At 44.1% G+C, this 288,358-nt stretch overlaps 1 protein-coding gene across 1 annotated transcript; it reads left to right on the plus strand.

Moving 5' to 3' along the window:
- The first annotated feature begins 52,820 nt into the window (after positions 1-52,820).
- LRFN1 (leucine rich repeat and fibronectin type III domain containing 1) lies at positions 52,821-229,265 on the plus strand. Its single transcript, XM_066581919.1, has 4 exons — positions 52,821-53,097; positions 180,798-180,886; positions 208,835-210,230; positions 227,362-229,265. The coding sequence occupies exons 3-4, from the start codon at positions 208,855-208,857 to the stop codon at positions 228,203-228,205; spliced, it is 2,220 nt and encodes a 739-aa protein (XP_066438016.1). The 5' UTR covers positions 52,821-53,097; positions 180,798-180,886; positions 208,835-208,854; the 3' UTR covers positions 228,206-229,265.
- Positions 229,266-288,358: the final 59,093 nt, after the last annotated feature.

Here is a 288,358-nt window from a genome sequence, read left to right on the forward strand (position 1 = left end):
TTGTCAGCAGCACATTATTGTCTAGACTGTCAGGATACACCACCGTGTTCATGGTTCTTGCCACTACAACCAACGGACAGAGACCATGCCAGGTAACACATCCCCAGACCATAACGGAACCTCCTCCATACTTACCTGTTGGGACAACACACTCAAGTGAAAGGTATTCCGCAGGCTCCTCCATACCCAGGTACATCCATCTGATTTGAAGATACAGGAGTGCAATTCATCACTCCATAAAGCATTCTTCCATTACTCAACTGTCCAAAGATGACACCCCTTGAACTACTGTAGATGGGCTGATGCATCTTATTTGAGAGAACTTGACAGAAGTTTGCAGGATGAATGGAGGGAAATACCAGCTGAAATGTAGCAGATGTTAGTAGAAAGTATACCACGGAGAGTATCTGATGTCATTAGAGCCAAAGGAGGTCACACAAAGTATTAATGTATGTAAAAATTACTGATTTCAACAGCTTATTGTAGTCAGTCACTTTTCATAATGGGCACAGGATTGTGATAAACACTGACCACAAGAAAGTGCTCTGAAACATCTCATCTGACAGTTGTCAGATGCAATTATTGGTGATACCAAACATGACCAGCCCTAGCTGTCCATGACTAATGCGGTCACATAGAGTCACCAGTTTGTAGGGGAGCCCCAGTTGGATGTAGGCTGGGGTGATCTTCCCCCTTTGGTCTGCCTGGTCAGGTGATCTTTTTTTCTCCGTGCAGCAACATCTTGTGGAGCTACATGAATCCTACTCCTCCTGGCTCTGTCTTCTTCCCTCTGATGTTTCAAGGTACCGCTGTGAGCTCATCAGCACCCCTGAAACACAGTTGCTTAGATTTGCTACAGTGCGTACTTATGTTATGAGCTTGGTTCTGGTGCTGTATTCTTGTTATGAGCTTGGTTTTGATATTATATCTATGCAACAAAGTTGGTTTGTGCTGTATGTATGTTATGAGTTGGTTCTAGTGCTGTATGTTAGAAGCTTGATTCTGGTACAGTATTTATACAGTATTTGAGCTGTTCTGGTGTGGGTATGCTGCTATTATGCGTCTTTCTGCACTGCCTATCAGTGGGATATTATTGTCTCTATTTCTTGCGATGGGAGGGGGTTGTGTGCAAAAGAAATTCCTTGCAGAGTGGCATCTAACCTAATGCCGGCACTGATACCAAATCGCAGATTTGTACCCTATCAATGGAAGCCCAGACCACAGATTAAGGTAGACATAAAGGTCATTTTAACTTATGACGCGATTGTCACAGGTAGGTGATGTCACAACGTAGTTTTAGGATACGATACGGACGAAGGAGTTACAAAGACACACAATGTTTTTTCAAGAACAAAAGAAAGTCAGAGGATAAATGTGTTAATGGCAAATAAACAGTTAAACAGTCACCTGTTGCTAGCTACCGCTAACTCCTAGGACTACTGTACCAACGCTTTGGATACAATATGAAATAATAGCAATAACCAAGAGAATTAGTAACGAAGATAAGTAAAATAACACACAGTCCCTTTGGACAAGTTTAGCATTCTATTGGTTTCAAAACACAATAACCGTATTACATAACAAGCGCTGTCAACAACTCTTGATACTTAATGTTGATGTTTAGATGAACTTTAGGTGATGGAAGGCAATTTATTGTGATCAATGTCCCAACTCAGTCCAAACTGCTTATGGAATGCCCAGATGAAACACCTGTATACAAGGTAGATTCTCAACTGGAGTTAAGAGCTTGTGACTTGTAGGTTCAGTGTCTGAGCTATCAGCACTATCTCCACTAGCAGGCCCACTACAATTGTCCTTTATCTGTGTGCACACGTGTCGGCTTTTACCGAGGCTGGCCTCACTTTTAACTTGATGACAAACTCCACAATTTCCTCTCAAGCCTTTCTCTTTTGTCGAGCAACCCCGCTCCATGCTCGGTCTGATATCCTCCCAACTGCTTTTCCTGAGTCTCAGTGGCCGTTAGCCCATGTATCCTCAACTCCTGGATCAGGCAACCATCCTCTTAGTCTGCCTCGAGCTAGTAAGCACCGCAGCCACCAGTTAAGTCTTTGATGCTCTTCTCCGGCTAGTGGTGCAGCAAAAAATTTCTTTTATAAGGCGACGTCATGACAAGAACATCGGTAGTCCTCAGGGAAGTGGGGCCACCCAATACTTACCATGCTGCTAAACACTGGCACTTCCATGTGTGTAGATTCACTGCCATGCACCAAGATCTTCTCTCCTCCACTTTTCCCTGTTGTGCATGACAGGGGTACAGAGTCCAGCACAGCACTCAGGGCTGCCTGCTAGAGCGGCCATAAGCCACCACGGTAAGAAAGGAGACCTGGACAGCCGCCCCCTCTTACACTATCATCCAGAACAACAATGTCTCAGACCAAACATGAAAGACAAGTCGTTCAGAGAACTGGAATCTCTAATGTATGGCCAGCTATAGGCATTGTGATCTAATGAAGACCTGTCAGAGATCTAGTATATACCAATCTACAGGTTTCCTTCCTAGACTATAGATGAACCGTAAACATAGGGCAACTCAAGACTGTGCAAAGAACTTAGTGATAGCACCTCATCCATCTTATTTGAGCAATTCAATAGCAGACACTCCCCACTGACTTCCAATTCCAACTGACTGAAGGCCCCCTCCAGGTGAGCCTCATAATATGGATGAACATTTCTTGACAGATTTGGAAATTATGCTTTTCTGATCATCTACATTACATGCCAGTAGGTCCAAAACTCTCATCAGCTGATTGAATTACACTAAATGTAATACTGTATAGCAGTCAAGGTGCTAAAAATCCCATGTCTATCTGCAAGGACTATCTGGAACTGGGTGATGGAGACCACCAGGCCAATCGACCTTTCCTCCTCGTACAATAATTTGGACCTGTAGACAGCAAACAATTTTGAAGCTTTCATGACTTATGGTCACTATGGGCAACACAACATCAAGTTGGATCGCAACAAAAATAGCAGGGTCCAAAGGGGACCAGTGGTGGAGAATCCATTGAAACCATCCTGCAGGGAAACGGGTGAGTCCCCAGAGTCCATTGAAGTCTGGATGGTCATCTTGCTGTTGATACTAAAGTGATATCTCCCTATCTCATGCAGCTCATTGCACATTCGACCACAGGTCATCAAGACCCTATTGACGCTCTTCCATATTCAGCCTCCAGTCATCATGCCCTTTAGCCCTTTCTTAGTTTACATTCAGCTCCCATTCATCAGACCCTTTTGGTGGCCTCTCTTCGGCCACTGGTCATCAGGCCTTTTTGTAGTCTGTCATTCTCCTGCGCTGCTCCCTAGCATGGGAACAACACTACTTAGACCACTCTCCACTATCAGCAGCTACCGGAACTTCAGCATGACTTTACTCTGGTGCTGCTGTCCACTGTTCTGGCTGCTGCTCACTCTTTTATAGCTGCGCCACCCACTAAGCTTGTTCTCTCCAGCCCTGTGACGCAGTTTACACTTATGTATCAGGCACCTCACCTGAGGTGTTCGGACCTTTCTGAAGCCTTTAGATTCCTTTCAGGGGTAGGGCTCACTTCTCACACACAGTCCCTACTCAAGGGGCTGTTCTTGGAGCAGTAAGCTGCTACTTATGTCACTGCTGATGTCACAGATGGGGGCACAGTTTTCTCCTCCTGGCAGCACTCTCCTTACATGGCGCTTCATTGCAGCTCTGCGTCCTCTCTCTCCTACCTAACCATAACATTAGCCATCAGAGGGAACTTTTCTTCTGTTACACTTCCAGCTCTTCCTGACTCTCCCCTGCACTATACCACTGTACTGGCATGGGAGTGGGTACTTGCACTAGCACCCCATAGCCATTTCAGCACTCCTCCTCCACCTGATTAAATTCTGGGAATAAGAGATGCCTTGCATAGCCATCGTCCGCCTGTCACAGTGGCTGTGAGCCGCTCACTGTAAGGAGGAAGCTGGCACCGCTCAACCCCGTTACACCTTCTTGATGATGCTGTGGGGGACCCCATTACCAATCATTCTTCAACTTCTTGCTACTGTCTGTGGCCTGGAACTCCATGAGCACAGATCCCCAGCTCACGGAGCTGAGAGGGCCACTAGCCCAAGGCAAAGCCAGGCAACAGACTGAGAGGGCCACTAATTCAAGTCAAGAGCCAGGCAGTAGACTGAGAGGGCCACTAGTCCAAGGCAAGAGCCAAGCAGCAGACTGAGAGTGCCACTAGTCCATGGCAAGAGCCAGGCAGCAGACTGAGAGGGCCACTAACTCAAGTCAAGAACCAGGCAGTAGACTGAGAGGGCCACTAGTCCAAGGCAAGAGCCAAGCAGCAGACTGAGAGGGCCACTAGTCCATGGCAAGAGCCAGGCAGCAGACTGAGAGGGCCACTAATTCAAGTCAAGAGCCAAGCAGCAGACTGAGAGGGCCACTAGTCCATGGCAAGAGCCAAGCAGCAGACTGAGAGGGCCACTAGTCCATGGCAAGAGCCAGGCAGTAGACTGAAAGGGCCACTAGTCCAAGGCAAGAGCCAAGCAGCAGACTGAGAGGGCCACTAGTCCATGGCAAGAGCCAGGCAGTAGACTGAAAGGGCCACTAGTCCAAGGCAAGAGCCAAGCAGCAGACTGAGAGGGCTACTAGTCCATGGCAAGAGCCAGGCAGCAGACTGAGAGGGCCACTAATTCAAGTCAAGAGCCAAGCAGCAGACTGAGAGGGCCACTAGTCCATGGCAAGAGCCAGGCAGCAGACTGAGAGGGCCACTAGTCCATGCAGTCCAAGAGCCAAGCAGCAGACTGAGAGGGCCACTAGTCCATGCAGTCCAAGAGCCAGGCAGCAGACTGAGAGGGCCACTAGTCCATGCAGTCCAAGAGCCAGGCAGCAGACTGAGAGGGCCCCCAGGACAGAAACAGCCCGAGGAAAAGGCCAGGCAGCAGGCTACTTTAACTTGCAGATTGCATTCCACCAGAAACCTGTTTTGCAGATGAGATCACGCTGACATTCTGTTCGGTTAGTAATTTTCAGACTGATTGTTAATGTCCACATGGTTTTAACGGTAAAACTGCTGTTCACTTACAAAACAGCACGGCCATTAAAAATCAATTTGAAAACTGTGTCGCTTTGCAATGTCACCACACTTTTTGGCCATAATGTGGTGTAATCTTACCCTTCACAGAATATACTATAAGAGATAACTTTGCAGTCCACACGTACTGGGTGCCTGGATTCACCAGCCCTGCCGACCGCATGTTCCCTAGTCTTCAGTGGAGGCAGCGCCGCACGCACATACAGCCACCTCTCTATTGAAGTCTATTAAATATGTACAGGTGGCTGTACAGTGGGCCCCCAAAATGAATTCTACTGGTGGGCCGTAGACATCCCAGTCCAAAATCGTTAATGCATGCTGAACACGAAGCTGTCTGGAACAACCTTGGAGCTTACTGGAAAATTTCTACCTTTTAAGAACTCGCAGCCTCTGAAATTGAGCATTAAATGTTAATTGGCCAAGTTACTGCAATATTTTTTCATTGCACAGATGTTTGCAAATAAATACACAGTAAAAATAAGGATAATACTTAAAATGTGGACCGAAGGTCACAAAACCAGTCGTATCATAAAAAACAGAACATTTCATGGAAATTGATTTTCAATAACACTATTTTCCGAGCTGAAACCCTTATTCTCAGTGCTTTTCTATAAGAAAACGGAAGAGGTGTAACTTTAAGGTCTTGGGCCCCTGTAATAGGCCACCCAACTACTGCATGCCACTTATGGTACTGATCCCCTACAGCGGAACCAAGGGACCTTTTAAAATCCCTCATGCCCCAGGGCTCCGAAGCAACCACATCTGCACCCCCTATAGTCATGACCCTGACAATGGCTGAAGATTTACCAACATACACAGAATGGTCACCTTATTAGAGACAACAGTTCTTTCATGATTGAAGCTTCCCTGTATGGAATTTAGACCCTTAATCCCAGAGTGCAGCATAAAAGCAAGTGATAAGTTTTCCTTATATTTGTCTCACTGTGAATCCACCTCACAATGGGAAAATCGAGCAATCTGAGCCATTTCCAATGAAGCCTGGTCATCACTACTAGACTAGCTGGGGCCAGGGTTTCATACACTGCCAATCTTGTGGAGAGCGTACAGAGAATGGTGTGATCCAGGAAATACATCCAGCAAAAGGGGATCCTGTGGGCAAAAATAACTTGCCAATGAAAGGGGTCACAGGAGGATGTCAATACTTTGTATTAAACACAGCTGAATACAACTCTGGTGCTCCAATTAATGTGTCCGAATGTACAGCTCATTGTTCCTTATTAGATGGCTGTCTAATAAAGTGGCTATTCAATGTATACCGGAAAAAACATGTGAAGAGGACCCTCTTTTCGTATCCGTTTGTCTAATGAGCACATTGATTGTATACGCTGTGAGAATTTCCCACCAAACATAGTGTCCAAATATGATGTGAACATAGCTAAAGTAAATGCTTCCTCTGCATGATGACGACACGGTCACTTATAAACCCTTAGAGCAGATATTCTTTCTGTAGACCTCTAGTTTTCGCAGAACCCCCATCCCCATTCATCTCTTCTCTCAACCACTCAACCGGGTGAATAAATCAACCTAATTGCACAATCACATCACTGTGTATTTAGCAGAAATAATCTGACAAAATGAAAATTTAATTAAACATAATTTAGACTGCAATCATCATTTTAATACATATCAGAGTTCATGTGCCCCCCCCCCCTCCCCCCTCCCCCGCCCCCCTCCTTAAAGGAAACTCATGGAGAATGGAAAGGTCCTCAGACCATGAAACTGTTTGAGAATATTTGAGATTCTCAAGAATGTGTGAAAATCTTGACAATGATGAATTATGTGTATCTACCTACAATTAATGTTAGTCTGGTGTCCGATGGATTACGTGGCTTTATGCATATAAGATACTGTAGACCAGTTGAGGCACTTTAGATGATCTCCTAGAATCTCCTGGAATGGGGGCAAAGGACAATAGAATGTAGACTGGTCAGTTGAGTTGCAAACCATTAAGAGTCACAACACACTAGGACACCAAAGCAGTATACTTGTGTGGCCACTAGAATGACTTATGGTTTAAGAGGTTCATGGCCACAGACACAAGAGCGAAATCCAAGACTTGACTGGACTGCCAACACAAACACATGAGGGCATATTTATTTAACACTGGCCTCTAATGCGTCAGTCTAAGGCTTCTTTCCCATGAGTGTATACCAGCCGGGCGTTTTCTCGGCCAGCCAATATATGCTATGTTGGGGGAGATAAAATTGGTGAAGGGCACACAAATCAAACGTTTGTGCGCCCGTTCAGACGGCATAGGTCCTGGTGCATATGCGCCGAGACTACCATGCTTTCACCCCTTTCCCCTCCCTCCCCATCGCAGGCTTACCTCTCTTGTCCTCCCCGCTCGTTCTTTGCAATGGCAGGGGGTGGGATGGGGTCGGGGTTAAGCGCTGGCCTGTCCAGCTTCCTCCCATTGATGGCTATAGACTAGGGGCGAGAAGAGGGCGGGAGCTAAGCTTGACCCACGCCCTGCTCCTTGTCCACAGCCAGCAATTGGAGGAGGAGGGATGGGCCAGCGCTTAGCTGCGCCCCTTTCCGCCCACTCCCTTTGCAGAGAGCCAGCGGGTAGGAGATGACAGGTGAGCCTACCCGAGGGGAGGAGAGCGGGGGGAGGAGAGCAGGGGGAGGGTGTTTAGCAGCCACACTGTTAAACTCCCTCCCACTTGCCTTCTCCGGATGCTATCATTGGCTCCCATAGGAGCTCATGCAATGGCCGACGTATTCTGGCCCAAAAGATAGTTCCAGGACTATCTTTTGGGTCCGACGTAAAAACGTCCATTGCTATATTGGCCGGGCGCTTTTACGTCTCAGGAATACAGCCATGTGATCTGATGCATTGGAATCCAACGCATCATATTACAGCGTATATCAGCCGGACGTGAAAACGGCCGGCTGGTATACGCTCATGGGAAAGAAGCCTTAGTTCAGTGCTGCTGGACCAGGATGTGATAGATTTATTAAAAGCTGATGGCCTCTTAATAAATCTGTAACTTCTCCGGCTGTCCCAGGTTCAATGAAAATGTGTAAAGACCTAAACCCCTCAGTGATCGGCTTATTTTGAGCAATAAGGGCCAAGTGATTTTCATATTCACATTGCAAGAGCCATAACGTGTTGACATAGCTGCACGAGGGCTTATTTTTGGCTGGACACGTTGTATTTTTTTAATGGCACCACTTTGGGGTCTGTATAATGTGTTGTATAACTTTTATTGCATTTTTTGAGGGGTGTTAGAGAAAACTCCAAGAAATCCTGCCATTGTTCTTAGGAGTTTTGTTTTTATGGCGTTCACCATTCGGTAAAAGTAACCTAATAATTTTCTTATCTGGATCAGCATGATTACGGCGATACCACGTTTATAAAGATCTTCTTATTTTTTACTGCTTTAGTACAAAAAATTACATTTTTAAGGAAAAACAATTGAATCTGCATTACCACATTCTAAGACCCAATGGGTCTTGCAGGATGAAATGAGGAAAATACCATCTGAAGTGTATCAGACATTAGTAGGAAGTATGTAATGGAGAGTATCCAATGTCATTAGGGCCAAAGGAGCCCCACTAAGTATTAACATATGGAAATATAATACTACTTTTGATTCTTGCTCAGGTGTCCAATAACTTTTAGCATGATAGTGTATATAGCAGAGGCAGAACATCCTAGAAATATATCCCTCAAATTAGTGCACCCTCAATGACATGACTTCATGGCCACATCATAATAGCAGGTAGACCTTCCTTAAAGGCACACCCGTTCAAAAAAGAAACCTGATCAGCTCAACTAGTAAGGAGGATGGCAGTCTAGATGGTGGTCTAATACAATTGGAGACTTGCAATGGACGGTTGCATCCCAGTTTGATGGTGGAAGACATTGTGCTCCTCAGATTTGACAAACATCTGAGCTAAACACTACAAACACAAGATGACCTGGGAATATATGACTCTCAGAATGATATTATCGATGTGAGAACACAGTGTAAGTTGAAAACACGAAGTCCTAAGATGAATGGTCTACACTTGTTGTTTACTAAGGATTGATGGATCTAAAGATGGCAACCTTAAAATTCCGGAAGCCATTGTCAAAGGCCAGGCGATGAAAAGGTCATTAGCCACAAGCCTGGAAAAGGGCAACATACATCACTCCCTATTAAACCCCTAGGCCCCACATTAGGTTGAAGAAAGGAACTGCAGAAATAATATATAAGTCAGACTCTTTCTAATTAAACCTCAGGATCGCAGCTTTGTTAATTTGTGCTAGATGGTTTCTACTGCCAATCATAGGCCCGGACTAATTAAATTTGATCATATTCCAAAGCTATGAGAGCGGGATAAATTTAATTAAAAGACAAGATATTGGATCTTCAATCTTCCATATTGAAACTATCACTGAGGGTTGGATAATGAAAAGCTGCCTGTAGTATTTGTATTAATAGGTATTGGTAATATGAAAAGGTGCGTTTGATCCCACCACCCTCAAAGGTCCCAGATTACAGGTTTTGTATTAAAATCTCAATATTCGGCACACTGTAAGGAACGAGAACATTGTGTGACTATTAATTTTCTTTTTCACATTTGGATTTCAAACAGATTTTCTCTTTACACAGAAACTTTCCAGGCCAATGGCGTTTCTTTTAGGCCTTCCAACAATAAAATTACACAGCACTCCCCACTTGTGGACCTTTTAGTCATCATAGTCCAGATGCCGTCTGCTTTTAAGCCACTAAGAGCCGTAAGCTCTAAATTGTCCCACAAATTCTGGAATCTTAGGGTAAGATGGCAGACCTCCATTGGTGAAGACCACTGTGCAAAACTAGTGGTCCGAGCTGTCACTGTGCATCAGACTTACAGCAGACTCGGTCTGGCAATATTTTTGAAGAAGATTTCCAAAAAATAGTATGATAACTAAGTTTAAACAGAGGAGTAAAATTCATTACTACAGCTAAGGCCCATTTCAGAAGACTTTAATATGGTGGCATATTTGGGTTCCTAGCGCAGTTGCAACATCTGAACCCCACACGGATTTGCTTCTAGGCATCCATGGTAATCTCATTTTGGTTCAATAGAACCATAGGGTTTTTGGTTGGGGTCCATATAACAGCCATCTGCTGCATGCTGTGTATATTCCTGCTCAGCCCTCTATACATCTCCTCCCACACATAAATGGTGGTCCCATTCTATTTATTAGTGAGGATCGGATAATTACCGATATAATGTCATCAGGGCCATTTACTGTTCCTCTGTAGAGACCCCCAATTAGGGACTGGTGATAAGCAATCTTTTCAAAAGTTTTTCTTTGGCAGTTTAACGAATTTGAGCAAAAAGTTTGGTTTGATCTGAATAAGTTCGACCCGACTCTGAACTTCACCAATACCCCTAAAACTGGTATGTAGCATTGAAGAAGAAGGAAGGATGTTCTTCTTTCTTTTTCTTTCTCTTCTTCTTCCTCTGCCTCCGTCTTCTTCCTCTTCATTCTTTGTCTTCCTATGCCTTCTTCCTCTTCCTCTGCCTTTTTCATCTTTCTTCTTCTACTAGTTCAAAGAAGGTTCAGCCAAGAGGAACCATCTGAGGTTCAGGTTAAGGCTAAACCAAACTTTTAGCAAAGTTCAACTGGAAACTGGTATGTAGCACTGAAGAAGAGGAGGAAGAATGCTCTTCTTTCTTCTTCTTTCTCTTCTTCTTCCTCTTCATTCTTTGTCTTCCTCTGCCTTCTTCCTCTTCCTCTGCCTTTTTCATCTTTCTTCTTCTAGTTCAAAGAAGGTTCAGCCAAGATGAACCATCTGAGGTTTGGGTTAAGGGTAAACCAAACTTTTAGCAAAGTTCAACTGGAAACATGGTTCAGTTGTTTCGGTTTGTTCAACTCTACTAGGGATTGTATCCTGTGTCTGCTTATGTAAAGTATATATATATATATATATATATCTCCTCATCTATTTGAACAGTTACTCAATATTGCTATAGAAATTTCAGCCCCCAAAAATTAACTTTTCAGCCTCATTTCCACCAGTATGTGAATAGGAATCTGCAATATGCTGCCTACTTTGGAACCAAGCACCGTGTGCAGGAAAACATCTGTTCAAAATATCAAAAGGGTGATCACCTCCATAGAGTAACAGCGGCTCCCAATTCTGTGCCTACTCCACACAGACACAATATGGAGATCACATACACAAGTGTGAATGAGGCTTAAATGTCTTTCCTTTAAGAATGGAAAATAATAGTAAAACCTTTACACACATTGGTTGACCACACACGGATCATGACTAATTGCCAGGTAGCACTTGGACTATGGTTTCAATCAGCAAGTCTACAGTATGTGCCGTACTGCACTCAGTGGTTTAAGGATGCAGTTTCGGCAGATCCATTGAAGCGTGTGCGGACACCGATGGCCATGTAGATCTGTGTCCACATTGTGTTTACTGCTTAACAAGGTTAATCTAATGACGAGAGCCCTTGTCCATATGCTGTATCAGCACATATGGAGATCACAACGGGGATTCTCAGCTGGATAGTGTCCATGTCTTGAACTACTACTATTTCTGGTTGGGTGTAGCTTCTCTTGGAAAAATCAGCCCCTGTAGCCACATTTTGGAAGCAGGAGTCCCTGAAGACACAACCCCTTTATCAGTAAGGGTGCGGGTAACAACAGGAATCCATTGCTGTCACTCAGTTACTAACAATAAAAGTAAAGGGGTTTTCTGGGCATTCTTGCCAACCCTTGAAGTATAGATGATCTATCACTCACTGCAGCAGGGTCAGACATCTGCATTGGGTCAGAGCCGAACGTATATTGCCAAGGCTTTGCTCCCATTGAAATCCTAAACAAGTCTATGGGACAGCGAACATAGGAAGCTGAAAAGGGTCAGATTTTCGTGCCATGTGCCATTTTCAGAGGGACACAGCTCTGGATTGAGCGGGTGAGTATAACAAATACATTCACCGGCTCCATGTCATGTCCCGTAACAGCAGCATAACTTAGTTAATAGTGCGATGGGGACATAACAAGTTCCTTTTAAAGGGGTATTAGCAAAACTGACTTTTATCACCTGTCCACAGGATAGTGATCGGTGAGGATCACACCACTGAAACCTCATTAATCCCAAGAATAGGTGTCCTGTGCTCCCTCTCCTCCCCACTGCAGGCTCACTGCACCCACTGAACTGAGGCGGAGATTAAATGGAGTGGCAGTCGAGCATGCGCAGAACACTTGCACTTGGATATTTCCATCAGCCCCCTCTTCTTTCAAACTCCTTACTGCTGGTGGGTATAGCAAGCCTGAAATGAGGAAGAGCGGAGGACATAGATCCCTTCTACTTGGAATCAGTGAGGGGTCTCAGTGGTGAGACTCCCTCCGATCAGACTTATCACCTATCCTGTGGCTAGGAGATAAAAGTTACTTTTGGTGCAATCCCTTTAAGACAAACGGAACATTCATTTTCCTTGGGATGATCGATTTCCCATTTTTGAAAAAGTAGTATGCAGTAGAGAAACAGGAGCTTGATCAAAGTGGTGGAACACAATAATCACGCAAAGCCAGACTTTTATAGGAGATGCACTGAAAGGGTCAGTGCTTGCAGTACAAGAGGTTCCTGGTTCAAGTCCTGACACTGTGTGTACAAGTGTAGCAAGCTGAAGTTGACAGAAGGGTGGCTTGAGCGGTTGTGCTAATTCTGCCTGTAATAGTGGCTTGTGCAGCAGGTGGAATTAATTTGTGGTGATAATGATTATCAGTTTGCGTACTGTCTGACGTGACGCCAGTGCCTTTGAGTTGAGCTAATGAAATAAAGAGACCAGTCTACATAGGTTACAGTAAAACTGAAGGCACACAGTTTACTGAATTCTTGCAGACTTGAAGCAATGTTCACACTTTCCTTGCAACATGCAATAACTTCAATAACAACTCAGTAGCCACAAAGAACAATAAAAAACGGAATCTCCTAATCCACTTTCTAATGTTAAAAACGCATCGTACGTTTGTGCCTTGTGATTTTTGTGCAATGCATTTTTAACATTAAAAAGTCCAATTGACATTTGCATAAAAACGCAGTGTTAAAGTAGCGTTAAAAAAACGCAATTGTGTGGAAGCCCTTAGTGACCCAAACAAGGCCAATACACATAACAAAACACTAATACACAGACACACACATATTCACACAGACACTCCATAAGAGGCAGCTAAAAAAGTGCTGTGGGCCCCCAACTCTGGGGTACTACACATGCACTCCCATAGAAATGAATGAGAATGCTTGTGCACAGTCTTCTGAAAGGAGTGAAGCTGGTGTGTGAACGCTGACCTCACCAAGAGATAACGCAACAGCGGGTCTGGGGGAGTATGAGAAGAGACTCGCTGCACTCCACATCACCTGAAATATAAGCACCATAACTTAGCTTCTGGTGCTTATGGTTGATGACAGGTTCCCTTTAAGTACCAGGGGGCTGCCTGTCTACTGCAGGTACCATCGGCAATTAACTGAAATCCATAGGCAGCTGTGGCAGAGCGCTAAAGTGTGTATGGGCACCCAAAGACTTTTAATTGCATGGCTCAAATGAACCCCTTCCCCTCCAAGGGACATAATTGCTTTTCCACTTCAAATGAAGCAATTAGAATAAACCCAGAGATCAATTAGCCCTAATATGCTGTAATTTGCCGAGATCATAATTATGAGAATGTGACATTATTTTACCCTTCGCGTTCTTCGATGCTCGCTTTTGCTTTCTTTAGTGAAATCGAATTTGTAAATAGTCTTTGTAAAATGTTTCGCCGGTACGACCGCCTACAGAAGAACGCAACCAGCTAACTGATTAACCCCGCCCGGCGACACCATAAACAGGTTGCACTATGCGCGGCATTTATTGGGTTTCAGGCGGAATTCTGCTCAATCTACAATCTGAAGTTTTCCCTTCTCCCAGCAGAGGAGAGCCTGATTTATTTAGATATCTTAAGGCTATTTTAGGCAAAGTGCGCATTCGGTATCAAAGCTTCGGAATGCTTTTTCTTGTACAAACACTTCTCTCTCTGGATTCCTCCATCTTCCTGGTAGCGATACTAGACATCTGGCCTGCGCTTTGCTCCTGTGCTTCCTATTTGGGCATAATGTCTCTGCACAATATGCCTAGCAGGCTGAATGAGGCTGAGGAAATACATTCTGGTTTCGCCTGTACAACGCTTTCATACAATCCCCCCCACCTTCCTCTTTGCTTTCTATTAGCTGCTGCAGAGATTCCGCTCCTGACGGTGGGACTTTGTTGTCCCAGCTTGGGTGAACATTTCTGGAAGATAAATGTTGACGTTGGGAAATGTCAGGATGATCAGATGATAGATGAAGCACACATCCAACAATGTATATTAGCTGCAAGTCGCTCGCGGAATGGGTGGTGGTAGTGTCGAGAAATCACATTGTATGTCCTTGTATCAAGGTTGCTGCCTTCCTATGCCTGTCATGTGGAATCACAGATATATGGCAGATAATGACACTGTGAAATCACTTTTATTGAGAAAGAGAATGAGATACAAATGGCTGAAAGGACGGCGGACAAAGCCAACATCGGTTAAAGGTTGTGAACCTATTCAGGTCAACGCGTAGACCAACCTTCGGAGGAGGAAGAGGTCATACAGAAGGCGGCCAATGCAGAAGAGTATTGATTTAATTGTATCTATTCAATGTGAATTTCAATACATTCTCAATTGTGTTACATCGAACCTCGTGTGCATGTGTTCTCATTACGGGAAAGAAGAAAGACGCTGCCAGACGCCTCTTGCGGCAGGTTGGGTTGAAATCCAACAACCCAATCCTTATCTCGCTTGACATCTGCCATCAGGGCACAGTTGTAAGGCACTCATACATATTAGACAGCAGACCAATCCCTCAGAAACTGTGGGATTGGTTCAAGTACATACAAACCTGTGGGGGAGTACGCCAATGGGTCTCTGAAAAGAGTCCGATTTTACGACGCTGAGCCATCTGCAGAGGGGGCGCCGCAGGAACCAGGGAGCAGGTGAGTATAAAAAAACACATTACTCACCTCCCAGCTGAAAAGTTTCCTGCACAGAACAGGAAGTTTCATATTATTACAAGGTTTATTGGTCAGTGTGAAAACTGCAGGATTTCAGGTTTTATAAAATATAGATCATGAGGGTGAAAAAAAATAGCAAAAATTCTTAAAAACTGTTATTGGCGATATTGTCTACTATTGGTCTCCTTTCACTTCCTATCATGTGTAGTATGAAATATTGCAGTGCCCATGTAGAGGAAGAGGTCAGCTCTTGCAGTGAGTAGGTCGGCGCAAATACGCAGGAAACCTGCAAATACATGGCATATTTGTGCACCACTTCAATAAGCCTGTCTGCATTCTTTTTTTTTTTTTGCATGCTCAGATATGCAGTGTATTTGGGCACAGAAAGACATGCCGGAGGGGCGGAAAAATACAGAAGTGGTTTTCAGTAGTACAAATTTGCAAGATGGAAATGCACTTATACCCATGTAAAGAGCCCTAGTAGTGACAACCATAAGTGGCTCCACTAGTAATAGTGACCCCCATAGTTGTGGCAGTAGTAACAGTGATCCCCTATATTGGCCCCAGTAGTAATAGTAACCCTCATAGTGGCCCCAGTAATAATAGTGTCCCTTGTATTGGCCCCAGTAGTAATAGTGTCCCCTGTATTGGCCCCAGTAGTAATAGCACCTCCCTATTGGCCTTTGGCCAGCCAGCATCCCTACAGGCATTCCACTCACCCAGCCTGCAGGTCCCGTCTGGCAGCAGTAGTGCAGTCTGTGACTGCTGACCTCTCCCCTCAGCGTCTGCACTGTTTACAGGACAGCACATGCGAAAATGGGGGTAGAGGTCAGCGGTCAGACTGCACTACTGCTGCTGGACCAGACTGGTAGGCTGGGTGAGAAGAATGCTGCCGGTGCCGCTGCTAAAATAAGGTGGCGGTCCAGATTCGTGCTGCGGACCTTGTGTTTGACATTTGTGCTCTTCAGAATGATGCAAGAACACCAAGAGGACCCCAATGCAGGGCAGCTTAACGCCAGCACCCAACAGTGGTATTGTGGCATATCAGCGCTAATCACGTTGACATTATGAATGTATCACTAAGTCTTTCTGGATTGAGTATAGCTTACACAAAAGATACAATGTAAGCCCGACATCCTCTCCTCCATATATAATACATAATGTTATGCAGCGGGTGCAGATGAGGTTATTGGGCTCAGGCTCCTTTAATGCTCCACAATGGGACCGGAATAATTGTGTCAGGTGTTTGATGTGTCCCTTACGCGCGTCTCAACAGCAAGTTTGCAGCGCGGCGCCGACTTGTTCATTGTAAGGTCATAATGAGCCTTGGGCCAATGACTGAATTATTGTGTTTATCACCAATGCCGTCATTGTAATTTCTCATGACTGCTTCAAACTTTGCCAGAAATATCTAGTAATATACAAGACGTTGTGTTTGGAGTCCCCTGTAGAAGGTCACAGCGCCCACCGCGAGATGAACCCGGATGCCATAAATCCTGCAGCGCTTTAGATATGGCGAAGTTTCAATTAACAAAGTGTTAAGAAAAAGATTTGCGCCACCATTTATTTGCATTTTCAATAGCTTTTCAATGTCAGTGAGCTGCAGATTGTGTTACGGATCTGCCACGGAGTTTAACCCTTGTATTTCAAGCATTGGATACGCAGCAAAAATCATATTTCACATACTGCAAACGCGGACGGTGCTATGTGCAGACACACGTGCAAATCAACCTTATCCACTGCGCAAATTAGGTAAGCGTATCTATGTATTTATGTATTTGCTCGTTTGAAGCTGCTTCTTCAGATGACCATATATGTAATTGAATGAGATTGATGAAGTATATTGGCTCATTTATTGGGCATAGTACGGTACGTTTTGCACACGCAGGGCCTGTTTACATGTGCGCCCAATATACCCCCACCCTGACTAAAGGCTATTTAGCCTAATGAGGTCCAGATGTGTTCAATCCTCCATGAAATTATGCGCTTTTGCGAGCGCATTGAGCGCATTGAGCGCGCATGTCTGCACCTCCAATAGACTACCGAGGGGACGGTTGTTGTGCAATTCGCAGAAAGATAGAGCAGGGCCTATTTTTTTTTACACGTGTACTAAATTCATGAGAATGAACTCATTAACATCAGCGGGCTCTATTCTCTGCGCATTGTGCGTACAAATACGGTCGTCTAAATAAGCCTTAGGGGGCCATCACACTGGCGAGAAAATCGTGCAAGATTTGTGCATTGTGAGGGCCCCTTTACACGAGGGTGTGTGTTTTGACGGTCGATTTCAGTTACGTATTTGTTATTTTTTTTCCGGCGCTACATTTTTACATGGCTTGAAATTGGTTATCTGAATGAATACATTGTAAGCCAATGAATGAATACATCTGAATGAATACATTGTAAGCCAATGAATGAATACATCTGAATGAATACATTGTAAGCCAATGAATGAATACATCTGAATGAATACATTGTAAGCCAATGAATGAATACATCTGAATGAATACATTGTAAGCCAATGAATGATTACATCTGAATGAATACATTGTAAGCCAATGAATGAATACATCTGAATGAATACATTGTAAACCAATGAATGATTACATCTGAATGAATACATTGTAAACCAATGAATGAATACATCTGAATGAATACATTGTAAGCCAATGAATGAATACATCTGAATGAATACATTGTAAGCCAATGAATGAATACATCTGAATGAATACATTGTAAGCCAATGAATGAATACATCTGAATGAATACATTGTAAGCCAATGAATGAATACATCTGAATGAATACATTGTAAGCCAATGAATGAATACATCTGAATGAATACATTGTAAGCCAATGAATGAATACATCTGAATGAATACATTGTAAGCCAATGAATGAATACATCTGAATGAATACATTGTAAGCCAATGAATGAATACATCTGAATGAATACATTGTAAGCCAATGAATGATTACATCTGAATGAATACATTGTAAGCCAATGAATGAATACATCTGAATGAATACATTGTAAACCAATGAATGATTACATCTGAATGAATACATTGTAAACCAATGAATGAATACATCTGAATGAATACATTGTAAGCCAATGAATGAATACATCTGAATGAATACATTGTAAGCCAATGAATGAATACATCTGAATGAATACATTGTAAGCCAATGAATGAATACATCTGAATGAATACATTGTAAGCCAATGAATGAATACATCTGAATGAATACATTGTAAGCCAATGAATGAATACATCTGAATGAATACATTGTAAGCCAATGAATGAATACATCTGAATGAATACATTGTAAGCCAATGAATGAATACATTGTAAGCCAGTGCTTTAGATGGTCGTGATTTGACCGACATAAAAACGCTCGTGTGAATAAAACCTGAGATGCACAAATCTCACACAAGCATGAAAGTCATTCTTTTGAATGGGTTCATTCACATTAGCTATGCTTTCCTGATATCGCCTTCGCATCCATGTGAATTCCCCGTGGATGTGAAGCATTTTCACATCACTGATGAAGGAATGCCCCGCCGCAGCGGTCACAGCCATGGCAGAGGATCGCAGAGTTCTCCCATTGGGCAGTAGGGGGGCCACCATCCCCATTGAAAACAATGGGCGATATCGCAGAGAGAGGACATGGCGCAGTTTTGTTCCTCCATAACATTGAACGCAGCGCCCTGCTGGAGAACATCACTAATGTGAATGAATCCATTCTTTCAAATGGGTTTCATATTTGTACAAGATTTGTGCGCCTCACAACAGACGAATCTCACGCAATTTTCTCGCTAGTGCAAAGGCGCCCTTATAGTTGCTCTTTGCGGCGCTCCAGCTAACAGATGGAATCTAGAACTAGAAATCCTCTTCTGGTGACAGGAAGGTGTTTAAAATTGGTTTTTCAATTTCATTCAAATTGGCGAGAAAATTGTGTGATTTTCCCACGATACAAGAATGTGTGAAAATTAGAGATGAGTGAGTAGTGCCTCAGCCGAGTATCTCCCCGCTCGTCTCTAAGGATTCGGGGGCCAGCGCGGGTGACAGGTGAGTTGTGGCGGGGAGCAGGGGGGAGAGGGAGGGAGACAGATCTCCCCTCCATTCCTCCCCGCCCCCGACGGCCCCGGAATCTTTAGAGACGAGCGGGGAGATACTCGGCCAAGGCACTACTCGCTCCAGTAATGTGCCTTAGCGAGTATACTCGCTCATCTCTAGTGAAAATGCATGATTATGAAACCAATGTTTTTCAATGATTTCATTCTCATTTGCGATGTTTTCACTCCTGCGCTGCTGCGTGAAAAAAATGCAGCATTTCCTTTCTTTTTGGAATATCGACCATTGTACCCAATGGGGCCGGCGGGAGCAGAGCTAGCCCCATTGAAAGCAATAGGAGAAGATTGCGATCCCCTGCTGCGGCTGTGACAGCTGCAGCAGGGGATTCCCCCCATCCCCACAGAGATGCGAGGCTGTCACATCCAGGGGTTTCCACATGCTTTCAATGGGGCCGGCGGCAGCAGGGCCAACTCCATTGAAAACAGTGGGAGAACATCACGATCTCCTGCCGTGGCTGTGACAGCCGGGGCGCGGATGAAGGCAACCTCCACAGTGATGAAAGGCTGTTCTCATGTGAAAACGCCTCGCATCCAGGGGTTTTCAGAAGGATTGCGAGGGCGATATCAGGCCATGAATCACAGCCCAATATCACCCTCGCCAATGTGCAGAAGCCCCAAGGCCCAATGTCCACGTGCAGATTTTATTTATTAAATACGCATGTGGCCCCCCCACGGGAGATCCGTGCGTCATGCTGCCCATAGGGAAGCATTAGCATCCGTAGGGCAACTAAAAGCATGCAGATGGGATTTCTTCCCGGCGTGCGGGTCGCAAGCGCTGGAAGAAATCGCAGCATGCTCCATTCTGCTGCTGGTCTCCTGTATGGATGGCTCCCACGGCTTCCATTGAAGCCTATGGAAGCCGTCCGCATCAGCGGCACAGCCACCGCTGTTTTTGCGCTGTGCCACGGATACGCAGGAGAGCAGGAGTTAAAAAAAGAAAAGACTGTGCACGGCGCATGCACGTGGCACACTGCCAACGTGCCGAGCACATCCACCGTCTGGCCTGCACTGAAGAGAGCCCCGAAGTGTCCAGAGAGATACGTATAATGTCTTTTCCCTCTCCATGGCCGCGGGCACGCATGGATTTCACTGTGGGATTCAGCACCGTGCGTGCAAGTGGACATGAGGCCTCAGAGCTAGAAATGAGTGAACATACTCGTTTCGAGTAATTACTCGATCGAGCACCGCGATTTTCGAGTACTTCTGTACTCGGGTGAAAAGATTCGGGGGGCGCCGGAGTGTGGGGGGAGGCGTGGCGGAGCGAGGGGTAGCAGCGGGGAACAGGGGGGAGCTCTCTCTCTCTCCCTCTCCCCCCCACTCCCCGCTGCAACCTCCCACTCACCCACGGCGCCCCCCAAATCTTTTCACCCGAGTACGGAAGTACTTGAAAATCGCGGCGCTCAGGCGAAAAAGGGGCGTGGCCGAGTAGGTTCGCTCATCTCTACTCAGAGCCTCAATGAGTCCCAGGTGAGTTCACATGTGGCTACTTTGTTGCAGAACTTTCTGTGACTGCTCCATTCATCTGAGTGCGTCCTGCAGAAATCCATGCATCTGCTGCACAAACAACCCCATTCTGATGTACGGCATGGATTTCCAGTTGCAAACATCTGCTACATGTGAATATACCCAAGGAAGTGTATAGCTACACGCCTGCATTGTTCTTCTGGTTTACGGGAAAAAAATGTATTTGTGTCAAAACAGATCATTGTTTTCGTAAAAAAGGTAGTGGAAACAAAGCTTGGCTTCTCAGTAGATGTAGTTACAATGGAGGGACAAGACACCTGGGAATCGCTGCCAAGTCTTGCATATATATCAAGGTCATCTCTGGATCATCATTCTTTTGCAAGAACATCTTCCTCCCTGACATTTCTGCCTGCCTTTAGTCTCAGAGCTGACACCTCTGTACCTCTAGGAGAGAACACACATAGAATATGGAGATTAGCGTGAAAACAGGAGCAGATGTTGCTCCCAGCCTGGTAACTACGGGGATGAGAGAGTCACATTAAGTCACGCTGATAGGAAATACAAAATCTGGAATTGCAGCTTCCACGAGTTCAGCTGGCAGCCAAGCTCCGGCTCAGCCAAGTCTGAATGCATCAATCCTGCTTCAGATCCCTGTCACTGAGCTGTGTACAAACCGCACCGTCGGGTCAGACCGCTCCTCATCCTGAAATAGCTCCCAATATTATCTGACACACAAAAAAGCAATTATGAGAAGTGCTTATTACCGATAGTGGACACAACATCGACTCAAGAACACATGGTCACTGCCATGAGCAAAGGGAGAGTTAACTCACACGAGCGGCTGACTTACGGCGCGTTCACATGATGGGACTAATGTGTGTGATCTGGTTTCCTGCCCATTCCACGGCTGTGTTTAAACTGCGTGTCAGATCTGTAGATTTTCGCCAAAAATTAGACCAGATTCCTTCAGCAGCGCCGGCTCCAGGCTTATGTGGGCCCTTGGGCGATAGTCTCAGTGGGCCTCTATGTCTATCTCTGCATAAGCCGTAATGGAAGGGCGCTGGCCTAGTTATTATAATGAGCCAGAAGCCAACACCTTAGTGATGATGTCCCCGACAACGCGGTCCCTCCTGCCCCCTGTTACATACAGAAGTCACCTCTTGCCCCCTTTAATACACTGTCCCCTTATAAATGTGTAATAGAATTACCAGGGCTTACTGCATCTACAGGGCTGCCCACAGTGCACAGGGGTCCGGGAGGGGAAGGGGACGGGCCGCTGGGTCAGCACAGCAGTTGCCCCTGATTAGAATTTTATTTAGGCTGATTAATAATAAATGATTTTATTTAGCCTGACTTCTAGGTTGTGTGACCATGTGGCACACATGTATGATTGCTGCAGACACTCCCCGGACTCAGCGATCATGTGACCAGCAAATCTTTCAGGTGCCGGGGCCCAAGATGCAGTGGGCCCTAGCACCTGCCAAGACATAGTGGGCCCCAGCACCTGCCAAGACATAGTGGGCCCCAACACCTGCCAAGACATAGTGAGCCCCAGCACCTGCCAAGACATAGTGAGCCCCAACACCTGCCAAGACATAGTGGGCCCCAACACCTGCCAAGACATAGTGAGCCCCAACACCTGCCAAGACATAGTGGGCCCCAACACCTGCCAAGACATAGTGGGCCCCAACACCTGCCAAGACATAGTGGGCCCTAGCACCTGCCAAGGCATAGTGGGCCCCAGCACCTGCCAAGACATAGTGGGCCCCAACACCTGCCAAGACATAGTGGGCCCCAACACCTGCCAAGACATAGTGGGCCCCAACACCTGCCAATACATAGTGGGCCCCAACACCTGCCAAGACATAGTGGGCCCCAGCACCTGCCAAGACATAGTGGGCCCCAACGCCTGCCAAGACATAGTGGGCCCCAACACCTGCCAAGACATAGTGGTCCCCAACACCTGCCAAGACATAGTGGGCCCCAACACCTGCCAAGACATAGTGGGCCCCAACACCTGCCAAGACATAGTGGGCCCCAACACCTGCCAAGACATAGTGGGCCCCAACACCTGCCAAGACATAGTGAGCCCCAGCACCTGCCAAGACATAGTGGGCCCCAGCACCTGCCAAGACATAGTGGGCCCCAGCACCTGCCAAGACATAGTGGGCCCCAACACCTGCCAAGACATAGTGGGCCCCAGCACCTGCCAAGACATAGTGGGCCCCAACACCTGCCAATACATAGTGGGCCCCAACACCTGCCAAGACATAGTGGGCCCCAACACCTGCCAAGACATAGTGGGCCCCAACACCTGCCAAGACATAGTGGGCCCCATCACCTGCCAAGACATAGTGGGCCCCAGCACCTGCCAAGGTTTGCCAAGATTTTCCAGTTTTATCTGAAGGAGGACCTTTACCCCTTCTGGTACTGATCACCTATCTTATAGGCCATCAATAGTTAATCAGCAGGAGTCTGCTGACCTCAGCCCCACACTCATTGCAACTGATTTGGATGTTGACAGCATTGCGCTAGGAACCAGAAGAGTAATAGAAGGCACATCTTCCACTGAAATCTAACAGAGCTAGGTTGCAATGAGTGAGGACACCCTTTCATCAGCTATTGAGAATACCCCTTTAATAAATAAGGGGTCCCAGAATACCCCTTTAATAAAGCCAAATCAACATCCAAATGAAAAGTCGTTAAACTTTCTATACAATTTCCCATCTCGTTAGACTACAGGAGGCTCTCCGGTTTAGACAATAAAATGTGGAAAAAAATATTTCACAGTAATTAAGATTTTCCTGACGGTCTCAGGAGGTGGGGGGGGGGGGGGCAGTACCAGTACCTTTGATGGTCTAGGGTACGGCCTCCTTTTTTGGTATTCTATAGTAAGTGAGGGGGTTAATAGTTAAAAGTCCACTCTTATTAAACTTAGCGACGCATGCGGACACCCCATTACATTGTGTACCGTGTCTACTTGTCTGCTTTATCCTTTTTGCTTTACTGTATGTGCTTTTTAATTATTTGCAAATGCATTTTCTGAGCTTTTTTTTTTTTAAATGGTGCTGGCCGTGCCCAAGACCGATAAAAACAGGCTATGTTCACCCATCCAGGGTCCCCGCAGCTCCAGTGTCACACTGACATTCACCCTTTGCATCTGTCAACCAGCTGTAGGGTCAGTCTGCGAATGGACCCTCACAGACTGCTGCAGCCAATCACAGGTGAACCACTGAGGTCTGTGATTGGCTACAACAACCTATACAGACCAGCGGGTGGACAAGAGATGTGGCACTGGAGTTGTGGGGACCAGGGAGGGGTTTAAAAAGAACAATTACTCAGGAAATCCTTCAGCGTATTTCCCCCCCTCTATGACATGCTACACACCCGGCACCACTATATACATAGCTCGGCTATACACACCACCCTACATACACAGCACAACAACACGCAGACGTACACAGCTCTGTTACTATCATAGGCCAGGCTGGTTGATGCTGCAGCGCTCCGTCAATCCTCTGTAACTAGCCACATCTGACACTTGCTGCACACTTTACTGCTAAGTATGTCATGACTCCCGGAGGCCCGCCGATCAGCCCCATATATAGTATCTGACCCTGCCATGAATAGAGCTCGTACACTAATTTTTTTTACAGCAACTGCACCCGTGATGAGAAAGCCGTGCGGCCAACTGCAACCAGACACAATTTAGCAGAGTCACCTGTTAAAAGGGCACAACACCTGCAAAAAAGTGTTCTAGCACCTAATGGCAAACAGTGCAGAACATAGCTCTGCATAAGCAGCCCCGTCCCAGTTAACCTTTGTAGACCACCACATGGTGATATGGCTCCGTTCAGAAATACACTGTACTTGGGGTGTAAGGTGTACTCTAAGGCGTTCCGAGTCAGAGTTGCCAGCAGTTCATCCCAACCACCTTCTTACACCTACATTACATGTTTTACCTTTCGCAAGTTTCAAGTATTTTTGGAAATTCCTTCAAAGCAAAGAAAACTCCCTTTACGAGCCTTTTATGCGATACCTGTAAAATCTATTATGACTGGGAATCTCACTTTTATTACATTCATTCTCTTTAACAATTAATGACTGGCTGTTAGGAAAACTGGTGTTATCAATGCTGCTTTGTATTAATGAGCGGAGAATTAGACAGCAGATAACTGCAGGTTATACATTTCCACTTCCATGTTCTCTTTCTCTCTACTGCAGCAGACAGGGGTGGACTGGTCATTGAATCCACCAGGGATTATTACTTATAGGAGGCATTGAGGGCATTATTAATGAGTGGTGGCATAAAAGCAGGCTCTATGACTGTATAGGGAGCAGAAAATGTGGCCCATACTATGTGGAGCTTACAAGGAGCCCCACATAGTAAGGAGGTACTGTTACAATGTGGCGCATGTAGCATTATTATAGTCTGGGGCACCATGGATGGGGACATTACATAGAAGTATGGAAAATGAGGCCAGTAACTGGAAATTGAGGAGGCAAAAATGCCTGTCCAATTCTGCAGAGACAATTGTGTCCAGGAGAAATCATGATGGTGGTCTGAGCTGGATGGAGAAGAAAGGGGAAAGTTAATAACACTAGTCAGAGAGGACATCACCAGTGATTACTGGAGGTAACTGTACTGTAATCACTTATACAATCTGCAGAGCTCCTGTGTACTGGTACTATAAACTGGGATCTACCGCTTTATGGTCACTGTATGGGGGTAACATTGGTCTTTGTATACTTTATTCCACAATATTGTGGTGATCTTGTGTGGTCAAAATCTGTAGGTATTATTTGTGCTATGTCTGTGCAGGCCGTGGGACATCGACCTACATGAACACAACCTAAATAGGAGCCGGAAAGTAGAAAAGTGAGTAGGGACGTGCATACACGCCGGAACCCAACAACGAACATAACGGAACGTGCATACACACAACCACCAAGGCAACAGATGCCAAAATACTTACCAGTAGTACTGAACTACCATATGGATGGAAATATCTATAAGTATGTATGAGGTATTGGTTTGTATTTTGGCCAGAATACATAAGCTCACAAGCCCACGCCAAGGGTTCTTGTTGCTTTGTGAGTCCCTACTCTAACAAGACAACCAAAACTACAAAAAAGGGAACCCTGCCTACAAGTGGGGCGATCGTCCAAATAGGGCTGGCCCCATGCTGGAACCAATGGGCCTGGCTCGCCCTAGATGGTAACAGGCAGGAACACCAGACAAGGGAAATGCAACATGATCTTTATCTTACTTAGGAGAATATAAGGGGTAATGATAATTATAAGTGACACCCCTGCAGGCAGAGATGGTACAGGTTCTATTTGGTCATGTGATACTATACTGATACATGATGGGATTGAACAAAGGAATAGAAAGCAGGGAGAAATCTAAACATCCAGATAGTGTTTGATAAGTATCATACAGGAGGCTGCACTGCACGGAAGTGACTGCAAAATATAAAGTGTTATAGACAATCAGAAGGGGGGTGCAGTGTTGCCGCTAGTGGAGAAAAATGTTTAGGAGAGAAACAGGAGGAAGGCCGTCTATATAGCAGATGAGGGGGTAGGGCCAGTTTGGAGGGCCAAGCATCATGAAAACATTCTGGCCACAAGAAGTGGATTTTTTTAATGTAAATGTTTTAGCATCGCAGTATACAGTATAGGTGATCCTTCCGGTTATGTAAATTGTATGATGGAGTGATATATTGATCATGTGACATTTACATCTACATGACTAGACTACATCTCTGTACAACCTCCGAGTTATACTGAGATGTAACAGCCCCATAAATCCATACTGAACCTACCCCATAGAGCCATACTGAACCTGCCCCATACAGCCCCATAGAGCCATACTGAACCTGCCCCATAGAGCCATACTGAACCTGCCCCATACAGCCCCATAGAGCCATACTGAACCTGCCCCATAGAGCCATACTGAACCTGCCCCATACAGCCCCATAGAGCCATACTGAACCTGCCCCATAGAGCCATACTGAACCTGCCCCATACAGCCTCATAGAGCCATACTGAACCTGCCCCATACAGCCCCATAGAGCCATATTGAACCTGCCCCATACAGCCATACTAAACCTGCCCCATAGAGCCCCATAGAGCCATACTGAACCTGCCCCATAGAGCCCCATAGAGCCATACTGAACCTGCCCCATAGAGCCATACTGAACCTGCCCCATACAGCCCCATAGAGCCATACTGAACCTGCCCCATAGAGCCATACTGAACCTGCCCCATACAGCCTCATAGAGCCATACTGAACCTGCCCCATAGAGCCATACTGAACCTGCCCCATACAGCCTCATAGAGCCATACTGAACCTGCCCCATACAGCCCCATAGAGCCATATTGAACCTGCCCCATACAGCCCCATAGAGCCATATTGAACCTGCCCCATACAGCCATACTGAACCTGCCCCATAGAGCCCCATAGAGCCATACTGAACCTGCCCCATAGAGCCACCTAGAGCCATACTGAACCTGCCCCATAGAGCCCCATAGAGCCATACTGAACCTGCCCCATAGAGCCCCATAGAGCCATATTGAACCTGCCCCATAGAGCCATACTGAACCTGCCCCATACAGCCCCATAGAGCCATACTGAACCTGCACCATAGAGCCATACTGAACCTGCCCCATAGAGCCATACTGAACCTGCCCCATAGAGCCATACTGAACCTGCCCCATACAGCCCCATAGAGCCATACTGAACCTGCCCCATACAGCCCCATAGAGCCATATTAAACCTGCCCCATACAGCCATACTGAACGTGCCCCATAGAGCCCCATAGAGCCATACTGAACCTGCCCCATACAGCCCCATAGAGCCATACTGAACCCGCTCCGTATCTATAGTGTAGTGATATTCAGAGTCTATATGGAACTGGAATTTAAAACAATTGTGTCATTCTCCATTAGATGCCGTATTACCGAGTGATTATCCCCTAGAAGGGCTTCTTTTATCTTTGTAGCATAGTGCAGTATGGAAGCACCATATGGCAGCACATGTAGTGCCTCCAGCTTGGATTCCTTGTTCCTCTAGGTAGGCTCTGTTGATACACTGTCCACCTGAGAATGGATTGCAGTGGCTTCATGATGGACGCTTGTGTGCAGCGGTAATAGCGCTCAGTTCCCGTAGTACGGTCCTGACAAGGACTTGGTTTCCACTTAGTTGCAGATTCTCACCGCGCTCCTGGATAGTGGAAGTGAGCTCTGAGAACAATCCCTCCCGGCGGTCAACTGTTTTGCACGAATATCGGCCCCTGTGGACAGGAAGCTTCTCGTAGTTGTGGCAAATTAGATGAAGGTGCTAACATGTTCTGAACAGCTGACAGGAAGGGTTCATCAATTCAGGCTGCTTGTTCCAAATTCTGACCTCCCATCAGTATGTTGCAGCAGAAATCTTGATTCATCTGATCAAACAAAGTTTTTCCACTGCTCAGTAATCCAAGTTTTGCTCTCTTTTGCCCATTGGAGTCTTGCCTTTTTGCTACTCTTAGACAGCAATGACAATGGAACTGGTCGCCTGCAGTTATAGCTCATCTGTGCCATCAAATGACAAGTTATCTGTTCAAAAACATTGGGTGGAGCACCAGTGTTGTATATAGCTACAATTTCCTTGACTGTACACTGCCTTCATCAGAATGATTCTTGACATCCTCCTCTGACCCCTTTCGTTGATGAGATATTTATGTTTACATGATCATCTTTTGCTGGATGTTTTTCCTTGATCACACCATTCCCCATATACTCTACACAAAGCTGCATTAGAAAACCCCACAAGATTAGCAGTAGTGTATATCCTGGCCTCGGCTAATTTAGCGCCAATGACCAGGCCTTATTGGAAGTCACTTAGTTTCCCCATCTTATGTGGATTCACATTGAAACTGATCCATGGAAAACTTGTCACGTGATTTTATTCTGCACTCCGGGGTCACGGGTCGAATTTCCATACAGGGAGGCTCCGATCATGAAAGGACTGGTGTCTCTAATAAAGTGGCAATACAGTGTATATCGGACTAGACCTTAGATTAGTCTAGACTCGCCCCCCAGGCCTCTCTGTTGCCCCCCATGCCCTCTGGCCCCTTTAAACCCCATACCTAGCCTTAAGAATAAATCCATAAGCGTACCACTGCTGCGGACTGGTAGCCATTTTCAGTCAGGGTGATTCACTAAAATATATTGGGAACTCCTGCAGTTTGTCGCAGAGCGTTGCAGTAACACTTTACTGTAACACATTTTACCTCCAAGGCTTAAATTATATGTGAAATTTGAATTTCAATGTTCCAGGTTCGGTACTTTAAGCATCGTGAAGCAGACAGGTTTGCTCTTGATGTGGTAGGCTTGTTTTGTCAGCAGCAGCAGCAGCTTCTGTTAGATCATTTCTTAATCCAACTCCCAAAAGGCAAAGAAAAGAATAATATTATCTGCATGTTAATATTTTGAAGTAATCTGACACAAATCAGTCTGCCACAAACACTGAAACTGCTGCTCAATCGCTTCCAACAAAAGAAAGTACTGCGCCACACCCGGACTGTGCATCATCCGGCAGACCTGGCTCCAAGGTGGCCAAGACCAAACCCATCTCATAGTACGAGGTTGACCCTGACCACTCAATTCTAAAAGATTATTAACGTGATGTTCCAGTTTTGGGACAAGATTCTGCCCCAGGACCGGAGAAGGGAGGAGAGGTATTACTTGCACTCCATCTTCTCCTCCATCATTCCGTTGTGCCAGTTCTGGTCCTATTTTCAGGCAACTAAGATGACCATTTGGACCTCTACCTATCTAAGAGGGGCTACAGCCAGAGGCGTGAAGCTCCTGGGCCCCAATGCAAAACTGTAACAGGGCCCTCAACTATAGTGCTTTATTCATAGTACTGGGCTTCCTGTATGGAGAAAAGAGGCCTTATGGGCCCGCTAAGGCTCCTGGGCCCGGGGGCCACCGCATCCCCTATAGTTATGCCGGTGGCTACAGCACTCTAGCACATGCCATGCTCATTTGAATCCCATTTGCCATTCTTAGATTCACTTAGAATATACAAGGTTAGTCAATAAACTAACTTAATGTCTTCCAAATAACGCAGAGAACAGAAGATAGAAGCAGAAGAGGCACCAGAGGTACTTAGAAGAGTACCGACCATCCCCACCCCCACCTCCTTTTTTTACAGAAACAGTGTGGGTTCTAATGATTTGACCCTCAGCAGTCAGATATTAATGGAGGAGCAGAGAAGAAGCATCAAAGATTAAAAGATGTATTTATATATGTTACATCCTTTAGCCACCATTACTTCTACAAGGGCATATTTCATCAGCTGCCTGATTTGGTACTGCAAGCACAGCTCCTATTGAATTCAATGGGAGCTGTGCTTACCATACCAAACTGGGCTGCTGCAATGTTGACATCACTATATACTTCCAGGACATTCCAGGACTGTCCACACTGACAGCAGGCCCAGCGATCGGTGAGGATCCCAAGTTGCTGATCCTCACTGATCAACTATTAATGACTTATCCTGAGGATAGGTCATCAATAGTAAAAGTCCCAGACAACCCTTGTAATGAATCTAGAAGCAAAAGACAATGCAGGGCATTTAGAAAACCACTTGCTCTTTGTCTATTGCTCTGCGGGCTGTAGTAAAGCTATACATTTCTGTCAACCAGTCAGCTTCTCCCTCTTCCCTATATAATCCAGCTCTTCCTAGCTGGGAGTTGTCGATGATTTTCAGTGTTCCCTGTGCAGTCCTCCTGCTCAGTGTTCCTGTTTGTCTGGCTCCTGTGTTCAGGTTTGTTCTCTGTTGTATCTGTTTGTCTGGTATTCTGTTGTTCTTGTCTTTCAGTTATTGTCAGTCTCTGTTTGCTCCTTGGTTCCACTCGGACCCTCGACCTGTCCTCGTGGACGATGTGGGGTCGTCCCTTTCGGGACAGGTGCTCCACTGGGAGGTGGGTTCAGTCAGAGGGGCTCAGAGTACCCCGCTCTGTTTATTCCCTCTCATTACTGTTTGTCCTGTGTTTAGCCACCAATATAGCAAGCTTGTCATCCATCCTGACTGCTCCAGTATCATGTGATCCCAGAGACCTGTTGGTAGTTTAGGACGAACATAACAAGCCCTTTTCCTGTAGGACAACCCCTTCTATTAAAGCATATGAATGTTATAAAAGGAGGTTACCTTCTTGGGACCTCCTTATAGAAATCAGAGAGATGCAGCAAAGAGTGGATCCTGCTTTGACAATGGGCTCCATACATTACATTTACCCTGAGGAAGCCATTGCATGCAAACTGAGTGGCTGAATAAAGTTTTCCCAGCCAATGACAACTCATGACTGGAAATACAGAAGCCAAACCTGTGGGGATCACTTGATTGTAGAGTAGCATAGTTCTAAAAATGTCCATACACTTTCAATATCTGTTGGCCGATTGTTTATTTGGTTGACACCTACACTACCGGTCAAAGGTTTTGGAAGACCTCCATTTTTTTAGTTTTTATTCATATTCACACAGTTTAATAACTCAAATGTACTACGTATGAATTGAAAGCACAGAACACAAACAAAATGAATAAAAATAATAGATTAATGGTTCACCAAACTAAATTTGACTCTTCGATGTAGCTCCATCTAGCTGATAGAACAGCTTTACACCATCGAGGCATTCTTTTCCCTACTGCATTCAGATAGTATTCAGAGATTTCTTCCCAACATCGTTGTAGAAGTTCCCACAAATGTGCTGCCCTTGTAGGTTGATTTGCTTTCACCCTTCTGTCCAGTTCATCCCAAACATGCTCAATGTCTGTAGACTGTGCAGGCCATTCCATTATTTGAAGCCTACTGACTTCTTGTCTTCTTAAATAGTTCTGACATAACCTAGAACAATGTTTTGGATTATTGTTTTGCTGTAACATGAACACCAGACCAACTAAACTCCATAGCTTCAAAAGTTTAATCCTTTTTATTATTAACCTCAAGCACTTAACAGGTTTTGAGGCCTGTCACCTCTTCTTCAGAGCCGTAGGTGAACACAGTGTCTCCTTGCAGAAGAACTCTGTGCCACCCCTAGAGGTAAAAAAAATCGATGTCAACAAGCTCTCCTGGCAGTAGCCACTCTGTTCACCCCCACTGTCTGAAGAAGAGGCAACAGACCTTGAAACATGTTAGCAGCTGGATAGTAAGAAGGACTAAACTTTTGAAGCTATGGAGTTTTGATCTGAGCCAATAAAGTCACGACAGATCTCATGTTTTTGCACTGCACACCTTCACATGATATACGAGGATCATTCGGTCTTGTTGGAATCATCAGGTTTGAACGGCTATAGTCTAAGAAGAGATAATAAGATGAGACAACTCCTTCAGGGTATGCTCACATGTATTGGAAATGCTGCGGATTGTCCACAGTGCAAAATTCTGCTGCCAAATCTGCAGCAGAACGGGGTGAAAATAGTGTCTCCTGCCGCAGCATTTCCATTACGTGAGAAAGTATCCTCAATTGTTTTAATACTTTAGCCAAGAACTAATTCTGTACTGAGAGTAAACAACTCCAAGTTTTGTGCTGCCGCACCCTCTCCTCATATTTCGCCTGTCCGTATGTGTTGTCGCTGGGGTTCTGCCTTCCAGATCACCTCTCTGGGTTCCTCGGTCTCCGGGCTGTGTGTGGCCAGTACTTGGCAGTACAACTGGAAACATATGCTCAGCACCTGGGAGGTAGCGGCGCAGCCAGTCACTGGAGATGGAGAGTGATACAGTCTATGCACACGGAGCATTACACCACTTAGAGATGGGCTAGAATAAACACATACCAATATGGATAAATCTTCCCACACTCGAACTGCAACATCCATTCATCACAGGGATGACAGATAATAAAGAATCCTAGTAAAAATTCTAAGTTTTACAAGTATTCAAACAACCATAAATTTCAAGATACTGTATACTTTGGGATACACGCTACATCTGTGAATGGGATCTGCTGGATCTGAAGCATTTGACTAATACTTGAAAAACAGGCACAATTAAAGGGGTTTTCCAGGCTGTGTCCACTGTCAGAGCCGGAATACATCGGGGTAGGGGCAAAAGTTGCTACTCCAACCAGTGTGCCGCCGGCAATTGCAACTACAACGCAACTCTCACTGAAATCAATAGGAGCTGTTCCTGCAATTCTAAGCACCGGCCACTACACGGGTCGGAGCAGCACTTTTGCTCCAACCTCCGCACATCACGGCACTGACAGTGGGGGCAGCCGGGAAAACCCCTTTAATTGTGCCTGTTTTTCAAGTATTAATCAAATGCTTCAGATCCAACGTGTGTTTAAAGGAACATGACACTTAATTACATATTGTTTAAAAATGATAGACTGAGCTGTCAAGATTGCCTTTGGTAACATTGACTGGTTTTAAATCAGGAAAGGCGCCCGACAAGGCTGCGTTCTATCCCCAGCCCTGTTCAACTTGCATGCCGAAATGATCATAAGGCGATGCCATCTGGGTGAATGCCCAATTGGAGTGAAAATTGGTGGAAGAAACATAAACAATCTTCCATATGCTGACAACACAACTACTTGCTGAAAATGACCTTGAATAACTAATTTGAAGAGTCAAAGAAGAAAGCGAACACAAGGGACCGAATCTAAATATTAAGAAAACATAACAATCAACAATGAAGAAATTGAATCAGTCCAAGATTTCACTTTCTTGGGATCCAAGATAGAGCACAGTGGCGAATCGGAACCTGAAATCAAATGAAGATTTAGTCTTGGCCATAGTGCAATGCAAGGAATGACCAAGATATGGAAGAGCAAAGACATCAGCATTAGAGATGAGCGAACGTGTCCGTTACGGACACATCCGCACCCGGACACCGGCTTTAGCGAACACTGCAGTGTTCGCGCGTAAGTGTCCGGGTGCCGCCGGGGGGCGGGGAGATGCGCGGCGGCGCGGGCGGCAGTAGCGGGGAACAGGGGGGAGCCCTCTCTCTCTCCCTCTCCCCCCCACTCCCCGCCGCACCCCCCCGCGCTGCCACGGCGGCCCCCGAACTTTTTCGCCCGAACACCGAGGTGTTCGCAAAGTTCGGTGTTCGGGCGAAAAAGGGGCGGGGCCGAACGTGTTCGCTCATCTCTAATCAGCATTACAACTAAGATCCATATAATCAATGCAATCATTTTCCCAATAACTACATATGCATGCGGGAGCTGGACACTCAAGAAAGTAGACAGAAGAAGGATGGAGGCCTCTGAGCTGTGGTGCCGGCGGCGTATGCTGTGTATATCATGGACAGAGATGGTCATGAGTAAGGCGATCCTAGACCGTGTCAGACCAAAAGTATCACTAGGAGCCAAAATCACCAAGCAACAGCAGTTCTCTGGAAACAGCATTAATGCTCGGCACAGTCAGTGGATCCAGAAGAAGAGGACGCCAAAGAACACACTGGCTGGACACAATCAAGGTTCACCTGAACATGGAAAATGTGAAGGAAGCCGCCAAAGACAGGGAAGCATGGTGTATGCTTATTCACAAGGCGACTGAACGGATAAATCATCATCATATATATAATGTGGATATTTCTGGAGGTTATAGGTAGAGTAATGAGGTGATTATGGGGGAAGAAGTGATCCACTGAAAAATAATACAGTCTGTCCAATCAATATGATAAAATGATAATAAATGGTGGATGCAATTAACACAAGACTAAAGATAAACTCAAAGAATTTTGCACCTCATTTATCAAACCCGTCTAAAAGTAAAACTGTCTGTGTTGCCCATAGCAGCCAATCACAGCACAGCTTTCATTTTACCTCAGCGGTATAAGAAAAGAGAAGTTGCACCGTGATTGGTTGCTATGGGCAATAATGACAGTTTTACTGATATAATGAGGCCTTTTCTCTCATACATTTTATCTCACTTTCTCGCTATCGACACAACAACCCGGTTGCACGAGGCAAAATGGCTTTTTCCGCATCAGCGTGCACAAATAGTAGTGCGGTATGCTGCAGCAAACTCAGTAATTTCAGTGCAAAGAAACTACTGACAAGTGCACGGAGCGCATGTGCCTGATGGAAAAACAATGAACCATAGTTCCAGAAGTTTCCCACGACTGTAAGTGCTCTAAACCAGTCTGGAGGAGCTCAAAGTGTTTCCAAAGAGAAAGTGGAAGAAATTTGAGCAGAGTTTAAGAGAAGTCTGGGGAAATTAACTCACCAGCATCAAAACAATTCAATGTACCATCAACTACAGTGCATCAAGTACTGCATAAGCGGCTTTGTAAGTATCGTTATGAAGGGCAGATTGTCCAACAGTTGAAACCAGACAACAAGCCATGTAGAAGGGAATTTGCTACCAAAGTGCTTCATCGTATCAACACCGACTGTCACCTTCTTGGAAACATCTTCTTTTCAGGTGAGGCCACTTGTCATCTGTCAGACTATGTTAGTAGGCATCATGTGCGGATATAAGGACTGGAAACTCTCCAAGTCTACTGGCCCCGTATACCTTGACATGTTAGAACAGTTCCTGTATCCCCGAGTAGCTGATCTGCGACCTAACAGCATCTTCAAGAAAGATGGGGCTCTCCCATATTTGAGTGTTGAAGTTCGAAGTTCCGTCAGTAACACCTTTCGAGATCGCTGGATTGGATGTGGCAGACCAATTTGCTAGCTGCCCCATTCACCAGATCTTACTCCATGGGATTTCTTCCTCTGAGGTTACATATCAAAGTATATGTCACAAACTACAGTGAATGATCTCCTAGATTTGCAAGCCCACATCCATGATACGATTACTTCCCTAACAGTGGACATGTTGGAGAGAACATGGCAAGAAATTGAGTACAGACTGGATGTTCTACGTGTTACCATATAGAGGGTTATTGGTGGGTGCCAAAAGTAAATTCTGAGTTGTTCTTACATTTCTTGTAGCTCCATTTCCCTACCATTCATACTTTCTGCTCTACAAACTGATAACATGTGGGAGTTTTGAATGGGACACCCAGTATAATCAGCGTCTTCCCAAGTCTGAACTAGTTGCACCCACAAATCAATACATTGCATTCAACTGCAGAGTATAAAGATTTGAGGGTATTCTGGGTTCATGATTCATAGCATAGGGCAGCTACAAAGAATGTCTCTCACTCTAGAGGAACCATCCCTTGGATTTGAAAGGCAAGGGTGAAATGCATCTTTTTTCCTGTGGGGGCACTGCAGGGAAAGTGAAGACCTTTCACTGAATACCCAAGAAGATTACAGCTGATTGCTGGGGGTCAGTGTGGCGGGATACTCTGTGATCATATTTTTATTAGAGGAGCCTTTTTAACAACATGTAATTGTCTATGGCCCCTTTCAAAAAGACCTAAATTCTAGACATTTACGCAGTCATGGCATCAATAGGCCATTATGCAATAGATGTTCTTACTGGGCCCTAACAGAGTTATTGCCACTATATGCAATGACTGTTTGCTTTGGCTAATTGGTATTCTATAATGCCCATACACCATAGAAGATGTGGACAGAGGTTGTCCTATCAGGGCAAGGAGAAGGAATGCCAAACGATGTTAAATCTACGATATGCTTGCCAATATGGTGCCAGAGTCTATGACTGGAGACGAAATTCCCATCCTAGGCTATAGAAGAATTTGGAATTGACCAACTAGCTAATTTCTATGCTTGCTGTAAAGATCCCACCAGGACTCAGTTCTTGGAAATGGATACCAGAATACAAATGTAGCAAACTTTAACTTTCTACGACAAGTTATTGTTATCTTAACACATCAAAACGCATTGAAAGTGATTGGAAGGGCAAATAAACTGGCAGAGAAAGTTATCAGAACACGATGAAAAGTCAAGTTAGATTTTGTTACATTGCGAACCCCTTAATGAAGCAACATTAGCAGTATCTGCAAACCAGTTATATCTAGTATATGGACTTCTGTGTAATACCGCCATACTGTATGCATTAATTCGTATTGTTACTTTTTCCCAGCTGACATATAGACGTAATCTACAATATACAGCAGATTGAATAACTGTGCATACATTGAATTATGTATCTTGTACTCACCCTGAGCTTAGTCTGTATCATTGCAGAGCTGCATTCATAATTGCCTAGGATTCAGAGCTGAAATCCTCTTGCCTTCCCAGTTGGCTCAGTGCCTGCACAGAGCTTGTTCTTGGAATTTGCATTAACCTTTACACAAGACACTGTACAGTAATCAGACGTGGGATGAACTAACAGATCTCCTGCATTATAGGATCTCCACTAATGTTACGATCTGCAGGAAGGCTCCCGCTGTTTTGTCATCTGCTCTCTATTAGTTTTGGAATTTCCCCACAACTGATGTATTAGAGGGGGTCAGCTGACCACACTGCTGCCGCTCAGGAGTTCTTGATTGGCTAGCCTCTCTTTATATATTCCTGGATTCTGGAATGGGTTGCTGGTCATAGCTTAAGCTATGTGTATTAATTACAGTTTTCCTTATATGCTTCTAGTACACTGTCCTACCAAAAGAAATTAGACACCAGAGCAAGAATCAAAAGTAGTATTTGTAGGGAAAGACATTTGCAGGATGAATGGAGGGAAATACCAGCTGAAGTGTATCAGACATTAGTAGAAAGTATGCAACGGAGTGTATTCAATGCCATTAAGGCCAAAGGAGCCCTGCTAAGTATTAATGTATATAAATAAATACTATTATTGATTCTTGCTTGTTGTGTAATTACATTTGGTAGGATAATCTATCTTGTTCCTAGTCTACTTTTGTTTCTTCTCATTGTAGCTTTTTCCTGTGGTTATTTCTAGTCCGTCCTCGCTTCTTAGCCTTGTAGCTTCTGTTAGCTTTCTGTGTCTAACTTTGTCTTGCTTCATAGCTCAGCTCTGCTCAGTTTGGCTCACTTGTCTCTGACCAGTGGTGACTGGTGTTAGGGTCAGCATCAGGGGTACATTAAAGAAAGACTTAGGGAAAGCTAAGGTTGAGGTCAGTTATTGTTATCTGTTCACTATAATCTGTCTGCTTCATTATCTTACTACTACCACCATCATCTATTTGTGTCGTTACTTGATTACTATCACTATTCTGTCCCTGTCATCTATTGGTGAGTTCCTATTCTTGCATCTTTGTTACCTCCAGGTATTTGCACTTGTAGACTTCATATTATTGTGCTGTCCTGTTGTGATACTATTCAGCCCTCCTGTAACTCCTGGGGACATCTGAGTACGGGGAGACATTCTTAGTACCTTGGAATGCTATAGGTGAAGTCCAGTTCTTTCACCTTGTGTCCAATCAGTGGCATTACAACTAAGCTGTTAGAAAGGTACCTGACCAAAAGCTTGGTGCTTCCAATAACAACTATAATGAACATTTAAGAAGGCTTTACGCCTGAAAACTGTTATGGAAATTTGACACAAGAGGCGTTTGCACAAAAAAATTGTGACTTTTCAGCCTTCTGTGCTGGCTTTGCCATTTTTGTGAAAAGTAGGTGTGGCTTGTTGTAAGGGGGTGCGATCGCTCCAGATCGACAGATTTTTGTATTATTTCCACCAGAATTTTGTGTCGCGTACAGGCGTACATTTCCATGAAGGTGCACAGAGCTGCTCTTAACTCATTAACAGACATGCGCCTCTTTATGTATTCACTGCACCGTGCGCTGGGCGAAATTATACTAATCCCGGCGTCGGAAATGCCGAGCCTAGTAAATTTCTCCCTATATGAATACAGTTCTGGAGTATAATATGGAGTATAATACAGGCTGTAACTCAGGATCAGTTCGAGGTAAGTAACGTAGTATATTTCAGGCTAATTCTTTATGCAGATCATGTCCAGCTATTTATAAAATGGCGATAAAAGTTGGACATTTCAAGCCCTAATTTATGATAAATAAAGCAGCGAGTATTCCGCCTCTGTTCTAATATACTGGAGAACTAGTATTCACGTGCTAATAGAGCAAGAGCCACAGTACAGTATTAATCTTCACTGTAGGAGTTGTGTGAAGACATGAAAATTGGCTTTTATGTGATTGTGTGACCAGAGCTGCGCTCCGCGGTTCAGCAGGATGGATGGAGCTGCGGGATCAGGCCCATAAATCCTATTTGATGATATTTGTTTCTATCTAATTAGATACTCTCAGTACTAGGACAGGGGCGAGAAACACGTCTCACCGTCACTCTCGCATCATCCTTCATATCATTTAACATGCAGCATTTTTTATGCTCTGGATTACTGCAAGATCCTACAGTAGGCTGGGAGTAACCATATGGCAGCATTCATAGTGCCTGCAGGTCGATCATACAGCCCCATGCACGCAGCTATACCCGGACCCTCCATATGGCAAGGTCCATAACATAGATTTGGGGAATTTGGTGAACTTCTGATAAATTTTAAGGTCATCGAACAGAATGTTTAAAAGGAAAATCCCAAATTTTAGGACTTAGGTGACCTTCGAAGACATAAGTACAACGCTTCCCATTTGAGGAGCTTGGCATTAGTTTGGGTTCAAGCAGAATTAGTGCTTTTTGAAAAGCTCTCTTTTTTAACATTGATGTAGGCCGGTTTCACATTATATATTTGCTGGCTCCATTCTGGGTTCCAAACTCCTTGCAGAAAATTGAATGGGGACTGAAACCAGGACAGAACCTGGATGGTACCATAGGGGACAACATGTGATGTTGGGACCTTTTTGGTCTTTGTCTTACATAGTTTATATCTGTGTCAGTCTTTTATATCAGACAGGAAGGTGCTGTGCTAAAGGCTTTTCTTTACAGCATAAAAGATTGACAAGGAACCACTGGCGTAACTATAGAGGGTGCAGGGGATGCGGCTGCGCCCGGGCCCAGGAGCCTCAGGGGGCCCATAAGGCCCCTCTTCCCCATATAGAGAGCCCAGTACTATGAATAAAGCATTATAGTTGGGGGCCCTGTTACAGGTTTTACATTGGGGTCCAGGAGCTTCAACTTACATCTCTGCATTAAGGGGTTAAGAGAAGTTAGTGGGCCCCAGGATAAACCTTTGCACCCAAGCCCATGAGCCATTAGTTACACCCCTGCAAGGAAGGAAACCATTTGAGATGGAGACTAAAGAGGTCTCACATCTCACATGTTCTTTCCTATGGTGCCAAGTTCTGTCTTGGTTTGTGTACCCATGTAGTTTTCTGCATGGAGGACAGGACCAGCACTAGTTTTACAAAATGTAGTGTGTAACCAGCCTTAGAGCCCATTCACATGGGTATACTTACTGTCCATGCCCTGTCCATATATTTCAGTGACCTAATATGGGCAGCACATGGGCCCGGTACAGTAAATTGGTTTATTCAGACCAATGTTGTGCTTAAAAAAAAAAAATCCCACCACGTCCTCTTTTCATCCGGCCAGCAGACAATGAGGACAAAAAAGGGACATCAGTTGGGTTGTCTTTAGAGATGAGCGAACGTACTCGGATAGGCACTACTCGTCCGAGTAATGTGCCTTATCCGAGTACCGCTATACTCGTGCAGAAAGATTCGGGACGCGCTGCGGAGCGGGGAGCTGCAGGGGAGAGCGGGGAGGAACGGAGGGGAGATCTTTCTCTCCTTCTCTCCCGCCCGCTCTGCCCCGCTCCCCGCTGCGACTCACCTGTCAGCAGCGGAGCGCCCCGAATCTTTCTGCACGAGTACAGCGGTACTCGGATAAGGCACATTACTCGGACGAGTAGTGCTTTACCGAGTACGTTCGCTCATCTCTAGTTGTCTTGCATTTTTTTATTTTTTTGTGCACGTGAAAATCAGATGACACATGGATGGCGCACAAACATAAAAAAGTATGTGCAACAAAACTGCTTGCAACACGCACATGGGAAGAAAAATGTCCCCAACACACAGCAGGACTATAAGATTCCCGGGACATTCACATGTTCTCATCCAATGTTGTGTATCTGATCCTATGCACTAAGTGTCTGTAAGGGGGGAACGTTCCCACGCTCCCCCTTACACAGCAGTTGGATGTTGAGCAGTAGTACAGCCGGATATGCTATGTGAGGCGCTATGTGCCAAGTGATGGCATGTATCTAAGTGATGTGTACTTATTGGACAAGGCACTTGGAGTAAGAGCGCTAGGCGCCAGAACCAGATGATGGGAGACATAAGTGACCTTAGATGTCTGCTTGCATCTATGCTGCGTTGAGTCCGCAGTGACGCGGGGCTTCTAATTCTATGATGTACTCTGGCACCTGCAGTACATGAGCCCCTGATGGTGACAGGCCACGGACCCATGAGATATAGAATGGAATACACGAATGTAACATGGAGTATGGGAATGGCGTACTGCGGGGATAGAGATTAACTGTGATGGGCAGCCGAAGGGCCTGGTGTCACCGCAGTGTCCCTTGTTATAAATGTGGAGTCCAGTTTCAGTGGCGTAATGTTCAAGTACGAGGGGGAAATAATATGAAACGTTCAAGTATGAAATACCTTCCTAAGGAGCGAAACCAGATTCTGACATTGCTGTTCAGTAAAAGTTATACTTTGTAAGCAGAAGTCCCGCTGCGCCATCCTGAAGCCGTGTCACCACCCCACAAAGAACGGAAGACTGCGGCACCGATGACTGATCACATTGGTAGCCGAGGACACAACATAGAACATATGAAGGTTATTATAGTAAAGGGCAACTTCCAATCTCAGGGTCACAGAAGAATTTGGGAGGACACATTTTTGGCCATCTTCGATATTCTCAGGACACTTCTGACTGATTCTCAGGGTTTTACGGCGCAACTTTTTCAGTTTTTTTTTTATTTTTTGCACGGCTAAAATTCCTTCATCTGAAAGTTTCCATAGGAAACCATTGGTTCTAGTAGGATCATGTTTTGGGCACATGCATGTTAGCTGCTCAAATTCCCCCGTGTGAGAGTCCTAAAACACGCATAGATGTGAGCAAAAATGCACCGTCCATCGGGCAAATGCTCAGCGCAAATGCTCACGTAAATACGCTTATGCCCTTGTGAAGCTGGCCTTAGGCTTAGTCTTTTGCCGAAATACGTAGGCTCCTGTTCGCACATGTGAGCGTTTTTACCTTTTTTTATGGATATATTCTAATAAGGCTTCATTCACACGAGCGCATATACGACCGATGTATGCGACCATCTGAGGCATTGGTTTCCAAAGCATCCATTGGCAAATATACGGTGCGTAAAAACGTTGCAGCATAAAAAATGGAACATACGCGACCAAAAGGGCTCCCATAGACTCTTATGGGAACTGAAAAAAAAGGGAGTGGGAGGCAGTGTAGCAGTGTCCAACCCAGGTAACAGCTTACAGGTGCCTCTATTTAGGCATTTGGAGGCATCCCGAGGATTTATGCCTAGCGAGGGCTTTCCGGGGTGCAACATATTTTTTCGCTAAAAAAGTCACTCGTAGTTGTGTGAATAGACGAGAAAACGCTAATTATCTCTGGCCCTGGTCACGGAAAATTGTCCATTCATGCTAATTTACGGCACAGATGAGAGAACATAAAAACGCATACGCTCGTGTGAAAGAGCCCTAAAGATGCATTTTTCCTTGAGGCGTGCTGCAGCCGTATACATCTGTACGGAGTTCTGCTGCCGGCTGAGATTATCCCTATAGTGATGCTCCATACCACAACTTTTTTTCCTAACTGAGAGGCCAAAACTCCACGATGACCTTGCGTTGCCCACAAATTAAGGTTAAATTGTGGAATTACCACAACCCAACCTAAATCTTCCCCTGTAGGATTAGGTTCGCTTTGTTGTGATGACTCCGGGGTGGCTTGCTTCTCCCCCCTATAGGGAAACACTGAAACGGTGTTACTGTCACAGCTCTGCCATGATTTTACTGTGAATCGCGGCTCCCTGCGGAGCCCGAGCCTTATGGTCAGGCTTTTCATTAGTAGCAGAACTGCCGTCGAAGTCTTCCAACGCCCGGATACATTACGCCGCTTCCACAGGTCTGCAGGTTGTCTATCTAGACGAGATGAAATAGACCAGCATCCCGTGAATCTGGCTGCTTGCTGCAGTCCTGCGGTGGCGGCTCATATCAATAAGAGATGATTAATGGACAATTAGTGACAGCTGCCTAGAATTCCCAGTTTGATAAAATGGTCAATGCAGAATTCTGCCGGCGTTGGACTCAGATACAGCAGGCAAGTTGTGATTTTCTGTAACTGAAATATTGTCAAATAGTTGTCCTGGTGCGGAGGAGCTGTCTGCGCCATCAAATGACTGAGCGAAGCCGTGAAAATGTATTTCGGAGCATTTCAATAAAATTCTGGGTTAGCAGTAGCAGCGGTAATGCTAGAAGTCGGGGCGGAAGTCTTAGCTGTCCATATTAAGGTCTTCTTCACATGACTGTATACACTTTTACGTTCGCCATATAATCGCATTAATGAAGATCTGCAGCGATCAAGTCCCGATCTCACTCACATGACCGTATATACGCCAATGTCTAGCTGCGTGAAAATCGCGTTGGGAAAAACAGCACATATGGAACCGTTTCCGGTCGTCCATTTTATACACAACCTCAATAGATGGGTCTTGCCCTATCTTTTGCCAAAATACGCAAGAAGCTTCCATAGACTTCAATGGAAGAGGAAAAATAAGGGAGGAGGAGGGAGTTATCCTGCGTCCAACGCCGGGCACAGAGGACAGCTGGCCCTATTTAAGCATTAGTAGTCATTCCGAGCCTTTTACAGCAATCAATGGTTTTCATCACTTTAGCATATTTTATCGCCCGTACGCAGCAGCCGCCCCGTGTGAATGGCATGAAGTACACTAATTAGGATCGGGACTGGATCGCTGCAAATATTTATTCATGCGATTGAACAGCGAGTACGAGCAAACGTAAAAACGCATATGGTCGTTTAAAGGAGGCCCAAGACCTATATCTTCAAGTGGCGTATAAAATCAGCGACGGAAAATGGTCGCTGATGCGCTAATTTTCCGGCACGATTTCTTTTTGCACCCAAACATTGCTCAGCTGAATGAATACATTGGAGTCCGATGGCTCGGATGGTCGCGATTTGGGGGATTTTTTTTTACATGGCTAAATACCGGCGTATACAATTGTGTGAATAAGGCCTAAGGGCAGATATAGGCGAACATATCTGCAGAGGCATATCTGCATGTGAAAATCTTGCATTTAGAATGCAGCAAAGCGATGCTTTCAATGTCAATAAATTCGTTCAGACAAACTTTTGTTTTTTGCAGGCAAAATCTTCGTCCGCGAAAAGACCGGTCCTGCTCTACCTTTGTCCGTATTACACAGAAAGCTGCCATAGACCGCAAGCTGACCCATTGGATTAAATTGGGGGATTCAGACGGGTGTTTTTACATGGACCAATATTGCACATAAAAAAAACCACAGCATGTCCTGTTTTGGTCCGTATTCACAAACCCGATTAACCCATTAAAGTCCATGGGTGCATTCAGAAAACACAGTGTAGACACATCAGCAGTCGCATTCACTGCTTTTTTTTGCACACCCCAGTTGAGTTGATTTTCAGGCAAAAATACCTCACATTGCGTCTTTGAAATTTTGATCCCCTCGCATGAGTTTCACGCGGATCGCAAGTGTTTCCCAGTGATTTCAATGGGAAACCTTGCGTCGCTCTGACATGCGCATCACAGGCCTGCAGAAGCCGTGTGATGTATTTAAGATCTCATTGAAATCAATGGGCGATGCATTCCGAGGAGCGCAGAAAAATAGACCCAGCCACGCTCATGTATATGATTCCATTCAGAAGCAGGGCGTTCAGCCGGGATCTGTGCAGCTCACAACACAGAAATCTAGTGTGAGTTTTGCGGCCGGTGAACGTGGCTGGTGATTGCGCCGGAACCCTTTCATCCATGGTGATTTTAGCCACAACAATGCAATTTTTTCATAGGGACGTGTTTTGGTTTGGGACACGGGGGTGGCGGGAGCGGGGGGAATATATGCTGGTTTCTTATTTTACTGCATGGAGAACAGGGTTTTAGTGAAAACCTACGACTCAGACAACCCTTAATGTGTTGTTATTCTTTTAATGTTCTGCCTATAGTGGCTTACACAGCAGTATAAAGTATCACTGGATATGGAGTTGTCATCTAAGATGTAGCAGTCTAATTCACATTTCAGTCCATTAGTCCTGCACATTTTAGAACTTGCTGCACAGACTCTGTCTCCTTCACTCAGGTCCTCATGTATCTATCCTCTGTGAATCTGTTCCTCCTTTGTGTTACCATATATGCTCTCTTATGTGCTGTGCTGTTTGCTGCAGGGCTTTGGCGTTGGTTAGTTCTCTGCATACTAAAAGGGCAAGCATCAAAAATTGCCTTTCCCATAGTAAACACATCACACTTTGCAACATCTGTGTACCAGGTCTATATTGTTCCCGCGGTATCCCAAGTACAGGGTGTCTATAAGTATATCCCGCTGTAAAGTCAGCCCCACTGTACAGCACCCTTCAGCCAAGTCATCTACCGCTAACACTGAATGTATCAAATGAAACCGGAATCTCCGCTGGTCTATATGGCAAGTGTTAGGTCTCTGTTGGCACAATACAGCACACATATTAACGGTGTTAAAGTGGGACTTACTATATAGACACCCTGTATTATTGATGTACACTCTTTGTCAAGCACCTAGAAGTTGTCATTTTGCTGTGAATCTTGGCATGCGGTTACATCTCAGGCTGAAATGCAAATGATGAGAGTTGGGGTGATTAGATGAACGATCTTGCCACCGGAGACCCTAAAAGTGGTTCCCCCCTAGGCCTATAAGAGTCTCTCGGAGGCTCCTTGTGTGTAGTGACCTCTTCTTCCACTCGTAGAGCTTGTTGGCCACTGGACGCCTCTACGAAGCAGAGAAGAGAGTTCACCCCGTTAGCAGTTTCAGAGGAGTTCTTTTGACAGACCACCAGTAGAGAGAATCATCTGATCATCCAACAAGTACGAGCAGCTCCAACTGTTTCATTGTGCGCTATCAAGAGACAGGTGGTGCGATCATTACAGGCCTCTATGTCTGTCGGAACCACTTCCAGGAGATTGGCTGAAAGTAATCTGGTCTCACGGCACCCATTACATGTACTGTCTTTGACACCCACTAGCGCCTCTGTTTGCAGTGGTGCTGTGAACAAAAAAAAACGGACTGCTACAGAGTGGAACCAGGTTGTCTTCAGCAATGAATCCAGGTTTAGTTTGGGCACTGCCGACAGCTGTGTTCATGTCTGCAGACCTTGGGGTGAGTGCTTCAATCCTGTTTTTTCTGTGGAGTGGCACACTGCCCCCTGCTGGTGTGAAGGATCTGGGGTCCATCGTATACGACAGCCGGTTTCCCCTAGTAGTGATACGAGGGACTTCTACTGTCAAGTATGTCAAAGTAATGCCTCCACAACATTGTCACACTTCTGTGGCTGCCCGGCCGCGAGATTCATCACCAATATGTGGTGGAAACCCCAATATATATATATATCTTTATGTATTGGGGTTGGTGGGCCTTGACACGGGGAACATTTGTCAATTAAAATGCTTGCATTCTGTTTTGATACAACTGTAGAAATGTACTTACAATTATGCAATACTTCCGCTTATATGAAAATATCTGTTTTTATAACTCTGCTGACAAAGATGGAATTTAACACGAAACCAAATATATATAAATATATTTGTTTGTCCAGCTGCATGTGTTTTTAGGAGAAGTAGAAATTAGACAATTAACCGCATCTGAGACAAGGTACCGCTTTTCGGTTACCGCAAAAATCCCCTAGCGATTTTACTGGAAACAGACGCGAATAACATGGGCGGTCTATGCTATTACTAACTCATGACGTCACAGCCAATCATTTCGGTGAAAATACACGTGGGATACGAAATAGTATCCGCCCTATCCAAGTACTACCACGTGACGGGCAATACCAGATGACCGGATGAAGGAAGACGCTTATCCAATAATCAAACAATACGTTGTGTCTATGTAACCTTTGCCTGCCCCAAAAGGGCTGTTATGTTATACCTTATAAAACAGGCCACGCGGCCATAATAAACAGGAAGTTACTTTTTTCTGAACTTGTGTCAGACTGAATAATTTCAGGATAGTGCGCACTGTCCAATACCTTTGATCAATCAATCTGGAAGGGTGTGATCATTCCTAGATACAAGTCTGTGAATAAAATCAATTCATTGACAAGTGGCACCCCAGGTGGGACCGTGATCGATAGGTTCCAAACATCTCGGACAGAAGACGCAGACCGGCAACCTTGGACTTAGCGGGCCCACCTCAGAACACGGTAAGATGAATTGATTATCTATACTTGTGTGGCTAAGTTCAGGCTTGCCTGTGCTGTGTCAAGGCCGGTCAGTTTGGAACCTCACGACGACAGGTACTTCTTTAAGTCTCGATCACGTGATAAGAACCTGTCATAAGAGATAAGAGGAATGATTACATGCCTGTTGTTTTGAGAGTACTGGTCGGTTGGCAAGGTCAGTGAATTGCTTTAAGGGGGAGGAAGACCCTGTACAGGGGCCCCTTGCTCGGGTCAGGTTTGGTGTCTAAAACCTTAGAGTAAGGGGACCTGTCGGGGTAGTTTGACTAGGTGTTCCTGCTCGGGTCAGGTTTGGTGTCTAAAACCTTAGAGAACATTGACAGCCTACAAGTTTGAACAATCTAGAGGCTTGAGCCTCTAAATTGTTTACAGCTACTATCCTGTTGGGTCACTTCCAAGCTAGAGGAGGCCCAACAGGGTTCTAAAGCCACCATGCCCACCTGTATCACATCTTGTATCCGACTTAGAGGTAGTACAACAGGGCACTGGAGCCTCCCTGCAAGTGTTGAATTTTCTGCAATATATTCTCCTTTTGCTTTGATATTGTAATCACTAAAGGTGCATTTACACGGAATGTGGATCGCTCAAAATTCACTCAAATGACACTGAGCAAATTAGCTACTTAAGAGTTATGCAGGTGGAGCGGAATGCCACCATGATAGCTCAGAGAACAATGTAGCAGTTTTGAATATGCAAACAGCTGCATTGTTCTCGGCATTTTCAGCTGGTATTCTGCCAGTAGGATGCCAGCTGAAAGAATGCTATCAGTACCACCCGCTGATATCTCAGTGGGTGGTGCTAATAAGGCTCATCCCTGATTTCTAGCTGGCTAGAAATGAGCGATGAATAGAGATGAGCAAGCGTACTCGCTAAGGCAAATTACTCGAGCAAGTATTGCCATTTTTGAGTACATGTCTGCTCATGCCAAAAGATTCGGGGCCGGCGGGGGTGAGCGGTGAGTTGCGGAAGTGAGCATGGGGGGCAGGGAGGGAGAGATCCTCCCCCCGTTCCTCCCTGCTCTCCCCCGCCGGCCCCCGAATCTTTTGGCACGAGCGGTCATGTACTTGAAAATGGCAATACTTGCTCGAGTAATTTGCCTTAGCGAGTACGCTTGCTTATCTCTAGCGATGAACAAACAGTGCACGATGGCAGTGTTTAGACACAAAGATTATCATTCAGAAGACAGCTTTTAAGCAAATTTTGAGTGATAATCGTTGTGTCTTTACTTATATCAACATTACAAACCCACACAGAGAACATTTCATGTGATTCCAACAACTACTTCAAGGTGCTTGAATTTTTTTCAATGAATGTATCGACTCTTGCTCCACAAACCGCCTATAATATCTTCTATTGGTTTCCCTCAGTGTGTTTATCCTATTATGTTTATACAAATATGTCCACATGCAGATGTAGCAAAATGTAACCAAAGCTGATAACGTGCTGCAACATGTTATCTTAACACAACTAAAGCCATTAAAAAGTTATTAAAAGGGCAAGAAAAAGTTCTGTGCTGCAGCTTATTTACCTCGTTAGGTTTGAAGATAAACTCTGCTACATGTCACTGTTTGTTAGAAGAAAGGAAAAGTAGAACTGCATAAGAGTAGAGGAACAGGTGTGAGTCTTAAATGCTCGCTGAGCTTTTGCAAACTTTACAAAATTGATAATACAGAAACTATTTCATGTCTTATTGGAGAATAATGCCTCTTTCTCCGCTCTCTGCGTGCTAAATTGTTCACACAGTCTGAAAAACTGATTTAAAGTATCTTGCTTTACAGTTCACTAACATATCAGACTACATGCTGCCCATTGAAATCTATGAAAAGGATGGGGGGGGGGGGGGGGGATAGCCAGGTGAGAGACAGACACACAGAGATGCTGCTGCAGATAATAGTGTTTTTCTGTCTTATAGTCACTCTTCTTTCTAAGCTGTGTTCTTTGGAATTGAAAGAGTTAAAAACTCCCCACATCCTACAGCAGGTAGAGGTGTTATTGGGTTCATTAATCCTCATTAGTATGCTGATTTAACTCTTTTCATTTTCTAGAGTGCACAGCTTAGAGGAAACACTGCTCACAGCTACTGGAATTACATGTACACTGCTCAGTACTGCTGTATAATGCTGCTTTTGTGAAAGACAGTGATAGGAGAGCAGAATCTTCTCTTCTCTGTGTGCAGTATATTGGATACATCCTAACAGCTAGTCTACACTGACCAGCTCAGGTAAAACTGACACGAGTATAGGCATTTTTACGTGCGTCCGCCAGCGCTGTAAAAATGCATGAACGGGCGCACAAATCTGCCGTTGTGCACCCTTTCAGACTACCTAGGTCTGGTGCATATACGCTAAGCCCGGATTACCGTTGGGCGGGGGAAGACAGGTTAGCTCTGCTAACCTGCCTTCTCCCTTTCCATTACCTCGCTGGCTCTCGGCAAGGGAAGGGGGGGGGGGTATGGGGCGGGAGCTAGTGTGCTAAACTTCTGCTCCCTCTCCGCTCCTTGTCAGCTGCCAGCAATGGGAAGGGGTGGGAGCTGAGCAACTAGCTCCTGCCTCCTCCCATTGCAAACAGCCTGCAAGGGGCGGAGAGAAGGAGGGAAGGGGATGGAAGTTTAGTAGACACGCTGTTAAACTCTCTCCCACCTCCCTTCTCCGGCAACTACCATTGGCTCCCATAGAAGTCTATAGCAGCGGCTGATGTATTCCAGCCAGGAAGATCGTTCCTGAACTATTTTTCCTGGCTGGCATAAAAGCCATGGTAATACGTCTATGTAAACTGATGCATTGTAAACCAATGCATCAGATGGGCAGCGTATATCAGCCGGGTGTGAAAACATGGCCGATATACGCTCGTGTGAATAAGCCCTTAGAGAGGAAATCTGCAGGGTTCATTTGTGTACACACATGATAGCTGAGGTTTTGCTTTATTAGGAACAGAGACACGGAATATCAGCTGGAGACGAATCCGTCACAAGGCAGAGACAAACGGCACCTGATGTCGGGCTCTGCTGTCGTGTCAACTGGCAATATACCAGACAAAATAGTGGGACAAACTTGCGCTACTTTGTCCGGGATTTCAAACTGGGTCTCCAAACGGAGCTTCTGACTGATGTGATTCTGAAAGGTCACCGACAATCTCAGATACACTTTAAATCACTGACCACGTGCCACAATAATAGGAAAAGAAAAAATGCCTTTTTAATATAGATGTTCCATACATCTTTACTACATTTTCTACGGTACCTGCATCTCTGAACGCTGCGCTGTTGGTGATACGGTCTCTGGCCCTGAATACTTTTCTGCCATCTCTATCTGTGTTGTTCAATATGCAAATGTCAATGCCGGCCTATTGTTCTTTAGCTTTCTCGTGGTTTTGTTCTGAATGTTTTATGTGTAGTGTTTATGTTGTATCTCAAGGTCTTTATGTTGCCATTACTATAATTGTTATTTCCTTATCATTATTCACATATGCCCCATGTTAACTGTTCTACCCATTGCAGAGATACATTTATAGTAGTGTTTACTTTGCATGTACAATGTTGTATCACATTGGTTTGGAGCACAACGTCTATTTCTATATAGCTTTCTGTGTATAGGGTCTATGTTTCATCTTGTGTTCCATTACTGTCTTTGTGTATTATCATTATTGTAGTAGTCCGCATTGGTTTTTATGAAGTGATGTAGTCTCTGTGTAGTGCTTTTATGTTTCTGTTATCATCCTCAACATCATTATGTACATATATGTGGGCTTAGTAATGTATGTGTGACCTGTGCTTTTACACAAGGCACCAGCTATAAGCTTGTAGGGAGCTACCTGGTAGACTGGGTCAATCATCCACCTTAGGTCCACGTGGACAGCATCTTCGGGAGCTTCATCCTTCTGATGTTCTGAGGTGCTACTGTCAGCTCATTGCTTCATTCTACTACTGTATTTGTGCTTTGAGCTTGGTTATGGTATTGTATCTATATACTGAGGTTGATTTCAGTGCTGTATTCATGTGCTGATGCTGTATTTATGTTTTGAGCTTGGGTCTCCTGTAGTATTTGTGTTATGAGTTTGATTCTAAGGGTGTATTTATGTTGTCAGCTTTGTTATGGGGTTGTATTTATGTACTGAGGTTGGTTCTGGTGCTGTGTTTATGATATGAGCTTGGTTCTGGTATTGTATCTATGGACTGAACTTGCTTCTGGCGGTGTATTTATGTTATGAGCAGTACGGAGCTCAGCTGTTAGGAGAAGACAGAAGCAGTTTAGAACCACTTCCGTCTTCTATTTTCTAACCTACATAGGGTTCAATAAGTTTGATGGCTCCACCCACTTGCGTTTTTTTTTTCACGCGATTGTCCATGGGACCTTCTAACGTTAAAACCGCATCGCCCAAAAATCACAAAGCACAAACTGCGATGCGTTTTTAACATTAGAAAGTCCCATTGACAAGCACGTTAAAGAACGCAGCAATATTGCAGCGTTAAGAAAACGCAAGTGGGTGGGAGCCCTTATGATGAGAATAAAAGGAGCTGCAGTGCCATTACCTCTACTGGACCTGGCGATGACGTGATCGTCAGTGACCCTTGGCATGGCAGAGCTACTGGGTCTTAACAGATTCAGATCAGCTCTGCCAGTGACTGCAATCACTACAAGGCGATGTTTTTCCATGCAACTGGGTCTCTTATGGATGCCGCAGCTACAGTGGAGAATTGCAAAATTTAAAAAAATGACAGTGTAAGTCTCCCCCAAAGGTGGACATATATATATATATATATATATATATACAAAAATAAGTAAAAAATGTATACAATAAAATAAAAAAATATATTAAAAATTGCTGTCCTTGCTGACCTACACCGACGCTATGGCGGCCCTTTAATCCAAGGCTATACAAATTATATATTAAAAGGTCAGAAAACAACTACGTACTTTATTTTAACATTAATATACTAATTGTAAAAAAAAAGAAGAAATATTTTTTAAAATCTTTTTTTTTTTACTTTTTCTACACATTACTCCTAATAAAACAAAAAAAAATGTGGGGAAAAAAAGGCTTTAATAAGCAGCCCTTTAAAAATGCAGCAAAAATAATTTTGGTAGATCTAGGAAAAAATCGGGCTATAAAATCACCACGTGTGTCAAATTGCTTTAGGACTGAAGCACTCTGGTCTTTAAGGGGTTAATGTTTCTTGTCCTATCACGTCTGCGGGAGTATTGCAGGTTTTTTTTAACTTCTTTTAAAACTTCTGACTTGGGATGAATGTAACAGACAGCGTCATCCAAGCTTTCTATAGACTGAGTGAGGAAGACTCAATGAACTCACAAATGACAGGCAACGTGCTGTCGCTGCAAAAGATCCCTGAGCTGTCGTCTGTCAGAAATCCCTCAGTGGGCTCTGAAGAGTATAACGTGCCCTTCTTCACAGCCCGGCTGCAGGACTTGGTAGCCATTGAATGTTTGCATTGAGCAATCCTAAAAAACCCTCCTAACTAATTGCCCTCTCTGCCACACTGCTGTGCGAGCAGCACATGTCGCCTTCCCAGCAGTGAAAGGGTTACAGCCTGCAACTTGCAGGAACCGCTGCCGACGAGAGCCGACTCCCATCGTTCACCAGCTGGCTTTGCAAAGGAGCGATCGCTACTCTAAGCAGGCATTGCACGTGTGTTTGTAAGGGTCAGTCGCCGGTGCCCGACCATCAGTATCCGTGCTGTGATGGTGCAGTGGTAGAGATTGGCACCGGGCTCCGCCTCTCCCCAGCACTTCCCTCCCAGCCTCCTCATCCTCCCTCCCTCCCCGTCACCTCCAGCCTCCCCCACCCCAAACACCCAGACTCACGGAGCTAGGGATTGGACAAGGTGGCTCCCGCACGGGTCCTCCCGGGGGTCGGATGTGCGCCCTTCCCCTGCCTCTTGGGGGGCTACCGAAGAGTGCGCAGCATTGGGGCGCAGCACGATGGCCTGGGATAATTAGCCGGGGATTGGAGCTATGGATGGAGCCGTTCGTGCCCTTTGAATGCCCCCTCCGTGCCAGCTGGTTTCTTGAGGTGGGGGCTGCTGCAGAAGGGGCGGCCAGTGCTGGCACCAGGTGGATGGCATGGCGCAGAGAGAGCCCAGCTGAAGGTAGGTGGCCACACACTGCAGTGCCAGCCTTCTCTCATTTTCTGCTACATCTTCAGCTTTCTCTGCTGGTGATGATGATGATAGCGCTACTACTTGTGTCTCCAGCTGTATTTGGTGGTGGTGGGTGTCTGTAGACTGTCGTCGATCGTCTCTTTCCTATGGTAATCCTGTCTCTATGCTGGGACTGTCTCAGGTTGTCTCTGTCTGTACTTGGCTCTCTCTGACATTCCCTGCAAGCAATGTCTTGCTGACTCCATGTTTGGCTGTTTCCGATGCCTCTGTCCATGGTGATGAGCAGTTCTTACCAATGGTCCTGATCCCACCCTGTCAACCTTGCAGAACTCATCTAGTTCCTATTACTGCACCTGCTCCTGTCCATGGTGCTGAGCCCCATCTAGTCCCTATTACTGGACTTTCTCTTGTCCATGGTGCTGAGCCCCATCTAGTCCCTATTACTGGACCTGCTCCTGTCTATGCTGCTGAGCCTCATCTAATCCCTATCTAGTCCCTATTACTGGACCTGTTCATGGTGCCAAACCTGCTGTAGTCTATATCACTGGACCTACCTTTGCCTATAGTGCTGAACCCCCTGTAGTCTATATTATTGGACCTGCCCATGGTGCTAAACCTACTGTAGTCCATATTGTTGGACCTGCCCCTCTCTTTAGTGCTGAACTTGCTCTGGTCCATATTATTAGACCCATCCCTGTCTATAGTGCTGAACCTGCCCTAGTCCATATTATTGGACCTACCCTTGTTTATGGTGCCCAACCTTCCCTAATCCATATTATTGGATCTACCCCTGTCTACGGCGTCGATCTAACCTGCTCTATTCAATATTATTGCACCTGCCCCTCTCTATGGTCCTGAACATGCTTTAGTCCATAATATTGGACCTGCCTCTGTTTATAGTGCTGGACCCACTCTAGACCATATTATTGGACCTACCACTGTCTATGGCGCCTGACCTGCTACAGTCCATATTATTGAACTATGTTCCTGTCCATGATGCTGAACATGCACTGGTTCATAGTATTGGACCTGCCCTTGTCTATGGTGCCTAACCTGCTCCAATCGATATTATTGGACTTGCCCTCTCTATAGTCCTGAACATGCTCTGGTCCATAGTATTGGACATACTCTTTTCCATGGTGCTGAACCTGCTCCGGTCCATATTATTGGACCTACCCTTGTATATGGTGCTGAACCTCATCTACTTATTAATACTGGACCTATCGCTGTCTATGGTTCTGCTCTAGTCCATATTATTGGACCTACCCCTATAGGTAGTGCTGAACTTGCTCTAGTCCATATTATTGGACCTACCCCTGCAGATGGTGCTGAACCTGCTCTAGTCTATATTATTGAACCTTTTCCTGTCCTTGGTCTGAAGCTCATGTACTTCATATTACCAGATCTGCCGCTGTCCATGATGCTGAATCTACTCTGTTATACATTATTGGGCCAGCCCCTGTCCATGGTACTGAACCTGCTTTAGTCCATATTGGAAAACCTGCCCCTGTCCATGGTGATGAACCTGCTTTTGTCCATTTTGCTAAATCTATCCTTGCTCCTAGTGCTGATCCCTCTTCAGATAGCTAAGCATGTCCTTATTCACGGTGCTTATCCCTGATCATATTGCTAGGCATACCCTTGTGTATGGTACTACTCCTCTGTCCGTAATGCTGAACACAGTGATGAAAATTCTTCTTTTCATGGTTATAAAAGTGCTCAAATCCATGTTACTGAACCTTATCAGTCATGCTAAACATGTCCCTATCCATGTTGCTGACTTGTGTGATCAGATTTTGGACACATTCTACAAACAAGAACACAGTATTTGTGTCACAGGATAGAAGTCAGTGTGTTTGTCACTTCATATGCAGGTCATTAACATACAATGTTGCAATGTTGCATCCATATCATATTCAGGTCATGAACATACAATGTTGCATCCACAATAACAGACATCCACCAGCCTACATGCTAACAACCTGGAACATGCAAGCAATACATAACACATAAACCGTGCGACATGTCAGGAACAACTAACACCTACTGAGACTTAATATTAATATGCACACAGCAGCTGAAGACTGAAGCCACTGATCAAACATTATGTTCATGCATGCAGCAGCCCTTAGCAGCAGCATTCACATATATGCTGCTCCCCTTGAGAAATGCCAGCAAAATGCATCCCACCATCTTATCACTAGTCAGCACTCTACATCAAACAGTCCAGGAATATGTTTTTTCCTACCCTGATACCAGCATAAACCTTGCAGCCTTGATACATATTAGCAGCATGTAGAAAGTACTGACTGAATACACAAACCAATATGATGCTGTATACCTAAGACAGAGAAAGGCATAGCTTGGTATGCATTAAATAAATACACTATAAAGTCCTTATATATCATGACACTCTAATGTTCTATAGAATAACATGCAAGATTGTGATACATCCACACAGATCCAATACCTTGTCTGCAGTGTATTAAGGTATGTGCTGATTACCAGAGAGCAAATAGGTGGGAAACTGACAGCAAATATGATTAATGCAAATGACATTGTCAGAAGTTAATAAACTGCATCTCATTTGTGTACACAGAAGAAGTCTATATATCTTTACTGTATATATATATGTACATGCGGCGTGATGCCATAGTCTGGTTTATATTGTTGGTGATGATCACACTATACCTGGGCTACTAACTGCAGAGTACAGGGCAATGTGTCTAGTGGACACCAAAGGTAATTGATAATAAAAATGTCCAAGAATAGTGATGATTAATGATTAGTCAGCTACTAGTTGATGAAAAACGTAACATTATTGCAATATCTTATTAGCTGATGCTAATGTGTCCTAATGGCCAACAGTAGAGCATACAGCCAATATTGTTTTTGGGAGGTGGCAACATTGGAAGCAATGGGTTTCTTCACAGCTGGCTGATATTTAGTGATTGAATGGTTTAAAAAACCCATTTTCAAATACTCTTAATGAGAATTATGAATATAATTATAAAAAACTGTTCCTCATTGGTAACTTCCATCTCCATAACCAGAGGAGAGAGCAACTACAACTTTGGAGGAATGGTGGTAGCGCAGGGAACAGTAGTCTTACTACAGGTACCCCACTGGAAGTCCCAGTAAAGGGACACTGTGTGATCAGCTTATCATCAAGGGTCCCTTCTAACTTGAAACCATCATCCAAAGTGAATTTCCCTTCTTAACGTATTAATGTTTCATTGTAGCAACAAAGGATATCATAAAATTAAGGTTACAACATCTTATCAATAGTAATTTCATTGCATCTAATGAGCTTTGAGCATTCACTGCTTTCCCTATACGTATATCCATTTTGTTCCACACTCCTCTTTCCACCCCCTCTCACTCCTGTCTCTCATTATAGATGTCATCTATTTACCATTCATGTACAAAATTAACTTAGTACAGCTGTCCTTCAAGTCAACTGGAGTGTAGAAAAAGGAAAACCGTAATTAAGATCACACGTTTTCCTCACTTATCATCAAATCTTGCAACTTTCTGGTTTGTTAATGTCATTAGTAATTTTATGTAACCCATATTGTATTTTAGATTTTGTGCAGATTTGCATAATGAGCTCTACAGTGAGATCCTGTTACAATTGTTAAAATCATATATTACTGAGGAGACTCTTCCTGAGATAATGACATAGACTTGATGATGATTGTTAGTGAGATGGGTTGTCTCCTCAATTCCTAGTTGGGTTACAGAGTATCAACATATGTTCTGTTGATGAATATAAGAAGACACAATGGGGAGATTAAAGGCACCCATACACAGTGGTGTTTAGTAGTCTGAACCTGCTGATAATGACAGGGTTGGGGAACTTTTTAAGGTGTATGGGGATCACTCAACTAAACCCTGATGTATGATGTCAGGGGGGGAAAAGGAATTAGGGGCGTTCAATTTCAACAACCATTCCATGTAAGATAAACTGCTACCAGAGCTGTCTGGCTATGGCTTACCTCCCTAAACCCATGAAAGCTCAGCCAAACTGGACATTCCTATGTATGGTGGAGCTAGTGAAACACCCAACCGATCAATCATCTGACAACTATTGAAGGTACATGGACCCCCATAGCAATACTTGTGCAATCTAAAAATGGAGAATCTATCTATAAAATCAATGATATTACACCACATAGTGTGCCACATCTAGATTACTGCCTTTGGAATGTATTGCTATTGTTGAGTTTTGACTCTGTTAATAGTTTCTGCTGCATTTTGACTATGTCTTCACGCTGGCTCCTCCTACGTTATTGAGAGAATCAACTATCAACCAACCATGCTTAAAGAGGTATTACAGTTGTAAGAACTTATCCTGTATCCACAGTATAGTGGATAACTAGTTGATCGTTGGAGGGTCTGTCTGCTGGGACCACCACTGATCCAAAGAACAGCGAATACAGTTGCTCCTCAAATGAATGAATGAGAGGTCATACAGGTGTGCTACCACTCCATTCACTTCAATTAGAGCACTGGAGATTGCCAAGCACTTGACTTCTGCTCCATTCATTACTGGACTGACTACACTCTGTTTTCAGGATCAGTGGGAGTTTCAGTGGTTGGACACCCAACAATCAGCTGGTTATCCCCTATCCTGTGTTTATAGGGACAACTTGTTACAACCAGAATACCCCTTTAAGTGCTGAGGTCAGCAGATTAAATAAACCATAAACAGAGTTGTGGAAAAAAGGGGTCCTGATCTCATAGATGTGCGCCCGATTTCTTCTTTTTGCAGGTACTTAACAGTTGGTCAGAGATTACTTTCCCATTACAGTGTATGTTCCAAGACTTAGGAGCAGTAGCTATAATAAATGGTTATTTGCATTTTGTTCTAGAGCTAAATCTACAACTAAATCTACAAATCCTTGTGACTTCTATTATTCAATCTCAATGTATAGATTTGTAGTAGCTTGCAATTATCGTATATTGTTAGTGCATTGCTACTCTACATACATCACTTATAGGGCCTTCACCATCTTAAAAATTAAGCTCTAAACATTGTATTACGTGTAATTTACCTGATGCTAAACCATAGATAATAGTGCTTTATCAGTAATGGAGCTGATCTGGGATCCTGACTTTATTAGACAGTAACATTGTGATAATGGTAAGTGCCAAGAAATGGATATCAGTGAGTCCACATTATGTACTGATCTCTGATATGAGTCAGCTAATGCTGCTTTATAGTCATCTGTGTAGTTGAAGAGATCTTCTAGTGCTTACTAGAGGGGTCTGTGTTTAGTGATCATACGGTAAAAGCCATTTTCTATTGTTGGATGATGATACTAGAGATATTCTTCATGCATCAGTGAGTTGCCACTGTGTAACTAAAGTGGTTATCTGGGACTTTGGGCATTTTTTTCTATTGATGACCTCTCCTCAGTGACCTATCTGAAGTGCGGTGGTCAGAGTTGGTATTGCAGGCACAACTCCTATCCAATTCAATAGAGTTGTGTCGGCAGTAGCAAAGCGGGCTACTGAAATATTATCAGTGCTATCTGCTTCCAGCACTGATCATGTTGGCAAGGGTCCAAAAGAAATGAAAAAGTAGCAGCAGTTGTGGATGCAAAAAACAAACCAAGTTTATTCCTCCATACAAAATAAGACCATTCGGGTCGAAACGTTTTTTCCTTAGTTTGAATGGAGGAATAAACTTTGTTTGTTTTTTACATTCACAACTGCTGCTACTTTTTCATTTCTTCTGAATTGCTGTGTTGAGGTTATGGTCCAAATCCTCTCTTGAGTGGCATGCAGACCAATTGGAATTGGAACTTCCTCACCCTGTTTGGCTTACTGCTGATTGTTGCTGCTGTCCAAACCAGGAAATACTACATGCTGGCAAGGGTGTCCGGAATCAGTTGATTGAAGATAATCCTTAGTAGTGGACCCCTGCCAGTTGTTTAATGATGACCTACCTTTAAAAAAAGGCTCAAAAACCTGGGCAACCCCTTTAATATTCCAGTAGCTGGATGTAAACTAGCATATAGCAGTAGAGTTCGCCAAGGTTAGGTTATAGTGACACTTTAGACATTTCAATAGTTAATTAATAATTCAATTAAAGATGGTTAATTTTAGGACAATAACTTTATGAAAACCTGGTGTTTTATTCCATAGACCTCAAAATAAGAAAAAAAGCTCATCCATAAAGCAGTTGGTAAGTACATATACACTAGATAGAGAACATCAGTCTAGTAAATTCCCAGCCAACAGATTCTCCATAGACTTTAATAGGAAGCTGGATACATTTGTGTGTTGTCTATCTGCACTAAAGTATCATATAAGAGAGTGCAGTGAGTGGGAATTACTGTATTGCCGTACACCTGGTAGTTGCAGGTTCAGTTTATGGCACATCCTGCTCACACGCAAATTGCCACAATGTGATCATAAACTGCATCGACTGCAGTTTTATTGCAAAACCAATTTAGTGCATCTAGTATAGGTAAAGGACAGTGCAGTGCATGTAGTATAGGTGGAGGATAGTACAGTACATGTAGTACAGGTAGAGGATAGTACAGTGCATGTAGTATAGGTGGAGGATAGTACAATATATGTAGTGCAGGTGGAGGATAGTACAGTATATGTAGTGCAGGTAGATGATAGTACAGTATATGTAGTACAGGTGAAGGATAGTACAGTGCATCTAGTACAGGTAGAGGATACTACAGTACATGTGGTACAGGTGGAGGATAGTGCAGTATATGTAGTACAGGTGGAGGATAGTACAGTATATGTAGTACAGGTGGAGGATAGTACAGTACAATATATGTAGTACAGGTAGAGGATAATACAGTACATGTGGTACAGGTAGAGGATAGTACAATAAATGTAGTACAGGTAGAGGATAGTACAGTATATGTAGTACAGGTAGAGGATAGCACAGTGCATGTAGGAGAGGTAGAGGATAGTACAATATATGTAGTGCAGGTAGAGGATAGTACAATATATGTAGTGCAGGTAGAGGATAGTACAGTATATGTAGTACAGGTAGAGGATAATACAGTACATGTAGGAGAGGTAGAGGATAGTACAATATATGTAGTGCAGGTAGAGGATAGTACAGTATATGTAGTACAGGTAGAGGATAGCACAGTGCATGTAGGAGAGGTAGAGGATAGTACAATATATGTAGTGCAGGTAGAGGATAGTACAGTATATGTAGTACAGGTGGAGGATAGTACAGTATATGTAGTACAGGTAGAGGATAGTACAGTGCATGTAGGACAGGTAGAGGATAGTACAGTATATGTAGTACAGGTGGAGGATAGTACAGTACATCTAGTACAGGTGGAGGATAGTACTGTACATGTAGTACAGGTGGAGGATAGTACAGTATATGTAGTACAGGTAGAGGATAGTACAGTATATGTAGTGCAGGTAGAGGATAGTACAGTATATGTAGTACAGGTGAAGGATAGTACAATATATGTAGTACAGGTGGAGGATAGTACAGTATATGTAGTAGAGGTGGAGGATAGTACAGTGCATGTAGTAGAGGTAGAGGATAGTACTGTACATCTTGTACAGGGAGAGGATAGTGCAGTGCATGTAGTACAGGTAGAGGAAAGTCAGTACATGTAGTACAGGTAGAGGATAGTACAATATATGTAGTACAGGTAGAGGATAGTACAGTATATGTAGGACAGGTAGAGGATAGTACAATATATGTAGTGCAGGTAGAGGATAGTACAGTGCATGTAGGACAGGTAGAGGATAGTACCATATATGTAGTACAGGTAGAGGATAGTACAGTACATCTAGTACAGGTGGAGGATAGTACAGTACATCTAGTACAGGTGGAGGACAGTACAGTACATCTAGTACAGGTGGGGGATAGTACAGTACATCTAGTACAGGTAGAGGATAGTACAATATATGTAGTACAGGTAGAGGATAGTACAGTACATCTAGTACAGGTGGAGGATAGTACAGTACATCTGGTACAGGTAGAGGATAGTACAGTACATCTAGTACAGGTAGAGGATAGTACAATATATGTAGTACAGGTGGAGGATAGTACTGTATATGAAATGCAGGTAGGAAATAGTACAATGTATGTAGTGCAGGTAGAGGATAGTACAATATATGTAGTACAGGTAGAGGATAGTACAGTACATCTAGTACAGGTGGGGGATAGTACAGTACATCTAGTACAGGTAGAGGATAGTACAATATATGTAGTACAGGTGGAGGATAGTACTGTATATGAAATGCAGGTAGGAAATAGTACAATGTATGTAGTGCAGGTAGAGGATAGTACAATATATGTAGTGCAGGTAGAGGATAGTACAGTATTTGTAGTGCAGGTAGAAGATAGTACAATATATGTAGTACAGGTAGAGGATAGTACAGTACATCTAGCACAGGTGGAGGATAGTACAGTGCATGTAGGACAGGTAGAGGATAGTACAATATATATATAGTACAGGTGGAGGATAGTACAGTACATCTAGTAAAGGTAGAGGATAGTACAGTACATCTAGTACAGCTGGAGGATAGTATAATATATGTAGTGCAGGTAGATGATAGTACAGTATATGTAGTAAAGGTAGAGGATAGTACAGTACATCTAGTACAGGTGGAGGATAGTACAATATATATAGTACAGGTAGAGGATAGTACAGTATATGTAGTACAGGTGGAGGATAGTACAGTGCATGTAGTACAGGTAGAGGATAATACAGTACATGTGGTACAGGTGGAGGATAGTATAATATATGTAGTGCAGGTAGAGGATAGTACAGTACATCTAGTAGAGGTAGAGGATAGTACAGTACATCTAGTACAGGTAGAGGATAGTACAGTATATGTAGTACAGGTGGAGGATAGTACAATATATGTAGTGCAGGTAGAGGATAGTACAGTGCATGTAGTACAGGTAGAGGATAATACAGTACATGTGGTACAGGTGGAGGATAGTACAGTACATCTACTACAGGTGAAGGATAGTACAATATATGTAATACAGGTAGAGGATAGTACAGTATATGTAGTACAGGTGAAGGATAGTACAGTGCATCTAGTACAGGTAGAGGATAATACAGTACATGTGGTACAGGTGGAGGATAGTACAGTACATCTAGTACAGGTGGAGGATAGTACAATATATGTAGTGCAGGTAGAGGGTAGTACAGTATATGTAGTACAGGTGGAGGATAGTACAGTGCATGTAGGACAGGTAGAGGATAGTACAATATATGTAGTGCAGGTAGAGGAAAGTACAGTGCATGTAGTGCAGGTGGAGGATAGTACAGTATATATAGTACAGGTAGAGGACAGTACAGTATATGTAGTACAGGTGGAGGATAGTACAGTATATGTAGTACATGTAGAGGATAGTACAGTACAATATATGTAGTACAGGTAGAGGATAATACAGTACATCTAGTACAGGTGAAGGATAGTACAATATATGTAATACAGGTAGAGGATAGTACAGTATATGTAGTACAGGTGGAGGATAGTACAGTGCATGTAGGACAGGTAGAGGATAGTACAATATATGTAGTGCAGGTAGAGGAAAGTACAGTGCATGTAGTGCAGGTGGAGGATAGTACAGTATATATAGTACAGGTAGAGGACAGTACAGTATATGTAGTACAGGTGGAGGATAGTACAGTATATGTAGTACATGTAGAGGATAGTACAGTACAATATATGTAGTACAGGTAGAGGATAATACAGTACATCTAGTACAGGTGAAGGATAGTACAATATATGTAATACAGGTAGAGGATAGTACAGTGCATCTAGTACAGGTAGAGGATAATACAGTACATGTGGTACAGGTGGAGGATAGCATAGTATTTGTAGTACAGGTGGAGTATAGTACAGTATATGTAGTACAGGTGGAGGATAGTACAATATATGTAGTGCAGGTAGAGGGTAGTACAATATATGTAGTGCAGGTACAGGAAAGTACAGTGCATGTAGTGCAGGTGGAGGATAGTACAGTATATGTAGTACAGGTGGAGGGTAGTACAATATATGTGGTAAGGGTAGAGGATAGTAGAGTACAAGTAGTCCAGGTGAAGGATAGTACAGTATATATAGTAAATGTAGAGGATAGTACAGTACAAGTAGTACATGTAGAGGATAGTACAGCACTTGTAATACAGGTAGAGGATAGTATAGTATATGTAGTACAGGTGGAGGATAGAACAGTACATCTAGTACAGGTAGAGGATAGTACAATATATATATAGTACAGGTAGATGATAGTACAGTATATGTAGTACAGGTGGAATATAGTACAGTACATCTAGTACAGGTAGAGGATAGTACAATATATGTACTGCAGGTAGAGGATAGTACAGTATATGTAGTACAGGTGGAGGATAGTACAATATATGTAGTACAGGTAGAGGGTAGTACAGTATATGTAGTACAGGTAGAGGATAGTACAGTGCATGTAGGGCAGGTAGAGGATAGTACAATATATGTAGTGCAGGTAGAGGGTAGTACAGTATATGTAGTACAGGTGGAGGATAGTACAATATATGTAGTACAGGTGGAGGATAGTACAGTATATGTAGTCCAGGTGGAGGATAGTACAGTACATGTAGTACAGGTAGAGGATAGTACAGTACATCTAGTACAGGTAGAGGATAATACAGTATATGTAGTACAGGTAGAGGATAGTACATTGCATCTAGCACAGGTAGAGGATAGTACAGTGCATGTAGTACAGGTGGAGGATAGTACAGTACATCTAGTAAAGGTAGAGGATAGTACAGTACATCTAGTACAGGTAGAGGATAGTACAGTACATCTAGTACAGGTAGAGGATAGTACAGTACATCTAGTAAAGGTAGAGGATAGTACAATAAATGTAGTGAAGGTAGAGGATAGTACAGTACATGTAGTACAGCTGGAGGATAGTACAATATATGTAGTGCAGGTAGAGGATAGTACTGTATATGTAGTACAGGTAGAGGATAGTACAGTACATCTAGTACAGGTGAAGGATAGTACAATATATGTAATACAGGTAGAGGATAGTACAGTATATGTAGTACAGGTGAAGGATAGTACAGTGCATCTAGTACAGGTAGAGGATAATACAGTACATGTGGTACAGGTGGAGGATAGTATAGTATATGTAGTACAGGTGGAGGATAGTACAATATATGTAGTGCAGGTAGAGGGTAGTACAGTATATGTAGTACAGGTGGAGGATAGTACAATATATGTAGTGCAGGTAGAGGAAAGTACAGTGCATGTAGTGCAGGTGGAGGATAGTACAGTATATGTAGTACAGGTGGAGGATAGTACAGTATATGTAGTACAGGTGGAGGATAGTACAGTACAATATATGTAGTACAGGTAGAGGATAATACAGTACATCTAGTACAGGTGAAGGATAGTACAATATATGTAATACAGGTAGAGGATAGTACAGTATATGTAGTACAGGTGAAGGATAGTACAGTGCATCTAGTACAGGGAGAGGATAATACAGTACATGTGGTACAGGTGGAGGATAGTACAGTATTTGTAGTACAGGTAGAGGATAGTACAGTATATGTAGTACAGTTGGAGGATAGTACAGTATATGTAGTACAGTTGGAGGATAGTACAGTGCATGTAGGACAGGTCGAGGATAGTACAATATATGTAGTGCAGGTAGAGGAAAGTACAGTATATGTAGTACAGGTGGAGGGTAGTACAATATATGTGGTAAGGGTAGAGGATAGTAGAGTACAAGTAGTACAGGTGAAGGATAGTACAGTACAAGTAGTGCAGGTAGAGGATAGTACAGTACATGTAGTACAGGTGGAGGATAGAACAGTACATCTAGTACAGGTAGAGGATAGTACAATATATATAGTACAGGTAGATGATAGTACAGTATATGTAGTACAGGTGGAATATAGTACAGTACATCTAGTACAGGTAGAGGATAGTACAATATATGTAGTGCAGGTAGAGGGTAGTACAGTATATGTAGTACAGGTAGAGGATAGTAAAGTATATGTAGTACAGGTGGAATATAGTACAGTACATCTAGTACAGGTAGAGGATAGTACAATATATATAGTACAGGTAGAGGATAGTACAGTATATGTAGTACAGGTGGAGGATAGTACAGCACATATAGTACAGGTAGAGGATAATACAGCATATGTAGTACAGGTAGAGATAGTACTGTATATGTAGTACAGGTAGAGGATAGTACAATATATGTAGTACAGGTAGAGGATAGTACTGTATATGTAGTCCAGGTGGAGGATAGTACAGTATATCTGGTACATATAGAGGATAGTACAGTGAATGTAGTACAGGTAGAGGATAGTACAATACATGTAATACCGGTAGAGGATAGTACTATATATGTAGTGCAGTTGTAGGATAGTACAGTTTATCTGGTACATATAGAGGATAGTACAGTACTAGTAGTACAGGTGGTGGATATTACAATATATGTAGTGCAGGTAGAGGATAGTAAAGTACATGTAGTACAGGTAGAGAATAGTACAGTAAACCTAGTACAGGTAGAGGATAGTACAGTGCATTTAGTGCAGGTAGAGAATAGTACAATATATGTAGTACAGGTAGAGGATAGTACATTGCATCTAGTACAGGTAGAGGATAGTACAGTACATCTAGTACAGGTAGAGGATAGTACAGTAAACCTAGTACAGGTAGAGGATAGTACATTGCATCTAGTACAGGTGGAGAATAGTACAATATATGTAGTGCAGGTATAGGATAGTGCAATATATGTATATATTATATGTGGAGGATAGTACAGTACAGATGAAGAACAGTAATACAGGTAAAGGGTAGTGTAGTACAGGTAGATAGGAGTACAGTACATCTAGTACAAGTGGAGGATATTGCAGTATAGCTAGTACAGGTAGAGGATAGTACAGTATATATAGTACAGGTGGAGGATATTACAGTATATAAAGTACAGGGGGAGAGCAGTACAGTAAATGTAGTACAGGTACATGATAGTACAATATATGTAGTGCAGGTAGAGGATAGTACAGTACATCTTGTACAGGTAGAGGATAGTACATTACTAGTAGTACAGGTAGAGAGCAGTACAGTACATGTAGTACAGGTGGAGGATAGTACAGTATATGTAGTGTAGGTAGAGGATAGTGCAGCACATCAAGTACAGGTAGTGTATAGTAGATGACATGTAGTACAGGTGGAGGATAGTACAGTACTAGTAGTACAGGTAGAGAGCAGTAGAGTACAAGAGGTACAGGTGGAGGACAGTACAGTACATGTAGTACAGGTGGAGGACAGTACAGTACATCTAGTACAGGTGGAGGACAGTACAGTACATGTAGTACAGGTAGAGGATAGTACAGTACAATATATGTAGTACAGGTAGAGAGCAGTATTATACATTTAGTACCGATAGAAAGCAGTGCCGTACATGTAGTATTGGTAATTGACTATTCAATACACTGCCAATTGGTTTTATATGCCTGCCATATGTGGGGCTACGAAAACCTTTATGCGCTGATGCGGGGAGAGATATTAGCGAACGCAAAATATGCCACTTACTTCAGGGGGGGGGGGGTGTTTCCTATTAAATTCTATGATAGAGAGTATAGCCCTCCACCCATAAATCTAGGGATGCTGTGGATAACCCATCAAATGCTTCCCCTGTTCACAATTATACAGTGAGTAGCACGTACAATCAGCAGAACAAGGTATAAAATGATTGCGACTAATGCACAGCACAGAATATCGCGGCTTGATAAAGGCCTAACTGTACGCCGAAACACGTTGCCATTACCCAGCGGTGTGTGCTGTGCATTTGTTGGGATGATTTTACCTGGCTGTGCCCCTTGTACCTGTTGTCTGTTGCCTATCCGGTTGTGCTTGCCTGTACCTGCTGCTTACCTGGCTCTGCTGATTGTACGCGCTACTCACTGTATATTTGTGAATAAAGAAGTATGGATTATCCACAGCATCCCTGGATTTATGGGAGGGGGCTATCCTCTCTGTCAGAGACTTTAAAACGACCCCCCCCCCCCTCCTTTCCCTCGAAGTTAGGGTGGACATCCACTGGCGTTATCTTCTACACTGCGCTGCTAGAGTAAAGTTAAAGTCTCGCAGTGCAGTGCGAGAAAAAAGCCAGCATGACGCCTGGATATCGGCATAACGCCAGCATATCGCCAGTCTTTTCAATGGGGCCAGCGGCAGCAGCGCTAGCCCCATTGTAAAGAGATGGAGAATGCCGGGGACTTCTGACACAGCTGTGACAGCTGTGGCAGGAGTTTCCTTCATCCCCATGAATGAATAACTAAGGGCTATGTGTGATTGGCAGAGCGCTCAGCTAATAGCTAAGCAGTAGCTGCTATTGGCTGAGCCTGCAGCCAATCTGCACAGCCCTTTCAGGAGGCGGGGATTTTTAAATCCCCGCCTGCTGAGAGAGCATAATAGCAGTGCAGGGGAGCCAGCAGGAGGACACGACTGAGCGCCGGAGAGGTGAGTAATATTTTTTTTATTTTTTTAAACACTTTTTGCTGATTATCGCGGAAGGGCTTATATTTCAAGCCCTTCCCCGATAATCATTCTGCGGGGCTTGACAAAGCAGTGCTTTCAATGGGATTGACAGATTGGCAGCAGTGCCGATCCCATTGAAAGCAATGGGATAGAATGCCGCGGACTTCTGCCACAGCTGTCACAGCTGTCACAGCTGTGGCAGAAGTCCCCGGCATTCTCCCTATGTTTTCAATGGGGCTAGCGCTGCTGTCGCTGGCCCCATTGAAACCACTAGCGATATGCCGGTTCTATACCGGCGTCTTTCTTGCGCTGCGAGGCGAGAGTTTTCCCGTGCTCTCGCAGCGCTAGAAAGAAAAAATCGCCAGTGAGCGTCCATCCTAAAGGGCATGTTTTGTGTTTGCTAATATCTCTCCCCGCACAAGCACATAAAGGTTTTCTAATCCATTGCTTTTATGTTTCCACCCCCTTCCTGCCCGTTGGGGTTATTGCTGCTCTCCTTCATGGATCCATTGCGTTGTAACAGCGATAAGAACCTGTGACTTTTCTTGGCAGAGACTCTCTAGAGATCATCTCTGGTCATCCACTAACATCCTTACCCAATCCTTCCTATGTGTGGGGCTACTTCTCTCTTCAGTCTGACCAATCACAGGTGTTTTACCCATGAAATGCCTCTGTGACTGTCTGGGGTGCGGTGGGGTCGGCAGAAGAATTTCAGTCTCCAAGTACATCAATGACCAGAATAATCAGTGAGTAATAGCCGTACACATCGCTCTCCTCATAAGCTAAATGGATCTTAAACTGAAATTAATATGTAGTGAAATAAATGCAGCCCAATTTTCCTTTCATTATAGGAGTAATAGGAAACCCAGCCTTGCTACTCTTGCAGACATGCTCCTTTGAGTTCTTCCTTTAAACCACAATTACCATGCATATGAGATTTGTGTATGGATAATGAGCTTGTTTAATGGGAGCAAGCACTTTTTATGAGAACATCCCCATAAAAGCAGTCACAAACAAACGCATACAAACATCGGATGAAGCTGCTTCCCTGCAAATGGCTGCCCTATTGTCTAGTTATCATCATGCAGATGAAATGTATCCATCTTGTTGTTTTCAAAGCAGGAGCCAAACATATTGTAACTGAGCGATAGTTAATGCTGTGCCCTGTGAGATACACTTTAGTAGAGCCCGTTGGATCTCTTTTGGTCTTCAGAACCACATCAATTCTTCATGCCAAAGATTCTACTAGGCGATGATATCATTCTGCAGGATATCGGCCCCTGCGGACAGGGAGCTTCTTGTAGTTGCTGCAAATTAGATGGAGTTGCTGACCTGTTCTGAAGAAGAGGTCATCGATTCATGCTGCTCGTGTCAAATTCTGACCTCCCATCAACATGGTGCAACAGAAATCGTGATACATCTGACCAAGTGATGTTCTGCACTGCTCAGCGATCCAATTGTTGTGCTCTTTTCCACTGGAGTCTTGACTTTCTGTTTCTCTTAGGCAGCAACTTTTGCTGGATCCAGGAGCCTGCTGTTATAGCCCACCCATACTAAAGAACGACGCGTCGTAAGTTTGGACACATTAGTTGGTCCTCCAGCCTTGTATTTGGCTGTAATTTGCGTGACTGTGCAGCACTTGTTTATCAGAAGTATTACTGACCTCCTTTGACTCCTTTCTTAAACGAGTTGTTTCCATCCACAGGATCCTCTTTTGCTTGATGTTTTTCCTCAAACAAACCATTTTCTGTATACTCTCCACACCGCTGTAAGAGAAAAGCACACAAGAATGGCAGGTTTCGAAAATTCTGGCCCCAGCTAGTCTTGCACCGATGACCAGGCGTCATTGTAGGTAAAATAATAAATAAATCTTGTTATTTGTATAGCGCCAACTTATTCTGCAGCGCTTTCAGGTAATTTATTTATTACCCCCACCAAGCTGGGGGCTTATTTTATTGACCTCTGAAGGATGGAAGGTGAGTCCACCTTGAGCTACCTGAACCAAGCAGGGATTGAACCCACAACCTTCAGGTCATGAGTGAGAGCTTAGGACTGTATTTTTGCTGTCTTAACACTCTGTGCCACACAAGGCTCTAAGTTGCTCAGATCACTTCATTTTCCCATCAAATGTGTATTCCCACTGAATGTGATCCACAGAAAACTTGCTTGATTTTACGCTGCATTCCAAGATCACTGGTCTAATTCAGGAACACTACAATCGTGAAAAGGGCTGGTGTCTCCAATGAAGTGGACATTCAATAAACTCCAAATACTTGAGACCATGTTAGTAGAGATGAGCGAGCACCAAAATGCTCGGGTGCTCGTTGCTCGAGTCGAACTTTTCGTAATGCTTCAGAGCTTGTTTCGAGTAACGAACCCTATTGAAGTCAATGGGCGACTCGAGCATTTTTGTATGGGACCGATGCTCCGCATAGCTGATGACTTATCTAACACCAAAAAACATCAGAATGTCATAAAAACACCACAGAAACGGATAGGGAAGGGCAGGGACAGCATGCATGGCTGCATCTGAGGCTCCCAGGTCCCACTATTAAGCCAAAAGTCTGGCGTCACCCCCTAACAATTTACTTCGGACAAACCCTAATTAGCAAGGCACATCTTAGCTAAGCACCACACTACCTGCAACCAAAGACAATCACTGCCTGCAGGTGACACCGCTGCCTCTTCTCCTGGGTTACATGCTGAAATTGCTGTCCAATCCCCCCGCACGACCCAGCATCCACCGCACACCTAAAATTTTCCATGGGCAGCTGGCCTCATGCCACACGCTCGCTTCATAGCCACCAGCCTCATATCTATTGTTAGGTGCATAATGGATGAGGAGGAACCAGAGGCACACACTGCAGAGGGTTGGCTGGGCCAGGCAGCGACCCTCTTTGAAAGTGTGGGAGATAGTCCACAATGCTGTTGAGAATTGATGATAAATTGACATATGATCATCATTCCAATCCCATGCCACCTCCATCACAAAATTGTCAGGAGCCGCAAACGTGGGCATAAAGGGGACTCAGGTGCCAGCACTTCTACACATTTTCACAATGCAGCAATACTCTGTGTGGGAAGCACGTGAGCGGCACGTGCCGCGAGTTACATAGCAATGGGAAATCCATGTGTGCCCACACAATTCATTCTGTGTAGGTGTTAGATAGCTCAACACCGCAATGGGAAGTCTTTGATTTCTTGGGCTCGCCTATGCTGTCGGTGCACAAAGATAGTATTACACAGGAAGAAATCAGAGTGCCCAAACGTGTCAGTTTCACCTCGCCAAGGACCTCGGCCCACATTTCTCCCCCAGTCAGTCAGTCTATTTGTGCCAGATAGGTAAAACACCACGATGGGCAGTCTTTGCGCACCCACAGCATAGGCAGACCCCTGTAACATTTCTATAGCAAGAGTATAGGCGGACCCCAGTAACATTTCTGTAGCAAAACTATAGGCGAACCCCTGTAACATTTCTGTAGCAAGAGTATAGGCGAACCCCTCTAACATTTCTGTAGCAAAAGTATAGGCAAACCCCTCAAACCATTCAGTAGAAAAGGTATAGGCGGACCCCAGTAACATTTCTGTAGCAAGAGTATAGGCGAACCCCTCAAACCATTCAGTAGAAAAGGTATAGACAGACCCTAGTAACATTTCTGTAGCCAAAGTATAGGCGGACCCCAGTAATATTTCTGTAGCAAGAGTATAGGTGAACCCCAATAACATTTCTGTAGCAAAAGTATAGGTAAACCCCTGTACCATTTCTGTAGCAATAGTATAGGCGAACCCCTGTAACATTGGTGTACCAGGAGTACAGGTGAACACCTGTAAAAATTGGTGTACCAAGAGTGCAAGTGTACCCCTGAAAAATTAATCAACCGCGAGGACAGGTGAAACCCACAAACATTTTTTGAAGATAATTGGTTAATTTGTAACAGAGCCTGGAGGCAGCTCTCTGCAAAAATTGTTTAACTTTTAAAACTTTAATAACCGATAAAACTTTTAAACAGAGCATTTTGGCCCGCATAGAAATTGGCAGTTCAGCGTGATGACATGCTGTTTTAGGAGGAGGAGGAAGAGTAATACTATACGAGAGGGATACACAAAGCTAATTCTCCCCTTTTTGGGGTGATAGAGGATGCATTTTTCTCCTGTTGCAGCAAAAAGATTCTTTAGGATGCGCTGCTTTCCACTGGTGGAGAAGAGAAGTCTGGGGAAATCCAGCCTTTGTTCAGCTTTATGAGGGTAGGCATGTCGGCGCTGTTAGTTGACAGGCCGGTACGCTTATCCCTGATGATTCTGCCAGCTGCACTAAACACCCTCTTTGACAAGATGCTAGCGGCAGGGCAGGCCAGCACCTCCAGGGCGTACAGCGCAAGTTCGTGCCACGTGTCTAGCTTTGACACCCAATAGTTGTATGGAGCAGAGGCATTACGTAGGACAGTGGTACGATCGGCTATGTACTCCCTAACCATCTTTTTACAGTGCTCCCTCTGACTCAGCCTTGACTGGAGAGTGGTGACGCAGCCTTGCTGGGGAGCCAGAAAGCTGGCAAAGGCCTTGGAGAGTGTTCCCCTGCCTGCGCTGGACATGCTGCCTGATCCCCCGCCTCCCCTGCTAGTTGGCCCTCTGAACTGCGTCTTTTGCCACTAGCGCTGTCAGATGGGAACTTTAGCATCCCTTTTTCCACCAGGGCCCTGTGGTATTGCATCACTCTCATACCCCTTTCCTCTTCGGGAATGAGAGTGGAAAGGTTCTCCTTAAACCGGGGGTCTAGAAGGGTGTACACCCAGTAATCCGTGTTGGCCAGAATGCATCTAACGCAAGGGTCACGAGAAAGGCAGCCTAACATGAAGTCAGCCATGTGTGCCAGGGTCCCAGTACGCAACATATTGCTGTCCTCACTAGGAAGATGACTTTCAGGATCCTCCTCCTCTTCAGCCCATACACGCTGAACAGATGAGAGGCAAGCAGCATGGGTACCCTCTGCAGTGTGGCCAGCTGTCTCTTCCTCCTGCTCCTCCTCCTCCCCCTCCTCCTCCAAAACGCACTGAGATATAGACATTATGTCATCCCCTACCGACTGCTGGCGACATGCTCACACTTCTTAATTGAGAGGTAGAGGTGGCAGAGGAGGAGGGGGGGGGGATTTGGAGGAGGTGGCATAAAACGCTGCAGATACCAGCACCGAGGTAGGACCCACTTTTCTGGGTGTGGGTAGGATGTGAGCGGTCCCAGGCTCAATCAAGTTCACCCAATGTGCCGCCAGAGAGATATAGTGGCTTTGCCCGCCAGTACTTGTCCACATGTCCATGGTTAAGTGAGCCTTCCCGCGTGTGTGAGGGCACAATTTATGTTGCCAGAGACGTGCTGGTGTAGGGTGGGGACGGCACACCGGGAAAAATAGTGGCGACTGGGGACCGAGTAGTGCGGGAGCGCCGCTGCCATCATGTTTTTGAAAGCCTCTGTTTCCACAAGCCTGTACGGCAGCATATCCAGGCTGATTAATTTGGCAATGTGCACGTTTAAAGCTTGTGCATGCGGGTGGGTGGCGGCCCTGTCCTCAGTAGGCTTAGCAAACCAGGTGGAGTCAGTCACCTCATCGTCCAGCTGCTCTTCCTCCGAATCCTCTGTGCACTGCTCCCTCGGACTTACTGCCCTTACTACTGCCTCACTGACAGACAACTGTGTTTCATCATCCTCATCCACAAAAAGCTCTTAAGACAGTTGCCGGAAGTCCCCACCCTTATCACCCGGACTCCGGGAACTTTCCAAAGGTTGGGCATCCGTCACAACAAACTCCTCAGGTGAGAGAGGAACCGTTTTTTCCCACTCATGGCAGGGACCCGAGAACAGTTTCTGGGAGTCTGCCTGCTCAGAATATGTCATTTTCATGGAGCGAGGAGGCTGGGAGGAAGGAGGAGCAGCCAGAGGATTCAGAGGTGCAGTCCCTTGGCCGGGAGTAGTGGACTGCGTAGAAAACTGGGTGGTTGATACATTGCTGGATGCATTTTCTGCCATCCACGACAGGACCTGCTCACACTGCTCTGTTTGTAATAAAGGTCTATCACGTGGACCCACAAATTGTGATATGAAGCTGGGGAGACCAGAAACTTGTCTATCTCCTAATCCCGCAGCAGCCGGCTGTGATTCACCATGCCCAGAAACTCGGCCTGTGCCCACACCCTCACTTGGACGCCCGCGTCCTCGCCCGCGTCCACGTCCTCGACCCTTACCCCTACTCCTCATCATGGCAGATTAAGAATAGAGCAGGGCCCAAATAAATTACCCCACTGTACAGCACTGACAACTGTGGCTTAATTCACCGCACACAGAGACTTGTAGATAGCGGAGGCTCTATGCTGTGACCGCTGTCTTGCGCTGATACCTAGGGGTAATTTACCGCTCGCAGAGACTTGTAGATAATAGAGGCTGTGTGGAGTGGGAGAAGACTCTAAAGCCAGTGGGTAGTGCTGGTAACTGCGGCTATCTCAACCCCACCAAGGAAAGGGTATTGTGAGACGCTCTGCACAGCGGCAGAGCTGAAATACTTTGCAGTGGCCCAGGAAATATTACAGTACTGTTTAGTGGTGAGACCTCTGTCTAATGCACTGCAGACACAGAACGATATAACTGAAGTAGTTTGCAGTAGGCTAGGAAATGTTAGAGAGCAGTTTCACGGTGAGAGCTGGTTGTACGGCACTGCAGGCTGAGAACGCTATTACTGACAGGCTGGGAACAGTCCTAGATGCGTAATACAAAATTGGTGCACTACTGCTCCCAGCCAGCCACAACTATAATGTACATGGTCAGATGTAGCCCTAAGAAGGAGTGTTGGGGTTCTTGCACGGAGGATCAGGACTGTATAACTTTCCCTATAGAAGCAACTCTGTCCCTAAACTCTGCATTATGCACTGCAGACTGAGAACGGTATACTTGAAATGGCCTGCACAGCCTGAGATGCTTAAAGAAAAAAATTGGTGCACTACTGCTCCCAGACAGCCACAACAGTAATGCACACTATGAAGAGTAGCCCTAAGAAGGACCGTTGGGGTTGTTGACGACAGGATCCTATTCTAACACTAAGCAGCAGCACTATCCCTAACCTCTGCCAGCATGCGTCTAAGGCGAGCCGCGGGCGGGACCGGTTTAGGTACTTGGCGGTCCCCTGATCTCGCCAGCCACTCACTACTGTGGGGGGGAGAGGGCTGGCACATCACAGCAGGAAGTGGTAATGCCTTCCCCGCATGTCCATTGGCTAGAAAATGGTGCTAAACATGCAGGGAAGGAAATGCAATTGACTCGAGTACCATGTGGTGTTCGTCTCGAGTAACGAGCATCTCGAGTACCCTAATACTCGAGGATCAAGCTCGGACCAGTGTGCTCGCTCATCTCTACATGTTAGTCAACTAGTGGCAGGAGGAGAGTTTTCTTCACCTTTTCAATGGAATCGGACTGATCGATTAGAGGAGCTGAGAACGTCTGTGCAGTCTCCTTTCCTCCTACAATCACAGTGTGACTTTCTTACCCAGGGCTTGTCTTGTAGGGTTAGATTTTTTCAGCACCTCCAAGCCCAATAGGCCCAGGAATCTGCTGAATGTTTGTCTGGCATTGATGCCAGCCCTGGCGACCGCTGTGGCTACTTATGGTGGAAACACATTCAGTAATACTCCCTTAAATTCCACTTGGCAGTAAGATTGAAATATCAATTATGTTGCAATACATGTATTAAATTAAACTCAAAGAATAACTTTGCAATTAGGACATAATTAAGAAGAACAACCCCCACCCTCATTATGATATTAGATCTTTATTAGTCAGTTCATGGCAGATATTGTAGTCTTGCATCAGCCGGAGAGCCGCTTAGTGGAGAACACTGCATTAGACCATGACACTCTTTTATCATGTTGTTCTACACAAGGTTTTTGAAGGCCTATCTCTGTACTACATTACTAAAGGACCGACACAATACAACCGTCTATGCAAGGGAACAATAGATCCAGGCAATTTCATCTAAATTGCATAATCTCCTGTCGCATACATCACACTGACCCAGTTGCCATCTCTTCTAATTATATTATTTTCCTCCTTTCTCTGGTTGACATTCTATGTAGAGACATAACAAAGAAGCCTTGCCTGTGCCAGGGGTTCTTGCCCAGCACCATGACTTTGGTACAATCGTCCTAGAGATCCGGGCTCTCATGACAGTAATCACAGTCTCCAATTTCTCCATCATATATGACAATACTACTGGGGATTAGAAGACCCTGAATTGCCCATTGTTGCCCTTAAATACTTTATTGATATATTTATTACATTAGTGTTCTTCACTGAAAGTAGATGTGGGCTTATAATGAGTTGTCATCCACCATGCCTGGTACTGCAGCTTAACTCCCTTCACTTGAATACAGCACTCTGCATGTACTGATGTGCCTGGACAAGTATTGAAGGGGTATCAATGCTCCAGAGAACATGGTTGCCCTTTTATTCTATTGATCATTGGAGGCCTTGGGGGTTGGACCTCCACTGATAACTTATTGATAGTCTATCCTATAGAACGACCCTTAAAAAAAGTTACCACCTAACATAAATGGTAATTATTTGATTGATGGGCGTATGAACATTGGGAAACTCACCAATTCTGAGAATGGAGGTCCCAAAAGTTCCCAAATGAATAGGCCGGTGGTCTGGCATGTATGCTGCTGCTCCATTTATGCAGCCACTCCATGGCTATCCCATTGAAATGACCGAAGGGGTGGTGCTCATGCTTAACAACTGCTCCATGCACTTGGGAGTACATAGGATCCCCCATTCATTCTAGGGATCGGTGGAGGTCCCAGAGTGCAGACCCCCATCAATCAGGTAGTTGTCCCTTATCCAGTTGATAGGGGTTAACTTCTTTTAGTAAGACAACTCTTAAGGATGTGTTTGCAGTAAGATCTATCAAGCCATACAGCTTATTTCGTCATCCCATTATATATTATCCTGCCAAAAGTAATTGGACACCTGAGAAAGAATCAAAAGTAGTATTTATCTCCATATGGCAAAACTTAGTGGGGCTCCTTTGGCTCTAATGACATTGGATACTCTCGGCGGTATATTTCTACTAACGTCTGATACACTTCAGTTGTTATTTCCCTCCATTCATCCTGTAAACACCTGACAAGTTCTCTCAAAGAAGATAGATACTGTTCATATTTCCTAAACCAGACGTTCTAGTTTGTCCCAAAGATGTTCAGTAGGTTGAGGTCAGTACTCTGTATAGCCAGTCCAATCTTGGAATATCCATATCCTCAAACCAACATACACCAGTGTTAGATCTGTAACAAGGCATGTTGTCTTGTTGGAAGTATTGCTGACCATTCCCAGAGTATTACCACATTATCAGCAGCACATTACTATGTAGGATGTCAAGGTCCACCTCCATGTTCATGGTTCTTGCCACTACAACCATTGCACATGGCCCAATGCATTGCGCCTCGTGATGGCTGGCTGGTGTGCAGCAGCATAACCCATATATCCAATAGCGTATAGTTCCCATCACAAACTATGTAGCATGGTTTAGATTGCGTGACCTGCTAATAAGACTCAATCCATTCTACTGATAGTGGTGCCTAAATACTTTTGGTAAGATAGTGGATTATCATAAACCACTGCCCGGTGTTTCTTATGGTGAAAGATACAAATCCAAGGCTTATTGTACAAAAGTTTATATTTTTCATGACGTCTCATCTAGTAATTTGCTGAATACAAATTTATGAGCAGCAAATAGCAATAAATCAGGAGATAATGAACATAGGAAGTGCTAATAAGCAATTAGAAACCGGAGCGACGCCCTCTGAGCAATAAAATAGATTTAATAATGTAAATCTATTGAATTTTTCCAAAATAGAGACATTTCTACAGCAACGACGAAAAGTGTGATCAAAAATAGGAATTATCCCTACAAAGGAGGAATCCTTGGATTTGCATGGTTTGTTGTTAGCGGTCATGTAAATGCTGAAAATGTAAGGCAGATGGGCCATAAAAGAAATATTGAGAAAGCCGATTCTGGTTTTTACTGCTAGAAACCTGCTGGAAGTAGGGCGCTATCGGAAGCTTAAAGGACATCGCGACGTCGGGATGTCCAGATGTCCCAGCGCATCGTTCCCAACAGGAGTCTAAAGTAAAGGGTTAGATTGGACTATTAAGGGGGACTCCTGGGGTACATGTAAGGCAAATACATAAGGGGGAACACAGTGACCTCCCATAAATGCCCCGACCGTAGATGTGTCACCATAAATATAGACATCTTTTAGATGGTGCTAAAACAGAGGGCACAGAACATTGACATACAGTATCTGCAAAGTGGGATTCTCCTCTACAGAGAAGGACAGCAAGAACATTGACACCACTAATTGAATGAGAGCAGTAAGTCAGTAAGGGATCTCTAGGGGCTTCAAGCACAGATTATAGGGAATGCAGAAACTCTAACCAGAACCTTCGAGCTGTATGTCCACTATCCTAGCTGCTTATCGGCGTCTATAAGATCCTGTAACACACTATTGGATGCGGCATTTACTGCCAACGGACAGCTATGGCTGCAACATACTGGCAGCCTATTATATGTTTGTCCCGCCATAGTTACTTGTTGCCATATATTTGTCCCACCAAAGTTTGTGTGATTCCAACAAGCCACTCTACCTAGTCAGGGTATTTAGATACAGGGCTAGGGCAGCAAACTGAATCTTTTTGCCGTGGGTAACAGTATATAGGCCAGAGAGCACTGCATGGCCTTTACAGGTCCCCTTTTACCAACTTGCCACTTGTCAAAGAGAAACTTTATACCGACAGACCCACATTGCAGGCCCCTCACCCAGCTTACCAGTACACGGCTCTGCACTGATGAAGGGAAGACAACACTAAACAGCCTGTCTGACGAAGGGTATCTGTTCCTTCTGAAGAAGACTCGGGTTTGGCTTACCTCCTTGGTCAAGGTGTCAATGTCTGTTGAGTGGTCAAACATTGACTTATAGGAAAGTCGCCTTCTAATAAGTAGGATTGTGGAGGTACTTTACCAACCTATATATGCATGTCCCGGGTTAAGGAAATCCTAGCTATGACTCTAGTTCTAGTATCTATCTCATAAAGAGCTATTCCCAAGCCATCCATTTATGGCTGAAATAGGAATATGCATCTGTATGCTGTAGCCACCTGGCTGGAATTACGGAAACAGCCAAGCTGGATGAGATACATTGTTTCCTTAAATCCCGTGAATGATAGTTATGGAAAGAGTGTAGCACACGCATCTCAGCTGTATTTGTAGTCCTAGCCACTACTACTGTAGCAGCGGTCATGGCACTAGAGTTGGGGTCTGCATCTGTCAGGACATGTGCACACAGTATTTTTGTGTGTCACAAAACTGCAACATGGGTTGGGAAAGCTATCATCTTTCCTTAAAGGGGTTGTCTCGTGAAAGCAAGTGGGGTTCAGCACTTCTGTATGGCCATATTAATGCACTTTGTAATGTACATCGTGCATTAAATATGAGCCATACAGAAGTTATTCACTTACCTGCTCCGTTGCTGGCGTCCCCGTTGCCATGGCTCCGTCTAACTTCGGTGTCTTCTTGCTTTTTTAGACGCGCTTGCGCAGATCTATCTTCTCCATTCGGCTCGGCTCGGCATCACCGGCATTTTGGCTCCGCCCCCTTGTACGCGTCATCGCGAAGCTCCGCCCTGTCACATGTGCCGATTCCAGCCAATCAGAGGCTAGAATCGGCACATGTGACGGGGTGGAGCTTCGCGATGACGCGCACAAGGGGGCGGAGCCAAAATGCCGGTGATGCCGAGCCGAGCCGAATGGAGAAGATAGATCTGCGCAAGCGCGTCTAAAAAAGCAAGAAGACACCGAAGTTAGACGGAGCCATGGCAACGGGGACGCTAGCAACGGAGCAGGTAAGTGAATAACTTCTGTATGGCTCATATTTAATGCACGATGTATATTACAAAGTGCATTAATATGGCCATACAGAAGTGCTGAACCCCACTTGCTTTCGCGAGACAACCCCTTTAAGGAGAGCACCCAGGAGGTGAGTGAGGAGACTTATAAGGCCATCTTTGCTCCTCTAGGAAATATGCAAATAAGGAGGATGGAACAATACCTCTGCAGCGCCACCTATTGGAAGGCAGCATTCCTGCAAATCAACGTCAGACCCTCTATACAGGTCTTTGTAACAATGATTGGGAATTGAAAACCAATATCCAGAAAACCATAAACATACCCCTCCTGACTCACGCCATAGGCCTCTCGAAAGCCAAGCCATAAACCTGCTGTAACACTGATGAGGGGCAAAAAAACCAAAACAGCTGTCTGTGTATGGATTCTGGCCTCTGGTTTTTAATTCCCAATCCTTGTTATAAAGACTTGTATAAAGAGTCTGACATTGAGTTGCAGGAATGCTGCCTTCCAGTAGGTGGCGCTGCAGAGGTATTGTTACATCTTCCATATTTGCAAAACTCCAACATGACTTCATAATCCGCCGCAAACAAATCTATGGCTGAGGGCTCCTCCACACGGGCGCATTTGTGTGCGTATTTGTGCATGCAACATTATGCATGTGCAATATGCAGAGAAGAGAACCCATTGATATCAGTAGATTTGTATATAGTTTCCGTTTTTGTGTGCGGAAGACATAAGTGCGCAAAAACGAAAAATATGTACAAACCCATTGGGTTATATTCTCTACATATTGTGCGTGCAAATTGCAGGATTTGCATTTACAGCTGCCTGGGATCCACACACGGAATAGTCATATTCAATGGGGCAAATCATCGTGTTTGTAACCTGGTGCGAATTCCATGCAGATTCTGCAACAAGAAGTGATCTGTTTATCTTCTAGTTTTTCCGTATTGTGCACGTGGAAAAATGTGTGTCATGGGGTGAATTTCCAATTAGATATATGGGATGTGGATTTGATGCAGAATCTATGCCAAAATCTATATGTTAAGAGGGGTGTCCCAAAAAGTGTGTGGAGACACCTAGGAGGTGAGTGGGTTGGGGGATGGCATCGTCTCTCACCAAAGAGAGCACCCAGAAGGGGTGTGAAAAGACACCTGAAAGGTGAGTGAGGAGACTTAAAAGGCCATGCACGCTCCTCTGGGTAATTTATGCAAATAAGGAAGATGGAACAATACCTCAGCAGCGCCACCTATTGGATGGCACCATTCCTTCAAATCAATGTTTTAATAAGTCTGTAAAACAAGGATTGGGAATTGGACACTTGTGTGGATATGCCATATATGTCTGAGATACCTCTATAATTTCAGACAATAAGAAAAGGACAAGCGGGACTATTTGTGGGTCTTCTTCCGGGGAGATGCAGCACAAGTTTGTACTGATCTTCTATTTTCCAACGTGGAAGTGTTGGGTTACGTTCATCATATCTTTCCATTTCCTTAAGACAAGTTAGGACGGGCCATCGTCTTAAGATCTCCATGTCTGGCTAGTGGTTTGGGTGTTCATTACTATGTTTGCAATTGTAGAAAATGCCACTTACTAGAAATATCAGTAAACACATTCTTATGTATATTGCCTGCTAGGTAAATAATATTCACATAAAGAAACAAGTCAAGACAGAATGGTTTTGTCTGTGCAAACAGCAGGAAGCGCTGCTGACGTGTGTTCAAGAGCGCAAGGAAAATGCAGATTACTGACATTTTGTGCTGGAATTGGCCATTTTATGAACCATTGTGAATTTGCAGTGACAAATGCAGGAACACTGGGGGATGCGCTCAGATGGGCTCTCAGCATATGTCCCATGATCATGGAGTTTGTATCATATCCATAGATTAAGTACCGCATGGATATCCCGAACACACAAAGCCATCTGCTGTATTGCTCTCGTCTATCAGCTCCCACAACATCTGTCCTCGCTTCATCCTACACTGCCTGCTCTTTTGCAAGATAAATTCTTTTGTTCCGAGGAAGGTGTCTGCGAACCTAAATGTATTTTGTATAATAGCTAATGCACGATGTAAATCCTCAGATCCTATACATGAGATGCAATGTGTGGTGTGACTGGATGAACCTGCTCAGAAGCAAAATGTCCCTAGAGCTTATACTAAAATAGTTGGAGTTACGGTACATTGAAGGATTACATTGCCCGAATGTCCTGGTCATGTCCTTATTCATAACATGATATTTCATTGTCTTCCCTACTGAGCGAGAACTGTCATTTCCAGTTTATCCCATTGAAACCGTGATGTCATCTTAACACTGACACTTGATGTGAGAAACTTGTACTAAATTGTTAAGTAGTGGAAGAACTAAACTTAGGAAGCAGCTACAGTATCCTGCACATTCATACTGAAGACTGGGAGAAGGAATCTTCTCTTTCCCTTGGGGTTCAGAGCCTTGACCTTTGTATAATTACTTACTGACACCCACAATAAGAAATACATGAGATCTCTTCAATCTGGACCACTTACAGTGAGAACTGGCAGAAGGAGCCTTGACATTTGTCTAGTTGTCTGATTTCGTGTTGACCTTGACAAGGAGAAATACACGAGGTTGCTTTACTTTGACCCCACATTCGAGAACTGGTAAAGACCTATGAAAGTTTAACTTGAACGTGACACTTTCTGGGATGAGTTTTCTTAACTTAAGTAATTGAAAAGCTATTGGTATCTTAACACAGCCATGGCCATTGAAAACCCATTAACATAGCAAATAAACTGTGGCACAGGACATGTTTTTAACACTTTAAATGTCAAGTTAAAATTAGCTAGATCTGTAAAAGAAACCTTTTGTCCTTTTGGGATCTAGAGTCTTGATTTTGGTATAATGTCTTACGAAGTTCTATAATGAGCAATACTTTAGATCTCGGCATTATAACCAGTCATATTGACGATTGTAGAAGAAAACCTCTGTCTTCTTAGTGCCTTGACTGTTATATCATTTCTTACTGACCTCCACAATGAGAAATACACCAAGTAGTTGGGCATGTTCACCTCAGCTGTGCTTCGACCTATTTAACTCCAGGCAAAACAGTAACAAAAAGAGATGACCCAGCACAATGTAATAAAACAATACAACCATCTTTTATTAAAAGCAGCATAAAAGCTTAATGGTATCAGTGTACATGCATACATGCATGAGGAAACCAGCAGAATGATGGAAATTTACTTGAATGTCCATCATTCTGCTGGTCTCCTCATGCATGGCTGTATGGATGCTGATATCATGATGCCATGACGTTTTTTGCTTCTTTCAATAAAGGATGGGCATTTTATCTCACATTGTGCTTGAACATCTCTCTTGGCTACAATGAAAAATACTTAGGTCTCTGAACCATGACCACTCATATTGAAGACTGGTAGATGGAACCTTCAGTCTCCCTTGAGGTTCAGAACCCTAATTCTTCTGTATTCCTATACTGATCTTCATAATGAAAAATGTATGAGGTCTCCTTGGCCACTCATGCTGAGATCTGTAAGAAGGAATCTTCTTTCTTCTAGGGGTTTAAATCTTTGACTTTTGTATAATTTGTTTTTTACTTCCACTATGAGAAATATGTGAGGTCTCTTCACCTTGATCATTTATAGTGAACCCTGGTACTGGGGCTCTTCCCTTTTCCTTAGGGTGACGTTTCTATAGTTTTATGTTGACCTCCACAGTGAAAAATATGTGCTGCATCTTCCCTTTGACCTACACTTCATGGCAAAGGACCCATCACATGCCCCCTTGAGGATTCTGCACCTTGATCACACCTATTGAGGGTTGGTAAAAGGAATCTTCTGTCTCTCTTGAGGTTCATAAACTTAATTCTTCTATATTTTCATAGTGACTTTCATGATGCAAAATATATGACATCTTTTCACCTTGACCATTAGACAGGCAGTTGGGTAGACCTTCTATTTCCTTATAATTTGAAAATCTGGACCATATTTCCATATCGTCCTCCACAAAGAGGGATTTCAATCATCTCTTTTCTTTGACTGTCCATATAGCAGACTAGTAGTGGGAACTTCTTTCTCTTGAGGTTTGGAATCTAGAATTTTCTATATCTTATTACTGATTTCCATATAGATAAGGGGCAGCATAGCAAAGATGGAGTGGGTTGCCTCGTTATGGTGCCCAGATTTTCCCACCACGCATAGAAAGACTTGATATTTGATCCCTTTCCATGCCCTTTCCAATGCCTTTGAGAGAACCTGCATATAACATGACCACAGTAGGGGTAAAGTACATGAGGACCTCCCATGTACATACTGTATGTCCATTCTGACCTTCACGATGAGAAATATGTGAAGCCTTTCACCTTGATCATTAATAATAAACACTAGTACTGGGACCCTTCTCTTTTTCCGTAAAGTTTATAATCTTGACTTTTCTATATTATTATGTTGACCTCCACAATGACAAATATGCTCTGCATCTTCCCCTTGACCTACAGTACATGGCAAGGAACCTGCCACCTGCTCTCACAATATCTACTATAATAAGGAACCTTGACTTTTCCATTAATTCTGAGCTTTCCCGAGAGGAACTTACACTGTACACATTCTCCATAGCCCACAAATTGGGAAACCGACATATCTATCTATTTTGATCTCTTCTTTGAGGAACCTATCCTGTCCATGTCTCCTAATCCTGTTGATTTATACTGTGGAATTGATGTACTCATTAAATCTATCTAGAAGCTCAATATAATGACCATGTTTCCTCATCTCCACTGTGATAAATCATTCTAACCATCTCTTCTATCCCTTACTGTCAGCTAAGAGAAGAGACGTCTTACTCCACATAAATCTGGTACAGTATGCTCATGGATGATCAATGCTCTAAGGAACCTCTTATAAGTTCCCACTTGGAGGAACCTGTAATATTCCTTCTCACGAGTGTGCAGAAGAATTTGTAATCCTGTTGCATCTACTCAAAAAGGCCCTTAAACCTGGTGAGATTTTCATATATTTGGATAACCTGTCATACAAGGCGGTGAGGAACCTGATTTGTCATTCATGCTATTCCGAGCAGTCAGGCTGTTATTGGGAACGGCTCATAAAGTTTCTCATCGCCTGGATAATACGATCCAGAATGTCGAATAGGCTTTGATTATTTGGTCATTATTTTTTCTGATTATTTATGCGATTTACAAATCCGTTGTACTGGAAAGCTCTGATCCTAGAGCGAGATATGGGCAAGCAGATGGACATCTAAATCGCTCCATATTGGGCAGACCCACTTACAAAGGGTTAAAAGTCGATGCTCCTCGTCTTCTGCTGTTCAACAGCAAATATTCTGATTTCTTAGGATGCTAGAATCATGTAAAGTAGTAAAGCGTCTCTGTGTTGTTGTTGGGATTTCCTCTAATCTCTTATGAGATGTATCCTCATGCTTGGTTCTCGGGAGTTGATGGCATGTGGTGAATTTGCGGTCGACGCTTTGATGGTGGATGTGTCTGATGATGAAAGGAAGATGCTTCAATAGAGTATTCACCGAGGGGATGGGGGTCACTTGAAAAGTTGAATTTAGAGGGTCCTTTGCCTTCATTTAACTTTTATAAGAGGAGAACTGGAAACTTTAACTCATCGATTACCAGTATGGATAGCGTGGTATATCATATTATTCACTGGCAGAGATTAGTTTCTTGACTTTGGTGAAAAACTTAAGCAGAACTGGATTTATCAATGCAACAGAACTCAGATTGTCACGGTACGAGACCACCATGTTATCTGAAGATTTACATGGAACTGCAATATTTTAATTCAGTGACTTACTTGGATGCAAAAATCAATCAACTAAAAGCTTATGGAAACCTTTGTGCATGAAAAATCAATGCACACATATCTTACTAAGTTCCTGCAGAAAAGAAATGATGCACTTAACTGTATTTTTGCATTGAGCTTTCCTTCTCATGCATTTTGAAAGCCTTGTATATCTTTTGCAGGATATCCATGCACGTTTCTTGCTCAGGTTTGCTCCCAGCGCTGATCAGCTGCTCTCTCTCATGAATGCACATCAGCTCAGTTTCCCCTTTCCTATCCTCTTTCAGAGGCTGTGTAGTATAGCCATGCCCACTCAATACTACACAGCTGTCTCTCCATCTATCTCATCCTCTCTCTGAATAGCTGTTGGTACTGTTCCACCTCACTGCTGATAAAAGCAGAGAATTCACCCAGAGTGAACTACAGCCCTCTTTAATAGTAGTTCTCTCTGCTCTCTGTCCTCTTGATCTCCTCCACCATCCCCCAATACTGTCATATAGCCCTCTGTAATAGCTCAGTAGAAAGGCAGTGAATGCATATTCACAGTAGGGCAGCAAGTTAGAGGAGGAGCAGTCAGCTTATTCTGACTGACAAAATTTGCTAAGATTTCAGTCCTCCAGTCTGCAGTGCCTTAAAAGACAATACAAGCTTAGAAATCAAACAAGCAGAAATTTTGAATGAAAACAAGTTACAAAAAGTCATTTATTAAAAGAGAAAAAATGAGTACAAAAGGTGTACATCGCCCTTTTCATTGTTGTCTTTTCCTCCCCACTTTCAATAGTTGTCTGAGAGCTGTATATACTGAGGAGAATCTACCTCACCTCTATGTGTATATACTGAGGAGAATCTACCTCACCTCTATGTGTATATACTGAGGAGAATCTACCTCACCTCTATGTGTATATACTGAGGAGAATCTACCTCCCCTCTATGTGTATATACTGAGGAGAATCTACCTCCCCTCTATGTGTGTATACTGAGGTGAATCTACCTCCCCTCTATGTGTATATACTGAGGAGAATCTACCTCACCTCTATGTGTATATACTGAGGAGAATGTACCTCACCTCTATGTGTATATACTGAGGAGAATCTACCTCACCTCTATGTGTATATACTGAGGAGAATCTACCCCACCTCTATATGTATATACTGAGGAGAATCTGCCTCACCTCTATGTGTATATACTGAGGAGGATCTACCTCACCTCTGTGTGTATATACTGAGGAGAATGTACCTCACCTCTGTGTATATATACTGAGGAGGATCTACCTCACCTCTATGTGTATATACTGAGGAGGATCTACCTCCCCTCTGTGTGTATATACTGAGGAGAATCTACCTCACCTCTATGTGTATATACTGAGGAGAATCTACCTCACCTCTATGTGTATATACTGAGGAGAATCTACCTCACCTCTATGTGTATATACTGAGGAGAATCTACCTCACCTCTATGTGTATATACTGAGGAGAATGTACCTCACCTCTATGTGTATATACTGAGGAGAATCTACCTCACCTCTCTGTGTATATACTGAGGAGACTCTACCTCACCTCTATGTGTATATACTGAGGAGAATCTACCTCACCTCTATGTGTATATACTGAGGAGAATCTACCTCACCTCTCTGTGTATATACAGAGGAGAATCTACCTCACCTCTATGTGTATATACTGAGGAGAATCTACCTCACCTCTATGTGTATATACTGAGGAGAATCTACCTCACCTCTCTGTGTATATACAGAGGAGAATCTACCTCCCCTCTATGTGTATATACTGAGGAGACTCTACCTCCCCTCTATGTGTATATACTGAGGAGAATCTACCTCACCTCTATGTGTATATACTAAGGAGAATCTACCTCACCTCTATGTGTATATACTGAGGAGAATCTACCTCACCTCTATGTGTATATACTGAGGAGAATCTACCTCACCTCTATGTGTATATACTGAGGGGAATCTACCTCACCTCTATGTGTATATACTGAGGAAAATCTACCTCACCTCTGTGTGTGTATATACTGAGGAGAATCTACCTCACCACTATGTGTATATACTGAGGGGAATCTACCTCACCTCTGTGTGTGTATATACTGAGGAGAATCTACCTCACCTCTATGTGTATATACTGAGGGGAATCTACCTCACCTCTATGTGTATATACTGAGGGGAATCCACCTCACCTCTATGTGTATATACTGAGGGGAATCTACCTCACCTCTATGTGTATATACTGAGGGGAATCCACCTCACCTCTATGTGTATATACTGAGGAGAATCTACCTCCCCTCTATGTGTATATACTGAGGAGAATCTACCTCACCTCTATGTGTATATACTGAGGAGAATCTACCTCCCCTCTGTGTGTATATACTGAGGAGAATCTACCTCCCCTCTATGTGTATATACTGTGGAGAATCTACCTCACCTCTGTGTATTTACTGAGGAGAATCTACCTCCGCTCTATGTGTATATACTGAGGAGAATCTACCTCACCTCTATGTGTATATACTGAGGAGAATCTACCTCACCTCTCTGTGTATATACTGAGGAGAATCTACCTCCCCTCTATGTGTATATACTGAGGAGAATCTACCTCACCTCTATGTGTATATACGGAGGAGAATCTACCTCACCTCTGTGTATATACTGAGGAGAATCTACCTCACCTCTATGTGTATATACTGAGGAGAATCTACCTCACCTCTATGTGTATATACTGAGGAGAATCTACCTCACCTCTATGTGTATATACTGAGGAGAATCTACCTCACCTCTATGTGTATATACTGAGGAGAATCAACCTCACCTCTGTGTGTATATACTAAGGAGAATCTACATCCCCTCTATGTATATACTGAGGAGAATCTACCTCACCTCTATGTGTATATACTGAGGAGAATCTACCTCACCTCTCTGTGTATATACTGATCCTCATCCTCTATGTGTATATACTGAGGAGAATCTACCTCCCCTCTGTGTGTATATACTGAGGAGAATCTACCTCACCTCTATGTGTATATACTGAGGAGAATCTACCTCCCCTCTCTGTGTATATACTGATCCTCATCCTCTATGTGTATATACTGATCCTCATCCTCTATGTGTATATACTGAGGAGGATCTACCTCCCCTCTATGTATATACTGATCCTTATCCTCTGTGTATATACTGATCCTCATCCTCTCTGTGTATATACTGATCCTCATCCTCTATGTGTATACATATTTTATTCCTTGGTTCCTCTGAAGTAACCACGACTTCATAAAATGTTTCATGCGAACAACAGGTAAACACGTGGACCAAATCAGCTCGGGCGAAGCCAGCGTTATCTGCTAGTAACATTATATAGGAAAGCTGCCGACAGACATATTGGGACAGATTAACTAATACTGTCTAACAATTAGTCAGCGCAAACCTAAACTACACAGTCTTAAAATGCGCCAGTTTATCCCCGTGACTCTGTTGGATGATGAATCTGTTGAGTCTTCAGACTGTCTGGTCTAACTTTATACCACCTATTATTGGCTTAAGCACACAATGTTGCATTTAGGCCAAGCCCCCTTTTCCCCAAAGGAAAACCCCTTTGTCAGAAGAGTCGTAAAAAGCATCTGAAAGTGTTTCAAAGACCTAGTAAATGTGATGCAAAGCATGAGCAAGTTTTATGGTGCAATTTGAGCCAGAAAATTGTTGAACTTCCAATAGTAAATACCCCCCCCCCCACACAATCTATGGCTCTGAACAAAGTGGGGCAGATTTACTAATACTGCTAAATAGGTAGAAAGTGGAAACGTAGACTAAGCAGTAGAGATGAGCGAGCGTACTCGCTAAGGCAAACTACTCGAGCGAGTAATGCCTTATGCAAGTACCTGCCCGCTCGTCTCTAAAGAATTGGGTGCCGGCGGGGGAGAGCGGTGAGTTGCGGGAGTGAGCAGGGAAGAGCGGGGCGGAGAGAGTGAGAGAGAGATCTCTCATAAGGCACTACTTGCTTGAGTAGTTTGCCTTAGCGAGTACGCTCGCTCATCTCTACTAGGCAATCTTTAAATCTGCCAGATTTATCACCGTGGCTCTGCTGCATGATAAAACTTCCACATTTTAAGACTGTCTATTCTAACATTATACCACCTAATGGGTGGCTTGGTTTACGCCCCAAATTGTGTCAAAATTTCTATTTTTGGTGGAATTTGACGCATATAGGCCAAGCCCCGTTTTCCGTGAAGTCACACTCCTTTGTTAAACATGTTGATAAAAGTGTCTGAAAGTCTCTAAATGCATCCCAGATGCAGTACAAAGTATGTTAGACAGTTTTTTGGTGCAACTTATGCCAGAACAGTGTTGAGTAAATCTGCCCTGATATACAGTATATACAGTATATACATAGGGGCCAATCTCTTTAAGTGATAATTTCAGTTCTGCTACATCTGCATTAGGTATTGGAATGGGACATCTTTAATGTAACACTAGTCTAGCTCAGTTGCTTTCTACCATCTGCCAGGCTTTGCTTTAGGTGCCAGAAAGGCACCTATTTAGGACTAAGTAATTAAGTTTGCCCAGGACTAGGCAAAAGCGTCTTCTTAATTGCCAGAAACAGCGCCGTCTGTGCCTATGGGTTGTGTCTAGTACTGCAGTTCAGCTCCATTCAGTTGAATAAGGATGAGATGCAATACCAGCCCATGGACAGATGTAGTAGTGTTTTTGGAAAAACAGCAAACCCATTTCTCTAGTCCTGGGCAAACCCCCTTTAACATACGCAGGCAAGATGTGACTGGTGTACTCCATGGAGACCCTCAGGATGTTCTGTCTTTTGAAAGAGTTAGTGAATTGTTCTGTGGATGCACTTTGAATGAGCCTGGTGGGGATGGTTTACGTCTGCACAACATTTTCCAGGACGTGTTCTATTTTACATGTAAGACAACAACTCTTGAGTCCCTACAGATAGACGATAACCTTGTCTTACTGTATTATCCGTCTTTGCAGTTTATATAATGTCATATAAGCAGGGTCAGGGAAAGAGAGAAACCTCCGATGGGCTCCGGCTCTGAAACTACAGGATGATTCAAGCATCAGGGCCACCCTGAAGATCTTCTGAAGAGATGCAAGTAGGAAACTTTGAAGAACACTTAGATGAGTCGAAGAAAACTATCTGGCACTATGATAGTGCCTTCAGACATTTTGGTGGTAGACATCTTGGATTAAGCCCAAGAAACTTTAATGGAAAGAGGGTCATGGGATAAACTGAGAACTGGTCATTTGTACGGGGCCACTTGTGTGTCTTGGGGATCCTTACAACAGTTAGTTGACTCGAACCATGCTCCAATGCTGGTCTCCTGGTGCTTTTCTGTGAAAAAGCTGTCAACACCTGGGACTTGGAAACACTGCTTGGATGAGTGATTCTCGGTTTGTCCTGGCCACTACCAGTTTCCATGCAGTTCTGAGTCTGTTTCCTGACAATTCGCGCTCTCATTGGCTGTCTTCCTGGGTGCTTTTGAGTGAAAGCCTCAACCAACTCATATGAACGTCTGTGACCGATTATCAGGATGGTCTCAGTTCTGTTCCGGATTATTAACAGCATCTTCTGCTATCTGAAAAGATGTGCGATTAGTGTTCTCAATACCACATAATTTAATATAATACCTTTATTAATACTAAACATGACATCATCTATAACTTGAAAATAGTTGCACGTATTGAAAAAATGACTTCAGCTATCAATTTCTGATGAAATTCTACCCTAAAATTATATAACCCATGACCACCTATTTATTGAAGTTTCTTGGGTTGAATCCAAGATGACTGCCACCAAGATGGCTGACAGGCACCACCATAGTGCCAAAGGATTTTCCCTCCACCCATCTAAATGTTCTACAAAGATTCCTACTTGTATCTCTCCTCAGTCAGAAGATATTCTGGGTGGTCTTAATTTAAATTACCCAGTATAATGTGTCCCAAACGTCCAGCAGAAGACAAACCCCTAGAATGATCTCTTTTGGGGGTCCATAGAGTTACAGTCTGGAATACATATGTCTTTAAGGGGGTATTCCGATATCAGTCAAACATGGTTGATATGGGAATACCAACCCCTCTGAGCTGGCCGGGATAATGGAAGCAGCCAAACTGTGCTATGTTGTTTCCGTACTCCCGACCACTACTTCATTCAGTAGTGAGCCCGGTCTGGGTCTTGGGACCCTGTTCAGGTGATAGGTGCAGGTCTCAGAGGTGGGATCTATGTCTATCAGGGAATTATGGCGTAACCTGTGTCATAAATGTCTGAGATGATAGCACTTCTTTAGTGTTCAGTGTCAATGTCATAGTATCATGCTGTTTGTGCTTTCTTATGGTGGTTTCAGTTTTGTTTTTTTGAGCCGCAGTTTTTTATGCAGTTTTTTTTTATTTTTACCAAAAGCCAGAAGTAGATCCAGCAGGAAGCAGAAGTAGAAGTCCATCCTTTATATGTACCGTATGTTACGTCCATGCAGGTCATAGGGAAAACGACCTACACGGACACAACCCAGATATGGCTGAGTAATTCTGTCACGTTTACCCTAAGTGCAAAACGCACCACGCCCAGGACGAATGTATGGTTGTGTTCACACGAGAAGAGAGAACGTGTATACACAACAACAAACGCCAGATAACAACATTCTGTAGTGAAATGCTACAACAGATATACCGGACATACGTGCAAACAACCAACAACAGACAAATGCCAAAACACTTACTAATAATACCAACACACATCAGCAGATGGAATAGCTAAACTACAAGGTATTAGTAATTTGGCCAAGATACTTAAGCTCACAAGCCCACAACAAGGGTCCCTGTTGTGTCGTAGGTCACTATTCTAACAAGATAGCTTAGACCCCAGGACTCCTGCCTACAAGCGGGGTGATCGTCCCAATAGGGACGACCCCACGCTGTAACCTAGGAGCCTGGCTCAACCTAGATGGAATACAACATATACGCTGAACAGGATACCATTCACATGCACAAACAGACAAGAGAACAACAACATACACACTGAACAGGACTGTTCACACCTCATGTCTGGTCACCTACACCAACAAACAGGGAATCCCACCCAGAACCTCATGCATCAAACCAAAGCAGACCATGCATGACACCAAGCACTAGGGCTCTGTGGAAAATAGCAAAATGGTATAAATGACCAGCACCCTTTAGTAATGAGGGCTGTAGTTATATGCAATAGACCGGTGGTGATTGGCTGACTGGAGCAAAACACACCCAGGCAGTTCAATCATCCCACACCAGAAGAAGTGGGCTCCTGGAAACCCACAGAACTACAGGAGCACAACCTGACACATATCCTTTGCATCCACTGGTTTGGCTACGATGACTGCATCCAAAGCTGGCACAAAAACAACTTGTTTGCAAAAAAAAAAAAAACCAACAACCTGTGAGTGAATCCACCCTTAGGGGATGCCCAAATGTTCCATGAATGCTGTGGATTTTCTGCAGCAGAAATGGCTGAGGAGAATTCAAGGCATTTTACAGTAACAGCAACGTGGATTAGATTACAAGAAATCTCATCAACACGCTGCGGAAAACATTTGCAGCATAAATCCATCAGTGGTGTTGCTTCTGGTTCCACCTGCGGGGTCAATATCCATCAGCAGTAGCCCTGGCTTCCAAGCCCAACGTCCTCCTTTCTCTGGTTGCCATACAACAGCCATAAATGGTGCACACATGGCAATTGATCATGAGATCGGGGCAGCAATCCGTGGAGCACATGTGCCGTTCCCGACGATGATGCCGTTTTGGGATGTGCATGAGTGTTTATGAAAACCTGGCTACATCTTCTGCACATCCGGTGACACAATGAACATTAGTAGCGTAGCGTACATTGCCCTCACCGGACGTACTAGGCCATATATGTATGCTACGTTGGTATAAGCAGTGAAAACGCCCTGGACGTGGTCATGTGACTGCATGTTGGATCTCCTTCATGGTGGATGATTGGGAAGTAAGATGCATTGGGAAATGGGTGCTGTAACAGTCCTGTACATTGCATATTTGTGTTTTAGAGTAGGGGAAAAACCTTTACTACACAGTTGAGCGTTTCACACAGCGCATATCTGCTGTGGGCTTTCTGCAACAAACAACTGATAAGCAAATACTCTTTTAGGCCTCTTTTACACAAGCGTCATTTTGACGTAGAGGAGGTACATCAAAAAATGTACCTATATGAATGAGTTTTTGACACACCAAAAAAATTGCGCATCAAAGGATTTTTTGGACGCCAAGATTTCTCTCTGTCAGAGGATAGGACAAGTCGTATCTTTGGACGGCACTACGCCAGTGGCTGTCATAGACTCCTATGGGAGGGGGAGCGGCATACTCCCATGCTCACGGCTGCTATTCGTTCATATGATTTTAGCGCTCTGACAGCCGCGCTAAACTATGCGGACTTAGACACGTTTTTAATTGCAGATCTGCTGCAGATTTTAACCTCAGTATTTCAAAGGCTGAAATCCACAACAAAAATAGATACATATAGATACGCCGCGGACTTAGAATCTGCAGCATTTTCATGAACGCTGCAGATACTTTGTGGATATTTTCCACCCCACGTGAAGGACATTTCTGAAATCTCCACATGGCCTGTACTGTAAATGCTGCAGAATGCCCGCTGCGATCCCGGCAACAGAACTTCCACTGCAAAGGCAGTTGCAGAAAATCAAACTCGGTTGCATTTGATTGCAGATCAGAGGTCACATGCAACTTTTTCACCAAAGACAGCAATGTAAGGCTGCTGTTACACAGCCGAGAAAATTGCGTAAGATTTGTGCGTTGCGAGGCGCACAAATATGAACCCCATTCTTTTCCCTCATCGCATTGCTGTGTAGCTCTAGCCATACCGACAGTGATACACTGTAGCAAACAAGGAGGTACTGCCAGATTAAACAAATATATTAAGGGCTAATGCCCACAGATGGATTATCACTGCGGAATTCACAGCCAAACGCCCGCCCCGAATTCTGCAGCAATGTCCATCCATAGACATGCTAGGTTAAAAGATTCTTTCCTGCCCATGAGCAGAAATCAACTGCACGCGGGGGAGAATCGCAACGTTCTATTCTGTGCGAAATATCACATGGGCGGCTTCCAGTCAATGGAAGCCGTCCGTCCCAAGACATTCCGTGCAGTGGGCACTGCGGAAGTACCGTGAGAATGCATGTCACAGCCCAGTGCTGGTGCGTCATGCCCTGCACTGCGCATGCGCCCCGGTGCACCGTCCGAACCGCTTGTGGCCGATTTGGAGAGGTGAGTATGGGGTCTCTGTGGGGCGCTGGATCTGATTCCACTACGAGATTTTGCCGTGGGCTGGGGGCCTAAGAGGCCTCTTTGTACGCTCGCCGTTCGCAGTCACGTTCCAGTGTTTCCATTCCCTGACGGCAAATAGATATCTTTGGAATGGCGATAATTGAAAATACAAAGTATATTAGAAGTTGCAGAACATTTCATCATTACGCGATGGTTACACTTTATTTATATGAAAAGCAGGAAAAATGTTTCAAAGACTTCAAAGGTAGGTAACAAATGTGAGGTTGGAGCGACGAGATGAGGAAGCCCATAGAATGTTCTATGCAGAAAGTAAGTAAATCATTTGTCTGGAGCAGCCGTGTCAAGTGCGCATCTTGGCAGCCAAGGCAAAGTGTCAATTTCCATCTCTCCACGTCCATTCATAAATATGAAGCAAGGCTGCAGCTCGTACGGCGCGTCCATGCCATCTGAGGGCCGTACGGGATTCATACAGATTGATATTGGTCAGATATGGATTTAGCACTGTAACACCATCCTCCTCCTAGACTTCTCCTTCTAACCTGCAGTGCAATAGCTTCTTCTTCTACATAATCTTAACCTGATCCTAGAAGGAAGACGTTGCATGACTTAAAGGAGATGTCCCGCGCCGAAACGGGTTTTTTTTTTTTTAAACCCCCCCCCCCGTTCGGCGCGAGACAACCCCGATGCAGGGGTTAAAAAAACCACCCGCACAGCGCTTACCTGAATCCCGGCGGTCCGGCGTCTTCATACTCACCTTCTGAAGATGGCCGCCGGGATCCTCTACCTTCGTGGACCGCAGCTCTTCTGTGCGGTCCACTGCCGATTCCAGCCTCCTGATTGGCTGGAATCGGCACGTGACGGGGCGGAGCTACACGGAGCCGCTCTCTGGCACGAGCGGCTCCATAGAAGACTGCTGAAGACCCGGACTGCGCAAGCGCGGCTAATTTGGCCATCGGAGGCCAAAAATTAGTCGGCTCCATGGGAACGAGGACGCTAGCAACGGAGCAGGTAAGTATAAAACTTTTTATAACTTCTGTATGGCTCATAATTAATGCACAATGTATATTACAAAGTGCATTATTATGGCCATACAGAAGTGTATAGACCCACTTGCTGCCTCGGGACATCTCCTTTAAGTAGTAGCATTATAGGGCCTAGAAGTAGGTAAATGTTGCTTCTTCTGTGAGCATCGGTAAACTGCCCCTTCTGGCAGGGGGGTCTGCAGGTTCTGAGATCTGGAGAGGTGAGACCCCATACTCACCTCTCCGGATCCGTTATGCGCGTCCGGCCTGCTGAGCCAGCGCATGCGCAGTGGAGTGCATTACGCTCCGGCAGTGTGGGATGACGCGGCCGGCGGTGGGCGGTGATGCATAATCACACAATACTTCCGCACATATAGCGTGACGGCCGGGTTCCATTGACTACAATAAAAGCTGGACGTGCATTTTTCGGCGGCAATTAGAGCATACAGCGGTTTCTTTTGCGCTATGAATTCCGCAGCGTGGACATTGAGCTATTAGATTCCATAGAATCTAATAGCTGCGGCATAGCGCCACGGATTTCTGCTGTATTTTCCTGTACTTTATGTTCATTTGCACGCAGCAAACAAACGCACTCATTGAAATGGTTAATTAGTTCCAGATGTCTTCTTCTTCCAGTGCAGTTACGCCGTGTTTCATACATCTCCTTGTGTGGTTGAAATTCGCACCTATTGAAAAGAATGGGTTATATTCACCGCGTATTGGACGCGCAAATACGTCTGTGTGAAGCTAACCCGAGGCCGCACTTTCTCTGGCAGCCCACGGGCCCCAGCTCCCTTCTGTCCTGCCGTCTTCAGACCTGCACAGACGTTGGGCAGAAGTTGACCTTAACTGTTTTGTACCCCTGAGGGGTCTGGAAAAGATAGCCTCATATAGTGCTTTGAATTGAGCCCCATGGCGATATCCGGCACAGGGGGGGCTGGTTTTATTACAAATGGCTGTTAAGGCAACAAGTGAAGCAACTTCCCATCTACTCGTCGTTTTTAGATAGTTTGCCCCATTATCACATAATACCACCATATAACGCAATAATTGTATGAAGCATCTAACTAATACTTCCTTAATACCGCAGATCACAAATAATACCGCCATATACCACTAAATAACACTGGGTGCTTTTAGTTTGCTGTAAAATGGACATCGTAGGCGTAGAGGCACGTTCCCCATAAGGGACTCCCCTCTATGAGCAAAAGTGGGGAGCTCTCTGTAACTGCGGCTCCTGTTCTGGCGGACTTGAGCCTTCCTTGTAATACAGTGAATGATCGTCATGTAATACTGCATAATCCCATCAGCGGCCAGGAGAAAAATCCGATCTGACAATGACTTTCTCTGGCAAAATCAGCTGTTTGTCAGAAGTCTGACTTGGGGTGATTAGATGATTACCCAGGGGTTACATTCTGCAAGAAGTTATCTCTGATGAGACAGTCTGTCAGGATCAGCGAGCGCGGATCCGCTGTGATGCACACTGGTTTAATTTTGGGCCAAATCCAGAGGCAACACCTGAGGAAGCCTGGTCATCACCATTGTAACCCCACCAATCGGGATGTGGGCTTTGCTGCAGACGTCACAGGTTGTTACACTGGAAGTAGTCCTAGTAGTGTAGAAGCTGATGCTGGACCAAGAGACCAAGGCGCAGTGCATGAGCGTGTGAACAGAGGCGTAGTCAGACAATCCGTGTTGGGGCAGGTAGCAGAACTTTAGAACAAGCTGGAGGTCAGGACACACAGAATATGTTCAGCGCAGTGCAGCAACAGACCAGGAGTCGGGGCAGGCAGCAGGAGAATGATTAATCCAGTGAGCCGAGGTTAGAAGTAGAGAATACAAAGAAATCAGGAATAGCCAGAAACCGGAGAATCGAAATACACAAGACACTGCAGCACCGTAAGCTCGGCCAAACGTGTCGAAACTTGGGGAACTTATGGGGTGGGTGTCTGATATAACCATGATAGGTAAGGGGAGATTCGCCATGGTGTGTGCTAACCCTTTCAGAGCTCGGGCATGTGCGTGCATGGTCCCTCCGGACTGCGGACACAGACAACCGCTGGAGCTAGGCATCTGCAGGAGCAAGGAGTAGGCTGTGCACCACGACCGCCAGGGGGTAAAGAGCTGAGCTGGCAGTTATGAACTATAACACAATCCCTTTAAGCTGGCAGTTATGAACTATAACACAATCCCTTTAAGCTGGCAGTTATGAACTATAACACAATCCCTTTAAGCTGGCAGTTATGAACTATAACACAATCCCTTTAAGCTGGCAGTTATGAACTATAACACAATCCCTTTAAGCTGGTCTTGTCCATAGGTGTAGATTCACTTGTACAGTCTGTCAATGATTTTAAAGAATATGGAGAGGGAATGAGATTCCAAAAAGCACCAGCCCCCCTAAATGTTAAATAGCCATTAGGGCCAAACTGCATACGACCACCTCCATCACCAGGTAGGTTTAGCATATAGCAGGGTTACAATCGTTGGTTGGCCCCTGCATGATGAGTGAACGTTAATTGTCCCAAATGCCAACTGGGTCTCAACTATGGCTTGCACAAAGACGGGCACATGGTACAGGGCTTGGCTTCAGTAATTCACTCCGACCAATGCTGGTCCCAGTAAGGCAGATGGTCTCTAACACCTCTGGTTAGCTTTCGGTAGACCGTGTCACTGCAACCTCACTCAACTGGACCTTCTTGACTTCAGCCAACTTCACACAAGCGCAATTATGTGCGCCTCAGCGCTGCATTTTATGGCGCTGAACGAGGCTTTTTTGTGCTCGTATTGCTGTATTTTCCTGTACTTTATGTTCATTTGCACGCAGCAAACAAACGCACTCATTGAAATGGTTAATTAGTTCCAGATGTCTTCTTCTTCTGCTGCAGTTACGCCGTGTTTCATACATCTCCTTCTGCATTAGGCACACAAGTTTGTGCGCCTCCAGTTGACTTCTATGGGGTTCTTCGGTGCACAAATATACAAGATAGATAACGCTGTGTCTTTTTTTTGCGTGGTTGAAATTCGCACCTATGGAAATGAATGGGTTATATTCACCGCGTATTGCACGTGCAAATATGTCTGTGTGAAGCTAACCCGAGGCCGCACTTTCTCTGGCAGCCCACGGGCCCCAGCTCCCTTCTGTCCTGCCATCTTCAGACCTGCGCAGACATTGAGCCCTTCCTCCTATAAGCTTGCTGAGCCTCTTGCTGATGGAGGTGGTCGGATGGAGTTTGGCCTCATGGCTATTTAACATTTAGGGGGGCTGGTGCTTTTTCAGCATATGACAGGGTTCCAATCATTTTAGTCTCCGCTCTTTCTTCCTCCTCTGTTTTTGCTCTGCATTAATTTTCCCCTCTCCCCACTAACATATCCTTACCTCTATACAAAAATGGCCCCTCTTGGTACCGTAGCTGGGCTCGCCACGGCTTCCATACCTGATACTCTGCTGGTAAAACAGAATAAGAAGGAATATGGCACATCTCGTTAATATAAGCATCTCCCAAATGCAATAATTAGTCTCTTCACTCCTCTGCATGTCCTTCCCATATCACGCAGTGCGCCGCATATGACTCCCTCCTTTACTCTGCATGATGCAGAAGCACCTGTGAAAATCCTCCTCGTCCTATATTGGGTCTCTGTGGATTTCTAAGCGCAGTGATACATCCTGACGTTGCTACAGTTATGATGTCGGATATGTGGGTGTTTGCCCAAGGGAATGGTTATTTAGTGTTATTGTGGGATGGCTTTGCTGGGTAAAAGCTCTTAGTAATGTATCATTCCTCACACTAATGCACAGTAACACAGACTGCTACCCGAAGACTGGCGGCGTGCGGATCCTTGTTTGCTGCTCCCCAAATGTTTCTTGTTTTGTTGTCTCTGCCTTTGAACAATGTGATCTTTCTGCAGAACTGATTTTTTATAAGAGATGTTCAATTGGAACGGAGTAACATTTGCGTTGTCAAGTTTCCTTTATCTCTCGCTGAAATGCAATGTTACAGCCCTTCCATACATTTGTTCTGCTCCAATAAGCACGGCCTAGTCATGCTAGGGGACATTTCACAATACAAAGATACGCACCTTGTACAAGGTTTGCAATGGGGTTTTTAATTCAACTACTTTCTTAAGGAACACTCCAAGAACTATACAGGACACATTGTGTGATACCGAAGAGAAGGCCTGAGGGTGCCACAAGGATTCTGAGGGTGTAAGGGGGTACGTTTATGGTTTTATATTGGCTTTGGTAGTACTGTTGCTATGAGTAGAGGTGGGAGCAGAGAAACGGGACTCCAAGCGGAGAGTGGCCAAAAGTGATGGTGTGTATAGCGCAACTACGCTGTGGACGGAGGTACGAAAGTGGAGTCCCTTCTGGATTCAGACTGCAGGCATTGTAATACTTGCCTACTGGGGAATGGAAGGACAGAGAAACTGGATAGAGGACTGAGTGTCAACGGTTCTGCTGCGCCCACCTTTTCGACAATGTAGACGTGTTTCCTTTGCAGTTTACACTGGTAACTGGATACTGACATTGTGTGATAATACTTATAATGCATAACTTTCAGGACAGTTTGAGTTCTTGAAATTTAGAGACTGAGTCTTCCCAGTGAACGGAACCCAGGATGAAAGACTTTGATATAGTTACTGCTGAAGATGGCAAATATGCCTCCTGAGTCCTATGTGAGTCACCCTCAAAGCTTCCAGGGAGTGATCTGCAACAGGGCCTAATTTAGGACGTAGCCCTCTCCCAAATTGGTATGGTCGGAACTGGGCCATTAATCCTTAGTGTGCCCTCTGCCCACACAGGAGGATAACGGGATTATGACTTCCCTCAGGGAAAGCCAACCCCAGAGCCAGACTTGGTTGTTACCCATCAGGTTGACTACCACTATGAGACCTGGGGGAAGCCCAGAGCTTGCCATCCTGCCCCTCTCACAAGGACACGCATCTTTTGTCACACCAGGCCTTGAACTAGGCATAATACAATATACAAGCCTTGCCTGGAGTGAGAGAGTATTCTTGCATCAACTAATAACACTCATCGAAAGTACAAAGCAGCTGAAAAGAGATCACTTTCTTGATGTGTGAACTGACATAATCATTTCAGTAGAGACATTAATATCATAGGAGTAATGGAAGCCCAGTATATAAGAGGAACACTATTCTCAGGATAGGTCATCCATATCTGATTGGTGGGGGTCCGCCGCTTGGGATCCCTGACAATCAGCTGATTGAAGGGGCTGGCCTCTTCAACCCTTTCCAATCCACTGTCGGACGTCTGAAGACATTATGATTTAAGGCTGTACAGCTCCAATGTTGGAAGATGTCCGTCTGGGTTCTCTTACTGTATATTGCCAGCCTCTCTGCTGCCGGAGCCTATCCGTGTCACATCATGCAGTACTGGCTTTAGCCAGCCGATAGCGCTGTTGTATAACGGCAGAAAAAGAGTAAGCCCCCTAGAAAAGCAGAAAACAAATTGGATTGGAAAGGGTTAATGTTTACATTTTAGGACAATTGTGGTCAAACTTTGAATTGAATGGGACAACAAGCCTATAATACTCAGAACAGCCACTATTGATAATATGGCATTGTGCAGTATAAGAATATCATGCTCGGATGTAAAGACTGAAGAAGCTGCGGCACTAGCTGCCTCAAATAGTTAATCGGCGGGGATCTCAAGCAACGGACGCCCACTGATCAGATATTGATGGTCTGATGATAGGCCATCAATTTTACAAGGTTGGATAACCCCTTAGATGCTTCGACCAATACTGACCGTGGGATCTAAGAAGTTTGACAGAGGGGAAGACTTTCTCTGTCAGCCCATCAGCCCACCAAAGCATTTCTTGGGGGTTAATACTTTGCTGTGGCAGCTGGGGGCCTAACATATACCCCCCCATGTTTGCCATAACCATTTATGTCTTAGACCATACCAGTAGTACGGGGTAATAGTTTGCCTGGCAGTGTAACACTGACAGGCAATAATCTTTTGAAATAGTATGCATTACTGATTGCTGACATAAAAAAGAAAACATTTTGTAATATTTTCTATTAAAAAAATCCCCTTCCCTAAATATATAAATAAACATTTTTCATTATTTTATTTTGTTAAAATAGTTCACCTTAAAAAATGCTAATTTGGTACTTAAATAATTGTGATAACTCATAAAGTACAAATTCACGTAGCAGTAAACAGCGAGGGGAAAAGAACACAAAAAAGAACGGCGGAAATGATGTTTGTTTTGGGTTTTTTTCTAACATTCCCTCCATAAAAGTTATAAAAATGACATCAACAACTTCTATTGTATATATGCTAAAACAGTAGCAATAAAAACTTCAACCCAACCCACAAAAGACAAGCCTTCACACAGCAACATATAAAAGGTTACAGCGTTCCCAATGTAGCAATATCTGATATAAAGAAGCCTACGGGCTTTGTCTGGCACCGCACTGACACCCCTTGTGTGACCTTTATTGGATGATGTTGGTGTCATTAGATTTGGTACATTGAGTGACCCGTCCGGCCAGGTCAGAGGTCCTATGTTTAGTCTAGTGGGGCTGTTGTGCTTCAGCCAAGCATCGCTCAGCGACGTTCATATCAAGTGCTTACCAGTTTGACTGCTGCCATGTCCCCAAAACATGGAGGATCGAGCCGTGAACGGCGAACAGCTCAGGCCCAATCCTCGGCTCCACAGTTCCTAAAACATTTACAACCCTTTTATGTTGGCACAGCGAACATCGCTCAGTCTAGCAATACAGAAATCACTTTATCCAAAAACATGTTTAAATTGTGTTAAAGTACTAAAGCATGAAAAGCCTTCCTTATGTGATATGAGCCCATTGTAGCAATCTGTAGGATCCAGCTAGCTTGTTACTTTTTACTTACGGTAACAGTGAACAATATAACAATAGTGAAGTTGCTGGGCTTCTTTGAATTTACCACATTCCCCCCTAGAAAAAATTGTAATAAAAGCTAATCAATAAATGATGTATACCCCAGAGGGGTACAACCGAAATAGGGTAGGTGATAAAAGGCTGATCCAGGGGGGGTCTCATTGCTGAGATCCCCACTAATCCCTATAATGGGATCGCACTTCCTCATCACTGCGGGTTTTCTGCACTCCCTGCAGTGAATAGTAGATTGGATGGCGTGGCGGTCGCACATGCGCAATGCCACTCCATTCATTTTCAGTGGGACTGCTGGAGATAGTCGAGTGTTTGTACTCATCTGTTTCCATCAGCCGAACTTAAAGGAATGGAGCAGCACTGCACATGTGTGATCACCACTCCATTCAATGTGACGCTACTGCAGGTGGGTGCAGGGAGTTCAAACTGATAAGAAGAGGGGAACACGAGACCCCCATTCCTGGCAGGGATCTCAGTGGTGAGACTCCCACTGATTAGACTTTTATAACCTGTCCTACAGATAGGTGATGAATGTCTATTGTGGTACAACCCTTTAAAGCCCTGGAAATGCAATAATGGAAAAAAAGGATATACATTGTTTGGTCCTTAAAGTCGAAAACACATGAGGTATTAAGGGGCTAAACTGCATGTAAGAAACCGAGTTAGTGAACCTTATAGCTCACAATGACTTAGACTTAGTGGGGTGCTCTGCAATGGACTATTGGAGGGCATAGCTCTATATATTTTTCTTGCACAGGGGCCCTCTGATATCGGCCTTCACTCCGTGTCTCAACCAGTTAGAAGCTCTGAAAAAGATCATGTGACAAACTCCCAACATCATATGAACCTTTTATGCCCACTCAATATTCTCATCTGTCGGCCAGAACAAAGAGCGACTACAATGAACATCTTCCTGCATGTCCTTGACTACCCATTGATTTCTGCAGTAATTGTAATTCTTCCTTTTACCTTCAGTGGCGCTGCAGGGAAACTGAATGCTTGTTGAGATGTAGCAAGACACCCTTGCATCAGCGCCTATCAACAAATCCATTGTCCAAAGTGGCCAACCCTTTAAAACACTTCTTTACATAAATTGCCATAATGTGTATGGGGAGCCTGTGACGAATCATTCCAAGCTTGTCTTTGGGTTTGACTTTTTTTTAAAAGGTCTTAAAACCATAATGTAGCATTTTAGGGTCTTTATAAACCAATGTTCATGGTATTTTGTCTGATTCGGACTTCTCTACTTGAAGCTTCCAATAGAACTGATTGCGTATTGCTTAGTAGACTGCTGGTATAGGTTTGATCAATCAGCTGTTCATCCTCATTGAAGGTATGGCTTGGTATTTTATGTTGGCAGGCTCTTGTTCTGTATAGCGGAAATGTAGCTTCTACTGGGCTCAAGCTTCCTCAGTCCAGCACTGTATATAGGGCATACTAATTCTTACTTCATATTGATGGATTCTAGTAACGGCAAACTCTACAAGGGCTCTGGAATTGATATAAGTAGACTCAACCCTCCCGCCAGACCAATTAATGACAGTTAGCCCCATTCTTTCCCCGGTCCCACAAGTCCGCTGCCTCAGGGTAACCTTTGATTCTGCCCTGTTCTTCAAACTGCACAAACAAGCACTCACTATGATTCAGGGTATATTCACATGACAGAATCCAACATGGCATTGTCCACGTGAATTCCACCTATAAAACAACAACAGAAACGTAACTTCTTAATGTAGATCTGCACAGAATCGTGCTGAAAATTCTGCATGCAACCTTTGCCCATTGACAGGGCTAAATCTGGATGTGGATTGGCAGCAAAATACGTGGCAAACATATGCGGCTTAGCCACTGATTTCTGCCCCAGTTTTGGAGGTAGAAAATTTTGTGTCAGTTACTGCCATGTTAACATACCTTAACTCAAAAATATCTCTCTTTCCAAAACCTCAATTCAACAAACATTCTAGAGCATGTCTCCACTATCCGCTCCCTAATGAATGCAAAATTCACTTCTATGGCCTCCCATCCATCACTTTTAGAACCATAGAATGGTAGAGTTCGAAGCGACCTCCAGGGTCATCGGGTCTGACCCCCTGCTCAATGCAGAATTCACTAAATCATCCCAGACAGATGTCTGTCCGGCCTCTGAACACTTCCATCAAAGGAGAACTCTCCACCTCCTGTGGCAACCTGTTCCACTCATTGATCCCCCTCACTGTCTGATATCTAATCCGTGTCTCCTCCCTTTCAGTTTCATCCCATTGCTTCTAGTCTTTCCTTGTACAGATGAGAATAGGGCTGATCCCTCTGCACTGTGACAGCCCTTCAGATATTTGTAGACAGCTATTAAGTCTCTTCTCAGCCTTCTCTTCTGCTAAACCTTCCCAGATCCTTTAACCATTCCTTACAGGACTTGGTTTGCAGACCGCTCACCATCTTGTGCCCCTCTAATCCATTCTGAACTCGGCTCGGCTAATCCACCCTCCATTATTTCTCTGCTTCTACCTTCCGGCAATGTTTTCACTGGGTATCCATTGTCCAGCAGCTATAGTTCAAAATATTAACAATGACATGTAAGGATGACCACAACCTGTCCTCTCCATATATCTCTGACCTAATATCCCAATAACCCCCACACATAATCTCCAGTTCGCATAAGACCTCTTTGCTCTCCTCTAGTGCGCTCCTCATATAATCGTCTCCAAGACTTCTCCTGTGCTTCCCCCATACTCTGGAGCTCACCGCCCCAAACTATCACTCTCTTTTACTTTCAAAACCTCCCAAGTAGCATTAAAAGAAAATGTTACAGATATCCTGCTTGCCACTATAGTAGCATACGAGCAGCTTCTACTCTCCCCTACTATCTCCTTCCTGTTCCCTTGAAGATTGCAGTCCTTTCTCCCGCTGCACCAGCCTGTCACTCATTTAGTTTATGATAATGGTACCTGCCTTAGGTAATCTACTTAATCCTCCTTTTTCATATATACAGAGCCTGGGAATTAATGGCAGTCCTGACTACACAGAGTCTGAAAAAGACATCATACCCAACCTCTTGATAATACTATGTCTTCCATAAGATTCAAGCCGGCAGCCTGTGGGTAAACCATGGCTGACTTTTGGAATGACTGATTATGTCATTTACTAGGTGGCTGCAGTGATGAATAATATGTTGGACTCTGTACACAAAAGTCGGGCAGCCGAGACAGGAAGTCGCTCTTGTGCTGCCAGTTCCATATTGGTTGATTCCAGGGCTGAGCTGCAGGTAACATTACCCAGAAATCAATAAAGCCGTGGGAGCAGCATTGAGGACTGTGAGGTCTTAGATCAACACAACAACCCTGCAGTGTGAAAAGCCATAACTGTCTCTGAACATGGGAGAGAGGGAGCAGCGGTAGGGGAGCGTTATATATATAGTGTCACATTTACCAAATGACTCTCAGGAGCTTGCTGCATTTACATTAAGTCATCATCCCACGAGCTCAGCACCATCCAGCCGGCTCGGGGCTTTATATAGCCAGAATGTATAAAGTACCAAAAGAAGGGTCTATAATAGGAGAAATGTAACTCACAGATTTCTATGTGCTTTAAGGAGGCCAAACACTGCATAGCTATAGATAGATAGATAGATGGATGGATGGATGGATGGATGGATGGATGGATGGATGGATAGATAGATAGGAGATAGATAGATAGAAAGGAGATAGATGGATGGATGGATAGATGGATGGATAGATAGGAGATAGATGGATGGATAGATAGGAGATAGATGGATGGATAGATAGGAGATGGATGGATAGATAGGAGATAGATAGATAGGAGATAGATAGATATGAGATAGATAGATAGATATGAGATAGATATGTAACAACACTAATACACATTTTTCACTCTACATGAAGCACAGAGAGCACCCATTCAATCTATACACTTTGATTAGTGAAAAAGAAAGAGAAGAAAGACCGAAAGAAAGAAAAAGCAAGAAAGGAGGAACAATGGAAAGAAAGAGAAAAAGAAAAAAGAGAGAAATAAGGAGGCAAGAACAGGAAAAAGAGAGAAAAAATAGAAGGACTAAAAAGAAAGATAGAAAGATGGAAGGAAAAGAAAGAAAGAGAAAGATGGAGGGAAGGAATGAATAAAAGAAGGAAAGAGACATTGAAAGAAAGAAAAATGATAGAATGAAAAAGCGTGGGTTTTTTTTTTCTTGAAACAAAACATGAAGAATGAATAGAGACTATTTATATAATGTATATAGATTTTGTTACTATTGATAGGAAGTATCATAATAGCTTGAATGCAGATTTAAAGATAATGGAAACTAGATCCCTCCTTCAACCTTTACTGGGACTGTGAACTGGGACCAGTCTTTTCCAGGTTGGGTGGTGGTAGGGAGAGGGTTAAAGATTCAGGATCAGATGTACATTGATTTCCCTACATATAGATGTCTGAGGTCTGTCTAGACGTAACACTATAGATCCAGCCATGTGATTACTGTTTGTCCTGCCATTATATAGTGTTTGCTGTATCTGTTGGCTGACCTATACGTCCTACCGGGCTCCACAGTATGCAGTGCGTGTTTATATACCGATACATCCTGATGCGGAGCGCTCAGGGCAGCTGAGATGAAGAGTTATAAAGTTCCCAGACTACTAGTGAGTTTTAATAATAATCCAGGTCATGACTTGTCCCTCTCAGGTCATTTGCAGTCCCTTCAAGGGTATTTTGAAGTCCTTTCTGTTGCTGACTCTGTACTTTCCGCTGCTGATCTTCTGCTTCTGGATTTTTATTGCACAGTATGGACCTCTGGAGATTATGCGTTAAAATTACATGTCAGAATCATTTACCAGCTAGCAAAACGGTGGAAATTCTGGACCATTAGGCTAGCGACTACTGTAGGTAACAGTTTTGTAGAATGGGTTAATTCCTGCATGCAATGTATATAAGACCCTCTCTCAACCCCATATGATGATCACTTATAGCAGCACCACTACTGTAGGTATCTCAAGATGTCTCTTTAATACAAGTAAGATGGAGTTCGCAATAGGTCACAAGACCCCACGTCGCACTACCGCGACCTCCTTATGTCACTACGCCACAAAGGGCTATCGTGACGCCACAAAGCGCTATGGTGAGCGCTAATTTTATTATTATTACTTGTGGCTGGCAATTAATTGTGATTTGTTTTGTTTGGACGCTGGTGCCCTTGGGCACAATTTGTAGTTGTGAGTGGTGAGGTGTGGAATAATACACAGAGACAGATATTTTGCTTAAATTATTGTAAGCACAATATTATTAAATAAGGCAGTGAGATGAGGGGGTTAACTGCATCACATTCAGTGCATAATAACTGATACACAAATTGCAACAATGTAGCCACCTGTGTCTAACTCATCCATATACTGGCAGCTTACTCTGGATTTCTTCTCTCTATCCTTCTTTATATTTATATCTCTTTATTTCTTTATCTCCGTCTCTTCATATTTACATCTCTTTTATTTTCCCTCTATTCACTGTCAAAGCTGACTCTCCTTCTCTCTTTCTCTCTGTGTCACGGCTGATCTCTGTCTCTTTTCACTTCTCTCTCCTGCCTGGCACTTTCTTTTCTCCTGTCAGACACTTCTTTTTTCTGGCGCTCCTCTGCCTGGCACCTCTCTTTTCTCATTACTTTTTACTCTTTTTGCTTATTGCTTAAACTTATTCTGCCTCTACTCTCTGGCACTTGCTTCGCCTGGTGCGTCTCATTTGCTCACTGGCTCCTGCGACTGTTGTCCGGCTATTTATCTGGTTGCTAGGCTACCTGCCTCACCTGAGTCTCTATGCATTTTTTCTATCTTGTGCAGCTGGATAAAAACGTCCTAACTGGTTGCTAGGTTACCTGCATCCCTTGTGTAAACTGACTCAGATTAAACCCCTAGGGCCACTTATTATATTACCGGTCCCCATAACTAAACAGTGCTTTGTAGTGCCTAAGTCCAGGCCGCTACATCTATCTAGTAGAAATCGATGAATCAATGTGGGTCACATTGCAAGTTCCAAGTCGTGACCACAACCCACAGATTGCAAATAATCCAGCAATCTGCAGGTCACCATCACAGCTATTTGCAAGTTACAACACAACCTGCATTAACGTCTATTAGATTAGGAGATCTCAGGGCTAGTTGTCCAAAACAACCAATCAGAACTTAGCTTTTATTTCTGAAACTACTCTGGAAAACTAAAATTTGCACCGAATTTCATCCTTGTGGAACTGAACATACTCTATTGGAACATGCTCCATGGAAACACTATATAAGGTGCATCACAGCCAGGGGAGCTAGCAAGGCCTGTATACCAGGCAGAGGTGTTGCTGGTGCTGAAGCAACAAAGTAAATCAATTTGCAGAGACTGTAATGGCTGCTGCAAAGAGAAGCTGCTACTGTGAAGACAGGAGTCAGCTTTAAACCAGGAGGTTGTGGAGCTAAGTTGGACTGCTGAATTTATCACTTAGGAGTTACCCCAGACAGTGAACTTCCAGAAGTACTTATAGAACACAAGACTGTACAGCACAGAAATTGGACCAGGACCAGGAGAGGACATCTAAGAGTACTTCCCCATTGGGTCATAAGTCAGGGTTACCTTAGAAAAGGTGAAGATGTGCACACTATTAGTGAATTATGAGTTAGCCAGCAGGCCCACTATGCAGTAGCACGTGTCTGAGCACTAGTTACACGAATGGACAGGAGCAGCAAATCGGTGCATAGAGAAACATCACATCCTCACATATCCACGGGTGTCTTTTTATTCTAAATCCAATTCCACATGACAATAATGACGTTTCGGCTGATCACTGAGCCTTCATCAAACTGAGTGATCAGCCAAAACGTCATTATTGTCATGTGGAATTGGATTTAGAATAAAAAGACATCCGTGGATATGTGAGGATGTGATGTTTCTCCATGCACCGATTGGCTGCTTCTGTCTATTCTTTTGAAGCTATCTTGATGTGGATCCGTGGTTGGGACCTGTTTGAGGAGCGTGCAATATATTCTGCTTCCCATTAAACATTGTGGTAGGAGTGTGTGCTGCTGTACATAAAGACTTTTTGTATTTGAGCACTAGTTACTAGAGATGAACGAACTTACTCGGTTCGGGTGTTTTTTCACTCGAGCACCGCTTTTTCCGAGAAACCGACTACTCGGGCGAAAAGATTCGGGGGGGGGGGGGTGAGCGGGGGCTTGCAGAGGGAAGTTGGGGGGGGGAGAGAGAGAGCTCCCCCCTGTTCCCCACTGCTACCCCCCGCTCCACCACGGCGCCCCCCGAATCTTTTCGTCCGAGTAGTCAGTTACTCGGAAAAAGCGGTGCTCGAGTGCAAAAATGCCCTAAACGAGTACGTTCGCTCATCTCTACTAGTTACATGTACAGTAGGGATTCACTCAGGGCTCGACTGGCTAGGAGTGAACCATTATCGGGACTTTGACAAGGTTGAGCCTGGACACCTCTATACAAGTACAACTTTGGTAACCTTTTCCCAGATAACACTAGGTGCGGTGGGGTATTCCCTTACTAATGGACTGTGTGAAGCAATCTGCAGTTTGCTGTTTCACTACACTGTGCACTAATTTGAGTTGTTTTATTAATACCAGGTGTTGCCAACATTGTGATTATTCTAAACAAAGTGTGAAGCCGTATTGTTTTATATTGTGCCTATAGTAATAGTTCTTAGCCTTAGCTAGTCATAGTTAGGACTGAGTATTGGCACTGTAATAATATCTTTGTACTATTCTTCATTTACAGTTATTTGTTCCTAAACTAAAAGTTGACTATTTTTGTAACTTTGTCTACCACCTCTTATCCTGATACCTGCGCCGTGCACCATCATCCACAACTATGTTGCACATAGTTCTATCATGTTTGTGAACTCATCCTTACTACTAATGTGATTATGCCTAGATCTTGTTGTAAAATGCATCCACATTTGCCACATTTCTGGCACATAATCTCACATCAAATTTTTATGAAATACATGAAGCAAATGTAACAAAAGGAATAATCCACCGCCCCTTGCTCAACCGAAGGGAATGGTTTAATGGAAAGAGCGTGGCTTATATAGAAGAACATGTGCTAAACTTTAGGTGCAAAATATGACAACCATAAGGTGGTATTAAGTCAATTCTGTAGAGATGTGCCAACTTTATCCTTCATCTTTAGCCACTGTGAAAATGTGGGGCATCTTTAAACTATAACTATTAACTGACTATTGGACAGGATTAGTAAATCTGTCCCACATAGTTTAAAGGGAGTGTGTCAGCTCCAACATTTTGTCCAAACTGCAGGCATGATGTTACAGAGCAGAATAATATATAGTTTTATGGGGAACGATTCAGTAAAACTTGTGTTATATTCATGTATTTCTCTGCACATTCTGAGCTGAACAGTCCAATGGGCGGAGCTAGCAGTGACTGACAGCCTATCCCTTCATGTACAATCATACACAGATAGCTACCAATCACTGATAGCTCCGCCCACTGGACTGTTCAGCTCAGAATGTGCAGAGGTGTAAATGAATAATACACAAGTTTTACTGAATCTTCCCCCATAAAACTATATAACAATCTGCTCAGCTCCTCCGGCTTTATAACATGATGCCTGCAGTTTGGACAGCTTGTTCCAGCTGACAGATCCCCTTTAAATTCACTATTTACCTCATCCGGATGCACTTAATAACTTACTTAACATTGTAGTTCTATAATGATACTACGGATGATATCTCTCTATCCAGCCCAGATTAAATGGGATTTTTTAAAATATTTTCCATGTTTATGAAGCTCTCAGCGCCATTAGTCATGTTTGCCAGCTTCCATGCCTGCTGGTTTAGTTATTAATGGCATAAAGGAACTGCGGCATGTGATATAATAGATCATTTTTGTCGTATTGTGTATAACACCATTAGTGACCTCGTTAAGCATATTATTTGTCATGTGATTATTTTTAATTACTGTGTTAATCATAAAATCCTTTGGGTTATGATTTGTTAGCTTGTAACATTTTGTGCTGTTTGTTCATTTGGATTAGCATTTTAAAGAATAAATAAAATATATAGCGCCCCCTACTGCAGGTTATAAGGCTATTAGAAGTCACCTAGTAGTTCTGTTAGCATATACAAGTATGAGGTTGCTTTCTGCATACATTTAGATTAGTCAGGAACTCAGGAGTGACCGCTAATATTATTAGAATGTATCATAAGGGGTGTTATTCCTCACTAGCAGAATTACCGGCTTCGCACGGGTCGGCTTCATGGAACTGTTTGCTGTGTGTTTGGGGTAAAAACTTTGTTTACTATTAATATGAAGCTAATAAATAAACATAGTAAAGTACAGTTTGTTCACAGCAAATAAAGAATATGGCTGGCTTGTAGTTGCGCAGAAACCTTTAATTTTAGATTTTAATTAAATGAGTTGTCCGGTTACTGCACAACCCCCCCTCAATAATAAAGTGAACTATACTTACCTCCCCGCAGACACCGGGATCCAGCACTGCAGCCCCGCTGTGCTCCCAGTGATTGTTATTAGAGATAATGTCACAGGAAATCAGGGGACCACAGTAGCCAATGAGAAACTATAGTGAGAGCTCTCGTTCTCCTATCATTAGCATTCACATCCTGAGCTCCATTATGCCAGGAGTTCAGGAAAGTGACGCTGCAGCCTCTCATTGGCTGCAGCGGTCCCCTACATGGCAAATGCTTGGCTGTGCATAAAAAACAGACAACAGAAATGTGTGTGTGTGTGTGTGTGTGTATATATAAATGTCAGCTGCTGCAGAACCTCTTATTTGAAGATTAAGGGGAGCTTTTAGCCCAACATTGATTTATATGAACGGCCTGTAGCAGTTGGGTTGTAGTTCTGCATAATACATACTACAGCTGGTAAAGAACCTAATTTTTAAAAGGAGAGAGCATTATGTGTTAATCAAATAGTGGTTGGCAGAGGTGAAGGAACTCCCTGCCACAGACTGCTTCTGCAGAAAAAGATAAGCAGCATCTCTGTGGCACCGCTGATTCCTGTACAATCGCCTAAATGGGACATTTATGCAAATATTAACTACAGACATTTAGATTGGGACACTTGATCTCTTCATCCTTGAGACAATGTTGCATTGTTACAAATGTCATGAAATATGGAGTTAGGGTTCTTTTAGACGAGCCAATTATTGTTTGACAGAGTGATGTCACCGTTAGCGCATTAACTTGTGCAGTCTGTTTAGACAGGCAGATACATTGTTGGCTTATTCAAATGAGAATAGTTGAGAATCATTCAGTCCCTCACATTCGCTGTATGAGTGACTGAGAAGGACTGAATGAGCGCTGGGTAAACTGAATGATTAGTGAATGAGCCAACGATGGGTTTTATATCTGCAGAAAATGAATGATGAACAAAAAGCCATCTTTTGAGCGATAATCGTTGTGTGTAACTGATCTGACATCGCACAGTTTTCGTTAAGCCGTTGCTCATTGTTGTCTTTCTGTTTCGTATAACAGCCGGGTGCTCCGAGCGGGGAACAGCTGGATGCAGAAGACAAACAGCCCCGCTTGTCTTCTGCATCCCCCGCTCGGAGTGCAAGGTGATCGCTCAACGATTACCTTGCGCTGTAAAAAAGAACACATTGCTTATTGCTCACATGATTTTTTGAGCAATAATCGCTGTGTCTAAACCGGCTTTAGACTGAACGATTATTGATCACTTTTGCTTGTTTGAACTTATTTTTGAATGATAATCGTTCCCTCTAAAAGCACCTTTCGAATAGATTGCTGTCATTATAATCATGACAATGTTCTCAACAGCAGGCATGGATCTTGTGGAAGGCAATGACCTTTCCTTTAAGGGCTCCTTCACACAGGCGATGTGATTCTCGGCTACACGTGACGCGACCGCATCATGGCCGAAAATTGCAGCTGCATCTCTCATTTTGTCACCCATTCACATGGTTAGGGGTAGGGCGCATGTATGCGGCTGTCCGGAATGCTAAACTCCCTCCACCCTCTGCCCCTTGCTGGCTGCTGGCAAAGGGAGGAGCAGGGCAGGGGTGGTGCTAGCATGTTAAACTCCCCCCATCCTTTCTGCCCCTTGCTACCTGCTAGCAATGGGAGGAAGCAGGGTGAGAGCTAGTGAGCTAATCTCCTGCCCCATCCTCGCCCCTCCCTTTGCCAGCAGCCAGCAAGAGGCAGAGAGGGGGAGGAAGTTTAGCAGAGGTGCTGCTGACCTCCCTCCCACCTCCCTTCTCTGGCAGCTCCCATAGGCTGTATGTGACCCGCTGCCATATTCCGGCCAAAGATAGCTCCATACCTATCTTTTCTGGTCAGCCTTAAAGCAGACAGCCGGTATACGCACTGTACGTGCTACTTTTTTCCGGCCTGCAAATTTTACGCCCCCAAAAATCGCCCATCTGAACAAATGCATTAGAATCCAATTCTTCACATGGTTGCGATTTTCGGCCAGGGTTTTCTGGGCGTTATCCTCAATTTCTATTGAGTTCAGTGGGAGCTGCGCTTGCACTGCCGGCCCAGTACGGATGGCATGATCTGCTTCCTACGCTGTCCATACTGACAGCAGTGCCAGGAATCAGCTGATCAGCAGGGATCCCGAGAGGTGGGTATCCTGAAGATAAAAACTGTGTTAAGTGAATAAAAAAAGTAAAACCCTGATTTGGGTTGAACTTTGCTAAAAATTTGGTTCAGCGAAGACTAGAGATGAGCGAACACCAAAATGTTCGGGTGTTCGTTATTCGGAACGAACTTCCCGGGATGCTCGAGGGTTCGTTTCGAACAACGAACCCCATTGAAGTCAATGGGCGACCAGAACATTTTTGTATTTCGCCGATGCTCGCTAAGGTTTTCATGTGTGAAAATCTGGGCAATTCAAGAAAGTGATGGGAATGACACAGAAACGGATAGGGCAGGCGAGGGGCTACATGTTGGGCTGCATCTCAAGTTCACAGGTCCCACTATTAAGCCACAATACCGGCAAGAGTGGGCCCCCCCCCCTCCCAACAACTTTTACTTCTGAAAAGCCCTCATTAGCATGGCATACCTTTGCTAAGCACCACACTACCTCCAACAAAGCACAATCACTGCCTGCATGACACTCCACTGACACTTCTCCTGGGTTACATGCTGACCAACCGCCCCCCCTCCCCCCCACAGCGCACACCAAAGTGTCCCTGGGCAGCCTTCAGCTGCCCTCATGCCACAACACGCTCATGTCTATTTAGAATTGCGTCTGCCATGACGAGGGACCGCAGGCACACACTGCAGAGGTTGGCACGGCTAGGCAGCGACCCTCTTTAAAAGTGGCGGAGCGATAGCCCACAATGCTGTACAGAAGCAATGAGAAGTAGAATCCTGTGCCACCGCCATCAGGAGCTGCACACGTGGGCATAGCAATGGGGAACCTATGTGCCACACACTATTCATTCTGTCAAGGTGTCTGCATGCCCCAGTCAGACCGGGCTTTTTAATTCATAGACACAGGCAGGTACAACTCCCTATTGTGAAGTCCCTGTCGACCCACAGCATGGGTGGCTCCCTGGAACCCACCGGCGGTACACAGAAATATCCCATTGCATTGCCCAACACAGCTGAGGTAGTAATGTCGTGCTTAATGCAGGTGGGCTTCGGCCCACACTGCATGCCCCAGTCTGACTGGGGTTCTTTATAAGTGTACAGATGTAGTAAAAACTCCGTGTGCACCTACAGCATGGGTGGGTGCCAGGAAGCCACCGGCGGTACATAGAAATATCCCATTGCATTGCCCAACACAGCTGAGGTAGTAATGTTGTGCTTAACCCTTTCCAATCCAATTTGTATATGGTTTTCCTAGGGGGCTTACTCTTTTTCTGCCGTTATACAACGGCGCTATATGCTGGCTAAAGCCAGTACTGCATGAGCTGACACGTAGGATAGGCTCCGACAGCAGAGAGGCTGGCAATATACAGTAAGAGAACCCCGACGGACGTCTACCAACAACGGAGCTGTACAGCCTTAAACCCTAATGTCTTCACAGGTCACACAGTGGACTGGAAAGGGTTAATGCAGGTGGGTTTCGGCCCACACTGCATGCCCCAGTCAGACTGGGTTTCTTTATAAGTGGAAACAGATGCATTTATAATTCCCTGTGGACCCACTGCCTGGGTGGGTGCCAGGAAGCCACCGGCGGTACATAGAAATATCCCATTGCATTGCCCAACACAGCTGAGGTAGTAATGTTGTGCGTAATACAGGTGGGCTTCGGCCCACACTGCATGCCCCAGTCAGACTGGGGTTCTTTAGAAGTGTACAGATGTATTAAAAACTCCGTGTGCACCTACAGCATGGGTGGGTGCCAGGAACCCACCGGCGGTACACAGAAATATCCCATTGCATTGCCCAACACAGCTGAGGTAGTAATGTCGTGCTTAATGCAGGTGGGCTTCGGCCCACACTGCATGCCCCAGTCAGACTGGGGTTCTTTACAAGTGGACACATGTAGGTTAAACTCCCTGTGGACCCACTGCCTGGGTGGGTGCCAGGAAGCCACCGGCGGTACATAGAAATATCCCATTGCATTGCCCAACACAGCTGAGGTAGTAATGTTGTGCGTAATACAGGTGGGCTTCGGCCCACACTGCATGCCCCAGTCTGACTGGGGTTCTTTAGAAGTGTACAGATGTATTAAAAACTCCGTGTGCACCTACAGCATGGGTGGCTCCCTGGAACCCACCGGCGGTACATAAAAATATCCCATTGCATTGCCCAACACAGCTGAGGTTACGTCAGCTGTAATGCAGGTGGGCTAAAAATTATTTTGATTACACTGTAGGCGAGGGCCCACAAAAATTGCTGTATCAACAGTACTAATGTACATCAGAAAAATTGGCCATGGCCAGCCAAGAGGGCAGGTGAAACCCATTAATCGCTTTGGTTAATGTGGCTTAAGTGGTAACTAGGCCTGGAGGCAGCCCAGTGTAACGAAAAATTGGTTCAAGTTAAAGTTCCAATGCTTTTAAGCGCATTGAAACTTTTAAAAATTGTTCTGAAAAATTATATGAGTGAGCCTTGTGGCCCTAAGAAAAATTGCCCGTTCAGCGTGATTACGTGAGGTTTCAGGAGGAGGAGCAGGAGGAGGAGGAATATTAGACACAGATTGATGAAGCAGAAATGTCCCCGTTTTGGATGGTGAGAGAGAACGTAGCTTCCATCCGCGGGTGCAGCCTACGTATTGTTTAGGTATCGCTGCTGTCCGCTGGTGGAGAACAGAAGTCTGGGGAAATCCAGCCTTTGTTCATCTTGATGAGTGTTAGCCTGTCGGCACTGTCGGTTGACAAGCGGCTACGCTTATCTGTGATGATTCCCCCAGCCGCACTAAACACCCTTTCCGACAAGACGCTAGCCGCAGGACAAGCAAGCACCTCCAGGGCATACAGCGCGAGTTCAGGCCACGTGTCCAGCTTCGACACCCAGTAGTTGTAGGGGGCAGAGGCGTCACCAAGGATGGTCATGCGATCCGCTACGTACTCCCTCACCATCCTTTTACAGTGCTCCCGCCGACTCAGCCGTGACTGGGGAGCGGTGACATAGTCTTGGTGGGGAGCCATAAAGCTGGCCAGGCCCTTAAAGACTGTTGCACTGCCTGGGATGTACATGCTGCTCGATCTCCGCACCTCCCCTGCTACCTTGCCCTCGGTACTGCGCCTTCTGCCACTAGCGCTGTCGGCTGGGAATTTTACCATCAGCTTGTCCGCAAGGGTCCTGTGGTATAGCAACACTCTCGAACCCCTTTCCTCTTCGGGAATCAGAGTGGGCAGGTTCTCCTTATACCGTGGATCGAGCAGTGTGTACACCCAGTAATCCGTCGTGGCCAGAATGCGTGCAACGCGAGGGTCACGAGAAAGGCATCCTAACATGAAGTCAGCCATGTGTGCCAGGGTACCAGTACGCAACACATGGCTGTCTTCACTAGGAAGATCACTTTCAGGATCCTCCTCCTCCTCAGGCCATACACGCTGAAAGGATGACAGGCAATCAGCCGGTGTACCGTCAGCAGCGGGCCAAGCTGTCTCTTCCCCCTCCTCCTCATCCTCCTCATGCTCCTCCTCCTCCTCCTGTACGCGCTGAGAAATAGACAGGAGGGTGCCCTGACTATCCAGCGACATACTGTCTTCCCCCGCCCCCGTTTCCGAGTGCAAAGCAGCTGCCTTTATGGTTTGCAGGGAATTTCTCAAGATGCATAGCAGAAGAATGGTGACGCTAATGATTGTAGCATCGCCGCTCACCACCTGGGTAGACTCCTCAAAATTACCAAGGACATGGCAGATGTCTGCCAACCAGGCCCACTCTTCTGAAAGGAATTGAGGAGGCTGACTCCCACTGCGCCGCCCATGTTGGAGTTGGTATTCGACTATAGCTCTCCGTTGTTCATAGAGCCTGGCCAACATGTGGAGCGTAGAGTTCCACCGTGTGGGCACGTCGCACAGCAGTCGGTGCACTGGCAGCTTAAAGTGATGTTGCAGGGTGCGCAGGGTGGCAGCGTCCGTGTGGGACTTGCGGAAATGTGCGCAGAGCCGGCGCGCCTTTACGAGCAGGTCTGACAAGCGTGGGTAGCTTTTCAGAAAGCGCTGAACCACCAAATTAAAGACGTGGGCCAGGCATGGCACGTGCGTGAGGCTGCCGAGCTGCAGAGCCGCCACCAGGTTACGGCCGTTGTCACACACGACCATGCCCGGTTGGAGGCTCAGCGGCGCAAGCCAGCGGTCGGTCTGCTGTGTCAGACCCTGCAGCAGTTCGTGGGCCGTGTGCCTCTTATCGCCTAAGCTGAGTAGTTTCAGCACGGCCTGCTGACGCTTGCCCACCGCTGTGCTGCCACACCGCGCGACACCGACTGCTGGCGACATGCTGCTGCTAACACATCTTGATTGCGAGACAGAGGAGGAGGAGGAGGAGGAGGAGGGTGCTTTAGTGGAGGAAGCATACACCTCCGCAGATACCAGCACCGAGCTGGGGCCCGCAATTCTGGGGGTGGGTAGGACGTGAGCGGTCCCAGGCTCTGACTCTGTCCCAGCCTCCACTAAATTCACCCAATGTGCCGTCAGGGAGATGTAGTGGCCCTGCCCGCCTGTGCTTGTCCACGTGTCCGTAGTTAAGTGGACCGTGGCAGTAACCGCGTTGGTGAGGGCGCGTACAATGTTGCGGGAGACGTGGTCGTGCAGGGCTGGGACGGCACATCGGGAAAAGTAGTGGCGACTGGGAACTGAGTAGCGCGGGGCCGCCGCCTCCATCATACTTTTGAAGGACTCCGTTTCCACAACCCTATACGGCAGCATCTCAAGGCTGATGAATTTTGCGATGCGGACGGTTAACGTTTGAGCGTGCGGGTGCGTGGCGGCGTACTTGCGCTTGCGCTCGAACACTTGCGCAAGCGACGGCTGGACGGTGCGCTGAACTACACTGCTGGATGGGGCCGAGGACAGCGGAGATGAGGGTGTGGGTGCAGGCCATGAGGCGGTAGTGCCTGTGTCCTGAGAGGGGGGTTGCATCTCAGTGGCAGGTTGGGGCACAGGGGGAGAGGCAGGGGTGCAAACCGGAGGCGCTGAACGGCCTTCGTCCCACCTTGTGGGGTGCTTGGCCATCATATGTCTGCGCATGGTGGTGGTGGTGAGGCTGTTGGTGTTGGCTCCCCGGCTGAGCTTTGCGCAACAAAGGTTGCACACCACTGTTCGTCGGTCGTCAGGCGTCTCTGTGAAAAACTGCCAGACCTTAGAGCACCTCGGCCTCTGCAGGGTGGCATGGCGCGAGGGGGCGCTTTGGGAAACACTTGGTGGATTATTCTGTCTGGCCCTGCCTCTACCCCTGGCCCTGGCCACCGCACTGCCTCTTGCAACCTGCCCTGCTGATGCCCTTGACTCCCCCTCTGAAGACCTGTCCTCCTGAGTAAGCGTTGCACACCAGGTGGGGTCAGTCACCTCATCGTCCTGCTGCTCTTCCTCCGAATCCTCTGTGCGCTGCTCCCTCGGACTTACTGCCCTTACTACTACCTCACTGCAAGACAACTGTGTATGATCGTCATCGTCCTCCTCACCCACAGAAAGTTGTTGAGACAGTTGGCGGAAGTCCCCAGCCTCATCCCCCGGACCCCGGGAACTTTCGAATGGTTGGGCATCAGTGACTATAAACTCCTCTGGTGGGAGAGGAACCGCTGCTGCCCAATCTGAGCAGGGGCCCGAGAACAGTTCCTGGGAGTGTTCCCGCTCCTGAGCAGGTGTCATTGTAGTGGAGTGAGGAGGCTGGGAGGAAGGAGGAGCAGCAGACAGAGGATTCGGATTTGCAGCAGTGGACGGCGCAGAACTGCGTGTTGACGATAGGTTGCTCGAAGCACTTTCTGCCATCCAGGACAGGACCTGCTCACACTGCTCATTTTCTAATAACCGTCTCCCGCGTGGACCCATTAATTGGGCGATGAATGTGGGGACGCCAGAAACGTGCCTCTCTCCTAATCGCGCAGCAGTCGGCTGCGACACACCGGGATCAGGAGCTCGGCCTGTGCCCACACCCTGACTTGGCCCTCCGCGTCCTCGGCCGCGTCCACGTCCTCTAGGCCTACCCCTACCCCTCAGCATGCTGTATTACCAGTGATTTGATTTCACAGGCAGGAAATAAATTGGCGGAAGACTGCAGGCCAAATATAATTTTTGCCCTTTTTGGAAAACGAAAGGCCCCACTGCCTCTAGTGAATGAATAATCTAAGTTTAATAACTGTGCTGTGTCCCTGCTTATGTGTCACAGAACGTGAGGGTAGCAGAGTTATTATAACTCTGGCAGAGCAGGAATTTTTTTTCCCAATTAAGGAAAGCAAATGGCGAAGCCAGCAGTAAAGCGTAGCTGGGTGCGTATGATTTAGCACTGTTCTTCACGCAGCTCACACGTCTCCACAGGCGTAAGGACGGACACAGGCTGGACAAATAGATTTGTTTTCAGTTTTTTCCCACCAAAAGGCAGCACTGCGTATATTCTATGAATAATAACTGTGTTGTGGCCCTGCCTATACAATTCTTTCCCTGCAGTATCAATGGAGGGTGGAATGCTCTGCAGAGGCGATTTTGAGAAGCCCAAAAAAAATGCAGCACAGCTAACAGCAGCCTGAACAGTACTGCACACGGATAAATATGGCCCTAGAAAGGACCGTTGAGGTTCTTGAAGGCTACACTCACTCCTAACACTCTCCCTGCCTATGCAGCACTTCTGTCCCTAATGCCAGGTGCAACGCTCTGCAGAGCCGATTTTGAGAAAAAAAAAATGCCACTGCTAACAGCAGCCAACACACAGCTATCAGTGGCCCTAATAAGGACCTTTGGGGGGTCTTGAAGCCTACACTAACTACCAATTCTTTCCCTACAGCAGCTCCGGTATAAACAGCACTGTCCCTCATCTAACTCACACCGCATCTGAGGCGAGCCGCGGGAGGGGCCGACTTTTATATTAGGCGAACACCTGATCTCGCCAGCCACTCACAGCAGGGGGGTGGTATAGGGCTTAAACGTTGCAGGGGGAAGTTGTAATGCCTTCCCTGTCTTTCAATTGGCCAGAAAAGCGCGCTAACGTCTCAGGGAAGGAAGTGAAAGTAACCAGAACACCGCATGGTGTTCGTTACGAATAACGAACATCCCGAACACCCTAATATTCGCACGAATATCAAGCTCGGACGAACGCGTTCGCTCATCTCTAGCGAAGACCTGAATGGCTTCTTCTTCTTCCTCTTCCTGTTCCTTTTTCCTTCTTCCTATTCCTTTTTACTATTTATCTTTCTTTTTCTCTTCCTTTTCTTTTTCTTCTTCCTCCTCCTCCCTTTTCTTCCTCCCTCTTCTTACTGCTTTACCTTTTTCTTCCTTCTCTTTTTCCTCTTCTTCCTTGTTCCTTCCTTTTCCTCAAAAGTACTTAGATACATTCCTGGGTGACCTATGAATGTTATACAAGGCTTTTATGGCTCTTAAACAGTGTTATACACCAGTTTTAGAGGTACCGGTGAAGTTCTTGTTTGGACCGAACGGAACTATTTTCCGAAATGTGGTCTACCAACCAAACCGAACTTTTGAAAAGCTTTCCCATCACTAATCATTAATGGAAGAAATGCCCAAAGTTCCAAATAACCCCTTTAATTCTACTAGGGAGAGGATTGTATGTGATGGGACAGTGTTCTGAACAGGAGGAAGAGAGAACACTTGATAGATAAGCAGATGTTAGCAGTGGAGGATGAGTGTGGTGATATTGTAGGAGGCAATGCCCTATCCACTAATGTGATTGTTAGGGAGCACAAGAGGAAGGCAGCAGCATGCAGAAGAAGAACTAGAATCCACTGCAGCTAATTAGATAGTAGAAGTGATTAAAGCAGAAGAAGCAGATTGTGCCGATTTTGCATGAGGCAGTGACTTGTCCACTCATGTAATTGTTGAGAAGCACAAGGGTGTATGTGACAATGTCACCGAGTTTGGACCTAGATATACGGTACTGTAGATCATTCTGCTTGTCAGGATTAAGGACAGAGCTGCGTGTGAGAGGGTCAGCATCATGGAACAAACACAATATATAATACTCTAGAGCAGGGGCGTAACTAAAGGCTCAGGGGCCCTGATGCAAAAGGTGAGCTGCCCCCCCCCCCTCTATCTGTATCTGTACCCGTACCCATATCTAAACCATGCTGCACAGAGGCATAACTTGAAGCTTCTGGGCCCCAATGCAAAACCTGTAACAGGGCCCCCAACGATAATGCTTTATTCATAGTACTGGACTCCCTATATGGAGAAGAGAGGCCTTATGGGCCCACTAAGGCCTCATGTCCACGGGGAAAATCAGGCCCGCTACAGATTCTCCACGGAGAATCCGCAGCGGGTCCCTGCTGCCCCGCGGACATGAGCGCTGAAAAGAAGAATTAACTCACCTCTTGCACGCTCCGGATCTTCCCTTCGTCGAGGCTTCATCTTCTCTCCGTCGCGGCCGAATCTTCTTTCTTCTGCCCGGCGGATGTGCACGGCACGTCGGTTGCATGCCACGCGCATGCGCCGGCCCGAAGAAAAAAGATCTGGCTGCGACGGAGAGAAGATGAAGCCGCGAAGAAGGGAAGATCCGGAGCAGGTGAGTATATTCTGATTTTGGTCTCCCGCGGATCCGGACAGCTTCCATAGGCTTCAATAGAAGCCCACGGGAGACGTCCGCGTGGGAGACCCGCACGAAAATGGAGCATAGTCCATTTTTTTTCATGCTCCATTTTTTTTTAAATCACTTTTATTGACCATCCACGGGTATTTATCTACCTGCGGGTGGTCAATGCATCCCTATGGGATGCGGATCCGCGTGCGGGTGATCCGCTACGGATCCTAAATCATATTTTGCCTGTGGACATGAGGCCTAAGGCTCCTGGGCCCGGGTGCAACCGCATCCCCTGCACCCTCTATAGTTACGCCCCTGGGGCTGGGGTATCATCCCCTGCACCCTCTATAGTTACGCCCCTGCTCTAGAGCCAATGATATATAAATAATGACAGCAGAGCAGATGAGTGTGCTGATCTTGTGGGAGGCAGTGACCTACCCAGCCATGACCCTAGAACTGCATGGAAATGGAATAACCTATTGCCAAGTGGGTTCTATAAAGGATTACAGCAGACGGAGCAGCGTGTGCTGATGCAGGAGGCAGCCCCTGATATGAGGATATTGGTACATGACTACGTATGACAAGGGCAGCGGCATGATGTCAGGAACATTAGCATTTGTAGCTTTTTTTCCGATTGCTGTGCACCTGATATAAACTGATAGGACAACTGATGCAGAAAATCTTAGGCTTTCTTTATATTCTTGTCGGGTTCTGTTTTCATGACCCAAATATGTAGAAGCCGAGTTGTTTGGATTTTGTAAAAATTACTTTCTGACTGAATGTGCTTTTATATCACTTTGCATTTCATAAAAATTAATGGGATCAGTCAAAGGCAAATAAACAACCTTGAACGCTGTTGACCAATTTGCCAGAGAGCGGAAAAAAAGCCTTTCTGACCCCCTACTGGCATTTGGACAAATCTATGCATCAACATTCTGCACTGGTAATAGCAGGCAGCCTATGTATTGGTATTCAGGGGAAGTATTAGGGTTTCAGCAAAGCTCATTCACTTTATGATGAAAATGTATTCAATTTTCCAATATACTTTCTGTATAATTTCTTCAAGCTCTCTGCTTGCTGTCATTGAATGGAAACCTTCATCGTTTACTGTATTTTATTTTGCGTTTAAACCGGTTTTCTGATTTTGGGAAGTAAAGCTAATTCACAATATAATGAAATGTTCAACAATTTTTTTAAATATACTTTGCATGTCAACTCTTTAAATGTTTTCAAGATTTCTGCTTGCTGTCATTGAATGGGATCTTTCACTTGGTTGAAAATCTGTCCTACCCATGCAGCATCAACGCAGGAGCAGGTTTATTATATTACAGGTATCATAGCTGTGTGATTATCCAATGACCAGGGCTAACCTTTGTCCTCCGGGAGTAAATAATGAAGGTCCTCATTCAATGACCTCAAGCAGACATCTTCCAAAGTGTTAACCCCTTGGCAATATCCAGCATGTATGTATATGGCAGCTGTGCACAGGGTGTGTATAAAGCATGCTCTACAATTGAGCCTGCTCCATACAGAATGTCTGTTGACTGTCTTTGACAGCTAGCACCCTGCAGGAAGAGTCACATTTGGAGACAACTCCATTTGTGGATGTTAACCATTTAAATGTCACATTCAATTTTGACAGACGAATTTAAATGTCTCGATGATCATTTAAATGTCCTGAATGGCCCCCGCGTGATGAGATTGGGGGGTGTTGTTTCGGTGGCATGGCAGCCCAGGGCCTTCTGCATGCCTCCAGGGCTGTCATGTATTACTCTCTATTAAGACGTGTCTTTGGCACGTCTTAATACAATGCATGCAGAAAAACTGTATAGTGCAGTATTGACTTATTGTAGTATATTGCCTTATAGTTTTCACCCCTTTGGTGTTTTTTCTGTTTTGTTGCATTACAACTTGGAATACATAAATGTTTACACAACGTTTATACCGCTGTGAAGGTGCAACTTTACAGTGAATAAGTATTCACCCCCAAATAGTCACTACTTGTGGAACCATCTTTTTGCTGCTACGCTCTTGGGATATGTCCCAGCTTAGCACATCTACGGATGTAACATCACTAACCCAAACGATGGTTGCGCCATGAACATTTGGCATGACGAACACTTGTATCCAGTTTGCATAGTTGCTGCTGCCATTCAGCTTGAATAGCCGGCTTTGCTCGGCTTTCTCCGTAGCATACTAACAAGAGATGCATTAGTGCTGCTATATCTGTAGGCGCTGGGATGTTTGTGTGTTCTTCCAAGCAAAAGTGCTCCAACTCCTTCAAGTCAGATGGCTTGCATTGGTGTACAGCAGTCTTCATTCAAGTCATGCCACAGATACTTCTTTGGATTGGGGTCTTGTTTTAGATTAGACTATTCCAAGACATTTCCATGTTTCCTCTTAGACCTCTTTCGTGTAGCTTTAGCAGTATGTCTGGGATCATCGTCCTGCTGGAAGGGAAGCCTCCATCCCAGGCTCATATCTCTGACAGACAAACAGGTTTTCCTCAAGGATTTCCCCGTATTTACTTCCGTCCATCCGTCCTTCATTCCTGACCTGTTTTGGACAGATATTACAGTCTGGAGCTCCTTCATGGGAGTATAGCACATACATCACCCTTTCTAATTAATCACCTGAATAATTAAATAAATGGACACAACACTGGAGTGGGGTAAATACTGGGTCATGGCCTTTCTTTATTATAGCTGAATATAAATAAATGTTCAACTAATTAAGCCATAACTATGAGAATTTAGCCAAAGACTTCAGACTCCACAACTGCATTAGAAAGAGCCGTCCATTCAAAATACTGAGTGACTTTACCCCAAGTTCTCAATAAGAAAACACTGGGACCAACAATAAAGGCCCATAAAATATTGGGCCAATCACAGAAAACGGCCGGATACGTACTGAGTGACTAAGGAATGCATATAGATGGTCTGCTACCTGCATGCTGAGAGGATGCATCTATCTATATGCATTCCTTAGTCAGTAAGTATATGGCCGTTTTCTGTGATTGTTTTTATGCTTATATATTTCCCCTTCTGTGATGCATAAAATATTGGGGGTGGGGCTTTAAAACTTTCTGCAATGGGTAAGCCAACAAACACCCAGGCTGCGCCTCATCTTTTATGCCCTTGCCCTGTCACATGGGTTCAAACTTGAACACAATGACCCACTGCTACTAAGGGGCCACAAAACTTGCCCCCCAGCAACAAGCTATAGGACCAAACCTGGTCCATCTTCAGGCAGTAAAATCTGCCTGGAGATGCGCCACACATGGCAGGAAAAAACTCCCACTGAAATCCCTGACAGGATCCACAAAGGATATGAATATTCCCATGTGGATTTCTCCATAATGTCCAAGAGTTATTGTTGGTGTCTTTGTTGAGTCTCCGATTAATGCTTTCCTTGTCCGGTCTGTGAGTTCCGGTAGGCAGCCTTCTCTTGTCCCCTCCAAGTAGAGGCTCCACCACTATGATGTCCACGTACCCTCGTAGAGTTGTTTTAGTGATACAACTCCCATCATTTAGCTGCCTTTCTTTGGACTTTGGTATCGGCATATCTTTGATAGTAATACACTGAATGGAGAAAATGTATTTGTGTTATCTGTAAGTATCGCAACGTGTTACAAGTTTCTTGAAGTACAGAAATATCTTTATTTCACCATACGGGATTTAATCCATAGTGAGCCGATCTCTCTAATTATCTAGGTTTATCCAACAGATAGAATATCTTTCCTCTGATGTGTCCATACGGTTTCCCCTCATGAGATTATATCTCTGGCTTCAGCCGCTCTCTCTGTAGTAGTTATCATTTGTACGAATAGTTCATTCGCATATTATGTCTCTTTGAGAATACAACATCTTTCAATTAGCGAGCCGAAGGTCATTGCTCTGTGTGAGCGGAGACTCATTGACTGTTAGCTGCAAAACTCGACATCTTGCAGGTCTACACACAGATCGTCTGCATGTCATAACTAGTCTTGTTTGTTCTCCAAGATGGCAGCAGTTTTCGAGTTGGAAGCTCACAATTAGTGTTGAGTAAATTAGAAGCAGTCGAACCCTATTTCGGGGGAAACTTTGCTAAACGTTTGGTGTGAAGCTTGGGTGGTTCATTTCGCCAAACCACTGTTAGCTCTGTTGCCTTTCAGCTCTGGGGTCCTAGAATTCTAATCTGAAGAAGGACAACATCTGCATGGATGATTATGCTAGTTTCTACAAACATTAATACAAACTCCATACAGATGTTGTCTTTGGTGAGAATTGAACCTAGGACCCCAGAACTGAAAGGAAACCCTATGAACCATTCAGCCACCATGTTTCTTTTTCCTTCTTCCTCCAGAGGAGGAGGAGAAGAAGAATCTTCCTCTCCTTCTCCTCCAGTGGAAGAAGAAAAAGGATGGTAGCTCAGTGCTCAGTACTATTGCCTTACAGTGCTGGGTCATAGGTTCAAATCTGACCAATGACCACATCTGCATGCACCTTATTAATCTAAGTCTTCCTTGGATTGTGACTTCTCAGCAATGTTGTATACTTTTAACTGTTGGAAGTTCAAAGACAAGTATGCTCATTAGGAGTGACAGACAGTAGACTCTTTTTTTTCTGTAGGGTATGGATGAGAGTTTGAAAATCTCATCCATATTGCTGCTACTATAAAGATTTTCTGTGCGGAGAGTCCAGATAGAAGATTTGTGGCAAATCCATCCCATGTGAACATAGCCTAACAGGCAGTCCTTGATCTCCACCACTCGACCTGATTGTGGCATACAGTAGCAAAGACAAGGGGTTACATCACAGAGAATCCTTGTGACACAATCAGAGGCCATATTATATGTGAGCTGATAGCCCAGGGTCATTTAAGGACTTCAAGGCTGTCTGCTTCTATTGTCACAGGACATTCTTATTAAAGTAGGTAGTAAATCATAGGGAAACTATAACAATAGCATCATTTATGATCATTGGTTTACAGTGTAGAAAAGTAAAATAATAAAAACTGTAGTGGAACCCAAAATAAAAATTAACTAAAATTAATTACTTAAGTATAAGTAGGTAAATAGGTAGGTAGATAGTTTAATAGGTGAAAAGGCACTTAAAAAAAGGTACAACTTGTTCATGGCCTCCTACAACTAAGTAAGTATATAAATAAAATATACGACCAAATGAAAGCAAACAAAGAAGAATTCCAAAATTGACCTGCTCCTTGAGGGGCTAAAGGGGTATTCAGATGAGATTAAGTTATCCCCTAGCCACAATATTCAGTGGGAGACCACCTATTGGCACCCCTACTAATTACCAGAAAGGAGTCCCAGATTTCCCTTAGAGGTTGGCAAAATTAATGGAGTGACATGTGTAGCCAGTGAAACTCTGCGGGGCGGGGTGAAGCTCTGCCATGTTTGGGCACACTCATTTCTTCATGTTTAATACAGTCCTTGGGTTTCATGGGCTTCCCTATGCTGTGAGTGCACAAAGGTTTCCCATAGCGGTGTCCAGCTATCTGGCACAAATACACTGAATGACTTGGGTAGGGTGCAGAAGGCTTTCCCATAGCAGTGTTCAGCTGTCTAACACCTACACAGAATGAAGTGTGTGGGGACACATGGGTTTCCCATTGCTATGTAACTCACGGCACATTGGGTCACACAAGGTGGAGGCTGGGACCGAGTCTGTCCTTGGCCCGCTCACATACTTCCCACACAGAGTATTGCGGGTCCTACCTTGGTCATGGTTTCTCGGGCTTATTATGCCACCTCCCCCTCCTGCTTGGGGTCAGGGGATCAGCGCTAGTCAACATGTATTTGCTCTCGTGTTACCACAGTTATATGAGACACTGGTTTGGACCAATCCAAAGAAGCGTAACTGAATTAATGAGATATTCACAGCAGTACTAGCATCCGAGTCCGCTTTATGCCCATGATTGCTGAGGGTGTGGGCAGAGGCCAAGGTCCTGGGGGGTTGGGGGGTGCAACTGCGTCAGGTTTGTCCTGTGGAATTTCTTCGTGGTTCATCCAGTCTTTGGAGCGATGAAAGGAACCATAACTGATGGCACATTGGGTCATAGAAGGTGGAGGCTGGGACCGAGCCTGACCCTGGGCCCGCTCACATGCATCCTACAGAGAAGATTGCGGGTCCTACCTCGGTAACGGTTTCTTGGGCTTATTATGCCACCTCCTCCTCCTTGGGGTCTGGGGATCAGTGCTGGTCGACATGTATTTGCTCTCGTGTTACCACAGTTTTCTAAAACACTGGTTTGGACCAATCAAAAGAAGCGTAACTGAATTAATGAGACATTCACAGCAGTACTAGCATCTGAGTCCGCTTTATGCCCACACTTGTTGTGCCTAGTAGTGCGCACTAGACTTTCGCAAGCATCCCGGCTGTATAACAGGTCAACTCATTGCACACTGCCTGTTTTTGGGTGTCTGCTAATGTATAATGCCCTGAGTGGTAAACAGCCGGATTGGTTTAGGTGTGATAAACGCACCCGTCCCTGGGGGTCAGCACTGGTCGGCATGTATTATCTCTCGTGTTACAACTTACCACAGTTATCCGAGATACTGAACTGGAGCGTTCACAGAAAGCGTAACTGATTTCATGAGACTTTCACAGGGTCACTGTATACCTGTGGTGGCTACTTTTGCGACACCTCCTGCTTCAAACCAATCTTTGGTGTTAGTATGCGCTGCTGCATTGTGGAGATGTGTAGAAGTACTGGCATCTAAGTCCCCTTTATGCCCACATTTGTGGCTCCTGACAGTTATGTGACGTAGGTGGCACAGGATTGGAATTATGTTCGTACGTTAATTTATCAGCAATTTTCATCAGCTATCCCCCACACTTTCAAAGAGGGTCGCTGCCTGGCCCTGCCAACCCTCTGCAGTTTGTGTCTCTGGTTTCTCCTCATCCAGTACGCACTTATAAATAGACATGAGGGTGGTGTGGCTATGAAGCGAGCGTGTGGCGTGAGGGCAGCTGAACGCTGCACAGGGAAAATTTTGGGTGCGCTGTGAACGCAGGGTCATGCGGTGGGGGGGAAGGGGGGTGTTGGACAGCATGTAACCCAGGAGAAGAGGCAGCGGTGTCACCGGCATGCACTGATTGTCCTTTGTTGCACCTAGTGTGGTGCTTAGCTAAGATGTGCCAGCGTGTGTGCCTTGCTGATTATGGTCTGGCCCAAGTAAATTGTTAGGGGGGTGACCGCCAGGTGCCCCCAATTTGGCTTCATAGTGCGACCTGGGAGCCTCAGATGCACCCATGAATGCTGCACCCGCTGTTCTCTATCCATTTTTTGTGGTGTTTTCATCACTTTCTGATGTTTTCAGGTAATCCACACAACCTCCCCTATGCGGAGCATGGGTCACCTTGAAAAATGCTCAAGTCTCCCATTGACTTCAAAGGGGTTCGTTATTCGAAACAAGCTCTCAAGCATTACGAAAAGTTCGACTTGAGTAACGAGCACCCGAGCATTTTGGTATTCGCTCATCTCTAGTAGCCACCAATTCATTTATTTCAATTGGAGTGCCAAAAATAATCGAGCAATCTCCGGTGCTCCTATTCATTTTGCCAGTCTCTCAGGGGGATATGGCAACCTCGTTCTGGAAATCAGTAGAAGTCCCAGGTGTCGGACCCCCACTGATCACCTAGTTATCCTATGGATAGGGAAAAACTTAATCTTACTGGAATACCCCTTTAAAGAATAACTTCATAAAAAAGTTGCTAAGCTTCTACAAGGGTTGTATGAAAGCAGAAGAACATGGCTGCTTTCTCAAAAAAACAACGTCGCACTTACTGTTGGGCTGTACGGAGTATTACAGCTCAATCATTTACTGGAGAAACAAACTCTATGTGCCAGAGTAAGGAGCTCCTAGAACCCCATGGGCACTATATCATAGATCAACACAGGCTCATAAAACAGCCATGTACATGAAGCCTAAATTCTAACTCCTTTTCACCAAAAAGCTTAAAGGTCTTGTCTGGTTACTTGTTGTCTGGTTACTTTTTGAAAATGTAATGACAGATGCAGAAGATGTGTGAAAATAACAAATACCGCAATACTTACCCGTCTTCAGCCCTGGCAATCCAGCATTGCAACTGTAGTTCTCACAGTCTCTGCTGACAGTGGAAGTCAGGTGATCGCTGCCTGTCAATCAGAGGCCGCAGCGTCATTGCCCGTTCTCCTGGCATCACCGCCCGTTTTCCTGGATGCCAGGAGTTCATAACAGTTACTTTCAGCCTCTGATTTACAGGCAGTGGTCACCCAACATCTGCTGTCAGCAGACACCCGGACAACCGCAGGGCTGCAACATTGTATCGGCTGGGCCAATGACGGGTACATACTGCAGTATTTGTTATTTTCACTCACCAGCCATTATATTTTCAAACAGTAACCGGACAACCCCTTTACCTTTTCCAGTAGACCAACCCTCCTCCGCGGCTGATAACTGGGAGCTGAATGCCCTTATCTGGCGATTATAAGATGTGGATGTCCTTTGCCTCAACAATAGATAGTCTTATCATAGTAAGGTGGTCTCATCCTTCTATACACAACAGTCTCTCGTATCAATGTAAGTCATCGTCCGTCAGCTAAACATTTCTCATAGATATCTTGGGATGTTCTTCCTTCCATCTCCGGTGATTTTTTAATCCCTTGAAGTAACCTTTATCTCCTAAATGTTGCGTTGCATCCTCTGTGTAACCCTGAGATTCATCAAACCTTCTTACTAAACTACATTCTAGATTGGTTCTCTCAGTTCGCGAGGATCCGACGCAGGTCCTGACCCTTCTGCGCCTTTGTAGTTCAGCACTGTAATCTCCTGCTGCTAAGCTAAACGTTCGCTCCATGACATAGTACCATTAATATCCACAATATGCTTCATATCAGCACGAATCCCTCCCAACTTATCGGCACACAAAACCCACATGTTCTGCTTCTCGGAAAGGGTTACAAAAACAGGACTGCTTTCTTCCAGTAACTGCACCAGTCTTCTCCATGAGCTATGCCTGGTGTCGCAGCGAAGCCCCATTTACATTGGATCTGGAAAAAAGTAACTATGTGTTTTCATTTCCATACAGCTTCTTTAACCCCTTAGGGAACAAGCACAGTAAATATACGGCGCTTGGTCCCAGGCTTTAATCTTTGCCGAACATAAAAATGCGGGGCAGGTTGAAGGTTCCCGCTCTTGCAATGTAGCAAGAGCAGGTTGGGTCCTTGGCCCTTAGGCCTCATGTCCACTAGAAAATTTGGGCCCACGCGGATTCTCCATGCAGAATCCTGCAGTGGGTCCCTCCTTTCCCGCAAACATGAGGCCTATAAATTGATAATACTCACCTGTCCGGACGCTGCGCGTTACCGTCCATCGCGGCCGGATCTTCTTTCCTTCTGCCCGGCGGATGTGCTCGGCACGCCGGTAATGTGACGTGCACATGTGCCGTGCACTCTTTTTTTTTTTTTTGAATCTCTGCTTTCCCACGGCCCCGTGGCAGAGCAGAAATTCAGCTGCGGGTGTGCCGCGGATATGGACGGCTTCCATTAGCTTTAATGCAAGCCTGCAGGAGCCGTCCGTGCGGGAAGCCCGCAGAAAATGGAGCATGCTGCAGGTGATTTTCCACACATCCACGCGGCAGGGAAAAAGGACATCTGCAGGTATTTACTTACCTGTAAATGTCCAATGCATCCCAATGGGCACGGATCACGCGTGCGTGACACCCGCGCGGATTTGCTAAATCAATTTTCCTAGTGGACATGAGGCCTTAGTCACAGCCAAAGACCTTGAGAAAAGTTTAGAACCACTTCTGTCATCTCCTTTACAGGGTACACGGTGTTCAATAAGTGCTATGTAGTGCAAAGGGAAAGCGGAAGTGTCACTTCCACTATTCAACCCGGCGATGATGTGACTGCTGGGTGCCCCCTGCCACAGCAAAGCTGCAGGGTCTTAGCAGGCTATTGTCACTACAGGGGATGTTTTCGCTAATTGGGGCTCCTATGGATGCCCCAGATACAATGGAAAAGTGTGCAATTAAAAAAAAAAGACAATATGAATGACCCCCAGAGGTCTTATATGACGTCATGGGGGAGATAGATGTTAAAAAAATCATTACAAAAATAAGTTTAAAAAATTAAAGAAAAAAATTAAACTATATACAAACAAAAGAAAATAATCCACCGCTGAGGCCAACCAAAGCCCGCACTCTACGCACTCTGTAATCCGAGACTATACACATTATATATCAAAATATTCCAAACAGAATGAGGACCCTCTTTCCATACTTCATCTTAGAGTAAATGTACTAATTTTTAAAATAAACAACAAAAAAATGTATCAAAACTAAAAATTGGAAAACAAAGTTGATGAAAAATGATATTTAACAAATCGCCCCAAATGTGTCCCGGGAAAAATGCAGCAAAAATAATGTTGGTAGCTGAAGAAAAAAAATAGGGTAGTAAAACCACCACATGGGTAAAATCCCTCCACAGCGCCCGGTCCTTTAGGTTCGAAATACTCCGGTCCTTAAGAGTTGGAGGTTTTCCAGTCCAAAACAATTGTGAACATGCAGCCTTGGCCGGCGCTCATCTGCAGCGTCACATGTATGTTGTCAGTGACATCATCGCTGCTACAGCAGGATGTGAAGCACAGCAGAGTGGGGGGGGGGGGGGTCAGGAGAGGTTTGGGGTCGGGTGAGGATTTAACCCCTTTATTTCAAGGGTTAAATCTGCAGAATAAATAGACATGCTGCGGATTATTTAGAATCCCCTCCGCATGGCTCGTACTGTAAATATCTGCAGCGATTCTGCCAGTGACATTCAACAGCTTTTCTGCCACGTGCAAAGGCGGACGTACTTTATACCACCTATTAGTTTTCTGCCAGATTTTGCGTGAAAATCTTAGTGCATTTTAGCCGTAAAAGTTGCATTTAGCCTATGTTATATCACGCCCTCTAAAACACATCATAAATTTGGTAAAAAGCAGGTAAGACAGTTTTCTGGCGCCATTTGCACTAGAAAACTAGCAGATTTTCAATAGTAAATCTGACCCATAAAGTCAGTTTTACTTTTCCTGAAAGAGTCCCAAATCGCCTGCACAGCATTGAGTTATGTGATAACATTCTGGACAGGGGTCTTTGTATATACTGTACTCACTATGTGTCCTATTATTGGGGCAGCTATTGGGGTACAATGGATAAAGTTCTGGACTTGACGTTTAAGAGAGTGTAAAGGACGCCAGGACTTTAAACGGCCCCCATACAGTAGGGTTTATTATAATGTAGTAGTGCTACTGCAGATAGGGGTCTTACCCATTAGTGAACACATCTGGGATATTGATAGTCCAGATACCTGTAATCTATGTGGAGCACCTAACCATTCCCTGCAGGTTCGTTAGGGTGAGATCACCAATTTAAAGGTTGTAGTTTTGGCTAAACCCACTCGGGGCAGTATTTGGCTAGGCAAGTTGTGTAATAGGGCGGTGTTTGGGATCCTGAGATTGAGTACGCGGCATCCAAATGGCCCCAACTATAAGACCGATACATTTACTAGAGTATAGCTGTTGACTGCTGTACTTATAGCGATACTGACTGTGATACTTTATTTATGTTCCATCTGAATAATGGACATCCCTGGTAAGTCACTAACATCCACCTATCAGGAAGGGGTGGGATGTGGATGCCATGGTATAGGCTCTGCAACTCTGCTGCCATCCATTCATGGTATAAATAAGAACCATTTTGTGCTGGAAACGCGCGAGCCTGTGGTGATTTCCTTATTTTATGCAGTTCTTGTTTAAGCACTGGAGAATAAAGCTGCTATTTTTTATATTCATTGGAACGAGTCCTAGACGTTTCTTTACATCTGTAAGCCTTTTAGAAGTTTCACTATGCACAACAATTACTGTATGTCAAATAGACAGAAGGATGGATGCAAGCAGAAAGGCTTAGAACGGCACATCATTCTGCAGAAATCAGAAATGAAGTCCAAGGAGGTCAAACAGGATTGTTCTTTATTAATATCCCAGCATATAGCGCGTTTCGAGGCTCCAAATGCCTCTTCTTCAGATAACTAGCGCCCATACCATTATCACATAATGGTCTAAATGCTAAAACTGGTACCAAAACCAGCTGATGTGAAGGGGATGGGGATGGGGGGGGGGGGGGATAAAGATATATAGGTACATGTTACTATTTAGAATATGCAGAATAACCTGAGAGATAATAAAAATAATCACCTTTTTTATTTAGTGCATCATTTTATATCACTTCGTATGGAGTTCTGTCCCCATTGGGGTTCACAATCTGTATGTTTTTGGAGTGTGGTAGGAAGCTGGAGTACCTGGAAAAACCCACGAAAACACAGGGAGAACATACAGATGCCATGTAGATGTCCTTGGTGGAATTTGATCTCTGGACTACAGCGCTGCAAGGTCACAGTGTGAGGCTATTTCATATAATCCCTCCACACATTTCCATTCCCAAAAATGTAATCTGAACCTCCAGTTTGGACACCATTTTTACCATATTTTTAACCACTAAGTTTGAACTGTACAGATCCCAGTTATCTGAAGAAGAGGCGCTCTGGGCCTCGAAACATACTGCATGCTGGGTAACATACATGACTACAAGTCGTGTCTTTATGCAAGTACTGAAGATTAGCACAATTATATCTGTAGTTTAAATTAATATATGATGAGTCAACATACAAGGGCCGCTCTGCTCTTGTTTTATACAGTGTGATAGATAGGAGATAGATCGATAGATAGATAGGAGATAGATAGATAGATAGATAGATAGATAGGAGATAGATAGATAGGAGATAGATAGGATAGGAGATAGATAGATAGATAGATAGATAGATAGATAGATAGGAGATAGATAGATAGATAGATAAATAGATAGATAGGAGATAGATAGATAGATAGATAGATAGATAGATAGGAGATAGATAGATGGGAGATAGATAGATAGATAGATAGGAGATAGATAAATAGATAGATAGATAGGAGATAGATAGATAGGAGATAGATAGATAGATAGATAGATAGATAGATAGATAGGAGATAGATAGATAGATAGATAGATAAATAGATAGATAGATAGATAGGAGATAGATAGATAGATAGATAGATAGATAGATACGAGATAGATAGATAGATAGGAGATAGATAAATAGATAGATAGGAGATAGATAGATAGATAGATAGATAGATAGATAGATAGATAGGAGATAGATAGATAGATAGATAGATAGATAGGAGATAGATAGATAGGAGAGAGATAGATAGGAGAGAGATAGGAGATAGATAGATAGATAGATAGGAGATAGATAGATAGATAGATAGATAGATAGATAGATAGATAGGAGATAGATAGATAGGAGATAGATAGATAGATAGGAGATAGATAGATAGGAGATAGATAGATAGATAGGAGATAGATAGATATGAAATAGATAGATATGAGATAGATAGATAGATAGGAGATAGATAGGAGATGGATGGATGGATAGATAGATAGGAGATAGATATGAGATAGAGAGATAGATAGATAGATAGGAGATAGATAGATAGATAGATAGATAGATAGATAGATATGAGATAGATAGATATGAGATAGATAGATATGAGATAGATAGATAGATAGATAGATAGATAGGAGATAGATAGGAGATAGATAGATAGGAGATAGATAGATAGATAGATAGATAGATAGGAGATAGATAGATGATAGATCGATAGATAGATAGATAGATAGATAGATAGATAGATAGATAGATAGATAGATAGATAGATAGGAGATAGATAGATAGATGATAGATCGATAGATAGATAGATAGATAGATAGGAGATAGATAGGAGATAGATAGATAGATAGATAGGAGATAGATAGGAGATAGATAGATAGATAGATAGATAGATAGATAGATAGAGAGATAGATAGGAGATAGATAGGAGATAGATAGGAGATAGATAGGAGATAGATAGATATGGGATAGATAGGAGATAGATAGGAGATAGATAGATAGGAGATAGAGAGTTAGATAGATAGATAGATAGATAGGAGATAGATAGATAGATAGATAGATAGATAGATAGGAGATAGATAGATAGATAGATAGATAGGAGATAGATAGATAGGAGATAGATAGATAGATAGATAGATAGATAGATAGGAGATAGAGAGTTAGATAGATAGATAGATGATAGATAGATGATAGAGTAAATTCTGAGATGATCGGTATCTCTGATTCCAACCACACAGGATTGTCTATTTCAGATGATATAGCCTTGAATTCCACATTTTGCACACACTGAGTTTATTGCTCTCAAGGTGACTTTGAGCCTCCTGACGTCTCACGTGTATTGATTTTGTGCCTTCTGTTTTATTCTGCATTTGTATATTCAGTATGAAAATGGCTCATAATAAGACCTTGTATTCTATGGTTTTTGGTATAAAATCAGACCTGTTATCTTACTGTCTTCCATTTCTATCACTTTGGAATCATTTACTACCTTCTATATTGCCTTGCTAATGCTAGATTCCCATTCCGCCTCATTATACAGTTTGCATATAGATTATAACGATGCCAGCTGGACAGTAAACGGTAGAAGTTCAACTTTAGCAATTGTTTTTCCTGGGTGCTAGCCATATCTCCCTCGACTTAGATACCCCAGGACAGTAGAGCCAAACTGTGTAACAACAAGACCATTGCAAGAATATGAGCATGTACTAATACAATAGAAAACACAAATACAAAACTAGGGACTCACCATTTGATGACAGGGGCAGAGGGTGATAGTAACTGGATAATAGGGATGATGATGAAACTAATAATTTAGGTTGGTGCAGATGGTATGGAACAGAAATAACGATAACTCCTATCCCTAGCACTACCCCCATATTCCTAACTTCTTCCTGACACTGACCCTAACACCAGACACCATTGTCCCTAAGTAGCCCTCAAATCTCTACTGGCAACCCTGTCCCTGAGAACAAGAGAGCACTAGGACTCAGACTAGAAGTCACACTGCATAAAAACCAAGTTGAATAATAAACCGAGGCTATTAGACAACGGTGCAATAAAGATATATAGGTACATGTTACTATTTAAAGTGGCTGAACGCAAATAACAAACATATACATGGTATACAGTGGTGTGGCACCAATGTAGGTAGCCCACGTGACTACTATATGGCCCGTGAGACAAAGGGGGTCCAGGACCGAATGGCCACGCCACCTGTCCCACTGCTTATTCGTCTCCCCCTAGCCATCAGCAGTAGCACACATATCTCAATTGCTTACAAAATGGGATTGTTCTCAGCAAGAGAAACCACATATTCTTGTATATGATACCTTTTATTGACTAACAAAAAGACCAATGTTATAGCGAGCTTTCCAACCTTCTCAGGGTTCTTCATCAGGCTTGTGGTGTAGATCTGAAGAAACATGCATTTATACATACATATGAACAGGCACAGATCTGGTGTGATTAATTTTCACTTAAATCAATGCCATAATGGGATGTATGTATAAATGCATGTCTCTTCAGATCTACTCCATAAGCTTGAGGAAGAACCCTGAGTAGGTTTGAAAGCTCGCTGTAACATCATGTATTTTTGTTTGCCATTAAAAGGCATCATGTCTACAAGATTACTTGGTTTCTCTTGCTGAGAACAATCACATTTTGCTTTACTGGCGACACCGGACCAAACTTTTTTCGTTCAATAACCTACAGTGCAGTTGTGGGATGCTTCTACTGTCTCAGTGCCGGCTGTCGCCTCTCTTGACAGTACTATACTGAGAGCAGGAAGAAGAAGGAGAAGGAGCAGCCAGCACTGAAGGAGCAGAAGCTTCCTGCAACTGCAATGCAAGTTACTGAGACCTAGGGGAGACACATAGAGGGGATACCTGCACTATGGGGGGCCACAAGGAGGACGTCTGCACTATGGGGGGCCACAAGGAGGACGTCTGCACTATGACGGGGCCACAAGGAGGACGCCTGCACTATGACGGGGCCACAAGGAAGACTCCTGCATTATAGAGGGGTAGTGAGAGGTTCATTGGGGGAGCAGCAGGATAGGAACAGAGAGTGAAAAATGCTTCATAATAGTCTGGACCCAGATAAAGGACAAAAGTGAAAACAGACCTCATCAGATGTCACTTTTGATCACTGCGCTGTAATCAGTATTACTGTGTGGAGCTGGTATCTGACTATTGTATGAGCAACACACTATGTAGTTATTCTAGATCCGAGCCACTGTATGCAAGAACGCAATGTTACAGATATGCTGCCTCTAACATCATTTATTTTTTCGGTGGTAGAGGGGGTGCTTGCCCAATTCTAGGTTTTGCTATGGGACCCCATGAGTTCTGAGTACCCCCCTGATAGTATAACAGCACACTTAAAGTGCTGGAGAATATGCCAACATCGAATATATGCATTTAAACTGCAATATTGCTAAACATACTATGTAAATAATTGACATTTTTAGCACACATTTTGATCAAATTGTGAGACTACACTTAGCAATATTGCAATTCAAATTCATGTATTCAGTGTCAGCATATTTTATGGCGCTTTTAGTGTGCTGGTACAATATGCATATGTTTGCTAAACAAGGAACGAGCAAACAAAACTAGAGGCTAAAAACACGACTGGACTAGACAAACATAGGAACAGGAGAACACTGGCAATAACAAACTAAAGTATAGTACTAGAACGTAAACAAGGACAACTGCTTGTAATTGCACATCATTACTGTTCTCACCAGCAACCACACTGCAGAAGCCAGGGATACTTAAAGAAAGAGTAGCTAATGAGGAAATCCACCTTAGACGAGGTTGGCTGAACAGCAAGGGCTGCTAATTCACTCCAATGGATCAGCTGTGGGAACAGATATTAGTGATTGTCCTAACAACAGGTTAGAAAGCAGGAAGTAATGATACAGCAAGAGAATTCTTGCTGGTCGTAATGTAGATGAAATCTCTGCAACAAATCGGGATTTATTTATCTTGCATTGGGAATTAAATATTAGTATTTGTAAGTGACTCGATGTGTAAGTTAAGTCAATGACCACCTTTGATCACCCCTTTTTTATATCCAAAGTTCTTTCCTTCTTAATTTCATAATGTATATCTGAAGCCAGTTTTTGATACCCACTGTAGCTAAAGGGGTTCCTTGATGTATGGCTGAGCACTGCCTGTGATTGGCTGAGTGCTGTGACCAATCACAGGCAGCGCTAAGCTGTCATTCAATGGCCGATCGATGCCTGTGACTGGCTGTGCGCTCAGGCAATGACACCAGCTTTCTGGTGGTGGGGATTTTTCCATCCCTGGCCTCCAGAACACAGAAGAAGACTGCCATTCTGGACAGAAGGGCCGGACGGCTCTTCTAGGTGAGTATTTTTTTTTAACTTTCTTTTACAGCTAGGGCTGGTTTTCAGGGAAAGGCTTATATTTCAAGCGCTTTCCTGATAATCATCGCTGCCAGGGTTGCCTGCAAGCCACTGCTTTCAATGGGGCCGCAGCAGCGCCGACCTCATTGAAAGCAATGGGATAGCATCACAGACTTCATCTGCAAGGATGAAGGAATCCTCTGCCATAGCTATCACTGCTGTCACAGCTGTGGCAGAAGTCTGCGATGTACTCCCTATGCTTTCAATGGGGCCGACGCTGCTGCAGCTGGACCCATTGAAGACACTGAGCAATATTGCAGATTTTTTTTCTCTGCGCTGCGAGACTTAAGAAAAAAAATCTCAAAAGAGTATGAAATCATTGAAAATCATTGGTGTCATAATCATTGCTCTCGCATCGCAAATAAAAATATCGCTAGTGGGTAGGCACCCTTAAAGGGATTATGCCAAAAGCACAACCCCTGCTCATATGCCCTATTAGAGCATTTCAACTGGCTGTACTGTTCGGCAGCACCTTCTAAGACGCCCTTTCTATGTCCCATTCCACCTGAACGTATGTCATCCTTATATTACAAGGCAGTCAATCATGTAAATGAACATCTTGTAATACTACATTTCTCCTGCAGCAAATTGCCTGCTTGGCTGAGGCTTTCTCTGGTAAAATAAGCTTCTCTTGTGGTCCACTGGGAGCAGGACTCAGGCTATCAGCTATCCACTCTAAGGCCTCAGTCACACGGGCGCGTCGGCACCCGTACACCGGCGCCGATGCGCCGGTGTGACTGACACCAGCAGATGGACGTACCTGCAGACGGCCGTCTCTCTGCAGCGCTGGAGGAAAGAACATGTGACCGGCTTCATTGCCGGTCATGTGTTCTTTCCTCCGGGGCTGCAGAGAGATGGCCGTCTGCAGGTACGTCCGTCTCCTTCCTGCAGTCACACGGGCGCATCGGCGCCGATGTACGGGTGCCGATGCGCCCGTGTGACTGAGGCCTAAGACCCACATTCTCAAAGGGGTTGTGTACTGCATGTTGACGCAGTCCCTTTAACTATTCACTTTGAACTTAAAAGGATTGTCCAACTTTTAGCTGTTTTGCTGCAGGAAACAGATAGTTCCATGCATTGCGCAGTGGCCAGGTTTGGTACTGCAGACTTAGTCCTACTGAAGTGAGCAGGACTCAGTCTGCAGTACCAACATGGGCCACCGTGCAATGTACAGAGCTGCCTGCTTCCTGCAGCAAAACAGCCAGAAGTAAGACAACCACTTTAAGGTCTATCTCCCTGTACTGGTGACTTTGTGCAGTTAGACAGTAATGGATTGGAAGCTCTGTAACAGAAAAACTGAGCTTCCAATCCATTAAATAGTATTATCAAAATAATCAGCACAGAATTTTGAATTTATTTGGATAAAATTATTAGTGATCAGAGACGAACGATCACTTTAAGATATTATTGACTCCTCAGTTATGTGGCATCATTTATATGGACAAGGAATGACAATGTATTATGGGAAAGTTTATAGCAGCATTGAGTATTAAGTTTTCTGGAAAGTTTTATCTGCTGGGTGTCGTGTTGTGAGGAGGGAAGTGAAGAATGCAAAGAGCGTTGATTGACTGTCAGGCAGGGAGATCTCGCTGTCAGGAAAGGATATGCATTCGATACAAAGTTGCAAGTTCAAACACATCCTGCCTTTGTTATGAAGTAGCGGGAATGTATGCTGACATTTTACAGATGCACACATCATTATCACCATGGCTGGAAATATACAGATCCCTATAGGCACAATGAGAACATATATATAAGGGACCATCACCCATCTGAATGAGGTCATCTCCTTGTGGTCAGAGGGCACACTTGATTACTAATATATTATTATATAAGGCACAATTATAAACAAACACAATGTAACTAATAGTATACAAACAGTTGTACCGTTCATGTATTTTATTGAGCACATTGATTAAACACCCAGAGTGTTGAGGGGAAAAGTAAGTGAACCTCTGTTAATGACTCTTCATAGGTCTAAATGGTGAAATATATTTTAATTAAAGAAATTAGATGAGAACTGTGAGTTTTACAGGTGCTTTGCCCATTAATTAAAGGCAGACAAAGACTGGTTACTAACAAATCTGTTCTTCTCAAGAAAGATTGGTTAGTGTGAACCATGCTTCGACACAAATAACTTTCAGAAGACCTCAGAAGATGTGTTATAGAGATGCAGGGAGCTGGAAAAGGCTGCAACATCATTGCTAAAGTCCTGGGTGTACATCAATCCAAGGTAAGACAAAGTATTTACACCTAGACAAAATTCAGGACTGTGGCTATTCTCCCTAGGAGTTGGAGTCCTGTTAAGATCACTCCAAGATCACAACGGCCAATCCTTATAGAGGCGAGAAAGAACCAAGGATTGCAGCAAAAGATCTACAGAAGACTCCACCAATTGCAAAATTAGATCTCTGATCATGTGCCCAGTATTAGAAAGACAGTGAACAAGAATGATGATCATGGAAGGACAAGATGAAGGAAGCTGCTGCTGTCCCAAATGAGCACTACAAGTCATGTCAAGTCTGTCCGAGATCACCTGGATGTACAACAATGCTTCTGGAAAAAGGATCTATTGGCAGATGAAACAAAAGTGGAACCTTTTAGCACAAATGCACACTGTTTGCAGGGAAAAGAACGTTGCACACCAGCATTTACATTTTACAGGAGAATGAAAGGGCAGCCGTCCGTGACCTCAAGGTGAAGAGACATTGAGTGATGTAACAAGACAGCGACCCAAAGCACACAAGTAAATCAACTAAAGAATGGATGAAAAAGAAGATTTGTATTTTGGAATGGCCAAGTCAGACCCCTGACCTCAACCTTATTGAAATGCTGTGCCTTGTCCTGACGAGGGCTGTGTATGCAGGGCATCCCAGAAATACTAATGAGCTTAAATACATTTGAAGGAAGGAATGCTTCAAAATTCATGTTGATGTTGAGCAAATCTTACTGTAGCTACAGTAAACACTTGGTGAAGGTCATTTCTGCTAAAGGCTTTTTTCACACAAGCGTTTTTACACGGCTATTTAGCCGCGTTTTTACATCAGCTGAAAATCACGACCGTCTAAAGCGTTGGCTTCCAATGTATTCATTCAGATGAGCGATTTTAAGCCATGTAAAAATGTTGCGCTGGAAAAAGTAACAACTGAAATCGGCAACTGAAATTATACGCTGCCGGATAAGATAGGTCTTGTTCTATCTTTCGACCGATATACACTGCTGCCTCCCATAGACTCCTATGAGAGATGGAAAAAAGGAGGGAGTTTAGCAGCATCCAATGCAGGGAAATGCTTGCAGCTGAATCTATTTAGGCATTAGAAGTCATTCCGAGGATTTATGCCGACCGAGGGAATCCCGGGCTGCAGCGTATTTTTTCGCTAATACAGCGCACCCGATCTTGTGAATGAATGAGAAAATGCTAATTAAGCTCAGGACTTGATTGCATCTTTTCTTCACACAATGATTGTCCAGCCCACTGTCAGTGCAGACAGCGCTAGAAGCAGATAGCACTGTCCATATTGCAAGAGTCCGGGTTGCCTACGGTACCAATCTGGGCTGCTGCAGTGCAGACAATGCTATCTGCTTCCAGTGCTCTCTGCACTGACAGCAGCCCAGCAATCAGCTGATTGGTGGGGATCCTGAGTGGCGGACCCCCGCGACTCAACTACTAATGACCTACCTGAGGACAAGTCATCGATAGTAATAGATCTGGACAACCCTCCAATTTTTAAACACTATGTATCAGTTATCATACTGTAGGACTAACTTGAATAACATTGAACCATTGAGCCCCGCCCCAAGTATCATGTTTAATGAATAGTACTGGCGTCCTAATGCCCAGGTGAAACTGGAAGTTGTACACCCTTGTCAATCAGTGGTTGGCAGAGGAGAAGTAACTTTCTGCAATAGCAATCAGTGACAGACCGCTTTTACAGGTAGAGATAAGCAGTGCCTACGTAGCGCCGCTGATTTATGGATGTTTGACAGGTTCTGACAACGGAATACGATGTTTATATGAATCTTATTTGCAGACGGGTCCATTGACGTATATTGTTTATATATATATATATATATATACCTGATTTATGGCAGGGATAAAGTGTACTGAGGCTACACAGATATTGCATAAGCTGAGCTATGCGCTATTGTGTAAACCATCCACCTCCAGAAAGTAAGAGCTTATCTTCCAGAAATTGCATACCCAGATGTACAGCACAGTCAAAGGCTTCTTTATGCAGCAGTATATAACAGTACCCGGGTATGGCACGGTATCATGCGCACACATAAAGCACGACTGCAGACGAGACATATGACATTGCACACATGGAAGCACAATCTAGTAATTACACAGCTCCTAATCCATCATGCACGCACATTAATAATAGTATGCACGGTGAGCACTCTGCCACCGCTTTCCACTGTTCATTATCAGCTGCAGATCTAACGCCTTCCCCCGGGAGCTTACAAACGTTTGATACAGACATCAGGCTTAATCCTCAATATAAAACTGATCCAAAAATCACTAGTATAGGAGAAAGGAAATGGCGAAAACGGCCAACAATCAAACCTTAGTTGGAAAATTACTAAAACATGTACTGTACGTTCATAAGAGTAAATTGCAGCCTGCAGCCACCACTAGGTGGAGCTTAGGAGTTTACTGCATAGGACTCCTATTGGAGTCAATAGTTCTGTATGTGGTGTGCTCCCCCTAGTGGTGACTGCAGGTAGAGAAAATATTGTAATTTAGTAATCTGGGAGATTTGAAGCTCTGTAATAGAAACTCCAATTAATTTTAATATATTTTAGAAATTAAAGGGGTTGTCTGCTTACAGGACAACATACCCCTTATAGCCCCAATGGTGCTAAAATAACAAAAGCAGCTGTACTTACCTGTCCCCTGACGTGGCGATCCAGCCCTGCAGTCCAGCCATCCTCCTGGTGTTTGATGTGGAAGATTATGTCACTGGATATCGCCTGACTGCTGCAGCCAATCAGAGGCATCAAAATTCCAAACTCCTAGCATCATGGCACCCAGGGCGTGAGCATTGATTGGCTGCAGCAGTCATCTGATATTCGGTGACATCATCTTCCACAGCAAACAATGGGAGGACAATAGTGCTGCAGCGTTGGATTTCCATGGCAGAGGATGGGTAAGTACAGCTGTTTATGTCATTTTAGCAGAGTTAGAGCTATATAGCGGTATGTTGTCATGTAACCGGACAACCCCTTTTATCGGCACAAAGTTTGGATGCTTAAAGCAGAACGATGATTAGAAGTGGAGATTTACTTTGAGGTAGGACTTTAAAGCACACTTGAAGTTGATTTTTTCTATTTTTCTGCTGCCCCGCTTTTTGCAACCCACTTACAGATGGGGGGAGGGGGTTCTAAGTCAACCATTCTGCCAGTACTGTACTGGCCGAGACTTCCTCTCCATCACTTCCCATGCTGTCTTGCACAGTTCTACTCCAATCAGCTGCAAAACAGCATCTTAATGCTCCCGTCTGCTGTAGCTAGCATTGTCCTCATGCCCCTGTTATTACAGAAGCCAAATACCTAATGACAGGCAGTGGATTGTAAAGGTGCTGTAAGTGAGACCCCTAGTGGGAGGCGCTTTACACTTGCCTTTCAGTGGTAAAACTAAAACTTTTTTAAAGTCAGAGCATTACAAGATTGATGATAAATACATAGGCTGACCTTAAGTTGTGTGAAAAGTTAGTGTCCATTTAAGGTAGGACGATGATTGCAAAGGTGGACTTACCCTTCAACTATTAATGTGCCTACTATACAGTGAATCATTCCCCAGTTTGATTTCCCTGCAGAGCCGGATGGTGGAGGAGCCTACGGTTGCCATTGATTTGTCACAGAGCGCAGAAGAATGACATCACACTGTGTTATTTGTTCTCTGGCGGAATGTGATATTTATCTCACCTGATCTTGTCCCTCTTGTCCTCGGAGTCCTCTCTGGGTAATATTTATGTGATTACAGCAGCGGGGAGCCGAGCGCTCATCCTGAGCCTGACAGACCGGTGACGCATCAATTTCCGAAATTTTCCCATATAAATAATATTAACTGGTTAAAGGGGGATTAGATCTGTGCAGATCCTTCGAGGGAGCCACACCGTATCCAGACTAGTTCTGAGCACAGCCGGGGTCATGCCTGATGAGTGTTAAAGAGGGGTTACAGGATTTTAAAGTAGAGTTAAGGAGCGCTTCTGACTTTTGCGTTCTCTATAAAATAACACTTCTAGATTAGATCAGATCTGGGTTTCCTCTGCTGTTTCTCCTGGTAATATTTGAATAAACTGAGTATTAATATTAGCTCAGTCAGTGGGAAGATACGATCAGACGATGTAGGGAAGCACAGATCTATTGTTAAGAGGAATGGTCAGGACAGGATTAACTATGGTGTAAATGGAGTACCGGCTCCAGGCCCCGCGTTCCTCCATATTCAAGGGTCTCGGGCTGTCTGCTCTCCTGCGGGCTGTGGGGGTCTCGAATACTGATTCTGATTGGTTCAGCAAATCCAATGAGAAGCAGTGAGGCCCAATTTTGTATTTTTTTAAAAAAAACCAAACCAGCGGTGTACTCGCCTTGCACAGCGCTCCCCCATGCAGCTCCAAACGGCTCTTCATTCTCTTCCTTTCTTCCAGAGTCAGTGTGGTCATGTGATATGTGCATGGCACATTACTGGCGCTGGCCTGGGTACGTGTCAGAGCATGTATCACGTGACTGCGCTGACCCCAGGAGGGGAATGAAGAGCCATCCAGAGCTGCATGGGGGAGCGCTCTGCAAGGCAAGTACACCGCTGGGATTGTAACTAGCAAAGCAGGCGGCAATATAACAAAGGGGTAAAAAATGTAGCATTATAATAATGGCAACATTATTACCTATGGGGGCAGAAAAGAAGCATTAATATTAAGAGGGGGCAGAAAAGCTGCATTATTACCTACAGGGGCATTTTATTTGCAGGGGCAGAAAAGGTGGCATTTTGAGTTATGGGAACAGAACTGATGGAATTATCTATTGTGGGTTCAGAAAGAATGGCATTATTTATTATTGGCACAGAAGCGGGGCATTAATTATGGTGGCAGCAAGGGGGGCATTATTAATTATATGGGGCAGAAAGTGGGCATTATTACTTATGGGGACAGAAGAGGCAGCATTATTACTGATGGGAGCAGAAAGAGGGGCACTTTTACTGTGTGGAGGGCACTAAAAGCTGCATTTACTGTGTAGGGCGTAATTACTACCTGGGGCACTATAGATTGTGTAGAGGTGTGGAAACATTTGGGAGGGTGATGGAATTGGTGCAGATTCTGCATCTTATTCCAGGGCAAAAGTGCGCAATGTTCACATACCCCAAATGTATATATGTCGCTCATTTATTTTTTCAGCTCACAGAGAGGGGTCTGGGTCCACTCTATGGGTTCTACAGTTTATGCCCCAATAGGGTGGAGTTACACTTTAAATTCTGTTTAGGACCCTGAGACCATATCTTAATCTTTATCTGACTAATACATTTGTTGTTGCTCCATGTACAGAATAATATTTGTAAGACATCCATGGAGCCTTGCATGGACTCTGCATAGAAGAATGAACTTCCTTGATTTCCCTGAAAGCCGCTCTTAAAGACCAAAGTGATTGTGAAGATACAATAAAGCTACATATTACTGTCCATATACGATATGGAAAGGCTGCTGATAAAGCAATTATTCTTCACAATGAAGTACGGCCAGGAACTTTGATGCAATTATGAATTTATGAAGAGCTCTGTGCTTGAAGCCTGTAGGTTCCCTTTTACAAAGCCATACTTAGTCCGTGAATTGCTGTATATCGTAATGTCTTCTAGAACAAGGATTCTAGTGGACAATGCCTTCATGGAAATGTACTGCAAAATGCTCCCTCATCATGGTGCCAGGTTTTGCTTACCAGAACAGAAGAACTTGGTGGGTCCCCCCCCCCCCCCCCACACACACACACACACTGTGTTTATGACTCTTTGGCCAGTTCCTCTGGGGAGGGGCTTCCTGCGTAGGATCTAGCCATGCAATAGCAAAGGATATGGGATCAAATAGGGCTTTCTTATCCAAGGGGGCTTCCTCTACGTCTAAAGAAGGTTTCTTCACCGACATAGAAGGGGTTCTTTACTGTAGGAGCAGTGAGACTATTGAACTCTCTGCCTGAGGATGTGGTATTGGAAATTAGACAAAAGCGTTTAAGAGGGGCCTGGACATCTTTCTGGAGTGATACAATACTACATGTTATAATCATTATTAACTTCAGAAGGGTTGTTGATCCAGGGATTATTGTGATTGCCAGACTGGAGTCAGGAATTAATTTATTTCCTTAAATGGGGAAAATTGGCTACTACCTCATTGGGCTTTCGTCTTCCTCTAGATCAACACTGGGGGGTAATAGACTGAACTGGATGTCTTTTTTCGGCCTTACATACTATGTTGTGCTACTATGCAGATGGTGCGATGGTAGTGTGACACAGTAAAACACCAGAGGGTAAGTTAGTGCCAGAGCCATCATCGGGCATACACCCTTGCTATGAGCACCTTCCCTTGGATGAGTGTTGGAGCAGATTGATAGCTGGATAGAAGACTGTGACTGGCAGTGTGCTTGTAATGGTTGAGAGGCCAAAGTTATTGGGATTGTTATAGGAGCTGCAAGCAACGTGTACAAACAAAGGCCACCGACCTAGCACCAAGTAACTGGGTGGAGCAGAAGAGGGAAGCCTGTGCCGAACGGTCAGCCTGCAGACTATTGCTCTGTACTGTTGGCCTCCTGCTGAAATAAAACTTGGTCCACTTGCTGTCTGTGCCGTATTACAAACAGGAAGAATATGGATATGTATCACAGCAGGGAGAATGAGCCCCAAACTATAGAGTTTGCTCCGCAGCTACCTTTATGCACCAGCAAATATAGAAGTAACTCAAATGTGTCGAATACATCATCTATATAATCTATATATAATATCTACATCTATATATAACTGAAGCAGAAATCAAGGAGAGAACGGAGGATGGAAAGCAAGCAGGAGCGGAGCGGATTTCCAGGAATGATTCACACATTCCGGTATATGTCACAGGTTATTGAGTAAATGCTGATACACAGTTAGAGATAATATCGCACATCTGCTATATATCTAATAGAGATCTAGAATACGCTTAAAGGGGTTTTCCGAGATTAAAGAAAAAAAATGCAGAGTGGATAACAGTATAAAATGAAGAAAAAATATATAACTCCTGCATGGCCTGCGGTGGTGACACGCTGTGCATGAAGGGCAGTGATTGGCTGAAGTGGTCCTGTGAGCAATGAACATGTGACTGCTGCAGGGGATTTTAGTTCCAGAACAGCAGGGACTGAATCATCGGTGCAGGACCAGAGGGGCATTTAAAATTTGGGTACAGTTTTTTTTTATTTACTGTATATCCACAGTGACAAATTAAGTGGACCATAATTCCTGAACTCTTCACGCAACTTATGGTACTCCTGATGTGGCCCCTTAGTGATAGTACTCTTGATGTGGCCCCTTAGTGATAGTACTCCTGATGTGGCCCCTTAGTGATAGTACTCTTGATGTGGCCCCTTAGTGATAGTACTCCTGATGTGGCCCCTTAGTGATAGTACTCTTGATGTGGCCCCTTAGTGATAGTACTCCTGATGTGGCCCCTTAGTGATAGTACTCCTGATGTGGCCCCTTAGTGATAGTACTCCTGATGTGGCCCCTTAGTGATAGTACTCCTGATGTGGCCCTTTTGTAATAGTGTCCTAATGTGACCCCACAGTAATAGTGCCCCCAAATGTGACCACTTACAATACCACGGTAGTGACTCTAGCCAGTTCTGTTCTATTTCAAACTTCTTGTCACACCCCAGCATTGCTCAATCACCCGGTAGCCTCACAGCTTGACTCCTCCCCTGTGTCTTGTGTTCTGAATAGCAGTGATGAAAACAAAGGGGAGGAGCCGGGCTCTGATGATGTAATGAGCGGCACTGCCATGTGACAAGCGGGTGATGTGAAAGAACCGCTGGGTGGCCAGGGTTTATGGGTAGATGATGAGGCCTGGGATGGAGCCGATAGAGCGGATTATAATCAGGGCTGGAGTAGCCATCCCAAACCCCATATTATAATCTGCCATTGATTATATCTGCACTCTGGCAATTTTTTTTTAATGACACCGATACATCTTCGGCAAAGACAATCTTAGTAATCTGCACTTTTTCGGTCTCTTAAAGGTCTTTTATATCAATCAATGAATTTCCTATTCACAATGTAAAAAGAGGTTTTGCAGCAGCTGAGGTCCGTATTATAAGCAATAATGCCCCTTCCCCTGTTTCCATAATAAGGGTTTAGCTCCGTGATCGGTGTGAATGGACTCAGTACTCCTCAGCAGCGTGTCATACTCCTCTAGTTGACAGTAGGGGGCAGGATGCCATATGTAAAGGTTTACAACCCTTGTCATGTATCCTACTGGGACGGAATATATCATTTAGCTGGAGTCTTAGTACAGGTGCATTACCCAGATTAATACAATATACGGTTTCACCATTTTGATGTGCTAAGCCCAAAGCTCAAGCACTCGTTTTATAATTGGATTTATAGGAACGGTATTAATAGAGCATTAAATTACTTTTCATTCATTTCCTATAATTGTTTATTTGAAATGCAAATAGAAAAGCATTTACATAGAAGAGCAGGCGATCCCCATAGGAGAGCATTGTATGCGGATGTGCGTGTCCTGGCGTAGTACAGTAGGTACAGTATGCTGTGTGCATAGACCAATGATTCTTTCACTTCTCGTACCTCGTTCGCTTTATCTACGCACAAACACCCAACCGTAAGCGACCCGTGCAAACAGGTAGTTTATCTATGAGCCGCTGTCTGTTCTTAACCCCTTCAGTGGCAGGTTTATTATTACCATTGATGCCTCACAGGGCAGGTTTTTTAAATGAGTCAACAATGCAATTAAAATGGAAGCTTTCAGATGACAGCTCAGTGCTCTGCACATTTCAGCACTAGAGCTGTCCACAGAAATCTTTCAGGGTTTGACTGCATGGTCAGTGCAGCAAGCCCTGGAGATTTTCTGGGCGTGCCACTATAGGGCCTAATGGAGGCAGGAGGCCAGAAGAGATCTCTAGCGCACTCCATCTCAATTCACGTCTAAATAAGGGAGGAGCTATGTTGTATAAATTAAAAGGCTGCCACTTTGAGTACACAACCACTATGCAAATGCATGTGTTTTTCATGGTTAACCCCTTCCCTCCACATGACGTAAGGTTACATCATGGCAGCGGGGTACTTCCCGCAACTGGACGTACCCTTACGTCATGTGGATAGAGCGAGATCATAAGAGATCTATCCGGCACTGGGAGCCGGCTGTTGCTGATAGCCGATCTCCCACTGCAACAGCAGGGGTGCATCAGAGATGTGATCCCCCGCTGTTAACCCCTTCCCTGCTGCAATCTATTTAGATCACAGCATGGAAAGGGTTCACAGAGGGACTGCGCTCCCTCTGTGACGTCATCAGGCTCTCGCGATGTAATTGCAGAAAGCCCGGCTGGTTGCCATGATACCAGGATGCCACGTACAGGCATCCTGTATTACCATTGCCTATGATCGCTGTAATAAGCGATAAGGCATTGCAGGAGAGAAGTCCTGCTATGTCCTTTTTTTGTGCTTTTTCTCATTAGCATAAAAAATTAAAAATAAATAAATCCCACATATTTGGTATCGTCGTGTCCATAACGACGTGTACAATAAGTTGAACATGCTTTATATCCTGCACAGCGAAAAGCATTAAAAAAACGCTAAAAAACTAAGGCAATATGCTAATTTTTAGCATTTAGCCTCCCAAAAAACACAATAAAAGTGATCAAAAAAAGCCGCATGTACCCAAAATGGTACCAATAAAAGGTACAGCTCATCTCGCAAAAAATAAGCCCTCACAGAACTCCGTGCATGGAAAAAAAGTTACAGGACTTTGAATGCAGTGATTTAGAAGAAAAAAAAAAGATTTCAGAAAAAAGGGTTTTTATTGCAGAAAAGTGAAAAAAACCTAAAAAAAATATAAGATTTTTGGTATCGTTGTAACCGTACCGACCCGCAGAAACAATGTATTGTGTCATGTATGCTGCATAATTAACACTTTAAAAAAAAGAAAAAAAATCTATGGCAGAATTGATGCGTTTTCTCTCCCTGCGATCATAAAAAAAATAATTAAAGTTTTACAATATAGTCTATGTACCCAAAAATGACAACGATAGAAACTACAGTTCGCCACGCAAAAAACAAGCCCTTATACGTCCGTGTCAACGAAAAAATAAAAAAGTTATGGCTTTTGATAAATGGAGATTAAAATCCTTCAATCTTTGCGTCCTTAAGGGGTTAATGAATGTTAAAAAAAAAATGAAAAGCGGGAGCAGGTGAAAGGGAGTTTCACATAAGAGTAGCTTCAGACGACCGTATTTGCACACATTTGCGCTAAATTTGTGTGCCTGTTGTGAAGAGAAAAGAACCCATTGTTTACAATAGGTTAATCCACTCGCACATTTGCGCACACGTGTGAAAAAGAAAGCGCAGCATGCTCTATTTTTGTGAATCTTTCCGCACCCAGGGCACCATAGGGAACCCGATGTCCGCAAGATTGTGCAACGAACTTAGCTATTCCGCTAACACCAGAGACTAATAAGGCTGCACAGGGGGTGTGTCCCGCACCAATGTGAACGGTCCCCGGCAGCGCAGAAAGTATAGTAAAACCCGCAAGCGTCATCTAAAGCCGCCCTAAATGCAAGTCCGTAATGCAGAGGGCTTGTTGGTCGCTGCAGCAGCCGTAGATATAATATACAACCGCCGTTTATTTTACTAAGATTATTTATAAACTTGCTTCATTAAGATTTTCTTGTTGCTAACGAACGCCCAGGAGTGATACAACGTTACGCATAATAAGTAACGATGATACAAAATAATCACAACACCCGCAGAACAGTCTCAGTAATGCTTTAACCAGATGAGCCCTGCTAATCAAAGTTATAAAGTACATAATATAATATACAGTTCGTCTATTAAGGATCAGCAGCTCACTTCCCACAATATAACGAATCTGTAGCATAATTTAGGTGGAACTACAGAATCAGTGTTGCTGGGCCTTCGGGCTCAGTTCTTATTAGCACAGCTATCTCAGTCCATACCCGAGTACTCGTGCCCAGAATTTATCACAGATGTTTGAACAGCTGCTAGTATCTTTGTCCCTAATAGCAGCTGGCCTGCTGACTATGTTTTGGATTTCCCCTGGTGTGCGCACTTTGTGCAGCTTTTACTGAGGCCAGCCTCACTTACAGCTCATTGCCGACGAACTCCTCAATGTAATCTTTAGTCTTGATTTGTGGCTCTACACAGTCCCTCTCCCTGGATCCCAGCATTCATGTAACCAGTACAGCAGCGGCTCCTTGGACAGTCTCTCTCACAACCCTGCTGCTCCCTGCAGAATCTGGTACTCTGGATCTGCAGCAATGCTCTCAGCTCTTGCTGCTCTGCCCTCTTTATGGTCCTTTCTGCATTTCTTCTGGCAGAACACCCCAACAGCACCTCAGCTTTCTCCACAGTCCCAGCACTTCTCCTTTTTAGGACCTTCAAACACATGAGCTCCCGATTGTCAATCAAAGCACAGCACATAGGAGGCAATATCTGGGTGCAGTTTTTCAAACTGGCCACTAGAGGTGACTACAACCACAGTTTTTCCGTCTCCATATCACTTAACCCTTTAGAGCAGCCCCTTACAAGCACTTACCCAAACAATTTATGACCTATCCACAGAATATGTGAGAAGTGTCTGATTGGTGGTGGTCCAAACTCTGGGACTCCCACTGATCAAGAGAATTGGGATTCCAAGTAAGTTTGACTATCTCTGGCAGTCCCACCGAGGTGACTGGAGTGGCAGTGCACAATGCACATGCATGACCGCTGCTCCATTCATACAGGAAGATTCAGGACTCCCATTCTCATGATTGAGAATTGCAAACGCAGCCCTTATTTGCTGCAGGACCTGAGGCTGATGTCTGATGATGTGCAGTGTGGTGTGATGCACATCTGCACGAGGCTGAGCTCCATTCAATGATGCTAATCTGCGTTTAGCTGACATTTCTGTGCAGAATCCACAGGCACCTCCAAGTAGCAGGTGAGAAATGTGTCCAACCTTAACTTCCCAGGTATTTAGTTTTAGACGAATCTTAAAGTTGACTTTTATCAGTTCTCTATAGCATAGGTGATAAAAGTCTAATCCATGAGGGTCTCACCTTTGAGACCCCCACTGATCCCGAGAATGGAGATCCCATGTCCCCCTCTCCTCCTCACTGTGGGCTCACTGTACCCCTGCAGTGAGTAGGAGAATGAATGCAGTGGTGGTTCAGCATGCGCGATGCTGCTCCATTCGTCTTTAATGGGACTGCTGGAGATAACCGAGCAAAATCAATAGATTACGGTGACCTGATAGCAGAACTCTTGACGGCATCCAATCTACATCAGGATCACTGGGTGGCCACACAAAAAGGATCACAAAATCATGTCTTTGCTTTTTTATCTATTTTTTTTAAGTTGAACATCTCATGCCATACAGTTCAGGATATGTTGAGGCAATAAGAAAGGTGAGGAAGGACACAATCTGTACTTTTTTGTATGCAAGGAAATGTAGTGTCTAAACCAGGTGCGGAAACTGTATCCACATCTGCAGGATTTGAATGAAATTAAAATTAATTTTGCAATGGAATCCGCCATGAAATCTGCAAACGATCATGTACAGGGGGTGGACAAAAATATGGAAACACCGTATGAAACACGTGCCTTAAAATCGGTCCCTACATGTCTAATTGAAATATGTTTTATAATCCCATGTAACTTAAGGGGAGGTAATATGACACAGATGCTGCCGGGCAGAAGTGAATATCTGCCAAAGCAACAAGGTTCCATTGGTCAGGGGTTTGAACCACTCAGCTGCTGTTACCATCTGGCTCGCCAAACCACCCAGAGCAGGGCAAGAGGTGAAGTAAAACACAAATTTGGCTGGAAAGCAATCAGCCAAGCAGGGGTCAAATGGGCGGCTCAGTGCTACTGATTAAAATCCCATTAATTTTGTACAATATTTCCATATTTTTGTCCACCGCCTGTACATGTGAAGGAACACTTAGGTCAGGGAAGCAAAGACATGTTAGGGCCTTCAAAGAGGGAGATACTCTCTGCTCTTGCTAATTTATGGAAGCTATAAATGAAGGAACCCTTTTATATCCTAATAGAGTGTTTGAAAATGAGTTTCCTAAACCAGACAAGCTCTTTTATGATTCATTGAAGGCTCAAGTGACTATTGTTTCCTTAGAACAATGCTAAAAGTTTAATTAACCTAAGGAGGCAGCTAAAAAGGAAAGCAGGCGAGACATGAAATGCCGTCTGATGATGTTATGGCACACATGCCGCCATCTCTGCCCGCTCTAGTGCAGATTGTTAAGCAAAGCAACTTCATGGACGCATATCAAGCAGCGGAGGGGGTACACCTGTTCATGTGCCTGGGGGATTATTAGTCATTCTTATGCATAAATATGTGCTGAGCCTTGGCATTTCTTTACGGAATGTGAATGACCGAGATGAAAGTAAATGTCTGACTGGTTGATGTAGGTTACTGCTTATTTGCGCTTCACTAGGGAATAAGCTCAAGTGACATTATCCATGCCTAAATAATATAGAATAGGATCAATGACTGAGCCTAAAGAATACAACGGGCACAGCTGACAGATGTTTGATGAGCCTAATCCAATTTCACATGGCTAGTTCCACTCGGGACTCGTCTATCTATGAGGTATGTGAATGTTATAGATGTAAGCACACTCAAAATTTCTCAAGGAGACTTGGGAGACACCGGCTAGAAGCAGGACCGCTTTAACACTTCGGTGGGCTCAGCGCAAAAATCCCCCCTCCCTGCCCTCCCAATGTCAGACCCCCTTACCAGTCGAAAAGTAATATTCTCAAAATTGAACAGGTGAACAATCGCTCTTTGTAAAAGTAGAAAAGTATTTCAAGCGACCATTCAGATGATAGTTGCCCATGTAAAGCCACAAAAGTCGTAATTTGAGCGATAATCGTTGCGTATAAACGAGCGGCCATCGTGCACTGTTCGTTCATCACTCATTTCTAGCTAGCTAGAAATTAGCAATGAGCCTCATCATCGCCGCACTCTGATATCTCAGCTGGTGGTGCTGATAGCTTTCTTTCAGCTGGTAACCCACTGGCGCTAGGGGCCCAATGCAGGTACATAGTTTGCACGATGGTGAAAGCGGTCCTAGTAGACAGTGGGGTCCTAGCAGATAGTTGGGTCCTAGTAGACAGTGGGCTCCTAGTAGACAGTGGGCTCCTACTAGACAGTGGGCTCCTAGCAGACAGTTTGGTCCTAGCAGACAGTTGGGTCCTAGTTGATAGTGGGTTCCTAGTAGACAGTGGGCTCCTAGTAGAAAGTGGGCTCCTAGTAGACTGTGGGGTCCTAGACAGTGGGGTCCTAGTAGACAGTGGGGTCCTAGTAGACAGTTGGGTACTAGTAGACATTGGGCTCCTAGTAGATAGTGGGCTCCTAGTAGATAGTGGGCTCCGAGTAGATAGTGGGCTCCTAGTAGACAGTAGGGTCCTAGTAGACAGTTGGGTACTAGTAGACATTGGGCTCCAAGTAGATAGTGTGCTCCGAGTAGATAGAGGGCTCCTAGTACACAGTGGGGTCCTAGTAGACAGTGGGTCCTAGTTGACAGTAGGCTCCTAGTGGAAAGTGGGCTCCTAGTAGACAGTGGGGTCCTAGTAGACAGTGAGGTTCTAGACACTGGAATCCTAGTAGACAGTGGGATCCTAGTAGACAGTGGGGTCCTAGTAGACAGTGGGGTCCTAGTAGACAGTTGGGGACTAGTAGACATTGAGCTCCGAGTAGATAGTGGGCTCCTAGTAGACAGTAGGGTCCTAGTAGAAAGTGGGGTCCTAGACAGTGGGATCCTAGTAGACAGTGGGGTCCTAGTAGACAGTGGGGTCCTAGTAGACAGTTGGGTACTAGTAGACATTGGGCTCCGAGTAGATAGTGGGCTCCTAGTAGACAGTGGGGTCCTAGTAAACAGTTGGGTACTAGTAGACATTGGGCTCCAAGTAGATAGTGGGCTCCGAGTAGATAGAGGGCTCCTAGTACACAGTGGGGTCCTAGTAGACAGTGGGCTCCTAATAGACACTGGGGTCATGACTTCTCAGTGTTGCTTGATACACCTTCAGTCTCACCACTGCTGACAAAAGTGAAATGCATTTCCATTAAATCTTGGAAGAACAGATTTATTTCCTCGTTTTCGCACATGGCTCGGTAACGCGAAACTTTAGAAAAGAAATAAATCTAATTAGAGAACAGCTTTTCTGTCACTGAGAATATAACATATCCCGGTGCAGACTTGTAAATAGTGGTTGTTAGTTTGTTATTTTCTTATAATTGATGGCCTGAGGCTGACCTCGGTGACGAACCGTCCTGATCTCTTCCACCGTACTGTACGGCCAGTATGATACATAGCTCTCCGATCATGGAAACAACAATGGCTGACGCAGGTACGGAGGATAGAGAAGGAAGAACTGTGGCTTGGAATCGCTCCAAGGGAGCTTCAGGAATGTTTGTATCGCAGTAATGTCATTCCCGCTAATTCTGCTTGGAGTCATTTCTTTATTTTTGTTCTAATCTGTAACATTTGTTTGTGAATTGAATTAATTAAGAGTCTTGGGTTTTCTGTACAGGTGTAAAAGTACATGCCAGCAGCGAGTCTAGCTGTATCCACCCACATCTGACAACCATTATTGGTAGGGGGGGACACGTTAATGGGGCATAGTCAGGCTTAACAATATTTCATATCGCCATCCTTTTTGTCCCCTACGTCTTACTAACCTACTAAAGATAAATAGGTGACTGATGGCATCGAGCATGACTGCAAATCAGACTACATGTTTGTTTGTAGTCTGTAACCATGGAAACACAGAGGTCTGCATAAAGGCTGGAGATACAAAATTATATTGATCAAAGACTGTTTGAATAGTTGTTTCATTTTACATTTTAGATGGACTGGAACAATGAGAAGGTTTTTAAGGTGGACCTTCCCTTTGAAGAAATCATTGTCCACTTTCTACTTGGCTTTTTCTCCCACAATCACTTGAATGATAATTCAGAGCCCACCCCCTCTCCACAAGCATTTGGATGGAATGGTGGTCACTTACACACCTTACTGCTCCATTTAAAGAGGTTATCCCATCCAAATCATTTATTACTTTTCTACATAATAGATGATAAATTATTGATTGATGGTCCAACCACCAGGACCCCCAGGGATCCCAAGAACTGAACATGCAGTGTCCTCTGGGTGAATGGAGAAGTGCACATACTGTCCTTCCCCAAAAATAAGACAGTGTCTTATATTAATTTTTGTTCAAAAAGGTTTTTACGTTTTTACATGTATAGCTGCCTGGACACTATTTGAATTGACTTTTTAAATTAACTGTTAGCAGGGCTTAATTTTGGAGTAGGGCTTATATTTCAAGCATGCTCAAAAAGCCTGAAAAATCATTTTGCATCCTTAAAAATTCTGGAAAATCATGCTATGTCTTATCTTTAGGGTATGTCTTATTTTTAGGGAAACAGGGTATGTGGAGTGAATGGACTGGTGGTCATGTATGTGCACCACTGCTCCCTTCACCGGTCAGGGTGTGGGATCCCTGGACACCCAGCAGTCGGACCGTCAGTGATCAATCATTTATCAACTATCCTGCGAATACATGAAAATAACTTTGGTGGGCTAACCCCTTTAAATATAGCCATGGAGTGCATGCATAATCAGTGTTAAATTCAAATACCCCTGAAAAAGGGGAAAGAGGCTCCGAATCCTCATTCTAGTGATCATGGGGTGCCAATAGTTGGACCAAACACCCATCATACATTTACCACCTATCCTGCAGATATGTGATACTTTTTTGTTGTAAGATAACATCTCCAATACCCTGTGAAGATGGATTACAGATTAGGGGACGTCTGCTTATCGGCGTGGGTTCCCACTTTCCTGATGTACAGTTCATCCTTGTTGATCCGCCATTCATTTGACCTGCACAGCAGTGTTTTATCACTGATACCATCGGTTCACATATATTAGAGCGCCACATATCTTATAACATATCAACCAAATTCATCTTGCAGGATGTCTTTAAAGCAGACAGAACCGTTTTCCTCGCTAAAATGGCAGAGTTTGTGCTTTTTCGTGAGTAGATTTCATTATTATATAAAAGCCCAATGCTCGGTACACAAAAGAAAAGCCTATTTAGATGTCTGTGTCATTAAATGGGAGAGGAAGTTTTATTCAGAGGCAAGCATTGGCAGATGGCCCAGGAACACTGTATAACCAGGTATTACAGTGATTACTAATGTGTGCAGGGAGACCGCCACAACCCATCAGTCGTGGACCTCGTCAGATACAATAAGGGATACCTGGGGAATAAGCATTTTCAAGACTATATTGACAGCTTTCTTCTGTTTTCCTACTTCTCCATCAATCAAATACTGGGTCAATAATGGGAACAATTAAGGACAGCGCCCAACTCTACTATGACAGCTATCATTTTATTTCTCATTTTACCTCCACCATCCATAATCATGGTAGACAGTGATATTGCACCATCGTGGCTCATTTAACATGGATGCATGTTTCTCAGCTTTTAAGGTCCCTGGGAATAGAGTAAGAAAGCGCAATCTCACTAAAAGCCCCTCCATTGATACAATAAGAAAGTACATATGTAGCAAGGTGTAAAGGGCCTGTCTAGCTCTAAATGATTGATGACCTGTCCTCAGGAAAAGTCATCAATAGCTGATCAGTAGTGGTGTGCCGCCTGGTACCCCTACCGATCAGCTGTTCACCAGGCCCTTGAGTCAGTTTATGGAGTCAGAAGCACAAAAAACTGTAGGGGCTCAGCATAGTAATGCAGACTCTGTTCCCACTGAAGTGAATTAGAACTGTACCTACAATACCATAATGAGCCACAGGGGGTATGCATGAGTACACTAGTCCCAGTAAGCAGCTGATCGGCTGGGGTCCAAAACAACAGACCCCTGCCAATCCGGTATTGATGACCTAGCTCAGCACAGGTCATCATCATTTAGAGCTGGACAACCCCTTTAACGTAAAGGGGTATTCTGGTTAGGGGGCACTTCTTCTTAAAGTTTTCACTCATCCACTTGGTGGGATTCAGCTATTTTTGTCAACCCCATTGAAATTAATAAAGAAGCAGTGTACATGTGGGGCCAGTGCTTCATTCAAAGTGATGTCACTCTGGTTGGAGCCGCAATGCAGAACCAACCATAAGTGGGGCAAACAAAACCCTCCATTCTTGTGATCAGTGGAGTCCCAGTGGTCGGACCCAAGCTATCCTGTGGATAGCGGATAACTTCTTGTTACCAGAATACCCCTTTAGCTGCCATTGAATGCCATACCATTATCATAGTGTGCCAATGATATTTGCCTATTGCGATGTTCATTAATGTTGTATTAGAGCAGTCATGGTGTGGAATGGATGTTCGTTTGGCACCTTCTAAATCTACACAGTGTTCACCGCAGAGTGGTATATACAGATACAGATGTGTACATAGAAAATTGAGGCCAAATAGCAAAGATCAAATTTGCCACCCTACTATGGTGCTAAGTTTTGACACCCAGGACAGAAGAGCCATGATGTTGCCCCATTGCCCTCTGTTCAAGACCCTTCTGCTGATCGTCTGTGCTATTACTCACCACCAATCCCTTGTAGAGCGGAGTCCTCAACCATTACTTGCTGGCCAATAGCAAAGCAGATAGGACCAGCCAGAGCTGGGCTCACTCTATGCAGGGTCTCCATTGCCTCCATATGCTATGAACTGTTTGCCCTCACTGTATGTTATGTGTGCCCTTGAATTTTCTTATGAAAGGGGTTTTCCAGGACATTTACTATTGATGACCCACCATTAGGATAGTTCATCAACAGTTGATCATTGGGTGTCAGCTGCTTGGGATTGCTGTTTATCAGTTGACTGCCTGGCTACTGTCAGTCAGTGCTGTCAGCATTACAGAGGCCTGGTTTGGTACTACAGGTACAGCTCCCATTAATATAAATGGGAGCTGTGACTGCAGTATCAATATGGACCATTGCAATACAGACAGCTCCATCTACTTCCAGCACTGTCCGTACTGACAGAGGTCAGGCGGTCAACTGTTAAGTGGGGATCCCAAGCAGCCGGCCTGGTGATCAGCTGATCAGTTGATATCCCAAGTGGCAGACCCCCACAATCAATTTTAGATGACCTTTCCTGAGGACAGGTCATTGATAGTAAATGTCCCGGACAACCTCTTTACATTGTTATGGGACAATTATGAGAAAAGTAGAGAACAAAGAATTAGTCGGAGGTACAAATGGAGGAGAGCACCGACCTGTGTGCTTGGCGATTTGGGATCTATAGAAGTTGTGTCTTAAAGGCCCCACACCCAATGTTGAAGGACGTAGTGAGCCTTTTGCAGATCACAGCTTAACAGATAAGCAGACTCACTAACTCTGCAGATCGATGTTCTAGTGTATCATAATTATATGAATATAATACCTTCATGGAGTTCACCTTTAAGCTTCAGAGAAACTGGAATCACATTAAAAGGGTGATGGACCATGGATGAGAAAACACCATGTGCTGCAGCAATCATTGCCTGCCATCTGGTTTCTGCAACCTTCTTGTACAGATCCTATCAGTTTTACTTTATGGATCAACGACCATCACGTCAACCTCGGTTAAATCTCCATTCTTCACATCATGACTAGAACATATATGTTCCTACAGTGCGTGGGTGAAACATAACCCAAGTAGAAGAGCATACAAGGATGCAGTATTGTCTGCTCCAGGTACAATAGCCCCACATCTGTGGCCATAGGGTGATTGGTGCAGCCATGGCACCTCATATGGCCTCAGCCGTTGTCCTTCTCCCTTCTGATGTCACTTTCAGCAGATTCCCTTTGCTTGCAGTCTCGTTCTCCTTTGAGAATGGGTGGGGTCGGCTGAGCATCTGCCAGATGGGGAGGATTGATGAAAGAGGCATCCTTCTAGACTGCATTATTGTATTCTGAAATTTGTCTTCAAAGCACAAGCGCTCAGCTCTCGAAGAGTGGAATATACCGGGGGGGATTGTGGGCCATAGTCGCTAAGCAGCCTTCTTCGTATGCTTGTACATTCACAAGCACAATTAAGCGTAGCAATCAGTTTTGTATCTCAGGATGTGGCAGTCGAAGCTGAAGATATATTTTTATGTAATGCATATAGCAGGATTGAGCTGGGAGGCCATTGCAAGCAATATTAATGCATTCTATTAACTCTTGTTATCCCAGCCAGCCGGGCGGATTTGTTGGCTGCATACATTAAGTCTGGTGTATAATCCATTTACAGCTGGATACAAAGTAACACAATGACTCATATCAGGATGTAATGTTACTATATGTCTCAAATGTCAAATGAGTACAATGCAATGCTGTGCCACCAATGACGCCATCCCTCGCCTGCTACTGATGTGTTGTGATATACTGGCATCACGACAGGGCCTCCATTAGACATAATAGATGCATATAGGTGTGTAGCTAGAGAGAAGCTTATGATTAGTCATTCGTGCTGGGAGTAGGGCAATAACCCATTCTGATTTGGACATTATCGCTGAATTATAAGTGTGCTTATTGTATATTGCAATTAACGTTTTCATAAAAAAGTTGTAAGATCTTATAATATAGTTGGAAATCCAGTGATGTTTGGACCATATACGCATGTGACTACTATAAGGCCCATAGAAGGGGGTCCAGCACTGAACTAGATAACCCAAGAACAACTTCAGTACACCACGCCGAAAAAACAAATGGAAGGCAATAAGCCCAAATATATATCCTAAACCACAATGTTTATGACGTATCGCAAATGACATCACAAGAGCGCAAAGCAGCAATTCTGTCCCAGGAACAGGGAGGAAGGGGTGTATATTACCTGCAGCTAGTCCTTTCTGTCATATGCCTGATCCACCAGTTCTGGGTCCCATTTTTGACCATACAAAATGGCCAATGCCATCTTTAGACCACCTAATGCCCCACAGTACATGGGTAGTGTTGGACTACTAATGATCTATACCTGCTGTCTGATTGGCCAGAGTGCTCATCTGATCAGCACTTACCAGTGAGAGAGCAGTGAATGTGTAAGAGGTGGGCAGACAATTGCTGCAGCCATCTTGGACAGCTGAAATGGGGCCTGGAACTGGCGGATAGAAGAGGCATAGAGGAAAAGAACTGCAGGGAAAAAACCCTTCTACTCCTCTTGTCTTGGGAAAGGATTTTGTTCTGAAACCGGAGGGTGGCTTTAATATACAGATGTGTCCTCCTTTATCCTTCTGCAAATTTTGTTAAGGACTCCAACTGTACAGAATATAAATATATTGATATGATATAAAAGGAAAACTCTTGATAGGCTGCAACTCACACCACAACCACTGGGGGGCCACGTAAAGACACATCTACATACACATCTCCCAACAGAGTATCACAAATCAGGTTTTAGGCGAACTTCACAGGGGCGAGTGCGATATCAGGTTGTGATTCATGGTCCGATATCATAATCGCCAACGTACGATTCCTCTGCTGATGCAAAACGTTTTAACATCCAAACCGCCTTGCATCACTTTGGGGAAGTAGTGATCCTCTGCTATCTTTAAATGGGGAGACCTTACTATCACACTCGCGTCTCACCGTCTGCCACCGGTCTCACTGGACTACTATAGAAGGAATAGAGATTTTCAACATTTTATAGAAAGCAAAGTACTTTTGATCCAGCCAAATCCTTCCATGGTTTTAGCTTTGTATGACTTAGTTCCACATGTTCTATGTACTGTATGTGCGGGCCTTTTCACGGATGTCATCCACTTGTTCCTCTGCTACAAGAGTCTCCCAGAAGTTTTTCCTTTGCATAAACAACCCGTGTGACGCCGATGTTACGAAAAAGCTGCAGTCACAAAAACTTTCATCCCAACTCTGTGCCACTTCACATATTGCATGTCTACCTGCTTAACGGTTGTGGTTCTAGGTAACCCTGAAAGGGTCTATTTCTTTTATACCCCTACTGGGATGTAATAACAGTTTTTGATATCTTTTTGTTATCACATCCAGTACTTTCTTGTTCTTAGGATGGTACTAATGGGATGCTGTCTGCTATTTTCAGTGGATGGGCGGTGTCCCTATTTCCTCACCTTTGCGTTACCTTCATGTATATTAAGATGTTGTGATGTCATTCATGGTATCTAATAAACTTTCTCAATTTGGATACATATTACCTTTAAAGGCATTGTCCCAAGATTTCACCTCCTCCCCTAGCTGTCCATCCCCTCAGCAGTACCATAGAGTTGCATGCTCAGCCATCACTCCTGTTCTTGTGATCATTGGAGGTCCCAGCAGTCGGACCCCCACTGATCAGACCCTTTTCCTCTGTCCTGTGCATGCCTTGTAGGAGGGATATTCAGGGTTAACCTTTGTGTTGCTGACAAATCACTTCTAAGTGCCCAGGACATTTAATAAAATTATGTCGTTCCTAAAACTGAATTGAGTTGAGCCGCTACCAACAAAGCCGCACATTTCCATGTTTTCATTGCCTTATTAAATGAGTCCAATAACATTTTATGGACAACTGCAAAGTACTTCTCTGGTTCTACATGGGGATGTAATGTTCATGAAATTTGTCAACATGGGGGATTTAGCAGCATTTGTGTCCTTGTTGTAAATGGCCGTACCCATCGCTGCCAACCATCCGTAAATTCATGGACATTCGGCAAAAATAACTGTTATTTTTTATTTTTTGTTCCGTCCATCGCTGATAAAAACACTGTTAGTAAATGTCTTTCTAATGCTTGCACTGAGCGCGTGCCGACCGCTAGGACAGCACTACGGCCAGCCAGCTTTCGCCAGCCCAGACTCATCCACCATCTAAATACATAGGCAGGTAGGTACTAGTAAGAATGAGTCAGCAGCACCAAGTGCCGGAGCCCATCTCATGTCCCATGCTCTGAAGAGTCTGATGGGTAGACAACATCTGATCTGGTTCGTTCAATAAGCTATGGTAGACCGGAACAGTAGCCAGAAGGTCACGGCACCTTGGGATGGACCAAGTAGCTATTATACACCAGCCGTTCGCAGACATACCCTGGGCTGAACCTTGTAGTGATAGCAGAAGGATGTGGCATCCACATACTAGCTGATGAACACAGCATTTACTGAACCCTGCTGCACCCGACTGATGCTACTTCTCACCAGTGTCGCAGGTTTCAGGCGATGAGGTGTCAGTGCATCTTAGTCTCATGGACAGTCTTGTTCCCTGGTCAACGCGGCTTTTATATGAAGAGTCCCATTCTGGGATTGCTTGGGCGACGACAACAGCTTTTGCGGCCGACTTGTGTCTCCCCAAAAGACATGCAAAAGACACATCTGTGCAGCTTACATCAAAAATTTTCTGTACATTGTGACTAACCTCAAGCAAGAGAGAAGAGGTGAGAACAAGAGAGGGGTAGAAACTGAGCGAACAAAAAGCAGAAGAGTGGGAGAACAAAAAGGGAGAGCAAGAATGAGAGCGAAAGAAAGATGGTGAGGTGAAGTTGTGTTGTATACTGGGGTTGCTAATAAAGTTTCGATAAACTTAGTACACCCCAGCATTACTGGCAACCCCTTGTATGTTACAAAGTTTTTACCTTGTGAGACCACAACTCCCGATATGACATTATCATGGTAAGAACATGCTGAGAGGTGGAGTGTAGCAAACTAGAATGCTGCCGACCTTGTATGTGAACGTGATACTGATTAGACTCAGTCAGATACAGGATACATATTAACAATGAGAAACTTACAGGTGACGTCCTCTGGACTCCTTCCTTTTCTTCTCTATCCGCTCCAGACCTTCATGACTTCTTCCTGTTCATTCTTGCCTCTGCAAAGTTTGCGGCTAAGATGTCTTTGGCTCCTCTCAGTGTTGCAATATTTTATATGTGATATCTGCCCCCAGTATTATTATTTATCCCATAACTGCTTGCAGTCTTATAATACACTAGTAGAAAACCTGTCCCAGGGAACAACTGCAACCTCTATATATACATCTCCAGGCTCAGGAAAACTATTTAGTGAAATAAGGAATAATAGTTATGGCGCAAAGGCGTCAGCTATTTCGAATACACAAAATGCTCAGGGCGTACCAACGTAGAGATCCCTTTGTGTGTCACCCCACATCTTTCATTTTACCTCAGCAGTATAAGAAATGAGAGCTGCGCTGTGATTGGTTGCTATGGGCAACAAATAGATTTTGTTTTGAGACAGCTTTCATAAGCGTGTGGTGCCGCGCTCCCTTTCTGTGGTCCACCCTGTAGATACTATGGTGATGATGAGTGTGAGGCATAGCGTGTAGTTACATAATGCATACACACGAGGGCAGTGTTGTTTTGATAAGTAACCGCACCACATCAGGCTAAGATGTATGTATGAAGATAGATATTTTTACTGTAGGACAACTCCTTTAATATTGTTTTTTTTTTTTTTAATTCAAGGGCATTATGTTGGGGTGTTTTGAGGGTGTAACATTGGGGCATGGTTTCCGTAAGGTGTGACTGTATGTCTAAAAATTTTGGATTTCCCGTGATTTTTGGTACAATTAGGGTGCCTACCCACTAGCCATATTTTTTCTTGTGCTGCGATGTCTCACATTGTTTTCAACGGGGCTGGCAGCAGCAGTGTTAGCCTCATTGAAAACATAGGGAATACATTTCCGACTTCTGCCACAGCTGTTACAGTAATGGCCGAGGATTTTATCATCTCCGCGAGGACTGCGGGGATGAAGGAATCCTCTGCCACAGCTATGACAGCTGCGGCAGAAGTCTGTGATGCTATCCCATTGCTTTCGATGGGGTCGGCGCTGCTGCGGCCCCATTGAAAGCAGTGGGTTGCAGGCAGCCCCCGCAGCATGATTTTCAGGGAAGGGCTTGAAATATAAGCTCTTCCCTGAAAATTAGCCCTAGCTGGTGAAAAAATGTTCTCTGGGAGTTATGGTACCACACACTGAGATGGAGATGTCCGGATGAGGTCGGTTAGTAGAGGACGGAAACACCAGGAGGTCAGTTTTAGAGAGGCTTAGTTTTAGGTAGAGAGAGGACATGGTGTTAGAGACAGCAGACAGACAGTCGGTGAGGTTTTAGAGAAAAGGTGCAGAGATGTCACGGGAAGAGGTGTATAGCTGGGTGTCATCAGTATAGAGGGGCTATTGGAGGCCAAATCTCCTGATGGTTTGTCCAATAGGGGATGTGTAGAGAGAGAAAAGAAGGGGGCCGAGGACCGAGCCCTGGGGGACCCCAACAGCAAGGGGAAGAGGAAGGGAGGGAGGTAGAGCCAGCAAAGGAGATGCTGAAGTAGCTGTCAGATAAGTAGGAGGACAACCAGGAGAGAGCAGTGTCCTTTAGGCCGATGGAGCGAAGGAGTGCATATAGCTGCATCCTCTCACCATGAAGGTAGCAGACTACCGAATGAGGGAGCTAATTGCACTTTGTATCCACTCCGTGTAGGATTATACACCAAGCAACTACCCCCTTCTATATTAAGAGGCTGTTTGAGTGGCTGTCTCTTCGGTGTCCCTCACAGGTGCAATTAGCTCCCTCATTTAGTAGTCTGCTGCCTGCATGGTGAGAGGATGCAGCTATATGCACTCCTTAGTCAGTAAGTATATGGCCGTTTTCTGTGATTGTCCAGAGGTCAGAGGGAGGTTGAATATAGTGGTGAGATGGGAGATAATCACTGGGGAGAGGGATCGGAGGAGGTGTGAGGGGAGAGGTTGGCTAGCGCAGGTGGTGGGGAGAGCAGAGAAGAGCAATTTGGAGACTTCTTCCTCTACACCTAAAACGTGATGCAGCTTCTCTGTCCTGCGCTCAAAAACGGCCTCTGGTTACACTGTGCCTATGTTATATATGGCTAAGGCCGACTGCACACGACCGTGACGGGCTCCGCCGTGGAATTCTGCGGCGGAGCCTGTCACGGCGCCCCCCCAGGTGACCCCAAACTTACCTGCAGATCCGGTGTCCTCGCTCCTGCATGACGCTTCCCCGCCCACCGCCGCCGCGTCATGTAACACGCACGCCGCGTCACATAACGTGGCAGCGGTAGGCGGGGAAGTGTTTTCACGCTATCTTCCGCTGTGCTACAGCGGAAGATAGCGTGAACGGATGGCTTCCATTGACTGCAATGGAAGCCGTCCACGCGTACACCCGCGGTAAATAGAGCATGCCGCGGGTGAGGACGGGAGATTTCATGGTGCGGAATTCCGCACCATGAACATTGTGCTATTACGTTCAATAGAACCTAATAGCTGCGGGCAACGTGGCGGAAATCCGTTTGTGGGAAGGAGGCCTAAGTCATGTGATACAGGCATCCAATTAAACTGCTGCCCATATGCAAGATAGCGGACACATTTGGTGATATCAACAAGGTGCTCTGGCTGCTGGTTGGTTGAACACTGACCTATACGTCAAGCATTATGGGAAATTCGATCTTCAAGAGATTTTTGCCAAAAATCGATTAGGACTAACCCAATTTGATTTTGCAAAAATCTGGACTTTTTTTGAAAGCAGAATTACATTTTAAAAAGTATACAAATGTAGTTTAGTGCTCTGTGAGCACCAGAAAAACACCCCCTCCTGAAAATAAAATGGCGCAGTTGCTTTTTTTCCATTTTGCCCACTTAGAAATTTTTAAGCTTTTCAATGTGATTTATTAAATGGTACCAGTAAAAAATACAAGACGGCCCGCAAAAAACAGATCATGCAGCTATGTCACAAGACAACGTAAAAAGTCATGGAGAAAAAAATGACAATAGAAAAACATAAAGGGCTGCAGCAGGAGGAGGAAGGGGTTAACAGAACATCTACAGTGCTGTCCCTCTACTCTGCATAAAGAAGTGCGTACCGATGTACCAGGGCAGCGTTTATCTGGCCATAACTCGCTACATTCACAAAGCCTATCTGTAGTCCTACAGAAGAGCAGCACATAACAATCCCGGCTCTGCTATACCTGCGTGGCACTGACGGCACTGACGCCACCTGACTCTGTCATCTCCGCGCTCGCCCGCCGTTTTATTGTCCCAGGCACTCTGTACATACAATAAATACACAGTTACAAACTTTTTACTGAACTGAAATGTTAGAACGCACAGGAAGCCGTTCCAGGCTGTAATGTCTTCTTTTCATTTCCACCATTATGCTCCAGTGAATTTCATTTATTCAACGGTCTCATTTAGAAGCTAAGAGACTCATTTGCCGACAGAAAGCAGTTTTTCCTGTGTCTCTTGTGTAACAGCAAACAGTAATCGGGAGATCAAGAGAGGAGATATGTACAGGAAAGTCTGCTGAGCGGGAATCGGCCGCCTATACATTCCCTGGCTGTCGTTTTGTGTGGACTGCGCAGCGCTCTCTAGTGATGTCACCAGAGGACTGTCGGCAAACATCTGTACCGGTGGGGTGCCTACAAGGGTCCAAAACCTATTTCAATCCACTCTAGAAAAGCATGGCTTCTTTAATGCATAAACAACACCACTCCGGTCTATGGGTTGTGTCTGGTATTACAGCTCAATTCCATTGATATGAATGTAGTAGAGCTGCAATAAAGCCTGTAGACAGCAGTGGCGCTGTTTTTTTGAAAAAAAGTAGACATATTTTTGTACTACTGTACAACTCTTTTAAAGAGTACCTACACTTTCCTGCTCCATCGGCTCCTTCCGACAGATGAACATGGCCCCAGATAGTGTTTATGTAGCGCTGGCTGCCAAAAGTTGCAAAAATGGCCAATTGAGCAGAAGTGCTTTGAAGGTGAAAGTGCAGGTACTCCGTAAATACTATGGAACCACCTTAAAGACTGACGAATTGCATTATGGGCAAGTTTTCGCTTTGGCCTCAGGAGCTTAAAAGCATAATATAGGCATCAATAAAGAGACTTTTCATATAACATTATAGTTAGCAGTGCCTTGTGCCGGGCCCCGTGAGGAGTCAATCACAAACTACAGATGTAACAAAGTTTAATTTGACTCTTAACTAGAGATGAGTGAATATACTCGTTTTGAGTAATTACTCTATCGAGCACCGCGATTTTCGAGTACTTCCGTACTCGGGTGAAAAGATTCGGGGGGGCGCCGGGGGGCGGGGGGAGGCGTGGCGGAGCGGGGAGTAGCAGCGGGGAACAGGGGGGAGCCCTCTCTCTCTCCCCCCCCCCCCACTCCGCGCTGCAACCTCCCACTCACCCACGGCGCCCCCGAATCTTTTCACCCAAGTACGGAAGTACTCGAAAATCGCGGCGCTCGGGCGAAAAAGGGGCGTGGCCGAGTAGGTTCGCTCATCTCTACTCTTAACACAATAACAAAATGTTCTGGGTCAAAGTTTAGTTGTCTTTTCAAGGACTTTTCAATGGCTTTTGTTGTGCAAAGATAGCAATAGATTTTGAATTGTTTACAAATAAGATAACTCGTTGCAGAAAGTTATGGCAGTCAGATTTAGGTTCGCTACATCTATACCGCAGAGGGCACAAGGGGTGTGTACAACTGCTACCTCTACATTTCCTATAGCTACCCCTGTAGAGGCACTTTGGCTTCAGTTTGAGACCCACATGAGAGAATAGGGTGTGAAGAGATTTGTTTAATCCATTTGCAGTTGAGGTTGCATTCTGCATGTTGTATCTATTACAAACATTAGCTTCCTGGACATTTTCGTGTTTTATTGTGCAACCGTGATTTTTTTTTTGCCACTTGAGTCATCAGAAAATAACGGATCTTCATTCATTGATTTATTAAATATGTAAACAAATCTGTTTGGGTCACTTTAGGATGTCGTTATTGATGCTTTAGAGTTATTAATACCATTTGTCGATTTAGTATTCTGTTTGGAAATTGTTGTCTACCTGGAATCCAAGTCTCTCTTGCAGTTCTCTTGCAGTTCTCTTGCACTTCTCTTGCAGTCTCTTGCAGTTCTCTTGCAGTTCTCTTGCACTTCTCTTGCAGTTCTCTTGCAGTCTCTTGCAGTCTCTTGCAGTTCTCTTGCACTTCTCTTGCAGTCTCTTGCAGTTCTCTTGCAGTTCTCTTGCACTTCTCTTGCAGTCTCTTGCAGTTCTCTTGCAGTTCTCTTGCAGTCTCTTGCAGTCTCTTGCAGTTCTCTTGCACTTCTCTTGCAGTCTCTTGCAGTTCTCTTGCAGTTCTCTTGCACTTCTCTTGCAGTTCTCTTGCAGTTCTCTTGCAGTTCTCTTGCAGTCTGCAGCAGGTTTTCCTCCAGTATTGCTCTTGTTTTTTAGCTCAGAGCTAGATAAATCCTAGGAGCCAACAAGCCAACGCACCTCGATATTTGTTAACGGCAGCCTAGTTGTCTGTTCCATAAACTAATTTGGAACCTTGAATCAGTCTTTTTCAGAGACTTGCGCCATCATTGATTGTATCTCAGTGCTGCTTCATTCATATTGGATAATTAGTTGTCTAATTGATGTCTATGAGAGTCATTATTGTTCATCAAACTAAAAAATCAAACTTGCTTGCATAGTCTTGATAGTTTGTTTTTGTGGGGGGTTTTCGGGCTATATCCGAGTTTTCGGGAAAATCAACCTGTACAAGATACACATAAAGCAAGTGTCAAATAATACGCTCAGATCTGACAGCTTTGATGGACAATATCAAAAGATTTACTTGCCATCAGATGACTCTACCATAACCACATCCTTTGAAGTATAGCGTTGTGGCTGGTATAGTCAGGTCAGGATTCTGTCTTATTCCTTATCAGTTTAATTTCCTGCTTTCTTAAAGGGGCTGCATGAAGTTAAAGAATCATGCCTGCTTTCTTCCAGAAATAGCACCACCCTTATCCAGAGGCTGTGTCTGGTATCGCAGTTCAGGGCCATTTTCGTGAATAGGAATGAGCTACGATATCACACACAGCCCATGCAGGGGGAGGGGGGGGGGTTCTTTTGGGAAAGAAAAAGCCACATTTATCTTATCTTATACAATGCGTTTAAGCTTTATCTTGGACTGCGAGGGTTGGGAACTACAAATCTGTCTAGCATGTAGAGAGTTATGATGTTCAGTATATAATTTATCTGTCATTAGATGAAGAACAGAAATGACTGTGACATTTATCAACTCATCTTCAGTCATAGTAATAATAATTTTGAGAACAAATGGTCAAGTAACTTAATTATCTCTATCAAGTGTCCATCAGATGTAAATTCAGGCTCAGTTATCAAAGGATGAGCATGAAACTTCTGGGCCATGATCCAAAAACACCCCTCAACTTATCCCAATCCGTATCACAGGTCATTTGCAAACTCTTTAAGGCATTGTCTAGAATAATAACGTTCCTAGGGTGTTACTTTCTAGTATATGAACCTGGTGGCCACCTACAATGACCTAGCAATATCATTGGTACCTTTGGGATGTGGTGTTTGATTTGCAGACATGTAGCAGGTACATTATAAATCGGGTATAGATTTTTGTGTACCAATTATCTGTACGCTTGTAATGGAAATCCACATAATTATGCCCAAGAGGCACAGAGAAATAATTGAAGAATATTCAGATAAACCAGATGTTAATACACTCATGAACATGTAATGATTGCTTCATTGAAGAGCGCACAAGAGGATCATGAGATAGATTAAAAATTAAAAACTATAAAAAAAAATCATTCTCCATCTCTGCTCTTCTGAATAATATATTTCCTTGAGTTAAAGTGACCCTCCAGTCAGGAGCTCAAACTGATACCTCGTACCTGCAGGGGATGACTACCTGCTATTTATCTTCCTACGATCTTGCTTCTTGACTACTTTTTAGCTCAGCTGTATTAGGATAATACTGTGATCTGTGGGGTTTAGCCACACTGCCTAATCTGAAGTAGTCTGAGACACATTCCCTGTCTAATCATTGGTTCAGGCTGCAGGGGAGGTAGTCAGGGGGCGTGTCCCAAGGAATACTAAGTTTTTAGTTTTTGATCCTTGGGTGTATCTTGTTATATTTTATAGTATATCTAATAAAAGTTATATTTTATACGGATACAATCTGGTACTTTTTTGCCTACAGTAATCGGGCATTTCTTGTTTATTGCTCGGATGTTCTAAGCACAGGAGGTGCCTTATAAAAGCTCAGGGAGCTGCAACACAGCAGCAGAGTAGGAAGTAGCAGTTACATTGAGAAAAGCAGCATATATGTGCAGTGGGCTAACCTGGACGGATTCTGTGAGACTCAATAGTGAAGTCTAAAGCTGAAGTGATGGCAGTCATGGAAAGTGGAGAGCAGCTCTGGAGAAAGGAGCTCTGATGAATGAGGGCAGAAGATGTGGAATTAAAAGGGCCCTGATGACCTGAGAGACGAAGAGGCAATGCCAGATGTGGACCAGTTGGATCACTGGGAAAGACCCCACAGCATGTGGGAGGAGAGGGAGTTTCTCTTCCCGCAATGCCTGACACCACGGCAGCAATGTCAAAGAGCATGTTTCTGTGCAGCTGGAAGCTGGAGCTGTTCATGATCCCAGGACTTTATTACGCACATTCCGGGCCATGGTGGTGATCACATACACATGGGGACTGAATCAATACCAGCCTAATTAAGTTAGGTGCCATTGGTCCTGCAAAATCTGGGAAAGGCTAAATGTTTTATGGTTTCTGCATGATATGTTCATGATGTAAAATGTAACACGATGATGTAGATATGATATCAGAGATATAATATAATGCGTAATAGCACAGCAAGGTACCTGTTGAGGAGAAATATTTAGTATGCGGGTATTGAGCTGCGATTGGGTGACGACCTCGGTGCTAATGATGTCTACGGCGTTGGTGCATCTTGTGTGTTAAGGGTGTGGCTCCCACAAAGCATTAGGGATTGAGAGTATGGAGTTGTGTGGTATTCGAGAAAGGCGAAGGAAATGTAGGTTGCAGTACGGTGATGAAGATGGTTAGAGAGTCGAAGTGCCTGGTCGCCCCTACCGGAGTGATAGAGAAGTTACCTGCACCGATGGTGCATTGAGTCCGCATGCTGCGGAACTCGGAGAGTATAGAGACGGTTACCAAATACAATCTCATACCCTCCTATGGAGGGACAAGTAAGCCTTCGTTAAGAAAAATTGTAGTTTAGAAAAAAAATGCTGCCTCCGCCCATCACTGCCGCGCCGTCACGTATCATCAACCGGGCTTCAGGAATATCACAAAATCATATTATTTTGAAAAGCCAGTTAACGGTAGCACACATATCTGAATTCAGAACATATCCAACCGAGCGGAAAGCTGAGGATTAACACATCTGTATTTTGTAGATACCTTGTTTGCTAGGGCTAAATATTATAGCGCATCGGACAATGTCGTGTAGATTTGCATATCTTTATGACCTGAGGGTATTTTTGCAATTATCACAGGTACAATTCCACAATTCTTACATTTTGATGTCTCAGCTATTAAGTGTCGATAAAGATGGTTCATATATATATATGTGTGTGTTTGGGTCAATATGTATATATATATATATGTTTCTATTCTGTGTGCAGAATCTGATTGGTGTAGACAGTAGAAGTTAGATTCCACCAAGTCGACAGGATCCTTTGACCATCTTATGGCTGTGGATACACTTGGCCATGGGTTATCCTTTCAGAGCGGGGGATTCTAGTCCAATTTTTTTCATTCTCTTGGAAAGAGTGAACAGGAGGAGTCACTGATGTCATTTGTTATCCTCTTTTTTTTTTTAATTTTTGATTTTGTTACTTTTTTGTACAAACCATAAGACGGTTCTGTTGGTGACAGCATTCATTTTGTGCCTTCTATTTAGCAAATGTGTCAATCGGCTGAGCCTAATTTGGAACACACTTTGTAACACCATTCATTTTGCCAAACATATGTGATACATTACTCACCGCAGTAGTGATGAGTAATAATTTCTGGAGAATAAAAATGGAGCTATTAAATCAGTGTTATATTTTGATATATAAATTATCCAGCCCTCCATAAAACACAACATAAAATAACTGCTGATGTGACAACACGAGCGCCGCATTGTGGGTCGTCAATTGTGCAATCACTGGGCAAACAGCAAGCAATAGCATATACCAAAGAGTGATTACAGCGGAGGAGTGGAGCCTGGTTCTGTACGGGCCCGGGACAATTTAAAGGTTATGCCCATTCTCACTCTGTCTTTTTTTTTCAATGCATCAAAAATGAAAAATGAGGCAATTTTCCAAGTAGTGTTAATTGGCAATGACCTATTGTTTTTTCCCTACAGTTCCTATGCAGACCTATGTACCTCCATGGTGATAGACTAGGAGGTGCAGCATGATGCAGGGTTATACTTGTGTATGTCCTTTTATTTTTAAATTGCACTTTTACACAGGGCGAGTATTGACCAAATTCTCACTGGAAACAGTAAATTTGGGTTATAGTTGTCCCGTATAAACATGGCTGCCAACAGGGCACTGAGCAAAAAATCACTCTCCTATCAGAAATAAAAACCAAACAACTATCCACCCATGTAAAGAGGGGCCGCTCAATGTTTGATTGAATCGTGTTTACTGTGAATGAAGGCGGGCGGGCCAGAATGATCCTCGGCCACTCTACTTTCATTCACTTCAATGACTACTGCTCCTGTGTAAGCACCCACACAATCCCTTCTCATGCACCCAACAGTCATCCCGAAGCTTTAGTTAGGGCTCAGTCACACGAGCGTTTTTAACATGCATTTTTACGCACGTCACAAAATTCGCACTAGATAGAACCAATGCTTTCCAATAGCAGCGGTCACATGTGGGAATTTTGCATGCAGAAAAATGCCTGCGGCGAAAATTATAGGACACCGGATTGCAGAACGCATGTAACTGCGGCAAACCATTCTTCTATGTACGGGAAACCCCTGTATGCGAAAGCAGCAGCGCCGACCCCATTGAGCACATATACTGAAGATCGCTCTCCTCTGGCACAGCTGTGGCAGAGGAGCGCGACGTTCTCCCATTGAATTCAATAGAGCCGGCAATACAGCCGGCTCTATTGAAAGCAATGGGCTGCCGGCAAATGCTGCAATGATTTTCGGGGAAGTGCTTCAAATATAAGCCCTTCCCTGAAAATCAATCCAAAAATGTGTAAAAAAAAAATGTATACTCACCTCTCTGCAGCTTCCGGGGCTCAGCCGTGTCCAGTCGGCTCTTCTCCTGCACTGTTCTGAGTAGTATTCAGCAGGAAGGGATTTAAAATCCTGGCCTGCTGAATGGGCTGTCTCTGACTGGCTGAGCACTGTGACCAATCAGAGGCAGCTCTCAGCTATTTAATGACAGCTGAGAGCTGCCTCTGATTGGTCCCTGTGCTCAGCCAATCAGAGGCAGCACTCACCCATTCATGAATTCAGATGAATTCATCTGTAAATTAGATGGTGGTGCTAACATGTTCTGAACAGCTAACAGGAAGGGTTCATCAATACATGCTGCTTGTGCCAAATTCTGACCCTCCCATTGGCAAGGTGCAACAGAAATCTGGATTAATCTGAGAAGGCAATGTTTTTCCGCTGCTCAGTTTGCCCATTGGAGTCTTGTCTTTCCTCTTGGACACTAATGGTGCTGAAACTGGTCATCCGCAGTTATAGCCTTCTATGCTAAGAAACGATGAGTTCTGCATTCGGACACATTAGTTGGAGCACTAGCATAGTATTTGCTGGATGTTCTTCCTCAATCATACCATTCTCGTTATACTCTCCACCCCATTGAGTGAGAAAACCCCACAAGGTTGGTAGTTTATGAAATCCTGGCACTGACTAGTCTAGCACCAATGACCCGCCTCATTAAAAGTCGCTCAAATCGCTGTATTTTTCTATCTAATATGAATTCATACCGAAACTGATCCATGAAAAACTTGTCACTTGATTTTATGCTGCACTCCGGGGTCACGGGGAGAATTTCAGTACAAGGAAGCTTTAATTATGAAAGGGCTGGTGTCTCTAATAAAATGTCCATTTGGAGTATAAACTAATCCTGCTACTCAGTCCTAAGCCCCAGGTCCAGGGTCTAATGCCAGTAGAGTTCTTTAAGATGACCATCACAATGACCCGTGATACTGACCAAGTGGCCACATTACCGGGGATCCAGTTGATCACCATTCATAGCCATTATTTTTACATTTTGTACCCTGCTGCTGGGAATCATAGGGTTGGTTTGTTCCCATACTCATCGCATGGGCCATATTGATGTTTTTAAACCCCACTGGAATTGGCAAATGCCACATAAATAATACTACAAGACAAAAACATCCGCCATCAGCTGTGTGCATGTGATGTAAATGTATGCAGAATTCTTACATTGCCAATTTCATAAATAAGCGTTAATGCATTTATATTACTTATATAGCTGCCTGGTGTTAAGAATAATTTCCATGGATACGCTGGGGACTTCTGCGTGTTTCCCTTGTTTGAAGCTCGTCAAAAGTTATTTTCATGCTGAGCCACAAATTCTCAATTTAATGGAGATCTGTATTGTGTCTTGACTGCCCCGGGATCAACCATACTGTACCTCCCAATATCTGAGTATTCATTGGCAGGATGGTTTTAGGCTCTACTCTATCCCACCCAGGAACATACAAAAAGTATCATAACAATGCACATTTTGGGGTATTTTGTATATATTTCATCCCTTTGGGGTCCATGTTACTAAACAATCCCATAAAAAACCAAGCCATTGGTTAAGCTGTAATCAGCTATATGTCAATCCACTTGCCATATATTTCCTATGGACTGGCTGGGTCTTTCACAGATATAGGCCTCTGTATTAGTGGCTTTCTATTCTGGCTTATACAGCTCTGGCTTTATGCGACACCTACTTTAAAATGATTGATTTTAAGCTACAATGTTTGAACTGTTATGTTTCTGGAAAATAAACCTTTTCCCAAGGTGCAGTTCTCTTGTAGACTGCAGCAGGTTTTCATCCAGGATTTCTCTATATTTAAAGGGCCTTTCTGGTGATTTGTTTTTAATTCATTCATTATGGAGCTATACCCCCAGTATATATAAGTGGGCTAGTGTTAGCTTGGTTAGTCATTTCCCTCTATCTGGAACTCCTGGCCTCTATTTCCATTTGATCTCACTTCTGACCAACTCAAATTGTCTTGCAGTTTTGTGTTCTTTTTATAGTCAATTTCTGAGTCTGTGTGATGTTGTTACACAGGACCTGGCACCAGGGGGCAGAGTCATTACTGTCACAGTTACTGATGATAAGCACACAGCTATAGTTGAGGAGATCACAGCTCATCCTCCTGACTGTGTACTTATGGGCTGTAACTTATTTAGAAGACTATAAGAGCTAATGATAAATAAACTGCCTCCTGCAGAAGGAAATGGTATAGGTGTGCTGATGCATCATGGGGTAGATATAGAAGTGAAACCAAAATCTTACAGCATCAAGATGGGGGCTGATAAGGGGGTTACGCTGCAGAGAAGCGTCCAGAATGCACAATGATGACATCACTGCACTTCCATTTATCAGCTACTTGCAATGTGTTATTTGTTTTTGATTTGTTTTATTGTTGAATTTGTAATTATTTTTGGGAAACTGTTTGCGCATCCAGACTCAACATATCAGCTATACATCTCCCTCTATAGTCTTGATGTTGCCCCATCTAGGCTAAGAGACCAACATTTACCTACACTTTTCTGTTGACACTGATGCTCCTAAGATTAGTTGCCCCTTTTTGCCCCATATATCCCCGGCACCCATAAATTTCATTCATTTTCACTGTCTACTAAGTATACCAGAAACTGTTAAGTGTGACTGTAAAAAGGGCACACAGAGGGGGGCAAATACTTTTTTATAGCCCTGTAATTTTTTTTATGTTTCCAACATATTTATTGTATTTTAATTTAAAAAATGGCAACCCTCTGCCGCAGTGACCCCACGCGGGGGGGGGGGGGGGGTATAGGCACCATTGGTTAGTGCAGAGTTTCCAACTTTAGTTATCAAACCGAACACTAGTATAAACAAAGAATACCAGAAATAAACTAATATATTGTACGAGGTAGAGATTAACGGTCCGTTTCAGTTGGATCTGCAACCAAAAGTATAACGGTCTATCGTATTATCATTACCCCCAAGGAACTTTCCCAACCCACTCTCACATCTGTAAGGTTTTTTTTAAGTGATTGCCTCATGAAGACAACTCCTTTCCATGAAATATGCCCTAATAGACTATATGGATGGCTAAGAGGGGGTCCTACTCTTCGGGCTCCTCCTTATAGACCTCAATGGAGGAGCTCTCTGTAAGAGCAGATCCCATTCTTGCAGTCTCCAGCTATCTATGCACTGTAATACATGGACAGCCATTTATTTGATTGGCCGCCATGCAATGCTACATTTTCCTCCAGTTGGCATGCTGGATTTTTTAAAGGGGTATTCCTATCTTAGTAAGTTATCCTCTATCAACAGGACAGGGAATAACTTGCTGATCAGTGGGAATCCAATGTCTAGCACCCCAGCGATCCAGAGAAATCACTCCTGAGAGGTCATGATATTTTGACAGTAGTGGCCGCTCATGCAAACTATTTACTTCAATGGTACCACCAGAGATAGCCAAGTGCTTGAATTCAGCTATCCCTGGCAATTCCCGTTGAATTGAATAGCACAATGGTGCGCATGCATGACCACCATTGTCAATAGCTCAGAATCTGCTGGGGACGACTTCTGTTGATTGATGGGGATCTTCGCATGTCAAACCCCACCGATCGGCAAGTTTTTCCACTCTACAGGATAGGGGACTACTTGCTAATTGGTGGGCTCCAATTGCTAGGACTCTCATTGATCCAAAGAAATCACTCCTGGCAGGTCCCGAAGTTTTAACAGCGGTGGCACTCATGTGCAGCACTGCACCATTCAATGGGAGCGCCAGAGATAGCCAACCTTTGAACTCTGCTATCTCCAGCACTTGAAGTGAATACACAGTTGCATGCATGCATTGCCCACTGTTGACAAAATCTTGGGATCTGCAGGGGCAGTTTTCTCTAGATTGGTGGGGGTCTCAGCAGTCAGACCCCCACAGATCGGCAAGTTATCCCTTTAATAAAGGGATAACTTGGGAATACCCCTTTAATAAAAAGCATTCAGATACTTTTCCTCAACTCTGCGACTATCTTGAATACAGACACTTTAGAAGAGCCCCGGCGATGATACATTGTGTCTGTGGCCCACTTAATAATCTGTATTTAAATCTATTTCTTTAAACTTGAAAACAGTATTGATCCTTTGTGCCGGGAATCTTCGCTGCTCATCGCGGGCCGTACGATTTAAGACTCAATCATGAAAACTGTCAGGTGTGTACAGTAAAATGTTGCTTTTATTACCAACTTTGTTAGCACAATATAAAGTCATCTTTTATAACAATGAAATGCAGATCTAAAAGGTTTATTAGATATATTTGTGCTCATTGTTACACAACCTGATGATTTACACACCGCCGTCTTTATGACTCTCATAAATGTCTCTTTGATTTTCAGATCCAACTAAACTCCCTTGTTGCAATGTATACATGACGGTGACTCTGGCTTGTTAACTTCAAAATGTAACACCCCCGCACTGGTAGGAGGTAGGTACCGCATGTATATTCCTTTATTTGGTATTGTATCCCATTATAATGGCTTCACTAATATATATGAAAGAGATGCAGCTGACTGAATTTGGTATTCAACTAGTTCCTTTGTGCACCGGGATAACTTTCTGTAGTAACGTGTCGGGGGCTTCATGATACATACAAGGCTCTTCTGCACATCAACACTATGGACACCACCATGGAACCCCAACAAACCCTGGTGAACGTTAGTGGGGTCCATCGGGTGCATCACATAGTGTAAATAGGTAACTAATGCACCACCGCACACTACAGCTCACCACGCCTGTGAAAATCCGGATGTCCATACAGAACGGTACTCAGAGCAACAGCCAGTCGGATAGAGCAATCCAAGTCCTTATAGTAGAATCCGGTGAATCACACCACTCCTTCATTATAGCATATTAAAGTATAGAGGCGGCTCGGACAGCTTACGCATGTCAGACTAATTAAAATGCCTTTCCCATAGCAATAAGAAAGGACTTGTAATTAATTCAAAATGTGTAAGCGGTTCGGGTTGTCTCTGTAGTTTGAATATGCTATAATAAAGGTCTGGTTTTATTCATCAAGTGCCGGATTCTATAATATGGACATAATGTTATGGCTTCTATTATAAATGGAAGCTGTGATGCAAGTGTGAACACCGCCTAAGTCAACGCAGTTGTCTGGTTGAGAAAACACTTTACCTAATACCCTATTTGGGAATAAAAAAAAAAAAGATAGTCTGATCTTAAAATACCTTAAGGCTCATTTACACGCAATAATTATCACTCAAAATTCGCTGAAAGGATGGCTTTTGAGTAATAATCGTTGCGTGTAAATGCTACCATCATTTACTTTTTGGCTGAACAAGGATTTTTAGGTGAGCATAAAATCCATTGTTCAGCCGGAGAGTAGATAGCAGGGAGCGCAAGCTGTGTTTTGCATGGGAGCACTAAATACATATTATTCAGCTGAAAGGAGGCTCATTTACATGCAAATGAAGGCAGTAAACTGCTAATGGGTATTAGTGCCCGTTAGCAGCGTATGCAAAAAATTGCTAAAACTGTCAATCTCCCTATCTTTTGAACGAATTTTGAGCAATCATCTTTGCATGTAAATGGGCCTTTATCTAGACCAGAACAGACAGTGACTACATAGTGTCTCGCTGTCAATCATTGTGAATGTAAAGGGAACCATTGTGGTTATAAACATATATCCAAAGATGTTAATAGGAAATAAAAGGGAAATTTGATTCATTAACTCTACAGATTAGAGTAGAGAATACCTGGAAACAGCGTCTCCCACTTTGGAGGACCTGGCACATCTATGCATTATACATACAGCTAATTGATGTCAATGGGCTCTATGGAATACTCTGTTTCACCTGTGGTTGCACTGCAGGGAAGTAGAACACTTGCTACGAGGTTCATCTGCCGATTACAGATGATTGATGGACCGCTCAACATAGACACCCTGGGAATAGTATGTTTCAAGCAGTTCCCTATAGCAAAAGGGATTGGTTCACAGCATACACCCCCTTTGGAATAATAATTAGGGGCCTAATGAGGGAAAAGGGAGAGAGAAGAGGAAGTAGTGATATGATAGGGCGGTGACAGCTTTACTATCACAATGGCATGGAATCAAGCAACATATCCTGACTAGTGCTAAGCGAACCAAAACAGTTGACTCCTGCTTCGGGTCAAACCTTGCTAAACGTTCCGTTCGGGGTGGACCCAAACCGTGGATCTTTTGTCTCAGCTGTACCCACTTCTTTTATTTTCTCCTTCTTTCTTTTTCTTCCTCCTCCTCGTTTTATGCGGGACTTTTACGGCTCTTAGACAGTCTAATACACCAGTTTTACAGCTATTGGTGAAGTTCAGTTAAAACTAATTCACACCAAATATTTTCCCCAAATTTGACGAACTGGCCAAACCGAACTTTGGAAAAGTTTACTCATCACTAATCCTGACAGGGTGGAGGTCACTGTAGTGGGCGCAGTACTCTCCAGACCTAACACCATAATGACTTATAGTAGTTACCAAGATGGTAAACTACTCCTTTGCTATATTAGTGTAACATAGCATCTGTCGAACAAATATTGTAAGCATGGGAATAACCATAGCAGTAGCAGCCATAGTGGCTGCTATACAGCCCAAAGGGCACTTAGAGGCCAAGAAGTAGTTTAGGCCATCTTCAGCTGATAGATCGGGGTTATTCTGATTGAGACTAGCCTGTATTCACGTCCGACCCCCTCCCATTAGAATCAGCCAGAAGGGAGGAGAGAAGAGGTGAGCCGGCGAGGTGGAAGGAAGGGGAAGGCTCAACGGCATGGCAGCCTATGTCCAGCCTCAGGACTGGGAAATGCAGCAGAATAAGGTTTATATTAAAACTTGGCATTTCACTTTACGACTAAATAGCTGTAAGTGCTCTTTCCCACGAGCGTATGTCAGCCTGCCGTTTTCACGGCCGGCTGATATATGCTATGATCTGATGCAAGGGATTCCAATGCATCAGATCACATGGTCGTATTCCCGTTATGTAAGAGCGCCCGGACGGCCAATATAGCACTGGTCGTTTTTCATTGGGCCCAAAAGATAGTCCTGGAACTATCTTTTGGGCTGGAATACATCGGCCGCTGCATGAGCTCCTATGGGAGCCAATGACAGCTGCCGGAGAAGGGAGGTGAGAGGGAGCTTAGCAGTGTGACTGCTACACTCCCTCCCTCTTCTCTCCTCCCCTTCGGCTGATTCCAGTGGGAGGAGTCAGTACGGGGCGGTGCTTAGCTCCGTGAAAAGGGCGGCCGATATATGCTCATGGAAATGAAGCCTAAGTCTCCTACATAGAGGATAGACATGTGCATATAGCCCAGAGAAAACACAGAGTTCTTCTGCCACGGAGCTGTAGGCACTCGGTGTGCCTCTGTATGGTGTCTCTGATATGACATCCCATATATGAGCCACCATTTGTTTACAGCTGGATTATATATAAATGTGAAAAAAGTCACTGAACTAATCAGACAGTAAATCATCTTCTCATTATCCCATTGCTGTATTTGCTGAACATCAGAGATATTAGGACCTGTGTTGTTCACAGAGACCCACTTTTGATCCACTTCTCCAGAAGACAAAACAGATTGAGGAGCATCTAAAGCTTTTTTGAACATCTAAGTAGAGCCTTGATGTTACTCTCGCATAGTTGTGGTTTCCAAATTTCTTTCTGCTACTTATCTGCTGTATAAATCCCATTTTGTCCATTAGTTTTCCAATTGTGGAGCTGTGGACGGTGAACCTGGAGAGGACTGATGCTCAGTGACTTCTTGGATGAGCTATTGCTCTGCCCCTGGGGTATATTTTTGTAGCTGGTGTCACTCCCAAAAAGATTTACTTCTTTTCCAAGTTTTTTCCTTTTGGATATCACAGCCTTCAATGTCTCGTTCGGCCTTTTATTTAACCCCTTGTCCTTATTTTACTGTGACATAGCATTCAGAGTGTTTTCACACTCCCAAAATAATTTGCCCAAAACATGATAATTAATGTACTTGAAATGTTCAGTTAGTTGTCAGAGTATTTCATAATAACCCTTCCAACACAAACTGGTGACCATTCCACTCGTTTTGTTGCCCTAGTTCATTATGGTCCATCATTTCCTGCTGCATCTGTTTTCGTCTTCTGTAAAGATAATTACCCATAATTCCTAGCGCAGGAGTATCAGACAGCGCTATAACCAAGAAAGAGAGAAGGGTTAGTGCGCAGGTGATATTGCACATGCATGAGGAATTAGGCAAACACTACCATCACATCTGGCCAGGCAATGAACATGATGTCACTATACTATCTACTCAACCAATCACAGTGCAGCTCTCATTTCTTATACTACTGAGGTACTGTTGAGGTGGAGGGATACATAAGAGACATAGCTTTGTTCTGTATCCCGCACAGACTATAGGGATGCAGTGTACATTGCTCTGGCCAGAACTAATAAATGAAGCAGACATACGGGGCGTCATTGGAAGTCCTCCTCATGTATTGAGCAGTGGTTGGACCAGATGACCCTGGAGATCCCTTCCAAATCTATGATTCTACTATTTTAGGTCCTAAAATCTGTAGGAATCCAAGTCACCATCTCCCTAATCTCAGGGTCTACAAACTATTGGGTAAGATTTTACTTTACAAAGTTTGCAAACTTGATACAAATGATTGAACAGACTTAAGTTGTCTCAAGTGGGAGAATCTCTGTAAGGTGTCCAACTGTCCATACATATGAGATTAATTTCTGCCAAACTTGTTGATTTCATTGAAGTTAGCTCTTTAATGCATATGAATGTGTCTCGACCTTCCCCAACAACAGCTGTTGGTGAAAGGAAGGATCAGGTGTTGGATGTCAACAGGCCCGATCTTTTTGTTATCAAGGGAGATAAGAGGTGCCTTGTAGTGGTCTACTCTCCTCTCATTCAGGACATGCATGCTCGCCCAAGCTGAGGGTACATGTGTATGGAAGGACGAGTCGTATTGCTGTCGAATATGTGTTCTCTGACCACTATCTAAGGTGTATGGGCAGATTAATTGGGGATTACCTATGGCATAAACTTACAGAAGAAAAAAATAGTACGCTCACCACCTTACTCCTTTTCAACCCCGCCTCAGTAGCCGGATCCTCTCAGACAGGGGCGAATTAGTCGTGCAGTCCTCCACGATTATTCATTAAGAATACATCCAGAAAAACGGGGGGGGGGGGGGTGTTTGCCACTGTTCTTATATGAAGAAAAGCCTTTATTATAGAATCCTCACAACATAGCAACATAGATCACAAAGAAAGGACGCATTTCGGTCTAAAAAGACCTTGGTCACCTATTAGAAAGGCTTTTCTTCATACTAGAACAGTGGCTAACCCCCCCCCCCCTCCTTTTTTTCCTGGGTGTATCTATCACATAGTGAGATTTACTACATAAGTTTACAGAACTCATCGAGGTTGTATTCCTTAGGCCAGCTTCACCATCTCATAGACCATATTAGGGCCACAACATCCAGATGCCTTCTCAGTTCTATGGAACTAGATTAAAATCACCGGGGGATTCCATAATTATGTATATTCAGTTTAAACAAAGCATGGTTGTTGGACCATAAATATGGCATATTGGTATTTTGGAGAGCCAGTCTCAGGAAGCCTTCATTCTTGTGTTACGCATCCATGTTCCATTTTTTTCCCCTTTTTTAAATTAAAAAACAGTTGCAAATATACAGTATTTTATTGGCTTTATTCACATCTCATTTTCTTTATGTTTTTTATGTGTACAGATTTTTTTTTCTAATGCATAGCATGTTCCATAAGATCCGTATGAATACCGTTTTTGACCCATAGAAGTCAATGGGCAAAATTTCAATGTTCCGTGTTTGCATGGTTCACACCTGTGTTTGTCCCATTTTTTATCTTGCAACTTTACCAAACAGAAAAAAAATCTTAATCCTTTAACAAAAGAACAGAACAAATTCAGATGAAGAACGTATAACTCAAAACAATAAAAAATTGTAAAACACAAAACAACCTATCCTTATTGGCCATCCGTATTTGATTCGTATTTCCCTTCACATGTGAACATTCGGTCTCCCTTTAGGGTTTGGTAAAAAAAAATCTGAAATGAAGTTATAATAGATGTTTATATAGAAGTGAATACTTTTTCTTCCACTGTATATTCTAGGAGGGCGCCACTCCCTAATTTCTGCAAGGGGACCGGTATTTACAATGGTGGTTGATGTAAAAGCTTTCACGCTGAAAATAGTTCTGCTGTTTTAGCACAATTCTTGTGAAAAAAGATGGAAAACATTAATAATTCTTAGTTATTTGTTACTGTATTTCAGCTGAGCTACCAAAAAGCCACTAAAAGGTCAATGCTGGATAGTGTTAAATGGCAGATTCAGGTCTCCATAGAAAATATAACAGTGAGAGGCTTCCTTCTTGTCACAAATTTATGGATTTAATAAGCCTTAAAATATCTCATTGAGTAACATAATTGCTTCATAGCAGCATTACACAAAGAATCTGATCAATACAAATCCTATATCTAAAGATATGTGCTGATACATTTACAAGCATTTTTCCACTGTAACAGAAGTAGAGGATATCGGAGAAGTTAATAATGTTCTAGACAAAGGCTGGAATCTGAAGAAAAGGCAATAAATCTGGAATAGAGTGATTAAAAATGTGTATAACTCTGTGGACTATATTGTATGCATCAAGGCATGGTTCTTACTAACCAATCTCTCTTGAGAAGAACAGATTTGTCAGCAACCAGGCTTTATGTACCTTTATTTAATGGGCAAAGCACTGTGAAGCCCAGGCTTCCAATCTTATCTCATTATTTAAAACCCCTTTTGTCATTTAGTTCTTGGAGAAGTCATTATCACAGAGATTCACTTAGTTTTTCTTCCTTCACTGTTCTGCGGTGTCCTTAATAAAATACATGAATGGTACAACTGTTTGTGTGTTATTAGTTAGTGGTAAGGCTGCTGGTCATGGCCAACAGTAGCTCTTACTTCCTCCTGCCATCGGTCATGGCTTATGCTGTGTCCTTTGTGCTACCTGCTGCAGACGCCACATCCTCTCTCTCCCCACTCAGACTATCATTTCTGCTCACTGGGTGCGCATGTCTGCTTGATCCACTTCTTAAAAGCCAGTGCAAGCATCCAGCTTTCCAGTTCCGGGCCATTCTGGATAGGCTCTCGTCTATTTAAGGCATCCTTCCCCACTGCAGAGTAAGCTGAACTATTTGTCTTCTACTGTGCAAAGGTGCTAAAGTGTTTTAGTTTGATTTTCTTGTTTTTACCCATGCTTGTCCTACTCAGCTTTCCGATCTCTCCTTTCCTGACTTTGGCTATGTTTGTTTACACAATTGTGTTGCCTGCCGCCTGCCCTGACCCCTGACCTCCTTCTTGACTACATAAGAAATCCACTTGTCCTGACCTCGGCTCTATTCCTTGACTACAACTATCTACAAACTGTCAGTTTTGACCTTGGCTCTATTCTGTTCTTCAACTACGATTCTGTCTTCCTCCAATACCGCATTACAGTATTCCTGACCAAGTTGTGTTCTAACCTAGACCATATTGGGGGTAGTGGTCTGGGGTTTCTACAATGAAGACTAGATCCCAATTGGTGGGGTAAAGCAGTGGAATCCCCATGTGTAGTCCTCAGATGTACTCTTAAGTCAAATTGGTTTAGAGGCACAGCAGATCTGCATCTGCTGCATGGCAATTATGTTGTGTTTGTCTATAATTGTGACCGATAATAGTAAGACAGTATTTTAGTAATAATTAATGCAAAACCTAAAGCGTTCACTCTCTTTTTCTTGCAACTGTACATCATACATGAATTCTGTCTAAAACTGGGATAGTTAAATGACATGGAAAATAAAGTATAGATAGAATTTCTTGAGTAATTCAGGAGATACAATAGTAGAACCACCAACACCCAAGGTGGTAACCCAGGTCTGGAGCCTAAGAGACCTTTCTGTTCTTCACCCTTAACTACCGCATGGAGGTATGGACTTTCCCAGTCAGATCAAGAGTTGTGCCAGGTGTGCTTCTAAAGATACCGGGCAGGGGTATGCCAATGATGCAGATGAGTAGGTTGGAGTAGTTAAGGGTAGATTGATGTTATGTAGAGACCTTTGGAATGATGAAATGGAGAAAGCTTTGTCTTGACTCAAGATATTGTGTAATATAGGAATATTGCACCTTGGCATTGGAAAAGATGTAATATGGAGACGGTATGTTGTTATAACCCAGAGAAGACAAGAGAGAGGCAGACAGAGGATATCACAAAGTACATAGAGCGTAGACCTAGGCAGGGATGGAATGTCGACTTACAATATTGTATTGAGATACGGCACAGTATGCTATGCAGTACGGGACAAAAATGACATTGACAATGACATTGAAAAGAATGGAATATGTATGGGCGAGACTGAGACAGCTACTATATGTCTGGTATGTCAACATTCTAAAATGTGGGGGTAAGAGTATGATCATGAGGATTGAATAGTGCACATCTGTTGAAATGGAAAAGGATTTATGGTCATCTTCAAAATAAAGTATCTAATCCTTTTCCATTCCATCTTCTTGTACACAGCTTTCTTTCACATTACTCAGAAGAGATTCCAGCTTTTTGGGTGAGGCACAAAGTTATATGGTACCCCTGCCATATCACCCCTGCCAAATCTATGGATGGTCATTCCTTGGAATGGTAGCACCCCTGGCAGGCTCTTCCAGAAGCCACTACTCAAAAAGTTTATTGGGCAGTCAGTACAAAAGGGTAAATTCTGGTCAGTGCAATGGGAGGGTTCACAAAGATGTCTCAAAGTGTACACCATCTTGTAATTTTTACACCATGGTCATTATTAGGACTGAGTCAACTGGACGGGATCTCTTATGGCAACTGGCAGTGTAGAAGTGCAGTTCAAACTCACACCTACTAAAGGTGATTGTGTGTAAGGCGCAAGGCAAAAGAGATTAAAGCGTATAAACAGCCAATATGTAAGCATTCTGTGCATGAACCCATATGTTTGGTACAATTACTATGCTGTAAAATTGTGCCTCTCCCTAAAGAGATGAGTTTTGTGTAAGAATTTCAAAGGCTTGTCCTGTGCTGATGCCTGTTGGGCAATACTTAACAGATGTCTGTGCATGTTATTATGGACAGATTGTATTGGAATATAGTTATATGCACCCTGAAGTCCGAAATAGACACAAAATACAACCTGTTCCATAAATCAAGATCTCACAGAATGTGAAGATATAAGAGCATTATGGCTGCAGAACGCCAAAACAAGAGAAAAGTCCTTTAGATTGTGAATTCATTGGCCAGCGTCGCGGTATGAGGATTGTTTAGAGCCTTCAGAGAGATAGAAAGGCGAAGACAGAATTACACTTGTCTTGTGACTGTGTGCCAAGTCAGAGTCAATTGTGTCCACTTCAGAGGGAAAGAGTAATTAGAGACTATAATGATACCTTGTTACCCAGATGAAGGATGAACCATAGGCACAGAAGGAACATCATGGACGGAGGTATTGTCAGCGCAGAATGATATGTGTGTGGTGACATGAAAAGAGGAGTCTGGGACTAGAGAAGACACAATAAGACATTCTAAAGAATACATTACGGAAGTAAAGTTTCAATTTTCGATTTGGATCTTTGCTGTGTCATTACGTATTTGTTTAGTACAAGGGGGCACAAACCTTCTTGTTTCGAAGTCCACATTACCAGACTGTGTTAAGGTAGAATTGTTACCGCTAACTACGGTAATACCACATTCTGTCGCTGTATATAAACAGTAAATCATCCGCCTGCAAGCCAGTGAGGTTAAATCTGGCTGTGACGCGATCGAGCATTGTAGTCCTCTATCAATGTCCTATGGCATTGTAAAAAGTACAAGCAAAATCATTCCACCTCCTAAAGTAGAATCACATGCAGCTCAAACAAAGATGGCATCGAGGCTGCAGGCGCAGACATTACCGTGACGCTCTTGACTTAAAAGACTTTTCCAAGCATTTGAATAGCTTCTTTCTGGGCCTAGAATAGGAAAAAATTGCAGATTTTGCAATGTATTTACCAATTCTTCTCATTTTTTAAGTCATATATCTTATGTGTCCCCTGCCACCTGTCACAGTGCCAACAGCAACATGACTTCCGGGAGCATGGGATGCATTAGGCGGCACATGTGCACTGTCATTCAGCACTGGACACAGGGAGTAACATTTCCTTCCGGTGACAGTACTGATAAACTGGCTGGGTTGTCTTTTAACCTGCTCAGCCTATCAGTAGTAATTGCAAGGTATATACACTGGCTCCTTAGCTCTAAGGGCTCTGGTTATACTGCTTGTATACTGGCCTGACTCTGTGCCAGAGAATACTCAGTTGTCATACTCAGACAATTCTATGCTTAGTATCAGTGTTTCAGTCAGCTTTGTTCAGTGACTGTAGTCGACAGTGTGTCTCGGACTGGTTTCCAGTCTCTCTCCAGCAGTGGAGTTGCCTATTCTGATATTACTGAATTGGGCAGAGATTGGTCGTTGGGGTCATGTATAGTTTGATCTGTATTGGCAACATGATATCATGCATCGGAGATTAAAAAAAAGTCACTTGTGGACGCACAGAATGGTATCACAGGCTGGTGTCACGAGGTTGTAATGTGGATTTGTTTTACAGTCTGTATTGCGGCCACAACAACCGAACTCTCTGAGGTTCTACTAAACTAAATACAGACCTCTATGGGGTTCAACAGAGATCTAAGTTCAGGTCAATAAAACCATGGAGCCCAGCTTTAGGGTTCATGCGAATGTGTTTGTATGGAGCTGTATTTGGACCATGAGAAAGATCCATGAGGCCTCTACACCAGCTCACTAAACCTACAATTTCATACAGTTGCCTACAGCAATTTTTCTTGCAAATCCAACATTGGTGCGAGTATTCCTGCTATATAAAAGAAATGGTTTCCTGACCAATGAAGTAATTGGTCAGGGTACAGTGACCATAGTGAGTAGTGATAAGCAAACTTTTCAAAAGTTAGGTTCAGCCAGTTCGCCAAAGTTTTGCAAAAAGTTCAGCTTAGTCTGAATTAGTTTGAACCGAACTAGAAGTTCACCAAAACCCCTAAAACTGGTGTATGACAGATCTATGGTGCAGGTTTATGTATGGTATATATACATTTATGAATCCGAGGCACCAGAGAGATGCAGGAAGTTAAAAACAATCTTTATTCATCGCTAACTTTAAAATGCAACATGTGTTTTGGCCACGCAGAGCCATTATCTAGCTAAAAGGTACAAGACAAATACTAGGCTCAAACTTGTCTTGTACCTTTTGGCTTGATAATGGTCCTGAGTGGCCGAAACATGCATTGCATTTTAAAAGAAGAGATAAGTTAGGATTGCTTTTAACTTTCTGGATGCCTCTAGTGCCTTAGGTCTTCTTGTACCACTTGATCCCCTTGATTTTGTAGAAAGACCACAGCTTGTAGCTCGGGCAAGTAACGAGTAGTGCATGGCTGCAACAAGTTTTGTATTTTTCAATAAAGAGTTAAAGAATCCATTCTTGTTTCCATTGTGTCTTAAGTTTCTCTCTAAGCTCTCCTAAACGTACGCTTATAGGGGAAAATATCTACTTATGTATAACACCCAACAAAGCCTATGCAGCAGCAAGAGGAGGCTGTGCAGTTCTGTACTAGAGAGCCGTTAAGTCTCCATGGACGGCCCTCAGTCCAAGGCATCCTGATTTCCCAATTCTAACACTACCATAAGAGCCCTCTCATCTTTCCATGACTTTCGTCTCCATGCCGCCCATCGCTGCCAATATTAGATAACCGTTCTTAAGAGAACAGCTTATTTTGGAGCACTGTCAGTTTGAGTGAAATCAGCTGCAGGGGAATGATCATACATCCAAATGGCCTAGAACAAAATGTTCAATGATGTTATCCGTTTACATAACTGCTAAAGCTGTATGCACGTCTATAATTATGTCGGCGAGCTCTCGAATAGTTGTGCCTTCTATAGAATATTTTCTATAACTTAGTTTTCAGTGGCATTCATCTTACAATTCTATAATGTGACACGCTCCTGGCTTTCAGTTGTTGTGGAGCTACAAGGAAGAACATGACGTTCATGTCTACAGTCGTGTGTGTATATATATATATATATATACATTCAAGATTATATCATGATCCTCAATGCCTTTTATAAACCCAACCTATAGCATGTCAGTCCTGCACTGGTGAATATCACATCTAATCTTAGATTTTTCACATGTTGTGTGATATATATATGAACTTCACTATGTGAATTCAGATGGATTCCCTTGTCCTCTTTAGTGTCTTTAGATGGGTTTTCCAAATGTACATTTAAACAATATCAAATGTGTTATTAGTAATGGTACTACTATTTTGACCACACTGACCCCAAAAATGTAGCACCCAGTCGGAGATGGTCCAACTACTAGTGCCCCACCAATTGCGAGAGCAGGGTGGACAGTTAGTGATGGTCTGGAGAATGGGGTGAGAATGGTATTTACAGTTGGCTGCAGTCTGACATTTGACACTGGCACTGGTCCTGAGGATAGGGTGTCCAGTTTGTGGAGACCTTCACGTATGCCAATAATGGGATTTAGTCATTGTGGTCCAATTGCTGGGATTTTTACTGAGAGCAAAGTAGTGATTGTGAACTGCGATCTGCACTAATTCTAAGACTGGCAAGTCGAATTGGAAGCAGTCCAACTGTTTAGACCCCCACTGATTCCAATAACAAGACATACAGTCCCTTGTGCAGATACGGAGACAGATAAGCATGCCAACTTAGCTATTTCTTTATCTCCCGAGAGACATACTAGAGACTGCAAAAGCTGCCAAATATTCTTTGGTAAAGTAGGGGACCACAAACCTCTATTCTTGGGCTCAGGGAGGGTCACAGCAGTCAAACCCTTCCTAAGATTCTGACATTTATGTTTCCACACATTGACATGCCATATATGTTAATTATAAGAAAAATGTGATTATCATAACTTACTACTGATGACCCAATTATCAGACTCGGTAATTATTAGAGCTGAGTTCTTGCTCACAGAGAGGTTTGCTTGATACAGAATAATTACCACTTCCTACCTTGTGTTATTAAATATCCCATATTTGGCCAATGATGTACAATACCTAACCACATGATGGTGAGAATCTGATGTAAAATGTTTCCTGCTACAGAGTAGTAAAAGTTTTATAACTTTGATGACTTAATGCAACAAGTTATCTTACCTTAACACAACCAATGCCATTGAAAAGCTATTTAAAAGGCAAATAAACTATGAGACAGCACTTTTTTCTTAACATATTAAGAGTGTTTTCCAGGCAAATCGTATTGATGACCTATCTTCAGTAGTTAATCGGCTGTGGTCTAACACTCGGGATTGCAGGCACAGCTTTTAATGGGAGCTTCACTTGCAATTACCAGTTCTGGCCACTACACAATGATCAGAACAATCTGCTTCCAGTCTAGTTTTCCAGTAGTCGAACAGTTGATTGGTCGGTGACCCCAGCCGATGAACTATTCATGACCTATTGTGAGGACAGGTCATTAATACAAATTGCTCAGAAAACCCCTTTAAGTGTCATGTTAAACCTTGCGACATCTGCATTATTCTTATATATCATGCATTATTATGGAGTCTGCTGCAGCAGAATGAGTAATATACACATTATGATGTTCTAGATCCTCGTCCTTCTGTCTTGGTGGTCAGATCTGCTCTGTTTGAAGCCTCGGCAGTCTAAGTGAGCGTTCTCTGCAGCATTTTTCTGCTCTACACCTTGTTTTATCAGATATCCCATCCAGTTGGTTATTTACTCTGGAAACCCCCATGTTTAGAAGCAATTATTGACTCCACTGAACGTGTGCATGCCACCTACACAAGGCGAAGAGAGATTTCTATGGATGAATATTCTAGAGGTTTCTGGGGATATCACCAAATCGTAATATCACCAAGATATTGAAGTAAGCTCCTCATTATTGGATATTTATCACACTCAGTGGTCTCTGATATTTCACTAAATGTAATATTAGACAAAGGGAACCTGAGTAAATACAATTCTGACTTATTACTGCATTAAAAGGTTATTCCCATCTCAGTCAATCATAGCTGAGATGGGAATACCCAACTGCATGCGGCTGCCAGAGGCGGACGGAATTATGATAAATAGCACAGAACAGCCAGCTTCGTTGTTTCCATAATCTCAGCCACCTTTCGCTGCGGCATATAGATGGGTTTTTCCATCTCCGCTATGACTGACTGAGATAGGAATTGCTCTTTAAAAGGGTTTTGCTTGACTTATGAAAAAAATTATATTGACGTGGAATCATGTAAAATGAAGAGATACGCAATACTCGCCTCTTTTAGTGGCTCCCTGTCCAGCTCCGCAGCCCAGTCTCTGCTACCCCAAACCCAGAAGTCGGCTGCAGTCATGTGCCATTCATTGTGCAAGCACTCAAGCCAATCACAGGGTCCAGCGGTTGGTCACATGACGTTCATAGCAGAATGACTGCTGAAAGCTTTGATTAGTGGAGTGGTCACATGTGCCATGGACAGCATGTGGCCGCAGACGGCTTCTTCTGGGTTTGGAGCCCTGGAGAACAGGCTCCAGAGTTGGACAAGGAGCCACTGAAGGACACAAGTATTGCTTATTTCTTTATGTTATGTGGTTCCATCGCTATAGAATCTTTTTTATTATTTTATAGTCTAAAGCTGGAAGTAATATAGGGAAGCAAATACTAACCCAATAGCAAGGACATAGTGATGACATATGGTTATAATGTTACCTGCAGTGCCTCTGTATTACAGATGTGTTACCATAAGTTATTCTAAAACTGGCCTTAATGGGGTTTCTCATCTCGGCTATTTATGGCCATAATGGGAAAACCCAGCCCTCTGTCCAACTACCTGTCAGAAATAGCTGAGCGCTTCAGGCCAGCATTGTTTGCATATCTCTTATTGAAGTGAATGAGCGCCATGGAAACCACGTAGTACAGCAAGCTGCGCTATTTCCATAGCTCCTATTCACTTCAATGGGAGCTACGCAAATAGGGCTGGGCTGACGTGCTCGGCTGTCTTAGTTTACTATACCAGCGGTTTCCCATCTCAGATGTGAAAAGCCATGATGGAAATTCCCCTTTAACCCCTTAGTGGCAAAACCTGTTTGTGCCTTAATGACCAGGACAAATTTTGGAAATCTGACCTGTGTCACTTTAACATAGAATAACTCTGTAAAGGTTTTGCAGATCTAAGTGATTCTGACCTTGTTTTTTCGCCACATGTTGTACTTCATTTAGGTGGTAAAAATAGACTGATAGAATTTGTGTATATTTATTAAAAGCGCCAAAATAGTGAAAATCTTTTAAAAAATTGTAATTTTTCACATTTTTAACTGCAATATCTCAAATATGTGCAAACATGCTGAACATATTTTGATGAGCTATATATTTCCATCTGTTTACTCTATTCTGGACATTGGAAAAACTTCAGGTTTTTTTAACCATTTAGAAGATGTACAAATTTAACATTATTTATTAACATTTTAAGCAACACTTTGTTTGCTTACACCAAGCCAAGATTGCAGCTGCTCATAGGTGTCCGAATGATAGATACCCCCCCCAAATGACCCCATTTTGAAAACTAGACCCCTTATCAAATTCCTCTAGGGCTGTACTGTGTATTTTTACGCAACAGTTTTTGAATACATCTAAGCAAAGCAGAATGAAAAAATAAGATTTTCATCTTTTTGGCATTTGTGTCATTTTAAAAACAGTTTCTTTTGTACAGCATACATAGGAATGAAGACTTTCACCCCAAAATGGATCCCCCCGCTTGTCCCGTGCTCAGAAACATACCAATTGTGGCCCTAATCTTATGTCCGTATGCACATTGAGGCACAAACCGAAACTTCAACTCTGCTTTAACTTTTACATGATAGCCATTATCCATTGGAAAACAGCGATCACGTGACTGGGGACCGCTCACCATGGTTCTTGGTCACTGCTACAGGCTCTGTAGTACCCGGGAGCAAGGAGACTAAATTTCCCGGGCCCTCCCCATCTACTGTGCTTGCTTCTATCATTTTGTAGTAGGGAGCATGCACCAAAGTTGGGGAAAGGTCCACGGATAAAGATTCTGTCGGGGGCCATCGCTGGAGGCCTTAGATAAGTTATTTCCCCTCCCCTCATGGATCGGCTCCGTGAGGGGAGGTGAAACTTTAATTTTTTTTAAACTTTTACATGATCGCCGTTTTCTATTAGATAACCATGGGACCGCGTATTGCAGCACCCCATGAAGACTCCAGGCTCTTGGCTATGTTTGGTAGCCAGGAGCAGGAAGATTTAAAATTACCCTAGCAATCTGCGGCTTTTGCACATGCATACTTTGGCGGCAGGCGTGTGCGCAGAAGCCATGGTAAGGTCTGCAGATAAATACGTGGGCCTTAGTTACGTAATTTAATCTCCCCTTTCTTTAGACTTTTTTTTACTTTACATGATCGCTGTTATCCATTGGATAGCAGCGATCATGTGACCGGGAACCGTATACAACAGCTCCCAGTGATATATCTTTGCTCTGGGCTACACATGCTAGCCAGGAGCCAGAAAGATTTCCTGGGCTGCATATGATGTCTGCCGCACATGCGCAGAAGGCTCTGGGGGACCAGGAGGCCAGAACGGCGCGGGACATCGCGGAGGATGTGGGTGAGTACTTTCAGCTGCCCTGATGGATCCGATCTATCAGGGCAGCTGAATCTTTAACTTTTGTTAACTTTTCATAGAGTTTCATATGATCGCCGGCAATCATGTGATGGGGGGGGGGGGACCCGCTGCCCGAAATGACAGCTCCACGTTGTCGGCTATCCCCAGGAGCTGGCTGCATGGAACTGTCATGTTCACAGCTTGCAGGGTTTTAATCCCCACAGGGAGCATGTTTTTACGTCCCTGGAGATTAAAGCCCAGCAAGCTAGGACTTAAAAAGGCTATGGGGAGGGGGTCACTAAGGGGTTAAAGTGACTTTGTAAAGGCTAGATGCACTTTTGTAACTATAAAAAGGAAACAACTTTGCAAATAGTCTTGATTTTAAAAACTTCTACCTTTTTATGTTTACAATTTCTATATAGACCTATGTGTGTAGTCAGATCCTGGAGTCATGTGATACTTCTTTTTAGCAGTTTAAAGGTTATGAGTAAGAAGAAGAGTGCAGTAAAATATGACCTCAGGATCAGACCACATGGTTTGTTTGTAGTCTGTAGCCATGGAGATACTTAGGTCTGCAGAGAAGCTGTGTATGCAAAATGGTAGAGGGGTTTTAAGACTAGTTGCACAGTTACTTCCTTTGTGAGATGCATGTATTTCTTTGACATTACCTGTTCCTTTCAAAATGGGCTCTGAGGATTCACATAGACATCATTTGCTTGTTGGAAATTGAGCTACAGCCCACTTCAGTATGTGATGAGTGCCCACTCATAAAATAGATCTTCTCCTGGGTAGAAAAACTCACAAGGCTTCCACACCATAATGCATGAAAGGTCCTGTTGACCCCGATTATGTAGAGAGAGAGCATGCTGTAGCCGGTAGAATGGGATGGAAACGTGCAGCATCCAAAGGGTCAATTATTCTCAGTCAAACTTTTTGGTTGTATACATGTCCGAAGAAGGCTTAAAGCAGGATAATACTGAGAAGCCAGAAAAGTAGAGGATTATACTGATGCTGAATCATCACAAGGGGGACTCATGTTCATAAGCAGAAAATAAAACTACTGTTGAATTTCTTAATCCATCTTATCTCTTATCCTGTGAGATATGGAAGACTTACGAGAAGCAGAATAGGTGAACTGGGAACATTTGGATTGCAAGGGATGGCCACTTTCTATGCTTTACATTTAGACTGATCTATCAAAGGTCTTCTAATAATCCCAGGCTTTAACACAATAGTGAGTCCCAAATATACAGTAGAAGACATCCTCCTTTGGACCTGGAGCCAATAACTTGCCATTAGGTTCTATTTCTTATGGGCTCAGTCACAAATACCCTACCAGACCTTACTGATGATCTGTCCCGTGCGTATAATGGTAGTAACAAAGACTATGATGCAATTATGAGTGCACATGAGGACCTCAGAATTAGTTCCTTGAGTAGGAACCCCAAGGTCAAATTTTCCCATGAAGTTTATTGTAACACAAGCGTTTTGTATAGTTTTAAACTTCTTCATTACTGATAAGTATCTGTACCTACTCTCGAGAACTTGTCGATGGTGGAACCCAACATTTCATGGCAATTGTTTTGTGAAATGCTCCAGAATTTCTCTCCTTGTAGTTCGAAGACTTAATAGTTGCACTGTGTATTGTATCAGTGACACTACATCGGTTTGACACATAGATGTTCAGATCACCCCCCTTTTCCTGACCATGACAGCAGCACAGTCTGGAACAGCCTGCTTGTCCTTTTTAAAGGTCTAATCAAAGTGAAAAGTCCACGCTTGTTCTGTCCAAGTGTGTCACTCCGATTCAGGCTCACGTTCCCTATCCTGAGGCAGCTGACAGATCTCTCCCGGGAACAGAAGTAAACAGTGTGTCACCTCCTGTAACCCATCACAAACACGTCACACAGCCTCTAGGGAACAGGAAATCTCAGGGGAATGAGTGCTTTTGCAGCTGAATGTGTTTGCAGGAGGGTATGATAATTATTTTACAATTACAATGTACAAAGTGCACAACAGTGAACAAGAAGAACAAGTTATCTCGTATCAATAGCCAAGAACTCCGAGCAACAAATCAAACACCGCACATGTGTTGATTGAAATTCAGCAGTCGTAATTAAAATTATTTAACCCACATTGCAAATTAGCTTTATTTGCCAAAGATACAAACTTTCAGCTGTTGGCAAAAAAAAAAAAACAATCAAACAAGAGCAATTTAAACAGCTCAAAACAATTAATGTAACAGGTGGTTTCTCTAAATTCAGTAAAAAATTCCACTTTTAATGCCTACTGCCGTCTCAGAATTATTCAACCCCTTGAATGGAATCCCTCATAAAAACACACCCGTGCAAATCAGGTGTTGTCTCAAGGACACCTGATGCAACTAATCAAATACTTCATTAGTTACATCAGGTGTGCTTGAGATAAAACACAGTAAATACCTGGGCAGGTCAGGGCTTTCCTGACTGTGGCATTTAATTGTATGTTATAAACATGTTTAAGTCAAGGGAGTGGTCAAATAAGTTAAGAGAACAAATCATTATCTTGTACAAACAAGGAAAAGGATAAAAAAAAGGCACTGAATCTTCCTAGAGAGATAGTTGGAAGCAAAGTTTGCAAATGTCATTTGATTTGAACCTTATAGAAAATCTTTGGTGGGATTTGAGAAAGGTTGTTGTAGCAGACAAACCAAGAATATGAGTGAACTGGAGACCATTGCCTATGAAGAATGGGCTAAGATTCCTCAAAATCGCTGTCAGAATCAGCTGTCTGCCTATGCATCATGTTTGCAGCAGGTCATCATAACAGCAAAGATTGCTCTGAGTACTAAGACACATGTCATGAAGGGGTTGAAAAGTTCTGAGACTGCGGAACTCCTTAAAAGTGGCATATTGTGCTGAACTTGGAGAAGCCACTTGTTATATTAGTTGTGTTGAGCTAGTTACATTGGTTTTGCTTGCTTGATTTTTTTCCCAAACAACTAAAAGTTTGTAAATTTGGCAAACTAGTCTTATTTGTAATGGAGGAGGAATAATTTTGACTGCAACTGTAGAAAATAGAACAATTGTCTTCAAGGACTACCGATCGCACAAAGACTCCAAAATCTTCATCTTAACCTAGGCAGCTTTGCTCCATCCCACATACAATAACCTCTACTCTGACAATGCCGGCTCCTGTCTACCCTCCTAATCACCTCCCCACAATCACTTCTCCTCGTCTCTGGAGATCCCTACCTTATTCCATTCAACATTCTCCATTTCTACACACTTTCAAACACTCACTGAAAAAGCAATACTTTCGATAAGCCTATAACCTGTTCTAAAGTGTCTCCCAATCGGTATTGCACAAGTACACCTCCATCTCTCATGCCTAGAGTTGGTTACTCCATTCCCTGACCTCCCCTATAGATTGTAAGCTCATGTGAGCAAGGCATCTACCTACGACAGACCAAAGTGATGTCAAACTTCAAAAAGGATCTGTCTAATCTTCATAAAACTCCAATATTGACAGGACTCAGGCCACCTACTTCCGTTATTTAGGCAAGGATTATTCACAGTGAAGTAAGAAAACAACCTGAGAACTCGACATGAGTAATCCTGACGTCCATAGACAATGAGATGATTTATGCAAAGTCGCAATCATGGTTTCTTGTACTAATGACTCATTGTTTACTGTGGCCAATCACGTTGATTTATGAGGGCCAGCTACACCTACTTTCCAGCTCTTTTGCATAAAATTACTGTCACGGTCCCAGCATTACTATTTGCACAAAGCTCGGGGAACCAGTTAGAACAAGGCATTTGTGCCAAGGCCATGATTTTAGACTGATTTCTTTTTGTTTTCCTTGTGAATAATATTCCTGTCTGCAAGTTCATTAAAGAGCGCAGCGGGGAACAACTTGTAAGCTCTTATGAGGAGAGAACAATAAGGCGGACAAAAGCAATAATAAAACAGTATATAGGATGCCAAGGATCCTCAATTCTGCATACAGAATAGTATAAAACAGGGTAAGATGCAGAGATGGGGTGATGCATCCTAAAATCAAGAGGGACATTGAGATACTCATGGCCAGAGATAGACCTATATATCATTTGTGGGGTATTGACAAATAGAGCTGGTCTAGAACATATCTGGGCTAATGGGTCCATGGTCATGGTGCACGGGCTCAGATTGGCCCCATTTCTATGAATTGTATGAATTATATGGGCTACCTTCTCAAAATAAATCACATTATACTACTAATATATCAAATAACGTTGCAAGGACCCTTTAAGGGTCGAAGATTGACCTGTACAGTAGTGTGTAAACGGTTTAGGCAGATGTAGAAAGAACACAGCCAAGTAAAAAAAGTTTTCAAAAATGGAAGGGGTCTGATTGGCTTTATTCTGCAGCATCCCAAGACACTTAGAGTTTGTAGCACCTCATAGGGAGCACTTAAATATGATTCCTATCAGGCATGACTTAATAGTGGACAGCCCAGGGAGAGGGATTATAATATACCCATCTCATTATTATTTTTGATGACCCTCACATAAGGCTTGGTGTCATGTACTGTTTGAACTACCTGGATCCTAGAGTCATTTGGAGAAAAGGTATTATGTTTGAGTGCTCCCTATGAGGTTCAACAAACTATCTAAAGTCTTACTAATGAGGATATAATATACACCATGGGCCTTCTTTTTTGGATTCCTACACATGTTGTTGTCTCCTGCATTGTATAATGTACCGCTATCATCTATGGCATTGTATCATGCATGTGAGGTGGATTACTCTAAAGTACGTCTTTGATGCCCTGATATATAAACTTATTATCACATCTGTTTGTATTGTTTGTGTCTTTGGGGATTTTAATGCATATCTAATAAATAATAATCGCTTTCAGGTCCACGGGCATTTTTTTACCGTGTATTACAAGCGCGATGCATTGTCATGTGTTATGTGGCGAATGGAGTCAATGGAAGTCAGTTGACTTTCATTGATCCATTCACATGTGTGTGTAGATATGTGTGTTGATACACTCGAGAAATAGATCGCAGCATGCTCTATTCATCTGTGTACCAGCATAGCATGAGCCTTATACATTTGTATAGGCAAAGTATGCAATGCTGTCCATACGCAATATATCGCGTATGGGCGGTGATTCATATGCAACCCCGTTATGAAGCAAAGTGGGGAATTTTAACAAAGGGTCACCGCCTCTTATACAGAATTGATGGGTTCAACATGGCTCACAGGAGACAAACAGCATGCATGCACTTTAGGAAGAGAAATGACAGTCATACTTAATATTAGTTAATACTTAGTGGGGCTCCTTTGGTCCTAATGACATCAGATACTCTCCATGGCAGACTTTCTACTAACATCTGCTACACTTCAGCTGGTATTTCCCTTCATTCATCCTACAAACGTCTGGCAAGTTCTTTCAAAGAAGACGGACGCTGTTCATATTTCCTGACCCAAGGTTCCAGTTCATCCCAAAAATGTTCAGTAGGTTCAGGTCAGGACTCGGTGCAGGTCAGTCCAATCATGGAGCATCCATATCCTCAAACCAACGTAACGCAGCGTTAGATCTGTGACAAGGTGCGTTGTCTGGTTGGAAGAATTGCTGACCATTCCCAGAGTATTGTCACATTGTAAGCAGCCCATTATTGTCTACAATGTCAGGGTACATCTCCGTGTTCATGGTTATTGTCACTACGACCAACAGACCGAGACCATGCCATGTAACACATCCCCAGACTCTAATGGAACCTCGGTTGTCCTTCCTGTTGGCACAACACATTCCAGTAAAAGGCGTTCCCGACATATGGTGCTTCACGATGGACAGATTTGGTGTAGCAGCATAACTTGTATGTCCAATAGCATGTAGTTCCAGTCATATACTATGGCTGACACCCCCAAGGGTCTGCATCTTACGTAGCATGGTTTAGGACATGTGATATGCTAATAACTCTTGAACCATTCTACTGATAGGGGTGTAGAAATAGGAGAGGGTAAGACCTCCTACACCAATTTGGCACTCTGCACAAGAAGAGCAGTACTTCCCCAGACCTTTTACAAAGGGAGGGGAAGCTAAACAAACACAATGTACGAGTGGGATGAGTGCAAGAACCAGCAGTGTGAGAGGGGCACCATTTATGCTTTGGGCTAATTTTTTCCATTCTGTATGTTTCGGCTTTAAGTATAGATATATATTTATTACAGTGAACTCCATGATAGGGATCAAAAGAGTTACTTTTGTACAGCTTTTGCTTCTCCAGATACTTGCCAACAGTCTTCCGGAGGTGCATTGCATGCTAGATGAGGACCTTACCCTTGTACTGTATACCCGCTGTGTGCGGTAATCACCCAATGGAACACGCCAATCACTGTCACATTTTGTGAAGCTCCTTCACTTCTGATAGCCATAGGGAGTCGATAAGCTTTCAATAGCAGATTCCACGGGTTATCATCAGGTGGCATGCAGCAGGATATCTCGTCAACTGACCAGAACAAGTTTTCCCTCTATCTCCAGCGCTCATCTGCTTTTAACCTCAGCAGTCTAATCTCATTGATTTTCAGACAGTAAAAGCTTCTTCCTTCCCCTACGGAGTACATTTCCCGTTATGCAGTAACCTTAGAAATCTATACATAAAAAGAAGACACAGGAGGAGGCGGTGAGCAGAGGGTGATGGAAGCAATGAGCAAAACGTGTGCCAGGGGGGGAATGTTTGGCATGAACCGTGCCAGAACTCTTCCCTATTAATGATGCCACCCTATATCATATATAAGGGCGAGTTCACACGTCGCTGAATTGCTGCAAGTTTTGGTGCAGATCTGCAGCGGATTTCATCCTCTCAATTGAAATCAAATTGAAGGGGTGAAATCTGCTGCAGATCCGCACAAAAATCTATGGTAAAATCTGCAGCAAGTCAGCAACGTGTGAACGCACCCCTAAGGAATGGGTTCTCATTCATGGTTACTCTGTGGAATGGCCTGATCTCTTAGGTAACCAACGTGCATACAACATATGGGATTGAGCCATAATCAGAAGCATGGCTACAGGGGTGCAAAGGACCCTCAGCACCCAGGGAAGGTCATGTGTGAAAATGGGGCGAACCTGCTTGCAGCCCTTTGCCTCAGGAATCTTACGCACATACCTTCCCTGGCACACTTGATGAACCTGGTAGTTAACCAAACCATCTAAAAAAAAACAAGAAAGAGCTATAGCTCCAATGTTTCTATGATGAGTATACTCTCAACATGGTGGTGAGCCCGCTCCCTTGGGTGAAAAGCAACCCCACCTATGAATGGTCTCCAGAAGCTTCATTGTTGGAATGATACAGGACTCATAGTAGTGCTCACCTGTTACCTCTGGACAATCATTCTTCCAGATGTCCCAAACAGTCTGAAGGGGCTTCATCAGAGAAAATAGCTTTACCGCAGCCCTCTTCAGTCCAATCCCTGTACAGTATTTACTCTAATGAAGCCCCTTCATCAGAAAAAATCCTGATAAGAAAAGGTGAGCTCTACCATGAGTCCTGGGTGACGCCAATATTAAGGCATCCTGAGACCATCCATGTGTGGGGTTGCTTTTCATCCAAGGGAGTGAGCTCTCTCACAATTTTGCCTAAGAACACAGCCATTAATAAAGAATGCCATCTAAACATCCTCCAAGAGCAACTTCTCCCAACCATGGCGGAGCGATTTGGTGAAAAACAATGCTTTTCCAGCATGATGGAGCACCATGTCACAAGGCAGAAGTGGTAACTCAGTGGCTCTGTCCTTGCAGGAAACTCCCCAGATCTCAATCCCATTAAGAAACTGTGGTCAATCTTCAAAAAGAGAGGGGACAAACAAAAACACAGAACTTGTGTGATAAACTCCAAGCACTGATTAGGCAAGAATAGGTTGCCGTTGGTCAGGATTTGGCCCAGAAGCTGATATCCAACATTCAAAATCTTTAAAAAAAAAGGGTCGCCACTGTAAATATTGAGTATTAGGCTGGGCTCACACGGGGCGGATTTGCCGCGGAAATTCTCGGGATAAGCCAGCCATGTGGACGAGATTTCTCAGAAATCTCGTCCACACGGGGCGGCCGATCCGCTGCGGTAAGTCAGGCTGGAACCACGTCTGCGGCTGCCGCAGCCGCGGTTTCAGAATATGCAGCATGTCCATTCTTTGTTTCATTCCGCTGCGGCTGCGCTCTCCTCTATAGGTGCTCCGGCCACAGAGGAAGAGCGAGCGGCTGGGCCGCTTCAAAGCCGCCGCGGCTTTTTCCACGGTGGTTCTCCCGTCGGAAATCTTGCGGGTTTTGCTGCGGCCAAACCGTGAGATTTCCGATGGGAATCCGCCCAGTGTGAACCCAGGCTTAGCCTAAACATGATGTTTTTGTCAATAAAAGTTTAAAAACGTATGAAATGCTTATAATTGTACTTCAGTATACATAGAAATATCTAACTAAGGCTAATTTCACACGGGTGAGTGCGATATTGGGCTGTGAAACTCGGCCTATTAGGGCGCTCGCCAACATGCGATGTCTCCGCGCATGCGAGGTGTTTCTGTGTTATAAACAACTCACATCATTTCAAGGAAAAAGCAGTCCTCCGCCGGAGCTTTTAGCCACAGTGGAGGATCGCAGAGTGCTTCCTATTGTTTTCAACGCCATGCGATGCTCTGCCGATCCCATTGAAAACAATGGGCGATGCAATGCAAGGCGTTCCGAGGGAACGCCCAAAGATAAGATGTCACCATTTTTTCCCACGATGCGGGGAAAAAAATTGCTCATGTATATGATCCACTCCAAAGAATGGGGTTCATTTTCATGCAAGATTTCTCCATCATGCAATGCACAAATTGCGCAGGATTTTCTTGGCCATGTAAAAGCGGCCTAAAAGATCTAAAAATACCCAAGCAGTAAACTTTGGGAAAACCTAAATTTGTGTCAGTCTCAAACTTTTAGCCACAAGTGTAATAATGCTACGACATCACTGATGCGCGATATTACAGTATGCTTAGCCGCCAATAGTCCGGGAGCAACATGACGGCCTAATTAATGGGAGCACATAGGGTTTATATAGCACTGTCTGCAGTCATGGCAAGAGCATGTAGATGCTAATGGAAATCTATACCGTACCTTCATGTCTCATAGTTTGTTTTCTGTTCCTATGGAATCTTAATAAACGTTGGGCCATTGTCCATTAGATGGTGTATTGTGGAGATATTCTCCATTACAGTAAGTGCTTATAGAGGAGCATACGTCATTATATAATGCCAACATATGGCAGTACCTGATGTACCAACCACTTAGGATGGTAAGGACCCTTTAGAATTGGACTCCTAGAGCAAAAAGACCCTCTGAGCTGAATATAAATGTCCCGGTAAAGTATATAGATGGTTAAGAATCAGGAGACAAAACTAAAGTAAAAACTGCGCAAATGCGAGAGCGCTGATGGGTGTTTACTGTATCCATCCATCCTCATTGATCTCCTCTGATTTATGACTATTGAGTTACTGTAAATAATCCATACATGTAATGAGTCTGATTGCTTCCCCAATCACTCCTCTGATCCGGAGCCGGGCCAGGGCACCTACATCTCAGCAATGACACCGTGAATGTTGTGTCCGATAATGCAATGACAGCTGATATTTTCAATCAGCCTCGCTGATCAATATCTGCCACAAAGCTTGGCCTGATGCGCTGAACGCCGGCTCAGGCTTTTCGGATTTCTACTGAGACATGAAATATGAGAGCAACCAAGAACAGCTTTACTGTTACATGTTATGAACGGCAAATCATTTTTATTACATTCTCTTAATTTGATTATGTCCACAGATTTTATCCATTGGCTCAATTAGGAATAATTCACAATTGGTTTAGCTGCAGGTAAACCTTCTACATTATCTACCTCAGTTATATGGCACGTTCAGCTCTGCTACAGTTTGAGTATATTTCCATTTTTCATAGTCATTTGCATAATTAGCCTTTCTATCCATCCAATATCCTCGAAAAATAATAGACAAGGATTGAATAAAGGGGCTGGTCGTACAGGTGTATGATATGAGTGGCCCTGATCACTGGCGTAACTACAGGGGATGCAGGGGATGCAGTTGCATCCAGGCCCAGGAGCCTTGGGGGGGCCAATGAGGCCTCTCTTCTCCATATAGGGAGCCCAGTACTATAAATAAAGCATTATAGTTGGGGGCCCTGTTACAGATGTTGTATTGGGGCACAGAAGCTTCAAGTTACGCCTCTGGCCCTGATGGTATGGGCACTAGGTATTTGTGCTTGGTACTGCAACTCATTCCCATTTATTTGAATAGGACTGAGCAGCAGAAAGGTCCTCTGACTGATCAACATGATGTCAAAGGTTGAAGAAGAGGCTTCAGCACTCAACTGAGTGCAACAGCCCCTTCAAACTGACCGTCAGGGGTATTAGGAGTCGGACTCCTACCTGTTAGATATTGATGACCTATACTAAGGATAGAACATCAGCATTTAAGTGTCATAAACCTCCTTTAAGTAACAGAACACCTCTGCTAGGTGGTATAACCTGGATATTGTATCATTGTACTACTTGGGATCAATATGGAACACCATATGGGATATCAACAGAAGGTACTGTACGTGACACCAACCAACCTAAGGCTGCCCTAGGGCATATGCACATGTGGGCAGTACAGTTAGATACAGGCACTAATAAATGTGTATGCAAAACTCTGAAAATGGTAGAAATGGGGCAAGTTTATTAAAATTTTAGCATGCCAAATATGTAATCTGATGCCGGTTAACAATTTCCTTTCATATGCCAGGCAAAAAATAATGGCACACAAGTATGCATAACTCAGTTTTTCCAAACCTTTTCAGTCTTGGGGCATCCCTAGAAATTTCCCTACCTTGGGGCACCCCTGTCACAGAATTGTTTTCAAAAATCATCTAAAAACACTTATCTGCTGCAGCGTAATCACTTCCAGAGCTTCACCATCCCACCCCATCACAGCTTAATCACATCCAGCACTTCAACGACCTTCAAGCCTTTCTCTCCACAGCCCTATCTCCACAGCAATATACATGTATGAGTGGCCAAATATATAACCTCACAACATAGTGCTGGTTGGGAATCGCTGGCATAATCCTTGACAATGGTATCTTCATATATGTGTTGTAATATGTTTACCAACTGTACATACAGTCTTTATTGCTATGAAGCCATTACAGTATCTCCGGCTAATGTCATTATAATGCATGCATTTAATATTACACTTGTGGAGGCTCTATCACTTAACAGTGCAGAAAGGGATCTCATGTGAACCAGAATTGTCTGTAATATTCAGAGAGGTTTATGAAAGGCAGTGGAAGACATCATACCATCCATAGCAACTAGTTAGATATTACCCTAGGCAGCACTAGAGAAATGACAGAATCTAATTACTTTCTTTAAGAAACATCCACTTTTTTTCCTGGGAATATGTTCTCATAAATAACCCCCACTGAATGTAATCATTTACCTGTAATGCCGGATTGATAGACTTGAAGCTTCTGTAATACATTTCTTGGAAAGTTTTACGGAAGGTATTAAAAAGTTGAAAATTACAGCCCCGGGGTTCTAATTGCAAAGACCAAATTAATTGTTTATGCAAATCTGTTAATAATGAATATTTGAAAATTAAAAAATATACTTAATTATCTTTTCTTTTTTTTTTCTCCCGTAAAGACTCTTTTGGCCAAGGGGCCATGGAGAAGTTGCTATGCCTGCTGCTGATGGGAGCTCTGGGGTACTTTGGGAGAGCACAGCTTTGCCCCGGTCGCTGCATCTGTCAGACCAACTCTCCAACTCTCACCATGCTGTGTGCCAAGACAGGACTTCTCTTCGTTCCACCAGCCATCGACCGTAGGACAGTAGAGTTACGACTAACAGATAATTTTATCACCATTATTCGACGCAAAGATTTCAGCAACATGACCAATTTGGTTCACCTGACACTGTCAAGAAACACTATTAGCCAGATTGTACCACTGGCGTTCTCTGACCTACGTTCTCTAAGAGCCTTGCATATGAACAGCAACAGACTTTCTGCCCTAAGGAATGAGCACTTTCGTGGCTTGGGTAATTTGCGCCATCTAATTTTAGGTAACAACCAGATAAATTCTATCCAACCTGGGGCATTTTATGAGTTTCTTGCCACTGTGGAAGATCTAGACTTGTCCTATAACAACCTTGAAGAATTGCCCTGGGAAGACATTGGTCAAATGGTGAATTTGAACTCATTAACGCTAGACCATAATTTAATTGACTATATTGCAGAAGGAACATTTACTATGTTGCATAAGCTGGTGAGGCTTGACATGACCTCTAATCGCTTACACAAACTGCCTCCGGACAACCTTTTTCTAAAGTCCCAGGTTTTGGCCAGTTCTAGGGGTTCTAGTTCATCTCTGGCTATAAGCTTTGGTGGGAATCCTCTCCATTGTAATTGTGAACTTTTATGGCTGAGACGACTGACGAGGGAGGATGATCTTGAGACCTGTGCCTCCCCAGAACAGCTAACAGACAAGTATTTCTGGTCGATCCAAGAGGAGGAATTTATCTGTGAGCCTCCACTGATTACCAAACACTATGCCAGCAAAACATTTGTTATGGAAGGACAAAGTGTGAGCCTTAAGTGCAAAGCGGTGGGAGATCCTGAACCATCAGTCCACTGGATTGGTCCAGATGGAAAACTTATTCACAATACAACCAGGATGATTGTTCATGACAATGGGTCTCTAGATATTGCCATTACAACACTGAAAGATAGTGGTTTTTTCACTTGTATAGCATCTAATGCCGCTGGTGAAACCACTGCCCCAGTGGAATTGGCAATAGTACCCCTTCCATTGATGGTGAACAACACAGCTCATATTAAAGAAGATCCTGGGTCTTCTGATATTACAACTTCAACTAAGCCTGGATTTAACGATACCAAGAATTTACAAGACCGAAGAATTGTGGTGGACAAGTTGAAGTCAACCTCAGTTGTTATTCAGTGGCCATCGGAGCGTCATATCCCTGGGATCCGCATGTATCAGATTCAGTATAACAGCTCTTTAGATGACTCTTTAGTGTACAGGTAAGATGTACTAGTGGTAATAGTTATAGTACATTGATTATTAAAATGTCATAGCATTTAATTACTATGAATGGACAGTTGTGCCATGACACCTGCCCATACCTGTGTTCAGATTAAGTTTATGATCTACAGGAGTATTCCCTAAACTGTGGCTCCAGATTTTGCAAAACTTCAACTCCTTGTATGTTCGTGGCATCTAATTTAAAATCCCCGCCTGCTGAAAAGGCTGTATCTGAATGCCTGAGCACTCAGCCAATCATGGGCAACACTCAGCCATTCATTGAATCACAGCTGAGCGCTGCCTGTGATTTGGTCACAGCATTCAGCCAATCACAGGCAGTGCTGGATCATTCAATAAATTCAATGAATTGGCTGGCAGTGCTCAGCCAATCAGATACAGCCCTTTCAGCAGGTGGGGATTTTAAATCCCCGCCTGCTGAAAGAACTTCACTGCACTGCCGGAGGACCAAGCAGCTGGACGCGCCTTGCCCTCACAGCGGCGGAGAGGTGAGTATATATTTTTTTTATTTTTAACACATTCTATGGATGATTTTCAGGGAATGCCTTATATTTAAAGCCCTTCCCCGAAAATCACTGAACACAGCCATTGCTTTCAATGGGGCCGCCGGCAGCAGCGGCCGCTCCATTGAAAACAATGATGTACAGCCCTGCACTCGAGTATAAGCTGGGGGGGGGGGGGATTTTTCAGCATAAAAAATGTGCTGTAAAATTCAGCTTATACTTGAGCATATACAGCATTTTAAAAAAATGGTTTTTATTGTGCAAAAGTCTGAAAACCTAAAAGAAATGTATACATCATTTTGGTATCGTCATAATTGTACTGACCTGCGGAAAAATTTATCCTACTATTTGCACCGCATGGTGAATGCATTAAAAAAAATGGCAGAATTCATGTATTCTTTCATCCTGTCCCCCCAAAAAATAATAAAAAGGTTTACAATTAGAGATGAGCGAGCACCAAAATGCTCGGGTGCTCGTTACTCGAGTCGAACTTTTAGTGATGCTTGAGAGTTCGTTTCGAGTAACAAACCCCATTGAAGTCAATGGGCGACTCGAGCATTTTTGTATATCGCCGATGCTCGCTAAGGTTTTCATTTGTGAAAACCTGGGAAATTCAAGAAAGTGATGGGAACGACACAGAAACGGATAGGGCAGGCGAGGGGCTACATGTTGGGCTGCATCTCAAGTTCCCAGGTCCCACTATTAAGCCACAATAGTGGCAAGAGTGAAACCCCCCCCACACACACACACACTGTCAGCATAAAGATTGTTCTCCTCTGCCACAGCTGTAACAGCTGTGGCAGAGAAGAACGATGTTAGCCCATTGAATTCAATGGAGCCGGCAATACAGCTGGCTCCATTGAAAGCAATGGGCTGCCGGCGATCGCGGGATGAATTGTCGGGAAGGGCTTAAATATATAAGCCCTTCCCTGCAATTCATCCAGAAATGTGTAAAAATAAAAAATATATATATACTCACCTGGTCCCGGCAGACGGAGTTCAGCGCGGCCAGCGGCAGTCCTCCTGAACTGCTCTGAACAGCTGTGAGTAGTATTCAGCAGCCAGGGATTTAAAATCCCCGCCTGCTGAATGAGCTGCCTCTAATTAGTCACAGCCTGACCAATCAGAGGCAGATTCCACTCACACACCCATTCATGAATTTATGAATGGGTGAGTGACTGCTGCCTCTCATCTGATTGGTCCCGCTGAGCCAATCAGAGGCAGCACTCACACACCCATTCATAAATTCATGAATGGGTGTGTGAGTGGAATCTGCCTCTGATTGGTCAGGCTGTGACCAATTAGAGGCAGCTCATTCAGCAGGCGGGGATTTTAAATCCCCAGCTGCTGAATACTACTCACAGCTGTTCAGAGCAGTTCAGGAGGACTGCCGCTGGCCGCGCTGAACTCCGTCTGCCGGGACCAGGTGAGTATATATATATTTTTTATTTTTACACATTTCTGGATAAATTGCAGGGAAGGGCTTATATATTTAACCCCTTCCCGACAATTCATCCCGCGATCGATTGCCGGCAGCCCATTGCTTTTAATGGAGCCGGCTGTATTGCCGGCTCCATTGAATTCAATGGGCTAACATCGTTCTACCGGGACAAGGTGAGTATATATATATTTTTTTTTTACACATTTCTGGATGAATTGCAGGGAAGGGCTTATATATTTAAGCCCTTCCCGACAATTCATCCCGCGCTCGCCGGCAGGCCATTGCTTTCAATGGAGCCGGCTGTATTGCCGGCTCCATTGAATTCAATGGTCAGTGTTTGTTTAATCTAGACACGTACCGCATGGTGCTCGTCTCGAGTAACGAGCATCTCGAGCACCCTAATACTCGAACGAGCATCAAGCTCGGACGAGTATGCTCGCTCATCTCTATTTACAATACATTATATGCACCTCAAAAATAAATACCAGCTCCCAAAAGAAGAACCCGTAAAGCAATGTTGATGGAAAAATGTAAAAGTTATTATTGTGTCTACCTCACGAGCAGACATGACACAAATGACTGACAAACACCCAAAACCTTCAATTAGAATACCTGCACACATAAACTGATGCAATCGATATGATACAAGATATTGGTTAGTATTTTGGCCAAGATACTTAAGCCAACAAGCCTGAGACAAATGTCCCCATTGTGTCATGGGTCCCTACTCTCACAAGACAACTTCCACATGAAACTTGGCTGCATGCAGGTCGATCGTCCTAATAAGGACGTCGCACCGCTGGAACATAAGGACCTAATTAGCCCTAGATGGTAAACAATCCAAACAGACAGGATTCAGTTCCCACCAACACACAAGGGAATGCATACCACACCAAAACAGGACTGTTCACTTCATATCCAGCCACCTGCACAGACACACAGAACGCGTCACTGTTCACACCAACAACAGACAGACAACCCACACAGAACTCTCAATAGCTAGTTCAAGAGTCCTCACACCAAAGGGAAAGAGAGTCAGACTCCAAACTGACTTAAAGGAAAAAGTGTCCGGCATCACCCACCTGACAACACACTAAACATCGGATGTCTGGAAGCCACACCCGCAAAAGGGGAAGGGAGAAGGGGTCCGCATAAGATGCAGACAGAGAATATAGGTGTCCAGACCGTCGTCAGGGAAGGTGGGAAAAATACTTCAGACTAACATGCATAACTATCAGCTGTGATTGGGCTGGTATACATGTGCAGCAGAACAGTGGGGATTGGCTGGCTGGAAAAACTCCCCACACAGCTAGCTCAATTATCCCACACCTGTGGCATTGTGCTGCTGGAACCTCATAGTACCACAGATCCTAACAGTTAGGGCTTTTGAAAATGGAGATGAAAATTCCAAAAACCGTTGCATCTTTATGTACCCAACTAGGCTGCTTCCTTAAGGGATTAAGGAGAAACTATTCAGCTGAACCTAGCCAGGCTCTATCTTCCATCAGTGGTGAAGACATAGGTGGCTTATAGCGTAGAAAGTATTGAAACAGTGTAGCAGGGGTGTAGCTGTTGGGGAGCAGAGATACCAGTCACCCTCCTGCCCTTGTGCTTGAGGGGGTCAAAAAGCCCTCTGACATGTAAAAAGACTCCATTATTATAAATGTTAGGGGACCACTTTCCCAATTTTGCAGGGTCCAGGAGCTTTAAGTTATATCTCTAGCATTGTGTATTTAGAGGATGTAGCAGGTACCCAAGCCATCGCTTGTCGGAAACTCCTCAGTGTTAGCAGAACACATGCTACTACCGGTAGGTGCAATCTTCTCAGGAAACAGCAACAAGATGGTGAAGAGAACACATTTTATTGTCTTAATTATAGTAACGCATTTCTGGGTACTTCGGATGCCTGTTATGAGACATATTGTATAGAGTATCTAGGGATGACTTAAACTTCTAAATTTGTTTTATTAGCATTTCTGTATATCCAGGCGCTCCTTTTTATTGCTGCAGAGTAATAATAGGCAAAATGCAATTCTTATAAACTTTCTTGTGCTGATTTTGTATTAGTGGTTTAACCCCTTCAATACCAAGCCTGTTTGTGCCTTAATGACCAAGATACATTTTTGAAGTGTGGTATGTGTCACTTTAACAGAGAATAACTCTGTAAAGGTTTTACATCCAAGTAATTCTGGCAATGTTTGGACTTCATTTGGATGGTAAAAATTAGACTAATATGATTTGCATGTATTTATTGAAAATTACAAAATTAAGGACATTTTTTTTTAAATTGCAATTTCCTTTTATATTTTCAACTGCAGTATTTCACATGTGTGAATGAATACATATTGTACTATTTTTTAATCTGATAAATATTTCAATTTTTTGCTTTAGTTTGAAAGCACATTCGAAAAATTTTGCATGTTTCTGAGCAATTTAGGAGACTTACTAATTTAACATAATTTTTTTAAATTTTAAAGTATATTGTTCTAATTCTAATTTATATTTAATTTATTTTTTTTAATTTATATAGACGATATTGAGGATTAAAATACATTAATTGATGTAATAAACTAATGTAAAGGTATGTTCACACATTATTATTTTTTATTTAAAATGCCATTAATTCCAAGGCTCTGTACAAATGATTAACAAATTGATATGGAGGGAGAGAGGACACTGCCCATGAGGCTTACCGTGTGCAGGGGAAGGTGGGAGGAGACAGTAGGTGAAGATAGGAGCTGTTCATCTTGTGGTGGCAGCAGGGTTACTGGATATTGTAGACTTATCTGAAAAGGAGGGTTTTCAGATTTATTTTGAAGTTTTCCCAGATGATGGAGAGTCTGATGGGTTGAGGTAGTGAGTTCCAAAGTATAGGCGATGCATGGGAGAAATTCTGGAGACAATTACGTGAGGAGCCACTAGGGTACAGTAGAGGAGGGGGTCTTGCGAGTGGATTTTACAAGAGGGAAGGTATAAAGATTGAGTCAGAGATGTAAGGAGGGGACATGTTGTGGAAAGCCTTGTATGTCATTGATAACTTCAATTGGATTCTCTGACTAATAGGCAGCCAGTGTAGGGATCGGCAAAGAGGATAGGCTGAAGAGTAAACTGGCGGAGAGGTGAATAAGCCGGGCAGCAGAGTCGAGGCTGGATTGGATAGGAGCAAGGTAATTGGAAGGGAGGCCACAGAGGAGAATGCTGTAGTAGACTAGAGAGGAGATAAAGGGCATGCACAACCATTTTTGTTGACTCAGGGTTGAGAAAAGATCCTATTAAAGAGATGCTTTTGAACTGAAAGTGGCAGGAGGTGGCAAGGGTTTGCATTTTGAAGGAGAGGGCAGAGTTAAATATAACACCGAGACATTGAACTTGAGGTAATGGTGAGTGTAAGAAAGGTTGAGAGCAATGGATAAGTCTGGTGGGAGTGTAGAGTGACCTGGAGGAAAAAATATGACTTCAGTTTTATCTATGTTAAGTTTTAGAAAGTGGGAAGAGAAGAAGGAGGAAATAGCTGATAGATACTCTGGGATTTTGGATAACAGAGAGGTAAACATCTGGGTCAGAGAGATAGATTTGGGTGTCATCACTGTAAAGGTGATACCAAAAGCAGTGTGATTGCATGAGCTGCGCTAGACATATACAATGTTGTAGACCAAAGGGGAAGATGAAGAAGAGCAGCGGTCCTAGTATGCAGCCTTGGGCAACACTCACAGAGAGAGGATGAGGTGAGCATGTGGTGTGGGAGACACTAAAAGTACTGTCAGTGAGATACGAGGAGATCAAGGAATGGGCCATGTTTGTAATCACAAGGAAGGAGAGAGTTTGTAGCAGAAGGGAGTGGTCGACCATGCCAAAGGCAGAGAACATGCAGATTAGAGCATACAGTAATGTTTTGAGGCTTTTGAAGTTAGTAAATAATTAACTACTTTGGTTAGGGTGGTTCTGCTAGAGTGGTGGGGTTATATACGGGATTTCAATTGATCAAACAGTGGGTTGGAGGAGACGTAGGAGGACAGTTCAAAGTGGACTTGTTCCAGGAGTTTTGATGCAAAGGGAACAGCAATGTGGTTGTAGCAGAACATAGAGGAAGGATCAAGGACTGATTTTTTGAGAATGGGTGTTATTGATGCATGTTTGAAAGACAAAGGGAAGATGCTGGTAGTCAGCAAGAGATTGAACAGATGCATTAGGGCTGGGATGAACACGGGAGTACGGTTGGGGATGAGATGGAATGGTAGGTACTACAATTTGGAGAGTACGGTGGAGAGGTTGTCCTCAGTAATGGTGGGGAAGTAGGTTAAAGAAGAGAGGTTGCAGGATCTGTAGTTTGAAGCCTTCTCTGATGTTGTCAGTCTTGACTTTGACGTGTGTGGCAAAGTCCTCGGCAGAGAGGAGAGATGTGGGGGGATCGGGGAACAGAGAAGTGAGTTGAATGTGTTAAATAGTTGCCTGGGGTTGTGGGAGTGGGAGGATATGAAAGTGGTAAAGTAGTGCTTTTTGGCAAAGGCAAGTGCACACATAGTGTAATTGGTACAGATTTTCCATGGTGGAAAATACCACATTACACCAATGCTGTGGATTTTGACACTGATTTGTAGTAGACTACACCTCCGCAAATGAAACGGTGAAATTAGCTGCAAATCCTCATCAAATGAGAAATTTCTGATTGGCTGATGATAATTGTGATTCCTCACCAGTAAAAATCAAAAACTTCACTTTCAATGCACTTCTCAATCACCAAAATGTCTCTACAAATCTCAAAGATTGGCAAAATTGTTCACTCATTTCACATCTGATGGCCTGAAGACTCCCTGAAACACGTTACTGTAATGGAGACGATTGTTCCTAGTAACATCTTTTATTTGTTCCCATGTATTAAACATTCTTCCTATTATTAACTCTAGATCTTTCCTACCATAGAAGAATCCATAGCTACGGGAGAAATGGTAAAGATACAATCGGTTCTTTGCCTAACATCACCATAATGAGATTCCCTCCAGTGTAAAGAAAGAGAATGTCACACACTGCAAACAGTTTATAATGGGACAATTCCGACTTGCTGAGCTATACAGAGTGGGAATATTTGCTGTAGATAAACATTACAGAGGAATAAAATCTGCTGAAGGTGTAGATACAAGGCAGATCAATGTGTACAATGTTTAACCGTAAACATTGCATAACATATAGGAGAAAATCTCATTTATGATACTTTTTAACCAGTTAAAGAGGAAATATTTTGAAAGAAGAGTTTCTCTTTGTCTCCTATTGCACACAAGGTGAGCGCAACATATAGACCTAAGTCATTCTGGACAAGATCCTCACTACTCTTAGTCACCAACAGCGTCAGGCTAGGGTTCCTATGGCCTGAGAGATGGACCCATTACCTCTGAGGGTCAAAACTACTGCCTCCTATCATATTACACTACCGTTCAAAAGTTTGGGGTCACCCAAACAATTTTGTGTTTTCCATGAAAAGTCACACTTATTCACCACCATGCGTTGTGAAATGAATAGACAATAGAGCCAAGACATTGACAAGGTTAGAAATAATGATTTGTATCTGAAATAACATTGTTTTTACATCAAACTTTGCTTTCGTCAAAGAATCCTCCTTTTGCAGCAATTACAGCATTGCACACCTTTGACATTCTAGCTGTTAATTTGTTGAGGTAAGCTTGTGAAATTGCACCCCACGCTTCTAGAAGCATCTCCCACAAGTTGGATTGGTTGGATGGGCACTTCTGGCGTACCATACGGTCAAGCTGCTCCCACAACAGCTCAATGGGGTTCAGATCTGGTGACTGCGCTGGCCACTCCATTACCGATAGAATACCAGCTGCCTGCTTCTGCTGTAAATAGTTCTTGCACAATTTGGAGGTGTGTTTAGGGTCATTGTCCTGTTGTAGGATGAAATTGGTTCCAATCAAGCGCTGTCCACTGGGTATGGCATGGCGTTGCAAAATGGAGTGATAGCCTTCCTTATTCAGAATCCCTTTTACCCTGTACAAATCTCCCACCTTACCAGCACCAAAGCAACCCCAGACCATCACATTACCTCCACCATGCTTAACAGATGGCGTCAGGCATTCTTCCAGCATCTTTTCATTTGTTCTGCGTCTCACAAACGTTCTTCTTTGTGATCCAAACACCTCAAACTTGGATTCATCCGTCCACAACACTTTTTTCCAGTCTTCCTCTGTCCAATGTCTGTGTTCTTTTGCCCATCTTAATCTTTTTCTTTTATTGGCCAGTCTCAGATATGGCTTTTTCTTTGCCACTCTGCCCTGAAGCCCAAAATCCCGCAGCCACCTCTTCACTGTAGATGTTGACACTGGTGTTTTGCGGGTACTATTTAATGAAGATGCCAGTTGGGTACCTGTGAGGCGTCTGTTTCTCAAACTAGAGACTCTAATGTGCTTATCTTCTTACTTAGTTGTGCAACGCGGCCTCCCACTTCTTTTTCTACTCTGGTTAGAGCCTGTTTGTGCTGTCCTCTGAAGGGAGTAGTACACACCGTTGTAGGAAATCTTCAATTTCTTAGCAATTTCTCGCATGGAATAGCCTTCATTTCTAAGAACAAGAATAGACTGTCGAGTTTCAGATGAAAGTTCTCTTTTTCTGGCCATTTTGAGCGTTTAATTGACCCCACAAATGTGATGCTCCAGAAACTCAATCTGCTTACAGGAAGGTCAGTTTTGTAGCTTCTGTAACGAGCTAGACTGTTTTCAGATGTGTGAACATGATTGCACAAGGGTTTTCTAATCATCAATTAGCCTTCTGAGCCAATGAGCAAACACATTGTACCATTAGAACACTGGAGTGATAGTTGCTGGAAATGGGCCTCTATTCACCTTTGTAGATATTGCACAAAAAAACAGGCATTTGCAGCTAGAATAGTCATTTACCACATTAGCAATGTATAGAGTGCATTTGTTTAAAGTTAGGACTAGTTTAAAGTTATCTTCATTGAAAAGTACAGTGCTTTTCCTTCAAAAATAAGGACATTTCAATGTGACCCCAAACTTTTGAACGGTAGTGTATGTTGGCACACAACATCAGAAGAGGATGTGAGAGGTATGGCAATAGAGTTTGAACCTTTGTGCCAATATGTGTGACTCCATGGCAATAGAGTGAAAGACAAGCCATGTTTCGGAAGGCCATGCACAGCTGTCACACCACGAAATTAAGAGTCTTTCGATCAGCTCAACCGCATGAATCGGGGATCATCATTTCCAACACATTGAAGCCGTTATTGAGCTCTTTACACAGTTCCTTGGTCATAATACGCCACTTTGCATGGAGGAGCTGATCAAAAAGTTCTTCATTTCATGGTGCCATATCTGTGGATGGCTGTCCAGAACATAGCTTGTCTTTCACGTTGTTGTCGCCACTGTTGGGACACGTCACCTACTGTCTCACTGTGCTGGCATCCACTCTTTAGGCTCTGTAAATGTTCAGCAAGCATCAATAAATATCTTTGGATGCAGCTTTTTCTCTATGGAGGATATGCAGAAATATACAAGCAGTATATAAATTACTGCTGAATCTATTAACTCATCACAGCCAGTGAAAAAAACGTAATTAAAACTGTCTTACCACCACCCTGATGATCTGCGTTCACTCAGACACTACACGTTACTGGTTACAGTAGTTCTCCAAAGTTTAGCATGGACTACAGGGAAAATCCTGATCAGCTTCCATCCACAAATACACATGCAGCAGTAACCCATAAGGATGTGATAATCTTGTAGATAGGAGACCTTTTAATGGCTGACAAAAATACATGATGTTGATGCGAGCTTCCGAACCAACGCAGGGTTCTTCTTCAGGCTTAAATGAAATATATCTGAAGAGGCATGCATATTAATACACTTAGTATCATATCTACAAGGTTATGTGGTCTCTCTTGCTGGGAACAAAGTGTATAAATATGCATGCCTCTTCGGATATATTTCATTTAAGCCTGAAGAAGAACCCTGCGTTGGTTCGGAAGCTCGCATCAACATCATGTATTTTTGTTAGCCATTAAAAGGTCTCATATCTACAAGATTACCTGGTTTCTCCTGCTGGGAACAATCACATTTTGCTCTACTGGCGACACCGGAGCAAACCTTTGTTTTCATTAATATATTACAGAAAACCCTACCGGCTAGTCAGTCCTCAGATGCATTACAAAGACCCCGACCCTGACTATGTCAACCCCGTCCAGGTCCATCCCTAGTGGGGAAATGCTAAACAGGCCCTAAACATGAAAATATGTCACCTTACCTATGTGTTTCACCCTCAAAAAGTGTGACAAAAACACCAGTTGGCATAATATAGGGGTATAAACACAATGTAATAGATACCCATATTAAACACCGCATGTAGCAGCACAAACACTACATATGGCAGCACTAATGTTTGTGGGTGAAATGTGTAGGAGGGTGACATATTGTTTTGTTTATGGTCTCTGTACTAGGGACAGACCTAGACAAACATCCATTAATAACCAGTGTCCAGACTGCCACAGCCTCCAGATTCCAGTATTTATTCTATTCTATGGATATTTAACCCCCAGCTTTACATACTGATGTTATATAACTGCTCTTTATATCTTCCAGTGTCACTTTAGTTCGTGTACACTCTGCCCTTCTATTTTCTTATGTAATATACTTGATATTTTCTTCTAAGATTAGAACAAAGAAGTTTCCCCGCTGTTCACGTCTGCAAAGCAATTTTAATATTTCTTCTTGTCTTTTTGATTTAAGTGGCATTTTATTTCTGTCTGGCATAAACAACCAAACGTCTCCTTCCAGCTTGCCGTCTGATCCTTCCTCTCTCATTCCCTTGCATCATTTACTCTTTCCCTTTCTTATTCTCTCTCACATCTTTGTCTCTTCCCGCTTCTTTCTCTCTTCTCCAAATATTTCACCCCTCTGTTACAAATTCTGTCTTTCTTGTTCCCCACTGCTCCTTCTCTATCTTTGTCATCCTCGCACCTTCTCTCTCCAGCTTCATCTCCCTCTTCCCTCTCTCTCCATCCTCCAATTTCCTTTTTATTGTTTCATCATTTTCTCTCTCTCTTTCTCCTTCTCTCTCCATCTCTGTTTCTCTCCTCATATCTTCCTCTTTTCCTCCTCCTCTTTCTCCCCCTCTCTGTTGCACACTCTCTATCTTTCTCTTCTTCATCCCATATACTATCTCTCTTTCCTCATCTCCTTCCTCCCTCTCTCTCCACCCCCACCCATCACTCACTCTCCTCCTCCCTTTCTGTCTCCTCTCTCCACTTCTTTCCCTCTCCTCTATGCTCTCACTCTAGCTCAACCCCTTTCTTAATTTCTCTTCCTTTCTCTACCTCCGCTCCGTCTCTTTCTACCACTCTCTATGCATCTTTCTCTTTCCCCCTACCACTCTCTCTCACCATGGCTCTCCCTCTTTGTTTCTCTCCCTTCTCTCTTTCTTTATCTTGTTATTTTCATCACTCTCTCTAACTCTTCCCCATCTACTATCTTGTTTTCTTTCTATCCTTCTCTTAATGTCTTATCTTCTTCCCTCCCATCTTTCTATCTGTCCCACTCTCTATGCTTCTCCCTCTCTTCCTCTCTTCTCTCCTACAATCACATTCCTTCTACTCATCTTTTTCCATTCCTCTCAACCTTATTTGCCCTTCTTTTTCTTTTCTTACCCGCTCACACCATCTCTTACCATCTTTCTCTCTTTCTGTTTTCCTCCTTCCTCCCTTTAATTCTTTATCTCCTTCCCTCTCCAACCCCCTCATCTCCGTTTCTTCCTCCGCAGCTTTTTCTCTCTGCTTTCCTTTTCTCATACTTCATTCTTCTTTTTCCTCTTTACTTTCACAGTATTGATTTCCCCCCTCGCCCTTTCTCTCTCCCTTTCTCGCTCCCTTTCTCCACATAGTGTTTATATTCCCCTCCTGCCCTTCTCAGGCTCATCCATTTTTTGTTAAATCAATGGGCTTTCTTTATACATGTAGCAAACATTAACTCAACACTTAATGCATTCAATGCAGAGCTGCAGCAAACCTTAACTTAACTTGTTCCTTCGTTTTGTGGTGTTGCAGTAAGAGACAATTTAAAGTTTTCAGCAAATGTATAATTAATATGTTAAGCTGTAAAGTTTGCCTCATCTCTACATAATCAATTTATTAAATTCATTAAACGGGATTTTCAGTCATATGGAAACAAAGTTTAATTAGTTATTTAGTTATTATCTGTCATGCTATATTTAATTTTCAAGGTTTTTTTGCAGTCAGTAATTGAAAACCTTAATTATATATATACATTCAAGAGTTGAAAATGTGGTCTTACCTGGTACTGCTCATAGGAAAACTGTGTGTATCCTGCAGAATCACCAGACCGGAGTCCAGGACAGGAGAGAAATTGGCGCATTTTGCAGCGTTTATCTCGCGGGATTGACTTATACACTGTAATACATGCGGCGGCTCCGTGAGCAAAGTGAAGGATTTGAAGCCTCCGAATGTAACAATAAAAGCTTAAAGGTGTTGTTCCCACAAAATGAAGTTTCCCCTATTGATAGGATAGGAGATAACTATATGATTGGTGGAAGTCCAACTGTTAGGACCCCCATCAATCATGAAAAAAGGGGTCCCAAAGGTCCTCAAATGAATGGAGCGGTGGTCATACATGCACACTGCTGCTCCATTTATTTCAATGGGACTGCACTTGAACTCGACTATCTCAACAGTCCCACTGAAATGAGTGGAGCGGTGGTGCGCATGCATGATCACAGCTCCAGTCATTCAGGGACCTTCAGGACTCCTGTTCTCCTGATCTCCGGGTTCACAGTTGTTGGACCATCACCAAGCAGATTGTTATCCCCTATCATGTGAATAGCAGATAACTTCATTTCATGGGACAATCCCTTTAAGCAGTATCTAAATCAATCAGTAAAGCTTAAAGGGATTATTTAATTTCTTCAAGTATTAAACAAACTGTGGGAAATGTAAAAAAAAAAACATATTAGTCGTCTGTTAAATCCCCTCACTATATAAGCACAGATGCCCCATCAGGCTGTGTTTATTCTCCTTCAGTGGTGACAGGCCATACATCCACATAATCACTACAGCCAATCGCTGATCTCATAAGTCATACCTGAATATAAGGGAGATGAAATAATACCTCCATAGTGCCACCTATTGGAAGGCAGCATTCCTTCAAGCAAAAGTTAGACTCTATATACAAGCCTTGTAACATTGACTGACAATTAAAAGTAAAGCCAGACTCGATGTACAGACAGCTATTTCAGGGTATTTGCCCTTCACCAGTGTAAGGTAGGAGTCTGGCTTTGCTAGTGAGAGGCCTGGGACGGGGGTTAAGAAACACCATCTTTTCTCCTTAGGGAGGAGACTCAAAAGGCCATTCATGCTCCTCTGGGTAATATGCAAATAAGGGAGATGGAATAATACATTCACAGCGCCACCTATTGGAAGGCAGAATTCCTTCAAGCCAAAGTTAGACTCGTTTCTGACCCCAAGTCATACCTGCTAACACCACTGCTGTGGCCAATGATTGGCTTCATCAGTCACATAGATGTAGTAGCGTTTCTTTGTTTAAAAAAAGAAAGTGGGGGATGAGCTAAATTGTGCTAAAAACTGTGTTGAATTGCAACAAAATTCTAGCCCAATTTCTGAAATAAACTAACCAGCGGTCTAAACTTTGACTAGACAGTCTTAAAATTTGATAGATGTATCATTCAGCAGAGCTAGTGGGATACATCTGGCTCATTCTGAGACTGTCTAGTCTAAGTTTGCATTGTCTAACGTAGACAAACTTAGTAAATAAGTTCCATTGAGTTTTGACGGTTCCTGGTGCCTCTGATTAGGAACATCAGAAGTGGCAGGATTCCTGAAGCACAACCATATCCCTGGCATTATCCAGGAATTGTGTTGGGAAAATCTTAAATTATATTTCTATTGCACTGTGCATCCCACTGCTCGGGCCTGCTGTGACTGGAGACACTGTGACTGCCTCCAGCCTATGCCCAGGTGCAACTTACTTACAAATTCTTTTCAGTAGCTATATAACCATTGAGGACATTGATGCAAAGCTGGCCTATTGTTTACACGGAAGCAACAAAAGGGTTTTAGTTAAAGCTCACATCGTCTTAGGTCAAACAGCTCAAACAGAAGTCGCACATCTCATTATACGGTCAGAATCTGGACATAGTGCATAGAATATATAGTACTGATAATGTACACATTCGTAAGGTCTAATTATCTATCATTTATTTATAACTACCTGTAGATGGATATATCCAGAGGCACCATTCAGCTTTCCATAAGATACACGGATCCAGAAATAACAAAACTAATACTGCTTAAAACCCGAAGAACGTAATTAGGCTGCTGACAGTAGACTGCAACGTGTGCATTAATCGGCCCACTGCACTAACTCAACCCCATGTGATTTATTGATCTTGCACATCTATCTAGTTTTTATCTTCCACTCTCATTTCCTCTTCCTAGTCATGCACCAAGTGCTTCACAGGGTTTTTTTTGTTTTGTTTTCCACAATTACATAGAGCGCAATTCGTTATACTTATTATTTCTTTTCTTGTATATATTATGAGTCGAGATAGTTTTGAGATAATTGGAACTGAAACTTTGGATAACAAAAGATTAAATTGCGATAGGTGAAATTGCAGCTCTTGAGGTGTGAAATCATCAGTGTAGCACATATGGATATTACTGTGTTCGGAGTCTCGTAATCTTGTGTTTCTTTCCTCCGTCCTCTATCCTTCTGCTGGTTTCATGCCGAAAATTCCCAGCTGGTCACAAATATTTATCGTTTGTGCTTAATGAGCCTTGAAAGATACTTAAAAAAACATTAAACCTCACTTGTTCCGTTGGAAATATAAGCGGTGCGGATATTATAATGGGGGCAAAGTTACGGAATTTGAGCCCTATTATGAACGTGCCCCAACATTGTAAATATATTAAGGAATAGGTGACCTGGATTGACTCCTTATTCCTCCTAAGTACAATTTTCCATGCTGAATAAAATCTACTGCCAATTTTTCAGTGTTGGACTTTGGTTCCTTGGACCTATGGTGTTATAGCGGTTCAGGCACTAGGGTGCAGCCTCAGGTGTAGCAGCTGCAGGTCTGGAGAGTAGTCAGATGGAAAGCCAGGTGTTAGCAATGGGAAGTCTCTGTATGCAGTACAATGGATGAGACGGGTGAGGCAGTCAGGAGGGAAACCAGAAGTTGGTTACAGATAATCACGGTTTGCAGGAGAGGAGCAGGTTTAGGAGAAGATGCTTGATCAAGGCAATAAAGCACAATAATCTCACATGGAGGAGTGTCAGGGTCAGACTTTTATAGCGAGCCTGATTAGAAGCAGAGCGGGCCAGGACAGGGAGGCAGGAATAGAATACACTGGATGATAAAATAAGGCTAGGTTCAGCAGGAAAATTTGTCCAAAAGCTTGGATGGTTCAACAGGGAGAGCTGTCGGCTGGAGTATGGAAGGTCCCAGGTTCGATCCCTGACAGGTGTAACTAGCGTTCTGTGGTTTAGGGCTTAAACACATGAGCGTATTTTAGTCCTGTTATGCAGCCATGATAATCACGGCTGCATAACGGGATAGAACGAAACCATTGATTTCAGTTGTTTCATTTTCTCTATCGGGATTCTCGACTGTTAATTGTACGGGCGAGAAGAGATACGACTTGCCCCATCGTTCCTGCCCATAGTACTAATCATGTATGGGAAAGCTAGGGCAGCACCTATGAGCTTGCTATTTTTTTAAAAACTCCTGCGCTATGGCATGGGGATTGAACAGCCAACAACAACAAAAGAAAAACTTGTTCATGCGCAACTACGATCCGTAGCGGCGAGCATAATTCTCCATACCACCATCTGAAACCGCCCCCATTGTCATAAACTGGACCAGGACCCATCATAGAGATTATGCTCAAAAATTACTATGCCTCCTTTGGTAGAACTGTGTGGCCACCACATATATGCTGCACACATATATACAAATACCATATATATGCTACACACATATGTACATACACCACACATATGCTACACACGCGCATATACATGCGCACATACTCTACATATATAGATATATATACACCGCACGCATATACATATACCACACATAGGCTGCACAGAAACATACATGACCCATAAGCTATGCGCATATATACATATCCACCATAAATACACCACACACCTATATACACATACAACATATATGCTAAACATGTATATACATTAGATACACATATTTGCACTACACACACCATATATACACATACACCACCTATACGCTACACTCACACATATATATAGGTATATCCCCTTGCAGCAATGTTAGCGCATAATGCATTAGTGCAGTACTATGTTAAGTATGACTCGGTGCAGCTACACTAATTGTGCAGCATGGTCGTGGTTATAGGCACCGGGTGGTCTGCGCTACAGATGTAGTGTTTCATCCTTCAAGCATGGCACTGCTATATCTGTACATCATATATAAGGGTGGACTCACACGGGCATATATGCAAAAATGCTCATGTAAGCGCAGCGTATGTGTGCTGTGAACTACGTGTTCTTGCACATAATACTGTACTTTTTGTGCTTGCAGGCCCACATTACACGGGCCGGGGACACAGCTTAAAGGATATTCAGCCTAATTATTTACAGATATGTTCTTTTTCCTGTGTGGCAAGGGAGGGGGTCCGCGCCTGCGGTTCGCCGACCTCTCGGACGGCAATGGGCACCACACATGTAGAAGTGGCTCAGGAGACTCGGAATTTCTTTAAAACTGGTGCCGCCAGTATTTATACAGAACTTGTCGACATATATTTTATTTACATCATCAATAGGTTATTTGTGAATCGGCCCATAAGAAATAAAGCCTAGCAGCAAAGAAACCACCTCATAGTCGCCTTCTAATGGGGTCGCCTTCTGCTGTAATAGCATTGCCAAATGGAGGATCTTCGGCACCCTAGTGGTCGGTCCAAGTCTGTAAACATACACTGCCTACATTTAAGAAAAAAACTCCTTGTATTGGGAGTTACTGACAAAAACATAATAACTGTCCCATTGTAGGAGTATGACTGTAGTTATCTTGTATTGGAACAAGTTTCTTCTGAGCTTCTGTAAACTTTCTGTTTTATTTGTTCTCTTCATCCAGGATGATCCCACCAAGTAACCGAAGCTTCTTGGTCAATGACTTGGCTCCTGGACGTGAGTACGACCTCTGCGTCCTGGCAGTCTATGATGATGGGATGACTTCATTAACTGCTACTCGGGTGGTAGGATGTGTCCAGTTCAACACAAAAGAAGAAGGTGCACAATGTCAACCGCTCCACACCCAGTTTCTAGGTGGAACTATGATTATCATCATTGGAGGAATCATCGTAGCTTCCGTCTTGGTGTTTATCATTATCCTAATGATACGATATAAAGTGTACAGTGGCCAAGAGGAAAGTAGCAAGGCAAGGGTCAGTAATATGTATTCCCAAACAAATGGGCAACAAGGCATGGCTTGTGCTCATTCATGTGCCAAGTTGGGAGAAAATAACTATGAACCGTTGCCCCCAGCTTCCAAAGAGCCCCCAGTGGAGGGCAAAGACCCTGGTAAGGGGGAAAACCAACCACGTTCACCTATTCCAACTCCTCTGATGGAAATGGACAAGAGGAGAACTAAGACTTCTAGTGATCTTCAAACAGTGGCTCTTTTGTCTTCTCTCTCAGGAGACCAGACAGAGACCAGCGCATTGGGCTCTACCACCTCATTATGTCTGATTACTACGGAAGGGCAAGCACATGTGGGGACCAAAGCTCCTCCCAGGACTTATCAACATAGATTCTCCTTCGATGGAGACTACTCTCTGTTCCAGAGCCACAGTTATCCTCGCAGGGCACGGACAAAGAGACACATGTCCGCCTTGGAGTTGCACAACCAAGAAGCTGACCTTGGACATCGAAGAGTCACATTTAGCAGCACAGAGTGGATGCTAGAGAGCACCGTGTGAATAGCACAGTAGTTCACAAAGTCTTTGAAGGGGCAGGTAACATGGATGGACACTTCCTATGATACCTTATGTCTCAGCAATCATGTTAGGGGCACCTCAAACCTTTTTTTAATTAAAGTTCTGCATTGTGTAGCTATGTTTAATATTTCTGTACACTTTCTCAGCAAAGAGAAATTTTGGGGTTCAAGGTATTTTTGGGAAAATTAGCCACGTTCATGCCAGGTTTTCTCACCCAGTCAAGATACATGTCTTCATGTTGTCCTAGGTGGTTGTACAGTGTCATGAGAATAGTCTCATTGATTCCTTGAAGTGTACAGACATATTCTACATTGGTAGATGATGCATTCACTTTGGAAGAAGCATTGGCACTGCTTTCTTGAGGGTCTTAATGTTGTCTGTTTCTCTAGAGCCCACAGATCGATGTTGCCATGTGATGATGCAGAATAAGACAAATACCATATCATAACCAAGAGCTAACCAAGAAATTTTCGACATGCTCCTCCAACTTGCCCCAACTAAAACTGATCCACATCTTTTGCCCTCTTGTGAGCCCCTCCCTCCTCTGGTTTGGGGATCTAGAGGGATATTGTTCTGCTTGGGTTGTGGTACATGAATGCTGAGCCCTTGAAGCAGTGCCTTAAACCAAGAGAGAGACCAGCACACAAGCTATCTGGAACCCTCGGTGACCTTTCCTGTAAGTGGGGATGGACACGCTGGTTCATCAGGGGGATACAGGACATATGCACAAACGACACGATACCCAAACCTACTGTACAAGGCCCTCTGCACAGTAGAAAGAGGGAAAGCTTAGATGGATTTGTTGACTACGTTGTTTGGGTCCTGACACCATATACCTTCTGTACATCTAGCTGGTCTGGATCCTTTCTGAGTTCCTCAAGTCAGGAGCCTTTCTGGGACCTAGCAGAAAGAGAAATCATCTGGAATCGACAAGCACAAGTTTTTACATTAAAAACGTGTGTCGCTCTCCCTCTCCTCAGCACATATATCATTGCGGAGAGAGAGAGATGCCAGTTGGGTGCAGTGGGAAATTAAAGTCCTTTCTGTGACTGCTCGGTGTGTCTGTTGTGTTTATTTCTTCTCTGGAAAAGACCTCAATTAAGCCATCACGGGGCGGCAGTCATGTGGAACATTTATTTGGGAAAGCAATAGAAGAAATTTGAAACTATGGTTACAAATGTAGCAGACCTGATAGGACTACATATGATAGCGCTACAATGCGCAGACCAGAAAGCTACTGTTTTATTCTCTTTTTGCCTAAGCCTCTAGGATTCAGCATGTAACTATAGGGGGAGCGCCGGTACTTGAGGGGATCTAAAGACCCGTCTTCCACGTTGGAAGATATCATTAGTGTGATGGCAGATGGGAGAATCATTAAATGTTTCCATTTTCTGCTGCTGTGTTTACAGATGTAACAAATGTGAACTTTACTTTTAGTTGCAAATGATTTTATTACATTTTCAAAATATAGCAGTATATTAGCTAGAAATGTACCCCAGGCCGGGGGATGGCAACATAAACATAACATAGTACATAGTGATAGAACATCTAGGCTATAACTAACACATTTATTATGCTAAATAATGCTACAGGTGACTCTGTTACCCTCTGCTCCATCCATAGGACTTCTGTAGGCCTCCCCTCCCTCCCCAAGCCACCGCCCCCTCCATCTCACCGCTGTAGGGCTCCCAAAAAATCAGACCACGGCTGCCACGTTTTCAGGAATAATTGCATCCTATCTTCCCTGATAGCGGAAAGCTTCTCATATATCATCATTCGTGAGATTCTAGCCTTGACCGGACCAATCTGCAGTATTGGCGATAACCATTGTGATGCTATATAGACTCTGGTGGCCATGCATATATTTTGCGCCAATTTATGCTGCTGGTTGTTGAAATCTGAATAGCAAACATGTTGAAGTATATCCACTAGCAAACATGTCACAGGGGCCCGATCAAAAGGTTTGCCGATCCCCGAGGAGACAAGGCCAGCGACCTGCCCCCAGAGTGATCTCACCTTCAGGCAGGCCCACCAGATGTGCAGCGGAGGACCCTGTTCAGCGCATCCTCGGAAACAGGATGATGAGCGATTCTGGATAAATTTGATAATGATTTCGGGAACCATATAGGACCTATGGAGGACCTTAATTGGTGTCTCCGCCAATGACGCCTGGTGGCTGCCCTTAGATGTGAATGATGCCAACATGGCAGAGATAAAGAGATATTGAGATCTTGTTCCAATTATATCATAAATGGAAGTTTGCCATCTGCGGAGGGTTGGTTCATCATTGCATAGACGTAGGAGATAATTCCTGGTTGAAGGGGGGTTCCAGAGACAAAACCGTTCAAATGTAGAATCGTTAGATATAGGGATCGACGTAGGCGGTAGTGATCCGGCATAACTGTGGATCTGGTGAAGCTCAAACCATCGGTTGTCGGGGACATCGTATTTCTCAATAATCTGAGGGTTAACTTTACTTTTAGGGCTTCTTTAGACGACCGTGAAAATCATGGCTGCAAAACGGGGCAAAACAAAACCATTGATTTCAATGGCTTCATTTTGACTAGCGTGAGAACAGATAGGACTTGCACTTTCTTTCTAGTTTTCCTACATGTGAGAACAGATTGGACTTGCACTTTCTTTCTAGTTTTCCTACATGTGGGAACAGATAGGGCAGGATCTCTCTTCTTCTTTTTGGCCTGCATGCAAAGGTTGTTAACTGATTCATGCACGGATGCGCTCTGTAGTGGCGAGCGTATTTGCACACGCACTCGTCTGTTTAAACCCGTCCGCATGAAGTCGCACACTGAACTGCACGATTTTGCGGTATTAATCGGTAGCACCAGGGACTAATTGGGCTGCTCAGCTGGTTCAGTCACAGCGCAACATACTGGTGCTATGGATAAGACTTTTTGCGTGCATATTGGCGTATATTACTGCACATTTTCCACACACGGCAGACGAACACAGCCCAACTTAAATGGCAATTTAGCCTAATGAGTTCCAGATGTGTTCTTATTTTAAGGATTTGCACAGTGTATTGCGCACCTCCCATAGACTTCAATGGGTAACCTTGGTGCACAAAAATAGGGCAGGTCCTACTTTTTTGCAAGTGCAAAAAAGGTAATAAGAACAAACGCACTGAAATCACTCGGTTTTATTCTTGCGTTTTGCAAACGTAAATTTTATGTGCACAAAAACGCATGCAAATACAAGTCTTGGGGCTTAAACAGACGGACACATGCGCCAATATACTGCAGAGTGTATTAGCATTAACCGGGACTTTTTTTTAACTATTTAAGCTCAGCGCTATTGCGTTTGAAAAAACAAAGCGTGAAGATAGGTCCTGCCCTAGATTTGCTATGTGCGAAAGAAATAGGGCAAGTCCTATCTTTTCTCGGGCGCAGTATTAACGCGCGAGAATCCCGACAGTGGAAATGAAACCATTGAAGTCAATAGTTTGGTTTTGTCCCATTTTGCCCCTGTAATTTTTAACGGCACAAAGTCATGGCCGCCTGAGGAAGCCCCGGAGGTCATCTTCACACACAGTGTAAAGGTTTCTGAATTTCTGCAGCGGATTTTGCTGCAGAAATTGCGCAGCATTTACAGTACAAGCCGCGTGGAGGAGATTCTCTGCAATAAATCCGCAATGTTTTTCAAAAGCAATGCAGGTTCCAAGTGCGGCTTCACACAGATGTACGAGACAAAAATGCAGGCGTTAGCGCAAATGATTTGCACCGTAAATGTTGCATTTTCACGTGCGTTTTTGTTCCTTTTACTGTCCTCTTTTTGCTGGCTGCGGCCTTTCACATGGGTGCGGGACACACCCGTTCCATGATTAAAAAGTCGACCACATTTTTCCCATGTTTTTGCATGCGTAAGACAAAGAGAATAGAATGCACTGATTGCAATGCATTCGCTCGCATGTATTGCACATGCAAGTAGAAAAAAGTAGGACACAAACTATCTTTTTACTTTTTGCGCAGTAAAAGTCCCCAGAGAAGTCTATGGCAGGTGCGCAAATACGCAAGGGGATACGTGTAAAACTAACAAAAAGAACACATCTGGACCTCATTAGGCAAAATATCCTTTTAATCCATGGAAGGGGTGTGTCGCACGAGTGTGAAACGGCCCTATGTGCACAAAAAATATTATGCACAGACACGTTTGCAAATCGACCTCCTAAACCTTGTTCATGTGCAAATTGCGCTGAGGCTGGCCGTGTGAGTCCGCCCTGCTGTCCATTCTTGCATATTTGCTGTAGGTTTTCCAAGGTGAATACACTGCGTGAGAAGACAGCCGAAGGCCGGTTTAGTTTTCGCACAAATCTCGCACGAATATGAACCCCATTCTTTTGGATTGGGTTCAAATTCTTTCCTCCACCCTTCATGTGGGATGCAGGCATGCCCTATCTTAGAGCGGGCTCTCGCATTGCATCTCTTTTACCAATGTGGCCGGCGGTGAGAAGCGATACAATTAATCCTGTTATTTATATAGCACCAACTTATTCCGCTGCGCTTTCAGGTAATTTATTTATTACTCCCACCAAGCTGGGGCTCATTTTACCGACCTCGGAAGGATGGAAGGCTGAGTCAGCTACCTGAATCATGCGGTGATGGAACTTGCAACCTTCAGGTCGTGAGCGAGAGCTTAGAACAGCATTTCTGCTGCCTTTTTGGTAGTACGCCCAAAGTTTTCATTCACTTCAGTGAGAACTTGCCTTTAATATCAAGCGGGGCCACTGCAGTGAGAAAGGAACTGTCTGCTTCCTGCACATGTCAGCTCCGTGCACCAGAGCAGCTGGGATCCTGGGCAGCAGACCCTTACTAATCTGCTAATTGATGGTCTGTCCTAAGGATAGCCCATCACTAGTTCACGACTGGACAACCTCTTTAACTTCCATTCATCGCAGTTGCCATAAAGCACCTACCTTGCAGCACCGTTCCAACACAGGAAGGATGTGACATTCCTTTTAACCAGTTCATAAAAGAAACAAAATGACAAATTCATCTCTGCTTCACCTCTTTATGGATATAAATAATGTATGAACGCAGAATATGGTGGTAAGCAGTATGAGAAAAGGGTAATGTTAAGAGATGGGCGGCAGTAATGAGAAGATGAGAGAGGTGCGAGTAGAAGATAGTGCCAAAGATAAAAGTGGATGAGAACAAAGCGAGGTGACAAGAGGGGCTGCAGTGTAAGAACATAGAGTAGGATCACTTAGTTGGGGTGAGCGGGATGGAAGGTTAAGATCTCCTTTCCATCCAGCATCATTATGTATGATCAGCCCAATAATTAGAACGAGGGAACTGGAAGCGACTCTTCCCTTAGATTCCATATGTCCTGCGCCCAGCAGACTGCTTCATACTAATCACTTCTCCAACACAACAGCTGTCTGGCTGCCACTAGAGATTGTAGCGCTGCCCAGTTTCTTCTGCGGATATCTCTGCTCCTTCTTCTTAACCTGCTATTCACCCCTCATCCCTAAATAGCTTCCTTGTCTCCCTGCTGCTAGCTACTGATCTTCCACATCCACCATTCCTCATGCTCCGTCATCCATTACTAGCTTCTCTCTCCCTTTCTTCATCTTTCCGTCTTCTCTTGTAAAATCCATGAAACTCCTGATAGCTGCGAGGTTTTTACATTAAGGAAAGCAAATACTGGCGCGATACGCTGTGAATTCTAAGCAGATCTTCCTCATTGGCATATTTGCTTTAAGTATTAAAGAGTGGTCTCTCTATTTTGAGATTACACAATCGGCCCTTAGGTAGTTGTAGACAAGTATTAGATGTAGCACAGCCGGATATGTTGTGTGTAATCTGCAGATTTTGGGTCTTTTTTTCTTCCTTTTTGCAAAAGCATGTGTTGCTTCAGCAGAGCCAAAACAGAGTAGAGAGCGAGCTCTGACTTGTGTGGTGCACGAGCCGTGCTGCTGGCTCTGAGAGAATCAGATGTCTCTCCCCTGCTGCTCCCTCTTGCCACATATATGCTGGGAGGAAGAGATACTGCAGCTGTATCCTCCACTTCCCTCCTCCTCACTGTATGTTATTTGCTGTATTACAATGTTGTGCTACTGGTTGGGGTTTTTTTTGGACATCATTACCGCCATCTGCAAATGAAACCTTACAGTTTACTACAGCTAGGGATAACAATGCAAGAGAAGAAGCCGGACATAATGACTACCTGTAAACTGTGCCAAGGAGCAGCTGCAAAAGCATACCTAAAAAAAAGTAACAAGCTGTCATCCATCTATAATTGGCATTGTATAACTCTCTGGCATGGCCTCATATTAAAAAATAGAATCGGATTTGGGAGACGGTTCAAAGATGGGCGACTAGAGACATAATGATACATCCTAAAATGATTGGCTGCAGGATTGGAACTTGTTCAGGTTTTAAAACAAGAGTTTTAGAAGTGATCTCCAGGGTCAAAACTAAAGTCCTATAGGGGTGGTAGTAGGCAGAATACAGTACACATATGAATGGGGTAGTAGGTATAGCAAGCATGTGGATGAGGTGCTTGTGGGTTCAAAAAAGTGCATATGTGGATGGTATGGTAGTAGGCAAAATACAGCGCACACGTGGGGGTGGGGTAGTAGTAGGTAGAATATAGCACACACGTGTGGATGGGGTACGAGTAGGTTAAAAAAAAAGCACACACGTGGATGAGGTAATAGTAGGCAGAATATAGCACACGTGTATGGGATAGAGTAATAGGTTTGAAACAGTATGCATGTGGATGGGGTGGTAGTAGGAAAACCCCAAAAAAACAACAAAAAAAAACAACTAAAGTCCTATGTGCATAGCAAATTTTGTGACTGGGATCCCCCAGCTTGTTGCTTGCAGATGCGGGCGCTGGTGGCACTGCTGGGTCTATAAATATGTGCCCCCAACAAAGATAATATGGCAATATGGCGAGCAAACACTGTAAATGGCCTGGAGACCTTTTAAGTGAATGCACTACAGTTAATTTCAGTGATGTCATCTCTGATTAAAGTCATTTTTAGTTTTCTTCTCCAGCTAGCACAGATCACCATGATGACTTCTTACAGCTTCAATTTGTCTCTGCAAAGCGTGACGCACAGAGATCATTGGCTTACTGCTTTTGCAGTAAATCCCTACCTTTTTTGATCTTTTACACAAACTCACCACCCATAGCTCCCCAGATATAATAGTGCCGCAGAAAGTAATAATACCCTCTTTAGTGCCCCACATAGTAAAAATGCTCCCCAAACAGTAATATTGACCCTTTACGCTACACCCTGTAACAGTGCTCCTCTGAGTGCCCCACACAACAATAGTACCCCTGCTTAGTGCCTCCCCACAGTAACAGTGTACTCCTTGTGCCCCATATATTACTATTGCCCCCTTGTGGCCTCATGCATTAGTAATGTTTGTGCCTCTACACAGTAGTAGTCTCCTTGTACCCCTGTATACAAGTGCAGGTGGCGAGATGCAGTAATGTCATTGTGTGTCTGAGAAAGGACCCTGATATTCCCATACTATGGTGCAAAAGTAAGAGGTGGTAAAGAAAGCCAATGGCATTCTGCACTGCTTTAGCTTTCAACTGGATCTGCATCCTGAGAATGTGGATCCAGAAAAAAGTGACACTTGCCTGGGAATCCGGATTGGCCCCTTCCCCTCCAGGTCCAGTCATGGTTCCACTCCCACGTGATTGCGGTAAAATAGTTACACCACTGCTGATTTTATTTACAACTATAAATATATACAAGGTCAGTACAAAGAACTGTATAAAGGACCAGGGGACATTTATTACATGCGAGCGATGGGTGGTTTATTAATACAGGAAAGGGTTCTTTACTGTTAAAGAAGTCAATCATTAAAATGCCGATCACAAAAGGTAGTAACAGCAGAGCCAATGAATTCAATATTGAGAGTTACAGTTATGGCAAGACAATTATGTTTTAATTGACCCAAACTAATTATGTGACTTCCTTACGGGATCAGGAAGGATACTTTCCACAGGATCAATCGGCCATATCTTAGAAAGGTTAAACTTGATGGACATACAATATATCTGTTTTTCAATCAATGTAAAGTGAACCAGCCATAATAGGGGAATCGTGTCTAAACAACACGGCACAATCTACTTACCTGAAAGGTGTATAGTATGTGGCAACATGGATATGAAAGTTATAAGGAAGTATAGCAAAGTTATGTTGAAAGAAAACCATGCAGACAACTGGATCCGTTTGTAGGCTTGTACATAGTCCATGGTGTGTGGTCAAAACCGCAAAAATACTTCTCAATGTAACAGCAACTTAGTGCACAAAAGAAAGTCCTGGCCATCTGGTAACTAACTATACACTAATATCATTGTCCCTCACTAGTAGGCCTACCAGACAAAAACCTAAAATATTACACAGCTTATTTGGTTTCATACTACAGTGGCTCCCGCAGGCCTGTGGCCATAACCTGATTCTTCTCAGTTTGAGAATGAGCTCACCCAGGCGAAGAATAATGAGCTGACTACCACCGCCTAAACTCAGGAGCAGATGGCTAGAGCGGGAGTTGTCCTTTACTCCACCAAGTCTGGCAAACCGATGCCACTTACAGGTTTTACACCCAACCTAGTAGCAAGGAGATGCCTTTTCTTCTACTGAACCTACCTCTCTTGTTGCCTGATATTTTAGTGGCATAACTCTGCCACTCCAGCAGTTATCCTGTTTCTTCAGTAACTGCACTGCTACAGTAGATGGATAGATAGTGATTTGCCAATTACTATGATGAGTGTTAGAGACCAAGGGTGGTGGAACACATTCTAGAACCACTGCCATCTGCTCCGTGTGGTGCAGAGTGCTAAGGCAACAGAAATGCAGTCCTAAGCTCTTACTCACTACCTGAAGGTTGCGGGTTCAATCCCCGCATGGTGCAGGTAGCTGGCTCAAGGTTGACCCATCCTTCCGAAGTCAGGAAAATGGGGGGTAATAAATAAATAAAATTACCTGAAAGGGCTGCGGAATAAGTTGGCGCTATACAAATCACAGGATATTATTATGTTCTGCTCCTGCTGCCACCATTTAGAAAGTGAGTTCCATATAAAAAAGTCTTCCAAGTTTGATGTGGAAGAACTTGACTAGCCCATGACCTCAAAAACATAGTGGAATGATAACATCATCTTAGTGCTAACTCTCATCACTATTGTGGTGGAATGGAAGGGAATCCCATCATGTTCCAAAATCTAGTGGAAAGCCTTCCCTGTACAGCAGAGGCTGTTAGGGGGGTTAATCAAAGATTAAATTAGATTTTGGCCTGAGATATTCAACAAGCACGGATGTGATGCTCAGACGTGCGTTTGTCCATTGACAGATAAGTGAAATGCAGATTTAGCAAAGCTGAATTTGTTATTTCATGTCAACCAAATTTGTTTTTTTCCATCGTGACTAATGCGGATCCTTAAAATAAATCATAAAATAACAAATTCATCTGCTCTATATTTGTTAATGGAAAGGCTTCAGAGAATGGCTTATGGATTGAAATGAACTCCAACATTAAGATAACTCTGTACCACGAGATTCACCCTAGAGAAAGCAGCAGCTATTGATTGTCATTTTGACTACACGGGTGATGGCGTCATCGTGGGGAACTCAGGAGAAATCATACAAATCAATAGAAATGAACATCCACTGAAGGTCATTTAGGAAGCTGCAGATACCGTTCCAAGAGGTTATTTACCTATTTTGGGCATTTACACTGGAGCAGACATGATTTATTGTGTTCCCAGGCTGATGACTAAATGATACTTCGATGTTAAGTGTTGAAACTTTGACGGTTGCTATCAGGAATATACTCAGTGATGCACCAAGCTTCATATTTTGGGATTATTTTCCATAACTGAATAGAATATGGGACAGAAGGGAGAACACTGAACACTGAACGTCTCCAACCACACGGAGTGAGTGATAGCTTTTCCTGTAAGACTCTGTATGCAGTATGGGCAGGACTCAAAGGCTCCATCTATATGGTAAGCATGTAGAGTAAATACAACGTGACATTGGTAATAGCCAAAAAAGCTATTCAAAATAATTCATGGTGGAATGATGCCTCAGATTATGCAATCCCTATCGTATGACCATGTATTGGGTTACTTAGTGTCAGGACAACCACTAATTGAAAAATGAAGTCCCATTTACTGAAAAGCCAGAAATCATCAGAGGAGGGAATATCAGATTTCCTGTAGAGGTAAAGGACATTGGGATGTGCTAAACGGCTGCTTAAAGGGAACCTGTCCCCTGCCTTAGGACCCCTTCACACAAGCGCATTTCTGCGTGCCTGAGTGCTGTGTTTTAGCGGACTGAAGGCATTTTACTGTACTGTTTGCCCCGTAAGGCATGTTTATTTGTGTGCGGCAAACAAACACACCAATTAAAATGGCTAATTTGTTCCAGATGTGTTCTTTATCCAGTGCTTCACGCATCTCCTTGCGCACGGTGCACGCATTTGCTCACCTACCCATTGACTTCTGTTTGGGTTCTTTTTGCATTACCAAAATGCGCCTAAAAATACAGAAATGTGAATGGGTTCTATTCTCTGTGTATTGTGCACGTAAATGCGCCTGTGTGAAGAGGCCCTAAAGCACCATAAACTAAGTTATGGTCCTGTTAGGGGAGGTGACAGTAAGGCGTTGGGTGAGGTATTCTTTATATTCACCCTCATCCTGGTACCCACAGTACCCGCTGCTGAAGTCGCACAGCAGATGAAAATCTGTCTCTTTTCAGAGTGTGCACTCATCTATGGACTCAGCATCCTAATTTAAAGGGGTTTACTCGCAGCGAAAGCGAAAAAAAAAAATTTTCACTTACCCTCGCATTCTGCCCTGTTAAAAAGAAAGCACAGGTTAGTTTTTAAAAAACACATTGCACTTACCTGCATCAGCGTTCTGCAGCTTCTTCTATTCTTCTTTTAAAGATGGCGCCGCTGGTCTTCTCCCACGGTGGACCGCGGGTCTTCTCCCATGGTGCACCGTGGATTTTCTTCTCCTTCCTTGCGTTCCATTGCCGATTCCAGCCTCCTGATTGGCTGGAATCGGCACACGTGACGGGGCGGAGCTACGATGACGACGCGGAGAGCAGCTCTCCGGCACGAGCGGCCCCACTCACCAGGCAGAAGACCGCACAGCGCAAGCGCGTCTAAAAAAGCAGGAAGCCAGCGAAATTAGACGGAGCCATGGAGACGGGGACGCTAGCAACGGAGCAGGTAAGTGAATAACTTCTGTATGGCTCATATTTAATGCACGATGTATATTACAAAGTGCATTAATATGGCCATACAGAAGCGTATAACCCCACTTGCTGCCGCGGGACAACCCCTTTAATTGATGGTGCTTCAGGCAGGTGACAGGTTCCCCTTGATTAAAACATCTGCACTGAAGCCCTGTAATATTCATTGGTAAAGTCATCCAGATGAGAGCCTTTATAAAGTGTGAGAGACCTGATACACTTCAGGACTTCCTAGGGTGTGAAAGGTTCCTGCAGGACACAAAACTAAATGGTAAACCAGTTTAAAGAATACACCTGTAGTCTACAAGTCAACACTCCAGGGGGGTGAAAGGACATGGGGTTTAACATCTACCCTACCATCCTTGGTTCCTGAAGTTCAGTAAATGGCTGTCATTCAATTAATTGCTACATTTTCTCTAACTTCGTTCCCTTCCACACTCAAGGAGTTCTCCATGTAAAGTCACCTACCACCCTAGTACATATCTATAGTAGGGTCACCCAACTATTGCAGCTTCTTCTCCCAGCTCCATCCCTCATCTCTCATATATTTACATACATTGGTGTCTGTTGCTCGCTCTTTTCACCCACTACGGTATTATAGGTAAATTGACACAGTCTAATTGATAAGAACCATAAATTGTATACCTCCTCCCAATGATGGCTCAGGCGGCTGCTTACTCCACCTACCCCGTGTCTTCCAACCCTGTGAACACTCATGAAGCTGGTTATATGCTTGAGGTTCATCGGTTTACTTATTGATAGGTAGTCTGATTCTGTAAGTGTGACCGTATGTGAGGATACGTCTCTATTAGATTACACTCTGATAATATGAGTTCTGCTAAAGTTCTGTTCCTATTTATACAGTAAAACTTGGCAAAGTTTCTTTCTTGCTTCAGTAAGCTGTTGATGCCGCGTATGAGAAGAGTGGGCTTTGTTCTGTAGTTCCAATGGTTACGGTTGTTCCAACAGCTGAGACAGCTTTTTATTCCATCGCCACATAATGCGAAACTGTTACAGATGAGAACTCCTCTTATGAAAGCCTGGAGGGCATTAGATATTGTGAATGTATGTGAATTTATTTGTCTCAGGGGTATTGCTAAAGACAAAAAATTCAGCAAGTTCTTTATGAAGAGTGTCTTGCATATCTGGAAATGAAATGATGGATATGTTTACTTGCTGTATAGAAGGAAAGTGAAGGATATGAATCCAAGGATCTTTCCTGATCAGCAGAATAAAACTGAACTTCAGTACCAATATTACGGCTGTTGGGGCTGCAGTCGGTTGCCCCCCTCGATCACATGGTGCATGCCACATCCTCACCGCTGCATGCTCTCTGGCTTTTGCTTGCAGGGCTCACATACGCTCACAAGGCCTTACTAAGAGGGCCACTGCGAGCTCTGCTAACCTGTCCTCTCCCAATCACCTGTTTGGCTTGACTACTTTAGGCATCGTCCTCCTATGAACAATGCCTAAACAATTTGGTCATTCCAGTTGTGTAAGCCTTCCGCAAGGTTTCCTAACTCCTGACCTGATTCTGACTTCTGTATTCCTGACCTCAGCTATGGTACTGGACCATGCTATTGCCTGTTGCCTGCCCTGATGCAGACTGTATTACCATACTGCACTTGTTATGCCAGCCTTCACCTATTGCCTGTACTTGTATTGGAGTGCATGCTGCCAGCCTCAACCTTGGCTTGTCTGCTGGTTACATCTGTATTTAAACCCTCAAGTACCATGCCTCGGCCTTTTGCAGCATCAGCAGCCACACCACTGAGACCATCTCTGCAAATACTAGCTTATGGACCCCACAGAAAAGTCCACATCCCCATTGGAGGGGTGAAAACCATGGTTCTTTAAAGGTTGCCTCCAGAACTTGTTCTAAGTCAAATCAGTGTGTGGTTAGGCAGATCTACTACATCTGCTTACTGAAAACCAGAAACAGACACAACTATATATGCTTGACTAAATAATGAAGAGGACACCATAGCCCCTTCATTCTGCTGACTTGCACAGGTCCTAAGGGGTCAGACCCCCACCAGACAACTGTCCATGGCCTATTTTAAGGATAGGCCATCCATATTGCATGCTATGTGACCAGTTAAGTAGTTGAGGGGTGCTCTCCTGCCTTGGCCAGGCAAGTCCAACTGAGGATTTGGAATGACAAATGAGGGGAGCCAATAATCAGGAACTTTGCATGTACTGAATTGATTTGTCCTTGCTGAAGGTGATCATAGGGGTTACAGCAAAACTATTCCAGGTTTGTTATGAATATCAGCACAATGGAATGCTTTCAAACCCTTTTACTTGTTATATTTTGTTATTTTGTAGCCTTGTGCACATTTAAAAAAAAAAAAAAAAAAGATTTTCGCCATCATTCTGTACTCAATACCCCATAATGACAAAGTGAAAACAGAATGCTAGAAATCTGTAATTTTTTCTAAAAGTGAAAAACTAACATTTTGCATTGACATAAGTATTCAACTTTCAATCAAGCCTGACCAGTCCAAGCCCCGCGTCCAGAAAGCAATGCTCTGCCGGGGACCAGGAGGGAGCGACATCCTGCAGCAGCGCCGCAGAACGCCGGGGGAGGTGAGTAATGATTTTTTTTTTTGCTCCGCTGTATTCCTGGCGTATAAGGTGAAAGTTGGGGGGTCGTCTTATACGCCCCGTCGCCTTATACGCTGGTATATACGGTATATATATTGCAGCCGCAGGTTTTCTACTAGTACTCTGTGTTTCATCGGAATCCATACTACAGAGCTGTTCTCCCATACAAGCATTGATTCTAGCTGAGCATATACCCCTGAGAAACATTTTCTGGTTTATTTCCTTTTTTAATTTAACCCTTGCTGCCCAAAGTAATATTTTGTTAAATCACTTACTGTGGTGTTGGAGTGTCCGTTCTGTGCTCCGGGGCCATGTCACATGACTCATAACTTCACTGATTCCTCTTACCCAGGTGACATCCCATAACCAAGTCCCATGGGCTTCTAACATAGAGGCCCAGCCTGTTTACGGTACATCAGTGATGATGTTCCACGGTCATTAGCTGCAGCGGTCACATGGATAAACAGGAACGTGATCACTGCGGCCAAAAGAAACAAACACCAGATAGGAGCCTCGGAGAGGAAGCAGCGGGTCAGCAGAGAGCAGAGTATGTCCTGGTTTTATTTATTACATTATTCCCCACCATCACCCCCAATGTTAACTATTTTGGAAAACCCCTTTAATGCATTGCCATACCGAGCGCCATATGGCGACACAGCCTCATGGTTAGGACCTTCATACGTCCTTACAGACTCCATGCACATGACCTTAGTCTACATAAAAAGTTGAGTAACTTTGCATGTTGTTTGTTTAACTCATTTTGCATCACTTTCTAACTATGTGATGATTTATTGGCTGTTTAGCCATAAAAGCACATTCAGACTTGTTCTGGGCTTCTCTTACCGGATAGCAGTGCATTATGGGAGCTCACATGACAGTTATGAAGTTGTAACAATGCTGATGAGGTCACATGTCAGTCAAAGGGGTACAGCTAAACTATTATTTGATCTGAACGAGACCAGCAATGTATTGACAGCGGCCATATATATGAATGGAGAATACAATATGAATTAACATAAAGTGAATACAAAAACAGTGAAGCTAAATATTTACAAAATTACTCAACTTTACAATTTTAAGTTTTTTTTAATACCCTTTAAGAATGTCCAATAAATGCGTGAACCAGTTTGCTATTGTCCAAAACTTTTTGATCTGTACTATAATATTGTAGCCAAATTATTGTCACATTTATGGTAACTTTAGTTTGAAATGGGATAAAACGTTTTGAAACAGAAGATCACATAGGCCCCGCTCACCTTCCCTTACTGCCTTGATGTCTCTTGATGTCTCTATGCACTATTTCTGCATCCTCTGAATATCACTCCTCCCTTTCTTATCTGTACAAACTTCTGCCCTCTCCATCTCTTTTCCTTCCTTTTATACATCACAGCGTCTGTTATCACCTATCATCTCTCATCTCCCAGCTTTGCTCTACAGCGGGTTCCTTACCTGTTTTCACCCCATCCTGTGTTCCTGTGTTTTTGTGAGATCTTCATATCCCAGACTGAGGGCATTCTGCTGCACATCCATCAAATTATGTTAAAAAGTATCTAACAGGAATTGGCTAAGAAGAAAAAGTGCTTGGCCTGGCTTATCAGGATGGGTCAAGGTCTATGGGGGTCCCTGGGCAAAATATGGAATGTAGGACCCTTATATATTTTTTGGAACAAAATAACCCTTACTGGAAAAAAAACAGCCTAAATTATACAGCTAATATGAAAAGATTGACTTTCAAAAATGACCATAAAAATGACAAGTTGAAGCTGTTGCAACATTTACCCCACTATTTTCTAAATATTGCTAGCTAGTATAAGGTGATTCTCTCACTAGGAAGCCAACACATTCCTCAATAACTTTGTATCTTTTTCTGATGCCCTATGAAAATTGATACATATTTACCTTGTATGTTGGCTGGAGCATCTGCTGAAATGGCTCCTCCAGCATCCAAGCACTTTTGTATACAAGCCTGCATATTGGCAAAGACGTCTGCTAATGTGACATCGGTAATGGCAGCAACCTCCCTGAATCTTGGAAGCAAAAACAATATTATACACGTTTCTCCAAACCTGTTGGAAGCAACTCTTAGAATAAGGACGCGTTATGGATGCAGTTTCGCTTTTGTAGCAACTCTGTGACATGTGGAATATGGGATCCCAAAATCTTGAGAAAATCATCTTATGGATTTTCTTGGCGATGCCAGTAATTGATCCTTCACATCCTGCATTGTGCAATTAGATGTCTTCCGGTCTCCTGCATGTTGAGTCAAAGCACTTCCAGTTGTTTTAGATTTTTTTCAGCAATGTGTGAATACAGGATTTTGCCAGGTCCTTTCTTTACAGTACTTTTTCCGAAATGCCCTTTTATATTGTTTAGATGAACCAGTTTGCCGTTATTGACAAACAATAAACACACGCTGTTCAACTGGGTAGATGTTTTTGGCACATTGAGTCAAACAGCTGTCTGGTAGTTGCATCTCAACGGCATGGATACAGTCCACTTTTGTTGAAGGTGGTTCGATAGATAATTATATTTGTCCAGGTCAGTTTTCGTAGAGAACCAGACAAAACTTACAAAGCAATTGAGAAAAGTTTTGGTGAGAGAATCACCCTGTATAAAACTCTCCTAGACCTGTAGTGTATCAAAGCACAGTTGGATTAGCCCACCAGGATACCAGAGGATCTTCCCATGGCTCCTGATCTGAAACAATGATGTGACTTGTACAACAAAACTTCCAATTTCCAGCAGAAAACAACCCCATTTGGAGGTGACTTTAAAGCATATGCAGCGTCCGAGGAGTGGGCCCACAGCCGAGGAGATGGAGGGGTAGATAAAGGTTTCTGTCACAGTGGCTCTACCATCTCCTCTCCTGAGGGTAGCTGGGGACCCATCCAGGTAACTGCTGGGGAAAGTCACAGGGAAAGGGTAACTAGTGGTTACCTTAAAGTCCATTGTCACTCGTGACGCCACCGTTCCATCCTCTGCAGTGAATCTTAAAGAGAGAATCAAGTAGTCCACACACAGGGATAATTTTCTGGACAAACCGGGAATGGTCAGTAATGTCCATTTACTTAACTTCAATAAAGTTCCAACACAACAATAATAATTTTGTACAATTTACACTCTCAGAATTTGGTGTAACAGGGAGGACTTCTCGGGGTAATCCAGTCAATCCACAGTCCTAGTTATCTGTGCGATCTGGCGCCCGGCCACTCTCTCTTTCTCTCCAACTCTCTACTGGTCAACACTCACTCCTCTGGTGTCCTTCTCTTTGTCGCAGCAAGCCTTCCGTCTCTCTCACTCTCAGTGCTGATAGTGGCACTGGCACATACTGGGTAGTTTCAAGAAAAAATCCAGCAAATTGGATTTTATTATACCATTTCATTCGTTTTGGGGGATATCTTGGACAAAGTAATTTCTACGAGCACACCAGGATGTTGGGTGCAGGCATAATCACCTTAGGGTGATATGCCTAGCACCAGGTGAGTGATCACACGATTAGATTGTGGTCTACACACAAAGTGTTTGGCGCTCTCCGTGACTTTTATATTTCTTTGTCACATACTGGGTAGTGTAGGCCAAGGCCAAGCTGAAGAGGATCGTTCAGCTTCTTCCATGGTGAACCACACAGACAAGACAGCGTCCATGTGGCTCGCTAACATGCAAACCTAGACTCCAGACAACAGAAAAAACCCTCCTCTTCAAGCTAACCAACCTATATGTAAAACATGGTCACATGACAAACAAATGGATACGTTTTCCAGACATAACCCAGATATTGACTCATTCAGTGCTGCAGAGATGCAATGCACATCAAATGCATACAACATAGAAGACACTGACAATACCATTGCACAAGACAAACATTTAACATTATGGAGGGGCCCCATTAACTCTGGGCCACTACACATACAATCATAGAATCGTACAGTTAGAAGGGCCTTCAGGGTCATCTGATCCAACCCGCTGCTCAGTGCAATCACTTGTCACTATGGATAATAACCTACAGTATTAGACCTTATAACCCGTCCTCTATGTCCAATGACAACAACATAGACGAGGCCTCGTTGACACGTGCACTATTATTTCTGTTCTGTCATAGCAACAGTAAAATGAAATCAATGGCCAGCATGAAGAACCATCACCCATTGGTCTGTGTCAAAGATATCATGACAAGTTATTTTCTCATCCGCTTTCATGGACATTCAATGTGCGGTGTTCGTGGAGATCAGTCAGCACACAGATGTCCGTGTGCCATCCTATAACTCATAGACAGCCGAGTGCCTTTGGCCTAAAAGAAAACCTACCTTAAGGCTCATAAACACAAACCTATTTGTGTAGCATATTATGTGCGCAATTTTTGCACATGGAATACTAAGTCAATAGAACCTCCTGAATTTCAATGGGTTTATTCAGATGAGCATATTTTTTCATGCAAGGTTTGATCATGTGAGAAAATACGTGGCCTGTCCTATTTTGGTGTGCATTAAGTGCCACAATAGACCATTGAAGAGAATATGCTGGCACAAATACGTGGGCCTTATGTACAAATACGCACTGTATATGCGCGCACAAAAACCTGTTACTGAAATGTGTTCATACCCGTGTAAATCAGCCCTTAGGGTGGACTCACACGTGCGTGTTTGCGGATCCAATATCAGTGCTCGCAATGTGCAGAGAATAGAACCATTGCTTTCGCGTAAGCAAAACGAAAACCACTACATGCTGAATTTTAGTACACAACATATCATAGTATCATAGTAAGTAAGGCTGAAAAAATGCCCATCCAGTTCAACCTATTAACCGCAAATGTTGATCCAGAGGAAGGCAAAAAAAAAACAATGAGGTAGAAGCCATTTCCCCATTTGTGCACCAAATGTACCATATGAGCTTATGGAAGGTGCGCCCGCTACATGCGTAATTGCGCAATATGCTGCACAGCTGTGCAGGAAATAGAAAACACTAGGGACTAATTAGGCTGCACAGCTGTTTGAATCTCGGGCATCAGAGATTGAAGCTGCAGGAAGATCATTTGCATATTCCCTGTGCATTCTGGGAAGAGCAAAGAATCACTGTAAACGGGAAGATTGCTGGGATTAGCCGGGTCTAGCTGCTCGAGGACATCACCAGAGCAGAGATTGGAGCTGCAGGAAGATTATTTGCATTCTCTGCATTCTGGGAAGAACAAAGAATCACTGTAAGTGGGAAGGTTACGGCGCGCAAAGTTGTTCACTTATTAGTATCTTACAGGTTATGTATCTTCACTACAATTCTTGACTTTTAAAAGTTTGGAAGTGACATCAATTGACAACATGGAAAAGAAGAGCAGCCATAAGGTGAGCTGCAATGTATGCTATATGTTTAGAGACCGGCCAGGGAAAAAGCCAAACTTTACCTGCCAGAAATGCAAGCTTGTGTCTCTACTGGAAGAAAATGGACGTAGTCTTCAGGAGAGAATAGTTAGATTGAAACTCATTAAGGAAAGTGAGGGTTTTCTTGGGAAAGCAGAAGAAAGTATTCAAAATGTTGAAGGAAAAGAAATGTCCAGTGTATCTGCAGAAGTCGAGAAATGGAAGCATGTGACCCAAAGAAGCCGGAGGATCAGGAGTCAGCCAGCACCCATACTGCTCAGGAACCAGATTCAGGTTCTCACGCAGGGGGAGAGAAAGAGGTACAGCAAGAAATGACTCTACCCTTAAAGAACTGTGTAGTAAGCACACAGAATCCTCCTGGAAGGAGAAAAAGAAGTGCTGTTGTGAAGAAGAAGAAGAGGATAGTGGTGGTTGTAGGGGATTCCCTATTGAGGGGCACAGAGGCCGCTGTCTGCAGACCTGACACCTCATGAGAGGTGCGCTGTCTTCCAGGTGCACAAATCAAAGATGTGTCTGATAGGCTGTCAATACTCTTCAGTCCTACAGAGCACCACCCATTCCTACTAATACATGTAGGGACAAATGACACCGCAAAGAAGGACCTTGCAACTATCTGCGGAGACTTAGACAAAAAATTCAGAAGGAAAGTAGAGGAGCAAGAGACACCGATAACAAACTAAAATGTTTTTACACAAGTGAACAGAGCATGGGAAACAAACAAGGAGAATTGGAGCTCCTAACACAGGCAGAGAAATATGATGTCTTAAGCATCACGGAAACATGGTGGAATGATACACATGATTGGATACAAGGCTTGCAGGATACAAGTTTTTTTTTATAAAAAACAGACCTTATGAAAGGGGAGGAGGTGTTGTGTTGTATGTTAGGAAAGCATTCATCTCCACCGAGATTCAAGCTTCAGAGCTGGGAGTTCTGTAGAAACTGTTTGCGTAAGAATACAGGCAGAGAACAACAGAAAGGACACCATTGTAGGCATTTACTATAGGCCGCCTGGGCAAGCAGAAGATATGGAGGAACTCTTTCTACATCAGATGGCCAAGCTCTCAAAGAAGCCCAACATAGTGATCAAGGGAGATTTTACCCATCCAGACATTTGTTGGGAATCTCTCAGGTAAAAGTAATGGATCCAACAGATTCTTATCCGCTCTTGTGACAACTTTATCTTCCAGAAGGTAGAAGAGAAAACAAGAGGATTTGCTATCTTGGACCTAATTCTTACCACCAGGGAGGGAATGGTTGAGGAAGTAAGAGTGGCTGGGACCTTAGGAGGCAGTGATCATGATATCCTTGGATGTTGGATAACAAGGGGAGGAAGACCTGAGAAGACTCAGACCTCAAGGTTGGATTTCAGAAAGGCAGATTTTAATGAACTCAGAAAGAGGAGAGGAAGAATCCAATGGCTGGATGTTCTTAAGGACAGAAATGTCCAAGAAGGTTGGGAAATATTGTGAAATGGGATTCTCAAAGCACAATCGTTACCAATCCCTAAAAGAAGGAAGAACGGGAAGCATTTAAAAAGACCAGGATGGATGAACACAGAACTTGTACACATGTTAAAAACAAAGAAAAATAATTTATCAAATAGAAAGAGGGGGGAATATCTAAAGGAGAATATAATGCGGTCTGCAGAAACTGTAGGGCAAGGGTCAGAAAAGCCAAAGCTGATAATGAATTAAGGCTTTCAACAGAGGCCAAACGCAATAAAAAAGGATTTGGGGGATATGTCACAAGCAAAAGAAAAGTCAAAGATGCTATTGGCTGCACATCCTAGTGGAAGAATGTATCAAGTGGGGACCACAAGGCTCTGTCCTGGGACCAGTCTTGGTCAACATTGTTACAAATGATCTGGGGAATTGTTGGGAAACTGATCAAATTTGCCTACGACACAAAGCTAGGAGGGATAGTTAGCACTAGAGAAGAGTGGGGGAGTACTCAAAAAGATCTAGAAAAGCTTGCACAGTGGGCAGCGACTAACAGAATGGTATTTAACAAGGAGAAATGCAAAGTCCTACATCTGTGCAAGAAAAATGTAAAAAGCACACACAGAATGGGAGGAATTGGGCTAAGCAGCAGCACATGTGAAAAAGACTTGGGTATACGAATAGATCACAGACTGAACATGAGTCAACTGTTACGTGTGCTGCTGGGATCCGTAGTTCTAAGCTTCCTAGCAGCACAGCCCTCACAGGGTTAATTGATTGAGCTGGCTGGGTGTGGAACTTCCTGCTAGTCAATCTCCTGGGTCTGTGCTCACATATAAACCCAGCTCCTGGTCAGTCTCTGTATGACCCCTAGGGTGAGCAATCTTGAATCCTTGTCTGTTAAAGTTTGCTGTGACCTGCTATCTGTGTTCTGTTGCAGCTTGCTGCATGATCTGTGCCTTGCGGTTCATGTCCGTTTGTACATTTATGTTATGGTACATTAGGTTTGTATGCTAATTGTTGCTATATTATGTTATATGTAAGCACAGACCCAGGATATTGGCTAGCAGGAAGTACCACACCCAGCTGCTCAATCAATTAACCCTGTGAGGGTTGTGCTGCTAGGAAGCTTTGAACTACAGATCCCAGCAGCACACATAACATCAACAATGTGATGCAGCAGCCAAGAAGGCAAACCCAATTCTGGTATGTATTAAGAGAAGCATAGAGCCTAGATCACGTGAGGTCATTATCCCCCTCTACTCTTCCTTCGTCAGACCTCATCTGGAATACTGTGTCCAGTTCTGGGCACCCCACTTTAAAAAAGACATAGGCAAACTGTAGCAAGGTCAGAAAAAAGTTACCAAGATGGTGAGCGGTCCTCAAATCATGTCCTTTGAGGAACGGTTAAAGGATCTGGGAAGGTTTAGCTTGCAGAAGAGAAGGCTGAGAGGAGACTTAATAGCTGTCTACAAATATCTGAAGGGCTGTCACACTGCAGAGGGATCAGCCCTATTCTCATCTGCACAAGTAAAGTCTAGAAGCAATGGGATGAAACTGAAAGGGAGGAGACAGTGAGAGGGTCAATGAGTGGAACAGGTTGCCATGGGAGGTGGGGAGTTCTCCTTCAGTGGAAGTCTTCAAACAAAGGCTGGATTCTATGACCTTGGCATCACAAAAAGTACATTAAAATGCACAAATACTCACACAATAGTAGGAACTTCACTGCGCAAAAAGTCATGCTATAGGTGCTTGCGGCGTGTGAGACTGTCCTTAGAGTATACAAATGAGACTACCATAAGGTATACAAATTAATCAACCATACAATGCAAAAGTATTACTCACTTTGAAGAGGTTGGAGGAGACCACGAGAAATTTGTCCTTTTTGCTATCCCTGTAATCCATCATAGAATCATAGAACGGTCGAGTTGGAAGGGACCTCCAGGGTCATCGGGTCCAACCCCCATCCTTACATGCCATCAACCAACCATGGTACTGAGCTGCAGCAGAGGTAATTGCTATATAGGTTTTGCAAAGTAATGTATATCTAAACATTTGGGAGGCCATTGCACACAAGGAGAAATAGGTGAGGCACATACTCTTTTTCATGGATTTTATTCCACTTAACCATCTAACAATAAAAACTGTGCTGCCGGTTAATGTGTTGAGACTCAAGGAACTTGACCACACAGAAGTTCTCACCAGAGTCCATCTGCACCAGAGCAACTGTCCTATTGAACTAACATGTCTCCACAGGTTTCAGAAGGGACCCCTCTACCTTGTGGAATATACAGTTGCGGGCTGTGGCTTCATCAGTTGCCTAGAACTTGCTCCACAGCAAGCACTCGTGGTAGGTCCTTGATGTGACTAGTTGCTACGTCAACTTTGAGTGACTCGGCACTTGCTGGCCTGTAGCTTTATACAGTTTGGTGTATTTTCCTTCCCAGAATTGATCCAATATGATTATGCACAGTCTTGATAGATGCTGTTATAGCAAGAAAATGCTCATTGTCACACTGAACCTTCCAGGTAACACATTGACAGCTTCAAGAAACTCATAGTCCACCTTGAGGGCATGTGGGATAATCTTCGGTGTTGGCTTCTTACAAGGTACTGGACCAGTCGGAGCACTTGGGGAAAACAGGAACCTCCCAGCTTTAATCTAGGGACAGCCCTTGGACAGTTACACTTCATTACCACTAGCTATTGCCAGAGGCTAGATGTGGAGTACAGTTCTATGCCTACTAGCTTGGGGTTGGTTGCTTCTGGAGGTGGAGGAAGTAGCAGCAATTCCTGTCCTATAGTTCTTCCTCCTTGGTTTCTTCCTCTCCATCTTCTCTTGCCCCAAGGTTTCCCCATAGCCATGCCCACTTATCTGTTCCAACCAAGTCTACGTGAGTGCAGTCTCTTAGACTACCATCCAGGTAAACCTTGTGCAGACACTAAAGGCTCCTTCACAAGGGCGATTTTACAAAATCGCTTGCACAAACTGCATCCAATAGAACCCATTGATTTTAATGGGTTCCCTTACAAAGATCGTTTTTGTGCACGAAAAAATACGCAACATGCTCTATTTTTGTCTGTATTTGCACACCCAAGGCCTTATAGGAGTCTATGGGGTGTGCAAATGCTTTAGGGGCGCCACCATGGTCCGGTCACATCGTGCACTCTGCTCCTCCATGGACTCTGCAGGGCAGGTGAAGCACAAGGTGGGCTAGCATTGGCTGTACTTTTGCCTCCTACAAGCACGTATAGCATGCCGGTTCTATATAGCAGGGTCTGTATGTTTTACTATGCATTAAGTTGATGTCTTTAGCCTTAAAACCTCTTACCATTCAGTCTGTCTGAAGAAATCCAAAGGCAGCGATACATAGGCCATGATAGCAGAGCCATGTGAAGAGACAATGGCAAATACAAGTAGGGTATAAAAAGGAGCAGGAAAACAAGATAGGAGATGAAAGCGAGTAGGGATGGGAAGCACCTTCATGGCTGCTCGCCCCGTCTCCGCGCACTTCCTGACAGCTGCAGGGCTCACACATAAGGGAAAGCAAACACTCATGCTAAGAGATCTGAATCCTAAGCAGATGCATGTCATGTTTACTGGCGGCCTTTGATTCAGCATGATTGAGACTCTGCTTGCATGAATGAAAACATTCTCCTGGCCTTAAGACTGACTAACCAAGAGCGAGACAGACCCCCAATGAAAGAGACTGTCTTACGGCGTGAGACTCACACAAAGCAAGACACTGTATTCCTTACAAGAATAAAACTGGTCTGAAATAAGAGAGTCCAGATATAAAGCCGTTTTATAATGAATTCCAAAATACAAACTCTTATAGACAATTAAATCTTCTATTAGTCAGAGAAACAAGGGGCCACAAAGAGAGTCTCTTACTTTAGAGGATTACGTACATCTCTGCCTATACAGGCAGCCCAATGACTTGTGTATGAACCGTGTAATGCTTTATTTCACCTCTGGGGTTGCTGTAGGAAAATAGAACACTTTCTTCTGAGTTCCACCATAATTACAGCTGATTATTGGGCGCCAGGATACCATGTGATCAGCTTGTTATCATAGTCCACTACGATAGGCTACACCTTTAAATGTCCTACTATCTCTTTTAGGGCTTAACAGACGAACGTGTTTGCGCATGTTTTTGCACACATAAAACTCACGCCAACAAAATGTGACGAATCGAAGTCATTGATTTCAATGTGTGCATTCTCATGGGCGTGTTTCTCACTTGCGTTTCCTACGTGCAAGAAAAGATAGGACCTGCCCTATCTTTGTGTGTTTTGTGCAGAAAACTGTGATGGAGGTCTATGGCAGGGTAAAAAAAGCAAGGGGAAGGGTGCGACGCTGCGGACAACGCAGGAAAAAGAAGACAGCTGGCCCTTATTAGGCCTCATGTCCACGGGGAAAATCAGGCCCGCTACGGATTCTCCATGGAGAATCCGTAGCGGGTCCCTCCTGCCCCACGGACGCTCCGGATCTTCCCTTCTTCGTGGCCTGATCTTCTCTTCGTCGCGGCCGGATCTTCTTTCTTCGGCCCGGCGGATGTGCGCGGCACGCCGGCTGCGTGCCGCGCACATGCGCCAAGCACATCCACCGGGCCGAAGAAGGGAAGACCTGTACCGCCCGGAGCAGGTGAGTTTAATTCAGGTGCGGGTCTCCCGTGGATCCGGATGGCTTCCATAGGCTTCAATAGAACCCTGCGGGAGTGGTCCCCGCGGGAGACCCGCACGAAAATGGAGCATGTTCGGATTTTTTCCTGCACGTGGGACCCGCGCCTGACGGGAAAAATGACATCCGCAGGTATTTAACTACCTGCGGGTGTCTAATGCATCCCTATGGGGCGCGGATCTGCGTGCAGGAAAAACGCTGCGGATTTTAATTCTTAATTTGCCCGGGAACATGAGGCCTAAGGCTTCAAATAGGCATTCTAGGCGTTCACTGTGTGAACTGGCATTGCAAGCACAAAATTTGCAGTCCCATGCGCAGACATGCATGCATCACCCTGAGTATTGTCATCTCTAAACCTTGTTCATGCGCACATATGCTCCGTTGCTGCGTGTGTATTTGCACATACGTTCATGTGTCGAAGCCCTTACAGCAGTAAAATGCAAGTAGAGCATTGATGGGTGTAGATTAAAGAGGAACTCCTTTAAGATGTATAACGTCTTATGTGACTCCCCACCTTTAATCATCAGGGTGTCTGATGTCACCGCTGTCTCTTATGGCTTTCTGAGTAACACAATGTAATGCAGAATAAGCAGAGGTGCAGGACGTGCCAACCAAATCTTCAGCGTGCTACATCTGTTTAACTCATCAAATGTTTGCTTGGCACGCTATGCTATTTGCGCAGCCATTACTGTGCAATGATTGCTACTCTATGCAAATAACGCCGCTGCGCCATGATAACTGTGTATCACGCTGCAACAGTCAAAACTGGCTTTGGTACATCTATACGTGTGCTGCAATACTTCAGGAATGTACTGGGTAACAATTGCAGATCTTCTTAGCCCTGTGTCTTGCTGTGGTTGCTGAATGTCATCCACGCTGCTTCCTGTGGAGGATGGTGGGTCGGTGATATTGCAAGGAATGAGTAATTTAGTAAGTAAGCAATTAACTTTTACCATAGATGTACCTAATGCTAGCTGCAGCTAACTGAATCCGAGGATTAATAATACGTTATACACAATAAGGAACAATAATACTTTGCATAGTAGGAAATAAGAACAGCATCGGCAGAACTGTATCAACAGCGCCGTAACCAGATCAGTCCAGTTGATCAACAAAGTAACTCACGAAACATAACTTACTATAAAGGTTCAACATTTCTTCCAACGATACAGTGAATAAGTAGCACAATTTAGTTGAAGCTCCAGTAAGAGTGTCTCTGGGATTTCAGGGTTAATTGTTATTAAAATACCTATTTCAATCCACACCCAAGTGTTTGAGCCCAAAAAGTGTACTGGTAACAGCCATTTAAACGCTTGCTAATGTCTATGTCCCTATTCACAACAGACCTGCCGCTATTTTATTCCTGGGAGTGTGCGCACCTATCTGTTGGAGGCTGGCCCCACTTACAGTTGCATTGTGCTGGAGTTACTACTTCCACTGACCCAGGCTTTCTCAGGTCAGGAGTACAACTCCACCACATCATTTCTATTGCTTCTGGTTGCATTGCAGTTGCCCCCAACAGTTTGGGACAGTTGCACGGACTCTTTCTCCCTCTTTTTGGCTATAGGTAAAAGGCAGTCTTAGTTTCCTCAGCAGCTCCCCTGCAGACTATTGCACCTCTCCCGACAGCTTTTCAGTGTACTAGCCCAGAGTTAGGGTATTTCTCTCTGTGATGTTTGCCTTCCTCATTTGGATTTGTCTCACTGTATGTGTACTTGTGTCTGTCTGTGTTTTGTGTTGGTTTTACCTATCCTAATAATGTGTTCTGCCCCCCTAACCTGTTGAGTGTGGGACGTGTGTGATTGGTTAGGAATAGAGATGAGCGAACGTACTCGTCCGAGCTTGATACTCGTTCGAGTATTAGCGTGTTCGAGATGCTCGTTACTAGAGGCGAGCACCACGCGATGTTCGAGTTACTTTCACTTTCCTCTCTGAGACGTTAGCGCGCTTTTCTGGCCAATAGAAAGACAGGGAAGACATTACAACTTCCCCCTGCGACGTTCAAGCCCTATACCACCCCCCTGCAGTGAGTGGCTGGGGAGATCAGGTGTCACCCGAGTATAAAAATCGGCCCCTCCCGCGGCTCGCCACAGATGCCTTCTGACATAGATCAGGGAAAGTGCTGCTGATGCCGGAGCTGCTATTGGGAGAGTGTTAGGATTGATTTTAGGCTTCAAGAACCCCAACGGTCCTTCTTAGGGCCACATCTGACCGTGTGCAGTACTGTTGAGGCTGCTTTTTGCAGTGTTGCACATTTTTTTTTTGTATATCGGCCGTGCAGAGCATTGCGTCCTCAGTCTGCAGTAATTTTACATAGTATAGGGCCAGTAGTGCTGAGGCAGGGACAGTGAAAAAGGTGAAAGACGTATACTGTCTATATAGGCAGTGGGCTTTTCCAAAAAAATTTGGGAAAAAACATTCTATTTGGGCTGCCTGTGACCGTCCTGAGTGTACTGCGTCTCTGCTGGGGGTAGTAGTCCTAATTAATACGCAGCCAGCTAAGTGTTACAGCAGGCTTGCGCAAAATTCTTTCCTGGCTCTGCGTTGGCCGTTACATCACCGCTGTCATCCTGTCCAGAGGGAAACAGTCTGCAGTAATTTTACATAGTATAGGGCCAGTAGTGGTGAGGCAGGGACCGTGGGAAAGGTGAAAGAGATATACTGTCTATATAGGCAGTGGGCTTTTCAAAAAAAATTTGGGAAAAAACTTTCTATTTGGGCTGCCTGTGACCGTCCTCAGTGTACTGCGTCTGTGCTGGGGGTAGTAGTCCTAATTAATACGCAGCTAAGTGTTACAGCAGGCTTGCGCAAAATTCTTTCCTGGCTCTGCTGTGCGTTCCATAAGCGAAGTCAGCCTCCAACCACAGGCCAATAAGCGGCACATTTAATTACAGCGTTCTGTTTCTGCACTACTGGTAATACACCATGCTGAGGGGTAGGGGTAGGCCTAGAGGACATGGACGTGGACGCGGGCGAGGACGCGGAGGCCCAAGTCAGGGTGTGGGCACAGGCCGAGCTCCTGATCCAGGTGTATCGCAGCCGACTGCTGCGGGATTAGGAGAGAGGCACGTTTCTGGCGTCCCCACATTCATCTCACAATTAATGGGTCCACGCGGTAGACCTTTATTAGAAAATGAGCTGCGTGAGCAGGTCCTGTCGTGGATGGCAGAAAGTGCATCCAGCAATCTATCGACCACCCAGAGTTCTGCGCCGTCCACTGCTGCAACTCTGAATCCTCTGGCTGCTGCTCCTCCTTCCTCCCAGCCTCCTCACTCCATTACAATGACACATTCTGAGAAGCAGGCAGACTCCCAGGAACTGTTCTCGGGCCCCTGCCCAGAATGGGCAGCAATGGTTCCGAGTCCTCTCCCACTGGAGGAGTTTGTCGTGACCGATGCCCAACCTTTGGAAAGTTCCCGGGGTCCGGGGGATGAGGCTGGGGACTTCCGGCAACTGTCTCAAGAGCTTTCAGTGGGTGAGGAGGACGATGACGATGAGACACAGTTGTCTATAACTCAGGTACTAGTAATTGGAGTAAGTCCGAGGGAGGAGCGCACAGAGGATTCGGAGGAAGAGCAGCAGGACGATGAGGTGACTGACCCCACCTGGTTTGCTATGCCTATTGAGGACAGGTCTTCAGAGGGGGAGGCAAGTGCAGCAGCAGGGCAGGTTGGGAGAGGCACTGCGGTGGCCAGGGGTAGAGGCAGGGCCAGACAGAATAATCCACCAACTGTTTCCCAAAGCGCCTCCTCGCGCCATGCCACCCTGCAGAGGCCGAGGTGCTCAAAGGTCTGGCAGTTTTTCACTGAGAGTGCAGACGACCGACGAACAGTGGTGTGCAACCTTTGTCGCGCCAAGATCAGCCGGGGAGCCACCACCACCAGCATGCGCAGACATATGATGGCCAAGCACCCCACAAGGTGGGACGAAGGCCGTTCACCGCCTCCGGTTTGCACCGCTGCCTCTCCCCCTGTGCCCCAACCTGCCACTGAGATCCAACCCCCCTCTGAGGACACAGGCACTACCGTCTCCTGGCCTGCACCCACACCCTCACCCCCGCTGTCCTCGGCCCCATCCACCAATGTCTCTCAGCGCACCGTCCAGCCGTCGCTAGCGCAAGTGTTGGAGCGCAAGCGCAAGTACGCCGCCACGCACCCGCACGCTCAAGCGTTAAACGTGCACATAGCCAAATTTATCAGCCTGGAGATGCTGCCGTATAGGGTTGTGGAAATGGAGGCTTTCAAAGGTATGATGGCGGCAGCGGCCCCACGCTACTCAGTTCCCAGTCGCCACTACTTTTCCCAATGTACCGTCCCAGCCCTGCACGACCACGTCTCCCGCAACATTGTATGCGCCCTCACCAACGCGGTTACTGCCAAGGTCCACTTAACAACGGACACGTGGACAAGCACAGGCGGGCAGGGCCACTATATCTCCCTGACGGCACATTGGGTGAATTTAGTGGAGGCTGGGACAGAGTCAGAGCCTGGGACCGCTCACGTCCTACCCACCCCCAGAATTGCGGGCCCCAGCTCGGTGGTGGTATCTGCGGCGGTGTATGCTTCCTCCACTAAACCACCCTCCTCCTCCTCCTCCTCCTCCTACGCAACCTCTGTCTCACAATCAAGATGTGTCAGCAGCAGCACGTCGCTAGCAGTCGGTGTCGCGCGGCACGGCAGCACAGCGGTGGGCAAGCGTCAGCAGGCCGTGCTGAAACTACTCAGCTTAGGAGAGAAGAGGCACACGGCCCACGAACTGCTGCAGGGTCTGACAGAGCAGACCGACCGCTGGCTTGCGCCGCTGAGCCTCCAACCGGGCATGGTCGTGTGTGACAACGGCCGTAACCTGGTGGCGGCTCTGCAGCTCGGCAGCCTCACGCACGTGCCATGCCTGGCCCACGTCTTTAATTTGGTGGTTCAGTGCTTTCTGAAAAGCTACCCACGCTTGTCAGACCTGCTCGGAAAGGTGCGTCGGCTCTGCGCACATTTCCGCGAGTCCCACACGGACGCTGCCACCCTGCGCACCCTGCAACATAGGTTTAATCTGCCAGTGCACCGACTGCTGTGCGACGTGCCCACACGGTGGAACTCTACGCTCCACATGTTGGCCAGGCTCTATGAGCAGCGTAGAGCTATAGTGGAATACCAACTCCAACTTGCGCGGCGCAGTGGGAGTCAGCCTCCTCAATTCTTTACAGAAGAGTGGGCCTGGTTGGCAGACATCTGCCAGGTCCTTGGAAACTTTGAGGAGTCTACCCAGATGGTGAGCGGCGATGCTGCAATCATTAGCGTCACCATTCCTCTGCTATGCCTCTTGAGAAGTTCCCTGCAAAGCATAAAGGCAGACGCTTTGCGCTTGGAAACAGAGGCGGGGGAAGACAGTATGTCGCTGGATAGTCAGGGCACCCTCCTGTCTATATCTCATTGCGTTGAGGAGGAGGAGGAGGAGCATGAGGAGGATGAGGAGGAGGGGGAAGAGACAGCTTGGCCCACTGCTGAGGGTACCCATGCTGCTTGCCTGTCATCCTTTCAGCGTGTATGGCCTGAGGAGGAGGAGGAGGAGGAGGAGGAGGAGGATCCTGAAAGTGATCTTCCTAGTGGGGACAGCCATGTGTTGCGTACAGGTACCCTGGCACACATGGCTGACTTCATGTTAGGATGCCTTTCTCGTGACCCTCGCGTTACACGCATTCTGGCCACTACGGATTACTGGGTGTACACACTGCTCGACCCACGGTATAAGGAGAACCTTTCCACTCTCATACCCGAAGAAGAAAGGGGTTCGAGAATGATGCTATACCACAGGACCCTGGCGAACAAACTGATGGTAAAATTCCCATCCGACAGCGCTAGTGGTCGAAGGCGCAGTTCCGAGGGCCAGGTAGCAGGGGAGGCGCAGAGATCAGGCAGCATGTACAGCACAGGTAGGGGAACACTCTCTAAGGCCTTTGACAGCTTTCTGGCTCCCCAGCAAGACTGTGTCAGCGCTCCCCAGTCAAGGCTGAGTTGGCGGGAGCACTGTAAAAGGATGGTGAGGGAGTACGTAGCCGATCGCACGACCGTCCTCCGTGACGCCTCTGCCCCCTACAACTACTGGGTGTCGAAGCTGGACACGTGGCATGAACTCGCGCTGTATGCCCTGGAGGTGCTTGCTTGTCCTGCGGCTAGCGTCTTGTCAGAGAGGGTGTTTAGTGCGGCTGGGGGAATCATCACGGATAAGCGTACCCGCCTGTCAACCGACAGTGCCGACAGGCTTACACTCATCAAGATGAACAAAGCCTGGATTTCCCCAGACTTCTCTTCTCCACCAGCGGACAGCAGCGATACCTAAGCAATACGTAGGCTGCACCCGCGGATGGAAGCTACGTTCTCTATCACCATCAAAAACGTGGACCTTTTAGCTTCATCAATCTGTGTATAATATTCCTCCTCCTCCTCCTGCTCCTCCTCCTGAAACCTCACGTAATCACGCCAAACGGGCAATTTTTCTTAGGCCCACAAGGCTCAGTCATATAATTTTTGTAAACAATTTTTATACGTTTCAATGCTCATTAAAGCGTTGAAACTTGCACCTGAACCAATTTTTATTTTAACTGGGCTGCCTCCTGGCCTAGTTACCAATTAAGCCACATTAACCAAAGCGATTAATGGGTTTCACCTGCCCTCTTGGTTGGGCATGGGCAATTTTTCTGAGGTACATTAGTACTGTTGGTACACCAATTTTTTGGGGGCCTCGCCTACAGTGTAATCCAATTAATTTTTTGCCCACCTGCATTAAAGCTGACGTTACATCAGCTGTGCTGGGCACTGCAATGGGATATATTTATGTACCGCCGGTGGGTTCCAGGGAGCCACCCATGCTGTGGGTCCACAGGGAGTTGTAACTGCATGTGTCTACTTCTAAAGAACCACAGTCTGACTGGGGCCTGCAGTGTGGGCCGAAGCCCACCTGCATTTAACATGACATTACATCAGCTGTGCTGGGCACTGCAATGGGATATATTTATGCACCGCCGGTGGGTTCCAAGGAGCCACCCATGCTGTGGGTGCACACGGAATTCCCATTGCGGAGTTTTACCTGCCTGTGACTATTTATAAAAAACCGCGGTCTGACTGGGGCATGCAGACACCTTGACAGAATGAATAGTGTGTGGCACATAGGTTCCCCATTGCTATGCCCACGTGTGCAGCTCCTGATGGCGGTGGCACAGGATTGGATTTCTCATTGCTTCTGTACAGCATTGTGGGCTATCGCCCCGCCCCTTTTAAAGAGGGTCGCTGCCTAGCCGTGCCAACCCTCTGCAGTGTGTGCCTGCGGTTCCTCTGGCAGACGCACTTATAAATAGACATGAGGGTGGTGTGGCATGAGGGCAACTGAAGGCTGCGCAGGGACACTTTGGTGTGCGCTGTGGACACTGGGTCGTGCGGGGGGGTTGGGCAGCATGTAACCCAGGAGAAGTGGCAGCGGAGTGTCATGAAGGCAGTGATTGTGCTTTGTTGTAGGTAGTGTGGTGCTTAGCTAAGGTATGCATTGCTAATGAGGGCTTTTCAGAAGTAAAAATTGTTGGGGGGGGGGCCCACTCTTGCCGGTATTGTGGCTTAATAGTGGGACCTGTGAACTTGAGATGCAGCCCAACATGTAGCCCCTCGCCTGCCCTATCCGTTGCTGTGTCGTTCCCATCACTTTCTTGAATTGCCCAGATTTTCACAAATGGAAACCTTAGCGAGCATCGGCGATATACAAAAATGCTCGGGTCGCCCATTGACTTCAATGGGGTTCGTTATTCGAAACGAACCCTCGAGCATCGCAAAATTTTCGTCCCGAGTAACGAGCACCCGAGCATTTTGGTGCTCGCTCATCTCTAGTTAGGAACATTGGGGGTGGATTTTGAAGGAAGTCGAGTCGAGAAAGTGCGAGATGTAGTCGGTGGAGGAGGACGTGTGAGCAAGGGCTGAAGCTCTGAAGCTGCTGCCCAAGCAGAGTCTCAAGCCTACATCAACGTCTCTGGGATATCTTCTCTCTGGGGAGTTCAGAGTTCAGATCCTGTTTCTTGGAGTCAGTGGTGGTGATTGCATATCCTCTCTGCATAGCTACCGTAGAAAGAAAAAGTTGTAACAAGAAATGCAAGGGTATGTCATGTGTTCCCCTACGTGTCAGGAGTACACCCCCACAGTTCGTCCATCAGATAACTGAGACTGAGGATGTTCATATGTCGGAAGGAAAAGAGTGACTTCTAGATACAACCTCAAGGGTCCTGATTGTCCTGCAAGTCCCTAACTAAATCAAAAAGTGACTAAACAAAAAAAAACAGGTAACTGAGCGGCTGTAGCCCACTATGGTGCTAATGTACTGCGCCTATACTACTTATGTAGCACGCGGTTCAGAGCCAATGAATAATTAATTAATATGCAATTAATATGCACAATGTAAATAGCGTACAGCTCTGAATGAATGTTCGTCTCATTAATAGCTTGTACCATCTGTAGAGGAGATCTGGCCACATCTACACTTCTGTCTGGGCAAAGCATGATGGGAAATGTAGTTCTCAGAGCTCCTACCTGCAGACAGCGCATTTCTCTTCGGGATGCCAGGCAGAAACTGCATTATCCTCTCCGAAAAAAAAGGTAGCATGCGGTAAAAAAAAAGGATGCCCGAATTTGTAATGCACTCTACTCACACAAAGCACAGCTCAGACGTACCACTCATTGTGGGAAGTTAGTACCTGCCACTCATCCCCCAACATGCACTACACTTAAAGGGGTTGTCCGGTTATATTTTTACCCTGTGCCCGTTTACACCTGCAGCATGAGAACAATTATTCTTAAGTGTAACACTCTGTTGCAAGAAGCTCCGCCACCCGATCCCATGATACTCCTCAGCAGAGGCAGCGTCCTCCACTCAGAGTACACGACTTCCGCCTGGTACTGAGAACGGTGCATCATCATGACGTCTTGAATGGAGGAGGGTTAGAAGTCCTGAATGGCCTTCCTGATTCACAGATACATGCGCAGATCTTCGAGTTACTGCACAAGTGTCAGCGGCGTTAATCCGTTCTGTTATCATATACTCAAAGATGGCTGGTACTGGCACATATGCAGTCACAAATTATCTGCCTTAGGCCTCTTTCACACGAGTGTCGCGATCTTCGTCTGGCCGCAGTGCGGCTGCAAATCACGTGAACGAGGGGGAGCCATAACCAAGTCTCGTTTTCTCGCCCATGCACACAGTTGGAATTCCTTCAGATGGTATAAGTACTTCTAATGGTTGACATAGTTTAGCAGAGCTAGCCGCTGCTAAACTCCCTTTACTGGCAGCTCCCATAGAAGCCTATGGGAGCTGCCAGCTGATCGTGCCTGAAAGATAGGGCAAGACCCATCAAAACATCAGCCGGCGTATTTTGCCGCCAATGTCCTATCTTTACCGGGCAGACATGTGAATGAGGCCTTATGCGCATGTGGCAGTGCCAGCTGATGTAAACTTGTTCTGCTATCATATATTCAGCAATGGCTGGTGAATGGGCAGTAACACAAACAATCTGCCCGCTGTGCATGCGTTGGCACCAGTTATCACTGAGGATATGATAACAAAGCTAATTTCCTTCAGCTGGTGCATGCATAGGGACATGAGCTATGAGCACATGAGACCGTAAACCATGAATGACCTTCAGGACATCCGACCATCTCCCATTCAAGGTGCCATGGAATAAACTGCATCTGTCGAGTAGCATCATGTGATCGGGTGGCAACAGAGTGAGAATTACAGGTTTTACAACAGAGTTTATGTTGAGGAATACTTTTTCCATACATGTACGGTAGCCGTCTTGTTTGACCCCAATGGATGTTGGATGAGCGATATTTTTTTAAATAATCATGAAGTTTTGTATCCTCAGGCTCCTGGACGCTGGATTGTGTTCACATTTGAAGCCTGTCTGCTGTTTATCCCTTGCATCGGGGATTGGATCCATATATGGGGTGGAGGAGGACAACCTTGAGTTGGTAAATTCTAAGACTTCTTGTTTTACTCCTAAATGCGTTTAACTCTTATTTTTGAAGGTACAGTGAACAAAGCTGCACTGCTGGTCAAGGAGTTAGACTTGTTCCTCAAGTAAGTTTACTCTCCATTGAGCTTTACTTCTGTTCACTGAATCATAGCATGTTCCTTAGACGTAACTCTGCTCAGTGAGTCCCTCCATAAGTTACGGTTCATTTCTGTACAAGATTGTTCTCTTGGAAAGGTTAATACCTCTGGTCACGAGGTGGGATGCAGTTGCTCTCAATGGGTTTTGCATTTCTTCAGTGGTTGAAATTTCTTTCGCATCATAAAGAATAATATCCTATTCCAGTGAGTTAGACTCTTGTACATTAGTTTACTCATTTGTTCAAGAACATTTCCTTTGTGCTTTCGGGATATTCCATTGGTGCACATTATTCTTCAATACACTCTACTACTACTCAACCAGTGGACTTATGGGAGTCCCAATTGTGAGGCTTATTGGAGGTTAATGGGTCAGGAAAATGGCTTTAATAATACATTTTCATAAACACATTATAATGCGAAAACGTTTCTCAAACTGGGATTCATTGAACTCTAGGGTTCCACATAAGGGTTTTAAGGTTCCTTAAGATAAATATGGCAGAATAAAGAAGCACCTGGTGCCAGTAGATGGGCTACAATTACCTTTAGTCAACTAGTTTGCCAAAGTAAACACCGGCACCGTGTCATACGTTTCTGTGGCAGGGTCCGTAATAAAACATAAGCACCTTTATCCTTGGAGTCTGAGTGAGGCTAAACAGCTTTTATACAAGCAAGCAGGATCTGATGACACCATATTAGAGAGCATAGTCCATTAGGCCACAGCATCATCAGGTCATTCCCAAGTGCCAAGCACTTGCCCCGAGCAGCAACAGGTAGGACTTTCTTGATACGTATGGGACAGTGAGGGGATCAGTACCTGTATGATGATGAGTAGAACTCTCTGAGAACTCAGGGATCACCCTGTCTCCTTAGGTCATGTGTAGTGGCCAGAGTTTCTTGGGCCCAGCCATTCCAAGAATCCTCCATATAGCCGCTAAACTTAAAGAGACATGATGGAAACGTGTGAGTGTACAGCGCAGGTACCACATGTATCTGGAGAAATGGAAACCGCTGCTTAGTGAGGAAAAAGTCAGCGTATGACAGTGGAGAGAGAGAGTTTTGCCAGGAAAGAGAGATCCAACAGATAACTTGGACTGTGGATTATAGAAATGCCCCAAGAATCCTCACTGCTGCATCACTGCAAATTGTTTCTGTACAAAGACTGTTATTGACTTTAATTTCTAGAGTTTGAGTAAATGGAAAGGACCGAATGTTCCCAGTTCTCGTTCAGAAAATGCCCTGTGTGTGGACTACGTTAGTCATCTGAGGATAGAACGTTGGCGTCACGAGTAACAAACTGGACTTAAGATAACCCCGGTTGCTAATTGGTAGACTCCCCCTGCAGTAACGAGGTTGCCCCTGCAGTAACGAGGTTGGGTTACTAGCCACCCTTAGTGAGGAGACTGTAGAGCCCCGTGACAAGGTTTACTATCTCTACCCCGCTGTCTCCTCAGCTGAGGGTCTGCTCCTCAGTCACTGCACATGCAGATTGAGTTGCCCTATCAATACCTTGCATAAAACCACTAATCTCAGGGTTGCCGCGGGATCATGCAAGACCCAGAATACTCTCTCTCTCTCTGAGACTGCATAGCTGTTTCAAATTAACTGTACTTGAACAAGGATAACACGGTATCTTACAGTTCTCTCCTTTTTGGTCGTAGCAACATATCCTATGTTTGGGTACTTTAATGTAGTATTCGCACCGGTCACTCAATCACTTGGCAGTCCCTCTACTTCTGCAGTTGACCTCTCACAGATCCTATGCACAATCCTTATCAGCGTACTCACACCAGGCTTCTGAATGTCTCTTTTTTCTCCAAATGCGGGAGCACTCTTCCTCACTCTGCTTTTACTCAACCGTTCTCTCTCATGGAGCTCTGTTTTGTCTTCTGTTCTCTTCAGACTTCTCATTATCTCAGTCACGCAAGGGAGCGTCCTTTCTCAATTATTGTCATGTCTCATAACTTCTTACAACAACTTCTCAACTTCACACCCCACCCCCTCAGAGCCATGGTTCTCTATTTCTGGCTCTCCCCAGGGTGCACCAAGGCATGAGGAGGCAACATACATTAAACACCCCTTACCACCGCCAACATCCAATGTGTTAGGCAGCAAGCATGTGGGTTGCCATTCAGCATCACCTTCAGAGCTGCTGTTGCCTCCAGCTGTGACATCTGGGAAACAAAAGAAACACAGCAGAAAGAAACAAAAACAGGCTTGCAAAAAGTAACCAAACTTCTGCTGCCCAACACAGATAAGGAAAGACCAAAAACTACCATTCCGAGAAACTTTATAGCTTGACATCAATTATTTTAGGGAAGGAAGGTGGGCTCCCCTTACACGAAAGAAACTTGGTGATAGAAATTCTGCCACTTAACCCTGCTATTTAAAGGATGCCTAAACCTGCCTCCAGCTACATGACCTAACCAATCCCTGCTCTGTGATTATTCCCACACAAGCAGCTACACTCCACCCTCTCCTTGCCCTGCAGTCCTTGGCATTCCTGCTAGCCCCTTCAGTGCCAACAATATCAGGCACATATGGCAGAACAGTCAGTGGCGTAGCTATAAGGGTTGCAGTGGTCGCAATTGTGACCAAGCCCCTATGCCAGGGGGTCTGCAGGCCCCCTTGTCTCAATGTATCTTATTATTTACTGTAGCATCATACATTATTGATTTTATCCTGTCATTGTACAGTGTGATGCAGGCACACAGTAGCATGCATAAGGGGTATCCTGTCTTCTCAACTTCAGTTCACCTACTGCTGTGACGCTAGAGTTGAGAAGACAGAGGAAGAGTATACAGCCTGCACATGTTGCTGTGCAATGAGAGAATAAGATCAATAATGAGGTACACTGGGGATGATGGGATGTACAAAGGGGCCACTATTTTTCCTGGGGAGGAAGTATAGAAGAACTACTATTATTCCAGTGCAAGAGGCCACTATTACTCCTGAGGAGGGAGGGGCACACAGAGGGGCTACTGTTACTCCTGGGATGAGAGAATGCACGGACAGGGGGACTGCAAGCCTAACTTTTGCATCAGGGTCTATGAGTCTTTAGCTATGCCACGAAGCGCAGTGTGTCTCTTGGACACAGTAAGTACATCTAACATGCCCTTACCTTAACTGTCAGATGGAACTGGTAAATTCTGGCAAAGTCATCTTTAAATCAAATGAATGACTTTATTTTCATAAGAGCTTCTTGTATGAAATGCAGGAGTGGCAATAAGTAACACCTGAACTTGATGGAAAAGGAAAATAGTCAGAATCTTAATGTCTGATTTAAAAACATGTAAACAGATTGATATTGCCTCCATAGCTAGCGACATGGCGAATTGTGAATTGCTTGAAGTCATTGACTTGGAATGATGGACTTGAGCAGCAGCGTGCTAAGAGCAACGAGACTACTGCAGGTACCAAACAATGAGCAACCGGATTGATTTTCTCAATACTCCAGAAAACTAAAATGTGACTGTTAGCAGAGTGTTATCTATAAGACGTTACTGAAGTGGGTACAAAGCAGGAACACATCATACAGACCCTCCTGCCCAGGGACCACGGCCTGTTCAGATGTCTGGTCTCATAGTTCACTACGGCTTATAGGTGCTTGATACAACACAAGGACCTCTCGCCCTGCGCCGCTCTACTAATCCCCCCCCACCATAGGCACCATCACTTAGTTCATGCTGCCTACAGTTGGTGACAGGTTCCCTTTAAATACAAAAAGCCTTGACTTAAATATTCATCCCACACAAAAACAAGCCCTCAAACTGCTATTTCAGCGAGTCACGGCTCTTGCAATGCAACAATTAAAATTGCTTGGTCCTTAAGGCATAAAATAGGTCGGTCACTAAGGGGTTACAGAACATTGCTTCTTTTTATTGCAGATGGCCTTTAAGATGCCGAGATGACTGACCAACTTAGTGTCAAAAAACCTCTTCGGGATCGTGACTCATCGCTAGATCCCAATTGCTCTACTAATCCATCTGGATTTCACATGTAATATGTTTGCATTTTAGCAATTGCAATACCCGAACCTTCGCTCACGCCATGAACGCTAAATGTGGCCGCGCTACAGCTCTGTCCAACCAGCCAGAAACCTGCAATTACAAGTGAAGACATGAACCGTACAATATGTTAAGCGTGGCATTGCAATTTAGATACCAGGTGTGCCATGCCATTGCCTGCAATCATACACCTAGCAGCTACGGGCAGCAGTCAGAGACACAATGGATTCTTACTTCTTCCCCTTCCTATTTCCTTTCCTTCCCTGAATTGCATATAAAGTATGATCCGCTCCTCGCATTGTCCTTTGATTGCCCTCTGCTGCACAACCTATATACTGCAGGTAGGATTGTTCTACTTCGCCTGCCAGCACTACCTGGCAAACGCTACACACTGGATCCTTTGACAGCCAATGGGTTAAATCATTTGCATCCAGTATATAGCAATTGGAAAGCTTTGGACCCAGATGATAAGGGACGGGAGAATTTGTTTTGAACAAACCAAGCTTTGTAACATAGCTCGGGGTATGTTCCCATAGAGACTGTGCTGTCCTGTTTTGGCAAACTTCTTGAAATTTAATTGCTTAAAATAATTAGAGTGGCATGGTGCCCAACAGAGCAGTCTGTGGATGCTATGGGTTAATTATGCCATGCTGGACAGAGCATGGCATTGCCAGAATAAATGATGATTCTGAGCCTCAGTAAGGCCATATCCCACAATGGGGAATACGCATAGGTAGATCTAGCGAGCGCAAAATGATTGGAGAATCATAGGATATCGGATGAATATGCAAATGGCAGGAGAATTGGATGAGTGCACTAAGAGAACCCATAGGAGGCATTCTGGATGTGCTGAGTAAGTACTTCTTCTCTTCATACAATAGATGTGTCTCTATAATACAGATACTCTATACTCCCAGGAACAATTCGGAAACGTTCACTCATCAAAGTGCAGGGCTTAACATTAAAGGGAAACGACTGAAGGATAATCATTAGATGCACTTACAGTTGCAAGAAAAAGTAAGTGAACCCTTTAGCCTTACTACTAAAATGTGCTGTGATAGTTATCTAAGTCAAATTCTAGACAAGCACAGTCTAACTAAAGGAATAAAACACAAACTATTCTACCGTTCATGTTTTGCATCGAGAAGATTCATTAAGATCCACAGTGAAAGGAGAAAAAAAATTAGTGAACCCTTAAATTTAAGAACCTGGAGATCCCCTTCAGCAGCAATCACCTCCAGCAAACATTTCCTGTAGCTGCAAATACGATTTGTACAATATTGTGGAGGAATTTTTGAATCATTCCTCCCTGCAGATGTGTTTCAGTTTATCAATATTTCTGGGATGCCTTGCATGCACAGCCCTCTTCAGATCAAGCCACAGCATCTATATAGGATTAAGGTCTGTGCTGAAAACTTCTTCAAGAGTTAATTGGCAAAAAGTATTTTAGTTAAAGGGGTTGCCCTGACTTTTTCTATTCATGACCTGCCCCAACGGTTAGCTGCTTCCTGAGCCCACAGTAAGTGCGGACAGTGCTGGAAGCAGATGGCGCTGTCCATATTGTGCCGGCACGGTTAGGCATTGTAAGCACACCTCCCATTGAATTCAATGCTGCTGCAGTGGTGACAGTACTATCTTCCTCCAAAAACGGGCCCAGGAATCTTGAGGACAGGTGAGCAATACAAAAAGCCTTTTAAAGAGATGAGATTAGAAGTGTGAGGTTCACAGGTGCACAAAGGGTTCACTTACTTTTACCTGCAACTGTTACAACAGAGCTCAGCTATGATTTGCTCACTGGAGGACTAACAAGTAAAAATGGGGTTCAAAGTTAAAGGGTTTTTTCAGAGACTTTAATATTTATGGATTTTCCTAAAGATCGACCATCAGCAGGGGCGTATCGAAAGGCTCAGGGGGCCATATGCAAATGTTCAGCTCGGCCCCCTCCATCTGTACCTGTACGCATTGTTTAAATCCACATGTGGCACCCATACCTAAACCTCCCTACATACAGCTGCAGAATGAATTTCCATCCATGATTCAGCCCCTTGGCATAAGCTGTCTGAACATGACTCAGTCCTGGACTACCTGAGAATGTGTTTGTAGCCCCTTTGGACGTGCGCAAGTTTTCTGTTGCCTTTTTGAACCACAATTAAAAATCACATCACAAAAACTGCATGCGGTATTCAAAAACTACACGTGGATTTAAACAATACTTGGGTTTTTTAAAACTGCCTGCAGGTTTTTGATGCGTTTTTTTAATTGTGTGTAAAGTGTGCAATCATGTATAAGAAATACCCGGGTTATACCAGCATAGTCTATATCACTATATACATGGTCCATATAACCATATGCAGGGAGATGTATATACATCTCCTGTATACAGTGATATAGGCCATGCTGCTGTAAGGCCAGTTTCACATCGGTATCGGAATCCCCCGCTGCAGGTTCTATCACAGATCCGGCTCTAAATGCTGGAAGAAAAAGCACTACATGCAGCGCTTCCTCTTCTATCCAAACGTCCGGCAGCTGAGCGGAAAACAGACGGACCCCATTATAGTCAGTGGGGTCCATTCAGGGCTGTTCAGTTCCATCCAGAGACAGATCCGTTTGGCCGCAGGGAATCCCCTAGTGCATGTGTGAAACCACCCTAACCTGGGTATCTCCGGTGTATAATTATATACGTACAGCTGGTATAAGTTATACATCTCCTGTATATAGTGATATGGAGCATGCTGGTATAACCTGGGTATCTCCGGTGTATAATTATATACGTACAGCTGGTATAAGTTATACATACTGTATACAGTGATATGGAGCATGCTGGTATAACCTGGGTATGTCCTGTATATAATTATATATGTGCAGCTGGTATAAGTTATACATCTCCTGAATATAGTGATATGGAGCATGCCTGTATAACCTGGGTATCTCCTGTATATAATTATGTATGTACAGCTGGTATAAGTTATACATCTCCCTGTATATAGTGATATGGAGCATGCTGGTATAACCTGGGTATCTCCTGTATATAATTATATATGTACAGCTCATATAGGTTATACATCTCCCTGTATATAGTGATATGCAGTATGCTGGTATGACCTGGGTATCTCCTGTATATAATTATATATGTACAGCTGGTATAAGTTATACATCTTCTGTATGTAGTGATATGGAGCATGCTGGTATAACCTGGGGATCTCCTGTATATAATTATATATGTACAGCTCATATAGGTTATACATCTCCCTGTATATAGTGATATGCAGTATGCTGGTATGACCTGGGTATCTCCTGTATATAATTATGTATGTGTAGCTGGTATAACTTGTACCAGTTATACATATTTAAGAATGTACAGTACTTATCTCCACTTGTACTTCTCCTCCGCACCCTGAAACTGTCAGTGCACTGATGGCCAGACCAGTCACATGTCCAGCAGTGCACTGATAGACTGCAGTTGTGACCAATAAAAACTAGAGTTAATCAGTGGAAGGGAGGAGTGTGCGCCTGGGAAGTCTGCAGCCTGTAATTGGCTCCCGGCTCCCCCAGTAATGGCCCTCCCATCCCTGAGTGCCACCTACAGCCATCTGTCGGCAGTGAGACTATATATGCCTGGGACCTGCGGGCCCCTGTTCACTAAGAGGCCGGGTCACAATTGTGTCCACTGGCGGTATGCTACTGACCATCAGTATCAGACTGATGGAGGTCTAACTCCCGACACCACTACCACTCAACTATTTGCAGGCATGTATCGTGAGACTTCTTCATTTTTTACCAGGCACAGCACTGCACATTTTGTAGTGGCTGTGCCAGATACTGCAGCTTAGTCCTATTCACTTGAATGGGACTGAACTGTAGAAAGCTGCAATACCAGGTACACCTGCCACAAAGTGTACGCATATATTGGTTACACAATGAAGAGGCCACATCGCTCTCCCAAATTGCAGAGGCCCTTTCTATCAGCTGGTCAATGGGGCGGTTGGAATCCCGATCTGATAGCATAGACTATTTCCCCCTAAATCAGCCCTTATTCAACCTTCACTGCAAATTTGGTTTATTTGTCAAATTTACAAACTTCCAGCTGTTCCCTAGGAAAAAAATAAAACACGAACAATAGAAATAGCTCAACACAACTAATATAACAAGCGGGTTTCCAAATTCACCACAAACTGTCACTAATGACTACTATAGTCTCAGAATTATTCAACCTTCTGAATAGAATCCCTCATAAGAGCACCGATTGACATCTGCTGTAGTCTCAAGCACGCCAGGGCAATCTAGAGCTTCACTAGTTACATCAGGTGTGCTTGAGATAAAATATATCTCTGCCTGAGGACAAGGTGATGACGAACTCACTAAAAGAGTCCAAGTGAGGCCTGAGTATAATAATATCACATGTTATATCACTGATTCCCTCAGAAGGGCCGGTCATCCGGGGATTATTCTGATTGCCCGATTGGAGTCTGGAAATCATTTTTTTCCCTAAAATGAGGAAAATTGTAACGCAAACCACAGGGCACCTTTTGGGCGTGCCATGCTTATTGCGTAGAGTGGCTGCTGCCGTTCATAGGGACCCATTAACAGATTAGCACACTAACGCAGCATGTGGTAGCACTGCTGGACCTGGAGGTAGCCGCAGAAAAAATAAAAAAGGACCATTTCCAAAAAACCATGATGAATTGTTATCCCTGTAGTTCCCTTCTATTCTATAACTGGTGTCCGATGAACCTCCTATGCAGACCAGTGCACAAGAAATAGATACAAATAGACTACATTATGAGCCAACAGCAATGAAACACATAAATTATAATTATTGACGGTTACAGTTGTAAAGATTCTTCTAAAATGACCTTTTATCTGCATGAAGTCCGCCGTCTACAGAGGAGCTATGAAAATTCATGAGTTCACAGCCCATGTACCTGATGCAGAAGACTGTGATTAAGACTGAGAAGGTCAAAGAAGCCCAGACTTAAGAACACGAGGCCCTAAATAGTTATGAACCATCTAATGTTGTGTGTAATGCGCTTTTACAATGTATCTGGAGTGAGGTGATGAACGCTTCTTCTCCGAGCTCAGAGGAGTGACATCACTTTCTTGTTCGCAGTGACATCACACAATGGGAGACCAAGTCAGAGTTAGAAGAAAGCAATGTGCTCTACGGATCGTATTGGTTCGGTTTGTCTACTGCTTGGTCTTCCCCTCAATACAGGGTGTAGGGGGTGATACAAACCACTTAGGTATTTAGATCTCAGTCATTGATCAACAGATACTTTAACATTTATTAGTATTTAACCCTTTCCAATCCATTTATTTTTTTCTTATCCATTCTCCCCAGCTCCAAATAATTTGGAGCTAGGGAGAATGGATAAAAAAAAAATCATTTTCCCTTCACCCTCCTGATCTGACAGAGTTCTGCCTCCCGGCTCGGCGATCATGTGACAGCTGGGGTCAGGTGGCAACCAGCGCTCACATGATCGCCGGGCAGAATGCGGAACTAATACTTCCGCATTCTCCCTTCAGGCTCCTGGCTCGGCGTTCATGTGACAGCTGGGGGTCAGGTAACACGGCGGTCACATGATCGCCGTCCGGAATCTCTGTGCATTACATAGCGCTAATTGAACGCTATGTAATGTGTAAAGGAGAAGGCAGAAAAGGTTAAAAACCCTCTCTGCCTTCTCCTCGGGGGTCCTTGATGATCATCAGTGCAGGAGTGTATCTGCACCCGATGTGTCTGATGATCGGGTGCAGATGCACTCCTGCATTGCAGTGTCGGGCCTGCCCCGACATCGGAGCTGTGGAGGAAAATGATGATGTCAGGGCAGGCCCGACATTGGATTGGAAAGGGTTAATATCTTTCCATGCATATTACAAAATCGTCCATTTATGGCCAGAGAATCATGAAGGAAATCCCATTTCACACTCCTCTATGTCTGTAGAGCAGTGGTGGTCAACCTAGCACTGGACTTCATTTAAAAGGTTCTCCGCTTTCTCCATTGTACGGGACAGTTACCCCAACCAACCCGCCCCTTTATGCTAACGTTTGTGAAATTCTCTTCAGGAAGACCACAGCAGGTGTAACCGCCCCGTGTGCCACTAATTCCTGGTTCCTAGCAGTGAGTGTGCCACTAATTCACATTTTCATATTTTGGAATACAGTTTTTTGTGCATCTTTCCTATTTTTGCCACGGAGTAAAATGTGCAACACTTTTGTAAATTTGGCGCAATGTAAAGTTCTAATAAGAATGGACGCCATATATGCCAATAATAATAAGGGCCAATGTTCCCCAATTTAAAAAATGCCAATGTGGTTCCTTACTTTAAAGAAAAAAAATCCCACTACACTCCCAGAATATTTTTTAAAAATGCCTCCATTGAACCTGTGATGAAAAAATATCCACACAATAGACCCCGGGTTTAAAAGAATTCCCCCCACTGTGTGCCCTGAATACAAATATGCCCTATGATGTGCCATAAATAAAAAAGCCCCTGCTACTCAAGTAAGAAAAACGTACCTCCAGACACTGCCATGCCGTCACTGCCAAGCTGCAGGTGGCACAATGACATCATCACATGTCCCGCATCACAGAAAAGGGAGTCTAGTAGCAATTGCATCCAAGGAAGGGGAATGGATGCACCTGTGCCCTTATGTCTGATGGAACCCAGTGGTCTGCCTGCCATGTAAGCTGGCACCAGTATTATAAATGGCACATGGCAGTTGGTGGGCACTGCGATGGAATTTAGCCTGGAGCCCAGGAGCTTCAAGATAGATTTCTGACAAAGGCTTCATTCACATGAGCGTATATTGGTTTTTGATATACGTTACCATCTGATGCATTGGATTCCAATGCATCACATCGCATGGCCTTATTCCTGCAGCGTAAACGCGCCCGGCCGGCCAACATAGTGCCAGGTGTTGTTACGTCGGGCAGCTAAGATAGTCCTGGAACTATCTTTGTGCCCGGAATACGTCGGCTGCTGCATGGGCTCCTATGGGAGCCAATGACAGCGGCCGGAGAAGGGAGGTGGGAGGGAGTTTAGCAACGTGACTGTTAACCTCCCTTTCTCTTCTCTCCTCCCCTCTGGCTGTTAGCAATGGGAGGAGGCGAGATGAGGGTAGTGCTAAGCTTAGCTCCGCCCCATCCTGCTCCCTCCCATTGAAAACAGCCAGAGGAGAGGAGGTGAGCTGGCGAGGAGGAGGCAAGGGGAGATAACAGCATTACGGCCATGGCGTACATGCGCTGGGGCCTGTGCCATCTGAACGGGTGCACTAACATTAGATTTGTGTGCCCATTCATGCGATTCTACGGTGCCAGTGGGCGTACATAAAAATGCCTACGCTCATGGAAAAGAGCCCAAAGAGCTCTTTTACATAAGCGTGTTTGCGTACATTTTTGCGCACGCAGAGTCTGCGAGCGCTTACCGAAGAGGATAGAGCCCATTGATTTCAGCGGGTTTGTTCTCGTAAGCGTGTTTTGCCTGTTCATTTTATTCATGCGCAAAGAAAAAAATTGACCTGCTCTGTTGACCTGGGTTTTGCGTAGCGATGGCCCCATAGATGTCTATGGAAGGTACATGAATACACAAGTGGAAGCGTGAAATACTGCGCAAAATGCAGGAAAAGAAGACGGCTGGACTTTATTAGGCTTTAATAGCCAATCAGTTCCACAGAGAGGGTGTGTTACACGCGTGTACTGGCCCCGCATGTACAAATACCACAGTAATATACGCAGACGCATGCGCAATAGGCTGATTACGGGGCTCTTCAAACATCCCTCACGCACAAATATGCTGTACTGCAGCGAGCGTATTTGCTCATCTGAAGGAGCTCTAGAGGTGAAGAACCCTTCTACAGCAAAAGCCCATATTGTATATATGAATCCCCGTCTTGGTCATTAGATCCGGGGGCGCCCATACACACTCATCTGGCCTCTCAATAATGTTCTTGGCTTTCCTTCCGTATCTTCGCGTCTCGTCTTGATCTTCCGCTCAGAGCACGGGACGTTGGCTAATGATTTTTTCCTGGACACAGCATAAATGTGGATTAATTAGCCCCTAGTGGATGGAATGAGTTTTATTCGCTTTTTCACATAAGTATTTCCAGCTGCGGAACATTCTGCTCTAATTAACTATTGATCTGATTACAATAAACGTTTCAATCAATGGGGATCTATGTGTTCCCCACAAATCTGCTTGTTACCATCACTCTGCTTGACCTGAGATGTACTTGTTAAGAATTTCCAGATTTCGTAGCAGCAGGGGTGCATTTGGATATCAAAGGGGCCCTGAAAAAATTACAAAGTGGCCCCATGTTGTAGGTGGGCCCAAACCAGCAGCAAATGAGGCAAATGCATCTAGGCAGAGGTCAGCTAGTTACCTGCCGCAGCAACAAAGGTGGTTGCAGGGAGGAGGCCTTTGTGGCATGCACAGCATATTTACTATGAAGCACAGAACATGTTAGCACTGGAGGTGCTTAGTAACCACCCCATAGCGTTCTTACATCCTGGTCTGCTGGGCTTTAATCCCCAGAGATGTAAAAACATGCTGCCTCTGGGGATTAAAGCCCTGCAGGCTCTAGATGTGACAGCCCCATGCTGTCGGTTCCCGGAGGTAGCTGACAACCTGGAGCTGTCATCACCCCCCCCCCCCAGTCACACGATCGCCGGTATCCACTAAGTAAACATAAAGTTAAAAAAAAGTTAAAGATTCAGCTGCCCTCATGGATCCGATCCATGAGGGCAGCTGAAAATACTGACCCCTGTCCTGCACAATGTCCTGCGGCGATCTCGTCCTCCAGGGCCTGACGGCGATGTTCTGCGCATGCGCGCCAGACGTCACTATGTCAGCCACATGCGCAGAAGCCAAGAGGCCCAGGATATTTGAAATCTCCTAGCTCTCGGCTACTGAAGTGAGCAAGGAGGCAAGAGGTATCACCAGGGACCATGGTGACCAGTCCCCAGACCAGTGATCGCCGGTATCCAATGGATACTGGCGATCACGGAAAATTAAAATAAAAGTTAAAGTTCCAGCTGCCCTCTTGGATCGGATCCATGAGGGCAGCTGAAAATACTCACCCCATCCTCCGTGATGTCCTGTGGCAATCTGGACCTGCCGCAGGCTTCTGCGCATGAGTCAATGTGGTGTGCATGCGCAGAAGGCCGGAGAGTCCAGCAAATTTAAAATCTTCCTGCACCCGGCCGTCCACTGGGTAATGCTGTCATGGAAACTTAAAAAGTGTAAAAAAGTTTAAAAAGTTAAAGTTTCATCTCCCCTTAGGGATCGTATCTGTGAGGGGAGATCAAATTACATAGCCAAGGTCCCCGGATTTGTTCCCCGATGGGATCTTTATCCGCGGACCTCTCCCAGCTTCGGAGCATGCGCCCGTCAACATAATGGCGGACGCATGCACCAAAGTCAAGAGTTGCCCAGGAAATATAAAGTATCCCTGTTCCTGACTACCAAAGGCAGCCGAGAGCCTGGCGATGTCACGGGGGGCCGCGGTATGAGGTCCCCAGTCATGTGATCACCGTTATCGCTCTTTTTAGTTTTCTTTCCCTGATAACAGGAATTCCCGAAGCGGGGGGGGGGGATTGTTTAGTTTGGAGAATCGAGTGAGTTTGCTTGCGGATAAGGGGAGTAGTAGTACTTACGTGAATTTTTATGCTATGCAGTAAACATTGTGTGTAGAAGATTATGTGGTTAATAATATTTATATGCAAGAGAAAGACTTTACTGCACAAATGGATGAAAGTTAATGACAAGTGTTCAGGTATTGATGAATGTAAAATGTGTGATGCAGATACTGACTGGGGTTAAACATTTCTCTCCCACTACGCATAAAACTTTAATGACTGCTCAGTGTGGGATGTGAATCGCATCCTCATTTTTATTTCCCCTTTTCTATGCCTTTGCATATGTATGTGTCAGTCTACACTGCAGCTCTGGAATTCTAATCATGAACTCAGAAGTTCAGAAAAAGCAATAATAAACACAGGGTGAAGTGCACTTCTTTGTAGATAAATGCCTTCCCAGTAAATCTTTCTCCTTGACTGACCAGGCATTGCATGGAAAAAAAACCACTAAATTTACTTTGTAAATTGTGATCTAGTGTTTCTTCTGTCTCAGCCCTGGGAATATTAGACTACCCTAAGCCTTTCAATATTGCTTGTGGTGCACTCTCTTGTGTAAGAAACAGTGACAGTGTTAGGCCCCTTGAAGTTATGGCCAATACAGCCACAAGTTCAGCTCAAACTTTGGTCCACAGAACGTCACTTTCACCTATAGTGGGCTCTGCTCAGGCCACACAATGTGTCCAATTCAGCACTGCAGCACCCTCAAAGCTGCTACCTTGCTGCATCTCGAAAAGGATCCACGCTATGCCTTTGCATTGCTCATGACTATGGACCTATCTGCAAAGTGAGGTCATTCTTGACAACAAATGAAAAACAAATTAAAAAAACAGTAAAGGAGTACAGGCACGGATGGAAGCCCTCTTGCTGCCCGAGAGAGTGGCATGAAAGCATAACAAAAGACCACTCCAAGGATGGCACAAAAGAGGCAACCGGAAATCACCAGTCTGACCAATCTGCAAAGACAGCCACACAGAAGCCCAGGCTTGATCCTTCAGGGGTTGGGGCGGTACAGGTACCCCCTCAGACGTTGACCTCCAGTGGATTATGACCTGTTGATTGAGTTACAAAAGTAGGCAATGAACGGGGGGAAAGAGGAAGAATGGGAACCAGCAGGAGGGACAGAGACACCTGGAGATAAATGGATGATATCCAACAAGCTCTGTCTTCCACAGACCCCTGTCCCGTCATGGCTCCAGCCTCCCATTGAAATACACACCTGTCAAAAACAGCTATGACAGATGTGGTCGCTAGTAGAAATAGGAAAGTCCCGCAGCACACCTAACACATGCACTTCAGTGCAGAGGTTCCAGTCTGTATATGCCAAGCCACCTGTGGGGTCATGAACCAAACCCCAAATAAATGCAATGGTATCCAAGGAGGCGGCAGCATCAACGGTGTAGAGATTATAAAAAAAGGGTTTTATTGCTCCATAAAATGGCGACGTTTCGACTTAATCTAAGTCTTTTTCAAGCCAGATGTGGTCGCTAGTCACTGGTCTGCACCAGGATTTAGCATCGTGGCAGCTAAATGGACACAGGGCTGCCTGATTTGTGCATAAAACAACGTGGATAGGTCTGTACAGACTCCCATGTAGTGCACCCCTTGCCCGACTACCCATTCCAGCATCTTTAAATAGACTACATCCAACTGCCAAGGGTGGGCAGCTACGAGTATGTTCTGGTCTGCTTAGACCTGTTCTCCTGGTAGTCAGTCTGGCCTACCAGCTCACAAACGCCACCGCCAAGAACTGATATCTGAGGTGGTATGCAGGTACCGTGTATCAGAGACAAATGAGAGTGAATGAAGCACTCCCTTCATGGGAAGTAGTGATGCAGAAAGTAATGAAAGCATTGTGGGTAGAACAGGCCTTCCATGCTTCGTACCATTCACGAAGCAGTGGTAGATCAGAGAGCTTAAATGGTACCTTAGAACCCACGATCCAGAAGGCCATGGCAGAGCTCAATAGACCATGCACCGACTGCCTCCCCCTGGTACTCTTCTCCGTAAGGTACACACCTAACAGAATAGGCCTCAGCCCATATGAGGTACTTTTTGGGTCGGCCCCAAGGTTAGGATTGTATTTTCCACAATAACTCCAGATACAGCATGATAGCCTGACAAACTATGTTATTGCTCTCAGAAAATGCTTAACTAATGTATATTCTGAAGTGTTTGCTTCCTTTCCAGATCCTGACAGCTTAGAAGGAACTCATTCTGTGAAACTAGGAGATTGGGTGGTTACCAAAAGACATGTCTGCAAAGCTCTGGAACCCAGACTTGATGGTCCATGACGTGTTCCTGACCATGGCTACAGATGTCCAGCTGGAAGAACAAATCCAATTGGATGCACGCGTCTCATTGCAAGAGAGTCTCCCCACCATGATGAACATATGCTTTCTCCTAGGTTGTTCAATCCATGTTCACAACTATGGTTCCATAACTAATATAAATGTTTTGCTAGAACTTTAGCGACTATTCTTGCTACTATTGCTTTTATTGACTGCTGCACTATTCCATCCCTTTGAGGATTTATCTCTAAGTCTATTGACATTGCTGTCCCTGTTATGTATTATGATGTTTTGGTTACTGATTTTGATATTGAACAACTCTCCATTTCCGCAGCACTTTTCCAAGATACTTTTTCTGGTGAGCACTAGGTGTTGGGTTTAGTCAGGGGATCTGGTGAAGTCGTGTAAGAAGGCCAGCTCCTGTCATTAGGACTTGAGTATGTACCTGGCTAACGTTTTGCACCAGCTACTGTAAGAAACAAAAAGGAGGGACTGTTATAGTAATAATATATGTATTCTATTGTATACATCATCTTTTCATATGTCTCTCACATCAGCCTATGCAAAAATGTATATATATATTTATAGAGATAGATATTGGTATATCTTCCTTCTTAGTGAATAGCTAGCATATAAATGGTTAACGTGTCCCTGTTATACACTACTATGTTTTAGATGCAGGCTCATACTCCCACATATCCTTCCCTGGCTTAGGAATGTCCTGAGATAGTGGGTTCTGACCCTCTCCATTTGGAGAGGAGCTACCAGAACATTGAACACAGAATCTGTTTCGTTTCTTAAGAATCACGTGTTTAGTAACAGCATACACCTTAAGGCATTAACATATGTTAATCATTAGAGTCATTACAAGCTAAGCCAATTGAGTAGATCCTAACCACCCTAACTTTTGCTTACATGGTAAAGCATATATATACATGTGTCTGCCTTGTAATAAACGCAGAAGAGTTTCATTGTCTTGTGATACTGGCTAGTGTTGTGTGTCAGTGTTTTGAGTACACAACTACTCACATATGATCTGGAGCAGGCAAAAAAAACACTGCATGGAGTTCCTTAGAGCTCCTACAACAACACATAGAGGAGCATTAGATTCTTTTCAGACAGCATGTACCGTTGTCCCTCTGTGGAATGTATCCTTAAAGGTAACGCCCCTTTTTATTCAAATCTACCCCCGACTGGAGATTGCAGCCCCTTCTTAGCTTTAAAGGCATGCTCCCTGCAGTCCATGGCCACTTCCTTATGCACTTTACAGCCTTTCAGTATATGCACATAGAGGTCAGTTAGATTGTTTTCAGTATATACACATAGAGGTGAGCTAGATTCTCCTCAGTATATACACATAGAGGTGAGCTAGATTCTCCTCAGTATATACACACAGAGGGGAGGTAGATTCTCCTCAGTATATACACATAGAGGTCAGTTAGATTGTTTTCAGTATATACACATAGAGGTGAGGTAGATTCTCCTCAGTATATACACATAGAGGTCAGTTAGATTCTCTTCAGTATATACAAACAGAGGTGACCTAGATTCTCCTCAGTATATATACATAGGGGTGAGGTAGATCCTCCTCAGTATATACACATAGAGGTCAGTTAGATTCTCTTCAGTATATACAAACAGAGGTGAGCCAGATTCTCCTCAGTATATACACATAGGGGTGAGGTAGATTCTCCTCAGTATAGACACATAAGGGTGAGGTAGATTCTCCTCAGTATATACACACAGGGGTGAGGTAGATGCTCCTCAGTATATACACATAGGGGTGAGGTAGATTCTCCGCAGTATAGGCACATAAGGGTGAGATAGATTCTCCTCAGTATATACACACAGGGGTGAGGTAGATGCTCCTCGGTATATACACATAGAGAGTAGGTAAATTATTCTCAGTATATACACATAGAGGTCACATATATTCTCCTCAGTATATATACATGTTGTTGAGGTAGATTCTCATCAGTATATGTATACAGAGGAGCATTAGATTCTCCTCAATATATACACACAGAGGCCAGTTAGATTCTCCTCAGTATATACACAAAGAGGTCAGTTAGCTTCTCCTCAGTATATACACATAGAGGTCAGTTATATTCTCCTCAGTATATATACACAGAGGTGAGGTAGATTCTCCTCAGTATATACACATAGAGGTCACTTATATTCTCCTCAGTATATACACATAGAGGTCAGGTAGATTCTCCTCAGTATATACACATAGAGGTGAGGTAGATTCTCCTCAGTATATACACATAGAGGTAAGGTAGATTCTCCTCAGCATATACACACAGAGGGGAGGTAGATTCTCCTCAGTATATACACAAAGAGGTGAGGTAGATTCTCCTCAGTATATACACATAGTGGTGAGGTAGATTCTCCTCAGTATATACACATAGAGGTGAGGTAGATTCTCCTCGGTATATACACATAGAGGTGAGGAAGATTCTCCTCAGTATATACACATAGAGGTGAGGTAGATTCTCCTCAGTATATACACATGGAGGGGAGGTAGATTCTCCTCAGTATATACACATAGGGGTGAGGTAGATGCTCCTCGGTATATACACATAGAGAGTAGGTAAATTATTCTCAGTATATACACATAGAGGTCACATATATTCTCCTCAGTGTATATACATGTTGTTGAGGTAGATTCTCATCAGTATATGTATACAGAGGAGCATTAGATTCTCCTCAATATATACACACAGAGGCCAGTTAGATTCTCCTCAGTATATACACAAAGAGGTCAGTTAGCTTCTCCTCAGTATATACACATAGAGGTCAGTTATATTCTCCTCAGTATATATACACAGAGGTGAGGTAGATTCTCCTCAGTATATACACATAGAGGTCAGTTATATTCTCCTCAGTATATACACATTGAGGTCAGGTAGATTCTCCTCAGTATATACACATAGAGGTGAGGTAGATTCTCCTCAGTATATACACATAGAGGTAAGGTAGATTCTCCTCAGCATATACACACAGAGGGGAGGTAGATTCTCCTCAGTATATACACAAAGAGGTGAGGTAGATTCTCCTCAGTATATACACATAGTGGTGAGGTAGATTCTCCTCAGTATATACACATAGAGGTGAGGTAGATTCTCCTCGGTATATACACATAGAGGTGAGGAAGATTCTCCTCAGTATATACACATAGAGGTGAGGTAGATTCTCCTCAGTATATACACATAGGGGTGAGGTAGATTCTCCTCAGTATAGACACATAAGGGTGAGGTAGATTCTCCTCAGTATATACACACAGGGGTGAGGTAGATTCTGCTCAGTATATACACATAGAGGTGAGGTTGATTCTCCTCAGTATATACACATAGAGGGGAGGTAGATTCTCCTCAGTATATACACACAGAGGGGAGGTAGATTCTCCGCAGTATAGACACATAAGGGTGAGGTAGATTCTCCTCAGTATATACACACAGAGGTGAGGTAGATTCTCCTCAGCATATACACATGGAGGGGAGGTAGATTCTCCTCAGTATATACACATAGAGGTGAGGTAGATTCTCCTCAGTATATACACATGGAGAGGAGGTAGATTCTCCTCAGTATATACACACAGAGGTGAGGTAGATTCTCCTCAGTATATACACACAGAGGTGAGGTAGATTCTCCTCGGTATATACACACATAGGGGAGGTAGATTCTCCTCAGTATATACACATAGAGGGGAGGTAGATTCTCCTCAGTATATACACATAGAGGTGAGGTAGATTCTCCTCAGTATATACACATGGAGAGGAGGTAGATTCTCCTCAGTATATACACACAGAGGTGAGGTAGATTCTCCTCAGTATATACACACAGAGGTGAGGTAGATTCTCCTCGGTATATACACACATAGGGGAGGTAGATTCTCCTCAGTATATACACATAGAGGGGAGGTAGATTCTCCTCAGTATATACACATAGAGGTGAGGTAGATTCTCCTCAGTATATACACACAGAGAGGTTAGGTAGATTCTCCTCAGTATGTACACATGGAGGGGAGGTAGATTCTCCTCAGTATATACACACAGAGGTGAGGTAGATTCTCCTCCGTATATACACACAGAGGTGAGGTAGATTCTCCTCGGTATATACACACATAGGTCAGTTAAATTCTCCTCAGTATATACACATAGAGGGGAGGTAGATTCTCCTCAGTATATACACATAGAGGGGAGGTAGATTCTCCTCAGTATATACACATAGAGGGGAGGTAGATTCTCCTCAGTATATACACATAGATTTGAGGTAGATTCTCCTCAGTATATACACACAGAGAGGTTAGATAGATTCTCCTCAGTATATACACATGGAGGGGAGGTAGATTATCCTCAGTATATACACACAGAGGTGAGGTAGATTCTCCTCAGTATATGCACACAGAGGTGAGGTAGATTCTCCTCGGTATATACACACATAGGTCAGTTAAATTCTCCTCAGTATATACACAGAGGGGAGGAAGATTCTCCTCAGTATATACACACAGAGGTGAGGTAGATTCTCCTCAGTATATACACATAGAGGTGAGGTAGATTCTCCTCAGTATATACACACAGAGGTGAGGTAGATTCTCCTCAGTATATACACACAGAGGTGAGGTAGATTCTCCTCAGTATATACACATAGAGGTGAGGTAGATTCTCCTCAGTATATACACAAAGAGGTGAGGTAGATTCTCCTCAGTATATACACATAGAGGTGAGGTAGATTCTCCTCAGTATATACACATAGAGGTGAGGTAGATTCTCCTCGGTATATACACACAGAGGTGAGGTAGATTCTCCTCAGTATATACACATAGAGGTGAGGTAGATTCTCCTCAGTATATACACACAGAGGTGAGGTAGATTCTCCTCAGTATATACACATAGAGGTGAGGTAGATTCTCCTCAGTATATACACAAAGAGGTGAGGTAGATTCTCCTCAGTATATACACATAGAGGTGAGGTAGATTCTCCTCAGTATATACACATAGAGGTGAGGTAGATTCTCCTCAGTATATACACATGGAGAGGAGGTAGATTCTCCTCAGTATATACACACAGAGGTGAGGTAGATTCTCCTCAGTATATACACACAGAGGTGAGGTAGATTCTCCTCGGTATATACACACATAGGGGAGGTAGATTCTCCTCAGTATATACACATGGAGGGGAGGTAGATTCTCCTCAGTATATACACATAGAGGTGAGGTAGATTCTCCTCAGTATATACACACAGAGAGGTTAGGTAGATTCTCCTCAGTATGTACACGTGGAGGGGAGGTAGATTCTCCTCAGTATATACACACAGAGGTGAGGTAGATTCTCCTCCGTATATACACACAGAGGTGAGGTAGATTCTCCTCGGTATATACACACATAGGTCAGTTAAATTCTCCTCAGTATATACACATAGAGGGGAGGTAGATTCTCCTCAGTATATACACATAGAGGGGAGGTAGATTCTCCTCAGTATATACACATAGAGGGGAGGTAGATTCTCCTCAGTATATACACACAGAGGTGAGGTAGATTCTCCTCAGTATATACACACAGAGGTGAGGTAGATTCTCCTCGGTATATACACACATAGGGGAGGTAGATTCTCCTCAGTATATACACATGGAGGGGAGGTAGATTCTCCTCAGTATATACACACAGAGGTGAGGTAGATTCTCCTCGGTATATACACACATAGGGGAGGTAGATTCTCCTCAGTATATACACACAGAGGTGAGGTAGATTCTCCTCAGTATATACACATAGAGGTGAGGTAGATTCTCCTCAGTATATACACAAAGAGGTGAGGTAGATTCTCCTCAGTATATACACATAGAGGTGAGGTAGATTCTCCTCAGTATATACACATAGAGGTGAGGTAGATTCTCCTCAGTATATACACATGGAGAGGAGGTAGATTCTCCTCAGTATATACACACAGAGGTGAGGTAGATTCTCCTCAGTATATACACACAGAGGTGAGGTAGATTCTCCTCGGTATATACACACATAGGGGAGGTAGATTCTCCTCAGTATATACACATGGAGGGGAGGTAGATTCTCCTCAGTATATACACATAGAGGTGAGGTAGATTCTCCTCAGTATATACACACAGAGAGGTTAGGTAGATTCTCCTCAGTATGTACACGTGGAGGGGAGGTAGATTCTCCTCAGTATATACACACAGAGGTGAGGTAGATTCTCCTCCGTATATACACACAGAGGTGAGGTAGATTCTCCTCGGTATATACACACATAGGTCAGTTAAATTCTCCTCAGTATATACACATAGAGGGGAGGTAGATTCTCCTCAGTATATACACATAGAGGGGAGGTAGATTCTCCTCAGTATATACACATAGAGGGGAGGTAGATTCTCCTCAGTATATACACACAGAGAGGTTAGATAGATTCTCCTCAGTATATACACATGGAGGGGAGGTAGATTATCCTCAGTATATACACACAGAGGTGAGGTAGATTCTCCTCAGTATATGCACACAGAGGTGAGGTAGATTCTCCTCGGTATATACACACATAGGTCAGTTAAATTCTCCTCAGTATATACACAGAGGGGAGGAAGATTCTCCTCAGTATATACACACAGAGGTGAGGTAGATTCTCCTCAGTATATACACATAGAGGTGAGGTAGATTCTCCTCAGTATATACACACAGAGGTGAGGTAGATTCTCCTCAGTATATACACACAGAGGTGAGGTAGATTCTCCTCAGTATATACACATAGAGGTGAGGTAGATTCTCCTCAGTATATACACAAAGAGGTGAGGTAGATTCTCCTCAGTATATACACATAGAGGTGAGGTAGATTCTCCTCAGTATATACACATAGAGGTGAGGTAGATTCTCCTCGGTATATACACGTAGAGGTGAGGTAGATTCTCCTCAGTATATACACATAGAGGTGAGGTAGATTCTCCTCAGTATATACACATAGAGGGGAGGTAGATTCTCCTCAGTATATACACATGGAGGGGAGGTAGATTCTCCTCAGTATATACACACAGAGAGGTTAGGTAGATTCTCCTCAGTATATACACACAGAGAGGTTAGGTAGATTCTCCTCAGTATATACACATGGAGGGGAGGTAGATTCTCCTCAGTGTATACACACAGAGGTGAGGTAGATTCTCCTCAGTATATACACACATAGGTCAGTTAAATTCTCCTCAGTATATACACATAGAGGGGAGGTAGATTCTCCTCAGTATATACACATAGAGGTGAGGTGGATTCTCCTCAGTATATACACATAGAGGTGAGGTAGATTCTCCTCAGTATATACACATAGAGGGGAGGTAGATTCTCCTCAGCATATACACACAGAGGGGAGGTAGATTCTCCTCAGTATATACACACAGAGAGGTTAGGTAGATTCTCCTCAGTATATACACACAGAGGTGAGGTAGATTCTCTTCAGTATATACACACATAGGTCAGTTAAATTCTCTTCAGTATATACACAGAGGGGAGGAAGATTCTCCTCAGTATATACACATGGAGGGGAGGTAGATTCTCCTCAGTATATACACATAGAGGGGAGGTAGATTCTCCTCAGTATATACACACAGAGAGGTTAGGTAGATTCTCCTCAGTATATACACACAGAGGTGAGGTAGATTCTCTTCAGTATATACACACATAGGTCAGTTAAATTCTCTTCAGTATATACACAGAGGGGAGGAAGATTCTCCTCAGTATATACACATAGAGGGGAGGTAGATTCTCCTCAGTATATACACACAGAGGTGAGGTAGATTCTCCTCAGTATATACACACAGAGGTGAGGTAGATTCTCCTCAGTATATACACACAGAGGTGAGGTAGATTCTCCTCAGTATATACACACATAGGTCAGTTAAATTCTCCTCAGTATATACACAGAGGGGAGGACGATTCTCCTCAGTGTCTATACACACATAGAGGTGCATTCTCCTCAGTATACAAATCATTTCCCTAGGCTTTATGGTTTCTGAGAAAAGAACTCTCTCATGTTTCTGAGAAAAGAACGCTCATTATTGAATACTGAAGTTGCGACACCTTTACTTTTCCTATTAAGGATGTCAAGAATGGTTGTGCCAAATTTCATGTTTGTGCGGTTAAGATGTTGTTAGGACTTTGGATGTGGAACCACTAGATCAGCCTACCAGGTGGGTGAAGGCCCAGTCCAGCGAGGCTTAGAGCTGGCCCTCAGGGAACCGGAGGTATGGACGCTAGATGACTGTAACCAGTCTGAGGAGGTGAACTAGGGAATATGCCTTGCCCTAAGCTGGTACAGGGAAGGAGGGATAGCCCTGCCTAGGAATGGAGCACTTGTCCTAATAAGGATGACCCCATAGTTTTCCTCTAGGCAGAAAGACGACTAACAGAAGGATGCTGGATAACGACAGAATAAATGCAGAAGCTAAGCAGGATGTCAGAGAGAGCAAACTCACGACAACACTACAGCATTGTCTGAGAGGCACCAGGCTGCTATATAGGGTGGTGATTGTGAAAGGTGCATCAGCTGAGCAGGGGACTCAGAAGCAATTAACCCCAGGAGTGCTGGAAAAGAACAGTATAAGCTAAGGGAACAGGGAGAGCAGGATGACGCCCGCACCTGCCAGACGCTGAGGCAGAGGACGGTGTCTGAACAGTGCACCTAGCAGATGTGTGTTATTTGTTACATTACATAGGGGTTCACTTAATTAGGCACTTAGAATT

Source organism: Eleutherodactylus coqui, chromosome 10, assembly GCF_035609145.1.
Source record: "Eleutherodactylus coqui strain aEleCoq1 chromosome 10, aEleCoq1.hap1, whole genome shotgun sequence".
NCBI lineage: Eukaryota > Metazoa > Chordata > Amphibia > Anura > Eleutherodactylidae > Eleutherodactylus > Eleutherodactylus coqui.

Excerpts from the sequence above, each read along its gene's own strand:
- LRFN1 (XM_066581919.1), top strand. The coding sequence starts at position 208,855 with ATGGAGAAGTTGCTATGCCTGCTGCTGATGGGAGCTCTGGGGTACTTT. Across the intron at positions 210,231-227,361 it reads GATGACTCTTTAGTGTACAG|GATGATCCCACCAAGTAACC; the intron begins GTAAGATGTACT and ends CTCTTCATCCAG.